The 288,358-nt window shown below is 45.3% G+C and overlaps 7 protein-coding genes and 1 long non-coding RNA gene across 10 annotated transcripts in view; 2 read left to right on the top strand and 6 right to left on the bottom strand.

Moving 5' to 3' along the window:
• The first annotated feature begins 1,443 nt into the window (after positions 1–1,443).
• Positions 1,444–22,098, top strand: TSTD2 (thiosulfate sulfurtransferase like domain containing 2). 3 transcript variants are annotated; one of them, XM_090274456.1, is made up of 9 exons: positions 1,444–1,646; positions 2,370–2,509; positions 4,165–4,285; positions 11,218–11,343; positions 12,172–12,277; positions 16,344–16,462; positions 16,941–17,099; positions 17,635–17,773; positions 19,691–22,098. In XM_090274456.1, exons 1-9 carry the CDS (start codon positions 1,482–1,484, stop codon positions 20,026–20,028), a joined length of 1,413 nt encoding a protein of 470 aa, XP_090130582.1. In that variant the 5' UTR covers positions 1,444–1,481; the 3' UTR covers positions 20,029–22,098. The 3 variants fall into 3 exon arrangements, with proteins under 3 accessions (XP_090130582.1, XP_090130581.1, XP_090130580.1); XM_090274455.1 differs by having other exon boundaries at positions 2,367–2,509; XM_090274454.1 differs by having other exon boundaries at positions 2,196–2,509.
• LOC150013423 (uncharacterized) lies at positions 13,931–16,914 on the bottom strand. Its single transcript, XR_016510563.1, has 3 exons — positions 16,526–16,914; positions 15,038–15,206; positions 13,931–14,511 (listed from the first exon to the last, which is right to left on the bottom strand). It is a non-coding gene; the product is annotated as an uncharacterized LOC150013423 (long non-coding RNA).
• TMOD1 (tropomodulin 1) lies at positions 20,959–98,500 on the bottom strand. Its single transcript, XM_090274457.1, has 10 exons — positions 98,462–98,500; positions 82,598–82,766; positions 64,243–64,399; positions 57,840–57,959; positions 49,564–49,653; positions 48,325–48,455; positions 46,450–46,557; positions 40,968–41,111; positions 28,563–28,707; positions 20,959–22,538 (listed from the first exon to the last, which is right to left on the bottom strand). The coding sequence occupies exons 2-10, from the start codon at positions 82,715–82,717 to the stop codon at positions 22,474–22,476; spliced, it is 1,080 nt and encodes a 359-aa protein (XP_090130583.1). The 5' UTR covers positions 82,718–82,766; positions 98,462–98,500; the 3' UTR covers positions 20,959–22,473.
• A 3,182-nt stretch (positions 98,501–101,682) lies between these two features.
• Positions 101,683–162,138, bottom strand: TDRD7 (tudor domain containing 7). The gene is made up of 17 exons (XM_090274453.1): positions 162,058–162,138; positions 148,327–148,539; positions 145,858–145,999; positions 144,696–144,909; positions 141,266–141,342; positions 137,903–138,120; positions 130,364–130,947; positions 126,809–126,995; positions 120,820–120,931; positions 118,949–119,151; positions 117,932–118,066; positions 115,549–115,635; positions 114,431–114,565; positions 112,038–112,148; positions 109,651–110,153; positions 106,016–106,176; positions 101,683–103,457 (listed from the first exon to the last, which is right to left on the bottom strand). The coding sequence occupies exons 2-17, from the start codon at positions 148,531–148,533 to the stop codon at positions 103,237–103,239; spliced, it is 3,297 nt and encodes a 1,098-aa protein (XP_090130579.1). The 5' UTR covers positions 148,534–148,539; positions 162,058–162,138; the 3' UTR covers positions 101,683–103,236.
• A 5,207-nt stretch (positions 162,139–167,345) lies between these two features.
• CCDC180 (coiled-coil domain containing 180) lies at positions 167,346–216,553 on the bottom strand. The gene is given in 37 exon segments (XM_090275927.1): positions 167,346–167,501; positions 168,363–168,498; positions 169,234–169,339; positions 170,888–170,999; positions 173,267–173,404; positions 173,969–174,129; positions 177,538–177,679; positions 178,407–178,473; positions 181,659–181,736; positions 183,439–183,569; positions 183,571–183,688; positions 183,985–184,157; positions 185,708–185,827; positions 187,336–187,434; positions 188,370–188,486; positions 188,662–188,806; positions 189,462–189,608; positions 190,425–190,605; positions 192,154–192,329; positions 196,023–196,252; positions 197,531–197,991; positions 198,121–198,160; positions 199,810–199,936; positions 200,969–201,084; positions 201,859–202,032; positions 203,205–203,327; positions 205,045–205,133; positions 205,502–205,581; positions 206,293–206,412; positions 207,734–207,897; positions 209,310–209,405; positions 209,530–209,640; positions 209,739–209,867; positions 210,954–211,057; positions 212,210–212,298; positions 215,009–215,199; positions 216,469–216,553. Coding segments are annotated over 37 exon segments (4,992 nt in total). The 5' UTR covers positions 216,538–216,553; the 3' UTR covers positions 167,346–167,369.
• A 4,768-nt stretch (positions 216,554–221,321) lies between these two features.
• Positions 221,322–255,206, bottom strand: LOC150013418 (stimulated by retinoic acid gene 6 protein-like). The gene is made up of 18 exons (XM_090274451.1): positions 255,138–255,206; positions 244,942–245,017; positions 243,107–243,207; positions 240,377–240,507; positions 239,507–239,627; positions 237,941–237,986; positions 236,969–237,097; positions 234,631–234,701; positions 233,130–233,241; positions 230,019–230,172; positions 229,564–229,639; positions 226,925–227,006; positions 226,560–226,608; positions 225,957–226,074; positions 224,778–224,897; positions 223,460–223,623; positions 222,597–222,743; positions 221,322–221,950 (listed from the first exon to the last, which is right to left on the bottom strand). Exons 1-18 carry the CDS (start codon positions 255,155–255,157, stop codon positions 221,802–221,804), a joined length of 1,866 nt encoding a protein of 621 aa, XP_090130577.1. The 5' UTR covers positions 255,158–255,206; the 3' UTR covers positions 221,322–221,801.
• Positions 255,207–265,432: 10,226 nt separating this feature from the next.
• On the top strand, positions 265,433–281,722 carry IGFBPL1 (insulin like growth factor binding protein like 1). Its single transcript, XM_090275926.1, has 5 exons — positions 265,433–265,897; positions 274,732–274,841; positions 275,497–275,613; positions 277,192–277,345; positions 279,597–281,722. Exons 1-4 carry the CDS (start codon positions 265,450–265,452, stop codon positions 277,339–277,341), a joined length of 825 nt encoding a protein of 274 aa, XP_090132052.1. The 5' UTR covers positions 265,433–265,449; the 3' UTR covers positions 277,342–277,345; positions 279,597–281,722.
• Positions 281,723–285,906: 4,184 nt separating this feature from the next.
• The window catches only part of ALDH1B1 (aldehyde dehydrogenase 1 family member B1), a 4,815-nt gene continuing 2,363 nt past the window's right edge, over positions 285,907–288,358 (bottom strand). The window contains exon 2 of the mRNA XM_090274450.1: positions 285,907–288,358. This exon is cut by the window's right edge and continues 168 nt beyond it. Coding sequence (XP_090130576.1) covers positions 286,963–288,358 — 1,396 coding nt within the window. The 3' untranslated portion in view covers positions 285,907–286,962.

Genomic DNA, 288,358 nt, shown 5'->3' with positions numbered 1-288,358 from the left:
GTCAAACTCGTTCCCACTTTAGGAATTGATGTTCACTATTTCCTTTGCCTTAGATCTCTGCTCCTAAATCTGCACGGATGGCTTCTTGTCATTTAGGCCTCAGATCAAACATCAGGTCCTTCGTGAAGCCTTCTCTGGCCACCCAGTCACTTTTATTTCACTCAGCAGATACTGTAGTAATAACAATTAGCACCTCCTTTGTGCCAGGCAGTGTTCTAGATGCGGAGGCTGCAGATGTGAACAAACTACTTATTTAGTGTCTCTCTTCTCTTACTAGAATGTAAGCTTAAAAAGAGCAAGGACCCTGCTTCATTAAGACCTGCACCCACAGCACTATGTATTTTATGTGCTGGGTTCATAGTGGTCTCCACATAGAATAGTTAATATCTAAATTAAAGTGAGAACTGAAAAGGATTTAGAGTGAGGGGAGGTCACATATTTGCACTCAGCTACACCACGATACAAAGTCAATGTCTCTCCTGGTATTTCACATTCTCCCATTGTGTTTCATGTTGCCTCTTTAACACCTGTAATATTTGCTTTGTAAAAGAAAGATCCTTGTAGTGTGTCCATTTTGACAAGTTTTGGCCACAGTAGCAATTTGTATATTTCTTCTGACTCATTAAACTGGACTCTCTTGGTAGTTCTTCTAAGAAAGGGAATTTGCACAGCTCAAGATTTTAGGGAACAAAAATTAACAAACTGTTTATAACCGAAGTTACTAGCACACAGCCTGGTTGTGCCCGGTGCTTTTTTGGTACTGCTTACCTTCAATGTTTGCATGGTTTGCCCCCTAATTCAGTTTTTTGCTCAAATGCTACTGCCACAGACTTTATCTATACTTTGTGTTTTAAAGATCCCTTCCATCACTCTGTTCCTTACCCTGCTTATTTGTCTTCCTAGCCTCTTTTACCACTGAACTTTTAAAAATTTCACCCAAAGATATGTTTTTATAGATTTTAAAGAGAGAGAGAGAGGGAGGGAGGCAGGGAAGGAGGGACAAAGAAGCTTCAATCAGTTGTCTCTCATACGCACCTCGACTGGGGATTGAACCCACAACCTAGGTATGTGTCCTGAGTGAGAATCGAACCTGCACCCTTTTGGTGTACAGGATGACACTCCAACCAACAAAGCAACATGGCCAGGGCCCATCTGACATTTTATAAAAAATCAAATTATTTGCTTATATGTTGTCTCTCCCCATGGGAATGTAAACTAAGGAAGCAGAGATTTTTTATTTTCTGTTTCATTCACTGCTATATCCCCAGTATTTAGAATAATGCCTGCTAAATAAATATTTATTGAATGAACGAGTGAATGAATGGATAGCTTGGGCCACTGGGCCCATGCTCATTTGCATGATTAATTAGCTTCAAGTTTACTTCAAGTAGTAAACAAAGACTTGGACATTATTGTTTCTCCCTTGCTCACTTCCTAGGAGATAATTAAAGGAATCCGCTCCACTGCTGCAGCCAAACCAGATGCCTTCTTCTGCTTCACCAGACCAAGGAGATGACCTGGAGACTTGTGTCTTAAGATTTTCAGACTTGGATTTGAAAGACACAAGTCTTAGCAATCCCAGTAGCAGTCTCAAAGCAGAGCTAGATGTTAATACAAAGAAGAAATACTCATTTGCAAAGAAAAAGGTAAAATTGCTGTTGATGTTTCAGGGTCACGTGTATATAGTTAATGCAGATAGATCTAGAAGTAGCTCATCCAGGTTGTCCTCCGGGGAGTGCTGGGATAGTGAGATAGTAGCCTGCTGCCATGCTCAAGGTAAGGTCTCATCAAGGTCAATACCAGTGATCTTAATTCAGTGCCAGGCAAAGGAGAATCACAGGCAAGCTGTGGCTCTGGAACACATGTGGTGGAATACTTGAGGACAGATCCTAGACAGATGGCTGGATTCCTTTTCCCACCTAGGCTTATGGGAGGAATCCCAGGAACCAAGGAGACCTAGTCATGAGGAGAATAGACAGGCAGTAGGGCAGCTGCTATCTAAGACTTCTGATCTGGTCTAGCTGGTATAAAGCTTACTAATAAAACTGTTCCTCTCCCAGGAAGTTCTTCTGTCAAATAGTAGGACATAAAACTGGAAACCCCTGTGGAAAGATAATAGAAGGAATTTCACTGAGAGTTCCATTAGCCTTATACCTAAGGTTATTTAACAGTGACAATTTGAAATGTAATTGCAGGCATTTGCCCTTTTTGTCAAAACTAAAGAAGTTGTAGCACCTTCTTATAAATGTAAAGAAAAGTTGTGGAAATGCTGTCAGCAACTGTTCACGGACCAGACCAGCATCCATAGACATGTGGCAGCACAACATGCTGATGAGATTTGCCACCAGACTGCTTCTCTTTTAAAGCAGCTGGCTGTGACATTGAGTGCCTCCAAGAGTCTTAAGTCTGCAGACAAAAGGAATCCTCCAAAAGAGTACCTCACTCGAAACCATGAAGTATCTGCTTGGCTTCCTGATATTAGTTGCTTTAACCCTGATGAGCTAATAAGGTAAGAATTTCAATGTGTAGTTTTGGTTTTATTTTTTAAATGTTTTTTTGAGCCACAGTGATTTATCACTACCCATCCACTAAATGGCAAGATCCTAAAGGCACAGAATTTCTCTAGGGTCTAAGCTAGGCCAATAAATGCGTACTATGTACAATGGAAGGTTATAGCCTATGCAGTAGCAGATACCCGCACAGCTGGTAGAGTTGCCAGGTTTCTTGAAAGCTAGCCTATATCTTCTCTTTAAGGAGAAGTAAAAAACAGAAAATTGTATTATTTTCAAAGAGAAATCAGAGGGCCCAGAAATGTTCATGATTCCTCTATCCTGAATAATGTCAGAACTTAAAAAATGTGGTTTTCTGAGCTGAATATGTTTTAGAAAGGTTGTTAACTTTTAGAATTGAGGCATAAGATTAGAGGTCTAGATTCTGCCTTTGAAAATTTTTTACCAAATCATACTACAGAGTTGTAGGGGGCAGGTTTCTGATATCAAGCAGTTCCTGAACTATTTGGTGAATAGAAAATGTCCAGATTTAATATACTTTAATCACTAGTATTTAGTGTTATAAAACAAATTTAACTTGTTTATCAGAAAGAAAAGAAAGAAAATTGAACTTGAGGTCCAACTTAAACTAGTCACTAAAATTTTTTATGCCTTCATTTCCTCACTTCTAAAATTGGAATTACAATGTCTGTCCTGCCTACCTCACAGTATTATATGAAATGATGGCAAGATAATTTGTGAACTATGAAGTGCTCTATAAATGTGGCCTTTTCACTTCTGTGTGGCCGTGCACGTCAAGGAATTTGCTTTCTGGTTAAAGAAACAAAGAAAGGGGCATAAAACAATTAGCAGATGATTTGAGACAGGTTATAGAATTATCAGTTAAATTGTATGGTTCAGATAATTTGTTACAGGAGTTTGGAGAAAGAAATAGATAGGCTCTAGAATAAAGAAGGCTTTGAAGGAAGCTAGGCCCTGAAGCGTTCCAGAGCTGGATGGGAACTTACTTATCATCTGTTGTAGCAGTCTCTAAAATACATCAGTGCAACATCATTGTGGAGGATGCTATCTGGTATTGAAAACAGTACTAAAGACAAATAAGTTTGGGACGCACTAGTTTAAAATGTTCTTTATTGCAGCACTTCTCAGAGCCTCCAACAAATAAGGGGCTTTTACTGTGACTCAAAGAGGGAAATACTGTCTGCAGGATTTCTCAAACCTGATTTCATAGAACAGCTTCAGAGCACACTTTTAGGAAATATCCCTTATTTCAGTTCACCAATTTTATAGTTGAGGAAGTCAGGGCTCAGAGATGATAAGAGACCTGTACAGATCCCATGACACAGTGCAACAGGAAGGGTGTGTGTCCTCGTGTTAAATCTGGTGGGAGTCCTAACTGTCACTTGTAGCTGTCTCCTCTGAAAGGAACTGGCCTCAGGTTACTCAGCTATCAAGTGCAGATCCGGCCTTCTTTAGAGCAAATGTGGACAGTAGTTGCTTCTCACTTCCCGAGGGCAATAGTGGGTGCAAAGGCAGGCATGAGTTGCTCCATCCAGCATCCTTCCCTGGGATGCTGCCTGGGTATACTTTATGAATTGTGGCTTCTGTATGCCATTGACTCAGATGCGCTTTCCCTGTGGTTCTCTTTTTACAGCGGCCAGGGCAGTGATGAAGGAGAGGTGCTGCTCTATTACTGCTACCGAGACCTGGAGGATCCCCACTGGATCTGTGCCTGGCAGGCAGCGCTGTGTCGGCACCTGCACCTCACAGGCAAGGTAACACCTTCTTCCACACCCGCCCTTCACTGGGCTCCGCTGGCCTTCAACTTGAATTGCAGAGGCTGCACTCTTTACAAAAGGATTCGCTGATGAGTTCTTAGAAATTAATGAACTCATGCTAGGCGTTGAAATAGAATACTAAAAAGCTATTAAGATGGTGTTTTATAAGAATACTTTATAGCATAGACCAGGGGTTAGTAAACTTTTTCTTAAAGAGCCAGTTAGTAAATATCTTAGGCTTTGCACACAAAAAAATTCAACCCTGATTCCTAGCACAATTCCTGGTGTACTGTATAGTAAAAAACTTAGTAAACATTTGTGGGATGAATACATTTATCACAATCTCTATTTAGAGATCATCATAAAAGTTGGATATTCTCACAGTCAACCTGAATATGAAATCAATTTCTTTCCTTGGTTTAGGGGCAGATGTGTTATTTTTGTCCTGGCCCAAGGTGAACTGGCAGTGAGGGCCTCTAACCATAAGGTGGCAGCACCTGCCTGGATCTTAGGTCTAAATTCTTAGGTTTCAATGATACATGTCCAGTTTACTGAGATAGCTTTCTGCTGGTACACTTGTCAGAATATTGGCATTTAGGTAAAGAAAAGGGAGAACTTTAAAGTTCTGGAATTATGAAAGGAAGCTTCTTGTCCCTATTGCTATACATTCCTTATTGCCTAATGATACTTAAGGGAATGCATTGAAGGTTTTGGAGAGGAAAAATTAGAAAATATAGAGCCAATAACATCTGGTTTGGAATCCCATATCTACACATACCAACCTGTGCCCTTGAGCAAGTTACCTGATTTCTCTGAGCTATTGTTTCCTTTTCTGTTGAATGAAGATTATTACATCTACCTTTCAGGAGTATAATATAAAGCTCCTGTCTCACAGTAGGGGCTCAGTAAATGCTGACTATTGCTCTTCATCTCTGAGGCTTGAGACCTTCCTCACCAAGGAGCTGCTTTGAAGGTTTCTGTTGAAGAATCCTAGAGATTGAAAGTCTAGCGTATGAGTTTAGAGATTTCTGTGCTCCAGCTATATAGGGAGTGGATGTGCTTGTTTTGGGTTCTGATATTAAAATAACCTAGGAAAGAATCTACTAACCTACCCAAAAGACAGTAGCATAGAACTATGTACCACTTCATATCTGTCACAGTCAGAAACACCGCTGGTGTAGATTTCCTGACCCTTCTACTGGTTCGCTCTGTTTTTCTACTTAATCCCATAAAAATATGTAAGATGAAACACTTAACCAAAAAAATTCTCTCTGAACATGGTTTAGAGGGAAGTTTCAGGTGTACTGGGAGAGTAGATAGTTATTATCATAGTAAAAATAAACTTTAAACATTGACCCATCAATATTGTTAGATATATACAGAAATGACCATTTTTTTAAAAAAAATCGTCACCAAGGACATGCTTATTGGCTTTAGAGAAAGGGGAAGGGAGAGACAGAGAGAAGGAGAGAAACATGGATGCAGGAGAGAAACATCAGTTGGCTGCCTCTCACACACACCCTGAAGGGGAACCAAACCCACAACCTAGGCTTGTGCCCTGACTGGGAATGGAATCCATGAACTTTCTGTTTACAGAACCACGCTCTAACCAACTGAGCCATACCGACCAGGGCAGAAATGGATGTTCATTATTTTTTTAGGGCAAAGTGTGGGAAACAGTTGAGTGAGTAGAGGTATAAATGATATCCCTAATACAACTGCTGGAGGGTAGTGTTCCGAGATCTTAAGATGCTTTTGACCAAGTGCTTCCAACTTCTAGAGGGAAAAGAAGCTATGCAAATACTTGTCTGATGAAATATTAGTCTGTTGTGTTGTTTATTATTATTTTGTGGCCTTCAACTTAGATAGAGGACAGTGAAGTCCTGAAGGAGCATGGTCACTCAGTGTTACTTCAATGCACTTAACAGCTGAACACAAAAAAATGTACCCCATTTAACACAATAAACATTGGGAACTCACTGCCTGGTGACTTTCTCTGGGGGAACCTGGTTTCCCTAGATAAGAAAAAATATATACATGAGACACCAATATTTTGCTAGATTGTACAATTCTGCCTTCTTGTGTCCATAATATAGACACTATAAGAAAGTTGGGAAAAGGTCAACAGACTTTACTGTGAAAAAGTAAGAGAAAGAATGATTACCCTTCTCTTGTTAGTGCAAAACCACAACAGCTCACTTCGATGTTTTTCGGAAAAAGGTCATGAGTTACCCATTTGCTGGCATATAAACTTAATTTCGGCCAAAGGAGAGTCCACACAGAAGCCATGATTTATTTTGGTAGATACAAATCAAAATATCTTTGATAAAGAGATGCTGGTATGTGATTCTCTCATGTGCAATATAATGAAGAGAAAATAGAGGTCATAGACCCTTTTCTCAGTGTCTAGCCCTCTGCCTCAGAAAGATCTGTTGAAGTGGCAGTCATCCAGATCCTTTGTTCAGGGACTCACTGGCTGTCTGAGCTGTCCCTGATCCTTGCCCTGCATTTTTTTATTTTTTATTTTTTTTATTTTTTAATGTTTGGTTTTTCAATTACAGTTGTCCCCTTTTCTCCCAATTTCTCTCCCCCACCCAACCCACCCCCTCTCCCGCAATCATATCCCTCCCCATTGTCCATGTCCATGAGTCATTTATATATGTTCTTTGACTAAACCCTTCCCTTACTTATCCCCCTTCTCTCCCTCCCCCCTCCCCCCTATTGACTGCTATTCTGCTCTTTGTTCTATTTAGTTCCTTTGTTTGTGTTGTTCTTTAGTTTCCTGTATTAGGTGATATCATATGGTATTTTTCTTTCTTTGCCTGGCTTATTTCACTAAGCAAAATTCTTTCTAGTTCCATCCATGTTGTTGCAAATGGCAGGGGTTCCTTCTTTCTTTCTGCTGCATAGTATTCCATTGTGTAAATGTACCACAGTTTTTTGATCCACTCATCTGCAGATGGGCACTTAGGCTGTTTCCAGCACTTAGCTATTGTAAACAGGGCTGCTATGAACATAGGGGTGCATAAGTTCTTTTGAATTGGTGTTTCAAGATTCTTCGGGTATAATCCTAGTAGTGGAATTGCTGATTCAAAAGGCAGTTCCATTTTTAATCTTTTGAGGTAATTCCATACTGTTCTCCATAGTGGCTGCACCAGTCTGCATTCCCACCAACAGTGCAGTAGGGTTCCCGTTTCTCCACATCCTCGCCAGCACTTGTTGCTTGTTGATTTGTTGATGATGGCCATTCTGACTGGTGTAAAATGGTATCTCATTGTGGTTTTTATTTGCATCTCCCTAATGGCTAATGATGTTGAGCATTTTTTCATGTGTCTATGGACCTTCTCTATGTCCTCTTCGGAGAAGTGTTTGTTCAGGTCCTTTGCCCATTTTTTAATTGGGTTGTTTTCTTGATGTTGAGTCATATCAGCTCTTTATATATTTTGGAAATCAGTCCCCTGTCTGTGATGTCATTGGCAAATATGTTTTCCCATATGGTTGGTTTCCTTTTCATCTTGCTGATGTTTTCTTTTGCTGAGCAGAAACTCTTTAGTTTGATGTAATCCCATTTATTTTTTTTTTCCTTTATTTCTCTTGCTTTAGGAGATGTATCCGTGAAGAGATTGTTACGTGAGATATCTGATATTTTCTTGCCTATGTTTTCCTCTAGGACTTTTATGGTGTCACAGCTTACATTTAAGTCTTTGATCCATCTTGAGTTTATTCTCATATGTGGTGTAAGTTGGTGGTCTAGTTTCATTTTTTTGCAGGTCCCTATCCAGTTCTCCCAGCACCATTTGTTAAAGAGGCTCTTCTCACTCCATTTTATGTTCCTACCTCCTTTATCAAATATTAGTTGACCATAGAGGCCTGGGTTTATTTCTGGACTCTCTATTCTGTTCCACTGATCTATATGTCTGTTCTTATGCCAGTACCAGACTGTTTTGATTACAGTGGCTTTGTAGTATTGTTTGATATCTGGTGTTGTGATTCCTCCTGCTGTGTTCTTCCGTCTCAAGATTGCTTTTGCTATTCGGGGTCTTTTTTGGTTCCATATGAATTTATGGAGTATTTGTTCTAGGTCTGTGAAATATGTCATTGGTATTTTAATAGGGATTGCATTGAATCTGTAAATTGCTTTGGGTAGTATGGCCATTTTGATGATGTTGATTCTTCCCATCCAAGAACATGGTATTTGCTTCCATTTATTTATGTCTTCCTTTATTTCTTTCTTCAATGTTATGTAATTTTCAGAGTACAGGTCTTTTATCTCTTTGGTTAAGTTTACTCCTAGGTACTTTATTTTTCTTGTTGCTATAGTAAATGGTATTTTCTTTTTTGTTTCTGTCTCTGATATTTTATTGTTGGTGTATAGAAATGCCTTAGATTTCTGTATATTTATTTTGTACCCTGCTATTTTGCCAAATTCACTTATTATATCAAGTAGTCTTTTAGTGGAGTTTATAGGATTTTCTAGGTATACTATCATGTCATCTGCATATAATGAAAGTTTTACTTCCTCTTTCCCAATTTGGATGCCTTTTATTTCTTTTTCTTGTCTGATTGCTGTGGCTAGGACTTCCAACACTATGTTGAATAGGAGTGGAGAGAGTGGACAACCTTGTCTAGTTCCTGAATTCAGGGGGAATGCTTTTAGTTTTTGTCCATTGAGTGTGATGTTGGCCTCAGGCTTCTCATATATAGCCTTAATTATGTTAAGGTATGCTCCCTCTATTCCCATTTTGCTGAGTGTTTTCATCATAAATGGGTGTTGTACTTTATCAAATGCTTTTTCAGCATCTATTGATATGATCATGTGATTTTTGTCTTTCATTTTGTTTAGGTGATGTATTATATTTATTGATTTGTGAATATTAAACCATCCTTGCATCCCTGGAATGAAGCCCACTTGATCATGATGTATGATCTTCTTGATATATTGCTGGATCCTGTTTGCCAATATTTTATTGAGGATTTTAGCATCTATGTTCATCAGTGATATTGGCCTGTAGTTTTCTCTCTTTGTTGTGTCTTGACCTGGTTTGGGGATTAGAATAATACTGGCTTCATAGAAAGAGTTTGGGATTTTCCCCTCTTCTTGGATTTTTCGGAACAGTTTGAGGAGGATAGGAGTTAGTTCTTCCCTGAATGTTTTGTAGAATTTGCCTGTGAAGCCATCCAGTCCAGGGCTTTTGTGTGCAGGGAGATTTTTGATTACTGTTTCAATTTCCTTCTTTGTTATTGGTCTGTTGAGACTTTCCACTTCTTCTTGATTCAGTTTTGGAAGGTTGTATGTTTCTAGAAATTTGTCCATTTGTTCTAGATTGTCAAATTTCTTGCCATACAGTTGTCTGTAGTAATTTCTAACTATCATTTGTATTTCTGTGGTATCGGTCGTGATTTCTCCTCTTTCATTTCTGATTTTGTTTATTTGGGTCTTCTCTCTTTTTTTCTTGATTAGACTGGCTAGAGGCTTGTTGATTTTGTTTATTTTTTTGAAGAACCAGCTCCTAGTTTTGTTGATATTTTGGATTGTTTGATGTTCATTTGTAATGATCCCTATCCTTTGCGTAAGTTTATTAAAATAACAAATAGCAAAAAAATGTATATTTATATTACTATTATAATACCTATAGCCCTCTTAATTTTAAAATAAAGCCTAATTAATAAAGAACTTTGTAAAATTGGAACATTTTATATACACATATATGTAACAAGTATAGTAGTTTGCACAGCAGAGCTGACATATACTTCCGACTTTCTTCCCCCACACCGAGAACAAGCTGCACTAGACTTCAATACTTTTTCTCAAGGAGCCTGGATGTGCCCCACAGTGCCTGCCGTGGAGCTCTGGATAGCCACTACCAGTGAGCTGGCATTGGCTTGTGAAATGAATCCTATTTATACCCATGCCCTAAAAGAATTGAATCAAGTGTGGCAGCAAATGAAGTATCTTCTCTGGGCCCTGAAAAAGCAGAGCCTCTTAAATTTTTCAAATTCTAATGCATTGGGAGGTATGGTTTTATAGATAATAGTAACAATATAGGACCTTAAATTACCTCTCTTTCCAGAGAATACCGTGATGCAGTGTGGCACTTTCTAGCACTTTTCTCTAGAAAGCTTAGCTCTCTCTAAAGATGATCCATCATTAAACTCATCCAAGGAGTTGGTAGTACCAAAGCAACTAATTTTGCAGGGTTCTAGAGCATTGCCTCTTAAAGCAGGGGCCTTAATCCAGGCTCAGATGTTCCCTAACCAGGGAAGCATTTCAAAGAGAGTAGGGGTTTGAGAAGCCAGGATGCACATTCATTTGTTCAACAGATACATACTGACTGGCTACTATGAGGCAGGCACTGTTCTAGGCACTGGTTATGCAACAGTGAACAGAATAGACACACACTCCTGCTGCAACTTTGTACCCAGGTGGGCGGGTTTTCACTGGTGGGCTCTTCCCTCCCATGTGCTCTGTGCTTCAGGACTTGGGGCATGAACGAGCAGTGTTTTTCATTGCTGGTTCTCTTTAATCCCTGTTTCATCCAGATGAAGAATTTGAGGTTCAGAGAATTAATTTGCTCAGGGCAATTGGCAGAGCTAATCTTGATTCTAGATCTGCTGGCCTGCATTAAACTCAAAATTCGGTTCTTTGGCCATTGGACAGCTGGAGCTCTGTAGCAAATGGGACTTTCCCGTAGTTTCATTCCTTTCATGCTCTTACTCAGCACACATTAACGGAGCGCCTCATCTGAACCCTGGGGTGCCATGTTAGAAAACTACAGATATCTTTGTGTGGTAACACTTTGGTATGCACAGCAGTGTCTCTGCATTTCCTATTCAACTCATTGGCACCCCTGAGCCTGTTCTGCTCTGGGAAGATTTAAACTAAGCTAAGAACAGACTGCGTTCCCTTTCTCGCACTGTCTCATGTCCAGGTGCGAATTGCTACAGAAGGAATCAACGGGACAGTTGGTGGAAGCAAACTGGCCACCAGACTCTATGTGGAAGCCATGCTTTCCTGCCCATTGTTTAAGGATTATTTGTGTAAGGACGATTTTAAGGTAAGAGAAATTGAAAAGAAGATGGCTCTAGAGCCATTTGCTTTTGCCTCGGTGCCTCTTCCTGTTGTAGGTTATGAAGACAAGGTCAGTGTAGAGAAAGAAGCAGTACCACGTAAATACCCTTCCCCTTTACAAGGTTACAAGGCAGTGCATGGGGAGCACGTGCTTGTTCCAGTTCTTCCAGTAAGTCGCCATGTGATCCTGGTCAAGTTAGTGCCCTCTCTGGACCTCAGTCTCCCTTCTTAAAGAGTAAGGATGATGCAGTTCACACAGTCTAAACTCTGAAACTTAGATGCATTTGCTCGCTTGGGAGACTGCCTGGCTATTTCTATAAACCTGGAATAATCAGATCAGCACCTCACACCACAGGGACACAAGATTCTCTTACAGATGAGCTGCTGTTTGTGAGTAGCATTCTGTTTTATCATAATAGGTGATAAAGGTGGTGGGAACTAACCTTGCTGGTGTTAGTACTGGTGGTGATGAAGAGAGCTCATGGCTTCAGAGCAAAAGCTGGGATGGAATCTTCCATGTTGAAATTGCTCAGTGGTGTTTCAATTTTAAATGCTTATTGCTATAGAAACACCTTTCAATGTCACATTTCTGCACGTGGTAGATACGCAATAAATAAGTACCAAATATAAGAATTAAGTCTGTTTTATAGTAATACGATAGCTGAAGTATTAAGAGGTCTCAAATTAGGAAACTTGATTTAATGGGAAGAGGGAATTATAGTCTAGAATGTTCCAGATAATTGAACTTTATTAAATGTCTTACACCTGGAGATGCAGAGAAAGATTGTATTCTGCTTCGTTTCTCATTGGCTAGACCAGCAAAGGAGGAGCTTGCTGTTTTCCAGAATTGCGTGTTGGTGTATTTGAAGAAATTGTGCCTATGGGGATCAGTCCCAGTAAGATCTCCTACAAGAAGCCTGGTATGCTTGCTTTTAGAAGAAAAATGTTGCTTTTCTTCAAAGGATAAAACAGTATAGAGACAAATGTGAAAGCTAGATACAGACCAACAACTAGAGTTGTGATGAATCCTCATTAAAATAGCTGTGGGTGGCCAAACACTTGGATTATTCATGCTTAAATTGGTCCTTTGTTTGGTGCTATGGTAACTGAGACTCGCCCCTCAGAATGACCTTAGTTTTTGTGTGTTTTTTTTTAGATATTATTAGTATTTTTAATCTTCACCTGAGGATATGCTTATTGATTTTAGAGACATGGGGAGGGAGGGAGAGAGAGAGGAAGAGAAACATCATTGTGAGAAAGAAACATCAGTTGCACCTCATGTGCGCTCAGACCGCGGACAGAACCCACAGCCCAGGCGTGTGCCCTGACCTGGAAGCAAACCCATGACCTTTCAGTTTAGTAGACAACACTCCAACCAACTGAGCCACAATGGCTTGGGCTTAGTTATTCTCCTTGATGACTGGCAAGAAGTAATTTTCTCTTTGCAAAGATAGCAATTTGGGAGGAGTATAATTATTGGAAATAGTTCATCAGCTGAATAAAACACACAGGCTTATTGCTACAGGAAGCAAGTCTCTTTCATCACCAAAGCAGTTTGTTTGCAAGTGCTCTAGAATGTTCTTTCCCCTCTTTTTCATGGTCACCTTAGATGGTTGAAAGAACTTTGGTTGGTTTTGTTTTTGTTTTACCTTTTACTATGAAACTTTGCAAGCATTTAAAGAAGAAAATAGTACAGTGAACTCTCATGTACCTGTCACTCACCTTCAGCAATTACAAGTTCATGGCCACTTTCATCTATAGATACACCTTTCTGCCATTTGGGATTATTTTGAAGGGAATCCCCATGACTTGTCACTTCATTCATAAATATATTAGTAGATATCTCTAAAGATAAAGAATTTGAAAAAAAAACTATAAAACCATTATCACGTCGAAAACATTTTTAATAGTTTTTCTTTACTATTATCAAATATTTAGTCAGTACTTAAAATTCCCACTTATCTCATAATTTTAAGTTTTTGTTTCTATTAGGATTCAGGTAAGGTCCACTCATTGCTATTGATCACTACCTCTCTAAGTCTCTCCTAACCTATAGATTTGCCTACATCTCTTTTCCCCCTTGTAGTTTATTTTTTGAAGGAACTAGATCATTTTACCTGTAGTTTCCTATAATCAGGATAATGCTGATTGCATCACTATGGGATATTCTCCTGTCCTCTGTATTTCCTGTAAATTGGTAGCAGTGCCTAATAGAAATATAATGTGAGCCACGTATGGAATTTTACATTTTCTAGTAGCCACATTTTAAAAAGTAAAAAGAAATAAGTGAAATTGATTTCAATAATATGTTTTACTTAATGCATTATAACCAAAATACTATTTCAACATCTTATCTAATGTAAAAAAATCATTGGGATATTTTACCTTCTGTGTGCATGCTGAGTCCTTGCAGTCCTGGACTCTGGCCGCATTTCAGGGGCCGTTAGCCACATGTGGCTACTGGCTACCATATCAGACAGCTGCAGTCTAGAGACCAGATCAGATTCGGGTTTGATTTGCTTTTTTATTTCCTTTTCTTGACAGACTACTTAATAGATAGTATTGTCTCCTTTTTTAACGTGTAAATATTTAAAAGAAAGCTAAGAGTTAAGCCAGAGGGAAATGGAAGTAAGATACAAGCATCTGGGAAAAGAGACTCATGTATGAGGAGAGAAGGGCCAAAAGGGGTCATGTCTGCATAGTGTTCCTACCTCAGCAGGGGCAGAGGACTGCAAACAGCCTTCCATGGTTCCCTACGACAGTGCTCAGGAAGTTAGGGGAGGGTGGGCTCCAGGCAGTGCTGTGCTGCTTTTATTTGAGCCAGGTTTGCAGGCATCTCTTAAATGTCAGACCTTCCCAGGGCCAGGAGAGCAGCCGTGGCAATGAATTTGGTGCCCTGTGGCTCCTTGTATGAGGGGGGACCCAAAAAAACCCGGAACTTATTTCTAAAAAATTGTGTTTTTTCTTACATGTTTAAACTTCAGTCACCTTCAAAGTACTCTCCATTTGATGCAATACACCTATCGAGATGTTTTTTCCACTGCTCACAACAGTTTTTGAACTTGTTCATATTAATGCCTTTTAGTGCTTCTGCAGTTTTTTGTTTTACTTCTTCCACATTGGCAAAACGTTTCCCTTTGAGGCCTTTTTTCATCTGGGGAGACAAAAAAAAGTCACTTGGGTCGAGGTTGGGTGAATAGGGAGGGTGAGGCACGGGGTTTATGCTGTTTTTGGTTAAAAACTGCTGAACACTCAGCGCTGTTTGGGCAGGTGTGCTCTTAAATCACCCATCATGAAATGGGCAAAGGCGTTGAAAGAGTCCCCAAAAATAATTCACTGAAGCCAAACACAGCCTCTCTCAACAATGCCAGCTGGCACACTGAAACAGATGGGTTCCTAGAACATTCCCCTAGCGAGGGAAGCCTGTACTACAAGGGGCCCACCCTCCAGAAGATAATTCCGGGTTTTGGGGGGACCTCACCTCATAAGTAGAATTCTTAGCAGATGTCCATCCTTCTCATCACAATTTTGGTCTTCCCCTTTCACCCCACTGTTTTGGTGACCATGTAATTACATGACAGTAACATAAAATGTGGCCTTATTACATTCGCCCCACAATCTTAGGTTGGGCGGGTTGGAATCCAGGTTCCTTGGCCATGCTCTGGGGCCTCTTGCCCTACCTGAGAACCCAGCAGTTCCAGGTGGTTGTTGGAATTCATTCCTGAGCGGAATGAGGATCCTGTGGTGCTGTCAAGTCTTTTCACAAGTCACCAGAGCCTGTGAGGTGTGGTTTCTCCGCACTGCCAAGTTCACCAGAAGTTCCTTACAATCCACTGAGATGTCTGAATCCTGAAAGATACAGGAATGTTTCTATCCTGGACAGTCGAGAAGCCAAAGCCTCCTCCCCTCCCAACCCCTGCCCAGACAGGTTCTCTCTTTTTCTTTCGTGTCCTTGTATTTTATTTCGTTACCTCCTTTCTCCATCTTCTAGCCTTTTCATCCTTTCCTCCCTCTCACCTTTTGTCTCATATATCATCTCCCACCCTTTTCTCTTTTACTTGTACACAGGTGTGAGTATAAAGTCATGTGAAAAAGTTAGAATGTTTTTTAAAAAATACAAAAGTGTAGGAAGACCTGGCTGCTGTGGTCCAGTGGATTGAGCATTGGCCTGCAAGCCAAGTGTTACTGGTTCGATTCCCAGTCAGGGCACATGCCTAGGTTGCATGTCAGGTCCCCAGTTGGGGGTGTGAGTGAGAGGCAACCACACAGTGATGTTTCTCTCCCTCTCTTTCTCCTGTCCCCTCTCTCTAAAAATAAATAAATAAATAAATAAATAATTTTTTTAAAAAAAAGTGTAGGAAGAATGTGTCACTACATATAAATGTCCAGCCTCCTCCATGTGTAGTGACAATAGAAGACTGGCCATAAAATGAACCAGCAAACCATATGGCAATTTAGATCCCAGCTGTCTGGCTTTTATTACTGGGTTAGGCCAAGTATGAGGATGTAAACTTCTTTGGTTAATTATTACTCATTAGTGTGCCTGAGTGGATTGAGCGCTAGCCTGCAAAAAAAGTCATCAGTTCAATTCCCGCTTCAATTCCCAGGGCACATGCCTGGGTACGGGGAGGTCCCCAGTTGGGGGCATATGAGAGCCAACCAATCGATATATTTCTTGCACATCGGTGTTGCTTTTCCTCTCTTCACCTCTTTCTAAAAATAAATAAAATATTTTAAAAATAAATAAACAGCCAGGTCTCCGTAGTGCTTATCTTAGGAGGAAGGACAGTGAGGATACCTGGAATTACTAAATTATTTCATCACGATCATCAGATAGTGCTATTTTGAGACATAACTGTTAATTGTGAAGAAAAAAGGTTTAGGTGGAAAGAAGCACAGTGATATGTAAGTCATTGGCCTGGGAAAATTGTGATTGGGTTTTGTTTCCTTATTCTCGTTTTAACTAATTTTTTGGTTTGGTTTTAGGAATCCATTTATCTCCAAGAGAATTTCATACAGAAGTAGAAAAGTTTTTGTCTCAGGCAAATCAAGAACAAAGTGATACTATCCTACTGGACTGCAGAAACTTCTATGAAAGCAAAATAGTAAGAACCTAAATTGAGTCCCCACAAAATGGCACGTTCCTGAAGGGGACAGTGTGTGCCCACCTGTGGTCAAGTCACATGGAGCTCTTCCCACTGCTAGCAGCTTCAGAGGAAACCCAAGCCTTTGAACTCAGGATCTGGTGAGAAAGTCCAAGAAAATAGGAATTAAAGCTATCTTGGCAAATAATGGACATTCTGGCTCTCATGTGCCTACCCTTGACGTGTGTCAAGGATTTTGTAAAGTCTGCTTTGGGCAGCCTCTCCAGTTCCCTGGAAGACTCTGGTAAGGTGACCCACAGCTCACCAGCCTTGTTTCTAAGTTCCAGATCTTGAAGTTGAAAGGTCAGAGTGGGGATGAGAATAGTAACTAGCAGGTGTTTCCTTGCCAAGGTGGCGGGTGGTGAAGGGGGTGTTTGACCCAGAAAAGACATGCCAAGTATGCTTTTCTGACCGTTTTCCTTCTGCTCTCACATTGTAGGGGCGCTTCCAGGGCTGCTTAGCCCCAGACATAAGGAAATTCAGTTACTTCCCTAGCTACGTTGACAAAAATCTGGAACTTTTCAGAGAGAAGAGGGTGCTGATGTATTGCACTGGGGGCATCCGTTGTGAGCGGGGTTCAGCCTACCTCAAAGCCACGGTGAGTCCCCCCTGCAGTGCTCTGGGGCACTACAGGCCTGGCGGTGAAGAAGGTTCCCCCCACAGCATGTGCAGCACCCCCTCCTTCATTTACTCTCCCACTTCCAGCCAGCCAGGGGTTTATCGTCCCCTTGTATGGTGTCAGCTTAGAGTTTATGTCTTAAAGTGTGAGAAACACTTAACCATCTTAGAGACTCATCAGGTACGAACGGGAAAAATTTGTTAACGTCTCCCTTTGCCTAATACTTCTGCTTGATCCTGAGAAGAGCAAATTCAGTAACATCACAAGTTCCAACAGGTGTCTTCCTATATTTAGGGGGCAGCAAAAATAGTTGAGCTTCCCAGGATCTAGGGAGTGAAGGCCCTGACTGCTGTCATCACCCATCCCCCCGGAGGCAGGATCTGGCCAGCTGGTCCCTTGACCCCTTGGTCAGCAGTTTCTCGGTCCTGCCGCGGGAGCCGTGTGCCACTCCCGTGGAGCTTCTTACTGCTCTCCGCTTGTCCCCTCAAATCTCCTGTTGTTTTCCCATACATAGGGAGTGTGCAAGGAAGTGTTCCAGCTCAAGGGTGGCATCCACAAGTACCTGGAAGAGTTTCCAGATGGTTTTTACAAAGGGAAGTTGTTTGTTTTCGATGAGCGTTATGCCTTGTCCTACAACGGTGACATAGTGTCAGGTAGGTCAACATGGGTCTGGAGCCTAAGCTCGTGATCAGGCACTCTCCATATTAGCCATTCTGGAAGGCAGGCCAGTCCTGATTACTGGAAAATAAAACAGGACCAGGGAGTGCATGGCACCACCACTGCCCAGCAGGGTTGTAGATGAACCTGCGTCGAGACCCTGGCTTCACCATTTACTAGTTAAGCAAGTCCTCAGATGGGGGTGATGCCCCTTGCTCTGCATTGCTGCTGAGTGTTGAACTGAAAGGCTAAATCAGGGGTCTTCACCTGGGGCCAATAGATAGAATTCAAGGATTCTGTGAATTTAGATAGGAAACTAGTTAAAATAGTTTTATCTTTATTTTCATAAAACCTCACTAAATGTAACATTTCCATCAATTATGAATGTAATCAACAAATCAGTAGTATTAGATGTACCTGTGACTTTATCAATAGAAATCACAATAGTTTCATAGATTACAGTTGCAACTGATATCTCAAAATAGCATTTATGTTCATCATTGCTTCAAAATGGAAATAGCTATTAGGCCCACCACTAAGTCTTATTATTTAATGTGCTCATATCTTACTACATCCCAGATTTGGAAAAATGTTTTAATATTTTATATTTCTATAATTGGTTTTCTTTGTAATCCCATGTAGTAGACTTTATGCATTTAAAAACCATTTTTCTAAGAGTTCATAATCTTCACTAGACTGCTAAGTACACCCATGGCACAAAATAAAAGAACCTCTAGTTCAGATGGTCTGTGGACACGTGTGCACTTTCCAGTGGCAGGTGGAGCATTCCAAAGGGAGCGCAGGGCCTAGGGCCAAGGTCAGAGGCAGGGGTGGCTGCAGAAAGTGTGTAGTTTGACTAGTTTTGAGTCCATACTAACGTGGTACCAAATGAGAGCACTCAGTGAAGAAGGATGAAAATAATTCTTTAGAAAAATGGCTCTTACCCCTGGATGCCACAGTCTTGAGTAGGAAAGGTCACAGGCAAACAAAAGCTATTGCATTTTCTAGAATGAGGATCAGAGATTGAGATTACGTTCCACTAAGATAGTAAATAAGATCTGAGTTTGCTTGTCCTCTCCTTTCTTGATCTTTTAATTAAGTTGGATTGTCTTGTGTTTGTGTCTCTTACTGAAAGCTACTTTACCTCTGTTTTGGAGCTGGATGTAGTATAAAGGAGAGAGGAAGGCCCAAAGGTAGCTCAGATCAACTAGGTAAAGAGACTTGAAGAAGAATGATGTTGTCAGTGGGAACAGAAGTCAGCAGGGAAAAACCCGCCAAGAACGTCAATAATTCAAGTTTTAGGAATCCCAGTGAAAAGTGCCTGCTAGTAACAGCAGGAGAATCAGGCCTCGGGAAGTGGGGTGTGGACTGCAGAAGGTGAATGCGGATGTGGGATCATCTGCATTCAGGAATGTTGTCTCCCAGTGAAAAAGGGAAAAATGATCTGAAGGGAAAAGACCATTGGCCAAGGGGGTGGTTGGCTAGCTTTGGAATAGTTAATGAAAGAGAGAAGAGTTACTGTTTTCTAAATGGGAAAAAATGGGTTAGTGAATGCTGGAATCAGGAAGACCATTCTCAGAAGCAACCTCCCCCCCAAAAAAGGAGGAATGGGGAGAATTTTTTATTAGAAGACAGGAGACTTACTGTTTAGAAGACTAGTCCCCAACCTTTTTGGCACCAGGGACCTGTTTCATGGAAGACCGTGGAGGGGGGTGGGTAGCACAGGGTGGCTTGCAGCCCCAGGGGTTGGGGACCCGGTTTAGAAACATTCCCCAGGTGCAACAGGATATATTTGATTCTTATGAGATAAGAGTTACATTTAGGAACTGGAGAAGTGTCCTCTGCATGTGTGCGCAGGTGTGTTTGTATGTGTGTGTGTGTGTTTATAACAAAGATTGTTCTTCCTTCCCCAGAATGTTCATACTGTGGAGCCCCCTGGGACCAGTATAAGCTTTGCTCCACTCCCCAGTGCCGCCAGCTTGTCTTGACCTGCCCCACCTGCCAAGGACAAGGACTCACAGCCTGTTGTGTCACCTGTCAAGACAAAGGGAGGAGGCCTCCTTCGAGCCCTGCCCAGAGCAGCTTTAAAGAGGAGTGTGCATGCACAGCCCGACGGCCACGCATACCCAGCGACCTTCCACAGCAGGCACAACGCCCTGTGAGCCCAGAGCCAAGACCTTACACCGGGGAGGATGGGCCATGCTTGCGTGAACCGTGCCGTCGGCGTTTTCCTGAGCCTTCGCAAAACTAAGTTTGAAGGGGCCCTGTGTTGGAAAATAGCAAGGTTGCAGCAACAGAAATGGAGAACTTTGGTGCTGGCCACTGCCACCATGGGAAACTGGTCACCGTATTGGCTGCCTATGCTTCACAAGAGGAGGGAGGAGGGAATTGGTACTGAACACTTACCTGACATATCTGACTCAGAAAATTCGACAGCATAGAAAAAGGTGCACTGTGTGGGATCCCAGAGCTGCTGAGGGATAGAGCTGTGAGCCTGGTGACCAGGTCATGCCCTTTTTGGGCCATGCAGTGCAGGGCTGGTAGTAGTCATTTTTCTTGCCACCACATGTCTGTCCTGATGGCAAAGGTACGAAAGCTGTGGCCCTGGGAGCGGACTCCTGGGAGCCAGTCCCCTTAGGTCATCTGCCACTGACTACTACCTTCCCCTCGTCTCTCTTAGCCTAAGAGCACTGGGCCAGGATCTGCAAACTAAACTATGGCATTTGGCCCATCTCCTGCTTTTGTAAATGAAGTTTTATTGGCATAGCCACACCCATTTATTTACCTGATTTATGGTGAAATTAAGTATTTACAAAAGATTACGGCCTGCAAAACCTATAATTACTATCTGGTTCTTTATAGAAAAAATTGTCATTTCCTGGTCCAGACCAATAGCTCATCTGATGGTCTTAAAGATGTGGCCCACCTCCATTTTTTATTGATTTGGTTTTGAAGAGAGGTCTTCCCCCTTATAGTCTGCTTCCCACCACACTTAGCTTTTATTTATTTTCTTTGAGAGATTCCGTTAGCTCAATGACACTGCCATTTGGCCAGTTTTCACCTGAGTGCCTTGGGATACAAGTAACATTCTGAGTGAGGTCCCTCATCAGTGCTGTGGTTTTCCAGCCTTGTCAAATGCATGTCCCTGTCATGCATGTCCCAAGAGACACATACACAGCCATTCACAGACCAACAGATTTAATGTTACATTGCAGTTTCCAGTGATGCAGAATACAGCTGCAATTGTGTTTCAAGGAGAAGCCGGTGGGGATGGCTGTCCCTGCAGCCTGGTGCCACTCCTGGGCCCATCTGCAGCCCCAGTAACACTCTTCTACGGTGGTGCAGCCCTGGCTCCACCTCTGCTTACCCTGCACTGTCCACGTCGTTTCAGTTCCGTGTGCAAGACTTTCCCTTTTTCATCAAAAGCCTCTCTGCTCAGTGCTCTACAGCTTAGTCTGTGCTTGTCAGCTCTTTGGCCTCTCCGTCTTAAGATATGTCTAATCTAACTCCCCAAGCAACAGAAATGCTAGCTTAACTGGCACTGTGGTATGGTAAAAGGCACAAGGGCATTGTGGCTTCACATTTTTGCTGGATCCCAAGAAGTGCACATGATGTTAAAAAGGGATGTGGCAGAAATACCAAAATTACATTTTGAAAATAATCTTGGGATGGCTTGGCCAGGGTTCCTAATTCTTTAATATCTGGGTCTTCACCGTTGGTCTTCAGAGGCTTGATTTTTACAGGCATGACATTAGCGGTGACTTGTCTAATAAGTGCTGCCACATGTGGTTGAAGTGTATCAGCATAGCCACGGTGGCCTAGGAATGTATCCCTCTGATGCCTGACCTCACGTAAGCCATTAGCCCACGTGCGATAGTATAGAAAGGTGTTTTCAAATATTTGGCCATTGGTTTTTCCCATCTGTCATAAGGTTGGCATTTGATAAGGAAAAAACTCTGACTTGGGTATTAAATTGTAAATAAATCCTAGATATCACAGAGAACACTCAAGGAGCTTTTTGTTGCTTGGGATTGGAAAAGAAAGGATGGTTTTTGAAACTTGGAATTTCACCATTGGCTTTTCTGTCATTGCGTTGTATCCAGCAAAAGGAATATCATGCTCTCTGATTCCTGGCAGAGCTCTGTGGCTTTTGTCTTTCTGTCTTTCTTGAGGGGGAAATTTGTGTTCTTGATCCCAGAATCAATATGGCAACTTTAATCTTGAGGTTCTTAAATTTTAAGAGGGTTAATAAAGAACTTGTTCTCTTTGCTATATAACTAAGCTCAAATTTGTAATAAAGTATTTTATAATGCTTCTAAAACACGCAGAAGAGTGTGCTGTTTGTGTGTTATACATTTTAAATACACCTGAAACACCACATAGTAAGGCCCCCAAAATTGGGCTCTTGGGGTTAAGTCATCGCTGCTATAACATCTTCAGTAAGATCTGCTGGGTCAGGGGCTTCTTAGTTTTTAAATAATAACCAGACTGAACTGTGACTAAAGAAAAACTTCACATTAACCATAGTTTATAAAATTTTCAACTATAACCACTAGTTAACCTAAAACCTTAGTGCATAAAGAACTGAACCACAAAAGGGCTTTGTGCCGGCGTTTTGCCTTCTGGTTTCCACTGCAGAGCACAGGTTATCAGTAGGACATGTCCAGTTCAAAGGCATGGTTGTCGCCGCCACGCATTAGACTCCACTCCGGCACTTGGGAATGATGGGCCCAGTCAAGTCTGCAAGCCTCCTCTTCCTCACTGGAAAGAAATGGAGATGAGATATAAGCCCGTTGCCCTGTGCACCAGGAACCATCTGGCTCGGAGAAAGCAATGTGACGCTTCCCACTGCCTTCTCGGTTAGCAAAGTCTGCAGTCAGTTGTTTCTAAAGGACAGTTAAGTGTGGGTTGTTTGTGTAAGGGCCCTCCGGTTTGTCAACATTCACTGAGGAGGGTCAGTGGTAGTGTAAATTCATTCATAAATTCTAAATCACAGGCATTAAGCCCCGTTATCCAGCTCCACTGTTTTTCCTTTTGTGTACAAAGACCCTGCATTGAAGATCCTTATTCCAGCTCAGATACAAGTTCAGTTGATCTTCTTAATGAGACTAGGGTCTTAACCTGCTGCAAACTTTTCCCTCAGCCCTTTCTCAGCACTCCTGGCCTGCCTCCTGCCTACATAAACAACCTTTCTCTACCCTAAGATTTCCCTGCATTATCTGCCCCCTTATGGTTAACCCTGACATTTTCCCAGGGGCAAGACGTGATGGCTCAAACAATGATCACCTAACAAAGTAGTTAAATGGCATAAAGAAGAAGACACTAGCCAGGAGGTTGCAGGTAGGAGGCATTAGTTTGTAGAATGACTGGGGGCCGGGAAGAGGGGGGTTCCCTTTATTGTAACAAGGGAGAGTGTTTTGAAATGAATTAAGTGTCTGCAGATGAAGACCAAGCAGCAAGCTAGATCAGCCACAGAGGATGAAGTCTGTAGAGCCGGAAGGGGGCAGTCAAGGGGCTGCTGGTATGGCAGAGAGAGGAAGCAGAGGGAAAAACTCTGTCTTATACTTAGATGTCTTCCAGTTCCCGAGCTGAGCTGGTAGACCTGCGGCCACCAGAGCGATGCATATGAGCTGGAACAAGAACCGAATCAACTTGTGCAAACACAGCATATAAAGCAGAACCACCCAGGAAGGTGTGACTCTCAGGTTGTGGCTGGGAGCTGGGGGGGGAGGGGCGTGGGGACACCAGGTTACCCGTATGGGGCCTGAGCTCCTACATACCGCTTTACCCCCATCAGAAGAACAATAAATGCAAATCACTGGGCAATCTCCAGGGGAGAAAACAGTGGCCATATCCCTGGCACTAACAGGATGTCCAGCAGCTTGGGGGTGGATATGGAGAAACAAAAACCCAGAGCAGAAGAGGTTCTGCCAAGGTGACCAGAGGGTTCACATGAACCTGACTTTCAGGTGTGCCTGCGTTAGCTGTGCATGAGCACCCCGCAGGGCAGTCCTCCTTACATCTTTACACGCAACACCTCATTGCAGCCCCTCCTGCAATTCTGGAATGTCCAGGTTGTTACCATTACTGTGTCATGGATGAGGAAAGACGGGCAGGGAGAGAGAGTGCACTTCTTGCTCAAAGCCATACCGCGGGTACCAGAGAGAGCCAAGGCGCGTGCCTCAGTCCAGCGGCTCCCTCAGTACAGTGCGGGCCGCTCTCTGTAGGTTTTACATAACTGCATCCAGTTCTCACAAGGAGAATCAGGTCCTTTCCCCAGAGAAGAGAAGGGCCAGGGTCCTGAGAGCCGGTGGCAGGCAGGACTGGAACCTGGGTCCCCAGCCCGAGGCCCAGGGTACAGACAGGCATGTTTCTTTCCCAGCTCCATGCCCTCCCTGCATACAAGGGCTGGATCTGTGCCAAGTCCCTGCACTGATGTCACAGGGACTGGATGAGGGGAGGGGAAAGGCACCACTTTCTCAAGTATTATTCCCATTTTAATGATGAAGTAAGTTGAGGCCAAGAGAGGGAAATAACTTACGCAAATCACAGGGAGTAAGTGACAGAACTGGGAATAGAAGCCAGGTCTCCCAATATCCCCCTCCAATTCAATCTGCTTTTTACTTCCATTAAAGCAAACTCCTCCATGTTGCTTATTGTGGCGACAGGAGAGACCCGTTCATTGTCAGAGCCCAAAGGAATCCTGAGTCGTCTGGACCAACCTCCACGGTGGCTTGAACCCCTCCACCAGGTCTTGGGGAAGCATTTTACATCCCTTTATATGTGCAACAGCATTTACTGAGTGTTGTTATGCACCAAGCACAAGAATCAGAAATAAAGATACTGCTTAACAGGAGACCAAGATATGCCAACAGTAAGTCTGATGAAATATTACGGGTACCCGGGCAGAGCCCTATTAAGTATGAGGCATAATGAACGAAGTGGTCAGATCTTCTGAGGATGGGCAGGTACCACTCTGCTGAATCTCACACGATGAAGGGGTAGGTGGTGGGAAGGGCGCGGGAGCATTAGGAGTAATGGCCCTCTACAGGGATGCTTTTGCCTGGGTCACTCGGAGGCCCTCTAGCTACCTGGACTGGTTGGTATGAAGATGGCAAGAGGATGGCTCCTCAGACGTGTCAAGACATGAGCCTGGCAGGCCCTCACACAGAGAGGAGGTGGCGAGCGCAGGCTCCGGGGCTGGACTGCCCGTTCAAAGCCCACTTCTGCCCAGTGACTACGAGCAACCTTACCTACATCTCTAGGCGTTGTTTCCTTAGCGTAGAATGGGGACAATAATAACACCCACCTCAGCCAGTTGCTGGCCACGCTACAGGCATTAGTAAGATAGGAAGTGATCACAGCAGTGCCTGGCACACAGTGAGCCCCACGTAAGTCTCAGCTACGACGGTTAAGGGACTTGTGAGCCATGGTGAGGAGTTCAGGCTGACAGCAGTGGGAGCCCAGAGTGGGAGCCCAGCAGCGTGACCAGACAAGCTCTGGATGAGCGCTGAGTCTGGCTGGTTGGGGTGGGGACGTTGCAGAGACAGGCCCAGATTTCTGGTCTGAATGGCTGTGAGGAGAATGCCTTTTCCTGAGGTGGTTCTGAGAGTTGATGGTGAAATTGATTTGGGGTACGCTGTGCCTGCGGTGCTTGTTAGAAAGGTCTTCCTTGGGAATATAGTAAAAAAGCGACGTTCCCAGGAAGGGATATCTTCTGCTTTTAAACATGTTATTGCCCACCCCCGCCCCCTGCCACACACAACTGTTAACTTGGAGGCGGCAATTCAGATTTCATTAAGTGGAGAGAACTTCAGTGGCAGATTTACAGGACCTGAGAGCCAGGCTTAGCCTAGGTCTGAGTTATTAACAGTGTGCAGATAGGAGTCATCTGAGATCACCGTGGGAAAACGTAGATGGGGATCTACAGCTCCCCCCAGATATCACCATGCCCGGATGCTCTGCCCTCTCCCAGGGTGGGAAGGATCAAAGACACACCAGTCAGGATGGGTCCCAGGCAGGCTGCCTGTCTGCAGAGGCACTGGGTGACCCATGGCCTTGGGAACTGAATATCCCCCAAGGATGAGCACACCTGCCTCACAAGGAGGGCACAGCCCAAGCCCCACAGAGGCCCGGCCACGGGCCAGGAGTTGCACAGAGGCAGGGCAGAGTGGGAAGGAAACCAGAGAGGCTCAGACACTGCTAACAACCTTCCCACATCTACCAAGTCCCATTCCTTGTGAATACACGTAAACCTGTCAATCATCCTGCCTTTGCCCATGCTGTTCCCTCTGCTTAAAATGCTGTTCCCTCTGCTTGAAAGGCCCTTGGTCCCTTCTCTATGAGTTCCTATTTTTCATTCTAGGTCTGACTGCCCACAATAGTTCCTCAGTCTTTTAGATCTTTCTATCTCTCCTGTCCGGCACACTGGACCCTAGCACTCTGCCTTTGCCTGGGCTGGTCCCCCAACAGGAATGCCTTGGGACAACCCCATAACTTATTCCTTCAAAACTACCTGAAGGCCCACACCAACCAGAATGCTTTGTTTAACTGGCCTTTGTCCTTATAAATCATTTCCTCACTTTATTTGGATACAGTTTCCAGGCATTCTAAAAATTTTAGGCACATTTTTGCACCTTTTCTCCCCTAAAAGGTATTAAGGTTCTTGAGTCAGGGAACTAGCCTTTCTGTTACCCCTTATGTCACCAAGCACATTCCTGGGCACACGAAAGATGTTTCAAAGGCTTTGCTGTAACTAGCCATTGGTGTGACTCCACTGAGCCACTGCCCAGAAGGGCAGTCCCTCCCAGGCTTTGCGTTCTCCTTGAGGGACCTGTAGGGAGGGGCCTGAGGTCATGTTCAGCTCTGTTCCTGCCATAACCTCAGGACATCCCTGGGGATAGGAGTTGGGCCTGGATTTTGGAACCACAGACTCTCAGGACAGGGAGAGTCCTCCAGGGCCGTCTCATTAAACCTCCAGCTGATTTTGGTGTTTCCTCCCTCCCTCTCTCTCAGCACCCCTGATCTCTAGTCATCTGGAACCTTCTGTCCCCAGAAAAAAGAAGACCTCCACACCATCTTGTTACTAGAGGACCAAAGCTGAATTAGCCCTGAGACAGGCACCTAGGGACACACAGGAAGCTTAATCTAAGTTAGGGAAGGGGGAACATGAAGCTATTGTATAGCATAATAGAACTGAAGGCTTTTAAGTACTCATTCTGAAGCCAGATCAGAGCTGGGCCAATGGAGTTGGAATTGATGGCCAACATCACCAATTCAGGGTAGCCATCACCTCTGCTGCGGCATCCTACTCACAATTCTTAGCTATTAGTGTTCTTTCTTATTTTATTTCAAATTAGGGCACACTAGATAAACCAGGACACTGGGTGCATTTGTTTGTTTGTTTGTTTGTTTTATAGACTTTCCTAGACCCGCAGCTCTAGAAAAAGTGGCAGCTAGAGTGAGTAATGACTGAATAGCCTTGGGCTGTGATATCTTTAAGAGCAAGAACCTGCACCTTCAACACCCAGTGCCCTACAAGACTGTGACAAACATTCGCTGAACTGACTCAACCTGAAGCGTGAGGGGCTCCGCGGTTACTGGGTTACCGAGGCAGAGGTCCTGCGAGGACGCGCCTTGCGCATCCACACCCCCCCACCCCCACCCCCGCGCTCTGGCCTCCACTCTCCCAGGCCTGCCCTCCGGGCACCAACCCTGACTCAGACTCCTCACCATGAGCTTTAGGCTCTTTGTATTTTACTGAGCGTTAGAAACGGAACAAACAACGACAAACGCCATTGTAAAGCAGGTTTGAATTTGATGAAAAACTTACTAACGACTTTACCCTTTAGAAAACAAAGTTATTTCATAATTCAATCCCAGAAAGTAGCCTCCCTCCCTCCCTCCTCGCCTCCTTCTCTCCTTCCTTCCTCATTATGCTTCCTTCTCATCTGTAATAAGAATAATGTAACTTGGTTTGTCTTCTTTCTCCCTTGACTCTAGCAGACTCACAGATAAATATCGTAATCAATTTTATTCCTTTTTGGACACTGTCAAGTTCTTTCAGCAGCCAGCAGGAACACACATAACTAACCACACCCAGCGCAGGAGAACAATGGCATCTGGAAAAGTCGATGGCTGGTCTCGCTTTTCACTGCACTGACTTAGACACCGATGGGGCGCATGCTCACAAGAAAAACTGCGGCCTTTTCTTTCATTTCCTTTCTTAGAAAAGCCAAACTATGCCTTTAACTAAGATTCAGTTAATGTAACCTGTTTACTGTGGAGTCACCATTTTCAACTTTTACCTTAAGAGCAAAGGGAAGCCTCCTAGGCCTGGGCTTTGGGTCGTAGTGCTGGTTGGGGGCTTTGGGGCCTGGAGCTAGAGCCAGACTGCGGCCTGGGCAGAATTCTTGAGTGCAGGGTGTTTGGAAGAGGGGACTCCGGGTGAGCCTCATGCTCTGCCTGGGTTCCTTTCACTCCGCTGATGTGCTGAGGGTGCCCCTGGGCCCACCCCTGGGTTGGGCTGGGCTTTGCTGCGGAAATAAGAGGGCCCAGCCTTGGATCCCAAGATGGGGTACTCACAGTTGAGGGAGGAGCCAAGGTCCAAACACAGAAAACATAGGTAACCCACGTGAAGGCAGGGGGTCAGACACACCAAGAGGAGTCACTGGAGAGGGTATCAGTGGACATTTTCCTGCCACACCCCCAACCCCCACCCCAACCCCTGTCCAGGACAGGTGGAAAGATGACAGGCAGCGGGGTAGAGAGCATATTTCCACTCACCAAGGTCATTGTTGTTCATCATGGCGTTGGACGCCCGCAGCCGGGGCCCCTGCTGGGTAAAGTGGTAGCCGAATTTCAGAAGCGTTGTGTTTTTTTCCAACATGCTCACGATCTCCATTTCCACTTTGTTGCCCAGGGGCTGGCTCTTTGGTCAAGAAAGAACAATAGTCACCACTCATTCCACTGGCGCAGGACCTAAACCTTTTCTACCCAGCAGAAACCCTGGGAAGTGGGTGAGGATTTTAACCCCTCCCCCTGCAAGAGCAGGAAATGACAGTCTGGAGAAGGTGAAAGGTCACACAGCCAGGAGGCAATAAGCCCGGGTTCAAGCCCAGCACCGCTGGGCACCGAGGACAGATCTTTGCACTGGCCACCACAGCCGTATGAGAAGGTCTGAGCAGGGAAGACCTTTAAATGATCTAGTCCCGAGGAAAATTAAAAGTCCTGCTCCCCAGGCTATTCTTATACTAATTAAATCAGAATTGCTGGGAGTGAGGCTCAGGCGCCTGTGGTTTTTAAAACTCCCCAGGTGATTTCACTGTACAGCCAGGTCTGATAATCAGTCACTCTGACTCAGCTTCAATTTACCAATGAAGAAACTGAGGCCTAGAGAGGGAAAAGGATTTGCCCAAGGTCACACGGGGCGTTGGGAAGGCCAGGGTTAGTTCCCTACCGTGTGTTATGTCCCTACCCTAAAACCTGTAGTGATCATCTGACAAAGGTTAAACGAAAAGAAAGGGAAAACCTGGCCATCCACAGGGTGGGGAAGTACGTGAGGGTGTTCACCAGTCTTGTTTATAAGAGTGGGGAAAAAAGGGAGGGAATCGCTCAGATAAACAACAGTTCAGCTTTGCAACAGAACACAGATCACTGGCCTGGAAAGGTAACTGAATCAACACTAAGTAGAGAAAAAATACATATTTAGGTAGAAGTACCTTTATTTTTCATGCATGTATTTATGCATCAAAAAGGCCTGGATGTTTATTAGCGGTGGCGGGATTTGGGGAGTCTTGTTTTCTTCTAGATACCTTATTGTCTTGTTTCAGTTTTCTGTTACCACACACTGAGGAGGGCAAAAGTAGGCTGAGAGTTGTAATACAAATAAATAATATAATAATTAATATATAATAATACAAGAATAAACTGTTTCACGTACTCACAACTGTAAACCTACTTTTGCCCACCCCTGTATAATAAGATAAAAATAAATATAACCTTAAAGAGGTTTGAAAAGACAGAGAAAGCAACGTCAGACTTAATCGTTAAAGACTCCCCCACTCAGAACAGGAATAAGACAAGAATGTTCACTTTCACTAACATGGCTTGGGAGGCCCTAACCAGGGCAACTAAGCAAGGAAAAGAAATAAAAGGCATCCATATTAGGAAGGAGGAAGAAAAATGACTTGCATTTGCAGATGACACAATATTGTAAACAGAAACACCTAAGGAATCAACAAAAAAATACTAGAGCAAATAAACAAGTTCAGTATAAGATTACAGGGTATGAAGGGTCAATATCCAAAAATCAGCCATATTTTGTGTACACTAATAATAAACACTCCAAAAATGAAATGATGAAAATAATTCCATTTACAATAATATAAAAAATACTTAGGAATAGATTTAATTAAAAGAAGGAAAGGCTTGTATACTGAAAATTGCAAATAGCATCGAACATTAAACAAGACCTAAGTAAACATAAAACATTTCATACTCATGGATCAGAAGATTTAAAATTGCTAAGATGGCAGTATTCCCAAATTGATCTAAAGAAGAAGCAAAGAGACACACATAATCCCCCTCCAGTGCCTCCCTTCGGCCGGTCACTGCTGCTGTTCACTGAGAGCTTACTATGTTCCCAATGCCTTGTGCCCAGCGTGGAGGATCTCGGTTCATTCCCTTTAATAACCCAACAGGATGAGCCTCACCTCCTCCTCAGCCGGGCACCCAAGGCCCTGCACAGTTTAGTCCTTGTCTTCCTTCCCTCCTCAGTCCTCACTCAGCCTGTTTACCCTGAGGGCCTGTTACATGGTACCTGGTGCAGGCAGAGGTCTGCTTCTAAACACGTGCATACTTCCTCCACATGGAATGCCCTTGCCCGCTTATGCCCACCTGCCGATGTATCCCTAGTGCTTTAACACCCATCGCAAATGCCCCTTTCCAAGGAGGTCTTTCCTGATCTCTATCCCTGAAACAGATCTTTTCCCACTCCTCACTCAAGTGGCGTATTGTATGTCTCTCTCCTCCCGGCCGCTCCATCTGTCTTATTTGGGTCACCTGCCTCCATATCTGTCTCTCCTTTGAGCCCGGGTTGTTCAGTACAGTAGCCATTAACCACACGTGGCTCTTTAAGTTGAGATATAACTGACATAAAACATGATATCAGTTTTAAATGTACAACATGATGATTTGATATTTGTATACATTGTGAAACGATTACCACAATAAGTCTAGTTAACATCTATAATCATACACAGTCACAAAATTTTTTTTCTGTGATAAGGATTTTCAAGATTTACTCTTAGCAACTTTTGAATATGCAATATAGTATTTTTCACTATGCTATACATTACATCCCCATGGCTTATTTATTTTATAGCTAGACATTTTTACTTTCTGATCCCCTTCAACCATTTCACCCACCATGACCCCCCCACCCCTGGCAACTACCAATCTGTTCTCTGTATCTATGAGCTTGGGTTTTTTTTGTTTTGTTTTCAGATTCCACCTGTGAGTGAGATTATATGGTATTTGTCTTTGTTTGACTTATTTTGCTTAGCATAAAGCCCTCAAGGTCTATCTGTGTTGTTGCAAATGGCAAGATTTCATTCTTTTTTATGGTTGAATAAATTCCATTGTGTATACATATCCAAATGTACACCACACCTTTTCTATCCATTAGTCCATTGATAGATTCTTACCTAGGTTGCTTCCATTTGTTGGCTATTGTAAGTAAGGCTGCAGGGAACATGAGGGTGCACACTGTATCTTTTCAAGTTAGTGTTTTTGTTTTCTTTAGATAAATACTCAGAAGGGGTCATATGGTAGTTTTATATATATATAAAACTATAAAAAATATATATATGCATATATATATTTTTAGGAAACTCCATACTGTTTTCCATAGTGGCTGCATCAATTTACATTCCTACCAACAGTGCACAGGGTTCCCCTTTCTCTACATCCTCACCAGCACTTGTTGTTTGTTGATTTATTGAGGATGGCCATTCTGACCAATGTGAGGTGGTATCTCGCTGTGGTTTTGATTTGTATTTCTCTGATGATTAGTGATGTTGAGCAAGTTTTCGTGTACCTGTTAGCCACTTGTATGGCTTATTTAGAAAAATATCTCTTCAGATAATCTGCCCATTATTTAATTGGACTGTTTTTTAAACTTTAAGTGTAAGTAATTAAAATTAAATAAAGTTTAAAATTCAGTTCCTCGGTTGCACCAGCCACATATCAAGTGTGCAATAGCTACTGGCTACCATGATGGTCAGTGCAGATATAGAACATTTCCATCATTGCAGAAAGTTCTTTTAGAGGTGCTACCCTAGCCTGTGAGTGCTTGGATAGCACATAGTGACCAGTCCCTCTAGGTCAAGGTAAAGGAATGGAAATGAATAAAGGAAATAGGGACAGGCTGAGTGCACAGGAAGGCTGAGCAGATACATCAGCCCAGCATCCAGAGCGAAAGCAGGGGACCACAGTTGAGATCTTAACAGAGAACTCCTACCAGGTTATTCTGAGTTCACCTGAGCTTGTCTGGGTTCAGATGGAGCTGGGGACACTGACTAGAGAAGGCAGAAGGGCATGGGAGAAATCCCACTGCCCAGCTGGCAAGACCCTGAAAGTGCTAGGAAGATCACCGGCCTGTCCTCGGAGGACTCAGACCAGCCCTAAACCCTGGCTGGCCTCGCCTGGCAGCTGGCACAGAGGCTATGTGAGGCCCCAAGAAGGAAGTGGCAGGTCCCTTGCCCATCCTACTTAGCAGGAAGCCTGGCCTCTCCGTGAGCTCACTCGCTCTGCTAGAACTCAGGATGAGCCAGTCTCAGAGAGTGGAGGTCTTCCCAGAAGGGCTGCCAGGGCTGCTTCTGCAAAGCAGATACTTTACGTTGCTCATTCCAGAGTACAAAGCACCCCAATGCAAACTGCCCCCATTCAACCTCCCTACATCCACGGGAGGTGGGCCGGGCAGGCAGGAACTAGCACCTCTGTCTCAGAGATGATAAACTGAGCCCGCGTACAGACGGAAGCTGGACTGTGCTCTTTTTTCTTAACAACAGAGCCAAGGCTTGACCTTGGCCTGGGGCTGGAAAGACTTCAGAGGATCTTACAGGGCCACGTTCTCAAACTACCACCCACTATCCCTGAGACACACGCAGGTATGTCTGGGTGTGTGTGAGAGGCTACAGGACTCTTTTAGATAAACGTGGCTAGTTTTCTTGGCATATTAGCCCTGGACCAAACCACTATCTTTACATGAAGGAGTAAAACAGAAAATGTGCATACTTCTTAACAAGCTTTGTACTTGCTTCATTCTTAGGCCCTCCCTTCCTCCAGGGACTCTGAGACCAGAGGCCTCACTCATCACACAGGTGAGAGAAGAGGCCCTGGGACGAGAAGGACTAAAACGCTGGTCTCTTACTTCTCAAATACTAATTATTTAGTGATTATGGTGTGCCAGGCAATGTCACAAGCACCTTACATACACTAACTCGCCTTCCCCTTACTATGAACCTATGGAACGTGTACTATTGTTGCACCTTTCATTGTACAGGCGAGGAGCATGAAGAACAGAGGTATTAAGAAGTCTCCCCTGAATCAGAGCTGGTCAGGTGCAGACCAGGATTTGAACATGGGCAGTTTGCTTCAGAGTCTGGGCTAGTTCCCACCTCACTCGGGGCCTGTAAGGGAGCCCAGAAGGCGGCTGATAAGAGGAGGCAAATGGGGTTTGGCTACATGCGCAGGATTGCGACCTGACCATCAGCAGTGCCTGCGCATGGGAGGAACCGCCTGGTAAAGTAGTAGACTGCCCGTCGCTGGAGGTGTGCGGATAAAGAGCAGAGTGTGTGCTGTAAGAGGGTCCTGGATGGCATCACATGTGAGGAAAGTTTAGGCTCTGTGTCCTTATGGCTTCTGGGGCCTGCATTCTGAGTCTATGAATAACTTGCTTGGATGGCATGAAGAAGTCAGGAGACGACCTCAACAGTGGGTGAAAGGCAATTGGAAGTCCCTTGGGAAGAGCCCAAGGGGCCGGTCATGCCAGGCCTGGTGACACCAGTCTCCAGCAGCAGAGCCAGGGCGTTGGGGTTGGGGAAGAACTCTTGTCTCCTTTCAGATTTGCTTGAGATTGAAAAAAATCACTTATGAATGAATATAACCCCCTTATTAAAAAGTCAAATGATACCAAAGCAGGTCAAGCAAAATGGAAGAGTGTCCCTTCACCATTCATCCCCAATCCCCTCCCCCACCTTCCACAGACGAACCGCCATGGCTAATGGGCTGTGTGCCTACGAATTTTCCTTCTATGCATGAACTACATAACAGAATTATATAGCTTTTTATTTTTTAAAAAATGGATTCATAATATACTTATTGTTCTGCAATTTGTCTTTCCCATTTAATATTTTCTGGAGCTCTTTCCAAGTCAGTACAAAGGAAACTCACTCATTCCTTTGAACTGCTTCATGGGATGCCCTGGAGTAGACAGAATTTTACTTTGCTTCCATACCTCCTTGTTACAAACAGTGCTGCAGTGAGCTTTGCAGGGGGGCGGCATTCTTTAGGCTGGGTGTGGAGATATGGAATTGCTCAGTTAAAAGGTGGGTGCCTTCCAAAAGGATACAGATGCTGACCTGCCCTTCAGGGCTGCGTGACTGCTCTCGTGTTCTCACACCTTGACAGTGAGAAGATGACTCCCTTTCTGGCCAGAGGCCCCCTGGCCGTAAGAAGCTCACTTTTTACATCTGATGGGGGCCAGTCATGGCCTTGGTGATCCAGAAGACATGGACAACTGGAAATACTTGATGATACTACATCAGGTGCCCTGGGAATTATCTAGGCCAATTCCAGAGTCCCAAGCCCTGGCTGATGTTAAAATTCCCTCCACATCACAGCTGCCAAATTGTTTTGTTCTGCTCACAAGCCCCCGGTGATGGCGCATCACCCTGGGAGGCACCCTGTTCCACCCTTGGGTAGCTCTGCTGCTTGGGAAGGTCTTTCTGGCCACACTATAGCAACAGAAAATAATAGAGACCATTCTCACTCCAGTGGTTTAAAAATACGTCTGAAAATGCTTTGCTATTTCTCCTTCCAAAGGCAGATCCTGATTTTGCTCCCTTTGAGTTTCACACTGTGACTCACTTCTAACACAGACAATGGCAGGAGTCATTGATGGTCTAACTTCCAAGGTTCACTCATAAAAGGTATGTGCCTTTTTCCTCTGGCTCTGGCCACGCGCTCTGGGGGAAGTTGGCCTCCACAGAGTGAGGACACCGAACGGCCCCATGGCAAGGCGCACCTGGCCAGGAGCGGACACTCTTGTTCACAGCCATGCAGGGAGCCGCCTTGGAAGGCGGTCCCTGCAGCACTGCTCAGGCCTTCAGGCTGTGCCTTGATTGCAATCTCATCAGAGATCCTGGGCCAGAAAAACCCTGCCCAACAGCTCCTGGATTTCTGACCCTCAGAAACTATGAGCTGAAGCATGTTGACTGTTGTTTTAAGCTGCTAAATTTTGGGGATCATTTGTTACACAGCTGTAGATAATGGATACGCTCAGATGGAATGTTGGGGGGGGCAGACATGAAAGTGCACATGCATGTGATTGCATTTATCTGAAGTTTGAGAATAGGCAAAACTCATTTGTGGGGATAGGGAGCAGGATATGATTACATGTAGAGGCATTGACTGGGAGGGGGTCTGAGGGAGCCTGTGAGGTGCTGGAAACATTCTATATCTTGATCTTGGTGGGGATCACACAGGTGTATATATATAGAAGTCCACTGAGCTGTCCTCTTCAAACATACTTGCTTTACCACATGTAAGTTACACTTCACTAAAACAAGTAAACATAAGAAAGAAAAGGAGGGCATAAGGGAGGAAAGAAAGGAGATAAAAAGTTGCTCCTCGCACGAGCTACAATCTCTCAGAGGTCAGTCCTCCCCACTCCACCTGTCCACCACCAACTGGGTCTAACAAATAATAGAACTATCACCTCCCTTTTACTGAGAGAATACCACATGCCAGATATTGATTAAGGGATGAACATATTAAGTCCTGTCACTATCCTATTAGGTTGAGTGGCAGTGTTATTCCCGTTTGATAGATGAGGAAACAGAGGCATGGATATATTAAGTGACTTTCCCCAGTTACACAGCAGGAAACAGAACTGGGGCTTAGCTGGGACTCGATCCCTTGTTTGACTTCCAGTGTCAGAGATCTGAAGACAGGTCGTCCTTGGGTCAGTCTGTCTCCTGTCTGGAAAGCTCCCGCTTTTTCAGAAGAGAGTGCAGTGGGAACCTGACATGGTGCGAGATGGTTGTTCTCACAAATCTTTATTCTGATTTGTTCTGATCTGTGTAGGAAACAGATTTTCTCTACCTCATATTTTTTTCCTTCTCATTTCCACTGAGTTTATCTCATTTTTCCCTGAGAAGTGACATCAGTCAAAGAACACAAGTGGCCTGTAGTGGAAGGAACAGTGACACATGCCTGTCCTCTCTCACTGAGGTCAATAGTCCCAGATTGAATTACTTCGATTGACAATGAAAATACAGATGCAAAAACGATGCCCAGACCAAGAGCTGCTGCTTGGGAGGTAAATGCACAGGGAACAAAACAGAGAACACAATGGGTCAGGAAGTCTTGCTCTTTTGGCTTGTAAGAGTGCTTTTCTCATGTCCTGAAAACCAAAAGCACATTCAGCCTCCTTTAAAACAGAGTTAGCCAGTTGACATAAGTGTGCGATCTAAGATTAAGGGGGTGTCACCCTGTGTGAAAGCCTTCAGGATCCTCTTCCAGCATAGCTTTTGTTTTCTTTCTAAACTTATTTTAATTAGGAAAATAATGCCATCTGGAAAAAAACAAGAAAAAAAAATCCACTTCCTTTAGATTTTTAAACAAATATTAATCACATCTTCACTGTCAAACACTGGAATGAAACATCCAGACACTACCCCCAGACCTTGCCCATATCTTCACTTGCAGAGGGGTCAGGTTTTCAGGCGTTGCCTGTCCAGCGGGGCAGGGGGAGTGCCCTGTGCCCCGAGGGTCCCAGGGAAGGGCCTGCTGGAGGCAGCTCTGCAGGGAGTGAGGAGGGTGAATTGAGAGGCCCAGAGAGCCACCGTTTGGATATGACCTGCTTGGGAGGGACAGGACCTGCAGAATCCCCATCTGCAGTCTGTGCCCTGGGGGCTGAATGGTCTCTCCAGTCCACCCACACATACTGCCTGTCTGAAAGGCAGGACACCTCAGCTCCAACCCAGCTCTCACACTTACTTGGTCTATGACTTCAGGCAAGTCTCACCCCTTCTCTGATCCTCAGTTTCCCTACTTGTAAAAGGGGGGCTGGACTAGCTCTAGGTCAGGGCCCTTCTGCCCTCTCCCACCCTCACTGCCATCTCTGGACAACTTCAGGCAGCAAGAGAGCAGTGGTCGGAGATAAAGAAAGACTAGCTGAGTAAACAAAGAGCCTCAGAGTCCTGGTTCCCGAATGTGTGTCCGGAGCCAGCCTGGGAGGCTCTGTGTCACCGGGTAGAATGCCCCAAGTCCCTTTCTTTGGCCATATAAGGAAAAAGGAGAACAGAGGCTCACTGACACAGGTTACAGGCACAAGGGCTGAGCAGAAACTGCAGCCTCTGAAGACCTGGGTGACTAACCAAGAATGTAGAATAAATCAAATGTCACTCACCACCTCCTTCTGGTCAAACTCCTCAAAAGCCTAGGGGCTGGGGCACCCGATGGGAGGCAGTCACCATGCCCAGGTTCCTAGGACACCCTGTGAGAGGCACGGGTGGCCTTCCCCAGAGCCTGGGTGGCAGAGCGCCCTCCCCAATACTGGCTTCCTCCCCAACCTCCTCCTCCCCTGGCAGACCCCATTCAGTCTGCAGACTCCAGGCATATGGGACCACTTCCCCACAGGTCCTTCATCTAGGAGGTCATCGTACCCCCTCTGGTCGCCCAGGCCCTGATGCCCTCTCCCTGCTCCCAATCCTCTGCCATCCAGCAGGGAGGCCATGTTCCCAGAGCACAACTCTCATTGGTACACAGGACAGTCCACAATCTATCTTCCCTCAGCCTACATATTCAGAGCCCCTTGGACTCCCAACTCCCTTTCTGGCCTTCCTCTGAGGGGACCATTAATCATGTTTGAATGGGCTCCTCCCCTTCTCTTTGTTCATGTGGTTCCCTGTACCTGAAATGTCATAGCCTCTACTTCACCATCGGAGATACTATCCCCTCCACAGGTTTATCTCAAACTCCACCTCCTCCAAGAAGCCTTCCCTGATGCCTGCTCCTGATTGAGACTGCTCATGCCAGTGGACCTTAGGGCCCACTGTCTGTGTCTTGCTGGAGCACCTCATTTGATGGTCATTTCTGTATTTGTGTGTCTTCCTTTGCAGCGTAGAATCCCTGAAAGGCAGAGCCAGAACCCAGCACAGCTTTGGGATGCAGCTGGCACTCACTAAATGCTGAGCTGAACAAAAAAAGAGGCTCCCAGGATGTGAAAGTAGGTGGTGAGAATGCTCTCGCCTCGCACCAAAGGAAAGGGACAGCTGAGAAAAGTCAAGTGAGGTCCATGTGAAACTACAGTAGTGTTCAATACTCAGACAGGCACAGCTCACAGACTTGGGAGTCACACAGACCTGGGTTCAAATCTTGCTCCTGTCACTTACTTACTGTATGACCACAAGCAGGTCACATAGCCTGCATGGGCCTCAGTTTCCTTATCTGCAATACCAGGATGGGTTGTAATACCCAATTACACTCTGTGTGAGCAGTAAATGATATAATGGATTCATGGAACCTGCTTAGGAAATTAACTCAGAATGATGTGTGAACTCCCTAGATGGTTTTTGGGGTAATTACAGAGGTTAACGACTGCATAGTTTATATCTGTCATGTCCTCAGAAGCGGAGATTCTGACTAGCCCCCTTATAAGTGAGGTGCTGCAGCTCAGGGAAGTGATCATTCTTGCACCAGGGTGTTCAGGCAGGGCAAGGGTGATGGTCAGCGTTGGCTCCATCTCTGGGCCACATAGTAGTGAAAAGGAAGGTAGGTAGCTCTTTTTCTAAAAGCTGCCACCACAGTGACCTGAGGCCAGCGCTCTGGGCCATTGCTGGCCAACATTCTGCCCCAGGGAGTCAGCTGACACTGGGTAGACCCTGACTCCCTGTGTGTTCAGACTTGAAGTCACATGACCAGCCTATCCCAGGGCCTGGCCCAGGGCTGCTGCCAAGCCTGCTGCAGGCCTTTGTTCCTGGCTGTGCCCTTCCTGCCTTCAGTAAAGCAGGGTCAGCAATGGCCAAAGGAGGGACATAAAAGGCGGGGGTGGGGAGGGGCTGGGGATGGGCCATGCCGCAGCAGCAAGGCCACTGGCATTTGAGAGATGCAAGGAGTTTAATGCGGCAAATTCACAGGGCAGGGCTGCTGCAGGCTCATGTGGCCTTTTTAGATGAATTAGAAAAAAAGTACCCTCTCTGGGTGAACAAAGCTCCCTCCCAAGTCTTAAAGAGTGGAATGTGGGTAGGGCTTCGACCCCTGCCACCTCACTGTGCAGTAAACAGCACGCAGAGCCATCCAGGGTGGCCCTGCGGGGCCAAGCCCTGAGCTCAGCACTGAGACGCAGACACGACTCACACCCAGCACCAGCCTCTGAGAACCTCCCAGGCAAGCCAAGGTCCCAGGGGAACACAGGGAGGGATCACTTAGCTTGCTCTGGGGGGCAAATTTCCATAGTGTAAATATTCCCACTGGGGTGATTTCAAGGTACCAATGTGCCATCGATGAAGGGGAGCTGGGAAGAGATGTGCACAGTCGGCTCTTGGCGAGCTGGTTCAAGCTGGTTCTACACCACCACTGGGGCAAGGGGAGGCTTCCCCTGAATCCAGAGGAAGAGGAGGAGTTCTCCAAGCGGTGAAGTGGTAGGGGCAGCGGGAGAGAAAAGCAAGAGCAAAGACACGGAGGTCTGCAAGTACGTAGGGGCCAAACTGGGAAGAGTGAAGGGGTTAGGATTGACATGGGCCACAGAAGTCTTCTGGAAACTGGTAACATTTTAGTTCTTGACCTGGACCAGGGTTACAAGTCCGGTATGATTCATTAAACTGTACATTTAAGTCTTATGCACTTTTCTATATGTTTGTAATATTTTACAATGAAGATAACTATCTCATTCAGGGATAACTGCTATTTACAATTATTATATTTCCTTCCAATCTTTTTCCTATGGACATATTTATATGGCCATTCAGCAAAAAATTTCATGTAGGAAAGAAGTTCCCTATCCACACACCATAAAGAAGAAAGCATTTTAACATTGAAACAACGTGGTGTAATGAAAGGAGTATAGGCTTTGGAGTCAGAGAGATCTGGATTCACGTCCTGCCTCCTAAAGTACAAAGATGGTGGCCCTGAGAAAGCTTGTCTTAGCCTCTCTGATCTGTTTTCTCCTCTGCGAACTGGGAGAGATAATCCCCACATCCAGCAGGGTAGTTGGGAAAATCGAAGATGTGTGTGTCAGGTACATGGCACAGAGCCTTGCCCACTACAGACCCTCAACACATGAAACACACAAGATATCTTACATGCAAGACATTGCCTTTGGCATTGTCTTCAAAAGTCAGAACTAAAAGAATTGCCCTGAAAATAAATGACTGAATCACAGAAGTTACAGAGAAATGAAAACTCCATAAGGATAAAGACAAACTAGAATTTGCCCAGAGAATAACCTCCATGATAATGACACTCAAAAACCCATTGAGTGTGTGTGCATGTGTGTGTGTGTGTGTAGGGGGTGACAATTGAAGAAAACAGGGTATTTAGCCTGGAGAGAAAGATTCCAATAGTTTGTAAGATCTGTGCAACAGATGTATCCTGTGTACAGAACAGAATTAAACCCAGCAGGATTTATAGGGAGCTAATTTCTCCTGGGTATAAGAAAGAATAGTCTCACTAATAATAGAAGGGTAAGGAATGAACCCCCCATCACCAGGGGCACACAAGCAAAAGCTGTAAGAGCACTTGGTGGGAATGAAGAAGGAAGGTGAGCATTGTGGAGCTCCCTTGAAGCTGGACTCCGGAGCTTTCAGCAGCAGCAGCAGCCACTCCATTCAGCAGCATGCAGGCAAGTACAGAACGGCTGGTGTCATGTAGTGTAGGGCACAAGGAGGCCCTTGCTCATCTTACCTGGTTATCGATTTTCAGTTCCACCAGAGAAGTGTTGTGTGGAAGGGCTTCCACCAGGCGCAGGATCCCAGCTCCGGAAATGAAGTTGGATTCCACGTTCAGTGTCTTTAACACCTTGTTCTCCTTGAGCATCTCAGCAAGGGCCTTGAGCCACAGGAGAAAAGTGAGGGTACCTGTGAGTCACCCTGAGCAAGGCTGGAGCCCGTAAAAGCTAAAATACTGAAGGCGCCTTGCTGGGGGAGCGAGGGTCTTTTGTACACATATGCTGTTCGAGCTAGGGACCTGGCAGGGTGATCTCCACAACTTCCTTCCCCAAGCGTAGCTCTGTGTCTTTCCTCCCCTCCAACCTGCCATGGCTCCTGCACCCCTACCAGATTATTCCATGCTCCTTGGCCTGCAGCCAAAGCCTCTACTGGGTGCAGGTTCTACTCTCCTGTTCAGCCCCAACTCTTGCTGCTCCCTTATGGTGGGGCTACTCCCAGTTCCCTGTGCTTGCCCAGTGCCTCCGGCTGCTCAGCCTTTGCTAATCCTTTCCCTGCCACCTGGAATGCCCTTTCCTGTCTGCTTCACTCACCCAAGTCCTGCCTGTCCTCAAGGCCCCTTCCTCCAAGAGCCTTTGCTGACACTCCTAGCTAGCTGTGGCCTGTCTTCTTGAACCTCATAGAATTTATCCATAACCTTCCACATGGAACTCGTATTCCCTGGTTTAGATTGTTTTTATACTGATGTCTCTGCCATTAGACTGTCTACCCTTGGTGGGTTGAAAAGACACCTTACTCATCCCGTGGTGTGCTCAGTGTTCAGCACATAGTAGGTCCTCAGTCACTGTTCACTAAGTGACTAGTAGAATCCTAACCTCTCTAAATATTCTCACTTGTCTCTTCTATTTCCCTGTTGGAATTCCATGGAGTCGTGCTCTTCGTTTGAGCATCAGGGAGCAGAGTAGGAAGGAAGCCTGGGAACCCACCCCACTGGGCAGGTGACCAGGGCAAATAGGAGGAGAGGAACTCAGGTAGTCCTCAGCACGTTTGGGAGGAATTCAGCCAGGGGGTGTAGATGACAATCAGAGCCTCTGAAGGAAATGAAGTAATTAGCAGTTGGTGGAAACAGTGTGTCATGGAGGAAAGGAGACACCGGCAGCTGATAGACCAGGATGTACAATCTGTGGGTCCTGTTGTCTGAAATGATTATCTGAGCCAGGAATACCCTTCGCACTGTCCCTGCTTGCTGAAACCCAAAGGAAGGCTCAACTAGCAGGAAGCCTTCCTCTTTGAAATCGTCACTCCGTCCTCAGCTTGTCTTGCTGTGTACCCCCCGGATGGCAGGTCAGCTTTCTTTGTAACCCTGAGAAGGTTGTACCCTCCTGAGGGGAGGGACCCAGTCTGTGTTCTCTCCACAGCATCCCTCTTGCTCCCCAGGAAAGGCCTGCCTGCACCAAATAATCAAAATATTTCACAATCAGTAGGCAAGTCCACCAGGCTGATCTAAGCAGACATGCTGGTGGCTGAACAGGTCCCGGGGGCACTGTTGTATCAGTTGTCAACTCTGTTTGCTGGAGCAGAGTGGAGGAACTGGGGGTGGGGTGGGCAGGAGAAGAGCTGGGGCAGGCAGTGGGGGCACATACAGAGCTCTGGCAGCCTTATTTACCTACTGGCCCAGAGCATTTCAATATTGGACAATGGGTCTACTGGTGTGAATGGGCTGACATCAGCTGTTGGCCTAGCACAGGGTCGATGTGCCATAAACATTTGTGGAGCTGAGCAGAGTGCCAGAACGGACATGCTTAGTTTCTGATCCATGACACAGCTGTGTACTGGGCATGTGACTTGGTCAGCCACATCTCCACAGGTAAACTCAGAATCCACTGGCGATCTCCTGAGGTCAGAGGCCATCTATTGAGGAGCAAAGAGAAACTCTAAGCTATTTCTATCATTTCAAATATATCAGAGGAAATTTTCCTACCTATTTTCAAAACTCAAGCAGAATTGATAGTTACTACATAGACTTCAAACAAGGAAAGTTATCAGGGATAAAGAAAGGTGTTACATGATGATAAAGGGATCAATTCTCCAAGAAGACATAACAAGACTTTGTATGTGTGCCTAACAACAGAGCATCAAACTACATGAGGAAAACTAATAGAACTGTGATGAGAAATAGATGAATTTACTACTAGAGTTTGAGATTTCAATATCCCTCTATCTGAAATGGACAGGTCCAGCAAGTTGGAAATAAGTAAGGACATAACTGAATTAAACAGCATCATCAATCAACTAGATATGTGACATCCGCAGACTACTTCACCCAACAACAGCAGAATACACATTCTTATCAAGATCACATGGAATAGTCATCAAGATCAACCAAATTCTGGGCCATGAAACACACCTTAATAAATTTACAAAAGTAGAAATCATACAATGCCTACTCTCAGACTCCAGTAGAATTAAACTAGAAATCAGTAGCAGAAAGACAACTGGAAAATCTCAAGATATGTAGTAATTAAACAACATATTTTTAAATAACATGTGGGTCAAAGAAGAGATCACAAGAGAAACAGAAAAGTATTTTGAACTATATGAAAATGAAAACATAATTTATGAAAATTTGTGGGTACAGCAAAAGTAGTGCTTAGAGAGAAATTTATAACAGTGAATGCATATATTAGAAAATAAGAAAGATATAAAGACAATAATCTAAGTTTCCATCTTAAAGAACTAGAAAAAGAAAAGCAAATTAAATTCAAAGCAAGCAGAAGAAAATAATAAAAATTAGAGAAGAAATCAATAAAATTGAAAATAGGAACTCAGTAGAGAAAAATCAATGAAGCCAAAAGCTGCTTTTTGGAAAAATCAATAAAATCTACACACCTCTAACCAGGCTAAGAAAAAGAAGCGAGGACACAAATTACTAATCTCAAAAATGAAAAAACAATATCTCTAAAGATCCCACGGAAATTAAAAAGATAATAAAGGAATACTATAAACAACTCATATCTTCATGAAATGAACCAACTGCTTGAAAGGCAATTTTCCAAATTTTATGTAAGAAGAAATAGACTATTTGAATAGGTCTTTCTCTCCTAAAGAAATTGAATCAAGCCCTGGCTGCTGTGGCTCAGTGGATTGAGCGTCGGCCTGCGAGCCAAGTGTCACTGGTTCGATTCACAGTCAGGGCACATGACTAGGTTGCACGTCAGGTCCGCAGTTGGGGGCACAAGTGTGAGGCAACCACACAATGATGTTTCTCTCCCTCTCTTTCTCCTTTCCCCTCTCTCTAAATAAAAATAAATAAATAAATAAACAAAACAAACAAATAAATAAATAATTAAATAAAAAAAAAAAGAAATTGAGTCAAGCCCTGGCTGCTGTGGCTCAGTGGATTGAGCGTCGGCCTGCAAGCCAAGTGTTGCTGGTTTGATTCCCAGTCATGGCACATTACTAGGTTGTACATCAGGTCCCCAGTTGGGGGCGCAAGTGAGAGGCAACCACACAGTGATGTTTTTCTCTCCCTCTAGTTCTCCTTTCCCCTCTCTCTAAAAATAAAATAAATAAACAAATAAGTTATTTAAAAAAAAAAAGAAATTGAATCAATTGTTAATAGCCTTCCAAACAAAAAGTGCTAGGCCCAGATGAATTCTACCAAATATTTAAGGAAGAAATAATACCAATTCTCTTTCAAAAGATAGAAGTGGAGGGAATACTTCCTCACTCCTTGAGGTCAGCACTATTTTACTCAAAACCAGACAAAAACATTACAAGAAAATGATAGATCAATCTCTCTCATCAGCACAGATGCAAAAATCCTCAAAAAAAAAAAAAAAAAAAAGGTACAAAAAGAAATTATATGCCATGTCCAAGTGGGATTTATCCCATGCAGGAAGTCTGGTTCAACATTACTAAATCAATTAATATAATCTATCACATCAACAGGAAAACAAAGAAAAAGCCCATGATTGTATCAATAGATATAGAAAAAGCATTTAATGAAATCCAACACACGTTCATGATTAAAAACTCTCAGTAAACTAGGCATAGAGGAAAATGTCATCAACTTGGTAAACAATATCTACAAAAAACCTACAGTTAATATCATACTTAATGGTGAGAAACTTGAAACTTTACTACTAATATCAGGTCAAATTCTAAGATGTCCCTTTTCACCATTCCCTTTAATATATAGCTGATGTAATAAGACAAGAAAAGGAAATAACAGGTATGCAGAATGGGAAGGAAAATGACATAATTATTTACAGAGAAAACCTGAGAGAACTGACAAAAAAAAATAAAATAAAATAAACCCTTGAACTAATAAGTGATTATAACAAGATTGCAAAATACAAGGTTAATATACAAAAGCCATTCACTTTCTTTTATACCAGCAATGAACAACTGTAATTTGAAATAAAAAAAAAAAACAACAACACAATGCTATTTACATCATCATCCCCCCAAAATGAAATACTTAGGTATAAAACTAACAAAATATATGTAAGATCTATATGAGAAACACTATACAACTCTGATAAACAGAATCAAAGAACTAAATAAATGGAAAAACAGTACATGATCATGGATAAAAAGACTCAATATTGTCAAGATGTCAGTCCTTCCCAGCTTGATCTATAGGTTCAATGCAAATCCCAATCAAAATCCCAGCAAGTTATTTTGTGCATACTGACAAACTGACTGCCACTAAATGGTCAGTTGCCATCCCTGATAAGCTAGTCCCACACTTTCTACTTGTTATTAGTGTGTAGCAATCACACGATACTGTTTTTCTTTAGTTGTCTGCATGTCCAAATGGACCATAAATTTGTGGAAGTGAGAGCTATGACTGTCTTGGGTACAATTGTATTCCCAGAGCCTAATTCAATGCTGGACACAGAGACTCTTAATAAATTTGTGCTAAATGTTTAAAAAGAAAAAAAGAATTGATGACTACTTTATATTAAGTACAATTTAATTTGAACAGCCATATTTTAAAGACATGAACAAAAAACAAGTAAAATTGGTCATTAGGACCTGCTGATGATGACAATGACTTTAGATATGGAGAAACTGAGGCCCAGTGTGGGACAAGCCCTTGTCCAAACATGACATGCTGACTGCAGAGATCTGGCTGTAGGGCCCACATGACTTGCATTTAAACCTCAGCTCCACCTCCCACTTGCTCTGCAACTTCAGACAAAGAAAGTTCCCTGAGCTCCCTGCACCCCAGGTTCTTCATCTGAAAAGTGGGGAGACCTGTACTTCTGGGGACAGGGGTGGCTGTGGAGATTAAGTAGGATGACAGACAGGTGGTGCGTGGGTAACATCATTCTGTCTTTACCCTCTCCTGGGTCGAGCCCAGTGCCCTTCACCACACTGTGCAAGGTTCTCCATCAGTGGGCTATGGCCAGTCCTGAGGCCACAGCATCAACCCTTCTGTTTATATGCCACCCCTCTGCCCGCCTAATATAGCAGAACAGAAAGGTACATACATATGCCACAGGGTCATTGCTCCGTGTCCCCACGATGCTGAACTTCTTTACATACGAGTTGTCTTTTAGGGCTTCTGCATATGCCTTGAGGGTGGCTATGGGGATATTCTGCAGAGAGAAAGGCAGCCAGTGACCAGCAGCCCCTCTCAGGGGCAGGGTGGGGAGACAGATGGGGGCTAACTCTCTCACACAGGCAGTCTGACTTGTCACAACTCCCTGACCAAAAAGCTAATGGGCAAAGGGTTCCAGCTGGGCTCCAAATGGCTGGGATTTGGGGAGAACTTTCTGGGAGACAGATTGAGTAAATCCTCCCTGGAAATTTCAGATAGGACTCACATCTCCCTCCTCGTGCACACAGGGACCAGGGGAGGAGGCAGAATCGAGGCGGCAGAAGCAGAGGGGGATTGTGCCATGATCTCAGGCCTGGGGCTGTGGGGGTGGCAGGAGCATGACCTCTATCCTAGCAACTGGCAATGTTTCTGATTTGCTCTGTGACTCTGGGGAGGTCTCTTCCCTGCTCTGAAAACAGAGGTGTGTGTGTGTGTTTGTGTGTGGCGGGGAAGAGGGGTGGAGGGGGCGGGGCAGGGGGTTGCACTACTTGAACTTCAAGAGACATCTGTCCCAGAGGGTCTCAGCCCTATCGCACATAAGCAGTTCCTGGGTAACTTTTACAAAATGCGGTTGCCTGGATCTGCTCCAAGCTGATAAAATCAGAATCTCAGGAGGGGGAGGGAGTTCTGGGCACTGGTGTATATTCTTTAATTTCTTCAGGTGAAAAACACTGAACTAGTCCAACTGCCTAATGCGCAGAGGGGAAACTGAGGCCTGGAGAGGGCGAGTGCTTGCTGAGGCCCCACGGTGAAGGCGCAGAGCCAGGCTCACAGTCCCATGCCTTCCACCCCCACATCCACCACCTGGGGTGCACAGTTCTGAATGGTGCCGGTGTCTCTTTCTGCACGTGACAGACAATGGAGGCACCCAAGAGAGACCCTGGCTGTATTTTAACGGGTCTCTTATTTCACAGCGTCACTTCAGCTCCCCATGGGAACCGAGCACGGGAGGCCAGGTGGAGGAGAACACTTCAGATGCAGGTTTCCAATCTGATTGTGCCGTGAGGCTGGCAGTCACTTAAGAGAAAGTGGAGAAGTGGAGAAGTGGAGAAGAAAGGAAAGAGGAGCCAGGGAGTGAGGGGCCGGCTTCTTGTCTTACTGCCACCCCTTCCCGGAACTAATCCCACTGGCCTCCGGGCTGAGCAGGTGGGCAGGCAGCTGGGCTGCTTCTGAATTCCTCCTGCCACCTGTCCAGCATGGGACTGCGTGTCCATCTGTCCCTCCTCTGCCCTTGGTGGTCATACAGGAAGTGTCGGGAGAGAGATGGCTGATAGCTTGGAATATGTCTTCAGATATTTGGGCCCACAGCTCCCTCCCAGGGCTGCAGAATGAGGCTGAGTACATGCATCACTCAGCTGCAGTTGTGTCTCGGGGTGGCCCCTGCCAGGGCTTGGGCTACCCATGAGCGTGGTGGGCTTTTCTAGCCTTGGGATCCTGAGCCGCCATGTGCATGTGACTCATGATTTTATCTCTAGGAGCTCTGTGTTTTGAATAACATGGCGGGTTTCCCGAGTTGAAGCTGGGTTGGCCCCGGGGTGAGCATCGGGGCCTGATGTCAGACCTCTGAAACAAACCAGGACCACGGGATGTGCTTGTTTATGCTGCCATCCCCTCTGAAAGATGTGGCCCCTATTCCTGATCCAGAAGCACCCAGAGCCCAGACAGGCCCCTGCCATCGCTGGACTGCTGAGCCTGGGCTTGTCTGCATCGGGAGATACGGCTCACAGATTTCCCCCTCCAGTGAAGTGAGGTGACAGGGACTTACCCGGATGTTGTTGAGGTTAACCTCTTCAAGTTCTGGGTCGTTCCTCTTTACCCGCTCGAGCGTTTCCTCCACGTCTGTTGAATTGGGTTCTTCGTCGGGCACAGGCTTGTATTGTGTTGGTTTAATCACACCTAGAGTGACCCACGAAAAGGAGGTGGCTCACAGAATCCCGGGACCACGTTCCCTCAACACAAGCACACTCTGGAAGGAAGTGGTGGCAGAGTTCAGGGACATGGGGAGAGGGTGTGGCCCTGCCGGGACCCTGTCTTTGATGTCCTGCAAGAACTACATGACTTCCTTAAACTCTCTGAACTTCGGTATCATCTCATAGCCTGTGAACAGGGGCTCTTTTGAGGACGAAAGGGAGCATGGGTGGGGAAGAAACATGTAAGTCTTCCAGAGTGGGGCTAATGATTCTTTCAGCACCCTGTCTCTGGGGCCAAAACGCCAGCTTGGAACAACGTGCCTGAGCAAGTAAGACAATGCAATATCGGCGCCGGAAAAGACGAGGAGACTCATGCAGCAGGAGAGGCCCCCAGAGGTGGACCTGTGTGGATGCCTGGGAGTTTATGGTCAAAGTGGAGCCCCAAACTGGGGCTGAAAAGACACACTTTGCAAAGAACAGAGTTAGGACAATGAGATATCCATTTAAAAATGAAAACTGGATCTCATCTCACACTACACACAAACATGAACTCCAGGTGAATTAAGAAGTTGCATATAAGAGCCCTGGCTGGTGTGGCTCAGTGGATTGAGCGCCGGCCTGCAAACCAGAAGTTCGCCAGTTCAATTCCCAGTCAGGGTACATGCCTGCGTTGCAGGCCAGGTCCCCAGTTGGAGGCATGCTAGAGTAACTGATCAATGTGTCTCTTGTACATTGAGATATTTCTCTCCCTCACTTCCTCCCTCCCTTCCCCTTGCTCTAAAAATAAATAAAAGTATTTTTTTAAAAAGAAGTTGCATATAAGAAATAAACCTCTACAACTTTTAGAAGAAAATACAGGAAGCTATTTTAATAATACAGGAAAGAAGAAGGCCTTGGTAAACAAGACACAAAACCCAGGAAAATAAAAGGAAAAGGTGGATAGCTTTGGCCACATAAAAAATGTGCAAACTCTGCCATGAGCCAGAGAGCAGGAGTGGGAGGCAGCAAGAAGTGTGAGGATGACGTCACCTCTGAGGTGTCCTCGCTGGGGGTGGGGGAGGGGTGCCGAGGGGCAGTCAGGGCTGTGTACTCACTGTTGAGTCCCTCCTTGTTCACGATGGAGCTGCTGCCCAAGGCCTGGTAGTACTGCTGGTTGCTCATGAGCGTGTGCATGCCCAGGATAGCTGCAGGGACATGGGAAGCGCTCATGACTCGCCCCTCTCAGATAGAAGGGCCTCCCAGGCATGGACCTTCCATGCCCTCAACATTTTTGCTCCCAGAAATGGCAAGAAACACTTGCATGAAAACTTTTCAGCTTTCTTTGCCTCTGTTTACACGAATGTCAACTTTCTGTCATCAGCCTAGACTTCTCTAGTCCCGGCCTCAGATTCCCAGATGTCCCCTGACGTCCCACAGGCACAGCTAGCCCAGCTTGGCCCAAACAGAACTCGTCTTCCCCAGCAACTGCCTCTCCCTTTGGATCACCTTCCCTCTTGTCCTCCTGCCTGTCCCTCAGGGTAGAACCTCACTCACACGGCACCTTCACCAAGTCCCCACCCTTCTAAACAGTGTCTCTTGTCTGTCCCCCCCTCCCACTCCATCGTCTCTGTCTTGGCTGAGTCCCTATCATTTCTTGGTGGTACTGTCACAGCTGCTCAGTCGCTGGTGTCCTGGTCCCACCCCCAGCATTCAGTACAGAGCAGCCTGAAAGACCTTTCTGGAAATGTCAGTCTGACCACATCACACGTGTGCTCAGTCATTCTTCCATCCATTCATTTACTCCACATTTACTGAATGCTGACATCACGTGTCCAGCTCCAGGGGCGAGGGGGACAGTGGGGAACACCAAAGACAGGATCCTTGGCTGTGTGGCTTACAGTCTGCTGGGGGACAGAGCTGTGAAGCAGGTGCCCACACAAGAAAAAGCTGAGGCACCGAGTATAGTAGGTGCCGTGAAGGAGAAGCTCAGCATGTCCTGAGAGAATGGGACCAAAGGGCTTGGATGGGAGTGATGAATAAGGACTGGCCAAGCTAAGGCAAGGGCAGCAGAACATTCTGGGCAGAGGGAATGGCAGTGGGAAAGCCTTAGGCTTGGTGAGACGAAGGCTGGGAGGGGGAAATGGGAGATGGGCAGAGATGAAGTCAAACACGTGGTGGGTGCCAACACCCTGCTCAGCAAGCCACTCGCTCTGGATCAAAGAAGCGTGGTTCATCCATGATTCTCAGTTGGTTGTGCACTGGGATCACTGGGGAATCTTTAGAAACTCCTGCCACCCAGGCCTTCCCCAGACCAATTAAGCCACAACCTCTGGGGCTGGGACCGAATAGCTGCCTATTTTAAAGCTCCTTGGGTGGTGTCAAGGGGCAGTCAAGGTGGGGAGCACCGCCTGGCACTATGCCCCTAGTCCTCACAACAACCCTTAGGAGTAGATTTTATTCAAATAGTCAGCGTTGGATCCTGCAGGGTCTTCTAGGTTTAGGTAAGGAGCTTGGATGTTTTTTCCTAGGTGCAGCCTGGGGAGCCACTGAAGGCCTGAGCAGGACATGAGCTGGTGTGATTGAGTTCTGTGAGGGTTACTCTGGCTGCCTGGAGGGCTACAGAGGGGAGAAAAGAACAAGGGGGGGCGGGGGGACTGTGAGGCTGCTGCAGCCATCAGGGTGGGCGGGCAGTGGCTTGTGACCCCCAGAGCTTCACTGGCCCTCCTGGGCTGGCCCTGCTTCAACAGCCCTGTGTTCCCCTAGACCCTTCCCACCCAGGGGCACAAACAGTCACCGCTCAGTAGATCCTGCTTCTGCCAACACCATCCCCTCTGCTGGCGATTCTTTCTTCCTTTGCAGTCCCCACTGTCGAAACGCCCCCAGTAGAGTTGCTATCTTTGGCACATAAAATTAAAGACACCCAGTTAAATTGGAACTTCAGATAAACAATGAGAAATATTTTAGTATAAGGAGGTCTCACTCAGTATTTGTGATCTGTTTATATTAAAAACTTAACTATTGTTTATCTGAAATTCAAATCCAACTGAGCATCCTGTATTCAACCTAACAACTCTACCTCCCCATCCCTCAAAACTTAGAATAACACTTCCTCCCCCAGGGAGTCTTCCTGGATTCCTCCCTCTCCTCTGCTAGTTCCCCCACAGCAGCAGATGTCCCTGTCCCAGGATGTAGTCTACATGGTGTTAGAGATGTCTGGGTACATGTGTGCTTCCTCTACTGGACTATGAACTTCCAGGGCCAGGAAAGAGTATCATCTCTCTCTTTCTTCTACCTCTTCCAGACTTCCAGAACACAGTAAGCTTTTGGTAAATACATACTAATTGCTGATGATTTTTTAATTCCCCTAGCCATTAGACATGGTTTCTTGTTAGAAAACACCAGATCCCTTAGGGAAGAGTCAGGAGACTGGTCCTGACTATGACCAAAATGCTGTGGGACCTTGGGCAGGTCCCAGCCCTCTCCAGACTTCAGCTTCCTCTGTCCAATGAAGGGGTGAGACAAGATCAGGGCTGGACATATGATTCACCCAGGAAATTTGAGACAATATCAATGCTCTTACCCTGGAACAATGAATCTGAATCTCCGGAGGTATATTTTTTAATCTCCTTCAGTGATTTTGATGCTCAGTCGGAGCTGAGAACCACAAGATGAGATGATCTCAAAGTCCCTTCTGTTTCTCACATTCTCTGCTAAAATTAGACCTGCCTGCTCATCACTAAGGAGAACTGGTAAGGAGAGAAGCAGTGCATTTTTACACGCTCTCTCATTTAATTTAGGCCGTGGCTACGTGGGCAGTGGGAGCTGAGGCCTGAGTCAGCGGCAGGTGAATCGGATCACCATGCATCACCTTCTGGGACTGCCTCTTCCAGCTCCCACACATGGAGCGTCTCGCAGTGCTTCTGGGCCGCTGCTGGGATACCAGGTTTGGAAGAACAGTTTGAAAAGGTTGCTGGGAAACCCAGGAAAGATGTGACCTCGTGTGACTGGCTGGTCTTGCTTAGAGTGTATAGAGAGGTGAAAAATGCAAAATGCATTCTAGGCTCAGATGATACCTTCCTGTAACAATTCAGAAAGGGGGCAGAGGCAGGACAGTCCTAGAAAGTGCCAGGGACAGAGGAAGGAGACCTGGGCTCCGGTCTGGCCTTGGTACTAATTTGCTGGGTAACCCTGTCCAGGTCACTTTTGCTTTTTGGGCCTCAGTTTTCTTGCCTGTAAAACGGGATGTATAGTATTTGAAAGCTGATCTCTTACCCTCACATAGGACATAACAGCCACGGCACATCTCATCTTTCTATCCTGTTTGACTTCTTACAACCAGCCTCCAGGGCAGGTGCTGTCGGACCCTCCAACTTTTCCAGCAGGTTCCAGGGGGAAATTGTTTGTCCAAGGCCATTTAGTGAGGACTCTAGCTTCTAAGTGAGAGCCCCAAACACTCCTCCACACACTAGGCCACCAGTGGCTCTCAAGGTCTAAAACTTCCCCTCTACTTCAGAATATTAAGAACAGATAACATGCTTTCTAGGAGGGAATAGCAATTGCAGGCTTAAGAAGAAGAAAACCATTCTGCAGCTCTGAGGAAATTAGGAAGGAAATTAAAAGGAAGGAAGGACGGACGGACGGAAGGACAAACAGAAGGACAGATGGGAGGAGAAAGGGAGGGAGGCACAAGTGATGGAGGAAAACAGCACATCAACATCGCCTGTTGCTTCATTCCTGGTAGATATTTAGCACTGGGGAATGTAATTTAAAAAAAAATAAAAGAAGTGTAGATCTTCCTCAAAACTCAGAAAGGACTATTTTTGCACTCTGAAAAAGAACATCAAGTTCTCTTTCCTCTCTCTGCCTTGGCAGAGTCCACCCAGTTCTTAATTCCACTAAGGAAGCGGAGAGATACCGGTGCTCACCGGGGCTCACCTTGGGCCTCTCCAGCTGCTGGCCATGCACACTGGCTTGGGGCAGACAGCAGGCATCCTGGGAACAGCTGGGAGGAGCTGGCTCTGGCCCAGGACCTGGGTGCAGCTGAATGACTCCTGGATAAGCCACACCCTGACTCCCTAACTATCATGGAACAGGAGCCTAAGGGCATGAGCAGGACCCTAGAAGCTGGGGTAGGCCACCTAAGATTGCCTCTGCAAGTCACACGAGCCAGGAGTGGCCACCTGCCTTTGGGGGTTGCCTGGGGGTTGGCCCTTTTGAAAGGTGAGTCTCCTGACCCCCAATTCCTCCTTGGGTCCTGTTCCATCTGAAGAGGCCCTAAAGGCAAGCCAGGATCACATCCCTAACTGGAGAGGGGAGGCGTTGATAAAGGCAAATGCTTGCAGGTGACTCTGGGTGAGTTCCAAGCTACAACCCAAGGCCACATGCCAAGAATTTAGTACCGTTGGAGGTCTGTCTGTTCATAACCCTACAGTGACACTTTTCATGTTAAAATTTACATGCTTCTGTTCTGTCCCCTTCATCACATCCTGGACTCACCAAGGATAGGCACTGGATCTGATTCATTCAAATGGCGGGAATCCAATAATGTACTCCGACTCCACAAGTGAATGAATGCATGTATGGGACAAGTGAACGAATGACAGTTCTCAGGCCTGGCCTTGCCCGTGTCACACCTGAGTCAGTGTGACACACCTGCTGGGTGTCCTCCTCCCTGTTCTATCACCACCGATATCAAGCCTGCTGCCTGTGCATCTGCAAAGCAAGCAGCTCAGAGGGGCCTGCCTCCTGCCCCGTGCTCCCCCACTGCACTCCACCCTTGCTCCTTTCGGATCAGCTTCATCTCTGGCCTCACCACCCAGCCAGGCCCCCACCCCGTCCTTGTGCCTTTACAACACTCCTCTCATGTGTCATTTCACATGGGCCTCAGTGTTGGTTTACCTGGCTCTGCGAGGGCAGGAACAAGGCTGCTTTCTTAGGATTCTTTCGCCAGGGCTCGTCCAGAGCCTGGCCACAGAAGGGAGGCCAGGATGATGGCTGCTGAGGGACAGGCGGACCAGCGCAGGGGAACTTCCTGGAAGTGCTCTGCCTGGGAACTGAGTCATGACAGCTCGAGATGAGGCCCTCCTCTCCCTACCTTTCTATCTCTAGTGACTTGTCCACTCTGGGCTCCATCCACGCCCTTGGTGAGAAAGGCCAAATCGCCCCGCCTTCTACCCCAGCCTCCGGTGGGCTTGCCATGCCCAGCACTCTGACAAGATGTCCTGCCCCCACTGCCTCCATCTCTCACAGCACCTTTGACATTCTGGCCTCTGATCCAGCGCTAGGAACAGCTGGTCTCTTGGTGGATCCACATCTCACATGAAGCCCCATAGTTCCACCTGGCCGCTGGCCTTACCTGGGGCCTGCCTCCTGTGCCCCCCATCCTCTGAGTATCACCGCCTCTCTGCCCACACCCCTGCTTTCATTCACCTCTCTCGCCACTCCCCGAGTCCCAGGTGTCAGTGCCCTAGTGCGTCATCCAGAGCCTTTCCTACCGTGGCCCCATCCTGCCCCAGCTGACTCTGTGGGACTGAGCACCCCCTCACCCACCACCTGTGTCCACCTGAAGGGCTTTATTCAGGTTGCACTGGATAGTGATGCTGTGAGTGGGCCATGGAATGAAGCTGCCTGGGTCCAAACTCCATGGGCAAGGCATGTAACCTCATTGTGCCTACTTCCTCCATCCGTAAAATGGGGACAATAAAACTTACTTCATAGGATTGCTAGAGTCAATAAATAAAAAGCAAGGTATTAGAAGCAACTACCTGGGACATAGTAGACGGTCAACAAATGTTCGGATGTTCGGTCCCTCCTTCCCCAGAGACACTGCCACCATTCAAATGGCTGATGCATGATGACAGGTGCTCAAGGTGAGCCAGTGAACACTGGGGTTGCCTTACAGCTCCCCCCTCCTTTCCTGACATCAGAAGGGTATGGTATCGTGAAAAGATAATAATAAGTAGCCACATCAACAAAAATAAAGAGAAATAGTTTCAAGAAATCGACACAGAAACTTAGCCCAATATTGCAATTCTGCTTTGGCTCAGGAACTGGCGGTTCTGACAGTGGAGTCATCTGATAATTCTTCCGAGCTGACTAATGAGGGGAGTGATGTCACTGAGGGCGGTGGGAGGAGAAGGACGAGGATAAAAACAGCTCCAGGGTGAGTCAGTGTGGAGGTGCTGCCCTGCAGTGTCCCACATCCACCTCCTTGCTGCTCAGATTCGCCAGAAGTCAAGGGGACCCCTCCCACCAATCAGGAAAATGGTTTGGTCAAAATAGATGAGCATGATGTGGGATCTAATATGATTTGTGTGGTTCCGACAAAACAAAACTTGAACTTCAAAGCAAACCAGCCATGTTTTCTGAGTGAATGTACCATTTCCATCGGGGTGAGATGCTTGCTGTTTCTGTACTTCACAGGGAAAATGAAGATCTTCCGTTCTCAGCCCTGACATCCTTCAAGCCACTGCCTTGGGCCTTTGCCAAATTTTCTGCCTCCTGGGGAAAGTCTACACACTGGCTCTCCACATTCACTCCTCAGGTCCCTGCAACCTGGCTTTGGCCACCAGCACCTAGGGTCACCCCTCCTGCATATTTGTCTTCTCACTGCCCCTCCCCAACATGGTCCCACTACAGGTGACAGCCATCCCCTTTACTGCTCCCCATGCCCTGTAACAAATGTCATCTAGACTTATGCACAGCATTGGTGGCCTCGCCTGGCCTGTGCCTCGGAGTTTCAGGCCAACCCTGATCCCTCCTTCTGTCTCCTGAGCTCTTGATTACATTCTGCCCATTTTGATTTGTGTGGCTTACGGGTTCCCACTGTGGCTGGCATTGCCCCATTTTGACTCCTCACCTCTCTCAAAGGCTTCTGCCCCAGCCAGGACACTTGCCTGCAGAGCCCCAGGCCCCCATGCCTGTCATGCCTTCTGCTGAAGCTTGACAATGCTAATGACACCCACATCTCTATGCTAATGATGTCACAAGGGCTCCAGCGTGGATCCCTTGCAGAACTCAAGACTTTCATGGATAACTGTTCCCACCTGGGTGGCCCACAGACACTTCACACCGAACTCAGCATTTCCCCTGAGCCTGCTCCTCTCTCCCACAGTTATGGGCTGAATTGTGTCCCTCCAAAATCCATGCATTAAAGTCCCAATTCCCCCCACCTTAGAATTTATTACTGTATTTGGAGAGAAGGTTTTCAAAGAGGTGATTAAGTTACAATGAGGTTTTCAGGGTGGGTCCTAATCTAATATGACTGGTGTCTTCACTTAGAAGAGATAAGGACACACAAAGGGACACCAGAGGACACATGCACAGATGGACACAGATGTGGCCATCTGCAAGCCAATGAGAAGAAACCAAACCTGCTGATACCTTGATCTTGGGCTTTTAACTTCCAGAACTAGGAGAAAGTAAATGTCTGTTTTTTAAGCCACCAGCCTGTGGTATTTTGTTACAGCAGCTCCAGCAGATGAATACACCCCCTTCATTAATGGCACCAACATCCACTTCGTTTCTGGAGCTGGCAATTGGGAAGTTGACTTGACTCCTCGCCAACCTCACTGTCACAGCTAGACAGAGTCAATACCATCTTTCCTCTCCCCTTCCCACTTCCTTGAGTCTCTCTGCACCCTATCTACCCTCCTGTCATCATTGGGGTGACGGCTAATAGTCCCCAAGTCTGTGGAATAAAAAGACCACCCAGCCCCCTGGCCAGGGAGCACAGCATGATGCGGGGCATGCAAAGCACAGGCCTTGGCCAGGCCTGACTCTTGGAGGGCAGGGAACGCAGGCGTGTGGGGCAGGGACTGGACCATGTTAAGGAGAGAGAACGGAGTGGTGAAGGCCTCTGAAGATCAGGCCACCTCCTGCAGTTGTAGGAGCTGTTGGTGAAGATCGTGTGGAGATACACAAGAAGATAGAAGTGTTGTGCAAATATGAGATGGGGCGGGGGGAGGGATCCTGAGCTCTGAAAAGTGGTAAAATCAGATGCCTTTGCTCCAGCCCTTGTGAACCTCCCAAACTTGAGACGCCCACAGCCCTCTGTCTGTCCCCCATTCTCTCTGCCCAGGTGGTGTGGGCAGGATTTGGTGCAGGGTGGGTACAGGGCCCATGAAGCTCCGACTCCCACCCCCAGGATGTTTCCACATTCCTCTGGGATGGGGTCTCATGGCAACAACAGACAGCTCCATGGTGTAATGGGTTTGGGTAGTTGTATCTCTACTTCCCTTGTTTTGGTTTTTGGTAACGGGCTTCTGTTTTGATATTTTTGTCCTTGCTAGACAGAGAGACGGTGTTTGTGTTGAAATAAACCATCCAAGGCTCCCTGCATGTGGGCCAGCCCCTTCTGGAGGACACAGGGAGCTTCTGAAATGCCTCTTACCTGCAATGTCACAGAGTTCAGCATCTGAGGCATTCGCTAAGGCCTCCTCCAGCTCTGGCTCCAACGTCACGCTTTCCAGCACGGGATCCATTGGCTTCTGCTTGGGGACCCAGACTTTGCCTGCAAACACATGAGTGCTCATTCCAGGGAGTGCGGCAGCATGAGGGGGGCGGGGCTGTCCCAAAGCCCTGTGATCCCCCGATGCTGAGAGTCCCTCTGGGAACCCAGGGCCAAATGTTCCCAAGAACAGGAATCAAAGAGCTCCAACAAAGCACCTTTCTCATTTGAAAAGAATACCCTTACAGCTTGGTCAAACTAGACTGCTTGCTACTGAAAACATTGATCATTAATTGAAATGACCTGTAAGTAGAAAAAAATACAAAAGAAAAATATATTATCATGCCAGGGTCTGGGATAGCCTAACCAAGGATTCTTATAGGAGAGAAAAATTTAGAAACATCTCTAAACAAAATAAATAAAATATACTCAGATTATTCAAAGTGGAATGGGGAGCAGGAAATGTCTCTTTGCCTCATGGGACATGATATTTTTAAAGTGTCAGATTCATAACTAAGTGAGGGAGCAGAGTAACACACATGAGTACAGTCACTGCAGTGTCTCCCCGTGGGAACCGCTGAAGAAATTCCGGGGCATCCACACAATGGAGGTCCGGCAGTTCTCATAAAGGATAATGGAGATCTCCACTCACTGAGAAGGAAAATGCCAAGACAAAATGTGACCAAAGCAAGTTTACAAAATAGCATGAATCATTTAATCCCGTACTTGAAGATGACATCTGTATTTTCATGCAATAGATACTTATTGTTTCCTGTGTTGCCAGGCACCTTTCTCAGGGCTGGGGAAAGAGCAACGAACAATGTACAAGTTAGTGAAAGGAGACAGATGATAAGCAAGTATGGAAAGCGATTAGATGGTACTGTGGAGAAAGTAAAGCAGAGCACATGACTAGGAAGCTCCAGGCTGGGGGCTGAGCCAGGTGGGCATGCTCTTTCGGGTTCGGTGGTCAGGGAAGGCCTCACTGCCATGATGGCCTCTGAGCTGGGAAGGAGTGAGGAGGAAATGAGCCCCTAATCTGCAACAAGACAAGGGTGCCTGTTTTCATGCCGCCATCCGACACTGTACTGGAAGTTCTTGTCAGAGTCAAGGAACAAGAAGAAGAAATACATGGCATCCAGCCTGGAAAGGAAGAATAATCTGTTTGCAGGTGACATCTTGTATGTAGAAAACCCAAAATATTCCAGAAAAATAAACCAATAAGCAAATTCAGCAATTTTACATGGTACAAGATTGACATACAAAAATATGCTGTATTTCCGTGCACCAGTAATGAACAACTCTGAAAGGGAAACTAGGAAAATAATTTCATCTATAATAACACCCAAAAGAATACTTAGAAATCAATTTAACCACGGAGGGGAAAGGCATGTGCCTGGAACACTATAAAACATTGTTGAAAGAAATTAAAGAAGACCTAAATTAATAAAAAATATTGCAGATTCATGGATTGGAAGACCATATTAAAATGGCAATAATGTTCAAAGTAATCTATAGATATAATGCAATCCTTATCAAAATTCCAGTGACTTTTTTATTTTTTTTCAAAAATGGAAAAGCCAATCCTCAGATTCTTACAAAATTGCAAGGGGTCCCAAATAGCCAAAACAATCTTGATAAAGAACTAAGTTGGAGGACTTACTACATAGTAGAGTGATTTGGCAGTGATATAAATATAATTATATAAACAATGAGATAGAATTAAGAGTCCAGAAATAAACCCATACATACATCTATGGCAAATTTATTTTAGGGTGTCAAGTCCATTCAATGAAAAAAAGAAGTTTCTTCAAGAAGTCGTGCTGGGACAAGTGTATATCCACATGCCAAAGGGTGAAGGTGGACCCCTATCTCACAGCATATACAAAAATGAACTGGAAGTAAATCAATGACCTACACAAAATAACTAAAACTATAAAACTCTTAGAAGAAAACATAGGCGCAAGTCTTCATGACCTTAGATTTGGCAACGTATTCTTAGATATGACAACAAAGGAAAAAACAGATCAATTGGACTTCATCAAAATTTAAAATTTTTGTGCACTAAAGGAATATTATCAATAAAGTGAAAAGACAACATAGGGAATAGGAGAAAATATTCACAAATTATATATTTGATATGGTCTAGTAGGCAGAATAGATAAAGAACTTTTATAACTCAACAACAACAAAACTCAATTTGAAAACAGGCAAAGGATTTATAGACATTTCTCCAGACAGTATACAGACAGTATATACATATGGCCACCAACACATGAAAAGATGTTTAACATCATTGGTCATTAGGGAAATGCAAATTAAAACCACAATGATAGCACTTCAAATCCATGAGGGTGGCTATAATCAAAACCAAAAACCAAAACAGCAAATGTTGGCAAGGATGTGGAGAAAGTGGAACCCTTGTATAATGCTGGTGGGAAAGTAAAGTGATGAAGCTGCTTTGGAAAAGTTCTTTAGTTTTTCAAAAAAAATCAAACATAGTATTGCCATATGATCCAGCAAAAAACCAAAAACAGATATTCAGACAAACAGTTGTACGTAAATGCCCATAACAGCATTAACCACAATAGCCAAAAAAGTGGAAACAACCAAAAAGTTCACCAGTGGGTGGAGGGATAAACAAACTGTAGGATGGTATTTAGTCATGAAAAGGAATGATCAAGTCTTGAAAACCATACGCTAAGTGAAAGAAGCCAGACACACAGTCACACATCATATGATTTAATTTATAGGAACTATCCAGACATCATATGATCTAATTTACAGAAAATATCAAGGATAGGTAAAGCTATAGAAGCAGATTGGTGGTTGGCAGGGGAGAATGGGAGTAACTACTTATTGGGTACAGGGTTTTACTTGGAGCAATGAAAATGTTTTGGATCTAGATAGAGATAGTGGTTTCACAACATTGTGGGTGCTCTAGATGCCACTGAATTGTTCACTTTAAACTAGTTAATTTTAGGTTACATGAATTTTACCTCAATTAAAAAAAAAAAAAAAAAAAAAAAAAACCTGCTTACTTTCACTACTGATTGAGAATAGCCCAAACAGGGGCAAGGATGGAAGCTGGGAGATGGTCAGGAGGCTCCTGAATGGTCCAGGTTAGAGAGGACAGTGACCTGGACCAGAGTGGTAATGAAGAGGTGGGAAGGGGTAGGAAGTGCAGAGAGAAATGTCTGGAAGGATATTCACTAAAATGGGATCAGTATACAACTGTCAGTGGAGGAAATTACTTCGAATTACTTTGTTTTATTGTTTTAAAATTGTTTACAGCAAAGGTCAATACCTATGTAAGCAGAAAACACAACAAAATCATCTAGGAGAAAATGTATCACAACCTCCAACCAGAGGTGGATCTGGAAAAGGACAAAACACACAAAGAAAATGAAGTGGCTAAAATGAAAACCAACTGTGAAAATGATACAATGACTAGGGTGAACATTCAATAAATACTTAAGAGCTATGATTTATTACATCCCTATGGCCGGTGCCTCCATTGATGGTGGTCACTCTAAGACACCACAAGAAGGACTTGGACTTTTCCCTTCCTTCATCTTACTAATTGGGATGTGGATGTGATTACTGGAGCTTCAACAACTAGAAGGATCACGAGGACCAGAATATATTATAGGAATGACAGATTAAAAAACTGGAAAGGATCTTGATTCCTAATACCAGGCAAGATGTGCCTTATTGGCTCTGGATTGCCTAATCTGGCAACTCTTCTAAGTGAAAGAAAATTAAATTCCCACCTTTATTGTCTCTCCTATTTTACTCCCCACCCCCACCCCCAGCACATGCAGTTGAATTTAATTCTAATAAAAACATCCTGCATAGGTATTTTATTCTGATCCCCTGCTTGAATGAGAATGAATAAAGTTCCAAGTCCTCAGGATTTTGCGCCTGTGTGTGGCTCCTACCACATCCTGTGGGGCCTTTGCATGCTAGAGTGCTGTTTCCCACCAGCCCAGGCAGCTCTAGGCCCAGCGTGGCGTGAATGCTCAGCACAGGCTGGACTAAGCAGCTCTGAGTCTGGCTGTTAGAGCTAGAAGGTCTTCCCCACACTTTCTGTTGAGACCCCCACTTATTCAACCTTCAAGGACTCCAGCAATCATCAGGAAATACTTTATGGTGATGGCCCCGGTGGTGGTGATGACCACAACAATGATGAAGCCTGTAGCTTGTCATTACGTGGCAATAGAATAAATTCTAGCTACCCTCCTTGGGTTCGCCTGGTTTATTTTTCCATGCAGGCTGTCAGGCTCTGGGAGCCCCGAGGGCCACTGCAGGGGCAGGATTGGGTGTGTCCCAACCAGATTCCCTTCCCTACCCCCGCCCCACCTCCAGTGCCTCCCCTGGGAGAGGGGTGGGTGCCTGAGGAAGTGGACACCTAGGTCTGTGGCTGAGCCTCTCACAGCCTCAGCCTCCCCACCTTTCAAACGTGCAGCGGGGACGGTGGATGTTTTAAAGCCTCATGAAACCCAGAGATTCTACTCCCTTTATCTGCTGTACAGAAACCACTTCTCCTGGCACAAGAGCCTTGCTTAAAAACATCACATGCCCACATTCCCAGTGAGGCACCCCTGGCCCTTACGGTCAAGGCTCCAGTCATTCCCAGCCCATCTGCCACCGCTGTCAGGGCGCCTCAGGTCACACAATCCTCCCACAGTTCTGCATCCAGATGGCCCTGGGCTTCTCTGACCCTCCAGGTTTTCAGTAAAATCTGGTCTGAGCTCCAACACCAGGGTTTGAGATGGCTCCATGTTCTCCCCACCATGTCTACTCCTGCTGGCGTTTACATTTTGTGCTAATTCCACAGGGATACAGAGATAAAATCCACAGACCCAGACCCTTGGCTCATCACATTTACATTCTCGGGGGTAGGAAGAATAAAAGAGACTGAAAATAAACACTTAATTACACAATTAACTAACTAATTCAACAACTAAATACTGGGTGTCTCCTATGTGCTAGGGTTTATTAGGGGCGGTGTCATGAACAAGACAGATGTGGTCCTTGTCCTCACGGGGCTTCTATTCTAAGGAAGTAGCCCAAGATTCATTCTACATTTATTTAATATGAACCCATTCATTCATTCACCAGTTCTCCTCTGGGCCCTACTGTACACCAGGCGCTGCGCCAGGTGCTGAAGGCACCATGGGAGCAAAAACAGCCTGAGTCCGTGCCCTCATGGGGCTTACAGGCCAGTGAGAGAGGCCAGTGATAACTAAAGAGCTAATGACAGAATGGGAATTGCTATGAAGGAAGCCCACGGGCCCCTGAGATGGAGAATTGCCAAGGGCGAGCTGAAGGGACTACATGTCCTAAACCAAGGAGACACGAAAGGCTTCTCTGAGAGAGGAGACAGGACAGTTGAGACCAAAAGGATCCCAATAGCTAACACTTGCATAGCATTCCCTACGGGCCAGATGCTGCTCTAAGCGCCTTACATACATCTTAACTCAGTTCTTGCACCTGGTAGCGTTATTTTCATCACCCCCATTATGCAGACAAGGAAACGGAGGTACAGCGGGTTTAACAGGTTACTCAAGCTCACACAACTAGTAAGTGATGTGCTGGAAACACAACCAAAGGACGCCCTGCTCCAGGCTGTGGTCCAACCATTGCGCCCCTTGCAGGGGAGGAAGACGGCCCAGGTGCAGACAGCAGGACCAGCATTCCAGGCAGAGGGGAGCCGCCAGTGCTGAGGTGGGAAAGCGCTAAGGAGGCCTGTGGGGAAGCAGGGCATCGGGCCAGGGCAAGCGTGACAGCAGGGGGTGACAGAATGGTTTGGAGTGCAACGGAAGTCCTAGAAGGGCTGGGGAGTCGGGGACGGCCTCTCTGCTCCCCAGACACTTCTAGAAGGCTTGCCTTGGGCTGCGGCAGAGACGTGGAGGAACAGACGAAGGAAGGAATAACGCAACTGCCAGAGAGTGGAACTTCTGGGGAAAAGCGGGGATGCTGAGGGTAGAGATGGGGTATCTCTTGTTCTTGGTTTGCACAGGATGGGCCTTATTTAGGCCTTCTGTCCTGACATCATGATTAATAGTTACTTCTCTCACTTTCAAGTGTCTAGGTTTGTATGAAAAATAAGCAAGACATCCTAGTGAAAGGGGATCAAGGGGGGAGTTTTGCTGGCCTGGTTTACCCCAAAACTTCCCTAATCTACATCTTTGATGCCTTTGGAGTTGGGTTTCTGTTTTGGGGTCAGGCAGGGATGCGAGCGAGGAGGCCCAGTGCGTCGGGCCCAACACAGAGCCTGGCACACAGCTGGCACTCAGCGATGCATGGGGAGTGACATATTCATAAGAGCAACATTATTCAGTACCTCGCTTTTCCCCTGTGTAGGGGACCAGATCTTCTCGGTCTTTAAACTCCTTTGCTTGCTTTTCCAAGTGATCCAAGAGCTCCTCCCTTTTAAAGGGGCCTGTGGGCGCCTTGGTGGTCTGATCCTTCTGCCTCAGGCCTGCAGGCAGCAGTGCATTCTACAGTGGAGGTGGTGACCCAGGTGACAGAGAAAGAGAGAGAGAATGAGAGAGAGAGAAAGAGAGAGAGAGAGAGCGGTCAGCTGCTGAGAACATGCATTTCTCCAGAAACTCATCATTGAACAACTGGGCTCAAGTCACTCATTTACATGTAAGGAATCTGACACCTGGTAGGGGTAGGGACTTGTCTATGGTCACACAGCACAGCAGACAAGGGGCAGAGCTAGGCTAGGCCTCTTGATTGTTTTGTGTTTCTCAGCCTCTAATGTTTTTTGAAGATGAGGGGGTGAGGGGCCCGCCGACACGGGGCTGAGCACAGAGGGACACTCCAAGAGCATCTGCTGAGTGACAAAAAAGATTAAGTTGGTGTTTTGATGCAGGAGGATATTTATAGCTGTTGTGTATAAAGTGATCAGGGAGAGAAGAAGGCCAAGGGGTTTGAGTTAGAGCCCTGCCTGGATGCAGAGTCAGGCAGGAAGAGGCAGACCTAAGAAAACAAGTGGGTAAAGGTTCAGCAGAACGGTGAGGTGGGCGAGGTGGGCGAGCTAAACAAGGTGGGTGAGGTGGGCGAGGTGGGCAAGCTAAACAAGGTGGGCGAGGCGAGGTTCCAGGCTACAGCCCAGGAAGGCCTGACCAGCTGCCTTCCTTCCTCCCCCCTGACAGTCCGAGCTCACGCCATACTGGCTGTTAAATATTTTGAACGTCGCCCCTGGAGATGGGTCTCTGAAGAAAGATAGCATCAACCAATCATCGTGGTGTCTCCTTCAAACATGGGCAGGCTTCTAGGTGTGGGCTTCCTACTAAAGCCGATTCCTAATTAGGGTGGATTTGAATCCCATGGGCTTTCCTTAACTCAGCCCCCAGGACCTTAGTGATTCCAAGTTTATACTTGCAAAGATGCTCAGAGATCGTCTAGTGTGTGCACCCTTCCTGCAAGGGGAAACCGAGGTGCAGAATGAGGACAAATTTGCCCAGGGAGTTTCAGGGACAGGTCTAGAACAAATGCTAGGGTTCTTCTTTAGATTTGGGGGAGGAAAGAACTCTTCAGTTATGGTCATTGTTCTCTCTCCCTTTCATTACCCCCGCCTTTCGCCTTTCGTTCGAAGGGATGGAGGAGGATGCCTGGAAAGCCGATGGGAGCAGAATCTCACCCCACTTCCTGCCACGCCCCCCCACGCCCCCACTGGCGGAAGTGGACTGCCCTTCCATCTCCTCGTATGTCCAGTCACTCACCCACACCTCAGCTCCTTTCCAGAAAGCCCTCTGAGAGGGAAATGGTATCAGGCACCTGGAGATAGCAGTGCGCACAACGAGGGATAAAGCCTGGGAGGAAAATTCTACTGTTTAACTGCAGTATAATTCTTTTTTTTTAATGAGATGTTTCACACTATTTAGCACCCCAGTGCTGTTCCAGTAAGAGCAGTGGCTGTGCGATCAGGGGACCGGCGTGTGACCGCGGCTCTGGGAGAGCTGAAGGGGATCAGGCCTGGCTCAGTGCATGGCGTGTGTCTGGTGTTATAAGAAGATGGCCAGTAGGGAGAAAATCGGCCTTGACTGACTTGCGGGTGAATGTCAGGAACGTAAGTGATGTCCCGGACACCCCAGTTTTCCTCTAGCAGCGGTCCTCAGACACTGCGCACTGTGATGCGCGGGACGGGTGATGGGCGCAGGTGAACCACGTGTCTGTGGGCACGTCCAAGGGGAGATGGGCTGTCCTTCTCTCCCAGGGTGAGGCACTAACTATCTCTCTGGGATTAATTACCCGTAATGAGTAACCAAATGCTCTGTGACGCGCCTGCTCCTCACCAGGCTTGTGCCCTGACTTGGAGTAGTGATGCCTCCTTTAACCCTAGGAAGTTGCCTCATCTCATTGTGCCTCAGCTTCTACGGCTGTAAAAGGTGAGTATTCATCATTCTCTGAGTTGTTGAGAAAATTAAATGAGTGCCAAGCACTCACAACTTCTTATTATAACTATTGTTCTAGAATCAGATGGAATACATTTTAACAGGGGACTGGTTATCCAAATATGCATGTTGAACAGGGGATGAATTATTCAAAAATGTCTCAATAGTCAAAAAATGAAAGCATACAAGTAAAAAATAAATTAAGCAACAAACACAGTGTTTTCCCAATGACCCTCGCACGGAAAACCCTGATAGATTTTTGTCTGGAAGGGGCTGTGATGGACATAAAGGCTGCAGGGCAGGGCACGTTCTGGCCTCTGAAAGGCTCCGCATTGTGATGGGAGAAAGCCAGGAAGCTGTCAATGAGAGGCAAAGGATTTGCACACTCACACCTCTTCTCAGATGTATCTGATAGAGGCCACTGATTTAGTTAAAGGAAGGTTTTCAGCCTTGGCACAACTGATATTTAGGGCTGGATGATTCCTTGTGTTGGTGGCTGCTCTATGCATTCTAGACTATTTATCAGCACCTCTGTCCAGCGGAGGCCACCCCCACCCACGATGTAACAAACAAAAATGTCTCCAAATATTGCCAGATGTCCCCTGGGGAGCAGAATCATCCCTGGTTGAGAACGACTGTGTTTAACTGGAGCCCATATCATTATAAGAGGGGAATAAAGATGTTTTTAATATTTTAAAAAATATTACTTATACAGCATGTTAAAATATGGTTTATTTAAACCTTTAATGAAAGAAGTTTATTTTTTAAAAAAACAAAAATGTCAAAGGCCTTTTCTAACAATTCTTAGCTTATAGAATTCTTAAAATAAATATTGAGAAAATCAGCCTCATAAGAAGTTAATTTTTTTCATTAAATATGTTTAATGAAACATCACATGATTTTCAATGAAAATCAAAGATAGTTGCATATTTTTTAAACTCCTGATTATTTCTCATTTTATTTTAAAAAATGGCATGTGATCTTACATGGTATAACAAAAATTAATTCAAAAGGAACCAAAGACCTAAATATAAGATCTAAGACTATAAAAACTTTTAGAAGAAAACACAAGCATAAATCTCTGTGACCCTGGATTAAGCAATGGTTTCTTAGATATGCTGCTAAAACAATAAGCAACAGAAGAAAAATAGATAAATTAGACATAATCAAAATTAAAAGCACTGTGCTCTAAAAAACTATCAAGAAAGTGACAAGACAACACACAGACTGGGAGAAAATTTTTGCAAATCATATGGCTGAGAAAGGTCTGGTATCCAGAATATATAAAGATCTCTTACAATTCACAATATAAGGCATATAACCCAATTTAAAAATGGCAAAGAATCTGAATAGACATTCTTCCAAAGGAGACATAAAATGGCCAAGACACAAATGAAAAGATGTTCCACATCACTAGCTGTCAGGGAGATGAACATCAAACACAAAAGGAGATACTACTTCATACCCACTAGGGTAGACAACAAATGTTGGCAAGAATGTAGGGGAACTGGAACCTTTATTCACTGCTAATGGGAATGTAAATGGTGCAACCCCTTTGGAAAGCAGCCTGGCAGTTTCTCAAAAGCTTAAATATGCATTTATCATCTGATGCAGCAATTCCACTTTTAGGTACCTACCCAAGAGAAATGGGAGCATGTGTCCACACAAAAACTTCTCCAATTCACAGTAGCATTATTCATAATAGCCAAAAAGTGGAAACAACTCAAATGTCCATCAAATGATGAATGGATAAGTAAATTGTGGAATCCATACAACAGAATACTGTTTGGCAATGAAAAGGAAGAAAAGGTTCTGATACGTGTTACAACATACATGAAACCTTGAACACTTCGTGCTAAGTGAAAGAAGCCAGACACAAAGGACTGTAGTGTCTGATTACATTTATATGAAATGTCCAGAATAGTCAAATCTACAGAGACCAGAAGTAGGTTAGTGGCTGCCTAGAGAGGCGGAGGTAGAAGGGAAAGGGGGAGTCACAGCTAATGGGCGTGGAGTTATTTTTTTGAGGTGATGAAAATGTTCTAAAATTCATTGTGGTGATGATTGTATATCTCTGTGAATATACTAAAAAAAATGAGTTGTACACTTTAAACTGGTGAATTTTATGATATATGAATTATAGCTCAAAAATGTTAGTAAAAATGGCATATGTTATCTAGAAAATGGCTAGTGTGATAAAAAGCTAAATGATTATGGACTGCTGAGGACGGAAGTCTCCCTGTGTGCCAGTGGCCAACAGTGACGCTGAGTGTGGCCTGGCAGGAGCTGGTCAAGGGTACGATGGTGTCCTGTTCTATGACACGATGTGCCTCATTATGTGACTTCGTTATTGAGGAGTGAAATGGGTGAGAAAATACTGCCTTGGATCTCTCACGACTATTGCAACCTAAAACAGACTCTCAGACCCAGGTACCCAACAGGTGAGGAGAGAGTTCGCACAACTATGGGCATGCTGACCACAAGAGTATTTGGTGATCATGCATGCATAGAAATGTATTTTATTCCTTCTCATTCAATAAGCATCTATGGAGCAAGGGCTATGTGTCCAGGTAGTGCGCTAACAGGTAGGGCCAGGACCCCAGTTAACCAGGGAAATGGGACGTAAGTGGGGAAAGTAGAATAAAATGAGAGAAAAGTCCCAATGACAGCATGTGTGGAAAAATAACGTATTGTTTTAGACTTTATGGTCAATAAAGATCCTAAAGGGGGGGGGTGGTCTACTTCACTGAAGAGCAAAGAACAGTCTATAACTAGCCTCTACATTGCCTGCAAAGGTGGCACACTTCTATGGTGCCAGCAGGTAATTGGAACCATCTAATCTTTGAGGAATTTAAGTCTTAGTCTCCTAATCTTAAAATGTGCACAGAGTAAATGTACTGGGCATGTGCTTTCTTCATAGGTAGCTCAAAGGGAAGTATCAGTCTGGCTCCTTCAGGACAGTCATCAGGTAGACATCAGGGGAATCTGTCTTCACACGCACACCTCACATGTACACCTTTAGTCCAAGGTGGTTTAGTTTTGGGTCAGATTTGCTTTGGGAGAAAGCTCTGCTAAATAGGACTCGGCACATGCCTTCATGTCCTTACTTACCACTGGAAATTATCTCGTGAGGAAGGAAGTGACTAATGTCTGGATGATCTTATCATCTCCCCGGAGGAAAGTTAGCATTGGTTTTCAGGAGGAGGAATTTCTGGATGCTTTCTGCTTATAGCCTAAAATTATAGCTGTTAACTGTTAGCTACTGGGGAGTGGTGGGGACTGTGGAACACTGGAGCTTTCAATGCTCTGGCAAATTACTGCCATGTGAGAACATGGGTGATGTCATTAGATCTACTCATCTTTATGCAAAATCTCTTAATTTTTAAATATTGATACATGAGCCAGATATAATTTTTTAATATTCAGGCCAAATAAAATGCATCCATAGGCCAGACTCAGTCCATTTTCCCACATCTGATCTAAGGTTCCCATCAGACTACAATTCTATGGAGAGAAAGTAAAAATATTCATCATCTATTCCACAAACATTTAGTGGGTGCCTTGCCCATATCAGGCTTTGCACTACAGGAAGAAAAGGATATATATACATGGGTATTTAATTTAGAAGAGTTTTAAATGTTAAAAACATTTACTATTAAAAGTTTACTATGTTCTTGGAAATAGTCATAAGGGGGAAATTTCCTATAGAGCCCTACTCATGTTTTATTAAGAGGTGACTTCCTTTTAAATGGTGTAAAATTAAAACTGGGATGTGCAGCTTGACAGGTTAACATCTTAGCCTAATTTTCCCACCCACATTCTGGAGTCCAGTTGTCCAAAGGACAACGGAAACTTTGACAAATCCTCAACTGTGCTGCTAGGAGCTCTAATGCCCTGCAGACAGGTGCCAGTGAGGCCAAATATCAAGTATCTGCACAGATATCATTGCTATAGATAGCCAGGGCTACATGAGAAGCCATTCCAGCTAGAACCATTGCAGGCTCATTCAGATGTGCACATGTGCATAATACATGCACACACAGGCAACACATGCACACACGTGCACATGTGTGTGCATGCACAATTTATTAAAAGAACCATAGAACGCTGGCAGTTCAGAGCTGCAAAGCCCTTTGAGAGCCTCTGGGCCAATTCTTTTATTTTCACTTGGGGAAACTGAGGCATAGAAAACTAAAGCCACTTGCCCAAAGTCACACAGCTCATTAGTCACACAGCCAGGAAGCCTGAGCCTCTATAGAGATGTCACTGTAGATAAATAGCCTGCCCCAGGATCAGTATGCATGTTTCGGGCTGGTGGCTAATCATATATAAAATGTCCCCTAACCTGATTCTTCACAGTGACAAAATACAATCCATTTATCACTTTTCCCAAATAAATTAGTGATGTCTAAGAACAAGGGAATGTGAAATGTGCCCTCTGGGCTGCTGGAGTTCTGGGTTTCTGTCTTGTGACGCAACCAGACCACAGCTCCTTGGAAGAGGATGGACCATGTGCTGCAACCTCGCCGGTGACAGGGAGCGGCCGAGAGCCAGGGACGGGAAGGACCTGGCCTGAGCTCACACACTGGACTGAGCGCCCAGGGCTCTTGACTTCCAAGCCACAGGACTTTCCACCCCACCTGACTGCCTTGCTCTAGGAACAGATCCTGGAAGCCAGCTGTGGCACTGCAGGGGAACCAGTTTCCTCTCTGAGTGTGAGAAAGCCAGGGCTGCCCTCCTTATCGGACTAGTTTCATTTTACAGGTAAAGAAACTGAGGCCCAGAGGCGTGGACTTACTGTTAGGGTAAGAGGAACCCAGGAAGCTTAACTTCTCAGAGTTCCCATGGTCTTCTTCACCCCTCCCCCTCCAAACAAGCTCAGCATGTCTCCGCCCCTCCACCACTTCAGCCAGGCCACACATTTTACAGAATAGTCAGTCATCCAATTACCTTGTACAAGGTACTTGACGAAAAAATGTTTTCCAGTTATCTGCCAGGTCTGTTTCCCCTTGTGTGAAATGTGGCCCTTGAGTTCCTCACGGACCCATTCAGGTAAAGAGAGTTCAGTCTCCGCATTGCTGACCAGCAGCTCCCAGATCCCACTAGAAATCATTCAATGGGGCTTCAACAGAGTTTCCTTGTCACATATTGGGGGACTGAACCTGACAGTGTGGAGGGGCCACACCACTCATGCCCCAGTCACAGAGGGGACAAGCAAGGTACAAACCTCTAAGACCACTGACCAACAGGATCATGACCAAGTTTATCATCCAGGCACAGAGAGCCCTTTATGATTTGACCCCAACCTACTTCAGCCTCCTGATTTGTTCCTGGCTTCAAGTGTGCCATGTTCCAGACACTGAAGGCTACTCCACATTCCACAGCCACGCCTGGCACTCTCACACTGCCATGCCTTGGCTCAGGCTGTGCCCTCTGCTGGAATTCCATCCCTTCTCCTCCCCTGCATTCAACTTTCAAAGCCCTCCCCTTGGGCACCCTGTTCAGCCTTTGCAGTGCTCCCCACATTGATCTGGCAATTCTTCCCAAAGTCCCCCAGGCATTTTGCCAGGTCTTATATAACACTCATCCTAATTTGTCTCAGAGAACATTTATACCATCTCTCTCTCCATGAGGAGACTGGGTGCCCCTCAAAGGCCAGCTGGGATGCATCTTGGCCTTCTCTGAATTCCCAGCTTGGTGCTAGGAAAATGTGACCTGAATCCAGAATCACATAACACTGATGCTCCAGCTACAGAAAGGATGGTATTACTTGGACACCCTTCAGGTTAACATCACACCTGCTGTCTCAAGCTCGTTGGGCCACCCAACTGCTGCCCCAAGCAGGTTTGGAAGAGGGGACACATTATGAAAAGTACCAGGGTGGGGGTGTCCAGAATGGGAGACCAGAGTTTACAGATGGGGATTTTGGGAAATGCCAAGTTAGAAAGTAAGATGTTTGTGATGTTTTCTTTGGGGGCCTAGATTTGATTAACCCCCTACCAACTCCTCTCACTCCTCCTCAGAGTTTTTGGCAGAGCAGAGCATCATGCCATGGAACTGGCAAACCCAAATTGTCCCTGATAGCATGTTTCCCCTACTTCGGTAATAAAAGCACTCCATTCTTTTAGCTGAGCACATGGCCACTTAGATTAAAGACTACATTTCCCAGGCTCCCTTGCAGCTAGGTTGAACCATGGAAAAAACTAAGTTCTGCTCAATGCTATGAGAAGTGGCCAGTGGCAATGTCAGGTAACCTTCCTTAAAACAGACACTTGAATAATGGCTTTCCTCTTTTCCTTTCTTTTTGCCCTGTTCCTCTATTGGGATGCCTGGAATGCAGCAGTCATGGACATCATGTTGGATCACAGATGAGGGCAATATCATAGGGATGAGAAGAAAGTGAACTCGATGGAATCTGAGACTCTGGGAAGTTTGGGGAGCTGAACTGCATGCCAGACTACCCACATCTGGACTTTTACATGAAAGGTAAATAAACCACTGCTTAAGTCATGCTATTTTGAGTCTCTATTACTTGCAGTCAAACTGCATCCTAGCTGACAACCTGGGTCCTCATCCCAGGGCTGTGAGACCAAAAACAGGGCACTGGTGCTCTCTGACTTTGGATTCCCCTTCTGTACAATGAAGGCCAAAAGCCTTTTAGCCTGAAACCTCAGAATAAAGATTTGAGTTGCATATAGAAGCAATTTACTGCCTATCAGTTTTATCATAGGGCATAACTGTTCATTTTCATTCAACTGAACAGATACTGCATTACTAAGACACTTGGTCAGGGCGGCTGCAGCTGGCTATGCAAGTTGTGCATGACACAACTCCAAGGGCATTATTTGCTCTCTGGTTCATGTGAACAGTGTCCCCTGGAGATATCAGTGCACAATTCACACCACTGTACCTATATTCATGGTAGTGCAACATGGCTCCAAATCTCAAGGAGCCTAGACTCTAGTGAGCAAATCATATATGCAGGTTCAACAAACATTTATTAAGCACCTACCATGTGCCAGGTACTGGGCTAAGTGCTTTTAATATATTTACATATATACGTATATTTACATGTATACACATACACACACATATATATAAACAAAAATAAAAACCTGTCATATGGAACAGATTCAGAGTTGCAAACTGAGAGGCCTACAATCTAATCAAATGCCAAAACATGGTTTGTTTTGTTTATATGTTTGAACGAACTGTCACGATTTTGAAATAGGTAATTTACACATAAAAATTCAGATTTCCAGTATCTCTTGAAAATTAGATGTGGCAATATTGGGCCTGCACTTTCCCATTATCAACAATTGCTGGAACTGAGTAGCAAGTGCCCTTTAGTCAAACACAAACTCTCCCATTTGCCTCACGTCCCACTACTCCCTACTGTCTCTGGCCTAGAGCCTAAAAAACAATTATCATTTATCACTGGCTTTGTAGCTGTATTTCTTCCTGAAAGGTTGAGTGAAAACTTTCTTGTGTCCATATCTCTGTTAAGAGTGGAAAAGTAAAAGATGACCCAACATGACCACATATTGCAAGAAAACTGGTCCATCTTCCTTTCTTCATGTATATTACTTACCTGAAATTGTGGGGGCTCGAGTTCACTAGAGTGGAAGAGATGGGGAAGAAATGGTGGGGGGCAAGGGAAGCCTGGGGTCAAACTTTATAGTGATTATTTTTCTTTTTAAGGGTGATTTGAATCAAATAAGGTAACATTTTTATATTTCTTAAATTTGGATGATAGAAATATAGGTATATTTTGTACCTATCTGTTTAGAATGTTTCTTATTAAAAATGTCAAAATCAACCACAGTTCAGTTGGTTGGGTGTCATCCCGCAAAGTGAAAGGTTGCTGGTTCATTTCCTGTGTTGTGGGTTGGGTCCCAGGTCGGAGTGCATAGAGAGGCAACTGATAGATGTATTTCTCACACACTGATGTTTCTCTCCCTCTCTCTTTCCCTCCCTTCCCCTCTCTCTAAAAATAAATAAATAAAACCTTTTTAAAAAATGTCAAAATCAAAAAGGAAACATCCCGGCATCCTCCGTGGCAGGTGCTGTGCTGGGGACTTGGCGGAGGGTATCAGGAAGACTTTGCAAGGGAGGGGTGGGAAGTTAAGCCTTGTTTCAACTTGAATGCAGGGCTCCAGGTCTAAGAGGCCCCTCAGCAAGCAGCATCAGAGAGGAGGGGGATGGAGGGGGACGGAGGTCATTCTGGGTAGCCTGGGGGGAGAGGGGGTAGAGGAAATGGTCATGGGGCCAGAAGATAGAGGTGGGGTGGGGACACACTGACACCTGGCTTCACTCACCCTCACTGTGCCCCTCCCAGGTCCATCCTTGGCTCTGTGAACAGCCCACAGTGTTTCTAAGGATATGTGCCTATTTTTAGAGCAGAGATTTATTTCTTTCCATTTCAACTGTTTACTTCTGTCCCAGGCTTGTGAATCTGCCGGTTTGTGTTACAAGGGAGAACCATGGCCCAGTGGACCAAACTTAGCTGCTTCCTTCATGGCCAAGAGCGTCCTGTGGCTTACAGGTTATGATTCAGGGCACAAGTAGGCAGGATTTCACTATTTTGCTGAGTCTGGTGGGAAAGCATGTGGTGGGACAGAAATTCTCAAGTTCTCATCTTGGCTCTGTGCCAACTCACTGTTTGACCTTGAACAAGTCCTTTCCCATCTCTGGGCTTCGGGGTTTTTGTTGTTGTTTTGAGTTTTTGTAGCTAAAATGGTAAGTGATCCCTCACTTATTGCAGGTACTATGTTCTAGACCTCCTCACGATAGGTGAAAATCTGCGAAGTAGGAACCTCACATTTTAGTATTTACTGTAGAGTACCGCAAAATCCCGTGATATAGCGAAAAATCCACAATAAATAATTAAATATAATATTTTTTAAAATCCCGCAATATAGTTAGGCCACGATAAGTGAACTTCAGTATAAAGAGGGACTACTGTACTTACCTTATAGGACTGGTATGAGCATTTGATGGGATACTTGAAGCACTGAGTAAATGACCCATGTCTGAGAGGAGGCCCCTAAAATCAGGGTTTCTTTACTTGCTCTGTGTATGCACATGCAGGAGCGAGGAGTAGGGGGTTAGATGGTGCCTAAGAGTCCTTCTAGCTCTGAGATTCTACAGTACTAGGTTTTCTCGTCCATCATCTCTTCCTTTATGGCCCATGTTCTCAGGACTCTGGACACATTATGGGCTAAGGAACGCAGGTCTGCCAGAACTTGGTCTATCACTTACTAGCAGTGTAATTCTGTGCATCCATTTCCTTATCTTAGAGCTGTATTAACGCCAACCTGTCAGGATCCATCTCATAGGATCTTTGTGGAAATTTTATGAGATGGTCCCCATAAAACACTTAGCACAGCACCTAGCATGGAAGAAGACCTCAAGAGAGAATATCAATCATTACTACTACTACTATTATTAATAATAATAATTATTATTAATTTTAGGCTTTGCAGGGGACCTGTTTTCCATCACTGTTTCTGTGGTTATAAGGTGTCACAGATCTCTAATGGCTGACTTCAAAGTCAATACCTAGGACCCAATTTCTTTACAAGGTTGTGATGATCTTTACCATCTTCTCTCTTGCAAATAGTTTTATCTTTTTCCTGAAATACCTTAAATCATATTCATCTTTTTCCCCAAAGCCTCATTAACAAGCAATATTTATAGTTAAAATCTTTTTTTTTTTTAAGATTTCATTTATTTATTTTTAGAGAGGGGAAGGCAGGGAGGAGAAAGAGGGCGAGAGAAACATCAATGTGTGGTTGCCTCTTGCACACCCTCAGCTGGAGACCTGGCCCGCCACCCAGGCATGCACCCTGACTGGGAATTGAACCCATGACCTTTTGGTTCATAGGCCGACACTCAGTCCACTGAGCCACACCAGCGAGGGCTATAGTTAAATGTTTTGTGTAGTGGTTTTTTTCTTTTAAATTTATTAATTTGTGTCTTTTATTTTTAGAGAGAGGGGAAAGGAGAAATAGAAGAAGAGAAACATCACTGTGTGGTTGCCTCTCACTTGTGCCCCCAACTGGGGACCTGACGTGCAACCTAGTCATGTGCCCTGACTGCAAATCGAACCAGCGACACTTGACTCACAGGCTGACGCTCAATCCACTGAGCCACAGCAGCCAGGGCTTGTTTTGTTTTCTTTTTTAAAGATGAATATTTATAGTAAAAATGATATAACTTCAAAGGAAATCAAATGGAATAAAACAAGTTGCTGATAATCCCTCATCCTGTTCCCTTCCAGGCCCACCTCACATGCACACACAGGAGGCCGTGGTTAGCAGCACAGGCTACTGAGTCATGACTATCAAGTCTGGAATCCCAGCACCACCGTGTTGCATTCTGGGCAGGTTACCTCATCTCCCTAAGCCTCAGTTTCCCCATATTTAGAATGGGGCTGATAACCAAACCTCTCAGAGGATTAAAGGAGATAATCCCTGCAGGGTTTTGCCCATGACACACCCAGGAAATATTAGCTACCCGTTGATCCTATCAGAACATGTACACTGCTCCCTGTGCGAATCAGTGTGACCTGCCACTCTCAGCACCCCCTGCCCACTGCCCCTTCTCCCCACTGCCTGGTACAAAGGCAATCTGAACCCAGGGGCTGGCTCAGCTTCAGAGCAGCATCCACTTAGCTCCAGAGAGATGAGAAAGGGCAGATCCTCTTGGGGAATCAGTCAGCAGTGGATACTTTTAGCACATGGAGCATTCCTCTCCCGCGGGAGTCCAAGTGCAACAATCTCATGATAAGCTCGAGTTTTTCCAGGCCACAGAGAGAGAGAAAGTTTGGGGACTTTTTTTTAAGTCTGGAGTCCTCAGCTGCAAACATCACTGCTTTCCAACTCAGAGTACTCTACTCTGTCACATGATGCTGGGGCTTAACAATTGCATCACTGAAAACCTAACCCCCTGCAGTGTGAGCTGAATTCAAGTAACAGGACTGCCGCGGCTTACCGGAATGATCACCTTGTAAATTACATGTATGTCTAATCACTGTGTTGTACACCTAAAACTAATATAATATAGTATGGCAATATGAAAAATTAAAAAAAAAAAACATTTTAAAGACTGCCAGGAATAGCTAATCAGTCTTCTTCTAATCATGGATGATTAGAAAAAAAATTGTAACTGTGTGTGGTGACAAATATTAATTAGACTTGTTGTGGTGATTATTTTGTAATGTATACCAATATCAAATCATTTATGTCGTATGCCTGAAATTAACATAACATTATATGTCAATTATACCTAAATTTTTAAAAGGAAAAAAGCACAATGGTGAGAGCTGGAGGGGGTGTCTGAGGACATCTCAGCTGACCATATCCACTTTACAGACAGGAAAATAAATCTGGAGAGGTAATAACACATGCTCATGTTGGAAGCAAAGCCAGGACTGAACATGAACACCTGCATCTCAGGTCGTTTCCAAGAAGAAAGGAAGATGATTTTACACACAGCGCCCTCCCCGACTACAAAACCAGAGCACATCTGTGGCTCACACTGTGTTCCTGGAGACTCCCATGCTTTCTAGTGGTGTGGCTAAGATGTGAACTCTTCAAAAGTGCTACAGAAGCACTGGAGCATATAGAGTATAACAGAGAGGACAGTGGATGTGGGTTCTGGTCTGGCTCTGTTTGGCACGTGACCTAGAGCTAGTTCCTTCCCCTCCCTGGGCTCAGTTCCTGCTCTGCCAGTTGGAGGGTTGGACACCTGCCGGTCCCCATGCCCTGTCCAGGTCGGCTGGCTCCGAAGCCTCTCACGGTCTGCATACCTTTGGCCTCACCCTGTGCTGTGACTTCGGAACACAGGCCAAGGGTGGGTGAAAAGTGAGCTGGAATGTTTGAGCTCTCAGAAAGAAGGGAGGCCCCTAGATCTTCTCAAACTTACATACTGACTTGCAAATCAGGTAACAGAGACATCTCAGTGAAGGACCAATTGTGTGGCTGAGACAAAAAACAAACACACAAAAAAACCCAACCCACTTGGTCTCTGTTATCTCCTATCCTCTCTCTGATTTCTCTTTTTTATTTTCCCTGAACTTAGAGAGAAAGGGGTCTTTGAAAATGTTCCTTTCAAAACCACAGGGGTGTGAGAGGCACGGGTCTCAGATTGCCCAACCCTGCTCCCAAATCAAAGTGCACAGTTACCTTCCTTCCTCCAGAGTGGGAGGGACAGGCACTCGGGAGCCCATTAGACCAGCCTCCATGCCTGGTCCTGTGACACTGGGTGTGTTGTCAGCTCGTGCAGCCCCAGGTTCTCCATCCGTCCAGTGGACACATGCATCCCTTCCTGTTACGCACCCGGGGAAGGGCTCAGGGGAGCTGGCTGTGTGAGAGGTGCAGAGGCCCCGGGAATTTGCTGCTGGGGCCGGATGCCAGATATTTGGGATGGGGGCACTGTGGGAGCTCTTTGCCGGTTTAGAAGTGAAACAGAACTCCCAGCTAGAAATGAAGCAGTCCCTGGGGGCTTGACGCCTGGTTCTGAGAGGCCCCCTCCCACTGCCCCTGCCCACTCCCAGGTCTGGTGCTTTCCTCTCACCCTTGTCACCATCTGCCCGATTCCCAGTCACAGCCTATTCTAACCTCATTCTCACCCAGTGGCTCAGGACAACTCCAACAGCCCCGAAGGCCAGAGGCAGCAGGCTTGGAGGGCCCCTGGGGTCTGCCCTTCGCCCTGGGAACAGCAAAGATTCTGCACTATGTTGGGAGGTCTGTGGAGAGGGGCAGGAAGGAGCCCTTTCTTATCATCAGAAAAGAACTCTCCCACCACAGGCTGGGCAGGGCAACAGGCGCTCCCGTGTGAGCCCCTTTGAGCTGTCACCCCCCTCCCTGGCCCCTCCACTGCCCCCTAGGTCCTAAGACACAAGCCCACCAAATCATTGCCTCTCAAAGGTTCCCGGGGCTCCTGAGAAAACCTGAACTCTTCAGTAACCCCCTCCTCACTTTATCTAGCCCACACCCCGTTGCAGGCTCATCGAACCATCCACAGAAATCATATTGAGACTCCCTCCCTGTCCCCCATTACCTTCTGTACAAGACCCTTTGCCTGTGGCCTTCACTTGGCCTAGAAGTCTTTGCTCTTATTCTTGATTTAGAAAAGTCCAGGGCCCAGTTCCAACGTTACCTGTTCTGTGAAGCCTCCCACCCATAAGAATTAACATCCTCCCTGAGCTCCCACGTGCTCCCATTTAGAACAGAGTTTATATTATGCCTGCTGCCCCGCGGGGCTGAGCACCTGCAGGACAGAATCCCAGCCCCCCCCCCGCCCCCCCCCCGCCCCAGGCTCCCTGTCGAGTGGCCAGCGCAGGGCTTGGCACCTGGCAGGTAACTGAGCCATGTTTACTGAGTCGACTACAAGTAGCACATCCCCCTTTTGTTCTCACTTTTTAAAGCTGTTTGTTCTTGTGGCAGTGATGTAAGATAGAATTAGAAGAGAATAATTTTATAGCCATAAAGCTGGAAGCTTGATTGTTTCTTGCCCACATTGCTAGTTTTTGATGCAACCCAGGCTAACAGGGAGCTCTGGTGCAGAGGAAGGGAAGGAGCCCCAGGCTCTCCCACCAACCCTGCCTTCTCATCAGCCTGAGCAGCAAGATGACAGTGTGCTGCTGAAGGAACTTGTCACTCTATGAGACCTAGGATCAAGGGGCCCTAGACGAGGATTCTGGCTTATCTGGAAAGAAGCCACTTAACCAAATCTGGAGATAAGACTAGGTTATAAACTCATGGAAGCTTGGCCCTGGGAACACTAAGGCCTAGGCAAGGACAGAAACTGGTTCAAGGCCAGAAGGAGTGTAAGAGACAGGGCCAAGGTTGGCGCTGGGACATCTAACCTCTGGTTCTGCATTTTTCCTGCTAACCGACGCTGCCTTGACACCAGCTGTGATTACTTGAGGGTTAGTGAAATAATATATTGGGTTGGCCAGAACGTTTGTTAGTTTTTTTTCCGTAAGATGGCTCTAGTAGTGGTGAGTTGTCTTTAACTTCATTCAAAACAATTTTGTTAGATTGTATTACAACAGCTATCATATCAGCATGCATTAAAAAAAAACAAAACCAAAATTGGTGCATTTTTGTGCAGCCATTTTAATTTGAAGATAGAAAAAGATATGCAACATTTTTGGCATATTATGCTTTATCATTTTCAGAAAGGTAAAAACACAACTGAAGTGCAAAAAAAGATTTGTGCAGTGTATGGAGAAGGTGACTGATTGAACATGTCAAAAGTGGTTTCCAAAATTTCTTGGTACTATTGCCATTCTAGCCAAACAATTCTTTGCTGTAGGGCTCTCTCATGCACTGGTAGATGGTTAACAGCACCCCTGACCTCTACCCACTAGAAGCCAGTAGCAGGAGGTAACCAACATACTCAAAATATCCAAATCAATCAAGTTATTGGTGAAAATGAAAAATTTTCATTTTACAGAAAGAAAGAAAAACGTAATGGATTTTTTTGGCCAACCCAATAGAAGTATTGTATTTTTATAGATCATTGTTAAACTAAAGTTGATCAATGACAAGTTTTTTATTAAAAGGCATGAAATGTTGCATTTTTAATTTAAAAATATATCAAAAGGAAAATTCACTAAACTCAGTGACATTTTTTACTTTCTCCTTTCCGGGCGTCGACCCACATACCTGAGACAGAGATGTGGGATGAAGGCCCCTACTTGTCTAGCAGGCCACCTGGGAACCCCTCCCTAACCCTGTTCCAGGTTCCATGGCGCCTGAGCAAACCACAGACTTGGCCAGGGAGGCTCTCGCCTTCTGATGCTGTGATCCTAACAGCAGAGGCGAATTCTGAGCATGAAACACACATCTTAAGTGCGCCAACTATGAAATGCAATGATAAAGACATGAAACAAGTGAAAGAGACTCTTCTAGTCCTCTATTTCTCACTTAATTCATTCCATCACCCATATTCCCCCACCATCCTGAAGCAGCTGCCTGGACAGAATGGTGGACTGGGCTTTTGCAGACTCAGTGACAGAACTAGCTAGCTGGCGACACCTTGCAGGGTTCCTAGGAGTCTGCACATGTTCTGAATCAGTGTCCACATATGGTGTGCTTCTCCCACAGCCGGGATTCACGGGTCCAGGCATCAAGGGTAGAAATGGGAGTGGTGCCACTCATTATTACCCCTAGTGATTCACTGGCAAAGGTTTTGCTTCTTGTTCCTGTGACCTTAGGCTCTGCTGGCCTAGGGGTCTTAGTTCCAAAGGGAGAAATGCTTCCTCCAAGAGACTCAACAATGATTACATGGGACTGGAAGTTAAGACTCACCCCCAGCCACTTTGGGTTCCTCATGCCTCTGAACAACAGGTGGAGAAGGAGTTTCTTTGTTAGTTGGGGTGATTGATCCTGAGTTCCAAGGTGAAACTGGAGGTAAGGAAGCATATGTCTGCAATAGGAGAGCGCTTGGGGCTTTCTTAGTATTTCCAGGACCTGAGATTAAAGTCAATGAAAGCCTACAACAACCCAATCCAGGCAGGACCAATAATGACCCAGATGCTTCAGGAATAAAGGTTTGGGTCATCCAAGCAAGCAAGGAACCATGACCAGGTAGGTGCTTGCCAAAGGCAGAGGGAATACAGAATAGGTAGTGAAAGAAAGTAAATATAAATACCAGTTATAGCCACGTGGCCCATCAGGAAAACAAGAACTATAATTATCATGAGCCTTTCCTTCTTATTTTGTTATGAATATGTTTTCAGGTGTGTGTGTGTTAAGCAAATATCTTTGTTTTCTTTCCTCTTATTCTCCTATCATGCAACATAAGATGTACTGATTTTAAATTGTAGCATTTAAGTGATGTTAATTTTACATCATAGTACTTAAGACACAGGATATCAAGGAGAAGAGCAGAACTGAAACATCCGCTCTTTCTCCCTGGGCCTCAAGCCCATCAACCTTTGGACTAAAACTACACTATCCACTCTGTCAGGTGCAGATCTTGGGACTTGTCAGCCTCCATAATTGTGTGAGCCAATTTCTTATAATAAATCCCTTTATGTATGTATATATATCTCATTGGTTCTGTTAGTGAACCTTAGCAAATACAACTTACACACACACACTCACACACATACACACGCACCCTGAAAAGGCAATGCTATTCCAATGTGAAGGCCATAGAAGACAAGTGGAAGTGGTAGCTTCAGGAAGTCTGCACCTGTCCCTTCCTCAGGCAGAAATGATTGATGTCCCTGTCCCTGTCCCTGTGGCAACATGGTCCCCTTTAGAGCCTACTCACATCAGGGTCCAGCTCATCCAGCTCATTTTCCAGAGTCCTGAGCTCTTCCTCTGTCAGGGCCCCGAGGATTTCATCTTCGTCCAGGTCGCGGTACTTCTCAAGTTCTCGTCTGTACGACATTGTAGACGGGCTTGTCTTTGTCGTCTGGGCTTCTGCGCTGACCGAGGACCTAGCAGAGAAAGAAAGGTCTTAGGAAGACCCTTTTTGGACTTGCTCTCAGAGGAAATAGATGCTTGTCATTCACAGGGTGGCCTGAGCATGTGTTATGAATCATCAGAATGGTTGCTACATTGGAATACTGCCCAAACTGGGCTAATTCCATAATAAAACTGAGGGGGTGTGACTTAATGAATCGTAATCGATTGTATTGGCATGACCATTAAATATGAGTAACAGGTGATTACAAATGGCTTATGAGTGCCTGAAAACTATTTTATTCTTCAAGTAGTCTAAATGCTTTTCTGTATAGTTCTCCACCCTGCATCCCCTCCCCCCATGGAAAACATGAATGCTAGAAATTCTGCCAACGTTGTTCTTAAAAATGGGGGAAGTATCAATGGTTAACTGAGCCCCTGCTTCCTGCAAGCCCTTCACCTACAACATCTCATTCAGTCCCCACAAAAAGCAGCCAACGGTAATGTCAGCTCTTACTGCCACATGTCAAGCCATGTGTTAAGCAATGCATAAGGACTTTCTAATTGAATCTCTGAGGTGGGTATTAGCTGTTATCTCCATTTTGCAGGTGAGGATACTGAGCTTAGAGAGGTTGAGAGAGTCGCAGAAATCATAACACCAGGAAGAGGCAGAACCAGCATTTGGACCCAGGCCAGCCCGCTTTCCGAGCCCGCATTGCTCAGGCCATTGTATTCCTCCACCTGTTCCAAAGAATCCCCTAAATCCTGGTCAGAAGGAGATCACCTCATCCAGACCCTCATTTTATTCCTGAGAAAGCTGGCTCAGAGGAAGATAGTGATTGCCTGGGGAGGAGAGAGGGAGGGCAGGGAACGGTGTCCAATGAGACCTATGTCTAGACCTACCATGTCCCAGCTGCCTTCCTTCACAAGAGAAGCTACTGCTCACTCCCCATGGCATAGATGGGGCATAACACCTATGTTTGGGTCCTAGTTCTGCTACTTCCCATAACCATGATATTTTTACCCCTGTGAACTCATTTGATGCTGACATTACACTCTATAAGTCAAGTCTTTTTGAAAAAGATTTTATTTATTGATTTTTAGAGAGGAGAGGAGAAGGAAAGAAACATCAATGCAAGAGAGGTATCAATCGGTTGCCTCTCCCACACCCCCAGCTGGGGACCTGGCCCACAACCCAGAGAACTGAACTGGTGACCTTTGGGTTTGCAAGCCGGCACTCAATCCACTGAGCCATACCAGTCAGGGCAAGTCAAGTCTTTTAACTCAAACCATTTTACCAGTGAAGAGACTGAGGGATGGCCTAGCGCCTGACTCAGGACCCCTGTCACTGGACCTCAGGTGCTCCCCCTACACCACACTGTCTCTGGTCTAACCCAGGACACACACAAGGCCTTAAAGCCCTTCTGTCCTACAGCTTGGCTGGAGATGTCTGATAAAACAACAGGTCCAGCTCACACGTCACCTCCTCTATGAAGCCTTAGTGTGGCATCACTAAGCAAGCTGATCATGGCCACGGTGCTGGGTCCACACCTGTCCACATGGCTTGCACATCTGTCTCCCTGGGCTCCTGTGCGGCAGGGTCCGGGTTGCTTCACCCCACTCTCCCCCAGGCCTAACCCAGAGCTGCGCACACAGCAGAGAGTTTTTTGCTGAAATGAACCCAATTCTAATTCTCTACCTGCCACACTTGGTCCAGTCAGACAACCTTAAGGATATTCTGGGCTCTTCTCCACTCTACTTGGAAAGCAACATCAGCTTGCTGCAGAAGCTGCTAGCACCCCTGGGTGCGAGTCTGTTCTCACCTGGCCTCCCCCTTACAGTGCTCTGAGCCATCCACCTTCCTTCCTGAAGCTGATGGCTGAGAGGTGAGGCAGCCCCCGCCACCCTCCTCGAATGCCGTGGGTTCTGTATGGAATTGGGTCCCCTCCAAATTCACATTTAAAGTTACAACCCCGGTACTTCAGTAACCCAGTACCGCACTGCAAGTAAGAATGTGACTTTACTTGGAAATAGGGTCCTTGCAGATATAACTAGTTAAGTTTAGGTGAGGTCATGGTGGAGAAGGATGGGCCCCTGATCCGATATAACTAGTGTCCCTATGAAAAGAGGAAATTTGGACAGATGAGCATGCAGGAAGAATACTATGTGAAGACGACAAAGCCAGAGATCAGGGTGACGCTTCCACAAGCCAAGGAACACCAAAGATTACCTGCAAACCATGGGAAGCTGAGGGAGAGGCTGGGGCAGATCCTTATTGCCCTGGGAAGGAACCAACCTTGCTGATACCTTGATCTTGAACTTTCAGCCTTTACAACTTTGAGACAATAGATTTCTGTTGTTTAAGCTGCCCAGTTTGTGGTACTTAGTTATGATGGCCCTGGCAAACTTATACAATCAGTATCACCTTCTTCATGGCAGTTCATGTTTTTAGGTACCTCCCCCTTCCCCATGCAAACAAACAAACAAAACCCATGGCTTGCCTGTGAAATGACTGATGAAATTTTCCAGGGTAGAGAGAAACAAAAACTAGAAAAAGACAACCAACCAATTAATCAAAAAGGTGGGATTAGTTGTTAATTTAAAAACAATTGAAGTAATTAAAAATAAACTAAAGCTGAAGTCCACTAAGCTACCAGAAAAAGGCTCATTTCAGAAAGCAGAGATATGTGTTATTAATGTAAGTTTGTGTATGTGTGGGCATATCTGTAGAAGTCCAAGTGTGTGACAGCTGGCTTGATAACAGAGAGCTTGCTTCCTGAATACAGAAAGCCCCAGTGCCATCTTTTTCTCTAAGAATGGCTCATCTTGGCCTGACATTGTCCTCTGACCAGACCCCAAGAATACAATGTTCAGACCATAAGTGCCCTCCCCGACCCCTGATTCATTTCTATTTACTTCCAAAGAAAGCACAAGTGGCTGACAATGTTCTGGTATAGATGGAAAAAACCCTCCTGAAGGCTCTCAGAGAATAACCTAATTTGGCTTTTCCCAAAGGGAGCCAGGAGAGGTCTCCATTCCAGGGCCAAGAAGAACCCTAATCAAGGGCTGAGAATCTTCCAGAACCTCCCAACTACTGCCTCTGAGATGGGCTGCAAAACCCAGTTTTGGTGCTTTGGCAGGTTCCGGGTCTCATGGAGCTGCACAGGTCTCTGGGCTGCAGGACCTCTCAGAACTGCCGGTGTGCTTCCACGCACTGATGCCTCCGAGAAGGACAGGCTACAAGCAGAATTTCCCTGTCCTTTTGACCATGAAACCATGTCCCTGAGAAACTGCACCTGGAAATGGAATCTCATGAAACAAAGTTGGGAAAACAGACTTACACTCACCTCTGGTTTCCAAGAGGGGGCCACTCAGACTCACCCAAGAAGGGACATAGGGACAGGACCTGCGAGAACAGGTTTGGGACCCTTGGAGCTTCCCCTGCTTATTATCTTTGCCAGTTGACTCTTTTCCTAGATGATTTGCACTGAAGTCCTTAGAAGAAGTCATGGACAGACACTGGGAGAGGGATGAACCAGGAAGAGGGGATAGGGGAGAAAGTAATCCGTATCCAAGCCAGCTTGGAGAAGAGGAGCTGGGAGGGAGCAGGAAGGGAGAAGCAGGTGGGTCTGCTGAAGGAGGGACAGGGCTGGGGTGGCAGGCCACCTCCAGAGAGGCCACCCTGTGGGGTGCAATGATTAAATTTCCTGAGGATGAATCTCTGTCTTAGCACACACAAAAGGAAGTTCATGATCCACTTACACACTCAAAATTAAAATCCTATTTCAGAGGATTTAATTTTTTTCTTTTATTGATTCTAGAGAAAGGGAAAGGGATGGAGAAAGCGAGGGAGAGAAACATGGATCAGTTGCCTTTCGTATGGCCCCTGACCTGGGACCAAACCCACAACCCAGGCACATGCCCTGACTAGGAATCAAACCTGTGACCTTTCAGTTTGCAGGATGATGCCCAACCAACTGAGCCATACCAGCCAGAGCCTAGGCCAGAGGATTTAAAAAGGCCCTGTCTAATGTCAAGTGCCCTGTGAACAGTACAGAGTGATGAGGCATTGTATTAAATAAGCTGAGAGAGATGGAGAACTCCTAAGGTAAACTTTGAGGCTGTCAGCTTCAAGCCACACTTATCCACTTGGCTACCAGGGATGGTTTCTCTAAAGCAAGACTCTCCTCCTGAGGTTGGTGACGTGGGGGAACTGGAGGTGGGGAAGAGACAGGGTGGGAGGGAGGTGAAATCCGCGTGTTACCAGCACCCACTGCATGCTCGGCCTTCAAATATGGCTTGGAAGAGATGGTATGTTACAGGTGTTAAGAAAAGGCTCTGTGCCCTAATAAAAGAGCTGTCATGGATAGACACAGGCCTGAGATCCCTATGACTTCAATGGAGTGAGAATTGTGGTGGTAACTCTCCAGGGTACACTCACAGGGTTTCCTCCTCTGGGCCTCCGTCTGCTCACCTGTAAAATGAGCAGTAACGGACTGGGGAATTCTGCCTGTAAGCTATGCCTCTCGCAAGCATCCAAGAGCTGGATCAACTGTGTGGTCTTTTAAACTGTGCCCGGAGAGATCCCAGGCTCTGAGAAAGCCCCTCTAGGGCCCTCGTGGGGGAAAGGGTAAGAGGAAGAGGCTAACCGAGGGGGTTCGCCCTTCATTTTATCTCATTTGTTTATTTGGGGTTTCATGTAAGAGTTTCCTGAAGAAAGATTTCGGCTGCTAAAACAAAAAGCTGGAAATCACTGGACTGGGTTTTGTCATTGACAGAGTGGATCTGCCCTCTAGGGCATTGTGAGGATTAACTGGCTACAAGCAAATAAGGTATAAAGCCTGGGGCTCTTGCACGGTCATGGCAGGCGCAACAAATGGGAGCCCTTCTTATGAGGTTGCTGCTGGAGTTGCCACATGTCCCCAGTCCCGCTCCCCCATACACATCATCAGACTGTCATCCCTCAGATAGCCCCGTGTCTTACTTGTCTTCATGTCCTGGGGTCCGCCCGGTGCCCGGCGAACATGCCAGCAGGGAATGAGAACACTGGGGTTTTGGTCTAGTGTCTCTGGAACTTTGGGCAAGTCCCTTCTCTTCTTGGATCCTTTCTTTTCCCAACTTTAAAGTGGAAAGATGTGACCAGGTCTGGGAGGGCTGGGAGCCCGAGATGGGGGAGGGGCGGGGAGGAAGGGGGTGAGGAAGCTGCCGGGGCTCCTAGCATGGCCTGAGGCAGAACAGCGCCTCTGTTGCCTGCTTTCTAAGCTGGGTCCCAAGTAAGAGTTGGTGAGAAAAAATAAAGGGCAGCTCAATAAATTTAAAACACATTTAAAACCGTAAATCTTTCAAAGCTGCTGTGTATATTACACTAAGCACATCTGGCTACCCTGCTTCTCAGCAGCCTTAAGCGGCTGCTGCTAAATATGAAAAAGATAGAATTTACAAGCTGTGCCAGGACATAAAACTAGGCAGGTTGGGCAGTAAAAATTAATAGGTCAAGGGCTGAGGTCATCCATCAGGAAGCTTCACAGATGAGAACTCCAAGACAGGGATGCTCTTGGAGCACCAAATATGCCTTTAAATCTCTCACCGAGTGGTGCCTGTCACTTCTGCTAATGGCATCTCCACGACCCGCCCCTGTGGGAACACTAGGGGAGGAGGTGCTGGAGCAACTTCGTGATTTATGGAGCACACTTCCCCGAGGTCAGGAGGAGCTGAGTCACAAGTTCAAATGAATATTTTCCAGTTATACCATCTTCTTATTTCAGCCACAGTGAACGTCTTAATGATGGGCAAAGAAAGGCTGATTTACAAAGCTGGGTCTTCATAGCCCAGCTCCTCCTGTCTTTGTCCCTTCTCTTCTGGAAGACACTTTGGCTAAAGGGTTATGGCACAATCCCTCATTACTGAAGTCTGCGCCACTCTCTTCCTCACTGGGTCCCTGTTCCTTCTGGAGGAGCTGTCTCCCCCCTGCCCTCTGTCAAGGGGACCTCTGAGTGGCAGCCATACTTTATCTCCTCCCTGCTCCCTCCCACCAGCAGACTGGACAGAATGGGCACCTGATTCCAGGCAATGACCTATGAGGTGGCCTGCGACAAGAGAAAAAAAAAAAAAGGATGAGTTGGATGAATATGAGCTCCTTTATTTTTTTGGCATTCGAATTAGTTTCATGCGGCTGCCCTAACAAAGTACCACAGCTAGGTGACTTCAACAATAGAAATTTATGACTCTTAGGTCTAGAGGCTGGAAGTTCAAAATCTAAAATGTTGGCAGGCTTGGTTCCTTTGGAGAGCTCAAAGGCGAGTCCGCCCGACACCTGTCTCGTCGCGCTGGCGCTCCTAGGCTTGAGCTGGCCGTCTCCCGGGTCTGTACGTGTCTGTACGTGTCTGTGTTCAAATGTCCCCTTTATATAAAGACACCAGTCATATTGGAGTAAGGCCTGCCCTCATGACCTCATCTGAACTTGGTCATTTGCAAAGACCCTATTCCCAAATAAAGTCACGTTTATAGGTTCCTCTTTCGGGGGGTACAGCATTGAATTGGGCCACAGGGAGCGAATGCGGCAGGTGGCAGGGGAAACGGGGGGGAGGGGTGAAGCGAGGTGAACAGGTGGAAGCTGAGACTATGAGGTAGTTGTGCCTCCAGAAGTACCCGGTCCCTGCTCCCTCCGGCCGGGGTTGTTATGGCTCCTGTTGGACACCTGTGAGGCCCTGTGCTCCCACAACCCTTAGGAGGTGCCCCCCTCACTGCATGCAGGTACCTTGAAGGAGTCCCTGCTCCTATAGCCAAACAAGAGAGAGAGCTCAGAATCCCAGTTTCCCTCCTTTTCTGCCCTCCTCCTCAGTCTCCTGGGTGATGAATTCTTCTTGGCCCGCCTGTTCCCCTGGGTTCTGCCCTCCTCTCACTTCTCACACTCCCCTGGGGGGTTATTATCTCCCCTGAGAGGTCTGTTGCCAGCGATAAGCTGGAGACTTTCAGATGGTCAGGATTGCTGCTGGGCACGTCCCCTGGAGTCCCTCGGGTTCACCATGCTCAACCTGGAACGCGGCCCACCTTGCGGCCGCCGCCACCAACTCCTCACCTGGGTGGGTGATGCCACCCCCTGCCACCTGACGGCCACCCAGGCCAGACACGTGGGGTCAGCCTGAGCTCTTCCCTCCACTCCCCCCAGCTCTAGTAGGTCCCCACACCCATCAATCCTCTCTCTCCCTCTTTCTCCATCTCTATCTTTATCTCTTTGGAATGTTCTAGTTTTTAAAACTTGTGGTTAAATATGCATAACATTTATCATTTTAGTCATTTTCAGTGTAAATTTCTGTAGCATTAGGTGCATTCCTACTGTTGTGCAGCCACGGCACCGACTGAAACTCTGTCCCCAGGATGCACTGCCTCCCCACCCACCTGCCCCCAGTCCCTGGCAACCCCCCTACCTTCTGACCACTCTCCGTACCTTATCTAAGTGGAACCAATCCCGCATTGCTTGCCATCTGGTGACCAGAATCTTACCTCTTTCACACCCTTCATATCTGCCCTTCCTCCCACTCCATGATGCTTGCCTTTTTGAATCTCTGTTATCCCAACAGCTTCCCAGCCTCTCTGCCTCCGCTCGCCTACATTTCTGTCCTCACTCAGGTCAGCCTCCAGATGATCGCCGTGGAAATCAGCTCTGAAGTTGCTCTCGAGCTGAAAGCTCCCTTCAATAGCCCCCATTAAGACAGACAGAGAATAAACTGCCCAGCCTGGGGTTTTAAGCCACTCCGGACCACTCCTCCCTGAGCACCCCTGAAACTTCAGTCCTCTGGGCTGGGCTCCTGCGGTCCCTTCAGCCTGGGACTCCCTGCTTCCATGCAGCCTGAAGTCACATTAAGCCCTCAGAGCGTGGCTTGTCCACTCGGCACCACCGACCTCCTCGCTGGTAAACGTGGCCTCTCTCCACAGTCTCCTCTGCAGCAACCCCATCTGACCAGTTCCCCGTCCCAGTGCGCAGCCCCGGCCTGGCTGTAAATCCAGGGGCTCTGACTGCAGATCAGCCGGGAATGCGGTCCTGGGCACGGTCCCCCAGGAGCAGGGTGGACGACCATATTCCATCTCAGGCCAGTGACCCACAAGTGAAGACAGTGAACTTGTCCTTGATGTGGACAGTGGGCGGGTGCTTGGGGTAGGGTGTGACAGGGGTAGACAGTAGTTAATGAAAGCTTTTGGGTGACTTCCTTAATGTTTACATTTTAGGACAGAGTTAGAAAGTATGACACAATAATTATACCAATAACCACCCCAATATGCAGACACCTTTGCAGCTTATAAAATAAGCACCACTTTCAGGTCTGCAGTCATGTCCCCTGTAGCCAGGGTGAGTTGTCACACATGATGTCCTTGAGACAGACAGGGAGAGGCAGACAGCCAGATGGAGAGGGCCACCCAGGTCCCAATTGCTGGCCCTCTCGCTTCCCCAGGGACCCTGCACGAGGCCTGAGCCACTCCCCAGCCCTGCTGAGTCTCCCAGGTGTGGTCAGCTATGGAATTTTCCAGGTCCAGTGCAAAATAAGACCATGGGGTCCTTTGTTCAAAAATGGAAAAAAGTGCCAAAGTACTGAGACATGAAGTTTTTCCTTTCTCTCATGGACTTTCTCTTGATCTGTCTTGGTGTTTTAAAAATTTATTACTGAATGTCACCATCTACACAGGGGCCCACATAGCAAGTCCACTGGCTGCCAGTTTTCCTCCCCTTCCAGGATGCAGGACAGACACACACAGCCCTGGTTGGAGGGCATCTCCCCTTCCCATAGACCACTGCCCAGCACATGGAGACAGGTGACCTTAGGGTTTGTAATCTCTGCACCAGGACACCAGGCGTCTGGATCAGGGGTGAACGAGAGGCTTGCCTTGCAGAGTTGGCAACCGAATGCACTGGGGGCAGAGAGCCCCAGTATTAGCTGGGCAAGGATGGGGAGCCTCCCTTGTCAGACCTGGGGTGTCACAAGGTGAGGCAGTTGAAGTCTAAGAACCATCCCCAGGAGGCAAAGAGGCAGCAGGAGTTGGGACCTCCTGTGAACCAAGCCTGCAAGCCCTGGCGCATACTCCATTGTCAATGATGCTTCATTTAAAAATATAAGCCCAGAGATAACATTAAGAATTGCAACAAAGCATCTGCAGAGAGCATTTAACCAATCACAGGGCCTTCTGAGAAAAGGCCCCTGGGCAACTACACAGCTTACAACCCCTTGGCAGCCCTCTTCCCAGGACACACATGCTGATGGCCACAGGGCCAGGCTCAGCCCTGTCTCACCTGAGATGTTTCTTTTCCTCCCTAGTGTTTTCCAAAGCATTGGAATCTCTGGTCCCTGGGATCTATAGGAAGCTGGGGCTATTGCTGATACAATAGCAGAAGGAGCACCAGGATGGGAGCCAGGGGACCTGGTTACAAGTCCTGACTTTGGTTGAGGTCTTGCTGTGTAACCTTGAGCAAGTTACTGTACCTCTCTGGATCTCAGTTTCCACGACCATATTCATTAAGTGAGTATTTATTGAGGACCCACTGTGTGCAATATGGGCTTTTGTGGAAGAAACGGGTGTTAATGAAAGAGTCCCCAGGAAGCTTACAGTTAAATTGGAGGATAAGACTCACAGAGAAATCCGTGGCGTGATGCCACACACATCATCTCTTCCTCTACTCCCCTGCGAGCAGGGACAACTGGGTCATTAGCTCCACTTTACAGATGAGCCTCCTGTTGGGTCAGCCCGGTAACAGGTGAAAGCTTGGACCAAGGTCATGCCGACCTGGGCTAAAACCCCTGCCCCAGCTCCTACTGGCTTGGCAGCCTCAGGCACGTCACTAAGGGTCTCATGGATTCGTTTGTAAAGTGAGGGCACAACAGGTACCTCTGAAGGGGTGCTGTGAAGAAGAAATGAGATAAAGGATGATGTGGTTCAGATGGCTGGTTTTTATGCCCCCTGCCTCAGTCCCACAAGGCACCAGCCTAACAAGTCAACCCCACAAAGCACAGGACGGGCTGAGCAGCCATGAGAAAGATCTGGGGGTTCTCAGTTGACTGTCTCCCCAGTGTAAGTCAAGAGTGTGAGGTGCTGGTCCCGAAAGTCATGGTGTGACCTCTGCTGCGTTCACGCAAGTCCATGGCCACAGCAAGGGCGATGGCGGTCTTGCTCGGCTTCACGCTGCCTTCCGCCTTGTCTCATCATGATGATATACTCTGAGAAGTAGGGGCTGAGGAAACATTGTTCTTTTCTGAAAAACTGGTGTTCATTTTTCTCAGACATGAAGTGTCCTCCAATTCACCTTGTCTCCCTTTGCCCCTGGCTGTCATGATTCATCTCAGCTGATTTGAGTGTCCAGACACAGCTGCCATCTTCGGCCAAGCTGATGGCACAATCCTCTGTCCTTATTCTGCGCTGGGCAATCATAACCTGGGCGTCTGAACAGCCTTCAGGGCAGCCACACATCCTCTGAGATGATGTGCAAACCAGAGGGTACACGGGGATATTCACTTTTCTGGGGCAAGCGACCTTACTTCCCATCAGATCCTCAGAGTCTCATGACCCTAATTTTCAAATGTTCAGCCCGATCTTCTTAAAATTTCTCGTTTTACCAGTTATATTGCCTGTGCAGGTTTATTTTAAGCCATCTCACACCCTTTTAATGGTGTAAGTGGAGTGCAGCATGAAACCAATAAAGAAATGCATGCAATGGTGCCAGCCAGTCTGACTTTCTCAGTCTTCCTGGGTTTGCATGGAGGAAGTCTGCCTTCATGACGCCCCTCTCACTTGTCTTCTGAGTGGTTTTGTGGTGAGCATCTGGGTTCCCAGCACGGGCCAGGCACTCATCCTGTGCCCCCTGTGCCCACAGAGTTGTGGGCAGTGTGCATTGAGAAAAACAATTAGACTCAGGTGCCTGGAGTTCTGGTGCTCAGGGGAGGTTCTATGCTGAACAGGAACCGGGCATTTGACTTTAAAGCCCTGTCTAGGCCTAAACTCTTTCAGAATTCAAAGAAGGAAGGAAGGTAGAAGAAGGTGGAAATAACCCACTGCTGTAAGGCCTGACCCTTCCAGAGGTAGGCCCAAGCCGTTTCTTGCACCAAGTCCATTCAGGGGGGTTGGGAGCACAGGTGAGGCAATGGGAGCTTTGCTTTAAAGGGTAATTACACGATCGCCATGTGCAGAAGGGAGAGAACAGCATCCCAGGCAGAAGGAACAGCAGGGGCAAAGGCAGAGGGACATGAAGGCATGTATGCTTGCACCATGACAAGAATTTATGGGCATGACAAGACATGGTTTTGGAAAGGTGGCTTGGGGCCAGATCTTAGATGGTCCCGGTGTTCAATGCTAAGGAATCTGACAGGAAACAGGGAGTCCCTCAAGGAGAGGAATACCACAGTCCTAGCTATGTCTCACAAAGATCGTTTAACAGCAGCATAGAAGAAAAGACTCGAGGCAGAAAGACTTCAAAGAGGCTCTGACAGAAGCTCAGGGGAGAGATAGCAAAGTAATGGACTGGGGTAGTGATTGCGGGGATAGGAACGAATAGAAGAGATATGAAGGATGGTAGATGGGCAAGGCTCTTGACCAAGTGAATGGGGTGGCAAAGGGAAGGAAGTTTTCTGACCCGGTGCCTGGGTAAATGGTGTTCTTGTTGACCAAAGTGGGGGACACCAGAGGAGGACTGGGTGACAATGAACCTGAGTCTGGGCCCGTTGGCTGTGAAGTGCCCTTGGGATGCCCTGTTGGCTTTGTCCAACCGGCAGGAGTCACAGGAGAGTAGTCCTGCCTGGACACATGAGCGCGGGAGCTGTTAGTTTATAGGGGTGCTTGAAGCCATAGGAGTGACTGGGGTAGTAGGAGGTGTGGGGTGAAAAGAGAATAGGGTTGCGAGTGGCACCAACATGGAAGGGCAGGCAGGAGAGATAAGCCCATGAGGGAGGCTGAGGAAGGCCAAGAGGCATTTCTGCTTCCCCTGCTCCCTTGGGCAGAACTCATCATCCATCAGAATGATCTCCAGGAATGGCCCTGGGGTCACTGCCCTAGGAGTCCCAGAGTGACAAGTGGCTCAGGCTTGAGAAGAAGAGCTGAGACAGGGACACATGGGCTGAGCTTGCCTCTCTCTCCTTCCCACTTTTCTCCTCACGTACAGTAATGTTCAGCCCTTTCACAAATCTGTTTTTCTCTGAGAAAAAAGAGGATATATTAAAAAATGAGAAACAAAAGAAATGCTTGTGTTAGTTTAGTTTTTTAGATCACACAAGAACCCAGCACCTCCTAACATCGAAGAAAACTTTCCAGACACATCCTAAGTTGATTCTGATTTGCTCATTCTTTCATTATCATTAAGAGCAAAGACAGTCAGGTCCTATCATGATTAACAAAGGAGGATTTTACAAAGCAAAACAAGAGAGAAAATGACACCAGAATTATGCTATCTGATTCATGTTTTTCTGTAGAAACGGGTTTGTGGCTTTAAACTGATAATGGCTCCAAGCAGCCAAATAATTGATCTTTTTGGTGTTCTGGCTTTAAGCAAAAAGTGAGCTGGCCTCTTAAGAAATGTTGGCAGCCTGGCTGGTCCATTAGTAAGACCGAAAAATCAAAACATTGACTGGAAAGGGCCATTATGGCTAGGCTCAGCTGGAGTCATCGATAGATGATGTCATTTCAGAAATAAGCAAGCCCAAGTCACAAGGCCCCTGGGCAGAGCCAAACTACCCTTCATGGCCCGTCACCAGCCTCCTTTGCAGATACTGAAGTCTGCCAAGGAGACACAGAAATCTGAGCCAGAGCCGGCCTCATTTTACCCTTTCTTTGCTCAGCCTGATTCTAGAGGAATGTAGTTCTAGAGCAGTGGTTCTCAACCTTCCTAATGCCGCGACCCTTTAATAGAGTTCCTCATGTTGTGGTGACCCCCATCAACCCCCAACCCTAACTAAAGCACAGTGATTAATCACAAAAACAATATGTAATTATATATGTTTCCCGATGGTCTTAGGCGACCCCTGTGAAAGGGTCGTTTGACCCCCCAAAGGGTCACGACCCACAGGTTGAGAACCGCTGTTCTAGAGCCTGTGACGTTCAGTGGGATATTAAGGAAGGTCCTCAGTCCTCCCACGTGCATACCCTTTAGATTCTCTTTTCACCCTCTTACCCTTCCCAGTCCTTCTCTGCCTCTTCTCACGCATCTCATCCCAGAAACACCTGCTTCACCTCTTGCCCCATCTCCATCTGCTAATATCTTCTCCCTTCCTTTCTCATGCAAGCTTTTAGAAAGAGTCCTAGGCTGTCCCCACTTCTTCAGCTCCTATTAGCTTCTGTCTCTTCCCCTCCCTGACACTAATCATAAGGGCTTTCCCTTCATCATCGCCCTTAATCCCCAAGGCAATCCCTGGGAAATTGGGGCTACTATTATCCCAATGTGCAGAGGAAAAAACTGAGGCTCAGATGGACACCTGGGCTCACTAGCCCCAGTAAGGCAATAGGAGATCCCATCTTCGAACCCTGTGCTATGCCCTGGCCAATGTCACCCATGATTCCCTGCCAGTCCTGGTGGCCCCTACATAGTCCTCACCCCCTCTGTCTTTGTGCAGCAACTGGCACTGCCAGCCTGTCTCCTACCCTGGCTCTTGGGAAGCCCCTTCTTCTCACCCTTTCCCTCTTCTTCACAGCATGGGTCCCCCCAGGTTTCATTCCTGGCCCTTCACTTTCCTCGTGCTAGAAAGTCTTCCAGGAAATTCCAAGCCCTTTTGATTCCAGGTCCTCTGGAGACCATCTCGCCCACCCCCTCATTGCTCATGGTCACTCTAAGTGGGTAGCAGAGCTGAGGCTGGAGCCAGGTGTCCTACCCTCCCTGCAAGTACACCTTTCTTACTCAGAGTTGCCACTGCCTACTTACTCCCTGTTTTTGTGTTTTTGTTGAGCAGTAGGAAGCAGCCCTACCCTGGAGGAGGGAGAAGGTGTGAGGCCCTGATAAGGTGGGCGGAGGCTATTTTCAGGGGGCACTGGCTTTCCACTTAGGCTGGGGGGAACTGAAATATGGGATTGAAAGACGGGCTCATGAAAGAGAATTCACCGAAGTCACAGCGTTCCTTGCTTACACTCTCTGCCTGTTTGTTGTGTGGCTGGAGTTGACGAGAACCTTACTATTCGGCTCCATTTCCCCTTAATTCCCACTGTGAGTCTTTGAGATGACATTAGAGAAAATATATAACAGAAAATGAAGTAAAAACAAAAATGAAACTTCAGGATGAGGGTGCTATTGTCTGAGCAAGGGAAAGTTTTGGACAGCAGCAGATCAAAGAGGAGGGGGCATTGGTGGGGTCCTCACTGACCCCTAACACCTGCCTCAGCGTCAGGCCAGATCAGGACCAAAAACAGAAAGGCAGACCTCCTGGGCTTCCAGCAGTCTGTGACCTTGAGCAGGGGGCTCTGCGGCCCTTCTGGAGAACAAAATGGCTGTCACCACTGGGAGAATTCTAGATGGGGATTTGGGGGGTGTTCCCACTGAGGGCCCAGAACTTGGGCTAGGATCTGACTCTGTGACTCGGGTGCAGAAAAGCTTGGGCCGGGTCATCTCCAGAGTCTGAGAGGGCAATGGTGGAGGCCAAGTGCAGGGTAGGTGATAGAAGAAGGGGAGGGAGTTAGGGGATGTGCCTGTACTGCTTGGAGGCTGCCTCGTAATCGCCGTATAGACAGGGAAACAGAGGCCAGGGAGCAGCTAGCCTGGAGCCTCTGGCCGTGCCCAGTTCTTTGGGTCTAAAGCTGTTTGAGTCACAGGCTGCTTTGCGAAAGTTATGCTGCTAAAGGGCATGATACCTGTAATTACTGCGGGGCGCGCTTCCCCGTGGCTGCACGGCCCAAGCTATTCCAAGGGTCCCAGTAGGTCCCAGAATTCCCACGGGAGTCAGAGGGACCGCCAAAGTCTCCGGTTTCTGCAGCCCCTCCGGATGTGCACGGTTGTGCCACCGGTCTACCAGGCCTGGAGCAGGTGAGCAGGTTGAGGGAGAGCCGGTTGTCAAGGCCCTGGCTCCTAGCTTCATCCCAGGAACCAAACCCCGCCCGTACAAATGGGGAAACGGAGTCTCAGAGAACCGAGAGGGCTTGCCGAGTTTGTCCTGTGAGTTGGCAACAACCAGGGGCTTTCTACCTCCAGGGACCTTCCCGGTCCACCTCGGCGCAGAAAGCACGTTCCTGCAGTTTGGGAAACTTTTCCTGCCACAAACAGGCGCAGTCCGAGCCCCGGTTCCACGCCTACCCGAGCACGTACGCCCCCACTCCCATCGCCGACCTCTCGGAAGCGGGAGGGGCGGCAGCGTACCGGTGCCGGCTCGGGCGGGCGCCTGAACCCAGCGGAGCACCCGGGGCGCGGAGCCCCGCCGCGCCGGAGCCCAGCAGGGAGGCCCCCGGCCCCCCGGCCCCCGGCGTGGCTTTCCTATCCCATTTACAGATGCGGCTGGCGCTGAGGTCCAGAGAGGAGAGCGCCCTGGCCAGAGTCACACGCGCCGAGCGAAGCCGAGCGATGCGGACCGGAGCGTCGGACTCCAGACCCCGACACCCGGGCTCCTCAGCCCCGGAGGCAACCCGGGGCGGCAGCTATTTATAGAGGGAGCCACGCTCAGTCCCTCTCGGCGGCGGCGGCGACAGCTGAATATTTTGCCCAGATATGGCTGGCGCCCCGGCGCGGGGGCAGGGAGCCCCGCGAGCGCGAGGGGTACCCCTGGCCGGGTCGGGGGCTTACCGGGCCGTAGAACCGCGGGGGCAGTCGCTGGCGCGGGCGCGGGCGGGCGAACGAGCGGAGCGTGGGGCTGGACAGGCTCCGGTGCGGCCGCGGGCAGGCGAGCGCTGTGGGCTCCGGGGGTGGAAGCCAGGGGCGGGCCCGGCTCCGCGCTGTCACCGCGCCCCGCCCCGCCCACCGCCCTCTCCCTCCACTCGGGGGCGCCGGGGCTCAGCGCATAGTCCCCGACCCGGGAGCGACACCCGTGGTGGCCGGGCCGCCCCGAAGTTTGGCTCTACAGACAAGTGGGTGCAGGTCGCTCCTGAGTCTCGGGTTCCCCACTTGCACCGGGAGGGGTTAAAGAGGTGGGAGAGTTACCTGGAAAAAGGTGGGCGGATTCTCATCCCTGAGGGGTCTCGTAAGGTTCTTGCATGGTGCAAAGCCAGCCAGCCAAGCAGCTTGCTGCACCTTTACCTCCTTTGATTGAAGCAAGGACCCCTCGCTCTAACCAGCAGCCCAGCGAGGTCTGGTATAAGCCGAAGATTTAATAACGATGAGGGCACTGTCTCTACACGGAGAGAACGGAGTGTCCAAAATAACGACGTAAAAGAACAACAAAAGAAGTCCCACTTTCTTAAAAGGCTAATGTTTTCCAGAACAAATCACTTAAACCCAAACAAACTTTAAGTGTTTTAAGTTTTAAAATGGCTCATAAAAAATAAGTATGGACAGAAGATAAGGTCTCTGGATTATTATAGGAAAGTTTCTGGTAGGATTAAACAATAACAGCCCTTTTAAATCCTGGGTATAATTACTAATTAGAAACATTCGTTTTTTTAAAAATCTCGTTTTTCACTAAAATATATTTCTACATTACAAAACCCTTAAAGTTGTAAAATAATACTATTTTTAAGGGGAAGGTACCATATATTTTAAAATAAATGATTTAACAGTTCAGATTTTTAAATTTTAAACCCTTTTATTGTGGAATCTAACATTTAAGAAAAGTGCATACAACACAGGTGTGCAAGTTCAAGAATTATCTGAGAACACCTGTTGCAACCACGGCTCGGTCAAGAAAAAACATTGCTAGCAAACCCAAAGCCAACTTGTGTTCTCCTAAAGATGATGATTTTCTTGACTCTTCCTTGCTTGCTTCTTCTCTCCATGTTTGTCTTCATTTGCTCAACTCTATGTTGTGAAATTAATCTGTGTTGGTTCATGTGGCTGTAGTTTCCTCTCTTTGCTGTAGAGGTTTCCATTGTATGCCACAGGTTTTAAGTATCCATCTCACTAATGGGCATTTAGGCAGTTTGCAGGTTTATCTATTACAAATAGTGTTGCTGTGAACATTCTTTACCAGGATCCTCGTGTACAAGTACACACATCAACACGTGAAATTAACAAAAAATTGGACACACTTTCTCCATTTCTGGTACATGAGTTATGTATGATATCTTACTGAGGTTAGAATTTACATTTCCCTGTGTTCTACTGGGTTGAGCACCTTTTGTATTAACTGGCCAGTTGGATTTTGTCTTTTGTAAAATGTTTGTTCAAATGTATTGCCCATTTTGCTTCTGGATAGTTTTTTGTTTATTGAAAATATTCAATATATTTTCCCACTACATATATCCAGGGTGGGGAAAAAGTAGGTTTACAAGTTATTTATATGGCAAATAATGCAATAGTTAATATGTAATACAAGAATAAAATCTGCTTCACATACTCATAACTGTAAACCTACTTTGGCTCCACCCTGTCGTCGTCGGCAGCCGTCCATCTCGAGAGACGATGGTGTAGCTTCTTAAGAGTCTATCTGCACCGCCGAGAATGGCTGTGCAGTCCAACTCGGGAGTGACACAGTATCTGTCTCCTCCCGTGTTGAATCGACATCTTGCGATGACGCTGGAGTGTCCTCTCCAGTGAAGCTGAAGCTACAGAGACAGGGCAGGGTGATATGGAGGGTCTGCTGTTGCCCATGCAGCAGACCCCCCCTCTCTTCGCAGCTGAAGGGTCCAAGGGAAAGACGGAGTCAATACAGCTTGGCTTCAGGTGCGTCGCAGGAGTTGCCGGTGTTGACTACAACGTCAAACCGCCTTAGGGACTCCGGCTCCGGATTTTCTGTCGGGGTTTACTCCCTTAGCCTTTCCCCTGAAGAGGTATGCCGCAAGGCAGCGGAGGTTTTTTGGAGTCAGAGTTTTCCTTCTCTGATGTGCCCTGACTGGAAGATCGAACCAGCGACACTTAGCTCGCAGGCCGACGCTCAATCCACTGAGCCAAACCAGCCAGGGTCGGCTTCACCCTGTACAGTATATATATTGGGTTGACCAAGAAGTTTTTTTTCTGTATGATTGTCCTAGAAGCACTTAGTTGTCTTCAATGTCATTTGAAACAGTTTTGTAGATTGTATGTGGCAGCTGTCATTATCAGTGTGCATTAAAAAAAAAAAAAATCAAAATTGGTGAATTTTTGTGTAGCAATTTTGATATTGAAGATGGAAGACCATAAGCAACATTTTGGCATACGCTTTGTTATTTCAAGAAAGGTAAAAACACAATTGAAATGCAAAAAAGATTTGTGCAGTGTATGGAGAAGGTGCTGTGGCTGATCAAATGTGTCAAAAGTGGTTTGTGAAGATTTATGCTGGAGATTTCTCGCTGGACCAGTTGAAGTTGATAGTGATCAAACCGAGACATTAATTGAGAACAATCAACATTATACCACATGAGAGATAGCCAACATCCTCAAATATCTAAATCAATAAAGTTATTGGTGAAAATAAAAAATGTGTCTTTTATTTTACAGAAAAAACCATACAGATTTTTTGGCCAACCCAATATATTCCTCCACTCTGCTTTGCCTTTTACCTTCATAATAATGTCTTTGAACAAGTGTTCTGCATTTTGATATAGTCTAGTCTATCAACTTTTCCTTTATTAGCACTTTGTGTGTCCTGTTTAAGATTTCCTTCCTCCTCCTGGATGATAAAGGTGTTTTTGTAGGTTAACTTCCTATACTACATTAGTCTTTCATGCTTAGGATTCAATCCACCTGGAACTGACTCTTGAATATGGTGTGAGGTGGAGGTCAGGTTTCATTTGTTTGTCTGTTAAATTGTCCGAACACTAGATTAAGTTTTTCAGTTACATCAGTTACATCAACAACACAATTAATTTATTTTTAAAAGTCATGGAAATACTTCTCAAGTCAGTAAAATAAAAATCATCTTTTCCTTATCTGTAAGACAGTGTGAAAATTTTTGTTTATTTTTTTAGAAAAAGAAGCCATTATAAAAAAAACATTTATGCTACTTTATTTCACCTAAACATTTATGTCAGACATTCTTTACTTTATCATAAGTAATTATTTAAATCACTGGCATAAGCATTCCTGAATTTTGGATCACTTTAATGATATTAACTAAATTTTTAAAAAGTGAAAAAGATAACATTTTCATGTAACATTTTTACATGAAAAACTTAAAGCATCTGGTCTTTAACTTCTTTCTAGTCTCACTACCCCTAAATTTTCTCACATAAAAATAAGCAAATGACTTCAAGTGTTTTATCTTCAGCTTAGCCTTCTCCTTGAAAGCCACTCCCTACTTCTAATAGCTGATGCATATCTTCACACAGAGGTCTGTCTGTTAGCTTACACTCAGCATGTTGAAAATCAAAACTTTAAGCTTCCCAACCTGAGTAGAGGTCATCATCCTAGTCTCTCTGACCTTCAGATTTGGCATCACTCTGGCACCTCCTTTTTCTTATCTTTTGTATCGAAGATGTCAATTCTAATAATTCTAACCCAAAACTTCAAAAAGCCTGTAATGTTTTTCCTTTAGACCCTTTGCTCCACTCTTTGCCCAGGGCCTCTCCTCCTCATCTACGCTGCTATCCCTCTGTCAATTCATCCTGCCCATTCATTAGCAAGCACGTATCATGTGCCTGATATGTGCAAGACATCATTCTGTCTGTTGTGGAGGATAAAGACAGCAGTGTGCCAGGGGCCACAGTCTAGGCTTGCCAAGAGCCGCCTGGGTGCATCTCCTTCCAACTTTACATTGTTAGCTGGGACTCAACAATGGAGGGAGTATTGACAACCCAGGAATTATCAGGCTCTACAACTCAAGGCCTGCCTTGAGCATACCAGCAATCCTGGATGAACATGCACAGCGTTCAGGGACCAGATAAAGGTCCAGTGTGACTGGCAGAGGGGAGGGTGGACAATGAAGTTAAGTAGGGAGGGTGTAGAAGGCCTAGGTCTTCAGTCTTATCTCCGTGGGCAATGAGAAGCCACTCAGGATTTGGGGGGAGGGGCACGCTGGCTTGCCTGGATGTTCCTCCCACAGCACCACTAGCTATGCTGACATGCTGAAGTCTTGGGATAGTCTTTCCATGGCATGGTGACTTTGGGACACGGCACTACACACCAGGGTAGAGTTAAGTCATGAAATTCTCAGTCTAACTGGAAAAGAACCCAACACTGCACAGAAAACAACATCAACAGAAAGGGATACGCTTCATCTTACAATCATAAAACCTAGAAATTATGTGGTAGCCAGTTTTTACATCGATAAACATTTTTATTCTAATGTTACAGTAATAAATGCAATCTCCTGGAAAAGTCAACTCTGCTAAACACAACTTATTAAATATTTTTCATCAAACATAACATATTCTTTTTAGTCCCCACAGCAGCCAGAGCCATGTAGCAGAGATTAAGATTTTTTTTAAGCCTACTACATTTTGTTATTGCTAGAAGATCTGAATTAGCTGTCAAGGTCTCAGAAGCAGTGATTATTTTACTTTTGAAAGCTCTATCAGATATTCTGACATAAAATTATGAAGCCAGGTATCCGTGTCTGGCAACGATGTGTCCACTAAATAGACCACTACTTTCTGGTCCCAAGGGTTAGCATTCTCTATAACCGTCTGCACCAATGCCACCAGGGGTTTCTTCTCCACATGATTTCGAAACACCATCGAAGCCTCCTCGGACCACTGGTTGGACTCTACTCCTAGGAGAAAGAGCATAACAGTGAGGTGTCAATGAGGCTTTCTTTGACCCATTATGATGGAAAACTATTTAGTCAATTCCAAAGCAGCTTAAACATACCAGATTAGACTTGCCTAACTCAAAACCAGTTGCTGAACATCGTGAAGCAGTCCAGCTTATAGTTTTTCTATTCTAAATGGCGTTACTTCTGTACACCTTTACCTACAGAAATAGACAGTTTTGAAATTTAATGCTATATAAAATGAAGTTATTATAACTATTGCCCATTTCCCTACATAAAGTATATGTAGATTTAAACTGATAATGGAAATGAGTAGGGGGAATAAAATATCAATGACATTTCTCTTATTTATAGATTTTTCCCCTGATGAACCACATATAGTAAAAAAAAAGAATATACTAATTTTTCAAAATTACTATATATAACATCATGGCAAGAGCACTGGATTGAAAGTCTGGAGACTCAGTTACTATTTCCAGCTCTTTCTCTACCAGGTGGTCTGATCTTGGGTACACCAGTTTGTTTCTCAGGCCTTGGTTTACGTACTTATAAACTAGCTGGACCAGATGGATTTTAAGTCCCATGCATTTCTGAATCCCCATAACTTTTAAACCTGAGAGCTCAATTTAGAGAATTCTAAATCAGGTTTTAAAACAAAATTGAGAAAAATATGTATTTTTCAAGAAATACTATTAAACTAACAAATTAAGTGCACATATACTAGCATAAATAAACTATAAATTATGCCTGGGAGTTTCACATATAATTTTTAAAAGATCTGCTGTCTATACAGTGAGTAGGCTGAATTCTTTGATTATTAAGCATTTTCCACAAGAGTCTAGAATAGTTCCTAAGCTGCTGTTCCCTGATCTGTATGATAGTGGTTCTAACAGAATCTGAACCTCCTGCCGTGGGGGAGAATTTAACATGTTAAGCGCCAAGCCTGTTTCGTCGTCCTTTCCGTTTAGCCTGTGATATCCGATTTCTCCGATATGCTGGTGTATATCGTCAGTCACCAGTGACTGACGCGGTCGGAACGGAAAGTATAGTGTCAGTCACTGGTGAAGGAAGACAAAAGAGGGTGGGAGCTTAATGTGTTAAATAAATGAAGTGGCTGGGAGAGTCCCTTGCACACAGTAAGCACCAGTGACTGCAGCCACAGCGCCTCATGCTTCACACAGACTCCTTTTCTGGGCAGTTTAATGATCATGTTCAGCAAAATGTGTTAATAAAATCTGAACATTAAAAAGTAAAAATGAAAAAAAAAGTAACTATAAAATCAAAAGAGACCATTTAGAGGTTTGAGTTCAAAGCAGATCAATGGTAGCCATGCCACGTGTAATTTCCATTTTTGGTTTATATCCAACTACCATGGGAGTTTCCTTTGAGTTCTAGTAGAAGACACAAAGAAACCAGCAAATACTTCAGAAATAAGGCAAAATACCTCTAATAAAAGCTGGTCAATAATTACAAGAATAATCTATATACAGAATTGCTTCCATTTCTGAGATCAAATAACTTCCTCCACTGTGCTAAGTGTATGGGGTGAGTGGGGGCGAGGAATCAGGCTGGCACTGTGGGATCAGAGCTCCCCATATCCCAGCACAGTGAGACAAAGAGAGCCCCCGATGACTAGAGGATCTATCCCCTCAGCGCTTTTGGCCTCCACACCCTGTGCTAATGCCGATAGGCCTCTGGATGGAGCTGCATCTACCTCCTGGTAGAGCACACAGAGAGAAGCCACCAACATTTGGACTGCTTTTACAAAAGAGAAAACAAAAATCTCATTGCACAATATTACAAATCAGTACCACTGTACACCTCTTAAGTGAGCTCCTTCAAGTTTAATAGTAGTCAATAGGCTAGTGTGAAGGTGGTAAAACCATACACTTGTATGCTGTTAGCTGCAATGCAACTGGAAACTCAATTGGCCATGACAATGGTCATGTTTTATGACCCAGAAATGTTTTATAATTGTGGAAATCCATTATGTAGATGTATTATAATTTATGTAATAAATTACTAAATATCTAATTGTGCAATGCTCTCCTCCTGTCGGTTATTTAGGTTGTTCACTGTTTTGGTTAGTTTTGGCTAGTATACACAGTGACAGGGTTTTTTCTTAATACTACAATAAAAGTATAGAGGACCTAAACAGTCAACCATAGGGAATTGTTAATTAAACAGAATATTTTGCAGCTATTAAAAATCATTATCAAGACCATCAAACAATACCCCCAAAATCAGGGGAAAATGCTAAATGAAAAAAGCAATCTACACTATTGTACCTAAGTACCTATACTAAGATTACGGCTTTAGAATTAACTGCATGCATGAAACCAGAGATGGAAGGGAATGTAGAAAAGCAGAAACAACAGATACAACTGGAGGGCATGACTGTGAGAGATCATTAAAAATTATTTCCATCATGGTCGGGAAGTTGTGAAAAAAAAATCCTGTTATCTCAATAGGCCAATGATTCTGTACTCCCTCAGTACCCAGGATAAAATGATAATATAAACAATGTTGGAAATGAGTTCAAATTACACAGAAATTACCTGCCAGCTGAGCCGTGACTGCTTGGAACGGCAGCTTTCGGAACATGTCCACTAGGGGCTGCACTTTTCTTATGCTGACTAATTCGTGCTTGCCATAGTCCAGCTCATACACGGATGCCAGTCCATTGGTCAGGATTCCCTTTAAAAGCACCCGGTGCCACCTCAATGTACGAAGGATTGAAAAGGAAGAAGAAACACAAAGTCAACACCTGCTTTATGGATAACATTTTATGATAAAAGAAAAATTAGTGAGAATATTGTTTATCAAAGTACACAACTGTACTATCAGAAGTTTTTAAAGACTGCTTCTTCTTTTTCTAAAGGTTACTATTGGTTTTATCACAGTTCCCATCAGACTATCAGCTGATTTCTCAAAAGAAACTTTGCAGGCAAGAAGAGGCTGGCAAGAAGTACTCAAGGTGATGAAAAGTAAGGACCTACAACCAAGATTACTCTATCCAGAAAAGCTATCATTTAGAATGGAAGGGCAGATAAAATGCTTTCCAGACCAGGTAAAGCTAAAGGAGTTCATCACCACCAAGCCATTATTACATTAAATGTTAAAGGGACTTACTTAAGAAAAAGGAGATCAAAACCATGAACATTAGAGACAACAAATTCACAACTATCAACAACTGAATCTAGAAAAAAACAGACCAAGCAAACAACCAGAACAGGAACAGAATCATAGGTATAGAGATCATAAGGAGAGTTATCAGCTGGAAGGGGCAGGGGAGAATGGGGGAAATGGTGCAGGGATTAAGAAGCATAATTGGTAGGAACAAAATAGACAGGGGGATGTTAAGAAGAGTATAGGAAATGGAGAAGCCAAAGAACTTAAACACACAACCCATGGACATGAACTAAGTATGTGTGTGTGGAGGGGGATTGCTGGAGGGAAGGGCGGTACTGGGTGGAGGGCGGCAAAGGGTAAAAGTTGGGACAACTGTAATAGCATAATCAATAAAATATAATTTAAAAAATAAAGAAAAGTGTCCACAGAGGTGGTCTCTGCTCCTGAATGGTATGAGTCGGGCTCTGCCTCAGGTACAGACCTGGACACTCTCTGAACAGGTTTTATCAGGTACAGGCCTTCCACTGCACACACTGCTGGGCTGGGGCTGGCCAGACTAGACCGATGCCCCAGCCACTGTACACCTCGTGGACAGCAGGTACGGGAAACGTACACAGCTGCTAGAGGGTGAACTACAGTAAGAACGCTACATAGAGGCCAGCTTTAACACTGTACGTGATTGAGGACTTCGGGGGTAAACTCCAGAAACCTTCAGATAAGGCCAAAGTGCAGCAAGCAAAGGTCCATGAGTTGCACAGACAACAGGGACACAAGAAGGTATCATAGTAAGTAGGTAAGGGCTCTAGGGGCCAAACTCCTGCACTGGGGTCCCACCTGAGCTGGGCCATTTTCCAGTTGTGTTACCCTGCACTCTTTATTTCTTCTCTGAGCCTGTTATCTCATGGGTAAAATTTAATTTTAATTCATTTGCAGAAATGATATAACACAAAGTGCTTAGCCTTTATTTACTTGGCATATTAGGTACTTGGCAAATGCTAGCCATCATTATTATAATCATTATTAAAAAGAAGGTAAACTGTGTAAATATCAGAATTTCAGACCAAATTAAAGATAATTTTTCATATGTGGAAATGCCAGTTTGGTGCATGTTGCTAATTTATTTAACTGCAAAAAGAGATGAAAACATTTGTTCTCCACCAATAGCAATGTCTTAATATTGCACAGGGCAAATTGTGGTGGTCTGTGCTTTTAGTCTATAAATAAGAGGTACAGAGCAGTGAGCAGAGAGCCATCAGAGAACTTAAGTGTTGTACTTCTACTTAGTTTTCACTTTTCAAAACTAATGGCTAGTTTTCCCATTTCAGTGCAAGGTTGCTTGTGAATCACCTGGAAAATCTGTTAAAAACACAGATTCTTCTGGAGTTTCACCCCCCAGAGACTTTGATTCAGGATGTCTGGGGTGAGGAAGAAGAATCTCCATTTTTAAAAGGTTTTCCAGGTTATTCTTAGTTACTGAGATAGATCTGGAAACCACTGTAATAAAAAATGTATTCAAAGTTCCTACATCTTAACTTGCCATAGTTAGGAACAACATTCAGTTAATAGTCCCGGGCTATAAGCAAGATAGAAACTCTAAGCCTTTTACATTGCTTCAGTTCATAAAGTTTAAATTTTTTTTTCAGGTAATCTGTTCTTATCTATAAGACATCCCTTGCTTATCTGGGGACAAATTAATTGGATAAAGCCCAAGCAAGAGACCTGGGGCAGAGCTGTTGGACACATGGCAGGGGAGTAGGGGGTGTGCGGAGTATGAAGTCCCACTCTATAGGCCTCCAGTTTATGGGTTCTCCTCCCCCACACAACCCTTGCGTCCGAGGACCCACCTCCACCCCCCCCCCCAACTAATTATCCTTAATCTTCTCCTCAGATACAGGTAACATTAGTTTAACTGTGATTAAAAGCCTACAAAGAACTGTGATTGAGGCAAATTCACACCAGTAATGTTGTGTACTGAATTAAACCCATTTATGCTTATGATTATAACTAACTTGACACAGTAAAAATGCTTTTTTGAAGATGAAAAGTTTGCAACATATAAGTTGAATGCATTTCAGAATGAGAGCTACTATATATTTTTACTTTTTAGAGTTAAAAATTGGATATTTTTCCTCTTATAAAATAATAAAATTTTGTAAATGCCTATACTTGCTATTTTAAAGATCAAAAGCATTTTATAGAAAAAAATAAGCAATTTGACCTTTAAAACTGTTTTGGGTATGTGTATATGAGTGTTCGTGTGTGTTCTTGGGTCATTTCCCCTAAGAAAGCCGTCCAAGGGGACAGGACAAGGGACAGCTGTGCCATTTTCCAGGGCTTCTGTGGCCAGAGAGGAGAGTGCAGAAGGTAGTGCTTGGGCTTCACTGGGTTGAAACCAGCAAGTACCTCAGCAAGAGGCTTCAGGAAAAGAGGAGGTAGATCCAAATGTGAAAATATGAGAAAACAGATGGAAGCACTAAACAAATGTAAGAAATTATAGTTCTCACTGTCCAAGGGCCAAAGAGTAGTGAAACAGGCATTGTTGTACCTTATAAAGGTGGCACAGACTCCCTAGGAAGCAACTGACAACATAGATCTAAGAATCTTTAATCAAACAGGTATTTTCTCTTCTAGGAAGCTATCCCATAAATAATCAGAGATATGAACAAGGGTAATGTCTGGTTCGTTGATTTTAACTTTGTCTACATTTTTGCATTTTTAAAATTTTCTATAATCAAAATCTTATTTTTAAAATTAAAAGGTTATTAAATTTAAAACATTATTTTCTGAATAAACAAATATATTTTTTCTAATAGAAAAGTAGAAAAAACATTTAAGCCTCCACTTCAGGTATGATTAGGTTTTAACAGGAATATGGTCACTAGATTTTTAAGTAAATGACATCATTTTAAATATTAGGACACTGTGTATTCATTAGTCTCATTTCACATTCAAAATTCCTATTTGTGCAGTTCCAAGTCCCCCTGCAGGGATTAAGGACTCTTGGTATCTCTCTACACATTTTTCTTAGAGGTAGAATAAGATGCTTTGCCCAAGGACCTACTTATTTTCCACTTTTGCAGCGTACACCTGGTCTTTTTCCACTGCTACATGGCACTCCTTAGACACACTGTAATACAGAATCATTTCTTCCATCAGGACTTCCAACTTATGTAGCTCTTGCCGTGGCTGGATGACAAAGTAGCCTGGGTGACAGGCCACAGGCACATACACATCCATGTAACCCCCTGGCTCTGGCAAGTGGACAGGAGGCGGCAGCTCCTCCATGGAGACAGAGCAGGTGGGGTCTACCATGGTCTTTTTGATGCCGTCCATGAGGCCCTTTCCGACATTCTTTTCAGTGTTGCTCACTATGGGGGTGTTACCACTTCTGCTGTTGGGAGAGCTATCTCCGCCAGGTATGGTGCTCAAAAACACATCCTTCTGACGCTTCCACACGTCTGCATTTGTAATTTGACGATTAATGCTGCGTTGAGGATCAGGGAAGTTCTTAGGCGTAAATAAATAAACATCTGCTATCCCTCTGGTTTCATCCACTTTCATAACCTTTGGAAAACATGAAAAACCAATTCAAGAAACCCAAGTTTACATTGAATTCTGAGAGGTGGTTATAATATTAATGTTAAATATTAAAACACAGTATTTTGCAAAAAAGAAAACCCAACTTGCTCATTTAAGATCAGATGAATTATCTATCACAGTAGCAATGAATAAGCTCTTAAGTAGTCTAGAAACTGGCAGCAAGCTTATAGAAGTGAAAAATGTACTAATTTCTAAAATCCCTGAGAACACCTTACAACTTGCTAGGGGTCATTATCACTGAGAGGAAGTGATTCTATATATCATGATTTAAAAAATGTTTATTAATGATATTTTAAAACACTCAAAATAGAAAGAATAGTATGATAAATCCCCATGTGCTCAGCACCCAACTTCAACAATACCAAATAATCATGACAATGGCAAAGTGTCCTATAAGCATTTCGCTTAAGGGTGGTGTACTCTCAGATGGGGAGGGAGGAAAAAGCTTTGACATGAGCGGTACCCTTTGGGACCTCTGGTCTACATTCCTTATTTGGTCCTAATATCTGCCCTCCCCACCCCTTCTCCATTTACATGAGAGAAGAGGGACCTCAGCTTGGGAGGAAGAGGAAGAGAGCCCCAGGCCAAAACCGCAGTTGTGCACCTGTTGCCCTGGAGACCTTTGACCACCTCGCTACCTCCTTCTGTCAGAGCGATGAGTGTTTGTGTGAGAATACCACACGCTAGAAACTGGGACGGTACTGCTGTGTGTCCCAACAGGCTGGCTGACTGTTAATTCTTATCAGCTCTTCTGGTTTATCTTAAAAATGACAAAAATGAGATACTTCTATCCATATCTAAGTTTTATCACATTAGGCAAGAAATGAAAGTCAGAAACAAAGGCATGAAGACAGGGAGACATCTGCAAGGCAATCCTTCCACAGTAATTTACTTAAAAAAATTTTCTTTCCTAGCAAGATGAATCTATTTAAATTCATCATTTGGGGTGCTAATCACATACTGACTGCTAATTCATCTTGATATTTATGATACCGAAACACCACTTCAAAAATCAACCTTTAAAAATACCTTTATTGAGTACTCAACACCTGGTTTTAGGGGCTGAAAAAGCAGCTGAGAAAACAATCTTCATCATCATGCATCAATTAAGGAATATACAATGGTATGTAATTAAGTGTGTAACTGTACATTATATGTAAATCCAAGAGGTGTACAAACATGGGAAAATCAATGTGAGCTAGAATAATTTAGAGATCTTCATGAAGATATTTCTCAAAGACAGTTCACTGTTAAATTTTCATATAAAATGACAACACAGTGTGCATCTGTTAAAACAGAAATATCATTTTAATTTCTATTCTTGGAAATATGAGCAATGTTTTTTATATGAAGATGCAAAAGTACAGGAAAATACCAGCTAGTGAAATAAATAGAGCAATTTAAGTAAGTTTTAGGAAAAGAGGCAAAAACCAAGATTATAAGCAAATAATTTGTATAATCTTTATATTTTAGAAAAAAGAAATAGAGGACTTAAATGATTTTTAGAAACACATATCAAGAAATACATGGTGATTCCTTTGTTGGGGACCTAATTCCTTATTGTGGTACAAAATAGGAACAGAGAACCATGTCTAATACGTTTAAAATAATTGAAAAGTTATATAAAGGATTTAAAATAGTACTGGAGATGCAGAATAAATTCTTAAATAAAATTAAACAATGAACTATCTTCTCACTACATATGTAACCAATCTCTGGACTATAAAAATGTGTCAGATGTGAAAGGATCAGTTTACAGTAAGATGAAATTCTTCCACAAACACCAAAGGAGCCCTTCTGGCTAACAGCCCCCTTTCTAAATGTATCAAGACCAATAAGATAACTAACCTTAATGCTACAGTCTGGGTAATTCAAAACAGATTTTTTTAACCAAAACCTCGCCTCTGTTGTCCATGTACCAACAGATTGTGGAATATCTGTTAAACAGCACTTGGTGGCCTGAAAAGAAAACATGATGGAAAAGTGAACACACTACCTTAAAATTGGCACTTACGAGTAATGTCAATATTGTTTTCCTACAAGTCAGATGTTGCCGAAACAGAAAGCAAGCAACAGCAATAGCTAACAATGACAATCACAGCACTCAGGTGGAAGCTTCTGCTTTTTTCCTGGCTCTATTTATATTACTACTATTCTCTTCACTCCTGTTAGGGCCAGGGCTCATGCCAGGCTCTCCATGTGCTTCTCACCCTACAGTACTTGTGCTTGACAGGCCAGCGTGGCAACACCATTTTACAGATGGTGAAATGGACTCAGAGAGGCTACCTGATCACAAAACTGAGAAGACAGGATTGGGACTTATATCTAGGTCTTCCCTCTAAAACTAACTGAAAAGAAAAAAGAAAAAACAGTGTCATTTGTATAAAAACTGACTCCTGTTGCAAAAAGTTTTTTGGAGACTTCTGTGCTTCATTCAGCATTTCCTGAGTACCTGTGGGTGCCAGGCATTTGTGCTCAGCTTTGGAGGGAGGTCGTAATGAGAATTAAGAAACAAATGAAATCTGTAGATGGTGAAAAGCCTCGTTTTCCCCAGTGCTTTTTGCCTTCCACCATCACTGCACAAGTGTTTGCAGAACGGCTACAGCAGGGAGTAAAAGGTGGCCTCAGGGAGCCCCTTCAGTCTCATGGAAGCCTTTGAAGTGATGGAGGCAATTCTGTGAAGGGAAGGAAAACTACTTCCAGGATTCCTGGATTCCTTCTTTCCTCTCTAGGCCCCACCCTCTCTGTCACACGCTCTTCCTTGGGGAGCTCCAAGTCTCTCACTGTGCCCCCTGGATGAGGTCACTCACTCTAATAGCCAGGCAGGTAATGAGGGAAGGAGGCAGCTAGATGGGGCCAGCACACTGGACAGTGCAGCCCTGCAGGGGAGAAGGCCACTTCCCGCGCTCCCACAAAGTACTGTCCCATAAAGGAGAATGCCCAATACTGTCAGGTTATCTAGTTTATCAGGAGAAGGTAGAAGTAGGGATCTTTGTGTGAAATTACCTGATTTTTAAATCCTGGCAACTGATCCACATTTTAAAACACTGTAAGAGCCAAGAGCCTAAACTCAATATTCATGGCTCAGCTTTGGTCAACAGGCCATCAGTTTGCTGCTTGGACTTAGACCTCTTGGGGAGATGCTGTTAGACAGAGGCCTGGCCTTGCTGGCTTTTAACATTTCCCCAACTTCATAACTATTAAACAATGAATCTAGATAAGATTAATACAAAAAAAATGTGTCATGCTCTTAATGCTGTAGCTCAAAGAAGGTATATGGTGTGACTTTCAAACAGTCAGAAGCAGTGGGCTGGGGTCCCTCACGCCCACCCCTCTAGCCAGGGGGCTTTTATAGGTAAGGCTGGCCCTGGTGGATGTTCTAATAAGGGATACAGAGGCCAGAGGTGCTATCAAGTGAAAGGAGCACTTAAAAGTCTAACAATTTTCAATATATGGGTGAGCAACAATAAAAGTGATTTTAAAACTGGCTTGATGACAAGTGAAACAGCTTTTCTGTAATCAATATTTTAGAAAAGGCAGTGGTGACTGGAGTGAGAGAAATTAGAAACGCCGTGCTAATTACGGTCAAGTACTTTTTATTCACTGAGGTCTGATGCCACAAGATATCTTCTGGCACGTATAAGAAGCCATTTACAATCGCAGAATGCCAAACAATTTTGCTTTCAAAAAATGATTAATTTCTGTACAAAATCCTCCATTTCTCCTAAAGGTAGGAAGGAGTTCTTAACAATTTTAATTAACTCAAAATAATTCAAAATTCTTATCATAAATTTTTACCAACAGAGGAGGGATGGGCTAAAGTTAATCTTTTTACTAAAATATGAGGATAACATCATATAAGAAAATGATTAAATATAAACAGATTTCCAAAGAAAATGGTTACCTAATTAAACTAAGAACTCTGGAGGTAAATACTTATATACAATACCCTGAAGCTGCATAGAAGTCAGCATTGGCTTGATTATATTAAAATATTAATAGAACTTCTAACTGGACAACATAACCTAACGACTCGACATACTTAAACATTTATCAGAAAATGTTCTATAAGTTTGAGTGGTCTTGTCTAAGCTGAACTGTACCTCTGAAAACCAGTGAACAATCACATTTGGATCATTTCCAATTTAGCAAGATCAAAACTGAGTGGGCACCTCAGAACACGATTACAAATACATTCAAGTCTCTTCCAGCAAACCTCCCAGGCTTATAACACACAGTACCTGAGGTGGTATTGCAATCATTTCTTGTAGAAACCAAGAGGGAATTTCCCGGAGCTCAGATACTTTTACAGATGTTATATTGCCAGTGTCCAGGAATTTAATATCGAGAGCCCGGCTGCTGTGAATGTTCATGATCTGCAATGACACAGGTGTTGGCTAATTTATTAGCACATCCAAAAGACCAGAATGAGCCTGTGTCATTACATTTTGTTCAACTCTAAATTGCATATAAAAACAATAAAGGCTTCTGTTATTAAATTTTCTCTTATTTTAAAATGTACTTCTAGGTATTCTTTTAGAGTAGAATTGATTTCAACAGCTGGTTGTTAATTTATTTAATTAGCAATAATCACTATACTAGTAATAATCAATAGAATTAATAAACATAGTAATATTCACTGTTTTCAATTCTAAGACACTATTGCTTTTATGAAACAATTTGATACATTATTATATATTGCTGATTAGAAGGGACAGTCTGTTCTCCAAAATATTAAGATGAGAAATAAAAAAGATTGTGTCTTAGCAATGAGGAAATAAATAATAGAATAAATTCAGAGAATGAACTTTTACTTGTAGCAGATAAATACTACATATGTTTAAATCATAACATATTTTTGTATTTTATAGCTTTGTCAGAAAACCCAATAATGATTATTATTATTTGTTCTAACTAAAAATTTGAAACTCAGAAAATCAGAGAGGTAAATAAGTCTAAATTAATAATTCAAAAATGGGAAAATTACACATTAAGTCAAGGCAATAATTAACTATTTGTGATCAAATGGTAACATCACAATGTAAGATGCTGGGTGCACCTTTAAATGCCCATACTTTCCTTCAGTAAGCCATTGTGATATTTGCTGTCATTGCATATGACTATATTGGCCAAATACAACCCCATGGGGATGGTTGTCTGGGCAGGAACTTCAAGTCTACAACTCGATGGTTGTGGGTTTAGTTCCTGGTCAGGGAGTGTGTATGAAAGACAACCAATCAATGTTTCTCTGTCACATTGATGTTTCTCTCCCTCTCCTTCTCCCTCTCTTCCCCTCTCTCTAAAACATGAATAAATAAAATCTTAGGAAAAAAAGAAAAAGTCAAATGACTGATTTTACCTCTACTCGTAACCATTTTCCTTCGGAATGGATGAGGCAGATTTTCCCAGAGAAGGGTAAGGAAACAAAGTACTCTGAGGTCATGTGCTGCAAAACAGAATTGCATGACACTTCTATTACTCTTAGCAAAGCCCATATTGCTACACCATTAGAAAAACATCTGTGTAGCTCAGGCTGGCTGTTTCACCCACATGTAACCAGAGGATGCAGAGCATGTCCCAGAGCTTAGAGAACTTCTGCACTGTTTCTCTACATTTGCTGATGGCAGTGATCTGTGCTCCTTCCTTGCACATGGCTCATAAATCATCCCTGTTAAAATGTCTAAAAATGTTAGCATGGACGTCAGAATGATTCACCCAGGCTCTGGCGCCATCAGTTAAACATGAAGAGGGAGGTTGAGTCTGACAAAGAGGAGAACAGCTTAGATGAAAAGTGAGGTGGTGGGGCTAGCTGTCAATAAGGTCTCTTTTAATTTTTTAACATTTAGATCCAAAGATAGGATTTTAATCCCAAAAGAAATGTTATCAACACAAATGTGGATGTCAGCTCCAGTGAAATGGCAACACATCATGGCTGTAGGTCTCTTCATCCTCTTCTGCTGCTGTAACTTGAAGCTGGGGACCTGCCATGGTCTCTTTCCTTCAGGGTCAATGTATTCTTCCCCACAGGTAACGTCTCCACTTGGGTTACAAGAGCACTAGGGACTATCACCACCACAGGTCATAAGCACATGCATGCAAATGAGTCACTGGAGTCAGCCTCTCTGCATGTCTCAATTTCCCCACCATATAGACTAGCAAATCCAACCTCAGTAATGACCTGGAGATACATTTAAAACATCTGTAACAAGCTACAGATCTAATGTCTAAATTCTAAGCTGTAGTCTGAACACACGCTTAACCCAGGTCAGCAAAAAGTTTGAAATACCTATTCTATGTAAGACACTTGATTAGGGACTATGGTACCTAAATCAATTAGGTGTTTACCAGGAAAGTTCAGTCTCTGCCCTCAAGAAGCATATACTCTAGTAAGACACACAAACACCCAAATAGCTAAAATATATTACTGCATAAGTGCCATGAGGCCCTCACTGTGCTTTGTAGGTTAGAGGCAAGGGGTCACTTCCAGGGCGAGGGGGTCAGGGCTGAAGTGGCACTGGGGTTTCGTCGTCGTCGGCAGCCGTCTGTCTCGAGAGACGATGGTGTAGCTTCTTAAGAGTCTATCTGCACCGCCGAGAATGGCTGTGCAGTCCGACTCGGGAGTGACACGGTATCTTATCTGTCTCCTCCCGTGTTGAATCGACATCTTGCGATGACGCTGGAGTGTCCTCTCCAGTGAAGCTGAAGCTGCAGAGACAGGGCAGGGTGATATGGAGGGTCTGCTGTTGCCCATGCAGCAGACCCCCCCTCTCTTCGCAGCTGAAGGGTCCAAGGGAAAGACGGAGTCAATACAGCTTGGCTTCAGGTGTGCCGCAGGAGTTGCCGGTGTTGACTACAACGTCAAACCGCCTTAGGGACTCCGGCTCCGGATTTTCTGTCAGGGTTTACTCCCTTAGCCTTTCCCCTGAAGAGGTATGCCGCAAGGCAGCAGAGGTTTTTTGGAGTCAGAGTTTTCCTTCTCTGATGTGCCCTGACTGGAAGATCGAACCAGCGACACTTAGCTCGCAGGCCGACGCTCAATCCAGTGAGCCAAACCAGCCAGGACGGCACTGGGGTTTAGTCCCTTGGAAACTACAGCACATTCTGGATCATGACTATAATGTCCTAATGGAGGTAAGGAAATCACCTTAGAACCTTACAACAAAACCTCTCCATATCCTGATTCAGAAAAGAATACTAGATTTAAAGAGTAAGGAGCTTCCTAATAAATTTAAACTACAGAACCACATTTACTGAGGTGGCAGGTTCTCAGAAACCATAAAGAACTTGGCGAGTGATGCCTTGGAGGTTTTATTCTCCTAAATCCCGTGGTTTCGTTGTTGTCCAAGGCAGAGGAGCTATAGTGGCTCTGGCGGACAGAGACGCAGGCAGCTGCACTGTTGGATCATCACCTGCACCTTGTAAGTAACAAGCCCACCAGCTGTTGAGCACTTACTATCCACCAGGCACTGTGCTAATTAAGCAGGCGCAATTGCAACTTGTTCTCGTGACACTGCTATGGGTGCACATTATTGCTGCCTTCATTTTACAGTGCAGAAACCAACGAGGGGAGGGTTTTGTTTGTTTTGTTTCATTTTGAAGTATGCAGTTTGTGGCTCTCACCCACTATTCTAGAAATTCAACCTCTAACTATTCAAAAGCTATTTATACTTAGACAAATTTAGTGACCACTCTTATTTGCAATTTTAGGACTAATTTTAGGGGTAGATGATGCATTGCCATACCTTGCAATAGAAGTAGTCCTCTATCTTTTGCAGGAGGTTGTTGAGCTTGTTCAGACCCTTACAAGGCACCTGGCAGTAGAATGCGCCATCAGAGCAAATATTAGTCACCTTGACATTTGTGTACATAGCATCCATCTGGAACAAACAAGGGACATGCCAAGAGGCTTGAGAATAGAAGATAGGGGTACCTCTCTTTCCAAAAGGAATTATCTGATATCATTTGTGTCAGGCACAAAGTAGTCTTTTCGCATACATTAACTTATTAACACTTTCCATTGTCTGAAAAGCTGATAATATCCTTAACTTTATTTTTCCCCATTAATTTAGAAAAAGAACTATTACATAAAAGATATTTTTGCAACATTAACAGAAATTAAAATAAAAAACTCTCACCAAATCAATCCTATTATCAGCCTATTTTCCAACCTGTATTCACAGTCCACATGAATTATAGTAATTTTAAAAGTTTTAATTATAATAAAGGTTTAATTTTAGCTATCTTTAGTCAAATTATAATATAAAAATAACTTATTGTTGTTCTACTTATTAGAACAAATATTTTCCTAATCTTGCTATGAAGCCTTTAAAAGGATAATTTTTAACATCTCATCCTATTCTTCAGAGTGGTTATTATATAATTTATTTAAAGGTTTTTTTTCTTTGTGGACATCTATGTTCTTCACATTTAAAAACTGTTAAAGCTAATAATTTAATAAACATCTAATTCATTAATCTAATTTTCCCTCTTTTGTAATATCCTCCTCTATTATCTTTGCAAAATAATTTCATATGAAATTAATACATGCTTATTGTAGAAACTGGAAAATAAAACAAAAATCCAATTCCTAATAATTACTATTTAGGTTTTGGCATTTTCCCCACTTCCAGTCCCCCTTCCCCTTTTTTATATATAATCTGTCTCTATCTAGTGTTAGCCTAAAACTTATAACATTCCTTTCTGACAACCTTCTTTCCTTTGATATGTTTAACAGTTGGCGATAGTGGTCACAGTGGTACCTGAAGGTGAACCTCTAGTGACTTGTCACATATGGCCTTTAAGCAGGTGGCATTGATATTGATACCATCTTCTCCTGAGGCATCATACAGAACAACAAGTGGAATATCAGCTTTTTCAAGAATTTCCACTGCAAAGATCTTTCCACAAGTTAAAGATTCAACCACCTTCACTAAACCAGGATCATCACTTAGAACTTCCAACCCTGAAAAATATTGAATATTTTAATTTCTACTTAATTAGCAGAATCATTTTAAGATGGATAGATTGATTGTGCTTGTTACACTTATTACAATTATGAGTCTATTACAAAGGAAGCTTTGTTTTACAATCTCCTTTTCATAACCCACCCTTAGGTTTTAAGATATATGATGTGTTTGCCTTTTTGAATATATCACACTAAGGCAGGTAATTTAAAACAAGAAAACTTGATGACCAATCAAAATTTCTAATTTAGTAGAAATAGCCTTCACTTTCTATCCAAATACATAGTTAAAAAGTCTAATACATGAAAGAAGCTATCAATCAGTTATGTCTGCCAGTCATGTATTTGTAATGTTCTTCCTAAAAATATACCCTTGACTTTTTTCACTTTCTAATTAAATATACGCAATTATTATTTCTTTCTTATAAAATGAACATGAATTTACTGGAAATTTAGACAACCACCCTTCCTTCGTTCCTTTTTTCCTTTCTTCTTTCTTTTTTAGAGTACATCACAATGAGCCTAAATATACCAAAATTCTTTCTGGTTTATCACAGAAAGATTAAGTAGTATTTAACATAATATGGACATAGGTGAATTTTATTTTAGTCTAATTACTCTTCCAATTCTTTGAAAATTGTAATTTTATGTATCATATAACTGACAACTTTATATTACTCTATTAAACTAATTAAAACCAGCTCATGTCTATTTTTATATTTACCCCCTTTAAGTCCATCAGCAGAAGTGCACAGGCTCCCTCTGAGCTGCCTTTCTCTTGTTCTAGTTTTGTTCTCTAGACATGTAACTTTATCGCTGTTACCAAACCTTTCCTTTCAGCATCCTAAATCTTGTCCTGTGCTCTTGATATGTTCTTTTCAAATCTAACTCCCGCAAGTTTATAACAGGCTTTTAAAATAACTTGAGATTTATCTCGCAGATAGAACCAAACCCAGCTCCTCTGACATAAAGATTTATCCTTGTTGGGAAGGAGGGATCTCTTCCCGGGGTTAATTTTTATGGAAAAATTTTGATCCTTTTCTGAATTTAGCTCAGGCTCCCTTGGCATGATGCGTACATATTTCAATGTCTTTTTTCCTCATTAGCATGGCCACTGTAGCCTCCGTCCTTTCAGGTTATCCCTACAATGTCACTCTCACCTATGTGAATTCCTCTGTGCTTTCTTGAGGAGGAAGGAAAGAACAGTGATACACTGACTATGCCAGAGACTGCACATGATCTACAGTCAAACTCGTGCTTGGGCGCACGAGGGTCTGTTACTTGGTAATAAGCAGCACCCACAGAGTTCATCTCACTGGGAATAAAGCTGGGAGTCATTTCAAAACAGACTGAACAACATGATTTAAATAGATCAAATTCCATGCCACACAGCCTCTAGCAGTTGTTACCAGGGCAGTTAGAACAATGAAAAGACCCCTTAAGATGGTCAATAGACTTTTTATAATAAAATAAAATATATATGTTATATGTAACAAAAATATAATAAACATTATAAAATTTTTATAATAACATCTTATAAAGATGATATTAGACATGAATTTATTTATAACTCTCAAGAGATACTTAGTACATTATAGGATTTAACCACAAAGTACAATGGTAATAACGCATTAAAATGGAAAGAGCTTTCAAAAAAGTTTCTCTTACCTGCCAGCTTACACTTTGTAGCTTGGAATGAGAGTGAACAGAACTTTGGGTTCAATCTGTATGCTTTGCTCTTTTCAACATTTTCACTAAATCCATAGTCAACATAGCATACCTAATGATAACCAAAACAACGTTTAGGTTCAAATAAAATTCTTTATCCTCACTTCTTAAAGAATCACTTGAGAAATTGGGGGAAAAGGGGACAACTGTAATTGAAAAACCAAAAATAAAAAATAAAAAATAAATAAAAAAAGAATCACTTGATACACACAACTGGTTCCATTTTATTACACAGTCACCATTTAAGTGGTGTCGCACTGCCTGGGAAATGCCAGGAGAGGGGCCCTGCCTCAGCCGGAAGAGCAAGGCTGGGCTGCGACCAGGGCCGAGGCTCCTGACTCCCAAGCCGCACTCCTCCACTGCGCCTTCCCAGCGGGGAGGAAGGGGCGACTGTGAGCTCTGACGCCCTGCCGCTGCCAGCGTCTCAGCAACAGACCCACCTGGCTCTGCAGCCGTGCCTGTCCACCCTTTCATTCATTTCTTAATGCTTGCTTCACCTTATTCCTCCGTGATTTGTACACTTCCACTAAGGATTTGTATCCTTAGGCAGCAGTATTTGTTTCTAAAGAGGGAGTCAGTCTGGTGGTATTTACCAGACTCTAACTTCCCAAAGCAGCATTCATGGTGGCTGCTCTCAGCTACAACGCTTCCAGGGTCCCAGATGCTTTCTGTCAGTGACAACATTGATGTCATGGCTGGATGACACTGAATTCTACACGGGAAGAACAGGTACTTGTTTGTTTCAGGGTGTGAGGCTGGATTAGGCCTTTATCCAGCTCAGCAAAAGGCCCCAAATCTGCTGGACAGAGTTCTGTGTTTGCAGAAACCTGGACAAAACTTCCTCACAATCAGCACAGATCATTAAGAGTCTGAATATTATTTTTACAGTATTAGTAAAAACTTCTGTTGAAAAGGAGTCGACAAACAAATATTTTGGGGGGTTAAAAAAATCTAGAAATATTAAGCTGTGGTTTAAAATGATAACTAACAATCTGAGGGAAAGTGTTAAAAACCTTTTATGGTTCTCTAGTTAAAGCAGAGGATTGTTATTATAAAAACAAAATAAAACAAATCAAGGGCAAAGAAAGAATAAGTAATAGAGTGTTTTACTTTCTGCAGCAAACTAAAGTTCACAGCTTCTTAGTACCTAGAGTATGGTAAACACACAAAACAAAAATTCTTCTCAGCAGAGAATCTGAGGAAAGTAAGAACGGAGAGGCCACTAAGGCTTCCCCTGACTGCCTGATAACTGGATCTGTGGAGCCTGCATATCGCCCATTGGAAAGGATCCTCTCTCAAGAGTCCACATCTTGACTCAACACTCCCTTAGGCCCAGATCTGGGCAGGGTGCCCACTTCAGGCAGCCGGCCACTTAGACAAACAGGCCCATCTGTCCAATCTCAGATTAGTACCTGGTCTTCCTTCGCACAGGCCCCAGGATTCAGGCTGCTTTTGTTTCTCTTCATGACTACCACCACCTACAACTTGGATTCTGCTCTTCCCAGACCTAAAGTGGGGATACCAGGACCTGACAATAGGATAGAGTATGTGAAATCATGACTCCTGGGAAATTTAGAATCTAGTCCTGGCACCAACAGACTAAAGGATAACTGCTCTAAAATCTTCAAAGAGTTTCTGTAATGTTTAGAGCTTGTTTTCTTCTTTTCGTTTTGAATCATAATACCATGTATTTATATGGCAGATGAAGTTTATAAAGCATCTGCCCATGGATTGGCCAGTCTGACTCTCCACACTCTGGCCTGTGTCCTCTGCTCTGTAGTTTCTCTAATGCTCTGGGATCCACACAAGCAGGCTCATTCATAGTCCCTCCATCAGGATCCTGTCCATTCCTGGTTCTCTGGCACCATCAAGTGGCCAAAGATCTCATAGCGCCACCTGAGTAACGACCAGTGGACATCCCCACGATGTCAGACCAAACTGGCACCAAGCTCAAGGGGTCAGTGCCCGTTCCTGTTTCTCATACCAAGGACTGCAACAAGCAAGGAGGTAATTAGTACTTGCTCTCAGGCATAGTATCGTTCAAGAGAAACAAGACTTGCAAAGTAGTTAGGGTGTCTCCAGGTAAAGGGAAAGATTCATCTCTGTCAGGCTCAAGGTGATGTGGGGAACAACATCAGGCCAGAATTGCTATAACTACTGCCGCATTAAGACATTAACACTACAATACACCAAGCTGCCCCTTTTATTCCTAATCCCAGCTCACAGCTCTCAGCAGAATGAAACAGCTGGTCGCTCCCTTCTTTGGAAGATACCCGACACTGGCCCTCTTGGTTTTCCTTCTTCTTTGCCATTCTTAAGAGTCTCCTTTCCTCCTCTTATGCGCATCATCTAAACGCTGACGTGTTTCAGAGCCTGGTACTGGGTCCCCTTCTCTTCTCCATGGGTGTTCTTCCTCTAGATGACCTTACCCAGTTCCATGACTTCCAGTAGCTCCTATATGCTGGTGCCTCCCAACTGAATATATCTCCATCCTGACTTCTCTCTGAGCTCCAAATTGATCCATTGATAGTTATTCTCAGGCCTAACAGGTCCTACACAACTCTTGATTGTCCTAGACACTGATTCTTATCCCTGACTTCACAGTCAATAAATGGCACCACTGTCCACCTAATTACTCAAGTCCCAACCCCAGAAGTCATCCCTGAATCTTCTCTTCTCTTATCTTCTAAATCCAATGAGTTAGTGTCTTATCAGTTTTACCTCCAAATATATCCTGTTACTTCCTTCTCCACTAATGCCAGCCTAATTCAAGTTACACTTTGCTGGCTGCTGCAATAGCCAACTGGTCTTGCTTCCCTTCTTTGCACTACAATCCACCCCCACACAGGTACGGGTACAGGTACTGGAACAATGTTTGAAGCAAATGAACCAGATCACATCTCCCTGCTTATCCCTTCCTTTGGGGCTATTTTCTGTCACAGCATCCTGGTTATTTCCTTCACTGTACTCCAATGGTCCTGTTTGTTTATTGTATATGTCCTCATTATCTTCTTTTTTTCACAAGAATATAAGCTTCTTGAGAACAAGGACTTGTCTGTCTTTTCCCCTGGCCCAGAACAGTGAGAAAAAAAAAAAAAGAATTTAAAAGTATATCAGGCAAGGGGAAGGGGGGCAAAAGGGGGTTAAATGGTAATGGGAAAAAATACAATAAATTTTTTTTTTTTTGTAAAAAGTCTACCAGCATGATGATAGTAACTGACTATAGGAGGAAAGAGATCAGACTTTTAATATCTTTCCCAAGGCGACACAGCTAGAAATGGCAGAACTGAGACTCAAACTCAGGTGTGACTGCCTCCAGGGCTTAAACTCCCATAGGAGAGGGAAGGAAGGAAGGGAGGCCCAAGTGATTTTTGCCATTTAGATTTCAGACTGGGAGAGATCCTTGTGGAGAGTGTGATTACTGAAACACTGCTGCACTGTTAATGTGTCACTAGGGTTGTGTAGGTTTCATCTCTTCGCAAGCAATCTCTATGCCTTCAAATAGTTTGTTTTGTTGAACTTGCTAAGGGCAGGAAAATGGTCAGGAAGAGAAAGTTCCCCTAGGAATGTGGGGGGTACTTATCCCCTATCACCTAGAGCCCACTCAGGTTTCTCAGTAAGCCAAAAGCAGTGACGGGTCACATTGACTTGAGTCTGATCACCTGGGTGGGCATCCATTCCTTGCTGCACTAAGGTCTCCGAGATATGCCAGCCTTGCCCTCTGCTCCAGCTCTCCTCCTGGGGTCCTGACCTTGCACTGAGGGGCACTCTGGCTTTGGTTCTGGGACCCTCTCCCAAGCATTTCCCACCCCACTCTTCTACACACACTTGTGTTAAAGGTTGACCCCTCTGTGCTTTTCTTTCCCAGAGGAGATGCCAGCAAACACAGGGCTACTACTGCAGCGTTTTCACGCTTGTGATGTCCCCATGGAAGAATATTCCACATACAACCCTGGCCAGGTGGCTCAGTTGGTTGGATTGCCATCCTGTATACCAGATGGTGCAGGTCTGATCCCCAGTTGGGGCACCTATGAGAAGCAACTGATTGATGTTTCTCTCTCTTTCTCTCTCAGATCAATAAATATGTCTTCAAGTGAGGATTAAAAAAAATTATTCCAGATACATGTAAGGGACAGCTAAGAAGAGTCCTTAGGGACCAAGAGCTCAGACTCCAAGTCATTCAGTCTAATGCCTTGGCTTTGTGGACCCAGGGGAATGGGGGAACCTGGCCAGGGGTACCATTACCAGGCAGTCAGGACTAGAGCCCAAGCTGCTAATCACACTGTGTTCTCTGCTGGTCATTGTCAACTTGGTCCTTAGGTTTTTCCAGATTTAAAAAAAAATTCATCCAACTATAATTTATGCTGAATAAAAAATGCCCATTTAAAGTATAGTTGGATGGGTTTTGACTAATGTAGATAGCCATATAATTACCATCTACTAATGTAGATAGCCATATAATTACCATTATAAAATAACAGACCATGTCTGCAGTTAACCCACCTCCACCTCCTGCCCCAGGCAACCACTGATCTGATTTCCATCACTACAGATCGATTTTACCCGTTCTCAGACTTTATGGACATGGAATCATTCAGCACAACTCTTTCACCTGATAGCCTGTGAGTTTTTATTCACGTGACTGTTTTCAGCAGTTCATTCCTTTTCATTGTTGAATAGTATCCCGTTATATGGATAAACTACAATTTATTTATATATTCACCTGTTGGTAAACATTTGGGTAGTTTCCAGTTTAAAACTATTAATAATAAAGCTACCACAAATGTGTATACAAGGCTTTTTGCAGACCTATGTTTCCTCTTGTGTTAATATTTAAGGGTCACAAAAGTTAAGTACTTTAAACAAACTGCCCAACTGTTAGTCAATTTTCAGATTTTAAAAGTCTGGTCAAATGGCTTAAAAATTTAATCTCAGTAGATTTGGTTAAGGAGTAATTTCTCTGAGTGGCAGAAAGTGGCCGGGTGGTCAGGGCCTCTCCTATCAGACAAACTGGGTAAGAAACCACAAGCATCCCTTTCTGACCCCTTGACATTGTGTTTGAAGGCGGGGATTTCAGGGCAGAGTATCTGATGGATGGAAGCCTGGCTTCAGGGAGTGGCTATTTGTACTTGGCGACACAAAAGGGATTATTTGCCAGGGGCTGACACTGGCACAAGGAACAGTTTTTATTTATTTATATGTTTTTTAACTTGTTTTTCAGTTATAGTTGACATACAATTTTATATTAGTTTTAGGAACAGGTTTTATACTATGGAACAGAGGCCACAGAAATAGCAACATCTTGATAAAACTGTGCTGAATTCAGGGCGAGAGAGCTCTGGTTCTCAGCTCTGCACTAAGGGGAAGAAGAGGCAATGGGGCCAAGGCCAACCACCAGAAACATGGCCAAGTCTCGAAGCCTCGGAGCCTGCTGAAGGAGGAGACTGGTGAAAGAGCCCTCTGACCTTTCCAAGGCGACCGAGAGGGCAAGAGTTGGAGCAGGTCCCAAGTCTTCAGCTGACTGCAGAAGAGGGCAGAAGAAGAATGTCATCTTCTCTGATCTGTATGGTCTCCCTTGCTCCAAAGTAATGACCTTGACCAGAAGCCCAAAGAGCTCTGATCAGTAGTTACTATTTTTTCTGGGAATGGGAATAAAGGGTCTTCCTGATTACATTATGGGGTATGGACACTTTCGTGAAGGAAATTTTTCCCTTGTTTTTTGTTTTTCACTAAGACTTTGAGATAATATAACCACCACTGACTTAAAAGCTGACAGTGACAACCTTTTGTAAATGATCTCTTCAACTTCTGGAGAAAAATAAATAGTTTATTTATTGTGTCCTTAGGATATACTATTAGAAGCAGCATTTTCATTTGAAAACATATGTGCTTGTTGTCATAACACTATGACAAAGTAAAGAGTGCTTGCCTTTATTTTGTCCCCTTCTGTGGAGGTGATCTGTGCCCGTAACCAAGCGTCCTCCTCAGCATTTACAGCCAGCAACTGCCCGATATGCACAGTCTGGACTGGTGTGATCATAGGGTTCTTACTGTAATACTCCTTCATTTCATCTTCCATTAATTCCTGAGCACCAGAATAGTCTTCCCCCACATACCTGAATTAGTTAAAGGAAGAGAACACCAATGAAGCAACACAGGAGGAGGCAATCCATAAGAATTCATTAACATCACTGTTTCTCTACTGCCATCTTTGGTTCCGGCCTCAGACTTGCTTATATCAACAGGGAGGAGAACATGTATTTAGCAAACATGTATATCAATAAAAGAAAATATAAAATTGTGGCACTCATGCAAAAAAGAACAAGATCCAGTATGCTACATAACAGAGCACAAACGCTCGACAACAGTCCATTAGTCGGGGAGTCTTCAGGAGGCTGAGGCTGAGAAAAGGCTCCAGGGAAGGGAAGAGAGGAAGACGTGGAAAATGGAGATTCCAATGGAGGCCAGATAGCAAGAGTGGACATAAGATTTTGACTAAGGCTGCTGGGGATATTTGCAGATTACTGGAAGAAAATCTAGCTCATAGTTTTGCCTTAACTAAGGCTAGGTCTAAACAAGGCTCAAACTCTGACAACCAGTGAAATTTTACTAGAGAAAAAGCCTTAAATACACTAAACACAACCATGTGGCAACCCCTCCCCACCTTACTGAACAAATTTGAACACATTACAACAAAATGCTGAGTTCTGAAACCCTTAGAAGAAATAACTTATAACAAAATGCTTCTTAAATTGTATGTGTCCTGAGAAGTAATTTTTCAGGATATGTTCCTATCTCCTACAATTTTCTGTTGTCGACAAACTGTAGTCACCTTTTCCCAGTTCATGTTAACAAAACATACTATTTCCTTTCAGCCACAAACAGGCTGTTGTATTTTTGCCCTTCCGCCCTCAGAGAGAGCTCCGCCAAAGGCCTTCTAGGATGTAAAACCTGATTAAGCAAGTTTGGCTCCTGTAACAGGAGCTGTGTCAGCCATAGGATGAAGACTTTTTAGCTAAAAGGCTATGCTATCTGGCCAGGGAGATGGGGGATATGCCAAAAGCACATTGTTCTTTGTATTCTTGTTCTAGCTTTTACTGAGGGCCCGTGTGGTCCTATTGAGCATTAAGATACTACTCCTTTAGTAGTGGTTGTTTTTTTTTAAGGAGTGTTTTTATGTATTCTTGGTAATTATTAGCAGAGCAGAAGATACCATAGTCAACCTTTCATTACTATACATATATTTTTTAAGGCTTTAAAAAGTCCTACACAAAATGGAAAGAATGTGTCTGTTGACGTAATGGCCATTTTTAAAATCAATTATTGCATACACGTTATCCACTCCAGAAACAGCTAGAGAAACTTTGCTGCGCTCCATCATTTAGGTTAATTGAGCTTTACAAATGCTCAGGTAATGCCTGGAGTGCAGCTGCACTCTTGGCTTTAAAGTCTCCTAGAAGATCTGTAATGCTACCCAAGTGCCCACTTCCTGGGACTTGGATTCTTGAGACCAGAGACAAAAGATTCCCATGCTTGATCAGAGGGTTCTGCTGCAGCACCTCTCTGAACCTTTATGAGTTACAGGCCTAGTTTCCAGAGCTTACTGACTTCTCCTGAGTAAAGATGTGGGTATACAACAGGTCTCGGCCCAGCTGGGATCTGCTAAGTCTCCAGGGTAGTGGGGGATGCCAATGATTTAGGGTCAACCTAATGGCAGACATTACCCATCTGCTGAAATGTGCTATGCTAACTCCAGGATTCAGCTTTACACTGGAAAAGAAGATCTAAATAATCTGGAGATGTTGGGCCTAGTAATCCTGGGATAGACTGGAAGTCCTAGAACTGATCCAGATTCCTACCAACCCTTTGGAAGGAACATCAGAAATCACATGATTGATCTAGTCCAATGCTGGGTGCTTGGCCTCTGACAGGGGCACCAATGGCTATCAGTAACAGCAACCAAAGGATCCCAGCAAACAAGCACATTTAGATTTTTAAAAACAATGTTAAGTGGTAAAAGTTAGTAATATGTTCCTCAAAATCCTTCCTTTACCTCAATTTATTACTGAACCATACATAGTGGGACTCCTAACCCTTAGCTATCTATTTATATCTTTAGGCCATACCACATCTTAGAATAAAAGCTTTATAGATTTACTACTTCTGTATAAAATAAGACCTCTCTAAAGTTTTTATACATTCTTCTACAGTGAGCATCCCAAGACACTGGATTCTCATTTCATTATCCAGTCAGACTTAGTTTATTCAAACAAAAGAGCTTTAATATTTTTGATCCATTCTTTCATTGAAGGACTTTATCTTTTGTGGCCTTTCTTTGGGCCTTCCCAGCTCAGCTATGATTCTCTGGGGAAGTAACAGCCCAAGCCACACAGATCTGCTCTGCTTCAGCCTCCGCCTCTTTTGTCCAGCCACAGCCACAGCCACAGACACAGCCGCAGCCGCAGCCGCAGCCACAGCCTAACACTGACACCTTCAGAGATCCAGCGACACGAGTTCCCATTCTTTATCCTGAGTCAGAAACTGCAAATTATAGTCTTTCAATATTTTCTATGTATTCTACATTTTCTCCAAAACTCCATGTAAAGTGCCTGGAGCTGGACTGCTTTTTGTAATTCGTGTTATCATTAGCTACTCAGGTAATGACTCCTCCTCCCAAGCAATGATATCTAAAGTCTCAAGAACCAGAGCACCTTTGGGTCCAAGGTCTAATCTGATGTACTATACTAGGAAAGTGGTGCTTAGCTATTTTGACTTATAGTAAATGCCACAGAGTGCCACATTAAATAGTATTAACTATGTAGTGGGTGACTTGCTTTCAGACCATATTACCACTCCAATTTTAAAAACTTGGTAATCTCACAGGAATAGTTGTATATTTTGAGCATTTAACAAATATTAAGAATATATGTAGAGATTAATTTTAAGTAATTTGATTTTAAGATGTTCACCATCTACTGGGTGAGACAATTGTACTTATATAACCATAATGTAAAAGAAATAAAAATTAAGTCTCCTGCCCTGACTGGTGTGGCTCAGTGGATTGAATACCAGCCTGTGAACCAAGGGGTCACCAGTTTGATTCTCAGTCAGAGCACATGCCTGAGTTGCAGGCCAGGTCCCCAGTTGGGGGTGTGCGAGAGGCAACCACACACTGATGTTTTTCTCCCTCTCTTTCTCCTTCCCTTCCCCTCTATTAAAAAAAATATAAATAAATAAAATCTTAAAAACAAACAAACACAGGCTTTTTAAAAATATTAAGTCTCCTAAGAGATGAAAAAAAAAGAAGTTCTGGAAGTTGAGAGAAAGATGCAAAATATGAAAAAAAATATATTATTATACTTTATTATAACTCTATATAGAACTTAGAATATATTATTCTTCCTCAACCCCCAGCACCCATGTGAAGAATAAGCAAGTAACAACAGCACACCAGGATCCTAAAAAATGAGAGAATAAAACTTGCCTGATAACCACTTCATTTGTGTTGCTCAGTTCAACCACCAGCACAGACAGGGATGCCTCAGTTGGAATGGTTAATGGAGGAACTATTATATTCTCCATAATGGGATTAGCACTTTCAACATTCTTTTCTACCTGCAAATACTTTTGTTCAACCATAGACTTGATAGCATGATCGCCATGTGCTTGCTCTGCATCCTTCAGGATTTTGTCAGTGGGCAATGGAAGTTTAGCATAGAGAATGGCCTTCTGGGGATTTCCGGAAATGTAGTCTATGGTGCATACATCAGAAAGCAAGGCAAGGTTTTTTGAGGCATCCTCAGGGAATTTTACTTTGTACATGTCCTCAAATGCTTTGGGAAGTGCACTGGCCCAAAGACCACTTGAATATTTCATCAGCAGTTCTGCAACTTTCTCTTTAAAGTCTCCTGGCATAATTGTGGGACACCCTTTAAATGGTGGCACCTGTTTGGGAGCAGGTAGTGGAGATGGAGGCAGTTTTCCACTGTCAAGTTCACTTCGCAAAAGCTGCTTTCTCTTAGCTGGGTAAAGAAGCAAATCTTGACCACCACTGTAAGGTTTTTCCACCTGAAATTTTTAAATAAAGCAAATGACAGATAATTCAATGACTATAAACAGTCTGAAAACACTTCAATCCATTTTGAATTTGAAAGCAACACGACTTTAAAATTAATCAAGAGAACACAAAAGTGTACATTTTACTCAATTACTTAGTCTTCATTGCATTGTCTTTACCTGCAAATGACACCCTAAGCCACATTTCCAAAATAAACAGAAATAAAATAGCATTAATTTTCCTTACAAGGCATCTGGCCTCCCACGACCCTAGGATATCATGAGTGGGTCTACTCTGTATACCACATATCTTGTTCAGTTCTCCCTGCCAAATCCAAAGCAACAGCCTACAAAATTGACTAAACACAAGATGGAATGAGCCGGTGGAAAGGTCCATCAGGAATAAGCCATGGGAAAGAAAGTTAGGAAATATCTAAATGAAACTGAAGTGCTGTCTCTCCCTGCAATAGCCTGAGAAAACCCTCACCTTTCCATTATTTAGAAAAAGGCACTCCGGAGGTAAAGTATGGTTTTTACAACTACCACAGCTGAAAGTTAGCTTAAAGTGTTGCCCCTCTAATAAACAAGAGTTAAAAATGCCTGGCATTTGCATGTCATCCAATCTCTAATTTTATCTGGGTAACAATCCCGAGGGGTATGGCATGATGGCATCTCTACACGAGAGAAGAAAGAGAAGAGAAACTGATGTACGGCACCATTTTTCCAAGTTCTAAGCCTTTCTGCTACTAGGCCAGGAGTCCAAAACTGTAGGCGCCAGCCCAGCACAGCTCATCACTTGTTTTTGCAAAACCTGTGAGCTAAGAGTTTTAAATGGTTGAAAAAAAAATTTAAAGAATTATTTTGTGATGTGAAAATTATATGAAATTCAGTGTAAGTAAAGTTTTCTGGTGACACAGCCATGCTCGGTTATTGTTTGCTTTTGCACTGCAATAGCAGAGTCCTGCAGCCGGGCCAGACTGTGGGTGACAGTCACATAGCTCTTGGCCTGTGAAGCCGTAAAATTTTACTCTCTGGCCCTTTACAAAAATGCTCCTTGACCTCCAATTAGACTGAAGTTAGTATTTACAGCCTTCTGAAATGTTCCTGTCTTGTCAGATCCTGCTCAGCTATTCCTTAGCTGCAATTTAAGCCCTAAGGGGAGTATTCCAGACCACAAAGGCAATAACCAAAGTTTGCAAGAAGTCTTCTCTTCCCTAAGAAGAGTAGAATATTAAATTATGTTGAGTGGGTAGCTTGACAGTAAAGCACATTTACTTCCTTTTTAAAAAAAAATGCTGAGGAAGAGAGAACATAAATATGTATATGTAAAGAAGGTATTGTTACCAGATAAGAGATTTAATAAGTCAAAAAACATAGTTAATTTAATATTAAGATAGATTCCTTTTAGTCTAAATATATATTCTAGATAATATATGAGGAGGATATTAATATAAGAATAAAACATTAGGTTTTCCTCCTTATATTCTTCTGCTGATATGTGCTGCTTAAATTTTGAGGACTGAAGAAAAATTCCTTGTCTGAAAAACCTAAAGTAGCAATGAAAGCAGAGGTAGTTACCGAATGCACAGGAATCTGCTCCGTGTTTAGCATCTGCAGGCATTCCCCATCATCACTGGCGGACTCCTGCCAACACCTTGTGACACTTTGGATGCTGCGTTAAACAACAGTCACAACTTATGTCCCTAATTTTCAGCCTTAGAGACACAAATATTCAAAACTCCTTATTTTGCTCTCAGTGGTGAGTCCACCTCTCTACAGACTCATATTTTAAAATCTGAAATCTTAAAATGCTAATCTTCGCTGGGCTTTAAGATACTTAATAAGATACAAGAATGCAGGTTAGGCATCCAGAGAAGGTTTGAGAGAACAAATGAAAAAAATAAAATGATTCTATGTGAGCCATTCACTTGCTATATAAAATCCCAATTAATGTAAGCTTAGATTTAGACATGGCAGTCCTCCATACCCAAAGCCAGCTGAGCCTTCCGGGCCCATTTTGAAACCTTTCTTCTTCTTCACCTACCAACCTCCTCTCCATTTCAGTGGGTCCATTTATTTGCCTGTAGAACTTCACCTCCACCTCCCAACAGGAGAGACACGTAGGTCACATAAAAGATGAGCTCCCTACACCATGGAATTCAAGCCATTTCCCTTGGTGATCATCAGAAGATTCTGGTATCTAATACGCTTTACACTTTCTATTCTCACAAGTTCATTATCTTTAGCTTGATTTCTGCCTCATTTGGAATCACAACTCCAATGAAATACTTCTCACACCTCTCTGGGCTTCTGTAAGTTTGGAGTAGACAGATTAGATTTGATAGATATGAGACTTAAGGACTTAGAAAAAACGACTTCTTCAGGAACCCTGTATGTTCACACAAATAAAAGTCTTCATCCTATATACCTAGAAACTTTCTTCTCCTTAATTCTAAAAGGTCCTAACTTCTTCCTTGTATCATTTACCTGTGCTATTAACTTCGAGTTCTTGAAGTCAAACTCCTCTGAGTCCATGAAGGCTCACCTGCTAACTCTGCAGCCTGGCAGAGCTAAACTTACTGTTATGGAATTAGAATTTTCTTTGGGACTCTAAAACAGAATTGGTATGGTCCAATTAAATCAGAAAGTTTACCAAAACAGTTGTATGGGTCTGTCAAGTCACAGTTTCATTTACATTGGGCTGGCAGCCTTTGTGTTTAAACTAAGTTAAGTTCTAAATTTCAGTTTACATGGTCACCACCCAGTACATACCTGAGACAGTGCAGTCTCTGCAGCAGCTTACTGAGGCTAGTGATACTTAGCCGGAGATCCTCAAAAAGGGTTATAAGTTTTTAGCTGTTTCTGTTTAAGAAATTATAACTGTTCATAGCATATTCCAAAGAGATTTAATCAAAGGCAACGGTTCCTTGTAGAGAGTAACTTCTGTTTACAAACCATCTACCCAGAGAAACTCTTTCTCTACCATCTTAGATGAGTAGTTTTATATACTCTGTGTGTTTCTATATATACTCATACTTTTCCCTTCCCAACCCTTTGCCTAGTAAGGACTTTTCATTGATGCTGAATGCAACTATTCATATTAAGATGAACTTCAAGTCATTTTCTATCAGCATGGCTCCTTAGGTTCTGGCTCACAGGCTCCTTCAGGAAAACCATGGAGCCCTCCTGCTTAAGTGGGCGCAGAGCTTTTGGGGCTGATCTTGGCTTTCACTGTGCATCTTTAGCTGAGAAGGGACTTGAGGTATCACGCTCTCATTACCTTTGGTGGGCAGTGGGCAGGGATGGTCTCTTCCTCTGAGATGGCAAGAAACTCACCTCATCTTGGAGTTTCAATTCCTTTGACTTCAGTCATTCACTGCTCTTTTTTTTTTTTTTCAATATAAACTTCTGTTTTTTCCCACTTTAGCTTTTCCTATTTTCTCTGTAGAGCTTGCTGGGCATGTCTCTGGTTTATCAGTGGGTTTTAACCTGCTTTCATTCAAGCTGGGCTGCCCCTCATAAAATAACAGCTGCCTTTTCCTAAATAACTGTTATGTTTCTGATACTGTACTGGAAGCTGCTTTTTATAGCTGGTCTAATTTCATTCTAACAAGCCTATGAGAAGGGTAGAAATAGACACATTTTAGAGCACAGTGAGGCCCTGGGAGGATGATCTGTATGCTGAAAGTAATGCAGCTAAGAGATGGAGAGGCAAAAATCTAACTCCCAAACGCAAACTCTCTCATTGCACTAGAGGGCACTCTGGGTATTTGCTGTTTCAAGTTCCAGAACAGCAACAGCATATTACTCCTCAACTCCTCTATTCTGATTTGGCCACCGAGACCTTCTTTCTCCTACTCACATGGTCACTGAAATTAAATTTAAAGACTGTTGCAGTGTGTTTACCGCATATTTCTTTTCATTGGTGAAAAACACAGAAAACAAACGACTCCACTTAGATATTGTGGCTGTACATTCAAACCCTCAGCTTCCTTTTCACTGTTGTTTCTGCCTGCGTGGCTCCACAGACTGTTTGCACTCTATAAAGACTGAGGGAACCTCACTGCTGTTTGTTTTCACTTCCTTAGAAATCCAGCCCCAAGAGTTGTTGCTGTCCTTCTCCTAGAACCCAATGGGACGAGATTCCAGGATCCATGGGCTACAGGCTTACCATCTTGGGCTCTTGGCCTTTCCGAGACAGATTCTGCATAATTCTTGCTTCTCTCACAAGCTGCCTAGGAACACTATGAAACTGGTGCATCACTGCTAATAAGACTTTCTGTTCTCTTTAGCTTTCACAGCTCTCAGTCCACATTTTGTTGTCAGAGAGCTCCAAAAGGTTAAGAACAACAGATTCAAAGCATCCTTCTGCTTGGCATCCAAATGGCATCTGGCATCCTTGTGAAGTGTCCTACAGCATATAGCTGATTAGAACTTCCATGAAGGTAACATTTCAGAGCTGCTATTTGGTCCCTGAAGCTAATGCTGCCCATTCAGTTATTCAAATGGAGTCCCTGCAAGTGGTTATCTCTGGGTGGTAGGACAACGGATAATTCTCTTTTTAAACAACTTTGTTTTTCAGTCTCTTTAAAATAGGATGTTTTATGTGACTGGGTGCGGAGAGCAGTTTATTTCTTTTTTTAAAGAAAGAAATACACTGCATGCACTTGGACTTCTTCTTCAATTATACAAGCTATTTAGAGAGGGAGACATTACCAAGCCTTTGTTTTCGTATCCTAAGTGTTCTGTGCGGTGTTTGAGGCTGTCTGACCTTGGTTATAGTAGCACCAGTTGGGCCATGCTATCACTGTTTCTGCTTTCCAGCAAGGTGAAAAAGCAAGAAGTCAGAACAAAGGCAATGTAACCATGATGTAACTGTGTAAAACTATGTAAAAATAATCAAGGTGCAACTGTTTAAAAGTGTTTACCAGTAGGCTGTTAAGAAAATATTCAAAGGTTTAAAATAAGTTTTGAAAAATATCAATAGATGTCAGTAAGACTGGCAGTTTTCAGCATCCTAGACTTGCTCATGCCTAATGACTGACAGTGACTGCATCTAAACAGTCATACTCAAAGTTGAGATATACAGAATATAAAAGGTGTATTATATTTCTGCTTTATGTTCCACCTTCACTGCAGCACAGAAAATTATCATGCAACAGAGATGAATTTGAGTGCTGAAAAAAGCAACCAAAAAAGAGTCGGTTGTTTCAGTGCCGAATATTTAGTAGAAACCACTCATTTTGGGTAAAGTTTTAACATCAAAGAGATATTCTCTCTCCTACAATCCTAGCAAGAAAAATACTGGGGCTTTGCAAACATGTAGACTAGCAAGAATGAAAAATTTCCCTCAAAAGCCATAAATTAAGTCACAACAACAGTAATTATCATGGAATATAAAATAAAATAACCAGAAATATAATACATTAAGAACCTTGGTAAAATCTTACAAGTCCTCCTCAAGATTAGGGAAGTCTAAGGGGGGTAGGTACATCAATGCTGCTAAACCTTCATCCAGGGAGAAAGTCCTTCCCAGAAAGGAGTAAAAATGAAACGAAATGAATAGCAATGTTGGGGATTCCCATCATAAGAATAAACTCCACATTCCACATAAATCAGGGGTAATGTTCTCATGATCATTAAGCACTCATGACTTTATAAGTAGGGAGACAGCCATATTTCCAGAGTTTGATATTTCTTCCTGTTTTCCCACCTCACACTATATAGTCTTGTTAGACTGTCATACTGTCCCCAAGGCAGTGGCTGGCACCTGCAGGTGCACAGCAAATGGTGTATGAATAAACAGGATGGATGGATGAGGCAGGTGCATAGTAAATGAACAAACAGGATGGACGGATCAGTGAAGGAATCTTGCCTGCAAAGCACTCAGACTCAAATGGGTGTTGGTGGCCTGAAGGAAAGAGTGTTTACAAAAATATATGCTGTCTGTAGGCCAGGAACTTATAGAGGGAGTGGCCTACACTTTGCCCAACAGGGTTTGGGGCCAAAATATATATGAAATTAAAGAAATGAAAGCTCTCTATCAAATACTAATCATCACGCATATTTAATTGTACAAGCTTAGAAGCAACAATAGCAATGTTATTGCTACCAGTTAAAATAGTTACGTTGTGAAACTTATTCTGGTAAATAAAACATTTAAGAAACTTCTAAAAATTCCTTTGGTTTAAGAATCTAGTCTCTGGGGGAGAGGGCAGGGGAGAGCAATGGAGGGAAAATGGGACAACTGTAATAGAACAACAATAAAATAAAATAAAAGAATCTCTAACTCTGGCTGAATTAAGATTTCTAATAGACTATTCTCATCCATCATTTTATAATAATAGGCTCTCAGTAGGAATGTGTATGGAAATTGATGTCAACTCACTTCTCAATTTTTTCTTCCAAAGAAGTTTGTAAAAATTTTAAATCTGAACCCTATATTAATTTTAAAAACTATAAGGTATTTTATAAATAGCTAATGTAAATATGTAATATATTTAGTTATATATTATATTAGTACAGTTATATAATATATATTAGTATCATTATATATACTAATATGTAGTTACACTGAAATATGTTCAGCTGAATGTCTTTAAAAATGCTCAGAAACAAGCACATAAAATTTGAGGATAATAAAAAACAAGTTTTATTACAAGTAAGTTCATTATTAAAATAGCAAAGCAATCAGTATCTACTGGTAGCAGCTCAATGCAAAAAGCTATATCTGTTATCACATATTATATGGACAAAAAATAAGTTAAAACGAAATGTATAAAGACAGCAATTATAACACACACAGTCCTTAACCCTTGACATACTTCTCCTATATATAAGAACAAATACATATTAATCTTAGAGATAAAGATAAATGAAGCAATATATGCAAAAGGTGTCATGACTAGTAATCCAAATCTGAAAGTGGAGGAGGGACAACAAGAGGGAGGAATAAGAAGAAACGTACCGTGCAAATATGAGGCCAGTGCTCACACTGTTGTAAAATTCCTTGATTAAGTTCTTCTTTATATAACTCTTTGTAAAAATGTGGAAGCTTAGACATCCAAATGCCATTATTATGCTTGTTTAGCATTTCCTTTATGCGGTTTTGAACCTCATCCATTTTATAAGTGTAAGAGGCAGGAGGCATGACATTTGGTTTTTCAACAGCCTGATTTAAATGATCTTTAAATTAAAAAAATGATAGAATTAACCAAAATGCTTAATTTAGATGATCCTCATTACTTAAAAACTGTATCTTTAGGCTTTGTTATAGTTTAGGCTTGTGGGGGGGGGCAAGGGATTTAAAGGTAGAAATTTTAGGCAAAGCAGGACCATGACAACTTCACTCCAAGTTCTGACCATGAAATCTTCAGCAGGGTCAATGGCCACCCACAGAGGGAACCCAGCCCCTTAACTTTGCAAGGGTACTTCATTTAATTTAAACATGAGAAGAATCTTGCTTCATAAAGAATAATGGAACTTATTAACAAATCATTTTCTAACTGCAACTAAGAAAGGTCAAATTTTAGACAATAATGGTTAATATGCAATGATGAATTTAAAGCTATATTTCACAAGGCATGAGGATAATGTCTTACTAATAAGATCAAAGAAGATTTTATTAAAAAATATTAAATTGATCAATTTTCTCCTTTATTAATGAGAAAAATAATTTAGCAAGACAGTTCAAAAGTGATCGACTTACAATAATCATCCTAGCTTCAGGTTATAAATATATTAATAAGAGGTTTGAAGCCCGCTGATAACTATTAACGATTTGTTTTTATTTTCCCAATTCATATTATCTATCTTTCATTAGTGAATACTTGTAGTGTTGATTAGCTCTCTTACTCATTTATTTTATTTAAAATTTACAGTGCCTGAGTTAACATCCTAGGACAAAGAAATTTGAGTGTTCACAATAGTTGACAGTTCTGGTATTTTAAGAACTATGAAATTCATTCCAAATCTCTTTTAAATTTCACTGGAATACAGATCAGAATATTTAAAAAATTACCAACTACAAGAAAAATATGTTCATATCTTAATCACAAAGAATTTCTGCTGGGATTCAACAATTTAAATTTAATTTAATTTAATTGTAAGCTGCCTGGTACAGACCCACAGGCTGGTTTAAGGCCCCTGGCCTCTGAGGAGGCCAGAAAGCCAAAGGGCAAGCTGCTCCTTCAGATTGGCTGGATGCTGACTGCTCTACCCACTTCAGGGCGAGACCTACCCTTGCTGAGACTTAGTTTAGCTTAGTGCACAAAAGGACCCAGGATGCCTGTCTAGATTTCCTATTAAAGGCAGAACTAATTTTTTTAATAAGTTCTTCCCAAATAACGATATAAAAATGCCAGAAAAAATAGGAGTTTCTCAGAACTGGCCAGACCCCATTTAAAGAGTGTGTCAGCAGCTGATGCACAATTCAAGTCTTTGCAAATGCACCTGCTCTCTGGAGCCTATGGAGTCACTTAAGCTCCTGTACCTTCTGTTAAACAAATCAAGGGAGCAATCTAGGCTGTCAGCAGGCAGGAGAGGTTGTGTGTAAGTGTGCACACAGGATACTCGTGTCTCTTATCACCCTCTCACTCATTAGAAGGTAAGACTGAAAATACATAAATATGAAATTTAAACTCATAAAATAGTTTCAGATACTCCACCACTTAAAAGCTGGGAACCTAAACTGTGTGCAATGACCACTAACATGTAAATACAAATATAAATGATTTTTCAGGTTAAGGAAACAAGAGATGCATATCAGCTGCCAGGTAAACTGAGATCCTCCTGAATAGGTAGGTCCCTTTGGTTCTGCAGGAAAAGTTTATTGTAATTTAAAAGGATTTACAACTAATTTAAAAGGTATACAATTGTAATGAGTAGTCATGTTTCAGAAAATGCATATGTTAAAGTAATTGACAAACAAAATTACATTGTTCGATTAATTTATGTAAGAAATATTGCAGATGTATTCTTATGGAAAAAATGATTTCAACTCAATAAGAATCACACTTAAAGCAGCAAAGCCTTTACAATCACATTTAAATTACATGCAATATAGGTACTGATTCTAGAAACACTGTGTCCCTCAGGTGGGACTGTAAGAAGGGAATTTATACCTTGGTTGGAGGAGACAAGATGAAGAGTGGGTACACTTCTAATCTTCAGATTCTTTGACTTTATATTTTGTCTCCAATTGTTTTCTTAACAGCCCCTTTTAGATTTTTAACCCAAGGAATCATTTATATTCACACTTAAATGCTCAGAGTATCTGAAATGATTTTATGAGTTTAGGTCCCATATTTATGTACTTTAAATCTTACCCTTAATAAGTGGAGACAGTGACAAGAGACACAAGTATCTCTGCAGGGGACACGTGGGATAGAAACAGAATAAGTCTGGTGTGAGGAACGTCTCAAGTCAGAATAATAATGATATCCTTGAAGGTACAGGTAACCCCTGTACAACACGGTTGTTAGGTTCCTAGCCAACGCCATGTTATGCGAATCTGTGCTATACGGAAAAAAAGAACTAGTACAAAAAGGGGGTGGGGGCCAGGTTCCAAAAATTAAAAAACGTACTATTATATTTTTTATTAAGAGAAATAGCTTTATTAAAGCAATTTTCATCAAAAGTATTACATATTAATATGAATTAAGTAATGTTTTCTTTGTCATCACTACTAAGCTCCATTAACCTAATGAGTTTTCTTTTTTGACAAGGTATCCTCATCCACTGAACTTTCTTCAGTATTATCCTAATCTCTATGCTCTACTTTTTGCAAAAAATCTATTATTTTAAATTGCTTGCTTTTAGCTGAGAGATCTTTATAAATTCCGTTACATGATGCTAAGTACTCTTGAAGTTCTCTCTTAAACTTTGTGCTCCTTTCAGCACAAGGACCTTCATTTAAGAAATATGACTAACTGTTTGGCTAAGTCTAGGCCTTTCTTTATGTTTTTTAGAGTAAACTGCTACATTGTACACGCTTGAATGAAAAATCTTAAATGAGTTATCTTTTGCTCTTAAAAGCTTTTATCATGGTCAGTTTTGTATGGGGATTTCCCTAATTTCGTGTTATACAGGAGTTTTCCCCAATTCTCTAACTGTGTTAGAGCGAACCTGTGTTATAGAAGTACTGTGTAATGCGGGATTACCTGTATTATTTTCTCCTTAGATCACGTCAATTACTAACTTAAAGAAATTAGGAAAGAGGCAGGAGAGCTATATTCCAAAAAGAAGAAGGTAAGAGTAAATGTCAAAAGCCACCACCAGAGTTTTTGGCGGGGGCTCTGAGGCTCTAGAAGCTAATGTTCCGAAAACATACCACTCATCTCCTTAGTGCAGGTTCTTGAGAGATGCATCTGAAGAGGAGGTGGTGGAAAGGATGCTTTTGGGCTAAACCTAAGGTATAATAAAAAAAAATAAATTAAAATTCAAATAATGAAATTAACACCAAGTTTTAAATACTCTACTTTTCATTAAAGTCGCTGTGGCACTGAACAGTAAAACAAACCATTAATATATTTCAAAATGAGTTGAAATAAAAATATACCTAATTCAGCTTTCATGTTTCATATTTACCCAAAGAAAATGTATAAAGAGCTGAATTTAAACTAGGACTATAAAAGATCTTGGAAGTCAGAGTTCCAATTAATCACCTTTAAGGAACAAGCAGTACAAAATGAAAAAAAAAAAAAAAAACATGCAAAGAATAAACAGTTGAACATAAGACTATTTTGAAATATAACTAAAAAATGAAGGACTTGGATCACCAGATACTGAAATGTATTACAAAGTTACAAAAATAAACTAGTTGGACAGGTCAAATTTTAGAGAGCTTAATAACATTCAATTTACATTATATATTAGCACGTGATGGAAGTGGCATTTCAAACCAGAGAGGGGATTGCTCAAATAAGTACTTAGAAAAAAATAAACACAGATTTCCCACCTTATTCACTCACCAAAATAATTTTATATGAATTATATTGGATATATACAGCAAGACTGTTCGAAATATAAGGACAAAGAAATCTGCCACACACGCACACACAGAAATAATTTGTGTTCATGTCTGTCTCCCTCACTAGACTTCAGGTATCTTAATTACCTGTGTTCCCAGTGCCCAGTGCTTGGTACATACAAGGAAGAGTGATGTTGTAAGAATAAATGGAATAATATCCAATTTGTGATTGACAGGTTTTTACTTTCCTTTCAGCACCAGAAAAATATGCCATGTTTTACTCCATGGTTGAGGATGAGAAATCCACTGTCATTAACTGGAAGTCCCCTAAAGATGATCAGTCATTTCTCTGGTTGTTTTCAAGATTTTTTTTTTTTTTTTGGCTTTAGTTTTCAGAAATTTAATTATGAGGTGTTTTGATGTGATTTTCTTTAGATTCAACCTATGTGTAATTCTCTAAGTGTCTTTAATCTGTAGGTTTATGTCCTTATACAAATTTGAGACGTTTTCAGACATTATGCCTTCAAATACTCATTTAAGCTCCACTGTTTCTTCTCCTTCTGAAATTCTGATAACGTAAATGTAACATCTTCTTTACTTTTCCTATAGGTCCCCAAGGCTCTGCTAGTTTTTCCCCATAGGCCCCTCAGGCTTTGCTAGCTGTTATTTTGTTTTGTTTTGGTTTGACTTTTTGACATCTGTTTACTCTGCTGTTAGATTTCATAATTTCTATTGTTCTGTTTTCAAGTTTACTGATCCTTTCCTCTGTCCTGTTCATTCTGCTACTCAGTTCATCCTATGCATTTTTTATTTTGGTATTGCATTTTTCAGTACTATAGTTTCCATTGGGTTCTTTTTCTATATTCTATTTCTCTGGTGAATTTTCTATTTTTTCGTTTTTTCAAAAATATTTGCAATTGCTCATGAGAGCATTTTTATGACAGCTGCCTTAAAATCCTTGTCTGATCATTCTAACATCAGATGCATCTTGGTGTTGGTGCCTGTTGATTATTTATTCCCATTCAAGTAGTCATTTTCCTGGCTCTTAGTATAACAAAAATTTGTTTTTTCTATACTAGGTATTAGGAAATAGGTTAGGAGAACATGGACCCTATTTAAATGTCCTGTTTTAGGAGGCATTTACCTTGTTTAGGTTTAGCGCATAGTTCCCGGCCTACTTTTGCAGGTTATTGCTCCATTGATAATTTAGTTTTCAGGGCCTTTATGGTACTATTCTGGTGTGGTACATTCACCTGTTGCTGCTGGGGCTTCTGCCTGATCTCTGCAAGTGCTACCCATGGGAGCAGAGTGCACTTCCCTGGGCCTGGGGCTACTAGGTGGAAGGGGTAGAAGCACACTAGGCTGCAGGTCAGAAAGCACCAACTTGGGTTCACTGTTTAGACTGCTGTCAGGGCCCCTACTCGATCACTGCTGGTGCTACCTGCAGGGATGGAAGGCACTTACCTAGTACCACTAAGTAAGGGGTAGGAGACACCAGATTGTGGGGTGGAGAATGCTCCCCAGACCCCACAATCCAACACGCCTGATTTGGCTATCACTTTATAGATTTAATTCAAAAACAGGACTTATTAGGCTTGCAATCAGAGGAGACAATCATACCTCAGTCACATACTGAACCCGCCTAATGCTTTCAGTCAATCTCCACGTATTTTCTAGACCTTATCAAAATTATAATAAGCATAAATAACATTAAATATTTACCATTATGGCAAATATTTAAGGGTTACTTTATGAAGAACACCAAAATTTTAAAATTAATACCCTTTATGTAATTAAAAAAAAATTCTTTCTAAATATTCTTGTATTGGGGTGGGAGTGTCCATGTGGGGGAAACTATCTTTTGCATAAAATGGAATTTTTGAACACTAAATTAAAGGAATTTGATACAACAAGATTTGTTTTAAAGGCACAAATAGATGGAAGACTGTAATACTGATTCATATATATCAGGAGTTGGCAAACTTTTTCTGAAAAAGGTCCTACGGTAAATACTTTTAGGCTTCCCAGGCCACGCTGCCTCTGCAGGACTACTCAGCTCTGCAGCTGTGCAAAAGCAGCCCCAGGCAGCACATAAACAATGGGATGTGGCTGTGTCTCTATAAAACTTTACAGAAAATAGGCAATGGGCTGGACTCAACCTATAGGTTGTAGTTTGCTGACCTGAATGACCTTATAAAACCATAAAATTTAGAGTCAGAAATAAAATTTGAGATCACCTAGTTAAAATTTTCATTGGACAAATGAGGACACCACAGTCCCAAAAGATAAAGTAATTTCACTTATTTCCCATGGTTTGTGAATGGCAGCATCCAAGCTAAGACTTTAAGGTTGTGCCACTATTGCCAGTCCGTGGCATGCATGGATGCATTATGCTACTGTATAATTATGGATCAATTACTGGAGCATAGTGGAGTATGCAGATAAATCAGATTTTATTTAAAACTTCCAAAACTAATTACAAGAAAGGTTTTCAGAAAAAGTTGTAAGTTATGCTTAAATAGCATCTTACAACAATTTGTGAGAGCTTTTAAAATGAATTTCACAAGGAGAGAATATCAAAAATACAGAGAAAATATAAAATGGAGATATTCAGAGAATGACATTCATGCAGCTAAGAAAAGTGCACTTACTAGTAATGATGCATTTTTCTACTATATATGAACTTACATTAGACAAAACAAGGTATTTCCTTCTTACCCTGAACATACATTTTTTAACATCAATTACCCTAGGTTTGCTAAACTCCTCCTTTTAGCCAAAGTGCAAATACCTATTGTTGGTAGGCATCGTCACATGCCTCTGCACTGGAACATCTTTGAATACTTCACTTCCAACATTTGTATGCAATGTGTAAGGCCGTATTTCAGCATCAGACTTAATTGCAAAAGAGTTTCCTTTGTCTCCTGACAGCGTTGGATTAGGCTTTTTGCTGATATAAAAATCTGAAGAAAATCCTGGTTGTCTGAGAGTTGCTTTCGGTTTTCCTATGAAGTTAGACATACAGAATGGAATCAATTAGCTTCCCAAAACTCTAGTTTCATTATGTCACTCCTCTGCCCAGATGTTTTCTGTGGGTCTCTATTTTTCAAGCAGTATGTAAGAATGTGAGGAAAGTAACCACTTGAAGGCTGGTCAGTGGGGGAAGAGTAGATTGGTGAGTATTTAGCAGATGAGGTTCTTCAAATGTGGTTTGATCTACTAAACCACAGTTGCTTTCCATCTACTTACCAACTAACACTTCAGGGGCAGTCTCCGCATGTTCTTACAAATGCGGCACACTCCACCATATCTCGGTCCTCCCATCTCTCCTCCTTCAGTTTAAACTTCCTACCACTTGAAGTCTGGGTTCGAGTCTCCTCTTCACTATAAAGCCCTCCATTGCCATTCTCACTGAAAATGCTCACTGTGGCACTTAGGAATCTATTCTTTTCCATTACCACTGAGCTATTTCTTGTGAATTTAGTTTTAGGACTGATTGTAAATTCTTTGAGATGAGTATTCAGTAAACACAGGCTAAGTTGCCTATTTAGCATCTTTGTGGACTACATAATTCACATTTTTGTGAAAATAGATTTATACTAAAAGACATGACTTGCTAAATAAGACATTAAATCACAGTCTTGGTTCATCCAACACTCTGGGTGGGGCTTTCCCTCAAATAACCTGAAGGAATAAAACCACATTTTGTCATAAGCTTAATTAAAATGTACTCTGAGTTATTTCACACTGAGTAATTACCTCATTTAGTAAGTCATGTTCATCATGTTCACTTAATTTCAAATGGAAATATGAGCTTCAGGATTTAACCCTTGACATACGAATGTTAACAACTATTAAGTGCTTATTATGAATACAAGCAATATTTCCATAATTCCACATGTCAGTGTGTGCATAAATAGGCTTACATTTTTCAGCATGTGAAAAGACCTTACCTTCTAGAAAAAATGGCATGGTTTTCTTTACTCTCATCTGACAAGTAACTTGCCACCCAGTTTTCCTTTTAGAACTCCTCTGACGAGCCACAAGCTGAGCAATCCTTGCAGTTTCTGTGCAGGCCACAGCATAACAGGTAATCTATTCATGAGGGGCAAAGTGAGAGGAGAAACATGTCTCAGACACATTAGTGCCTAGAGGCCAATTTTTAAAAGTGGATCTTAGTGAGTTTACATGTCCCAAATCAAGCTGTATGCAGATATTCATGTCTCTCTCCTTGATAATGTTAAAGCAAAATTGTATTCTCTACAGAGAAATCAAGCACACTGAATAATCTTTGCTTAAATTGAAACTTTATTCCTTAAACTGGTATTTATTAAGCATCTACAATGTGCTAGGTACTATGGGATTAACAAATGAACCAAAAGAAACTTGAGATCTACACATATTACCTCATATAATCTGCGAGGGATATTATTCCATTTTAAATAATGGGAAAACAGAGGCTCAGGAAAGTTAGCAACTCTCCTAAGTCACACAGCTAGGCTACCTCTCTGAACCCATAGTAGGTACTCGTCACTGCTATGCTGTGTTACCTTTCAAAGGTCACTAAATCCTAGTCTTGCCATTGCACTGATGAGCTGGGTGATTTAGGGCAGATCAGTTTACCTCCCTAATCTCAGTATTTTTGCAGCTGTAAAACAGGGTTTTACAGGGCTTAGATCTGGGGTTTTCAAACTGTTCAGTGGAGCCATAGGATTCCATGGAGGTGCCTCAGGGGCCTCACAGTGGTGTGAAGGTTAGGCTGGGCAAGGAGAGGACCAGGACCCTCTGCTCCTGCTTAATACACAGCAACTCAGGTTTTTACCTTAAAAAAAAAAAAAATGGTGTGACATACAGGATATTTGAAAAAATAATTTTAAAAAGTACATAGACTATTAGGACTAGACATTCTCTAAAGCCCCATCTGCTATATAAGTCTTTGATTATAAGTTGAAATCAAAAACAGGAAAACAAAAATAAGCCAAAACATGTTCCTACTCTTTGGGCAACTATCTCTGTTTCTAAAAATATGTTATACGAATATAATTCAAAAGGAGAAAAGTTACACACCCAAATATGTGCACTAGGGGCTATTCTAACAGTTAAAACCTGGAAATATTAAAAATGTCCAAAGTAGGGAAATACAGTAAATTATAGCTCAGTAACTATATCCAGCATTATTCATTTATTAATTCATTCAGTTTTATCATTCATACATTCAACACATTTATTAAGTACCAGCCATTAGGGATGAAAAACAATCTCTCATCCTCAAGAAATTTATGAAGGAAAAAAAGACAAAGAGACTAAATAGAAAATGTTGTGTCAAGTAGCATGCTGGATATTATTACCAGATGCCAAGTAAAAAGTATGGCTTATATGGTTTAAATCTCTCTGGAAGAATCGGGGATGCTGAAGAAAGTTTTGTTATTAATATAACATTTAATTAATTTACACCTACTCCTTACAAAAATTATTACAGATTAGGTGAGCCTCCCCTTTGATCCTAGGCCCCCTTTTCCTTCTCCACTCAGTGCCTCCCTCACCTGCCACAAACAGAGGAGTAACTATTATAAATTTTGGTGAGAAATACTTCATACCTGTTCTATGCATTTACATATGGAGTAATGTACTAAGAAAAAGTATTGTTTTGGGGGGATGTTTCTGCTCGTCTTTGGTGTGATGGTTTGTGCACATCTTTCATACTGTATGTTGGGCAGATACCAGAAGTGAAGCTGCTGGGTCACAGAGTATGTACAACAAAAAATTTACTTCTACCAACAAATTGCCCATGTTATACATAAAATAGTCTTCCAGAGAATATAAGTATCAAATATAATTTTATTCTAGAGAAACGAAAGGATTTGAACTTTCAGAAGAATATGATCATACTGGTGTGAAGACAAGACCAGGCTAGAGGAGAAGGGACTAAAGACAGAAAATGGAAGGAAGGGCTGTAATAATCAGGTGCTAAATGATCAGTTAGGGATTGAACTGGGTTCCAGATAACAGGACAGATAGAAGTGACATCAAAAGAAGAGAATTAAGAAGTGTCTGTTAGTTTGGTAACCAGGAGCTCATTAGCGACCTGGGCAAATCAGTTGTAGCAGGTTTATAATGGATGGGTGTGATGTTTAGGCAGTTAAGGTCTCCAGTACACTTATTTCATTTGGACATTGAGACTATGGAAACCTCAATTTTAAAATTTCTTAATATGGTTAAAATCTTATTTTTACAACAGAAAGAATTTGAGGGGTTAACCAAAGTAATGAGAATCTAGGCTGCACTTGGATGCTGTTCTCTCTGTCATTACCAATCCCAAACCACTTTTCACTTTGACCTCTATCACAATTATGAGACTGACAGTGCCAGACATGCAATTAGAACTGGTCTGACTTTTCTGACATGCACAATTACCTCCTTACCTCACCGGATCTACTGGTCTCTATCCTGACAACTGCTGGCACACTTCTCAAATAGGCTTCTAGTGTAGGGTAACCTAAATGCTTGAAGGGGATCCAGTCTCCAGTCAAGGATTTGAACTCTCCTTGGAGCCGATGCAATACTATTCCGTCCTTATGAGACTGTAGAACAGCTCGTAGCATTTTTGAAACCAGATCAGCTTCTAGCATCTTCACCTACAAGAGCACAGGAGAAGATAACTCTAAGATGATTCATTAGCTTGTGAATTCAAGTTGATTTTCAGAGTTTACATTTGTTAGATTATTCCATAAATTGTTACTGGATACTTTCTGTGCTGTGACAATACATGGCAGTTAACTGCCATGGCAGAGACAAGCACAGAATATTATGAGAACATGGGGGTAGTAAGAAAGGCACAAAGATGAGCCTGTGGGAAGAAGACACCAGGGAATGTTTCCCAGATGAGTGGAGGCCCAAAGGACAAGATAGAATCATCCAGGCAAAGAGGAAAAGGGTGTGTGTGTGTGGAGGCGGGGAGCAGGGTGGCGGCAGAGATGGGGAGAGGTATCAGCCCCAAGTACAGGGAACAGAAAATGCAAAAAGCACAGTGGTGAGACAGAAGTACATGGCTGGATCTGAGAATTCCAGGTAATTAAATGGCTAGACATGATTGAACAAAGACTCCAAGCTAAGGGCTGAAAGATAGGGATCGGAGACGTGGGAAGAGGCAGATCCAGAAGAGACAATCATATTACACTACTATGTTTGCATTTTTGCCAAATGTAATGTGGGGCCTTGGAGGGGTTTTAAATATGGGGATAAAATGATTAGCTCTGCATTTTAGGATCATCACTATTCAGTAGTGGGGAAGATCAATTAGAGAAAGATTAATGACTTGTAAGAATACTTAGAAATGTGGAGGACCTGAAAACAGGGCCTTGGGAATAAACAAACAAACAAACAAAAATCAATTTGAAAAGTAATCAAAAGGTGAAATCAATAGGAATTGATTAACTGGCTTGGATGATGAGGGAGGCTCCAAGTTCCTATCTTAGAAGTATGGTGGATAGTAATGACCCACACTGAGGTGAGGTAGAGGCAGGTTTGCAATAAAGGAAGAGAGTGAATTACTTTTGGACATAGGAGTTTGGGATGCTCAATAAAGGAAGAGAGTGAATTACTTTTGGACATAGGAGTTTGGGATGCTCAATAAAGGAAGAGAGTGAATTACTTTTGGACATAGGAGTTTGGGATGCTCACGGGGCAGTCACATAGATATACTTATTGGAACTTAAAAGTCAGAGGTCTGAGCTGGTTATAGATTGCTGGCCTTCAGTATATATGTGGTATTTGGTGACAAGGTAGTCAAAAACAAAGTTAAGGATGGACCTTTAGGGAAGGTTGTCATTTAAGGAATGGGCAAAGAAAGAAGAATCTATAAAAGGCTGAGAAAAAGGGAGCAGAGAAACAGAAGTAGAAAAGGCAGAGTCACATAACCAAAAAGAGGACAGTATCAAGAAGAATGGCATGTTCAAAAGTGTGATACAGAACAGACAAGTAAGAGAAAAAAAGAAAAGTGACAACTGAATTTTGGTACCTAGGAAATCCATGAGGACCTTGGCTAAGAATTTTCATTGATCAGTACAGTCATATTTCAAAATTAACCACTCAAATTTTCTTTAGACTAATGGTAAATAAAATGAAGATGGATTTGGAGAATGACATTCAAGCAGCCAGGGAAAAGTGAACTCAGCCTTTCATTAAATGAAGGAGAAAGAATAAGCCATGGACAACTTGTTAATATTTTCCTTCAACAGTGCTATCCAACAGAAGTTTCTATGATGATGAAAATGGTTTGTATCTGTTGTTGCGCAACATGGTAGCCAATAGCTACATGAACTACTAAGCACTTGAAATGTGGCCAACATGACTGAGGAAGTGGATTTTAACTCAAATTAAATATAGCTATTAGATGCCATATTGGACAGCAGAGAATTCTATCAATTTCCTCATCTGTCCTTTTGAAAAAGAAGACAAAATATCAGCTCAAGTGTCAACCATTTTAATTATAAATATAATACTCAAATGATAGCAAAGTTTAAATAGCAAATAACCTAAATATTTATCATTCACTTTTTTTCATTAAATATTAACATTTTTTCAAATTGTCACCACCAGCACCAACAACATTTAATACTATAGTCTAGGAAAGACCTCTACTAGGTCGATATTCTTATTCTTATTCTCTCTAGATAAACAGACACATATACATACATACATACATATTTATATATTAAAAAATCTTCATTTAGGTATAATTTATATACAATAAAATTTACTCATCTTATGCATAACATGTATTGAACTTTGAAAAATATACACACTCATGCAATCATCACCACAATCAAGATATAGACATTTCCATCACAAAAAAACAATTCACTCATGTGGGGTACATAATTATGTAAAAGTGAAATGTACAAGAACAATAGCACAAAGAATGAGGGAGAGGAACTGGAAGTATACTATTGGAAGGTTCTTATACTATATATAAAGTAGTATAATATTATTTGAAAGTGGAATGTGATAAAGACATAAATTGTAAATGCTATGGCAACCACGAAAATTTTCAAAGAGGTATAATTAATAAGTCAGTAGTAAAAATTCAATCAAAAAGCAGGCAAAAGTAAAAAAAATCAGAAGGAAATAATCAAGATGAGAGCAAAAGGAAAACAGCAGTAACAACAAAGAAGAGGTAGGGCAATTAGAAAGCAGCTAGCAAAATGCTAAGATTTAAAATTAACCATACCAATAATTATATCAAATGTAAATGACCAACATTCTCATAAAAAGTTACAGATTGGCAAAGTGGACATAAAGGCAAGACTTACCAAATAATATCTAAAAGAAGCCTATTTTAAATATAATTAGGTTAAAGTAAAAAGATATGATATGCTAATACATGGCTATATTCATATCAGAACAAGGAATACTGCCAGGAATAGGGACATTACATGACAATTAAGGAGTTAATTAATCAGGAAGACATGAAAATCCTAAGCGAGACTGCACCTAATGTCAGAACTTCAAAACACATGAAGCAAAACCAATAGAGCTGAAAGAATAAACAGATTCATAGTTATGGTTGCAGATTTCAAAACTCCTTTCTCAGTTAGATCCAGTAAACAAAAAAATCAGTAAGAATATAGAAGAGCTGAACAACACTATCAACTAAATTAATCTAACTGATATTTATAGAACACTCCAAGAGCACTTAGTACATTCACCAAGATGGAATTATATTCTGAAACTTAAACCAATCCTTGACCAATTTAGAATAACTGAAATTACACAAAGAAAATACTATGACCAGAACAAAATTAAATTAGGTATCAATAACATTAATATATGTATTGGTAAATTTAATGAATGACATACTTCTAAATAACCACAGATCGAAGAGAAAGGCTCCCCCCAAATCAGAAAATATGTTTAAATAAATTAAAACACAATATATAAAAATGTACTGGTTGCAGTTAAAGCAGTATTTAGAGGGAAATTTACAACACAATATGGTTATGTTAGAAAAGAAGAAAGGTCTCAAATCAGTGATCTAATCTACAACCTTGAGAAAAGACAGCAAATGATAACAGTAAGTAGAAGGAAGGAAATAATAAAGATGAGAGCAAAATAAATATTAAAATGATTAAACAAATCTGTAATGAAATAGTAAAAAAAGTAGAGAAAAAAATGAAAACAAAACTAGTTTTCTGAAAACATCAATAAAAGCGATAAGCCGCCACACAGATTAATCAAGAAAAAAATAGAAAACACAAATTACCAATAATGGGATTGAAAAGGGAGTCACCAGTTCATCAGGAAGGCATAATTCTACAGACATTTAAAAGAGAACATTATGAAGAACTTATGCCAATAAATTGGTAATTTAGATAAAACAGACACACTAATTGAAAGACACAAATTCCAAAGCTTACCCAAGAAGAAATAGATAAACTTAATATCCCTATGTCTATTAGGAAAACTGAATTTGTAGTTACAAACCTTCATACAAGGAAAACTCAAAGCCAAAATAGCTTTATTGGCAAATTACACCTAAGACTTAAGGAAGAATTTATACCACTTCTATACAAATTCTTCCAGGAAATAAGAGGGGAAGAGAATACTCTAGAACTCATTTTATGAGGCCAGCATTATGCTGATACCAAAACCAGACAAAAACAATATAAGACCAGCACCGACCAATATCCCTCATGAACATAAATGTAAAAATTCTTAACAAAATGATGCTGGTTTGAAACGACAGGTCTAAACCCATCTTAGAAGGTCATCAGAGGCTTGTCCTACAAGCTCCCCTATATAAAAGCCTTCTACTTCCACCCTTGGGAGAACAAGTGTAGGTCACTTTCCCTGAAATGCCCACCCCCCATCTTCCTTATTTCTGCTCTGAAACACCTGACAGCAGGGATCGCCCAAATAGGGCACTAACAAGTTTGGGGATGCAAGGGGGAGGCCCTAACACCCCCACCACCACCACAGCCTGTCTAACTGCCACATCGTGTAATAGAAGTTGGAAAGCTTTGCCCAGTGCTTGCCTCCTTAATCCTACCCTCTTTAAATGTGACTTCTTCTTCTGGGACCTAGACTCACCAAAATACAGTAGAAGTCTTTTAGGCCATATCCCAATTATCCTCTCCTTCTGCCCCAACACTCAGATATGTTTCATGTAGATACAACATCTGTATTTACAGTGAGCAACTGATAATAAGATTAAGTAACTTGTGTGGCACAGAAGTGCTCATCCTTACTTGTCACTTGCCCCATTCCTTCTAACCATGTGTTTAACTATCTTCTTTCATTGGCAACTAGTGGATTTTTTCCCCCTGAATTACACTTCCCAGCCTGACCCGAGACAGGCTCATGTCGCACACATACATCCTAGTTTCACTCTCTCTTTAATGTACATGTTATCGTTGTTAAAATTCATAATTAAAACCCAAAGAAGTTTAATATTTCTTTGAGTTTGACTTCATTTGGGGGAGAGATAGAGGACTGCAGAAGGTTGTGCCTGTGCTTCCTCTTGCTTGTGTCCCCAAGTTAATACCACAATGTAAAGTGCACTTAGTTTCCTGGGACACCTGAGCCTTGGTCTCCTTATCTGTAAGATGAGGGGGTTGGTATTAGTGGTTCTCATCTCCTTATCACTGTCATCACCACCACCACCACCAAGTGATACAAGAAGATGGACAGACTCACCGACGCCCCCAATTCCCCAATTGCTCAGCACCTCTTTGGCGATCACCCACGCCAACACTTCTTGCCTGGATCGGGGCAACTGCCTCCTGGCCAGTCTTTCCTTCCACTTCACCTCCGAGAATCTATTTCTATATTACAGCTAAGGTGATCCTTTTATAACATAAATTGTACCACATCATTCTTCTGCTCAAAACTCTCTGAGGACTTCCTGACTTACTCAGACAAAAGGCTCAAGTTTTCACAGGGGCCAAAAGGGCCCTACACAATCTTTGCCCACCCCACTTCTCTGACCTCAATTCCTCCTCCCATTTTTCTCACTTCATCCACCCCACCCAGGCCAGCCTCCTTGCTTTTTTTCCTCAAGGGTGCCCTGCATAGCTTCACATTAGAGCTTCTGTACTTGCCATTCCCTTTGCGTGGCAAGTCCTTGCTCCATGGTTCCGCGCAGTTCAAGGCCTTACCTTCCGGTATTTGCTTACACGTCACCTTCTCCTTCAGGCCTTCCCTGAACACCCTACTCAAAATCATACCTGTTATGCCCGCTGCTCAGTACTCCCTACTCCCCTTCCTTGCCTCAGTTTACTTCTCAGCACTTACCACCACCACAAAATACTCGTCTTTATTTAACGTTACCATCTCACTCAACTTGAACGTAAGCTCTGTGAAAGCAGGGTTTTGTAGTCTTGGTTACTGCTAAATCCCTAGTGCCCAGCCCACAAGAAGAGCTCAATGACCATTGAATGAATGAATGAGAAATTCTCCATCTACCTAACACCACTGCTTTTGTCTCCTGCTCACTAAAATGTGAACTATTAAAGGAATACTCTTCGCTTTTAAAATTATTTCCAAGTTTAATGACAGTTATAAACCAAGTAAAACAGCCAACTGTGTCCCCGAGGCACGGTTGAGAAGCACCAGGGAGATTACTTCTGGGCCTTTGTTCTCTGAGCCAGTGTTCTCCTAAGCCGGCCGGCTCAGGGCCACAGCTTGAATGCTGTTGTCGCACACATATTCCTGTTTTTCAAACAGTGTGAGGATACCATTGGGATTCACAAACTCAAATTGATAATTGAATTCACAACAACTTTGAATAGTGATGTATTTTATCAACCAATAGACACTGGAAATACAACCACTAGTGTGTGAGGTGTCACAAATTGTTACAAAGCTAACAACAAAAAGTACCTCATACTTGAGAAGACTGGGAAGTGATGCTTAAATACATTAATTAAGTACCCCTCCACTTCCCCCTCCATCCCCTGCCTTTCAAAATATATGCTGTTTCCATGGAATACTATAATTCTCTACTTGCAAACAACTTTTGGGGGGGAAGGGTGGTCCTTAGACTGTAAGACTGAGGATCTCAAAGCTGGTGAGAAGCAGTGGAGCACAGTGAAACCTGGAATGGTAAGTGGGACTGTATACTTTGTTCAGATTTATGTCTTGCTCTTATGCTTGTCAATTTCTTCCAGTCTGGTCTGCAATTCCTACTCAGCGATATCACTTTGGACATTGGACAAAAAGAAAGGTACAACTAAAGCTTTAAAAAATTATCATTTTCCAACCTACTATATTGCTTCAAAAGGCTCTAAATTTTGTTACTTCCTTGGTTATTGTGGCATATTTTGAGACTTCTTGAAGATAGCAGTTACACCAGAGAACTTTTATAAAAGGTACAATATATAAGAATACATCCCTCTAACTATAAAAATCAAGTTTACCATCTGCAATGTCATCTGTTAGAAACAAAGGAAGCTTCTCATGGGAATTTCAACCCTTAATGTCTCAATGGCAAACCTTTAGGCATCCCTCCAAATAACTGTTTGAAGTTTTTCTCAAGTGGCTTCCCAAATTTTTTAAAGTATATTTTATTCATTATATTGTTACAATTGTCCCAATTTTTTCCCACTTTGCTCCCCTCTGCCCAGTACCCTCCTTCCCTCCAGCAATCCTCCTCCTCTTAGTTCATGTCCATGGGTCGTGCATATAAGTTCTTTGGCTTCACCCTTTCCTATATTATTCATAACTTCCCCGTCTATTTTGCACCAACCGATTATGCTTCGTAATCCCTGCACCATTTCCCATTTTTCCCTCTTCCCCTCCCAGCTGATAACCCTCCAAAGGATCCCCATACCTATGATTCTGTTCCTATTCTGGTTTGCTTAGTTGGATTTTGTTTTTATTTTTTAGATTCAGTTGTTGATAGTTGTGAGTTTGTTGTCATTTTAATGTTCATAGTTTTGATCTTCTTTTTCTTAAATAACTCCCTTTAACATTTCATATAATAATGGCTTGGTGATGATGAACCCCTTTAGCTTCACCTTGTCTGGGAAGCACTTTATCTGCCCTTCCATTCTAAATAATAGCTTTGCTGGATAGAGTAATCTTGGTGGTAGGCCCTGGCTTTTCATCACATTGAATACTGCTTGCCAGTCCCTTCTTGCCTGCAAAGTTTCTTTTGAGAAATCAGCTGATAGAGCTTCCCAAATTTTTAAAGTTGCCAATTTGATCTTTCAAATCCCTTCTCCTTTATTTCTATTCTCTAAAAGTATTGTAATAAATACATGTAAAGTTTAAGAGTATTCAAATTATTTTTATTTTGAGAATATTATGTAATCCCTCGTGGACCATAGGTTAGGCTAGGTTGGGAGAAGTAAGGTTGACTATCTTTGTTTTAGACCACAGGTTCTCAGGTTAAAATTCTTAAGGGCTTCCTTAGACAACAAAGGGGCATAAGGGAGCTGTTTCAGCTGAATAAAAATCCTAAACAACAGAGTAAAGTGGAAGTGGGTCTGGAGAAGTATTTAACCAGAGTATTTTTGATTTCAAAAACTGACCAAGGTCAGTTAGCAAAGTCAAGGAGGAAGAAACTGGCCACAACAGATCACAACATATTGCACTTGACTTTCACTTCCTTTCTCTTTTCCTCCTCTTTTCCTTGCCTCTCTTTTTGAATGACAAGTGTCAAAAGTAGTTATATGTGCTTACCACAATACTTAGCATTCTGTAGTTACTTAATTAAAAACATTTCTCTAGAAGCATGGTGTGGGTGGGAAACTACCTAAGAATACATGAATTAAATGGCTAAGAGTGCAATGATATAAATGTCAGGGCAGCCTTGCTCTGAGAAATCACCCGGAGACCACTGTGGGATCAGGCAATGGAGTCATTGAGGGGAAAAAGTGGGAATGGGGGTGGAGGGGAGAGGCAACTCCCAGACCAACTCAAGGGCCGGTAGAAGGAAGTGGAATGGGGAGCAAGGGAACAGGGAATGGGGACTCCTGGTCCTCCTCGTGGGCCCATAGGAGTCCCACCCGCACTTCTGCAGGCACCGTTTTTTATACTTGTCAACCACACATTTTGGTGAGGGTGAGTTTCCTTATCAACATATTCAGTAGGTCATTTACATTTCATTGCTTCCCTCCCCACACCAGGTTAGTTAACAAATTGGGCTAGGACCATTACCATTTCCCCTGGGAAAGGGTTTCAGTCCATCATTATATCCTTTGGGACCTGCTAAGTCCATCAGCATATCCTTTGGGAACTGCTAAGTCCAAGGCCAGGTTGAATAGCATATACCAAAAGTCCAGGTGTGCATTCTAGCTGCCTCCATGTCTGACAATAAGCACTGGTGTACTGGACAAATTTTTAGTATATCATTAAATTTGAAATACCAGAATTTTCCCAGATTTTCTTACTCCCCTCATTAGCATACTTATGAACTGGCAAGCTTGGTAAGAGAGCCACTGGATCTCCTCCAAGATCTCTCACCTAAATAGTAGACAAAAAGTCACTTACTGCTTTGGCAAGTGGTCTCTCAGCCGAGAGGCCCTGCCAGACTCCCACTCCACAATGTCCCAGACCTTGCCTGGCTGAGGAAAGCAGCACAGAATGGTGGGCCCAACCTTAGCAAGGGGAGCTGAGAGACGCACGAATTCTAGGAGGCGCCTTCACACCGTCTCCTCTAACCTCTTCAGTTTACAACAGAGAAAAGTGAGGCCCAGGGTAAATACTCCAGGTCTTGTATATTTTTATGGCCAGAACCACAAGAACTCAGGTCTTATGGCTCCAAACCTCAGGCTTCTTTTCGGACAGCCACTCCAAAAGTAGAGTAGGCTTCTGAAGTAAATTGGGCACTTAGGGTACACAGATAGCAACCCTGGGGTATGCTGAGCAACTAGCCCTGAAAGTGACATGAAACAGGGATCTGCCACATTCTGAGGGAAGGGTGGGGCACCCAAATTCAAAAGAATTGCCAACTGTTGCAAAATTTCAGTGGTGACCATTGACACCATTTACCCTTTCATTCTGTCCCTTTTCTCTTTGCTATACAATTAACCATGAGTACCCCAAAATGCTACTATGTACAAGAAGTGGGGCAAGAAGTTGGGGGAAGTAATGACAATCTTGAGAAAAGCAAGATTTAAGCAATTTCGATAGCTTAAAATAATTCTCACATTCAAAACTGGATTTTGGAAATTCACAGCTTTTTTATTTACTACGCCTAAAAACGGTCCTGAGAAAAAGTCTTGCGCCTAAGAACCTGGTTTTGGGGTCCTCTAGATACGTGCCTTTACCGCTGACCCACCCTCCCTGGCTCAGTCATTTGCATTTTATCTGCTTCCTGGAGTTGCCTCACTATTGGCGCCCAAAGACCTTTGGCCAAGCTGGTCTGGCTCTCCCCTGTGCTTTCTCTTCTCCAAGGTTCTCTTCTCTCAACTATTTCCAATTGTACTACTTGGCTCATCTTCCTCACTGCATTTTTCATGTCATGCATTTGACTTGTAGACCAGCACTAAACCACCAAAATAAATCTGAAGAATTATTAGGGTCAATTGAAATCACCAAGTAATCTCTCTTTAGTCAGCTACTCCATTTTTAGTATCTCCTCAGGACATACACTTCTGGCAACTGGATGCCCTTATCCTTGAAGACACCATTTTTAGCAACAAGCCTGGCCTCTAAAGTCCAGAATGTCTATGCTGAAAAGATTTTAGACATCATCCCAAACCCCTCATCTTATGAACAATACACTGAGCCTAAGATAGGGAAGGTTTTTGCCTAAGACCTCTCCACATGAATCCTCATCTTGCAATAGTTTAACATGTTATCTTTTCTTTCCAAATACAGTCTAGTTACCACCTGAATTACTTATTTACTGACTCTTTATAAAAGGAAAGATAGTAAATAATGGCTCAGATGGTGATATACAATACTTCCATAGAATATCTTTAGGAAGCAGTTTTCTTTTTTATTATTGTAATTTCAAACTCCAAATTATGCATGAATTACTAAGTTCATACTATGAATATATAAGCAAGGTCTTTCTATAACTCTGTATTCTAGAGATGATAAACTAGTTTATTTAGGAGTATGGGTCTTAATCTTATTTATGCTACTAAGTAGCTATGACCCTGTAAACAGGTCACTTCAGGTCTCTTTTTCATATGGAAGGTAAGGAAGGTGGACAAGATCTATGACTCTCAACCTTCCTTGGAGTCCTTCTGTTACAGAGCAGGTCCCCCCCAAAATCCCCAGAGCCTGTAGTTGGGAGATGGAGGAAGGGGACAGCTTTCAAGAAGCCTTTGCATATCTATGACTGGTAGCCAGTGCCTTAGTTATGCAATGGCTTTGGTTCTTCCAAGGCCCCAAGGAGATGGGAGGGATTCTGACCATAGAATGGTGAGGAAAGACCATATGGGGCCTACACAAGGCTGTGAATGGTCAGAACTGGTTACCCTGCCCACTGCCCCACAGGCTCAGGTCAGGGATTTAAAAATAAGGCAGTAGCCACTTTTTTGTAGAGAGGGGAAAGAAAGAGTAGAAGAGAACCACATGGTTTGCAGAGAGGGAAGAGAGAGGATCCACACGGATTGCAAGGAGGTAGAAGGAGAGATCCATGAGGCTTTGAAAGGGCAGAGAGAGAACCATGCGTGATCCAGTGCAACACGGCACACGTTTTCCTGGACTGTTACACGGAGGATGATGACATCGTACCCCAGATCCTGAAGTCTGAGAGACAGGACAGATAAGGGATGGGGAACTTTTGGGCATGTTTTTGGCTCATAGCCTTTTGGGGAGCAAGGGAAGTGCTGGGTCCCATGGGAGAACAGGGCTCTCAGCTAAAGTGCTCACTGCCCTGTCCACGCTGGAATATTGTAAATAAAGACCTGTTTTCCTCAACACTAGTTGTTGGGTTTTACACCAAGGCTCCACCTGAAAGAACCCCCTTTTGCTCTGTAACACTTCAAGTTCTGACGTGGGGTCCAAAGGTCTAATGAGAACCATGGGTTTGTTTCCTCCTAACAAAGCTGCACAGCTAAAATACTGAATTCTCTTTGGGGTCATACTGGGTAACCTGTGCTGATCAGAAGCTCTAATTGCCATATATACACATTTTCAGCTAAAATGACAAAGTTAATTACTTTTAAATAGCATGGTTGAAAGACAACTTTTTAAAAAATTGTCCCACTGAGGAAATTTTTAAAAAAGAAGCTTTTAAAAGCACAAAGTGGAGTAGAGGGTGAAGAAAGTAGATTTTACATAAAGAAACAGCAATTAGATTTCGCTCCACACACCAAGGCATTTCTGCCATTCCCGCATTTATCTGCTGATCCTAAAAGCGCTCAGAAGCAAAGTACTCTATGTCAAATCTCAGTTCTTCAAATTAGCACTTGATCCAACACAGAGAATGCACTTAGTGTTGGATTATAAAGTCTTTTCCCTTTACATTCAAATTAATTCTCCAACTAGATTATGTTGCACAGAAAACTTAAAGAGAGGTCCTTCAAGAAGTTTAAATCTCTTGGTACAAAATACAATAGTTCATTCAACCAGTACACTTAAAAAGGGCATTAGCAAGGATTACATTTCATTTCCAATCTACAGGGACTGAAATCTGAAAGCACCACCAACCGATGCCTCACAGTCTCGCTGTGTTCAGCAAAGAGGGAGGCTGTGCGCCCCCAAAGGGCCCTGCCCTGGGCCCAGGAGAGGTGTGCTCTAATCCACCTGGTCTCAGGAGAAATTCCCTGGACCCAGCACAGTACTCTGCATGTAACTGATGCTCAAGGAATGTCAGTTGAGAGGAACTGCAAAAATCTCTTCCATGTGCCAATTTATATTACATAGAGAATTTAAAGCTGTGTCACTGCTTCCAAAAAATTGAAATCTAATTATGTAAATTATGGGACATTTGCTGGGAGGGCGTTAACATGTCCTAATACTATAAGGCCAAGGATTTACAGTAGTTATCTCACAAAAGCCATGCAGACTAAGCTAAATATTCCCATTTGATATCTGGAAAACCAGGTTCAAAGACCGTCTACAATCTGTTCAAGATCACAGTTAGTAAGAGTTGGAGAAGCCCAGATTCCAATCCAGGTCTGCAAAGCCCACACTATTTGCAGTATGCAACACCTACACATCAAGGCAGCTGGGGATCAGTTAGGGACTTGGGTCTCAGTTTCACTTTCTGTCATTAAGTCATTGCTTATCACTAGGTGGAACACTCTTCTGCAATTTTTCGATGTGTCAGATTGGAAGACCTAGATCAGTGATTTGTTTTGTTTTGCTTAGTTTTGTTTTGTTTTGTAGGGTACTTAGCAGAATCCTTTTGGGCCACGACTTTTTTTTTTGTCTAATATAGGTATTTCCCATTCTTGCTCAAATAACTGAAATTATTTGGGAGTGACACCCTGGGTCATTAACGGAAATGTATTACTATACCTCCCAAGAGGATGAGAGCATAAGAGTCGTGTGGGCTTCAAGCCTCCTCCCATGAAGTTGAGGCTGAGACCCTGACCTTGCTGGGTCTTGGTGAAGGTGAAGACACAACTCATTCATGGATTCATGTTTCCTCCGGAGCTTCGAGCTCTGTACCCACGCCGTGCTCACGGTTTGATCAAATGGATGATGTTTGTGTCCTGCGTTACCCTGAGCAGCCTGCATGGGCTAGTCCATAAAGAAAAGCCCGTGCCTTTATGGAAGTTAAAGCTCCGGGTGTAAAATACGAGAGTTCACACAGCCTGAGGCTCCGACAGCCCTGGTTCCGGGCTGACGGCTGGGGCCGGTCCCGCCGGTGCCGGGAACCACTTCCTGGTCAGCACCTCCCGGCCCCGTCCACACCCCCAGCTGCGGCATTTCCCCCACTGCTTTGAGTTTCGCAGGAGGGTCTGTCCGACTCCCGGGTGAGCGTACAGCCCGGCCCCGAGACGCCATGGGAGGAGTCCGACCAGAGATTTAAAACACACCGCTCTGGAACTCCAACTCCCCCGGCGCCCAGCCCGGTTTCCGGGGGTCGGAACCGCGGCATCCCCTGCGGCTACCGGGAAGAGGCCCGTTCGAGAGTCTCCCGGGCCACTGTCCCGCTGCAGACACAGGTGCACCGGGCCGTCCCCAAACCTTGCCCGACGTCGCCCGGCACCTGTCCCTCTCTCAGCGGCAGGACCAGCGCTCACCTCGTTCCGGGGGCCCACGGCTGGTCCCCACGCCTGTGGACCCAGCTCCCGCCGCCGTCTCCGCCCGGGCCACAGCCGCAGCCACCGCCCACTTTCGGTTTCCTCTCACTGCCCCAGCTGCTGCTGAAGCTCCGGAATTATCTCGAGTCCCCGCCCCGCCCAGCTCGGCCCCGCCCCGAGATCGCCCAGCCTCAGCTTTGCGCACGCGCGGGCACCGTGGCCTCGTCCGCACGCGCCGGCGTCCGCGCGTGGGCAGGAAAACCGACGCCGCCTAGCGGTTTTTGCGCGTGCCCACGCACGGGCTGACGGCGCCGACGATTGCGGGGGTGAGCTCTGGAGCGCCTCCTCATGGGCAAAGCAAGTACAGGCGGGCCGGGAGGGGCAGGGACCCTGCTGATCGCGCCGCACTGACGCGCTCCTACTGTTGTGTTTGTCCTCCCATCAGAAGTTTCATTCAACTGTTGCTCATTTCATTTTTGTTCTGCTAGATAGCCACCCGGTCCGCTCATTTCCTTTAGGTGTTTTCAAGCATCACCCTTTCAAGGAGGCTGACTACATTCTCAAAAATGTCAATCTCCTTCTCTCATATTCCCTGTCTCCTTTCTCTGCTTTCTCTCTCCTTTCACCATAAATGTGTTCTAAATCTTTTCATGCCTACTATCCTCCTCAAGTAAAGATCTATAAGCACAAGGATCTTGTCTTGGTCCCTAGTCCTGGCACATGATAAGGGTGATATATTTGTCAAATTCATTCATTCATTCTAAAATAATTGAACACATAATATTTACCCACTTAATTCTTCTGCATGTATTATACATTCTACCAACATTTACTGGGCATATTGGCTTATATTCCTTAAACCAATATATAACCCAACAATTCTATTCCCAGAGCTTACCCAAGAAAAAATGAAAGTGTATGTCCACCTGAAGACTTGGACGAGAATATTCATAGCAGCATTGTTCCTAACAGCCAAAAATGGAAACACGCAAATGTCCATCAGAAGGTGAAAGGACAAACAGTATATATTGAACACCTGCTGTTAAATAACAAACATTCATGGAGTGCCTGCCACATTAAGGCACAAACCTGTGCTTGCGGAGCTTCTGATTCAGTGAAAAGATCTAGTCGGCAATGAGAGGGTAGATTGGAAGTAAATCATGAAAGGCCTGATAGCCCATGCTCAAGAGTTTGGGCCTTTTCCCAAAGGCAGTTGGGGGCGGGGGCGGGGGGGGGACTCTCCAAAGTCTTCTTTGAACACTGTTCTCTTTTATACTCCCACATCTAGTTCCCCAGTTTGCACAGTGTCTCTCCCCAACACTTCACTCTGTCTGTTGCTGTATTTCAGTCTGTTTCAGAGCTCTCTCTACCTTTTCTCCCCTTCAATTGGCTCCAAACACTGCAGTGAATTTAATACAACCGGACCCAATTTGGAGTCTGCAGTGCTCACAGCATCCTCTGGCCCCATATTTAAGGTGGAAAAGATGTAAGAAGCTACACCCAGTTGAAAGAATGTCAGTTGGAGTAGGAAATTGGGAAAAACTCCAGAGTTCAGTATGTAAAATACTGTAAATAATACAACCAAGTGAGTTGACCCCAAGTCTGAGATCCTTTATTCTTGCAAAGGGGTTTCATGTTTGGGCTGAACTATAGATTAAGAAAAAAGATGTTCTGCAGCTAGTTTTCTTTTTTTTAATCAGCCTTCTAATAAATACTTATAATAAAAATTTAAATGTACAGTTTGATGAATTTTGACAAATGTATTCAATCATGTGTTCCACCGCCACAATCAAGATAGAGAACTAGTTGATCATTCCAAAAAGTTGTGACCCTTTACACTTCATTTTCTCCCCTTCGCCCAGCCCCTTGCAGCCACTGATCTGATTTCTGTCACTATAGCTTTGCCTTTTGTAGAATGTCATATAAGCAGAATAATACATTATATAATCTTTGGTGTCTGGATTCTTTTACACAATGCTTTTGGGAGTCACGAATGTTGTCACATATATCAGAGGCCTCTTCCTTTTTATTGCTGAATAGTATGCCGTTGTATGCATGGCATACTTATACGTTCACATTTGATACACACTTGTGCTGTTTCCAGGTCGGGACTACTATGAATAAAGCATCTATAAACAATAACATCCAGATTTTGTGTGGTCCTATGTTTTTCTTGCAAAAAGACTTGGGAGTAGAATTGGTGGCTGTCGGGTAAGTGCATGCCTAACTTTGTAAGAACTGTCAAACTGTTTTCTAAAGTGGCTGCTCCATTTTGGACTCCCCTCCCACTTACCCCCCAGCAATGTATGAGAGTTCCTGTTGCTCCAGATCCTCTCTAGTACTTAGTATTCTCAGTCTTTTTAATTTTAGCCATTCCAGTAGATATATAGAAATATCATATTGAAGTTTGAATCTGCATTTTCCCTTGACTAATGATATTGAGCACTTTTCATCTTCTTGGGTAAAATGTCCATTCTAGATAGATTTTTGACTAAGACTTATCAGATGAACCATCAGAAGTCCCTGGGTAGCTGGCATAGCAAGGACAGATTAGGAAGTGGTGTTTATTTTCTTTGGAAATGGTCCAAGGCCCAGGGCGTTCAAGAATTAACCCCTCCATGTCCTGATATAATTGTATTTCAGAGGAGTTAAGGGACATTGGGGATTACACAAATTGGTAACTCTGTAAACTCAATGGTTCTTACCTTTTGATGGGGCAGGAGGTCAGAATATGTGAAGTAACACATAGATACAAAAGTGGGCATATGATTTCAGAGAAGGTCTTGCATTTCCCTTTCCATGATAACCTCTCTTGAAGTGAAAATTAAGACCCAGGTGCGAGGAAGGAAGATGAATTTGTAGCCAGCGTATCCTGGGCTGAGAAAGGTGGGAATATTAAAAGTGTGAAACCTTCATCGAAAGTTCTTCATGCATTTTTGTTCATAACTGGGGAGTCTGTCCATGATGGACGCAAAACACCAAAGCACCTCTACAGGGCGGACAGGACCAAAGCTATTGGTTGAGTTGAATTTCTGACCCTTCCTCCCTTGTCCCAGTTCAGCACCATTTGCAGTGAAAGGGAGACAACAACCATGTTCAAGAACCTGTCTGTCTCTCACTGTGTTTTTATCTCACCTGATGGATTTTTTTAGATGTTTGCAATACAGACCAAGAAAGAGACACTCATCCTCCCTCTCAGTGCCTCTTGGACTTTACAATTGCCACAGGCAGCTTTACCAACATCTCTTCCACTCTCCAAAATTTAGAGGCAACTTTAGAGACCTCTGGTTGCCCGCAGCTCACTTCCCATCTGAACTCATCTGTTTCTTCTATATAATGTCTTCAAAAAGAAAGCCCAAACTCTCATTTCTAGCACCATAAGTACCATCAGATGAGCCGTGGGCACTTGGTTATAGCATTATTCAGTGTCTTGAGTAATTCCTCTCCTGGGTAATCTTCCCTGAAGCCCCCACCTGAAAGTGATTCCTGCTTTAGCTGAGCTCCTGGAGCACCTGATTTGTTCCTCAAACACATTTACAGTGCAGGAGAATGTAGGAGGTGAGTCCATGTCTTATGTCCCTTGTGAACAACTTGAAAAGAGTTTAGATTTTATTCATCTTTTTTTTCTCTGAGTTATTTAATCACAACTAATTTTAGCAATAACAATTTTAATTCCTTTTTGAAGCTAAATAACAACATGTTCAAAGTTGTGTATGTAGAGAAACCCAGCCTCACTGGAACTTGTTTCTTACATAAGGTCAGGAAAAACAGATCTATGACCAAAGGGATCTTTGGACAGATCTATTTTTGGTTAATTATTAGCATCACAATCACTTACTCTCCCATCAGCTATTGTCTCACAAACAAATGCGGAGAAATTTCTAGACAATTGCATTTGTTTTAACTGAGTAAGGAGAAAAACAAAACAAAACAAAACAAAAAACAAAAGGGAGAGATTGCCAGAGGCCTGCTAAAAGCCAGACTGTGGTACAGCTAAGGCTGTGCTGATCAAGCAAAACTCCCTAATCTGCCCACAAAGGCTCCCAAGGTGAGTCAGCTGAAAGGGGACTAATCCCCAGGAGGGGCTGATCCCTAAAGCTGTAGAGGCCACACAGCCAAAGAACACTGGACAACAGGGCACAATGAAAGCTTCTGGCGATATTGTATAGAAAGAGGTCATAAAAGCGACAGGGGAGGGTCTTGGCTGTCTAAGAAATCCCTCTGTCCCTCTCGAGAAGTGGGTCATTTACATAGCTCAGCCTTGGACAAGGCCCAGATACTTTGATGATTCCAGGGATGCATATATTGAGTTGTCAGCTGGTTAAGGATCCAGTTATGGGGTAGGGTACGGAGGTGGGGTAACTAATACTTTACGCAAAGTAACCAACTACAGTATTACTGATTCCGTAATGGTTATCAACCAGCTGGTACAAAATTTATACTGCGGTGAGGAAAGGAAAAGGCAGTGGAAAGAAACCACATTAGGTATTGAGATATATAGCAGCCTACCTCACGAGTCATTAAAAGCACGTGAAAATGTAAACAGATACAGTCAAAATGGCAGCCATGTAAAAGAAGCAAGAGTGCGTGACATGTGTGACGTCAAGGAGGGAATGTGAGCAGTCTGTCCAAGTGACATAGAAAGCTATTGACAAATGAGAACTGACGTGCCTGGGCCACTTAGCAATGGAAGAGAAGAATGTTGACAAGGAAGAAAGCAGGATGGAGGTTTCCAGAGAGAGTGTGATCTGAGTCTCATGGGATTAAAGAGGCCCTTGGGAAAATTAAGGCAGCCTAGAAGATTTTTCCCAAAATGCTGTCATTTGGTCAGGCAAGTTGCCAGGCACATACCCAATTAGCACTGGATTAATTCTTCGTTGGTTCTAGGAATCAGTACATGGTTGCAATTATAAACCACATATTTTTAAATGTAAAATATACCCTTTTCCAGAAGATTTAGTTATTTCATTTTCCAAAAGGAAGCACCAAGCCTGACTTTTGGAAGTTATTTCCTTTGAAGTACTGGTCTCTGTTTTAACTGACCTATTCCTGTTACCCACCATCCGTGCTAACCACACGGAACTCCTCCTTTCTCCTCAGTTTTCCTCACTGGGACTGATATCCATGTGGGCAGGGACCACACTGTGCCCTGGTCGTGAAGCTACAGTGCTGGGCACAGAGCAGAGATGGATGGATGGATGGATGGATGGATAAATGAGTGGGCAGACAGATGAATGTATGGATGGATAGACAGACAGAGAGATCGAGGAGTCCATACAAAAGGAGCCTTTATTTGGGGGGAGTTGAGGGTGTCACAAGTACAGGCCCCGGATAGTATGCACGGAGCTCTTCCAGCTGTCCTTCCAGCGCTGAGCCTCCTTCACCTGCACTGTGTTGTCATCCTGGATCTTCTTCAACTCCTCTTCAAACAATGCTAAGTATTTCTAGGAGCAAGGCAGCAAGAGGAGGCCACATGAAGAAGGACTTCTGGACTCTGTGTACTAGAGGAACACTGTAAACTGCTGGCAGGTAGCTTCTAACCCACCCCAGGCACTGGTGTGGTTTCGCAGGTCATTTCTCATGTATTTGCTCAACAATCCATTAGGCAGGTCTGATTGTTTTCCTTGTTTTATAGATAGGGAAACTGAGGCTCAGACTGAGCCTTACCAATATCAGGGTCAGCTGACCTCCGGGCAGGAAAAGGTTTCTCTCTGGGCACTGGGACCAAAGGTCCACACGTCTTTGAAGTTGACAGGTCCCCCAGGTGGCAGCTGGGTATCGCCTCTTCTTCAGGCAGGTCCCATGGGTGTCTAACAGGCACTTGGGTTCTACCCCTACTTCTGCCAGTCTGCAGAGGCATATGGGAGGCACCTTCTCTAAGTCTCAGTGTCTTCATCAGTAACATAGGGACAATTCTACCTTCCTCATGGGATTGTTACAAGGATTCAATGAGATGCCTCATGTTGAGAACAGAAGACTGTTCCACCCACCGCTCCCAGGGCCTCCATGCCTCTGATTCTGTCCCCTTGCTCTGACTCAACTGTTCCTCTGGAAAGCCTTCATTTCCCCCAACCCCCAGTCTGCCTGGGGTGTCCCTCTGCTGGGCTCCTGCAGCAGCACTGGGGCTCATGTCCTTGTGTATGAGTGTTGAGACTGTGCTCTGGGGCACCCTGACATGTGTCATCTGCTCCATGGCCAGATGTCAGGCGCCTGTGGATGGGACGCTTTCTCCTTCCCCAGCCAGCCAAACTGAGCTGCCCTGCGCTCCCTCGGATGCACCCATCCCAACCCATCTCTCCACTCACCAGGTAGACAGCATTTCGGGCTTCCACGGCTGCCAGGTGGCCCAGGGTTGTCTTGGTGGTGGTGATCGATGGTGTTTTCCGGAGCAAAATCTTGTTTTGGATGGTGACTTCAGTGGGTTTGATTCCAGGCCACTTCCTACAAACAAACATGCATGTCAAAGCCCCACAGGCTTGGCTTCCCCATTCACGGTGCACCCACTCACCCTGGTGGAAAAGGTTAGCATTTCTTCAAATGTCTTAATTAAAAGAAAAACCCGTCTGAGCATTGAATGCTAAGCTTCTTCAAGTTCTTTTTTGTATTTTCCTACTGTTTAAATCCACGTGAGGAAATGGTCTTGGGGTCTGAGTGGAGAAGGGGAAAGCTACGCCTCTCATTGTTTCCTATTTCTGGGCCTTAGTTTCCTCACTAGTCAGCCAACCAGGTGGCAGTCACTGGTTCCCGGTCCCTTGTCTCTACTGTGCTGTAAGAGCCACTGCTAAGAACTTGGCTGGGCAAATCGCTGCCTTACTTCTTCCAGAGTCACATTCTTGGGACACAGGGACAAGCACTTTCATAGCTCTCATCACACATTCACAGTGTCACCAACAGCCCAAGAATGTGCCTCACACTAGGACAGTCCTCCTTTTCTTTGCCAACCCCTTTGAGGGTCCTAACAGCCACTGAGTTCTCAGTATGTGCCAGGGGCATTCCCATCTCATTTAACTTTCTCTTCATAGTACCCGTAAGGTAGGCTGCCACGCCCATTTCACAGATGAGGAAACTGAGGCATAGAATAGAATGCCTTTCCCAGGGTACCCGGTCTGTTTTCCCACTGCACTGCCCCCAGCAAATACAGCCATTTGTGGTGTTCCTCCTGTTCTTGGGTCTCACCTGCTCCCCCGTTCAATCAGGGGCTTCTCACTCTCTTCCTCCAGAGAAAGCCCGGCGAGTTTCCTCCGTATGAGGATTGATGTTTTCTGTTTGGGGGGTTCCATCCCTGGCAGGCAAGAAACATGTTACTGACTTCACCTACAGCCTAAGATCAAGGTCCCACCCCCCCAACCTTACATTTACAGACTCCCTACTTGGAGTCTCCCATGGGCAGAAAAGGTTGACTGAATGCACCAGATATGTAAGCTGTATTATTAATTTTCTTTGTAATTCATATAGTTCCCTATTTTACTGTAATAAATACTTAGTCTTTATAATTAAAAATTTAGTAAAAATAATATATTTTAATTACTTAATAGGTTAGTGATAAATGGATAACATTTAAGATATAATTTTAGTCTTTCTATAGCTATAAAAGTAATATGCATATTACAGAAACTTTAAATATCACCTCACCTGGAAAGAGAAAAGATTTTATAAGTCTCTCATGATCCCACCTACCAGAGGTAATCCTTGTCAACTGTCTGGTACCTGCCTCTCAGGCTTTGCCTTTCATTCTCTCCATCTCTCTCCGTCTCTCTCACACAGATTCATTTACATATATGTGAGTATGCATGTTTATATTATGTGTGTGGTTTTTTATGGTATCACAGATAAGTACTGACTGTCAAGTTGTGTTTTCACATAACAATATTCCTTCCTGTCTTTCCACATTAGCACATATGGGCCTACTAAACCCACTTTAATAACTGAACAGCATTCACTGTACATTTTGGCCATAATTTAGCCATCCATTCCCCTATACCTTAACAGTAGTATTGTTTCCAATTCTTTGCGATTTTAATGCTGTGATAAATATGCTTTAAAATTTATCTTTGTAAAGTTGTGCAACTGTTTCTGTTGGATAAATTCCTAAGGTAAAAACTGCAAGATCAAAGGTGTGCACATTAAGAATTCCGGCAGGTACCGATGAGGGCTCCGAGAGTGGTATCCGTGTTACACTTTGCCAAGGGTCCCTGTGGCGTCTGGACTTCCTCACATTCCCACCAGGGCTGGTTGCCACTACACTTAGAAGCCTTGCAAGGCTGTTGGGGAAAACCAATATCTTGCTAATGTTCATATTTGCATTTTTCACCATCTGTCAAGCCAAGCATCTTTTACGTTGACTGGCCATATGAATTACTTCTCTTTTGAACCACAAGTGTTTGTCCTTTGTCTCTTTTTACAAATTTGCCCTAGTACCACAGGGATATTGGGCCTTTCTCTGACCTTTAAGGTATTAGGAATATTTTTCCAGTTTGTGGTTTGTCTTTCCATCTTTTGACATTTTTCCTTGTTTTTGTTTTGGCCACAAAGACATGCCAGCCATTTCCTTTATGGTTTCTGGCTGTCATCTCATACTTAGGAAAACTGTCCCTGCCCCAAAATTATAAAAATGTTTGTTTTTAACATGTAATCTTTCTCCCATTTGGGATTTGCTTTTTTAATTTTAAAAAAGTTACTTTTAATGAAAACAAAAATTTATCAGTCCCTTCAGTGGAGAATCTGTTTTTATTCTGGTGTAATTGGGGGGAAGCATACCCCACCCCAGGCCCATCAGCCTCTGCCTCACCAACCCCTTGGGGCCAGGACACAAGGCGGTGGTGCCCCTTACTTGCAACCTGGACATCATCGATGGTGACCACTTCATCCAACTGAAGCAGGAACTTCTCTGTGAAGGTAGCCAAGCTGGCTATGAATAACCGGCCGCACTTCCTGGCACATTCCTGGAGGAAACACGGGGAGCACAGTGCTGGCAGCAAAGGCACTTGCCTCTGAAAGCAGGCTGAGAGGGGGTTTGGGGAGCCAGCACATAACACAAGGCCAAAACCATATCCCAACTGTATCCAAGTTCTCAGACAGGCGGCCTCTCCCAATAGGTGACTTGGCCTGCAGATAGCAAATGATTCCAAAATGGCCAAGAGACAACTCACAAAAGAAGAAATACAGCTAGGACTTCCGGCCAAGATGGAGGCTTAGACGGACGCGCTAGGTCTCCCTCTACAACTAGAGAGGAATACAACTACTTCAAAACAAAGGATAACTAGAAATTCCAGAAAATAAAACTACACGGAAGCCCAACATATGAAGTTATAAACCAGCGGCGCCCTTTGGGCAGGTAAGAGCAAAAGAGGGCGGCGCTGTTTGCGGTCGCACCTGGGACAGCGGCGGGGAGAACAATCCCGGCTGCAGTCGAACCCCCGGCAGCTCGCGACCCCAACGCTGGGGAAAGCAGCCACCACATCGCCTTGAACAGTGAGGCCCAGGGGGGCGGGAGGACGGATCCCGGTCTCCTAGCGGAATAACTGTGTGAATCCATCTTGGACCCCCGCCCCCAAAGAAAGCGCCACAGGGCTGCGAAATAGGTCGCGGACAGGCACCGGTCGCTGGATTGTGACGACAAAGCACCACGGCACAGCAAGAAAGGCTGCCGAACGGCGCCGGTCGCTGGGTCATTACGAGTACACAGGCACTGCCCCCTACAGCCGGCCCAAGAAAACAAAATGCATCTGTCAAAATGAGGCAGACAACTATAGAAATCCCAGTGGCACAGCTCACCAGGCAACAGATGGAGAACCTGACAGATGAACAGGTAAGAAACCTGTCAGATGCTCAGTTCTGGGCCATTGTTATCAGGTGGCTTACAGAATTCACAAAAGATCTGGAAAAAGATGAGAAAGAAGCGAAAAACACTCATAACGAAAGGAACAAAACCACATACGAGACAGATGGTGAGGAAAAAAAATCCAGAGTTCATTTCAACAAACTGGAATATGGAGAAGGAACAAGAAGTCAACCAATGCAGAGAGAGGAAATGGGAAGCAACGATGAGAGGATCAGAAACCTCTGGGACAGCTATAAAAGGCCCAACATAAGAATCATTGGTTTGCCAGAGAGCAAGGAAGATGAACTAGAACTTGAAAAATTGAGTGAAAATATAATAAAGGAGAACTTCCCAGACTTGGGGAAGGAAATAGACTTACAGGTCCAGGAAGCACAGAGAGTTCCAAAAAAACTGGACCCAGGGAGAACCACTCCAAGACACATTATAATCAAAATGTCAAAAATTAAAGATAAAGAGAGAATCTTAAAAGCAGCAAGAGAGAAGAAAAGAATTATGTACAAATGGGTCCCAATTAGACTATCAGCTGACTTCTCAAGGGAGACCCTGCAGGCAAGAAGGGACTGGCAAGAAATATTCAAAGTAATGAAAATCCAAAACCTACAACCACGAATACTCTATCCAGCGAAATTGTCATTCAGAATAGAAGGACAGAGAAAGTGTTTCCAGGACAAAATAAAACTGAAAGAGTTCATTAGATCCAAACCACTGTTGTATGAGATGTTAAAGGGACTGGTTTAGAAAAAGGAGGATCAAGACAATGAAATCTAAAATGAAAACTGCATCACAAGAAACAACAGAAGCTAGGGAATTGAAACAAAGGCAAACTAAACAGGCAACGAGAGTGGAAAAAGAACTATAGGTACGGGGAACATATTGGGGGGAGGTCAACAGGGAGGGGGAATGGGGAGAGGGAGGGAGATGATATAGGAATTAAGGATCATGGTAGGAGGGAATGGAATAGACAGAGAGAGGTTGAGAAGAACTGTATGCACAACTAATGGACATGATCTAAAAGGGGGGGACAACTGGAGGGAGGGGGGCCACCGGGTGGAGGGGAGCAGAGGGAAGGGAAATTGGCACAAATGTAATATAATCAATAAAACACATTAAAAAAAAAAGAAAAAAGAAGAAATACAGCTAGACATGGATCTTGAAAAAATGTTCTCATTTGTCATTTTGTAATTAATTTAGAAATCAAAAAATGCAAGTTAAAACAGCCAATAGTGATCATCTCCACCTATAAAACCTGCCCACTTTCATCCCCCGATTTGGTGCTCAGCGCTGCTGGTGGGTTGTCAGTTGGGGGACTCTCTCTGGAGGGCACTGTAGACCTCAGCCCTGGACTTGGGAGTCGATGGCACCACTGACCTCCAGCTTCTCCCTGGTTGTCGTAATCATGGCATCGAAATCTTCCTGCCTTTTCTCTTCCACTAGGCATAGAGACTCCATTTCTTGGTAATATGCGGGGTGTCCAAGATTTGGATGGAGACTCTGGGCATTTTCATCCTTCAATCAAAAAATCCAGAAATCAGCAGGAATTTCAACCACATTGTCTTAAGGTCAAGATGAAAAAGTCACTGGCCTATGTCCTCTGCAAATGATGGCAATGGCCAGACTGAAGTGTGCTCTGACCAGGGTGTGTGAAAGGCCATGGACAGGCAGAAAAGGCAAGATAGGGGCGTGGCTGGAGCCGACTCTGAGGGCAGGGAGAGGATGAGCAAGCGGAGCATGTGTCCTGCACAATCAGGGCTTTGATCCAAGGAAATGAACAGCATCCACATCCAGTGGCTGCAAGGACCAGGTAGGCAGTCATTGATCTCAATGACAATGGCCACACAGAACCCAGCTGACCCACCCATTAAACCCAAAAAGGATTTTACTGAAAGCCTCCTATGAAGAAGCTATTGGCTCCGCTCCCATTTCCCCACTGCCTTGTGTCCCTTAGCTCCCATCCAACAATCCCAAGTCTAGCCCATTGCCATCCCTGGGACTCAGTTCTTTCTATGTATCCATTCTGAACCCTCAGGGCCCCTGGTGCTGGAGAGGAAGGGCTGGTCCTAAGGCCCCCACCTTCTTTTTCTCCAGTTGCTTCTGATAATCCCAGAACTGTTCCCGGATCTCTTTGGTGGAGGCACGAAACCTTTTGCAGTTGTTCTCCTTAAAATTTTCCATCAACAACCAACACACCTGAGGCAGCAGCTCCTCAAATCTCCGCATCTGGGCTCGTAATTCTGTAGACATTGGGGTTAGGGAGAGGATTGAGAAGAGCCAGATGGCTGGGGCGATCTCTCCAACAAAGGCCCAAAGCAGTTTCCCAAAGACAAAACCTTGGTCTTCAATGTGGTATTAGCTATTTCATCAAAAGAGGTCCTGTGGTCAAACTAGTATAGAAAATACGGAGTTAAACAAGTTCAAAGGACTTCTCTTCTATACTCTGCAGGACTTTTCAGCTCATATAATCCTCACCCAAGGATATTTTTATTGATTTCAGAGATAGAGGAAGGGAGAGAAAAAGAGAGGGAAACATCAATGTGAGAGAACCATCGATGGGTGCCCCTCATAGGCGCCCCAACAGGGGGTGGAACTTGCAACCTAGGTGTGTGCCCTGACCAAGAATCAAACCTGCAACTTTTATTTTGGTGTACGGGACCATGCTCCCGCCAGCTGAGCCACCTGGCCAGGACTCTGCTCATTTAAAATACATTGTGCCTTTAAGCAGCTGTCTCATCCATTGTCCCTTCAAATATTGCCTTGACTCATCTCCTTCCTCTCCCTTTGGACCTCTAAATAGCTCTATGTTAGACCTGCTCTTTCCTTCAGATCTCGTCACCTTTCCTCCCAATCTTCATCTGGTTTTCTGTGTTGCATTTTGGATATTTTCTTGCAGTTCACTGATTTCACCTCCACCAGTGAATAATCTAGTTGTAAAGCCATTTACAATTTTTAAAAATCCTCATCCAAGGATATATTTATTGACTCTAGAGAGAGTAAGGGAGAGAGAGAGAGACAGAAAAAGAAACATTGATGTGAGAGAACCATCGACCGGTTGCCTCCCATATGTGCCCAACCGGGGACCAAACTCACAACCTAGGTATGTGCCCTGACCTAGAATTGAACCCAAAACCTCTTGGTGTACAGGATGACACTCCAACCAATTGAGCCACACCAGCCAGGGCAAGCAATTTGTAATTTTTAAATTTCAACTATTTGGTATTCTTTCATATCTACTTGGTCATTTTAATAGTCTCTTGCTCCTTACTCATGTTTCCAATGTCCTCTTTTAACTCTTAATACATTCTTTTATATTCTGTGTCTGATACATTCAATATATAAAGTTCTTACTGGCCTCATCCTGCCGACTACCTTATGCTCAAGGTACCTTGTCCCTTATATTTGTGTGTGTGTTTTGTTTGTTTATTTTTACTATGAGCTCTTATTCTGGGTATTTTATTTTGGGGAATCTTTGGAGGACTGAATTGAAGGTGGATTTTACTATGGAAGATTTGTAGTGTCTCTACTTAACAAGCATCTCGGAACAAAACTCGAGATCATTTTAAGCTAAAGTATCAGGGAGAGGTCTTTAGAATTATCCACAGAAACAAAGTTGAAGTCAGGTTTAGCTCAGTGTGACTTCAGGTTTAAAAAGCACATAAGGGCTGGCTTACAGTTATGGATTCTCATTTGAGTTTTTTTTTTTTTTTCTTCTTCTTCTTCTTCTTATTTACCCAGCACCAGGGTTTTTAATAGGACTGTTACCTCTAGTTGTGGGAGTGGGAGGGGTGGGTTTTATCTCCTTCACCTTACTCTACAGGTACAGTCCCAGTTTTCTGTGGCTTGAGTCCTTTCAGAGTTTTCACTTCGGGAGGTCTGGGGCTTTGTCTCCTGTTCCCAATGCTCGGAAGGCCACGAAAATAGTCATTAAAGCCCTTAGAGCAAATTAGTGTTCAATATACCTCTGCGAGTTCCTATTTTATTTAATTTGGGGGCCTTGTGTGTTTCTTACTTTATAGTTAGCTCAATGCATTTAAAAGATTTCATCACAAAAATGTTATATCCAGCATTTGTACGTATTTTCCCTGGGGTCGTCAGTCAGATTACTGGACTCCCTCCCAAACTGCAAGAAATGGAAGTGTCTATTTGATGTGAAATGTGATTCTCCCAGAGAGGCATGTAATCTGCAGCATTTCCCAAACCCATCTGACCACGGAACCTTTCTTTTGAGGAAGATCATATAGGATGGGATCCCACAGAGTTCACCTGGAGAAACACTGAGCTAGAGAAAGAAGATGCTGTCTGTAGTTTCAAATCCATTGCACAACCACAATAACAAGAGCCACGGCAGATTGTTTATCCTGTAGAAGGCCAGTCTGTAGGAGGGGTTTAATCCTCAAAAAAAGCTTGGCAGAATGGGTTTTATCTTTATCTCCAGTTTACGGAAAAGGAAACTGAGGCTCACAGATGTGAGGTGGCTTGGTCAAGGTCATACAGCTGGGAGATGACCATGCTGGGTCTTGACCCGAGGTCTGACTGTCCCCTCACTCTCTACCTCTGCTATCCATGATGTCTCTCCACCAACACAGCAGGCCTATGATGGGCCCTCAGGTTCCCTAACTTACAAGAGGAATAATTAGGAGTTATCATGGCATGAAACACACATGGCTGTAGACAAAGTTGAAGAGGAACATGGAGAAGTAGACAAAGGTGGGGGGGGCAATGGTCATGTTTTCACAACTCCTTTAATGTCATAATAATAAATGTAAATGTCAAGATGTATTCTACCTGCCTGTTCATGTCCCTATTCTCATGGAGGTTGTGTCTATCAAGTTCATCATCCCAGCACAAGCCAGGCATATAGTAGGTGCTGTGGAAGGATTCTTAAAATGATTAAAAACAGAGTTACCATATGACACAGCAATTCCATTCCTAGTTATACTCCCTAGTTATTAGCAGCATTATTCACAACATTTGAAATAATCAAATGTTCATCAGTGAATGAACAGATAAATAAAATGTGGTACATGCAGACAATGGGATATGATTCAGCCATTAAAAGGAATGAAGTGCTGATATATGCTACAACATAGATGAACCATTAAAACATTATGCAAAATGAAAGAAAACAGTCACAAAACACCACATTCTAAATGATTCCATTCATATGAAAGTCCAGAACAGGCAACTCTATAGAGACAGAAAGTAGATTCGTGGCTGTGTAGGGCTGGGGAAATGATGGAGGGACAGGGCCGTTTGAACCTGACCATGTGATGGCTGCACAGCTCTGTGAATATAGTAAATCCACTGAATTATACACTTTCCATGAGTGAATTGTACGCATGTGACTATCTTAATAAAGCGTCAAAAAATCTCTGCAATGAACAAAACATTTGTAGTTATACCAATCACCACATTTCTCAAGAAAAGGAGACCTTTGAGGGGGAGCATTGTTATTTCCCCCAGTTATATCTGATCAAGGCTCTCACCCAATTCTAAGATGTCAACTTTTCATTAAGAGGCTCCTCTGCCTCACCTGGTAACCTTCAGTTCAGAAGGGTAACATCCAGACTGTAAGGCTCTGGTCCAGCTCAATCAGTGGCTCTATGCCACACCTGGGACCTGCCCACCAAGCTGCCAGCACCCACCTATGAGGCAAGAGTTATGGTATTCATCCATCTGTGTCTGGTACTCCAGCATCTTCTTGCTGATGTTCTCTGCACACTGTTCGAAGGTATCATACATGCAGTCAGGTCTGGTGACAGAGCGCTTCTCTTTGCGGTAAAACTCCTGCAAGAGAGGGTTGACAGTGTATGGGCAAGGACCCTCACCATGGCACTCTGGCCCAGGCTCCTGACATCCTCCACCCTGCAGTCAGCACCTCCTAGCCTTCTCTCCTGCTGTTCCCTATGCCGGTGACTCTCTTACTGCTTGTCTGTCTTTTTCACCAGTGTCACAAGGCTATGTAAGCCACAAGTGAATGAATGGCAAAATTCTATTTCTCCTTTAATGCCAAAATGGAATCTCCTTTCAACGTCCAGGTTGAGACCTTACCATGAAGTGCCAAGCTGGTTACTAGGCTGAAGCCACTAATATGAATGATCTGAAGCTCCTATTCTAAAGGATTTATAGCTCAGTAGGAGGCAGGCAGAAAAATACACAGACACCCCTGTGGGGAGTGTACTGGAACAGGGTGCTGAGTAGCTCCTATTGGAGCGCTCCCCAGGTGCCTGCTCACATTGTCCCCCACCTGTCTCCCCATGGTGCTGCCATGTATGTCACCGTCCTGCTGGGCACTGGCCTCAGGGACAGATGGGCTTATTCCTCTGGGCACATGCAGTATCTGTCATACAGTTAGTGTCCAAGAAATGTTTGGTTGGCTGAATAAATGGATAAATAAATGAATGAGGTTTAGCTGGGTACCCATGGTCATGGGGGCTGGAATCCCTTTTCCTCAGTTTCACCCACAAGGCCATTCTCAGCAGAAGGCAGGAGGTCTGTAGGTTGCAGCTCTCACCTCCAGGATGTTCATCAGATTATCGTTGTTCTCCCAGAGGAGGGTCAGGATGATCCCTTTAAAATCCCTGCAACACACCAGACGGAGCCCTCAGAGGCCTGGTCTAATCACACCAAACAACGTGGACAAAACCAATGGACAGAACATTCCGAGGACTCAGCAGCCCAGCCAGGATGGGAGTTGGACAGTTCATGTTATGCCTAAGCAGGTGCCCTTCTAATATTTCTGTCTGTCAAGTTCAATGCCTTTTGTGTGTGACAAGCTGGGTTTGGCCCCTTCCAAGTGTCACTATTTTCTTTTGGCCTCATCACTCCTTGTAATTGCTCATTCCTGCCCCAGGACCTTTGTATACAGACTGCTTCTTCTCCTGAGAGCACTGCTAATTTCCTCTTGGTCAGATTTGTTCCTGCTCTTGCTCAGATCCTGGTTCAGAGGCAATTCCTAGGTGCCTTGTTCCAATGCTTCCTGGGTGGCCCTCAACCCTACAGCACTCCCCATAGAGGGATTTGGGGTTGATTTATGCCACTAGCTGATTAACCCTCATCTCTTGCAGCAGATGGAGGTTTCGGATTATGTGGCTATTTTTCTTCACCATGGAATCCCCAGCCCCAGAGCAGTGCCTGCCTCAGTATTGGTTGAAGGAAGAAATAATGATTTCTTATAAATATTAATCAAATGAGCAAGACTTCTTCTAATACCTCTGGTCTTTAGGTGACTGTGAACACACCAGGGCTTTATTAGACAAATTCATACAGATTCAGTGGATATTCCTATCCAGTTACATCAACCATCTTAATAGAGTGGAGTAAGGAACAGTATTTTAGAATGACATATAGCTGCAGGACACTTAATTTTTTACAATTTCTATAAAATGTCACAGTGACTATTGTTGGCCAATTCCTAAAATACATGTAAATAGCCCATTTAATCTTTCATTTTATAATTATCTCATCATAATTATATTAAATTGAAAATATACTGAAAAACAAGAAGGAAAAATGAGTGCCAGCATGTTATTGTATTTCCTTTTGCTGGTTTTAAAATAGGTTTGGAATTAGGTTCATGTATATTTTACATTCTGCTTTTCTTCCGTTGAACCAGGAAAGGGACTGACAGAGACTCTCTTCTTGACCAAACTTGAGGGGCTTGGCTCTTCTGAGCCCTCTCTTCAACTAGGCCCCATCCTTGGGCACTGTCGTTGGCCTGATGGGTTCTGTTTCATCAAGAATCCTATTAAGTCAGTTTAGAGACAAGCCTTGATAGCTGATCACCCTGGCCTGCCATCAGCAAGAATCCTGTTCAGTAGGTTTAGCAAGAATCCCAATACTCTTGAATTTTCTATCCACTGACCCCCTCACTCTGTACATTGACTGTACATCTCCATGGTCCTTGCCGTGTTCTGAATTGAGCCCCCTCTCTCCCCTACTGTGGCAATCTTGACGCGTAGAGCAATAGTCTAGGATAAAAGTCCTCCTTACTGTTAACTAGTGTCAGGATCATTTTTTTTTTAACACCTCCTACCTGCAGTGCCCAGGAGGGACCATCTCCATTCTCCCTAGAGAAACTGGGAACTTCCACTAAAATCTATTTCTATATTGGTTAATCTCATGCACTTCTTTGCATTCTAGGGAGAGTGTTTTCTACATGTTTGTTCCTAATTTTATTTCCTCCTTTCGGAGTGGTCTCTTCAAATTATCTTACCCTACTCAGTTCTCAAAGTTTCCCTAGTAATTTGCTGGGGGGTGGGGTGGTGAGGGGGCAGAGGTACCTCATTGTTAAACGTTTTTTTCTTTGTTGTCCTTGTTTATCATCATTGTTTCTTGGACGGTGGTTATCTATGGATAACTTTTAATTGCATTTTAACCCACAGGAATTTAAAATTTGTTTGCCAGAATTTTCCATCTTTTTCATTATGATATCCTCTAGTGCTTCTTAGTGTGACAATCCTGTATTACTAAAGGGAGGCCTGTGGGTGACACTTGGGAGCTCTCTGGCTCTTCACCACAGCTCTAAGAGGAGGGTTCTCCTCTCCCAGCTGTGCAGAGGGGAGACTGGGGTTGGGGAGAAGTCACTTAGCCAGAGTCCCAATGTGGAGGTAAAAACATGACCAGTCTGATTCTATTTTCTGAGCAATTAACCATTATGCTATGTCAGGAAAGTCTTCCCCTTTCAGAGATTTAATAAATTCTCAACTTATTTTTTTTCTGTGTAGCCTATGATTTTTTTTTTAATCACTAAAGAGCCGTGGTGCCTCCATACTGTGGATATCATCCATACCATCAGTCATACAAAAGAATGAACAATTGATACACATGACAACTTGAATGGTCTCAAGAGCATTATGGTGGGTGCATAAAGCCACTCGGGAAAGGTCATATACTGTATGAGAGCATTTATATGACATTCCCAAAATGACAAAATTATAGGGATGGAAAACAGATGAGTTGTTGCTCAGGGTTAGGGATAGCAAGGGAGGGGGTGGATGTGGCTATAAGGAGCAGCAGGAGGGAGATCTTGGGGGTGATGGAACAATTCTGTTTTGGCATCGTGGTGATAGTAACGAACATCTACATATGTGATAAAATGACAGAACTGTATGAAACTGAGAGGGAGTCATGATTTTAACAATGTGGAATGTCTTTGGGTGCATGGGGCAAGGGAACGTCTAGCTGCTGATTTGGACACAACTTCCGGGCCACCTGATGTAAAAGCTGCCCTTCTCTGCAGGTTCACAAAGCCAAGAGACGGGGCTAGTGGGGCTAAAAGATTAATGCAGAGGCACTGTGGTGATGGGGCCTCTGATCGAGGGGAGGGAGGAGCACTTGTAGACCTGAACTTACTCTGAGTGCTTCCAATTTTCTGAAGTGGAAATTTTGCTAGTTTGCTTGAAATGTAGCTCTGTTAAGTGGAACATATTTTGTTTTAATCATCATAATTAAAATAAAGCAAAAGGGCAATGCGGGAAGGAGAAGCATTTAAAAATAAAATGAAAGCCAAACCTCAAAGGGGTATGCAGCCCTGCTACCACAAAATGCTTAGTCTGAAAAATGTGAAATTTGGGTGGGAAAAAAAAAAAAAAACCTCTCAACAAATCCAGGTGAAATGAGTGGAGACAAACTGACCTTGACCCTTATCTGTCCCTTTACCAAGCCCTCTGGCTCTGCCCTCTACTTAGTTTCCCCTCAACTGAAGCAGGCTCGGCTGCCCCAGCGGGAGACAACAGGTTTTAACAGAAAGGGCGTCGTCACTTACTCGGCCTGAGGAGGTGGCTTGTCCCAGAGCACCTGGTACTTTTTGTCCATTTTGTTGGGTTTGGTGAACCGTGTGTTGCTGTGGAACAAAGGTGGGTCAGTGCTCTGGAGGCTGGGGACAGACACAGGCATAGCTGAGCCTGCGGGAGCCCCACCTGCGTTGTTGGAAGCACTAGACCTGCCTGTGGGCAACTTGACCCCTGTTTGGGGCTGACTTCTCCAGGATTCCTCCCTGCTCCTCAACAGTTCTGGAGACAACCTTAAGGGGAGGGGGTGAACCTCTATGGCTAAAACCCACCCAAGGCCACTGAGAAGGGGGAAGGGGAAAAGGTGCTTGGGCCTAAAAATTTGTATCCTTGCTACCCTGTGGTTAGCCCCCAAAGAAAACAAGGCTGAGCCACATGTAGAGTTGCCAGATTTTCAAGTAAAAATACAATGTGCCCAGCTGAACTTGAATTTCATATAAGCAACAAGTAATTTTTTAGTGTAAGTATGTCTCAGGTAATATTTGGGACATACTTACACTAAAAATATTATGTATTGTTTACCTAAAACTAAAATTTAACTGGGCATCCTGAATTTTGATCTGGCATCCCGAGCAACATGGATTTCATTTTGCAGCCTCTGAGAGACTGAATACTGCACACAAATGGACAATGGCTGGACCACATATAAATACAAAAGTCAGACCCACAACCGGCAGCAACCTGTCAGAGAAAACAACTCCATATTACAATAAACAGCTTGGGAAGCCAGCCTGTTGTCAGACTTGCAGGAAGCCAGAGGTTACCCTAGGGACAATTCAGAAAGCTAAACAATAATGTGTGTAATAATCAGCCCCCAAAGACTAGGAATTGATTAATAAGTGACATCTTTCCCAAATTTTGTCCCTGCTTCCAACTTAGGACCAACCAGAGAAAACCAGATATGCTCCCCTAACCAATCACATAGGACGCCCGCTGCCGGCCGCCGCGCCCCTCACCTCCCACTTCCTGCACCCATAGCCTCTAACCAGACATGCCCAGACCCTCCCTCTTCTCCACTATGAAGCTTTCCTACTCCTCTGCCTGCCTTTGAGCCTCCGCTAAAATGCAAGTGATGTGGCTGACTCCCATGCTGTCGTGAGCTCTGAATAAATAGGTTTTGCTTTTCTCATTTGGTCGGCCTGTGCTTATTTCCACATTGCAGATGGCATGGGTGTCTTAAAAAGCCCTTAAGAGGGATGCCAACGCACTGCCACTTCCTCAAACCTGGGAATTAAATCACATCAAGGAAGTCTCACAGAAGACCAAGAAAGTTGGCTCAGCCATGTGGCTTCTGTTATCCACCTTCCGTAAAATCCACATGAGTCTAATCACCCCAGTGGGGCACAGTGGGCAGAGCACATGGCTGGAATGCAGAGACCCAGGATTCCTTCTACGGCTCGGTGATGTCACCCAAGGAAAGCCATCTCCAGGGTCCCCCTTTCTGATCATGAGGATGCATGTAGAAGGGTAGCAGAGCTTGGATCCACCAGCCACCACCGTGGGAAACCACAGAGCTCTCAGATTGTTCTCTAAGTGGGAGGCCTGTGTGAGCCAAGTCCCTCTGTAGGAATGCGTGCAGATGTGACCAAAGCCAGCTTCAGAGCTGGGCCCTCCCTCAGCCCCTTGGAGTCTCAGAGCTGTGAGCACAGGCAGCACATTCTGAGGACAGATTCTGATAAAGTAACGGGGGGATCTCTGGCCTCTGTTTAGGGAGACAGGGTAGGGGTCGGGGAAGGGGAGGTCCCGCATCCCTACCTCCCTGATGAGGTGGCATTGCCACTGGACAAGGCCTTCACAGAGTGTTCTCCCTGATTCCGGTGTCGCTTCAAGCCTTTGGGTGACGATCGCCCAGAACAAGAGCAGAAGACCCAAGGTGAGGATGGGCTGGGTCGCACCATTGGCTTCCCCACTGCCAGAGCCCTGACACCCACAAGCCTGTGTGCCTTTACCTGCCTGTGATCGAATTTTGTCACATGAGGGAACTGAGTGTTTTGAGTCCTGAAGTCTGAAACCAAAGGAAAGGATGTGAGGTTTACCCAGTGACCATGAGGACAGCTCAAGCCAGGCGCTGGGCACCAGCCCCATTAGCACACAACACCACGTGACTCCATCCTGTCATGAGCCCCATTTTGGAGGAAGAAACTGAGATTCTGAGAGGAGAGGTCCCTTGCTCAAGGTTACAGGCTTTCAGGAGTGGGATCACATGGGAACCCAGTGTGGGAGACCCCAAAGCCAGTTCCCAAAGGCTCAGCGCATGGGCCATGGTGGCAAGGCTCCATAATGCACCCCAGGGCCACTCACTGCAGGATCTTCTTGACCACCTCTATAGCAGGATCTTCAATCATGGGCTTCCCCACGCGGCTGGGATGGGCAAAGGACTCGGGGGTGACCCCATGCATCTTGGCTTCCTCTTCAAGGGCTTCTGAAGACACCAGGATGTCACTCTCCATGTCCGTGTCAGTCAACACATTGTCCTGCAGGCCAGAGAGAAGGGCCCAAGTGTGTGGGCCCAGCCTAGGTGTCAGGTATTCAGACGGGCTGGGTCCACATTCCAGCACCACTTTGCTCAGGTGCTGTGGCTGGAGGCCAACTGCCTGACCTCTCTGAGCCTCTGTTTTCCCTTCTATAAAGCAATGATGCTGGTGTCTCTTTTAAAGGGCCACTCATTCATGCATGCACGCATGCCCCCGGGACATGGGGTGAAGAGGCCACGTGTGACCCTTGTCCTCATGGACCTTAAAGTCTAGTCAGAGAGACAGACATTTAATATGCATACCTACAAATAAATGTTTGGTCACAATGGGGACCAGTATTGTAAAGGAAAAGTTCCAGTGTCCTCTATGAGACTGAGGGTCTTGGACCTGTAAGACTGGCCTGCAGATGTACCCAGGCAATGTTTTGACCAATGGACAAATGAATGAATGAATGTATGAATGAATGAGTGGCCACCTCCCCCTCAGGTTGGACCTCAGAGAAGGGGTCACAGTGGTGGCCCACAATGAGCGCATGGTCAAGCTGCTCCCTATTTTATTCTGTATCATGACTCAGCGGTGGACTGTAAGAGAGAAGGACTTAGCTGGACACCTGAGTACCGTCTTGCAGGTGCAGCAGTGGTGCTGCAGTGGAGGCTTAGTGCTGGTGGCATGGAGGGAAGGGCTGCTTCAAAATGTGGCTGTGGGAGGCAGGGCCTGAGAGTAACCAGGGCAGCCCTCAAGGGGTGCCCATTTATGTTGCCATTGGTTCTATGACCCCCTCAGCACCACCTGAAGGTGGCTGAGAGCCTCTGGTCTTCAAACCCTGGTGTGAAGGGCTGAGCGTGGGGTGAGGGGGAACACAGTTGAGGGGAGCTGGCCCCTAACATGGAGAACTCACTGCATGGTCGGTGGGCTCACGGGGAAAACTGAGGTGCCTCTGGGGCCAGGACACCCCGATGTCCCGGGGTGGGAGAAGGTTCAGGGCAAAGTGACATCTTAGGGGAACCAGAGAAGTGAAGAGGCCACAGAGGGTGGACCACAGAGGCTGCTGCGTAGGTCTGATGAAAGGGTCTGGATTTTACTCAGAGGGCAGGAGAGTGACACAGTCAGGCTGGCCTTTTCCAGAGTTTGGTGGCTGCAGCTCCGGGAGTGGATCGTGGGGACCAGGGGGCTTGGATGAGGTGGTTGGGGTGGGTGAGGAGAAGCTGGTGGCTGCTCGTGGGTGTGAGTGGGAAGGGAGAGGCTGAGAGGTGAGACTGCCCTGAGAGCCGGAGGGTGGGGTGAGCCGAGGGCCCTGACAGGGGGGAGGAGGCAGAGCCAGCAGGTGAGGGGTTTCCTGAGAGACCAAAGTAGGGAAGTGGCCCATTCTGGATTTAAACCCAGATCTGACCCACAGCCTGTGGTCTTTCCAAGGTACCCCAGTAGGCCTTATGTCCAGCAGGGACCTGGGAGCCCCCTCTTCCCTTGGGCTCTGCTAGGCCCTGCAGGTCCTAGGAGCCCAGACCCAACAGCTCACCCACCCATCACCGCCACCCCATTCTGTCCCTTACAGGAAAATCCACTTGAGTCATGGAAGCTCTCTTCAGCCCACAGTTGAGGTACTGAATCCTGTGGTTCAGTTTTTCTTTCCAAGTTTGAACAGAGCCACAGACATCTTCCGTGGTCACTACCTAGTGAGAACATGGAAGAAGAAAGCCACAGGAAGCAGGCTGCAGGAGAGCGAGGTAATTCCGTCTGAATCTCAGGAATAGGGGCTGGCTGGTGAGGGCTGACTCTTGGGCCGCTGCCCTGGGACAGCAGATCCTTCAGTTGATGGGGCATTGGGAGTTCTGTTCCTGGTTCTACAGGTTTGTTCTAGGCAAATGATTTAAACACACTTGACTCAGTCTCCCCATCTGTGTGAAGGGGACAAAGAATGCTCCATAGGATTTCTTCTAGCTCTAATACTCTACATTCAGGAGGAAATGTTTGGCCCAAAGTGGCAAGGGTATGCAGGAGTGAAATGACCACAGCCTTTCCGGAGGGGTTCTCATGACAACATCAAGTGCACACACCCCTGGAGCAGCAGTCCCACTGAGCAAGCCCTGCAGGTGTGCAGAAGGCACTGTGAGGATGTTCACCTTTACCACACATCCCGTGCGTCACTCAGCAGTGCTCACACACTGTTCCCTGAACGCTTCACTGACCTATTAGATGACCCAGGGCAGGAGGTGCCTGGGCCTCTTCTACTTCCTTCATTTCCAATGCACTCTGAGTCCTGCCCTTTCTCCCCTCCACTCAGCTCTGGAATTGGAACATGTCTCTGCTGGCATCTTGTCCAGGCCGCCGTTCTCTCTGCCTCAGTCCCAGCACCCTGCTGCTCTCTGACCAACCCTTCTGCCTCTCTGCACCCAGCAGCCAGAAAGCTCTCCTCAACGTGGCCCTGGTCCTCACAGCCTTCACCATGCGTCTGATGCATCTCTCCCGTCTCTTGATCACTGCTCTGCATCAGAGTCCAACCGGGGTCTTCCGTCAGCACAGGATTGCCTGCCCACCCAAGCTCATGCTTCCCCATCCTGGCCAGGGGGCTGTGCAAAGGCCTGGCAACCTGCCCAACACCCTGACACCCTGAATGGGGGGAGGCTGGGAGGTGAGAAAATGTGGAAGAGCAAATGTTTCTGCCCTGGAGAGGCAGACCTGTCCCTGAAGGGCCCACTGAAGGGGACACAGTAGATTGACCAGTTTTCCCTGCTCTGCAGGGGATGTGGAGGAACACCTGCACCGAAGTACAGGGTTCGCGAGGGCTCTGCAGGAGACAAGAACACGAGTGATGCGTGTTCTCCACTCTGCTTTGTGGATGTTGGAACTTTTTCCAAGAAGCATGTGTTACTATGCAGGAAAAAACAATAAAGATAGAAAAATAAACATCCTCTACTGCTAATATCGATGAAACCTTAGCTCAAAAGACTCTCTCACTGGACTCCAGCAGCCTGCCTGGGAGGCACTGAGGGCTGGGGGAAGTGGCTGGTTTCTCTTCTCTTCCTTAATCCACTGAATAAAACAGGGGTTAAGTAGGAAGGCTCAGAGGCCTCGCCAGTACCAGTGAAATCCTGACCGCAGATCTAAGTTTATTTCTAGTTCGTGATTCTAGCATGATGCATCTTTACCATTCATGGCTTAGCAGCTACTGAGCACATACCTTTTTATCTCCCTTTGAGTTTCGATACATTTCTACTTTGCTTTGAAGTTGTTCCAGAGAAGAATTTAATCCATCTGCTTGAGAATTGGATTTTGCCACCTAGAAAAATCAGAGGTTCCAAGATTTGTTCCTAGAATAGCTATTTTGATCAGGAAAATGTTAGCAAAATATTACTATCTGAGAGATAAATTAAGTACTGGAAAAATTGAATCAGGAGGGGAAAATGCACCATCTTATCAGAAACCGGATCAATGTAAATTTAACAGATTTTTTTTTAACTGTCAAATAGATAAGGTTTAAAAATAAATTGGTGACTCTCAGAATTGGTTGAGGGTGTAGGTGTGTTTTTACGACTGTATCCATTTCCTATAGGTTATCCAGTTTGTTGGCATATAATTGATCATAGTGGTCTCCTAGGATCCTTTGTCTTTCTGTGGTATCAGCTGCAATGTCTTCTCTTTAAGTTTTGTCTCTTTTCTCTTAGCCTAGCTAAAGGTTTGTCACTTTTATTCACCTTCAGAAAATCAGCTCTTAGCCTCACTGATCTTTTCTATTACTTTTCTAGTCTGTATTTCATTTATTTGTGATCGAGCCTTTATTTCCTTCATTCTGCTAACTTTGGGTATCATTTGTTCTTCTTTTTCTAGTTCCTTGAGGTGTACAGCTAGGTTGTGTATTTGAGATCTTTGACTTGGATCCACATTTCAGCTACACCACTAAGAGCTCTGTGTTCTTTACTAAGTCACTTACTCTCTGCATGTGTCTTTGTCTCTAAAATGGGGATTAAAAACCATACTTGCTTTACACAATCCCTGTGAGGATTAACATAGCTGATCAAAATGAGTCAGTTAGCAGGATTCATGGTGCATAAAAATTCACTGTGTTAGAGGCCATGACAATTTAATCTGTCTTCCTGGCTGGAGTACAAGTCCCACAGGACAGAGGTCACACTGATATCCCCAGCCTCTAGGAAAGTGCTGGAGTGCAGCCGTGTGTGATAAATTCCCACCCGATGAAGAATTTATCTGTCCTACCTCACACCTGATGTTCACTTGTAGATTTGTCAGCAACCGCTGGATTTTCTCTATGAAAATAAGGTCCACAGACAGGTTATGGAATTTACTTTCAAACTTGTTGATGAAATCATTGGCCTATGAAGAAATACAAAAAGTTGAGGAGGGGGACTTAACTGAGAGCTTTTGAGCTTCAGAAACAGAGGGGGACAGGCTCAACTAATGGTTGGAAAGGGGGCTAAACTGGTCCTGTTGATCTGGTAACCAGGTGTCATGGGAGCCTGACTAAAGGTCAAGGGTGGGGCTCACCCACCTGGTCCAGGTACTCGCTTTCCATCTTCTCCATGTTGATCATGATTGAGCTTTCAACAAACTCTATCCGGGCAGCTTCCTTCTCTAGTCGATTACATAGTGACTCAATTTCTTCAGAAGAAAAGTTACCTCCCTCTGAAAACAATCTGAAAATAATTTGGGAGAAATGGAAGCCACTGATCAGACCCAAAACTTTCCAGTCATCCTAAATACTGTGGTTTATAAGGCTTTAGACTAAAACTGCAAGATCGTGGGAAAATGAATGCAGGTAGGCCAGAGAGAAGCAGAAAAACAACCCAAATGTCTGTCAATGCATAAATAAAATGTAGTATATATGCACAACGGAGTCATATTCAGCCTTAGGAAGGAATGAACTCTGACACATGCTACAGCGTGGATGAATGTTGAAGACATTATGCTAAGTGAAATAAACCAGGCACACAGAAGGACAAACGTTGTGTGATTCCACTTATAACGAGGTACCTAGAGTAGTCAAATTCATAGAGGCAGAAAATAGAGTGGTGGTCGCCAGGGGCTAGAGAAGAGGAGAATGGGAGTTAGTGTTGAATGGGTTCCGAGTTTCAGTTTGCGAAGATGAAAAAGGTTCTGGAGATGGGTGGTGGTGAGGACGGGACAACACTGTGAATAACTTACTGCCCCTGAACTGTATAGCTAAAAATGGTTAAAATGGATACTTTTATGTTATGTACATTTGTCACAATAAAAAATCAGGCAGGACTTGACCAGCTCTCAATGGAGAACGCCTGGTGGCCCGCAGAAGCCCCAGATGCCGGCTCGTACCTGCAGTGCTTGATGAACTCAATGTTGGTGTAGCGAAGCTTGCCCAGGCTCTCCTCCAGGTACTGGCGGAAGCTGCGCAGGGACACCTGGATGACATCGACGTAGCTGAGCAGCTCCTGATGCAGAGTGCTGCTGAGACCGACCAGCCTGGGGAACACGGGAGGGGCACGGTGATGGCTTGGGCATGGGAGGGCAATCTGGAAGGCTGCTTGAGCTCCACTGCTGTGCCCAGCTGTGGGGGTACCAGAACCACTGCCCATCTTCTCTGGTAGAAGGAAGTTCAAAATGCCAGCATGTGCAGGATAGTGTGGAGGTCTCAGTGTGCTGGGTCAGAGGGCACTACTCCCCTCACTCTGGCCCCTGACACCAAACTGAAAGAATCCCCAGGTCCTAGTGGACCTCATCCTCACCCCCAGCACACTTGCTCTAACTCCCTCCTCCCTGGTGCTCTCCCAAAAGGGCTCCTCCCGTTACTGACGGAACCTTCCTTGAGCAAGAGCCTCCATGCAAATCTCTGAATGACATTCCTGGAACCCCTGACTCTGCCCTGAGTGCATCCCCACCTTAGTGGCCCTTCCTGATGGGAGAATTCTGCCCCTTCTCCACCTTCTCCCATCCCAGGCCCAGGGGTCCTACAGGAAAACTCTTCCCAACTCCCGGGGATGGAAGTGGTCTTTCCTGCCACGGACATTCCGGGGCACGTCGTTTGCATCCCTGCACTGACCATGAGCATCCTTTTTGCTCTCCGGCTGCTCATCCACCCCCAGCCCCCAGGCTCCAGGGAGATGTTTCACACAGTTGGACCCTGACTCTCATGAAGAGGTGAACTGAAAAGGGAAGGTCGCTCCAGGGCCTGGAAAACCTCATTCCTTTATCCACCAGGGAGGGACCACTTCTTTGAGAGCAGCCACCAGACTGGGTTCTAGGCCCACAAGGCCAAGGTGGGGACTCCAGGGCCCTTACTTCTGGCTCTTGGTGGCATTCAGGAAGACATGTTCCATGTCGTAAATCTTGCGACGGAAGTTTTCACTCTTCGTGTTTTGCTCCTCTTGGAACTGGGAGAACATCAGCTTCTCCTTCCGCAGTGCCTCCATCACCCCAGCACAGTGGCTGTCCAAACGCTCTTGATGAAGCAAGAGCTCAACTGAAAAGGATGAGGGGCACTGAGGTCCTCTGGATCCAGAGTCACCTCAGGACTTTCCTTTCCTGGGCCAGCTGCAGAGCAGGGACCATTCTGGCCAAAGTTCCTTATTCTGTTCTGCTGCCCTCTCAAGTGCTTGGCCTAGACATGGGCACAGATCTCAGGGAGGCCAACCTGAAATGGTCACAGGGTCTCTAACTGGAGAGGAAGCTCTGCCCAGCTGATGGTGGGGAGGTCTCTGCTGATGGAGACACCCTGTCTGCAGCTGAAGGGAACAAAGTCTGAGAGAGGGAGAGTCCCAGGAGAGCAACGTGGGAGCAGGTGGGATAGGGGCAAGGTGTCGGGGAGGGGAGGGATCTCCGGAGAGGGTCTGGGAGAAAACACCCAGCTGGGCAGTTGAGAGTTGTTCCTTTAGATCAGTGGCTACTCATTTCTAATGAGCCGGAATTCCAATGGGCTTCTACGGTATAGTAAAAATAACCAGGATTTGGCTTCCAAGGCTCCATCATGGGCCTTTAGAGTTAGCAGACAGCCCAGATCATCCTATCTAACCTCCCTCCTCCTGGGCATGCTGAAAGTGCTGTGTGGTCTCAGCTCTATCAGAAAGGAGTGGTATGACTCTTGGACATTGCTGCTCTACCCTTGACCTCCACATTGTGTACTGGGCCATGGCGCCAGGGAAGGGAAAGGAAACGAGCCTGCAGAAAGCCTCCTTATTTATATTTATAGTAAACGCACATTTTTCAGATGAAGACAATGAGGTTCCAAAAGTCAAGCAGGTCTCCAAAGGCCACAGACACTGACGCTCCGGGCCAGGATGCCTGGTTTCATAACCACTTCACAGCCCCAGGTAATAGGAGGTTGGATAGGATCATGTGGGAACTGTCTCCGAGCTCTAAAGGTCTGTGATGGAGCTTGAAGTGTGATACAAGGGTCATTGAAGGCTCCAACTAAAAGTGTGCCCCCACCCATTAATGGGTCCCTCTGCCTAAGAAAGAAAAGGCATCTCTTTTTACGTGTTATAAATTGTATGCTGAAATTAATAACTACCACTTTTGGAGGACGTGGCTTGTATGAGTTGCTCATGATTCCTGACTGTACCACTACCTCCGCCAACATCCCCTTCTGCAGGTGAGAGGCAGATCAGAGAAGTCAGGTAACCTGCCCAAAGTCACACAGCTGCAGAGGTTGAGCCTGATAGCTCTGATTCCTGAGTTACAGGTTTGCTCCTGAAGCATCTGCCATGCAGGTGTATATCTGACAGGTATGTGAACAGAGCTGGGATGCACACAGCTAAAAAAAAAGACAATACTTGTCATTTCAATATCTAATGTCCTTTAAAAAAAAAAGCAATTTAAAAAATCTTGAATGAGTATTCTGAGTACTACTTTCTCTGCCAGCCTGGGAGATGCAAACCCTCACACACACCTTCCATGGTGTGATAAGATAAATGTTGTGTCATGCAAACTGGGGCAGCTAATGAATGCGAGCTGTGGTGGCACAGACACCAGGGGTCTGGGGCAGGGCAGCGTTCCCAGGCAGGGTCTGTACCTGCCCTGACATTGTGGATGTCCTTTTCTATGCGCTGGGCTCTGGGCTCGTGCAGGTGCAGACGCAGCTCCAGTTCTGAATCCAGCTCATCAATCTTGGTGGCCACGATGACACGGGCAGTGAGAGCACTTTGGTCAAACCACCTCTCTAAGTGCTCAAAAAAGCCAGCACGAAGTCTGAGGGGGAGGAGAGCAGAGAGGGTCATCCTGCCAGCAATCGTGCGGGGGAGAGCGCTTTCCATATTGACAAACTGCTTCACCCTTTCACTCCTTCCTTATTTTACTTCCCAACTGCACTGTGTTTTTTGGTCTGAGTGGACCACCATTCTTTAATCGTATCCCTGCTGGGAGACACTGGGATTTGTTTTTACAAAGGAGGCTACAATGAACGACCCTGTACATATGTCAAGTGTAGAAGCGTTTCTATAGGATAAATTCCTTAAACTGGAAGTATCAAATCAAAGCCTAAAACACAGGTATGATTCTGGAAGATACAACCAAAGTGCTTCCATTGCAAGGCAGCTTTGACTCCTGTCAGCAGTGGGAAATAGTTCCTACCTCTCCATAGCTTCAGAGGGTATTGTCAACCTTTTAAATTTGACAATTTTGTCATGTTATAACCGAGATTGAGTGCATTTTCATTTGTTTAAGACTATTTCATTTCTTTTTCTTCATACTATCCATTAACATCTTTTGCCCATTTCTCTATTGTGTAGCTGTTTTTTTCTTAGCAATCTCTTTATACAGGAGCTCTCTATATATTGGGAACATGAGGTCCTTTGACTGTGTTGTGAGTTGTAAATATTTTTCTCGGCTTATCATTTCTTCCTTTTTAAAATGAATATATTGTTAAGATAGTTATATATTGTTAAGATGTCAGTTCTCCCCAAATTTATCTCTAGATTCAATGAGATAACAAAATTTTTTTTAGCAAATATCTTCTTATAGAAACTGATGAGCTGATTTCAAATTTATACAGAAATACCAATGATCAAGCATAGTCAAGAGAGTCTTGGAGAAGACCAGAATTGAGAGACTTATACTTTGAGACATTAAAGCTTAGCATAAAGATACAGTCATCAAACATGATGAGGTGGTGACAAGAGGACAGATACACAGAGTGACAGGCAGAGGCACAGCAGAGCAGTGGGGAGAGGAGGGTTTTCTCAAATAGCTTGGGGTAAACTGGTCATCCATATGGGGAAGAAACTCATGGTGACTCCTACCTCACACCATAAACAAAAATCAATTCCACGTAGAGTTGACATTTAAATGTGGAAGTATAAAACAATAGCATCTGTAGCAGATTATGCAGGACAATATTTTCATGACTTTGGGACCAGCAAAGATTTCTTAGATAGAACACAAATTACACTAACCCTTATGAAAAAATTGAGGATTAGAACCTTATTACAAATTAGAATTTATGTCCATTAATAGAAACCTTTAAGAAAGTTAAAAAGGTAAGCACAGAGAAGGGATGGATATTTGCCATGTATTTACCTGAAAAAAACCTGCATATCTAGAGGAGGTAACTAACTTGTATGAATCAATGAGAAAAAAGATAGACAATCCACCAGAAAAAAATAGGCAAAAGATTTGAAGATAAAATAACCAAATGGCCAATAAGTATATGAAAAGGTTCACAACATCATTAGTCATCAGAAAAACTCAAAATAAAATCACAACAAAGTGCCACTACACAGATACAGAATGGCTGAAATAAAAACTGCTGATACCGAACCAAGTGTCACTGGTTCGATTCCCAGTCAGGGCACATGACTAGGTTGCACACCAGGTCCCCAGTTGGGGGTGCGTGAGAGGCAACCACACATTGATGTTTCTCTCCCTCTCTTTCTCTTTTCCCCTCTCTCTAAAAACAGATAAATAAAATAAATAAATAAAAGACAATAAAAAAAGAAACTTAAACAAAAAAAAAACCTGCTGATACCGGTGAGGATATGGAGCAAGTGGAACTCTCTCACGCACTGTTGTAAACTGCTAAACCACTCTTGAAAACTCTTGGTAGTATCTTTTGGTTGTATCCTCTCAAGGTGGACACACATATAACTCTATGTCCCAACAATTCCACTCTTACTTATATATCTAACAGAAATGTATAGATATATTCACCAAAAGGCTTATACATATAAGAATGTTCAGAGTGGCATTGTTGGTTTATCTCCAAATGGGAAACAGCCCACATGTGTATCAGTAGTAGAATGGATAGATAAATAAATAAATAAATAGTGAGCTGCAGCCACATTAAAAAATATATATGAACCTTACAAACATAATGAAAAAAAGCCTGACATAAAACAGTACATTCTGTATTATTCTATTTCAATAATGTTAAAAAACAAGCAACCTCATTCAGAAGTTAGAATATTTGTTATCCTTGGGGAATAGAGGGCAGTGACTTGGGACAGGCACATGGGGGGGACTCCTGGAAAGCTGGTACTGTTCCACTTCTTGTGGGTACTGGTTACCAGGTGGACAATTTATTGAGCTATATATACTCATGATTTCCATTCTTTTCGGTATGTATGCTATCCTGCAGCATGAAAATTCAATCATTAAACACAGAACTATTTTTATGGTTAGTCTCAAGGTCAAATGGCGTGGTGTTTGGTTCTACACTCTGGAATTAACTGGGTCTAAATTTATAACGTGGATCTAACCACTTCCTATAAAAGATCTTATTCAAGTTACTAACTCTCTGAGGTTCAGTTTCTTCCTCTGTAAAATGGGCTAATTATTATACACTCTTCCAGGTATTGAAAGTATTAAATCCTCTCAATAAATATTAGCTCTTGCAGTGGTTGTTGCTTTACTTTGATCTATGGGCTAGGGAGAGAACAGACAAAGGCTTGTGATAGAGGAAGGAGAGGATGAGGTTCAAATCAAGAGACATTTCCAAGGTAAGAAGATGTTGAAGTAAAGGAGAAAAGAGTACAAAGTCCTGACTTTACTCCTATTCACTGCACATGTGTAAACATGGGAGGTAGACTAACCAGGTGATCTCTAGCTGGCTAATCTTAGCTAAGACATTGTAGAGTCAGGAAGGCAATGGAAATGCTGTCCTGAAGCCAAATGCAAATTTCCACATTTGATCCAAATTCAAACATGAAGGCCCAGAAACTTGGGAGTTAGGGGAGGTAAATTCTCAGTGGTAGAATTATGGGTCGTTTCTATATTATTCATTGTACTTTTTTCGATTTTCTAATTTTCTGCAATAGATGTGTCACATAATCAGAGCCAAATATCATACTGATATACTCACACCTATAGTCTATATCCATAAATTTTTTAAAAGTTAGAAACCCTAAGATTACCAATGGGGCATGATCTAGAACCAATAAACTCCTAGCAGAGAAAACACTGTCTTAGGTACAAGACCAAGAAAGGAAGGCATCCAGGGACAGGAAGAAGGGGCATTTCTCATAGAAAATATCTGTGACTGCAAATAATTTCTAGACATGTGCTCTTTTTTATTGTGTTTATAGTGTTTCTCATCTCTGTCCTCAGTTATACATTTCCTTTAAAAAAAATTTATCCTCATCAAAGACTTTTTTTTTTTTTTGAGAGGAAGAGAAACATTGATGTGAGAGATAAGCATCAATTGATTGCCTCCCTTACACACCCAGACAGAGGATCATATAGGCCCGGACGGGGGATCATTCCTGCCTGGACCAGGGATTGAACCCACAACCCCTCAGTTATGGGCAATGCTCTAACCAACTGAGCCATACTGGCCGGAGCTACACATTTCCTTTTATCAGCTGAAATTAGTCCATTTTTGTTAAAATATTTCACCTTGTTGCTAAAACTCAGGACAAGAGAATGCAAATAAAAGGATTTCCTACTCACTGTTTCTTAATTTCTGAAACTAGTGTGGATGGAATTATTACTTGTTCTAGGAACTTGGCATTGGAAGTGTCGTCGATGAGAGTGGCAGAAAGGCTGGAATGGGGCTTCTCGCAATTCTCTTCTTCTTGTTCCAGGGGTAGGAAGACAAAATAAGTATTCCCACTGGAGACTGTGAAGGACTCCATGTCCTCATGGAATGCAGCACCCAGACTCTCTTCCTGGGCTTCAGACTAAGCAGAAAACAAGACTTTAGACTTGATATCATCAAAAAGACTTGGGGATCCCAACCACAGGTTCCTTGACATCTGAGGTTGTAAAGCTGTGAGCCGAATCTTGCCTGTAGTTGTTTTTTTTTTTGTTTTTGTTTTCCCACATAATGCTTTTAAAATTGGGTAATTCCACAAATAGTCTGGATTTTGGATTTCTCATAAAAATCAGAAAATCTGGCAATTCTGAGCCTACGTTCCCTTATGGCATTGTTGGCCGGAGCTTAAGTAATGACTGCAGAGTTGCCATAGACTGAATGTTGGATGTCCTTCCAAAATTCATATCCCCAATGTATTAGTATTTGGAGGTGGGCCTTTAGAAGGTGATTAGGTCATGAAGGCAGAGTCCTTATGAATGAGACTAGTGTCCTTATAAAATAGACCCCAGAGAGCTCCCCTGCCCCTTCTACGATGTGAGGACACAGTGAGGAGGTGGATGTCTATAAACCAGGAAGTGGGCCTTTACCAGACATCAAATCTGCTGGTGCTTTGATCTTGGATTTACTAGTCTCCAGAACTGTGGAGAAAAAATTTCCATTGTTTATGAGCTGCCCAGTCTCTGCCATTCTGTTACCGCAGCCCAAATGGACTAAGACAATACTTATTACCCCTTGTCACCATCTTACACTTGGTCTCCAGCTCTCTTTTCTATTACATGCCTGTGGACATTTGAGCACGAGATCCCTGCTCCAAAAGAAGTTTCACGTGACAATTCTTTCACAGCAATACAAGAAAAGTTTTTTTGCAATTTCATTATTATAAAACTCAAGTTACTGTCCTGTGAGTCTGAACGTGTTGGACAAGATTTAATAACTTGAGAGTTACTTCCCTGCACTCTAAGGAGAGCTCTGTTTGCCACCTAGGAGATAGACCGTTTGTTTTACACAGCCAGAGAATGGGAAGAGAGAAAGGACAGAGAGGCTAAGTTGATCTTATAAAAAAGAGGAGCTGTGAAAGAAAGAAGACGAGGAAAGAATGAGGAAAGCCATACGACTTCAGAGTAGGTTGTAGGACGGGATGTGAGGACAGCAAGGTGAACTTTGAAAAGCCTTGTGGTGAGATAAGAACTGGATCCCTGTTGACACAAATAAAAGGTGTGCATACCATTGTAATTCTTCCTATGCACATACATCAAGGGAGACTGTGCCATTGGGGACTCAAGCTTGTATTATAATTACTGATACAGAGAGTAAAAACAACACACTTTCTCCTTGCCAAAGGATAAATCCATTGCTGACCTACCTCAGCCATAGATAAATTCTCATGTTCTTCCCTTTCCTTTTCCCCCTTGTCTTCTTCCTCCTCCTTCTCTTCCTCTTTCTCCTCTGCCTCTTTCTTCTCCTTCTTCTTGTCCTCCTCTTCCTCCTCTTCCTTCTCCTTTTCTTGAACCATCACACTTTCCTGGTTCAGGGATGGTTTTAAGGAGCTGTTTCTTTCAACCTGCAATTCTTCTAATTCCTGCACAGAGTGCTCTCTCGACTCATCCATCTCTTCACTCAGTACGGATTTCTCCTGCTGGCTCACGCCCACCTCTTCAGTTACAACGGACTCAATGTCTCCATATTTTTCTTCTTCCATCTCTTCTGCTGGCCAGGAGGAACTGGTGCTTCCACTTACACTTTCCTCACTTTTGCTTGTTTCCACAGGAGCCCTTTGCTCCCTCAGTTTTCTCATTCTCTCCTGGAAATCCTTTTCACGTGCTTCTGTTGAGGAGCAACCCCAAAGCACGAGGAAAGGCAGGTTACCAATGTAGCCTGAATTGGGTGTCCCCAGCCCAAAAGTACACAAGAGTGGAGTCAGGGAGGATCAGACTTGATGTGTGAAAGGTTTACCTGGTTCTCTGAGTTTGAGAATGACTTCCCCATCCAAGTTCTGCAAGGAAAAAACACGGGACATTGACTGAATGAGCAGGGCTGCCTTCCTTCAGGGTGGCCCTTCTAAGGGCACCTCTTTGCTCTCTGCCTCCCCTCCCCTCGAACATCAAATGCAGGCATTTCACTAGGGTCATCAGGGTGTTCCCAACCCAGGGAATCCATTTTCCATAATCCCAGGCAGACTAGCAAACTCTTTCCTCACACAGTGGGCATTAGAAGAATCAAATCCCATTCTGACACATTTTTGGTAGTGATCTGGGGCCAAGAGGTAGAACGTATAAATTGAAGGATTCAAACAAAGGAGCAGGAATCTGCTGCCCACAGTTCATTCTGAGTTCACAAACATACAGAATGAACATGACTTATGAGACCTGGGAGGCCTCTAGTTAATGCTCCCAATTCCCTGGATGAAGGTACAGATACGTGTGCCACAGATAACAGTGTGGACTGTGCAGTCTGCAGGTCTGGGTTCGAATCTCAGCTCCTTAGAAGTTGGGTCACCTTGGGCAATTCCCTTAAGCCCTGGGGGGCTCAGTGTCCTCCCTGTGACATGGAGACCATGACAGTGCATATCCTTTAAGCAAGACAACCAGACCAATCTCACAGGACAGATGATGAGCTTCACCTCACTCCAGGTGCCCCAGGGAGCATTTATGAGGAATTGGAATAGTGATCCCTGCCTAGAGGACAGATTCTCTGAGGAGCCAGGGACACCATATATACAGGAAAGCCTTGGCCAGGTTCAGTGTCAACCACAAATATTTTCAGCTCTGGCCATGCAGGACTCTGGCTGGGTATGCGGGAAAGAGCCAACTCTGTGAGAGTCAGGCCAGGACATAACAAGTATTTGTGCATTTACCCAGGGGCATTCATTGTGTTTGAATTATGTGCAAGACACCGTGCTAAGGCTAATCCAAGTTGAATTAAAGTTGGTAAGGCACACCTGCCCTTCAGGAAACACCTTCAACAGGTGCTCTAAACTCCTGTATCTGACAGTAGCCAATGTACAAGCACACTCAGGGAGAAGAGCTGTGATGCGGTGAGGAAGGTGTTATGGGGGGTCAGGCTGAGTGGATGGGGTACTAGTCACTGGTAGTGGACTGGAGGTGCGGGCAGCTTTGGGATGTGCAGACACACAGAAGCCAGCAGAGGAGCAGAAGGAGGAAGGGCAGGGGCAGGGGCAGGGCACAGAGGAAAGAGTGAGGAGTGAGCTGAAGCAGGGACAGTCAGGTGGGAACCAGACGTGGGGCCTCTACGGTCAGCTGGGGGCTGGATTCCACAGGGGCTGCAGGGTTGATGAGGGCCTTGTGAGCAGGACAGTGAGTAGGTCAGAGCTGTATTTTAGGGGGTTCTGTGGCAGTAGTGGGTTGGGTGAATGGAATTCAGGAAATCATCCAAATTAGTCTTTTTATTAGAACTCCATTCAAAACTAGAGGCCTGAGTTCTGAGCCCTTCAACCTCTTTTAATCTGAGAAAGAGGTGGTCTCTCAGAAAGGGTTTCAGCTTTTTATTCCTTGATGTCCTGACATAGATTCTAACTCCACACAGGTTAGGGGGGATGTTCAAAGTTGAAGCAAATCAGAACTAGAAATCATCCTTTGCTTCCTGGTGAGTGGCTGGGCTTTTTGTACCCTTCCCTCTCCATACCTGTTCAAAGATTTCACGAACGAAGAAGTGTCGGCTGAGGTTGGAGCTGTAGGAGTTGAGTTCTTTCAGTATGATCGCTGAGTACTCCGTCACTTCTTGTGTCAAGAGAGCATGAAAATATTCATACCTGGGAGGTAGGTAGGTGAGACTGTCAACTAAGAAGGGCTCAGCTGAGTGTGGGAGACCCCAGCCGAAAGTCAGGCCCCTGACCCCAGAGAGGTGGGCTGGAACTGGGCATTTAGCTCCGCACAGAGCTGCTGTGTAGGGTCTTTGTATCATAATAGTCCTTGGTTTGTTTTTCTAATCATACAAGGAATATATGCTTTGTAGAACATTTAGAAAACACACACGAGTGTTCTCTGCTTGTTGTAACGCGGGCTCTCACTTCCTGTCCACTGTCCTAATCCTGTCCTTGAACTTCACCTACCTTATCCTATCAAACCTTCTAATGCCTCAAGGCCTAGACTTTTATCTGTTTCCCCAGGTAAGGAAACCAAGGCTCAGAGGGTTACTTATCTGCCTCAAGATGTAATTCTGAATCTAAGTACTGCAAACAATCGTCAGTACAATTTCTTTTCCGTGAGTGGTCCTCACAGAATTGGTTGTACAGAGGCAGCAAGATACAAGATGGTTCAAAGAGAACTGTCCGTACTGAAAAAACTAGAACCAGTCTTAAAAAGCTAATCAATTAGGGGATGGTTAAGTCATTATGAAGCAACCAAATTAATAAACTCTAGATGGTAATTTAAAATGGAAATATATCTATAGTTATAAAACAATTTGAATAGTATGATCCAACTTTTGTTTAAAAAACACTATATATGTGTATATATCCACATATATACTGAGGGGAAATTTTGTACATGTTTGTATTGGTTAACATTTCTTTATTTAACAAGGAGCATATGTGTTTTAAATGTTTAAAGGTAGGGGAGAGCCCATGCTCTGGACTTTTAAACCCCAGGGCCTTAAAACCTCCCTCCCTAAACTTTCTGGATGAAAGTTCTCCCTGGAAGCTTCTGCATGGTCTCAAGCTGGAGGCAACATTTTAATCTTGAGTCTGTTGGGTACACCCTTAGGCTCCAAAACAGGAAGCCTCTGACCTCGAATATGAGTTCCAGGTCATCCCCTTCTGTCTTCTGTGGTCTTGTCCACCTACCTGCATTTTATATTCTTCAGAAAATCTTTGGCCTTTTCCAGATGAGACTTCAGTGTTTCCTCACTGCTTTGCTGCCTCAGTTGGTCCAACAGCTCATCAAGGTGGGCCTCCTGGGCCTGGCAGCCAACCCCAAAACAGGAGAAAGTGGATGGGAGCTACCTGAGCTCACAGAGTATAAGTGACATGCAAGGACTCTGCAACTGGAACTGGGGTCCAGGTGCCCAGGGCAGGCCCAGGACTCTTTTTTTCATACAAAAAGGGCACTGCTCCAGGACTCTGTGCTCTTATCTCTACCCAAAATGTTCTTCTCTGTCTTGTTTACATCCCTGGAGACCGAGTTCAGAGGGGACTCCTCAGGGACAGATCCCTCACACCCACCTAGCCTGGCCCGCCACACCTTCCCAGGCCACCTGCTCCTCGCTCTCACCAGTCGTATTGACCTCAGGTGCTGAGGAGGCCCCCTCCACTTCTTAGACTGTGTGAAGGTAGGTGGGGCGGCAGCCAACTCACTTCCCAAGGTAGGTGCTCTCTGCCCTCAGTCTGTCTGTCTCTCATGAGCACTCCCTTACAGACATGTTTGGGTCCAGGGACCCACTGCACAGCCCAGACCTGACTCAGGTGAATTTCTTCTACTCCCATCCGGTCCCATGACCAATGTAAGCCTCAATTTCCCCATTGGCTCAAGTGTTATAGCTAGCTTGAGGTTTTACATTGGAGATTAATTTTTGTTGATGGTGTGAAGCATGGGTTAAGTTGGCTTTTTTCCTCTCTTGCACCTGAATGCTAGCTGAGTTCTCAGGCCACCAAGCAGAGCCATTGGAGAGCTGACAACTAGGGCATGGCCTTTCCCTCATCTGCTGTGGGGCGGCCCTGGGGGCTGGGAGCCACACCTGGTTCTCCACACTGTGCTTCTGGCGCTGCTGCTCCATCCGCTTCTCAAGCTCCAGCTCCTGCAGAGACAGCGCGCCCTGATGCGCCTCCCACAGCTGCACGGCCTCCTGGAAGTAGCTGAAGAGGTCCAAGCTCTGCCACTCTGCCCGCTTCGCTAGGGCCTCAAAGGATTTCTGCAGTGGCAGAACCCAGAAAAAGGGCCCTGAGTGCCAAGTGCTCCAGGGCAAGGGGGAGGGTTCCCCTTACTGGACTCCCTCACTCAACAGTGGAGGACTCATGTCCACAAGGCCTGGCAGTTACTCCCTGGGCACCGTCCCTCCAGGTCATCTTCTGGGCCTCCCCTTGGCTCATGACCCTTCGTCCTCTGGGACAGCATTTCTAGTCAACCCAAGGTCATACCCTGGGTCTGGCTTTCCCTGAAGTCTCATGTCTAGAACTGTCCCAGGTCCACTGAAGTCACTGACAGGAAGAAGATGGAGCTTGGGTTTGGAAGAAAGCGGAACAACCCTAGAAACCAGCCTGGGCATTCAGACGGTTACACCAATCTTGGCCTGGGACATCTTCCTCCCTGGAAGTTCCCTGACTCTCAGCATCTGAGCCAGACCCACACACTGCTCAATCCTCACCTTTCCCCCACCTTAAAGCACATGTGTCTTATGCTCTTATCAGTGTGTGTGCATGGGGGGGAGGGGGGGGTCAGCAACCTTGGCCTGCAGACTCAATGTGGCCCTCCATCCCTTTCTGTTTGGCCCTGCGAGCTAAGCACAGAATTTGTATGGTTAAATGGCTGGGGGGGGGGGGGTGGATAAAAAGAAGGTATTTCATGATGTGAAAGTTATCTAAAATTCAAATTTCAGTGCTTACAAAGACAATTTTATTGAAACACAGCCGCAGGCATTTGTTTCTGCATCGCCTTGGGCTGCCTTTGTGTGCTGATAGCAGAGTGAGAATTTGTTACAGAGCCTGAAATATTCACTGTGTGGTCCCTTGCAGAAAAAGTAGTTAACCCCACTCCAGAGTCTAAGCATCTTGGGGCAGGGGCTTCCTGCTCCCGTGGTCCTTCAGCACCCAGACTGGGCAAGGGCTCGGGGCCCACTCACGGCAGGAGACAGTTTCTGTGGAGCAGGTGTCAGTGCTGAGGTGGGGGGTGGGGCGGCTGGGAGCTGTGAGTGGGGGCTGGTGTGCCTGGCACACGGGGACTACTCTGAGGGGTTGGCCGTGATGCGGGAAAAGGACTTTCTTGTGACGGGAAAGCTGGAGGCCCCAGAATCCCGTTCTTCTCCCGGCCCAGCACCCCAGGTGACCCCACCCGGCTCCCCAGTTGCACGGGTCCCCAGACACGCACGTCCAAGGACTCCAGCTCCTCCTCCACCTTGCTCTGGAGTGCTCCCACCATATGGAAGAAGGTCGGGCTCACCACGCTCTCTGCCTCCTCCTCAGTGAAGGCTTTCCAGTCCAGCAGCTGCTCCTGGAGGGGGACAAGGCAGAGCCTGGCTTAGGGCTGCTGGGGGCTTCACCTGCCTGGCCCTCCCCCATGAGATCTGCCTCCATCCATCCCTGAGACCTTCAGGGGAAGCCCTCACAGCTGTGGAGATGGTCATCTTTGTGGTCTACCCACTGTGTCCAGGTGCTGTGTGCTGCCCCTCCTTGTCTCAGTGAAGCCCCTGGAGGTGTTCTCATTAGTCCCATTTTGACAGATGAGGAAACCGAGGCTCAGAGAAGTGAAGGAACTTGCTGGAGGCATACATCTGGCCCAGGATGGGGCCAGAATCTGAACTCAGAAGTGTTCTTCTGCAGACCCTACAGGCACAACCCGCCATCTTACATGGTCTCAGTGTTGCTGCAAGTCAGACAGGGCTTGCATTTCCTGTAACTGAACTATGCCGACTGGAAAGTGGGCTCTCTATATTAATAAAGCCTCGGTTGATGTATAAAATCTAAAATAACAGATCTCCCCCAAATTTAAAATCTGTTTGTGGTTGAATATTCCCAATGTTGGTGAATAGAAATGCCAAGTATCCTCTGTTGGGCTTCATGTGTACTTGGGGTACATAGCAACCTCAACAATTACGTGTCCCCTGCGTGTGCCAGACAAAGGGCAGTGAGGATGGGCATGAGGCATCAGCTCTCAGGGCCAAAGGGCCACGGGGCACTAGGGGGAGTCCTGGAAGCAGCGGGAAGGGAGGAGGGGGCTCTCAGAGGACACAGGTTTATCTCCCTTCTCTCCCTCCAGGCTTTACTTCTGAGGTCTGCTGCCCCTGCGGAGCTGGCTGAGAGGGACGTGGCTGTCCCTATGGCCACAGAGCCGATGGGCAGAGCCCTGTGGGCTTGGGCAGCCCCTGGGCCTTTTGCAAACCTGGTCTTCCCATCTCCAGCTGGGGCTGGTGACACCCCCTCTACACAACCTTGTAGGATTCAGTGACGTGTGCAGGGGGTGGCCCAGGTGCAGAAACGACAGCACCTGGACTGTGTGTCACACCATAAAGCACTCTGCTCACTTCGGTCTTGGTGGCCAAGCAAAAGCTGGACAGACATGTGAGAGGTGGAGTAGCAGGAGCTTCTGGGGGGTGGGAAGTGGGGTGCTCAGAGCTCGGGGACTCCTACTGCCACAGCTGGTAGATTAGACTATCTTCAGAATGACTGGGCTTGTTTGGGTTTTTTTTTTCCATCTAAATAGTTTTACTGAGACAGAGAGGAGAGGACATTTTGACAAAATATCTCCTGTACCCCAAAAAGCCAGGCGTTGTCATTGAGTGGCTCTGTGGGCGACGCCATGGGCTCACCCTCTAACAGAGGTGGGCAGGGTAGAGAGAAAAGTTGGGTGTGATGGCAGCGACAGCACTATCCATAAAAGTGAAACACTGGCAATTACCCCAGGATACAGCCAACCCCACGGAATAAATCACGTGATACAGAGCGTCAAGGGTGAAGTCTGAGGCAATCAGCGAGTGTATGACTTTGTGAGATCAGGAAGGCTCCCTGGAGGTGGGAGTAACTAGAGAGGGCCAGGGTCCAGGCAGAGGAAAGAGCTTCAGAATACCCATAGCCAGCGTAGGCCTGGGGCACGTGAGAAAGGAAAGCAGGGGATCCAGGCTAGAGAGAGGCAGGGGCGGGCCAGGGAGGGGACATCAGGCCGAGCCCCATGTTCCTCTCCTCAGGCCTGCCAGGAGGGGTGGGACACCCACCTTGCACTTCTGCATGTGGGCCAGGCATTCCTGCCAGGTCTTCTCATACTGTAAGCGGAGCCGCATCATGCAGTCTATGTGGTAGGTATCTCCATGGGTGGAAACAAAACATGTCAGCTGCTCTTCCAGAAGGAAGAGGGAAGATCAAAAAGAGGAATTTCCTCTTCAGAAAGGGAGGTGTCTTCTGCCCAGTAAAGTGGCTGAATTGGGACCACTGATCTCACCAAAATTACCCTCGCTCTCCTGGAGAGGTCTTAGTGGTCCAGTCTGATGTGAGCCCTCAGAACCTATGCTTCCCTCACCCCATCCCTCATCCTGTTTCCCCTAGGAAGGACTTACCACCCCCTCTGAGTTCCTAACTCTCAGATAAATGATTGACAGACTGAAGATACTACAAAGCTGCTACTTGAACAGAGTTCTGGTGAAACCCAAGTGAAATCCCGCAAACTTCACTCACCAAGATGGTTATTCAGGGAGTTGAAAGAAGAATACCATTCAGCCAGCTGATCTTTGCTGTAATTGGGGGGTAGAAGGTCACTGGGGAAGGAAAATATGAAAAGTAAGCCACACTTGAATAAAACGTTCACTTATCAAAATTGGTAGCATCTTCAAGGAACGTGCTCCAGAGCACTATTTATATAAGTACTGAAAAAAACAAGTGACTGGTTGGGGACTTCCTGGTGCCAGGTACACGCCTCATGAAAATGCCTATTCATATTAATGAGTCTGTTACTTAGACAATAAACCCAAATTTTCCTAATAGGGAAAAACAAACAGCTTACATCGCTTGACCAAGGAAGCCACTTCTAGGAACCTAATCCGAGATAACACTATAAAATGCATACAAAGTTATGCATTAAGTCAGTTGCTTAACAGGACCATTTAGAAAAAACACAAACAGCCTTCATATCCAACAACAGAGAATTGTCTAAATAAAGGACAGTGAATCCTTTTGTGAAGTCATTAAAAATGTGTGGCAGATTGAAAAATGGCCAAATATCATTAGCTCCTCCCAGGAGAAGGTAGGGTCTAGTCCTCTTTCTGCAGCAAGCATATCATGTTCCTTGTTTCCACTCGGGCTGGAGCTCCCCATTGAGTGGGCCCAGGCAGCCAGCCCAGGGCCAGAGAGCCCAGAGATGATGGCCAAGTCGGGAGGATGTCTCAGGAGAAACACCAGTGCTGGGGACGGTGCCTGTCCCTGCTGTGGACCCCAGAGGCGCCCCTCCAAAGGGACCCATCCCCCTGTACCAGATGGTGCAGAGATGCTTCAGCCGCTTTCCCTGCAGGGTTTTCTGGTTCTTCAGCAGGCTCTCCAGCTCCTTCTTCACGGATGGCGGAGTCTGGATCCTCTCACTGGCCATGAACTCGCTGGTTGTCCAGATGTGTTGGCACCATGGAGAAAAGAAGAGGGCCAAGGTGGGCGGAAGAGAGGAGATGGAGCCCATGATAAGAATGTTCAGAACCCCAGCACGCTTACCCCATTCCCAGCCCCTTCCTCCCACCTTGGGCCTCCGGGACACTGAGAAAAGAAGGAAGGGTGTAGGGGAGAACCACCGAGGGACTGATAGTGAGGCCGTGGGGACCAGCAGATGCAGGTCCAGGTGAGGGTCCTGACTGCTGCCTGCCAGCTCTGTGACCTTGGGCAAGTCACCCCCTCCCCACTCTGAATCTCATTTCCTCTTCTGTACTGGGGCAAATCATGATAAAGACCCAGCAAGACATTGCAAGCAAAGCGCCCCTAGCACTATGCCAGAGTCATGGGACATGCCCAGCTCCTGCCATCGCTGCTGATGATTACTGGCATTTGTAACAGCCTCCCAGGCCCAAACCAGATGCTTTTCATGCAGCATCTCATTGACCATCCCTGAAACCCTGTCACGGGTACACCGTGGTGCCTGCTTTGCACAATGAGAGAAAGGCTCTAAATGTTCAAGTATTAGATCACGGTCACAAGGCACATACAGGAGGAGCCAGGTCTCAGCACACTTTCCTTCATCCTCACTGTCAGACCCTGATGCTCTCCATCTGGAAATACAGATGTGCACATGGGCCTCCCACCCCCAGGCCCACAGCACAGATGGACAGACACTCTTTGGTGTCCTCAGACAACTTGGCCCATGGTGTCCCTTTCTTTGCAAAAGAAAGCCTTGTTTGTTGGCCAAAAGGTCCAGGACCCTTGCATCAATATTAACAAAAGTGCCACATGGCAGAGGAAGCGTGGAGATGGGCCCTTTCTTCACCTTCCCTGCCATGGGTGAAATTTCCCATCAGAGGGTGGGAAGTGTCAAAGCTGAGGAAAGCCTTTGTTTTCGGCCCAGGGACTCAGGGCTACATGTAATAGTAAAGAGAGGTAAGTGGACAGATAACCAGACTAACATTTCCGAACAGTTAGTACTGCTCTCAGAAATCTACATCTGCAGTGTGGGTCTAAAAAAGCCTGGGAGAAAATATACCAAAATATCAGCTGTGCCTCTCACTGTGGTGAGAGATTAGCGGTGCTTTTAAGTTTCCTCTATATTCTTTTCTCTATTTCCACTTTTTAAGAAAACGAGCACATATTACTTTTACCACCAGAAAAACAACAGCATTGTAAAGTGACCACAGGAGGGAGGAAGAATGCCACCCTGCTGCCCACCAGCCGGCCAGGGGAGCCAGGGAAGAGCTGCGGGCAGTGTGGGCAGCCACAGACCTGAAGCTCTGCACCAGGGCCTCCTTCTTAAGAGCCTTCCAGGCATCGATCAGGCCCTGCCAGCGGCGGCGGTTCTCAAGCTCCTGCTTCAGCGTGGCCTCCATCAGGTTGACAGACAGCTGCGCAATGGCCCTCCGGTTGCCCAGCAGGGCGTGGTTTATGACCTGTGGTCACAGGCAGGCAGGCTCTAGATGGGTAGGTGGGCTCTCAAAGGTCAGAACAAGGCCCAGTTGGATAGGGGTGGTGGGAGGCTGGAGAGGAAACAGGGGGGGTCCAGGCGGGGGCCCAGTGCCGCCGTGGCTGAGCAGGGTGGTGGCGGTGTCTGAGGTGTACTGAGGGGGTCACTGGGCACTCAAAGAGGCTGCCTGGGACTCACTGGCCATGGACAGTGACCAGGGTCTTTCCCAAAGGCTTAACCATGAGCCATGACCATGTGAGCTTCAACCCAGCTCTGAAGCCACCTCAGACTGTCTGTTAAAGACACCGGTTTTGGTTCACTGGAGACTCCAGTGGGCTCTTGGTGCTGTTTCTTTTGTTTGTTTGTTTGTTTGTTTGTTTTGTTTTAAATAAATTTTCTCAAAAGCAGAATGCTCAGGTCATCAGTGACCAGTCACGTAGGGTGGCAATGAGAACCAAAGGCCAGAGCTGGGACATTCTTTGACCATCCTCCCAGTGGTTCTGTCCTGGCACCCTTAACATGGGAGTGGGAGGATTCCCCATTGTGTCACTGTTGTGCCATTTAGCATCCCAGCCCCCTTCAGTAAGAGCAGCCTCTCCCATTCCCCCAGTGCCTACAGCATCCAAAAATGCCCCTCTACATTTCCTAAATCCTCGAGGCACTTCCGGGGGGCAGGGGTGAGAACCTGCCAAGCACAATGGGAAGAGCTTCCTGCAACACTTGTCATTGGAGCCTGAGGTTTGCTGCCAACTCTACCTCCTAGCATAGCTAAGGACCTCCTGAATCTCCAATTCTGTAGCCATCGTATGAAGATTTTTACAGAATTGGGAACTTGTGAAATTAAATGAGATAAATGTACACAGAGCCATTAGAATTTGCTAGTTGTTCTAATGAGTGAAATAAACAAAGGCCACTCAGAGAGAAGAACGAAACCGGGACACTGCAAACTTGGACTCCCTGAATGGATCAGCAGGAGGACAGACAAGAACCAGCAGAAAGACTAGACAGAGCAGGCTGGAGTCATTCACGAGGGCACAAGCCACCCTGAGACAGTGACAGCTTCCAGATGATGCCTCCAGGTACAGCACCTGTTGTACTGCACGTGGTAGCTGAGATATGGCCCAGTAGGCTCTTGTAAAATCATCATAGCTCAAAATGAGGACTCCGAGCTAGGTACACTGGGATTAAGAAGGCAGGGAAGTATGAAATGTACTTCAGACAGATTTCTATTGGAAATACTTAACTAGGACTCTGGTTCTGAACCTAACTGGCCAACCTAAGTTACTTGGAAATTCGACCGATGAGAAGCCTATCATTCCTGAGACACCAGGCTCTGGGGCACCCTGGGGCCCTACCTCCTTCTTCGTGGGCTGATCCCTGCACATGAAAATCTCTCACCATGGCTTCTTTATTTATCAGCCTGTACACATCAGGCTGCATGAGGTAGGACGTTTTCTCTATGATTTCCACATATTTCTTCAATACGCTTTTCAGCTAGAAAGACAAGGTGCCATATTCAGTGACTCTCCTTTTTTCTGGAGAACTAAAAGGAAACAGATGGCACCTCATAAATCACATAAATGGAAATCACCAAGAGCCCCTCAGGAGGCCGACTCACTTTATCTGCCCGGGAGTACTCGAGTGAGTAGAGCGTCTCGTCCAGCACCTTAATCCCCTGCTTCTGGAGCCGGAACTTTTCGGCCACCTGGTCCCACAGCTCCAACAAGGTCTGTGCCGATAAGTTTGGGTCAGGCTGGGAGGACAGAGGGCAGGGAGGGAAGAAGAAGGACCAGGGTGGGGCAGGCCAGCCCACGAGGGGACCCCTACTTGGATACTGTAGTCTTCGAAGTTGTTGTCATTTTCCACCTCTTTGAAGAGACAGTTGATGTCTTCCTCAAACTCAGACAGCTGTTTTAAAAGACGTGCTCCTGGCTCCAAGATGAGCGGTTCCATTTCCTAGAAGAGGCCAGGAGGGCTATGGCAATAGTACGCACAGCCTCCTGGCAGCAGGAAGCTCCCCCACCCCTACCTCGCCCCGTACGGAGAAAGTGTCAGCCATGGTCCTTTCTCAAAAATCATAACCATTACCCAGACCTCAGAAGTTAAGGTTTACTAATTAGTTCACAGCTGGAGCTCAGGGACAGCCACGACTTAGGGCACATGCTGGTGCTGAGCTGAGACCTTGTCCTCAGATGCACTTGGTCCTCATCCCAGCCTGGGAAGTAGGCGCTGACATTTGGCGAGGCCCACAGTTGGGGCTCAACACACATTTATTAAAGAAGTGGTCAACCAAGAATTCCATGTTTCCTTCAGACAAGGAGACTAAGGCTCAGTTATGTTGTGTGAAACATAACACAAAGCCACAGAGCTCATGTGTGCCACAGAGCTCGTGTTCAGTTGGGACATATTAGGAGGGTGATGAGCTGGCTGGGGGAGCACCTTATCGATACTGTGGGTACAGGGCCAGCTCCAATAATCTAGGGGAACGGCATGACCCAGAGAAGACTCAGAGAGAAAGCAGTGACTGCGCTCTGTGGCTCAGACAGGACCCGGAAGAGCCAAGAAGAGTGTTGTTTGGGGAACATTCTGGAACCCGTGTGGCTAGGAATAAGGCCTCTGGAGAGGACCAGGGAGCCAAGCGAGGGCAGTGTCCAAGGCCCAGGCAGCATCAGGACATCAATAGAGGGTCAGACCGTTTGGCCCCTCATGCGTGAGACTGAGCAGAGAAATCAAAAGCTGGGCTTTGACATCAGACCCAGAGTCCAGTTCCCACTTGGCCCCTTACGTGCCAAGTCAGATAAGACTTTTCCGGCTCACCTATAAAATGGAAGGAATAACAGAACCTGACTTATAGCTCTATGATATAGTAAGCACTTGTAATGAGCTATGTATGCATACATGACTACTACGGTTCTGTCAACAGCATGGTGAGCCACTGGGAACCTCTGAGCTGGGGGGAAAGGGTGGGCGGGACCAATGAGTGACACACCTGCCTTGGGAATGGCCCGGGGACAGATGGGGAGGGAAAGCAAGGATTCTCACCATCCCAATCTGAGCAACCTCCTCCTTAAAACTGCCCAGAGTGCTCTCGTAGCCCCTCCTCTTGTAGTCTCCTTGAAGGGTGACAGTGCTGACCCTCTCCGGAACTGGGGGAGAGCAACAGCGGTGATGAGGCTGCGCTCAGAGCCCCAAGGCAAGTGGGCAGCACCCAAGAAAAGGCTGCAAGGCAGAAAGTGCTCTGGTTCAGGGGATGGATCCCCAAGCCAGGCCAGCAATGTCAGAGTCTTAAGGAAAAAGAAAAGAAGAAGGTGACCTCTGAGTGCTATAGGAAATGAAGTCTGGCCTATGCAGTTAAATGCTGGCAAAAAGTTTCAAAATGGGCCCTGACTGGTGTGGCTCAGTGGGTTGGATGTCATCCGCAAACCGAAAGGTCACCAGTTCCATTCCCGGAGTCAGGGCACCTGCCTGGGTTGAGGGCCAGGTCCCGGGATGGGGGTGTGCAAGAGGCAACTGATCGATGTTTCTCTTGCACACATTGATGTTTCCCTCCCTCTCTTTGAACCTCCCTTGCCCTCTGTCTAAAAGGAAATAAACCTTTAAAAAATAAAAAACTTCCAAAATGCTGTGTACTTAATGGGACCATTTATGTTTTAAAAGAAGTTTTATAGAAGGAAATACATACACAAATAAGAAAACCAATATTTGTATAGCACTTAATGGGTGCCACGTATTGTTCTAACCAGTTACTCACAGGCCTTATTTTACAAGTGAGAACTGTCAGACGTGGAGGTTAAAGAGCAAAGGCAGTCAGTGGCTGAGCAAGGATGTGGATGTGGGTCCTCTGCTCTGGCTCCTGACACCTCACTCTGCTCCGCTGTCCCCTGAACCTTTGCGGGAAGCTGGCCACCACGTGCATGATTTTGTGGCGGGTGGGCTCTCCTGGGAGGATAAGGGGCAGTACTGTAGAGGGGGGGCTTTTGCTTTATGCTTACCTCTTTCCTTTGTTTTTCTACAGTGATCATGTATTCGTTGTTTAATCATAGAGAAAAGAAGCCTCCATATTGGGATAAAGTCAACTAAGACAATGTAGTGAGCAATGTACTTTACAAACTGGTTTTCATCAGAAAATACTGGCAGTGCAGGCAGTCCCTCCCTCCTCCACCAGCTCCTTGCACTGGGATAAGAACCAGGACAGAGAGAGAAGGGATAAGAACCAGGACAGAGAGAGGAAGGGAGAAGGCCCAGGGGAGAGGGCCCAAGGGAGAAGGCTCATGGGAGAGGGCCCAGGGGAGCCTCACTGATGGTGTCCATGAGGCCCCGAACTTCACGGGCAGCGATGGTGCTCTCACTCTCTTGAGCTTTCTTCTTCTGGGTTGTTTTCTTTTCCCTGAGGAAGGAGTAGAAAAGAACAATAAAACCCCAACCCCCTCCCCCTTAGGGCAGCTCTGGCACGAGTGGGCATCTCTAGATGGTTTCCTGGACATTGCCAGTCACCCGGGCCACTGATTTCAGAGTGCCCTGAGGCTGTGCCAGCCTCCCTACACACTGCCTGGGCATCTGCTCCCAGCAGGCATCAGGGATCCTAGGATGAGTTTGGGGCCTGCCCTCCGGAGCTTACTTTTGATCTGCCTGCCAACCAATGTGGGTGGTGGGCAGGAACCATTTCCACATGTGGAAATTGAAGACCAGAGAGGAACAACCCACCCAGGAAAGCCAGATCGGTGCTAAGCATTCAGCATGCTCCGCAATGGCTCCTTTAGCAGTCCATCCATGAGGCAGTGGGGGTACTCCAGTGTCTGAGATGGGGAAAGGGCTTAGAGAAGCCCCTGTACGAAGCAGAACTGAGACTCTCAGATTCACGCATGTGACACCTAAGTCCATGGTGCTTGGGGTTTGGGTATAGGAGGAGAGAGTTGGGATCCCAGGACAAACTATCTCAACAGGGAGGACCACAGTAGAACAGCGTGACCTTAGCTTTGGAATAAATATCCCTGAATGCACCGTCCACACGTATCACAGAAATGCATAGTTCTCGGGGAGGCCCACCATTCCTCAGGGTGCCCGTGTATGTAGCACTTACGGGGCATTTCTTATGCAGTCCTCACTACAGACCAACCAGGGAGGGAGACTACAGGACCTGGGCTGCAGCGGATGGGGCCCGGACTGACGCTCCAGAGGCGGGTCTTTCAGCCTTGTCAGCCAAAGGCCTCTGGACTAAGGTGGCCTCACAGGAGCCCGAGGGCCCTGAGTACGGTGGCTGCTGGCAGCTCTGGCTTCTCTGCCACTTGCTCAGGGTTTACAATGGTGGTGATTTCCTTTCCCTGAGCTCCTCTCCACCCACCCAGAGGCCCCACCCTGCATGAATGGACACACAAGTTGATTGGTTTTGACTGGCTAAATTTTCAAGGGGACAAGGCACCCCAGAGAGATGCCAATGCTGAGTTAGGGACCCCAGTCATTTTGCGGGTGGCAGGGTCTGACAGGTTACAACCACATCTCTGTTCCCACCATAGGACACAGGGATCTGCACTCTGGATCGGTCTAGAGCTGAGCTGGCTTTGTCTATCTGTCACAGAAAGCCAGCACAGCACAATGCCAGAGCCCTTCCAAAAATGCTGTCCTGTAGGTGCTAAAAGGTCCTGACTGACGTTATATCTGGTTATCAGGATGACGGATGGTCCTAGGCTAAACCCTGGGGGAAGGGAGATCCTCGGGAGGCACTGGTAGACCCTGGACCTGGATGAGAACAGGTCAGTTAAGACGGGGCTGGGATCCCTGTGGGAGCCAGAGTCACAGCCAGGCTGCGAGACTGACCTCCTGGGATGGGGGGATTGGGGGAGGGGGGGGCATGGACAGGCCCCAGCTGTCTGTGCCTCTGAATCCCTGCATCAAGCCTCAGGACATGGGCTAGAGAATGCTGCCCTCTTGTCTGGGTTTGGGTGTCCGGTGGGTTTGCCCACCTGTAGTAAGTTAGGGGTGCCAAGGGTCAGAAGTCTTGAGGGAGCTTTCCCTGGGAAAAGCTGGTAAGATCAGGGCAGAGACCTGTACCAGCACTGGGTCAACCCCTGCTCCAAAGGGGGTGAAGGGGAAAACAATGGCTGGTAGAGGACTCACTTCCTGCCCCAGAGTCCCAGACCCCAGGGGGTTTATGATCTGCACAGAGCTTGATGAGCTGAAGGGAGGCCCACCTTCTGCTACATTCTTCCAAGCGCCCTGTGAGGAAGATGAAACCCTGGCATTCTGTTCCTTTCCTTTTTTCCTACTTGAGAAGTCAGAGCTAGGGAGCTAAGATGGCATGCTCAGGAATCTCAGGTTCAGCTTCTGAACTTGGAAGTTCAGAAGGAACTCCTGACCTCCCCACTCCAACCCTGCTGTTCCCGTCCCAGGAAATGGCACAGAGACCTAGGACTCACATGGCCCCTCTCCTGTAATCCAATTCATCACCTCGCCCATGGGCTCTGCCTCCAAAGTATATCTGAAGTGCCCTATTCTCCCTCTCCCAGTCCCACCAAGCTAATAGACTGCTCTGGCCTCCTGCCTGCCTCTTCCTGCAGCTCCCCAGATTCTGCACACAGCGCCCTGAAAACCTTAAAAATGCAAATGAGCTGCTCACTTTAGTAATGTCCAAAATACTGACTGTGGCCTGAAAGCCTCACCTAGCCTTACCTCCCTCTCCCCAGGTGCATTGACTTCTTTAGCCTCTGAAGTGGACCCAGCCCAGCCTGCTGCAAGCCTTGCCCCGTGATTCCCTTCCCTTACCCTCGGATCTCAGCTGAGGCCCCTCCTCAGAGAGCTTTCCTGTCCTGCCACCTGTCCCACCACCCCACCCTCCATGGCAGAGCCTTCCCATCTTTGGGGAGACCAGCTTAGTTATTTACTATAGGGGCCTCAAATTCCAGGAGGATGGGATCCCAGTGCCCAGGGCGTGGCCCTTGGAGGAAGTGAAGGAGAAGCAAACAATCCTCCAAAGTAGGTGCTATTAACTCCCCGGAACTTGATTCCTGCCTAGCACTCATCTTGTGTGAGCGCACTCTGAGGTTTTGAATGCTCTGATACAGCCCCTTGTGTGGCTGTGTGGCCTGGACAGCAGGACCTACCTATAGAGAACAGGGTTTTCTGTGATCCAGTCATTGGGCAGGCTGCGCATCCACTTTCGCTGCCGAGGAGACATCATCTCCCCCTCAGGAATATCCATCTTCTTCATCAAGGGCCTGCTGCTATTCTTTGGGGCCACGGACTGCTCCGCATCCCGCTTCCTGGAGGCCACCAGGGAGCGGACTAGCTGCACCTGATCCAGTTGAGGGGAAGGGTCAGAGCACAGACTCCCCATAACCTTCAGGCTAACTGTGCAGTCTTAGAAGGTCCAGTGGAAACCTGCCACCAGGAAGGCGCTTTGCAGGGCACACCTCCTACAGGAGGGTTCTCCAATCCCTGTAATAGCCATTCAACCACTTCCAGGAAGACATCTTTTAAGACCAAGTTGTTCATCCCAGCATTTTTCATCATCACAAGGAATTGAAAAAAATGGAACTGTCCAATAATAGGGGATTGATTGAGGGGACATTGTAGGTCTCTTTAGTGGAATGTTAGACATTTATTAAAAATGAGACTTAGAATTTTTTGTGTGTCAGAAAATGCTTATTATATACCATAGAACATATCAATAAAAAGCATACATTAAAAATTATAAACAAAATTATTAGTGTGACCTCAAAAATTTTAAATACATAGAAAAATGCCCAAACATTCTGGTTGGACAGGAGTCAGGAAAGCTCTCTGAAATGCACAGGAAATATGCCAAACATTGAGAATGTGGTACTGCTTCCAGGGAACAGGATCATGTAAGTAATTTGCTTGTTCGGTCTTTGTACTTTTATCATTTCTAAGCCTTCTATAGGGAGCATTATTTAAGGTTCAAAGTAGGATGCAAATCCCTTTTAAATAAGCAATACAGAACTTCAAAGGACGTGTTCCAATCTGTGTATTTCTTTTAAGATACCATTTTGTCTGTGTAGTCTTTTATAGATGACATGACAATTCTGACACCTACATGGTTGTCAGAAGGGTGTTACTTTAATACATTACAGGAAATCCTAGATCAACGAGGCAGACGTTAAATGTCATGAAGTACATGAATGCCCACTGACAGGGGAAAGGTCTGTGAGGTACTGTTAATAGGGAAAAACAGGTTTCAAAACAGTAGTATAGAATCAAACCCAGGTTTTGAACAGGAAAATTAGGAATGCTTTTATGCATAAGAAAAAGACCCAGAGCATCCAATAGTTAATTCTGGCTATTTCTGAGTAATTTAGAACTTTTAATTTACATTTTCTAATTTTCAACAATAGACAATCTAATTTTATATTTCTACATTTTAAGAACTAATAAGAATTATTTTTAAAATGAAAGCAATGTTCCAAGTCCTTATTTCATTAGATTCCCAGGCAAGGAAGACTTCATTCAGATGGAGGGAAGTTTGGACGGGAGGAGAGGAAAGTTTAGTGAGCAGAAAGAAGTTTGGGGAGCAGCAAGAGGGGGCACAAAAGGACAGGCCTACCTCAGCCTCGAAGATCTGTTGGTAGACTTTCCCGCTGGGAACCTGGGTCACCTTCCCCACTGAGGACATCCTGGCTGCTGGCTGGACGTCCCTGCCAAAGAAACAGTTGTCAGAGAATCACCTCTGGGACTTGCTCTCATTAAGACCAGAGGTTGAGACACAGGGCAAGTTCTCTACAGGGGACCTGACCCCACACATGGGGCGCGGGACTGGGGCCTCCACCCCTCTGCTCTGGGAGAAAGCATGGGCCCTTCTCCATCTTCAGAGTTTTTAAAGAAACAGAAGGGGGTGAAGAAGCAAAAAGATAAGTCTCAGGCTAGAACTGAACTCGCAGAGAAAACTGGCTCTCCCTGTCGTGCAGGCCGAAAATCCCAGAGAGACTTTTGGGTGAAGAATAACAAATGATTATTGTTTTATTCTTCATTCTCCCAAGCTCTTTTGGGCAAAGTCGGCGCCCCCATCGTGCCAGCTGGGATTTCAACCCGACCTTGAACCCCCTCACTGGGCGCTGAACACGGTCCCTCCACCCCAGTGGACACAGGGAAGGGGTTAAGGAAGGGAACAGCCCGACTCTAGCCATGCTAATTAGGCGCCTGCTGCATGCTGAGAAGATCCAGCAGGCTCCTCTCCCGCCCCATCCCACCCACCGCTCCCCTAGCCCACAGAGGAGCAGGGGCAGGCATCCATCCCTTCTGAGCCCCGCCAAGTGAAGGGAGGCTCAGAGCCCAGGGGAACGGCCTCACCCCAACTTCAGAAAGCACCACTCAAGTCAGCCAGGGTCTGCCCAGCCTCTACAGCAACAGGACTCTCTTTGTCTCCAAGGCAACGCGGAGGGGCGGGAGTCCCACTGGCCCCGCCCTCACTTCCTTTCCTCCGCAGGAGGGGGCGCCCTTAGCAATGGGAGCGCCCCGGGTGGTGTAGTGAAATTTTAGTCAACCCCCTCCCTCCAGGCCCTTTTCTCTCTCAACGGTGAGGACCTCAGGGCTGTCTTAAGGGTCCAGAGCAGCACACCGAATGCTCTGAAAACTAATGGGAGACAGCAGATGGAGCTCTGAGCCCTTAATTATGGTCAAGAAAACCCGTCCTGTCTTCTTGACCTTGGTTAAAACCAACCTCTGCTGGGAAGGAGCACAGAGAAGTGCTTAGCTGTAAGTGAGAAGTGGAAAGCATCTCTACAGGAGATCACCTCCTTTCTCGGTTTAGAAGAGGATGAAGGGCTCACAATTTTGGCCTCAGGGCTTGAATGGATTTATAATAGGCTAATGTGGATGATTCTTTGAGTTCCATTCACCCAGCCTAACTACTGCCACATAACTCCCTAAAATCCTACTCACAAGGGCCCTCACCAACTCTGCAGCCCCTGTGGAATCCAGCCCCCGGCCCCACGTCTGGTTCCCACCTGACCGTCCCTGCTTCAGCTCACACCTCACTCTTTCCTCTGTGCCCTGCCCCTGCCCTTCCTCCTCCTGCTCCTCTGCTGGCCTCTGTGTGTCTGCACATCCCAAAGCTGCCCGTACCTCCAGTCCACTACCAGTGACAAGTACCCTATTCACTCAGCCTGACCCCCCCATATCACCTTCCTCATCGCATCACAGCTCCTCTCCCTGAGTGTGCTTGTACATTGGCCGCTGTCAGATACTGGAGTTCAGAGCACCTGTTGAAGGCGTTTCCTGAAGGGCAGGTGTGCCTTGCCAACTTGTATTCAACTTGGATTGCCCTAAGCAGGGGCCTGTCCTCAGGAAGCCAAGACTGCTACTCCTGTCTTCACTGCATCTCCATGGGGAGGGGCCCCTGCCTGCACTAGTGATGGGTGGGACATCCCACTGGCTAGGCAGACAAATGGGCTGCCTAGCATTGGGTCTCCATTGGCTGGACCAGGGGCAGAAAAGTGTGCATTCTTCGACTCCCCCCTCTGCCCCTATACAGGCACTGCTAATCAATCACAGGATTTTCACCTGGGTGTCGAGTTGGCAATGACATATGCTCTCAATGGCTTTCAAGAGTCTGGGGAACTGATGGGATTCTTTCTGAATGGAAGTCAGAAGCTATGTAAAAGAGGAAATAAAGTATTACCTACCATGCTGTGCCCTGGTCATCCCTGACCCTGTAAGTCAGAGATGGCATCTCTGGAGTCCTCTTCCCGAGTAAAGACAGACTGCTGTGCAGGTGGAACGTCCTGAGGAGATGAAGCCTATGGCATGGCCTTGGGCCCCGCTTGGGGGTCATAGACCCCAGTGGGGCTCAGCCAGGCTCCTGAGATACCCCATCCCTTTCCATTCATGGCTCGGCCAGTCTGGGGGCCTAGACATACACTGAGAGCCTGGAGGACAGGACCCTGGTCATTGGTGGGGCCGGGGTGGGGTGAAGACAGCTGGGACTGGGCCTCTGGCTGGAGGGGAGCAGCCTCTTCTCAGTGGGCCTCTGAGAAAGTCACCGCCCCTCTTTGGGCCTCTGACTCCTCATCTGAGAAATGGAGGGTGAGGAACCTCTGGTGCAGTTCTCACAGGGTGGGGATGAAGTTCAAGGAAGGGAAGGAATATGCTGGAGCTTTGTGCCCCACTCTGCCTGGAGGTGTGAGAGAACAATGACAACAATTATGTGACAATAAGCCCTCAGGAGACCCTGTGAGGTAGGTGGAATTCTCACACTTTCCAGATAGGAAAACAGGCTCAGGGAGGCCACCAGGCCATAGGCCCAACCAAGGCCACACACTAGGTGAGTGAGTGAGCTGGGCTTGTTCTAGAATCAGAGTACGCTGGAGGATAGAGTAGCAAATGACTTGGGTCAGATGTTCAAGATCCAAGATGCAGGATTCTGGGGGGACCTGGGGTGAAGCATGGCCTCAGTGACTGCCCCAAATCCTGGCAGGGGCAGCCTTCCAAGTTTGCTCTCCTGGAAATGATCCCCCAGAGAGCCCAGAAGAGGTAGTAGCCCCAAGTGAGTGTGCCTGTTGGGGAGGGGCTCCAGGGTCAGAGGAGTGGGGCTCCTTCCCAGTGGGAGGCCTCCAAACCAAGAGAGGGGGCCTTCTTCCTACAGCTCTGCCTCCTGTTGCCACAGTGCCTGAACCCTCCCTGAGAAGGGCCAGTAGGCCTGGAGAGCAGGCTACAGGTTCTGTTTTGGGGTAGGGAGGGACCTGGGACCACAAATCCTGTGCTTTGCCAAAAGCAGGCCCTGGGTGGTGACAGGAGCTGTCTGGTATTATTGGAGGGTGAGGGGGGGAAGAATTAAGGGGAGCCTGCTAAGGGTCCTTGGCTGCTCCACATGGGGATGCTGGTGTGGGCCGAGAGGCTGAGGGTGAGGAGTTTTCAGTGGAGGTTGGGGGTGGCGCCTGAGAGTTGGGGCTCATCACCATTCCCACCCCAGTGGCCATTCCCTTCCTTGGTACATTCCTCGCTGACCTGGTGATGCTGCACACTGTGATGGAGGATTCTCTGGAGGTGAGTCTGAGGGCAGGAGAGGGAACACCAGTATCCTAAGACTTGGTGGGAGAGAACCCCTCACCCACACCCCTCTCCCGTACTGAGTCCTGAGTTCTCAGGATTTGGTAAACCTCTCCGGAGAGCCTCTCAGCTGCCCCTGTGAGCTGGGACCAGTGAGTGGAGGCTCCCTATAAGATACCCATCCCAGTTCCCCAGGCTGGCGAAGCAGCAGAGCTGCCTGAATGCAAAGGTTCAGGAGGTTTTGTCGGTGACCATAGAAGGGAGAGACATCAGGTTCCTTCGAGTGAGGCAGCACATGGTGGCTGAGTAGTCCCTGCCTGTTTGAGGCCTCAGTCTCCCCACCTGTCATCAGAGAGGGTGGGCTAGAAGGTCCCTGAGCTTCTGCTCCCATGTCCCCCCAACTCTGGAACCCAGAGTCTGGCCCAGGTCCCAGACCTGTTTTCTGTGTGTTCCCTGCCCCCTCGAGGGCTCTGGTGGTAGTGCAACATGAAGAAGGGTGAAGATGGGGGACTAGTTATGGGCTAGCTAAGGGGCTCTTTCAGATGGACTTAGGTTGTCTGCCTCCCAGGGGAATCAGATCAACTACCAGAAAAGAGAGAAGGTGAACAGCTAGCCATCAATCAGATCACCACAAAGTGTAACATTATAAATAACAACAACTAACATTTATTGAGAGTCTAGGCCTATATTGGGCAGTGTTTGTATGTATTAACTCATTTGATCCTCAAAATAATTTTGGATATTGTAGGTATTACCTCTTTTCATATAAAAGGAAAAGGAAGCACAGAAAGGCAAAGTTATCTAGTCAATGTTACACAGTTAGGAAGAGGTGGTGTGGGGATCCCAACACTCTGAGTACCAGTGTTCTCAGTTTCTAAAAGCAGAATGACGAAGCTTAGTTGCAGAGACTGAGAGATAAGTCTGGCAAACACCTAGCAACAGGGCTGGGTTCGCCATAGGTGCTCCGTAATGGTTACCGAATTTACTGGCCCTGTGAGCTGGACAGGAACTTCCCTTACCCTGTTGCTGGATCCTCCTGGCACTTGCACAGGCTTCATGAGTGACTTTGAATGGTCAGACTTCATAAAGATCCCAGGCCTTCAGAGATTTTATGCCTGCATATGAGGAATCTAGGCACTTTGCACAAGAAGGAATGTCCAGGCTTCCCAGCTTTGGATATTCTAACCAGCCCCCCACACCTGTACTGCAGACACCAGAGGTATCCCCCTCCTCAAACATGCCTGGGCCTTTCTGCTTCCATGCCTTTGCAGCCCCGTCTCTGCCTCCGCACACAGGCAGCTTTCCCAGGGACCTCTCACTGCCACAGAGAATGTGTACACCTTCCTTTGTGACCAAGACCCAGGTCAGTCCTGGCCTGTTTCTGATCCCAGGGGCCAGGGCGGGGACCACTCCATGTACGCCTGCTTCCCCACCAGACCGGAGGATGGGTCACAGAGTTCCTTCTCTCCCACCACAATGCCTGGAAAGGAGCAAGCAATAAGGACCCTCTTGAAATAACGGCCTACTTCCTTCCAGAGAAAAAAAACAATGTCAGATGGTCCAATTCTCCTAATATAGAAGTTGTACCACCTTCTTCAGTGACAGAAAGATCTGCCCTGATGTCAAACTATGTGCTTCTCAACACGGCTGCCTCCTAACTATGGAGAGCAGAAATCATGATTGGGCAAAGTTTGTTCAACAGAAGTTCTCTTTAGTTCTTGGTATTTTTACCGGGGAAGTGACTTAGACCTGAGACTTCCTTGTGCAGCCCAGGTGCTGTCCCACAAGCAGCTGTGTATCCCACCACGTTCAAGGGCAGCTATGGCATAGCCTGGACCTTCTCTTGGGGGCAGTCGTCCTGGGATGACCTTGGGGCAGTGCTGGAGGTCAGTATCAGCTCTCTGAGCTTCTCAGCGGAATCTGGGTAAACTCCTGGGAGCCATGACCTGGTTTTGATTTTCTGAGCGTGACCAGTCTGGGGTTGTTGATCAGGGTCTGCAGCAGGAGCCACCTTGTTCTGGCCCTAGCTGAGATGCGGGGACCTAAGATAGAATCAGAGCAGGTAGAATGGGGAGGGGCCAGCTGTCTCTGTCCTTCTCAGAGGCTATAAGAAAACTGCCCGGGAGCTGTGAGGTGTGGGGTAAAAGTGGGGGAAGGAGCTGAACCAGGTCTCCTGGGGACATGAGGGTGGGTGGAGAGATGTTTGTCCCACAGAGCTGGGTATCTGCCGTGTTGGAAACAGTGATGAACACAGTCCAGATCGGTGCTAGCAAGACATGACTAACGGGTCCTTCCAGCAGAAGGCAGAGCTAAGGAGTAAGGGTTGGAGGGTTGGGAGGAGACAGTATAGAGCCTTGAGGGGACAGGAGTTGGTGGCTGGGTACATAGAGCTGAGAGCCTGCGTGGAGGGCATCTGGCTGAAGGCTGGGGTATGTGTGGGGTCTCAAACAATTGGGGAATGGAGGACTCAGACAGAAGAACGAGAGCTCATTTTAGGGAACAAGAGAGGAGCCAGGTAGAAGGACAAAGACACAGGCCTCAGGAGTCCCCTGGCCAGGCTGATCTCCTGGGTAGATTTCCCAGGGCATGGACTGTGGAGGAAGGGAAGCACAGAAGGGGGAACCGGGACATCTCGGGTACCCTGGCAAACTGGTCCCACTACAGGGAAGGTTCAAGCAGGAGACTCACCTGCTGACTGATTGAGGTACCCGTATCTGATGGCCTGCTGCAGCGTCCTCTCCCGGAGGCCTGTGATCAAGATGTGACAAAAACTGACGAGCACAGGGTTGGTGTGATAATGGTCCACATAGAGCATGCCGATCCAGGCACTGAACCCTGAAATCCAGGGGGCAGGTCAGGCCATATGGCATATCTTGGGGTGGCCCAGTGTGTGCCTTTTGTGACATGACTACAGCGTCACTTGGTTTCTGAATGGTGCCCATGTCTTTGCTGAGAATCTAGAAAGTTAGGTATGAAAAGCTGGAAAGGACGTTACAGATCACAATCTAATCCATCCATTTTATCTGGAACTTGAAGCTCAAAGGAGCTAGGAGCTCCTTTAATGAATGGATGAGTGAATGAATGGACACAGGTCAGAAATAGAAAATTGTTTTTGCTCCATACAAATAAATGGCTTTGATTTTGGAGTATTTCAACTGAACAGACCATTTTCTTATCTAAGGAAGTTTCCAACTAATAGCACCAGTAATTCTGAGATGCGTTCCTTCTCAAAATTTTCAGAGCCGTGCATTCATAAGTCACCTCCTAACCATTTAGATAGAAATGTGCCACCTCTTACTGCCGGCCATTATACCTCAAAGGTCTGGCAAATACGCAGGTATTTAATAGCCTGAGTTCCCTTCTGACCATTGGGCTGAATGTTGTTGTTTTTTTCCTACTCAGCTTTATAGTCTCCCTGGGAAGATAAGCTCTACACAGAAATGAAAAGTGAACTCTGTCTAGGCCTCTGGTACATGACTTCCAGGCAGCTTTGACAAAGGTGCAGGCCCAGCCCTCCCCAGATATGTGGCCGTCAGGGGCTAGCCACTCACCCATGTCCGCTCCCTCGTAGCCATTCTGCAGGATGGTCCTGTCAATGCGGGCAATCAGCCACGCACCCAGGAGGCAGCTGATGAGCAGCCTGGAAAGGCAGGCACCCAGGCCCAGCAGCACGTTGTAGAAGAACAGAAAGTAGTTGAAGTTGTGGAATGCCTTCCTGCAATGGAAGCAGGTGGGGGGTGGCACCCTTTCAGTATGAGAACATGGCCAGGCAGACGGACTCAGGGGTTCCCCAGAACACTGGTCACAGTGCAGGGTGAATGTTAGTAGTGCCTGTAGTGTTTGATGGGATCTGTGGATCTTGAGATTTCCTGAATGATGAGAAATCTCAGTGGCCACAGCTGGTTCTGTGGTTATAGCAGAGGTCATGGCTTTCCCACTATCTGTTGTAACAGTGACCTGTCCCCAGCTGGAACTGCTCCAAGTCCTCCAGACAAAATTTCCCAAGTCACCATGTGGTTTCCTGCTGCCTAAGGGGAAAAGCCCAAGCTTTGCATAGTGAATTTCTAGGCCCTCTTCGAAAGGGGCCTTTCTGGCATTGGCACTTTGCGGCCCCTCCCTGCCTTCACCATCTAAGGCCACTGCATGGCCACCATGTTTGATTCTTACTGTTTTCCTAACACGCCCTGCCCTTCCGTGCCTTTCTGCCTTCATCCGTGCAGTGGGGAATGCCAGCCACGCCCTCTTCTCAGCTCTACCTGTAGGAATCCCACAATCTTACGGACTTCAGCTCAAACATCCCACCCCCATGGAATTAACCACTCCTGCCTCTCCTCTGCTACCCTGCCCCTCCTCCATTACTCGGGTTTCTCTTGTGATCCTTTCACACCTTCTGGAGTCTACTGTCCCTATATGACTGTGTCTGTCAGCTGCAGTGGACCATGAGCTTCTCACAGGCAGGTCCTGCGGGGACATCTCTTTATCCTGAGTGTCCACGTTGTTGCCTCCATCACTGAATGGCTCTGAGTAAGTGAATTAGAAAGGATTACCACAGGCCAGGCACTACTATTCTAAGTTCATATGTGAACACATGCATCCTCAGAACACCTCTTTGAGGTATGCACATTATTTGTAAAGTGCTAAACTGACATTCATAGATGTTTATTAAAGTCACAAAAGATAAGAAAGCTCAGGAGGGGTAGAGCCAGGATTTGGACCGAGGGAGTCTGGCGCCAGAGCCCACTCCTCAACCACTGCCCCTCACCCTCTGAGTGCAGAGCCCGCCCAGGAAACTGCCAACAGTGAGGAGGAAAGAATGAGAGATTGCTGAGACCAAAGTCCTACTATTGCCATTTGCTCCTTTGTCCTCACCTGTTGTTGAGTGCCAAGGGCTTCTGCTCATCAGCTGTGCCCATCTTTGGTTGTAGGAAGAAGCTGGAGGCAATCCATACCTGCACGACCATGAGACCCAGGACGATGGATATGGTGAGGCTGAAACACAGGGCGAGACCCTCCTGAGGTGGCCTTGTCCAGTCTTCTCAAGCCCTTCTCAGATGCCCAGGGATAAAGAGGAGTGAGATGCTGACGGCCCACCGGACCAACAGCAGCAATGAGCTCGGTGCTACAAGCCTGCAGAGCATTCTCACGCCCCTTGTGCAGATGGGAAAACTGAGGCTCCCAGAGGGGAGGTAACTTTTTAAAGCTCTGAGATCAGATCTTCTAGCTCCAAGCCAGAACTCCAGGATACAGGGGCAGCAATTGGGATGAGTGGTCTAACAGCATGGGAGCCAAAGAAAGGAACGGGATTTTTAGAAGGGCACAGGAAGGCCATGCCAGAGTGGACCAGGCAGGCTCTGCACCGCTCATGGGTGTCTCTAGGTGAGAATGGAAGCGAGGAGCTCAGAGCACAGAGGTCTCCAGAGAGCCCCACAGCCTGTGTTTGCACCCTCTGGGTGGCAGTGTGGAGTAGTGATTAAATGAGGCTTTTGGTTTTAGATTGCCTGACTCCCAGTCCTGCCTCTTCCCCGTCCTTGGACAAGTTGCTTTGCGTCTCTGTGCCTCTGAAAAAGAGGGAGCTAATATAAGGCTCAACCTCAAAGGGTTCTTAAGAGAAAAGGCACACAGTGAATTCTCAATGTCAGCATTTGCTTTTATCTTCCATACGGGGAAACTGAGGCGCAGAGAAGCAACTTACCCACGTCCTACAGCTGACCTAAAACTTAAGCTCAGATCCCCTCTCTCCTTCCACTAGACTGTCCTCTCATTTCACCTCCCCAAACCTCAATCTTCCCAGCTATAAAATGGGCTTAATGTGCACCTGCCACAGACACAAATGTGAGGACCTCGTTGAACAATGAGAGTGGAAATATTTTGTGAATTGGAAGGTTCCTATTGCGATGAGTTGCTATTTTGGCCTGTGTTTAGACCAGAGCTAAGAGTATGGCCCAGAGGTTGGTGAGAGCCTAGCAGAGGGGCATTTTGAACAGCAGCTGCGAGGGCCCACCAGCTCCTAGGCCCTGGGCAATAACAAGAAGCCCACCGTGCACTTACATCCCGATGCCAAGTCTGTGGAGCATCTCCAGGCCCTGGTTGTGGATGACGGGCAACACCAGGCTGTACATGATCCCCATGCCGAATAGGCTCTGCACCACGTGGATAATGAGGTAGCCTGTGGGTCAGGGGAGCCGCTGGTCACTCAAGGCCCTCTGTGATCCAGTCACCCATGTCCCTGTCTGCATTCCCGAGCTATCCTCCTCCCACCAAAGGTGCTGGCACTGGAACTGGCACTTCTGTTTATGCTGTTTCTTCTGCCTGGTGTGCCCTCACTTTTCTTCCTGCTGACCTTCTGCTCACCCTGCCAGGTGCGGTTCAAATGTCAACTCCACCAGAATGTATTCAAGCCCTGCCCTGCATGTGGACAGTCACTTCCTCCTCTGAGTCGCCACCGCCCTTGGCCTATATATCCTGTGGGCTCAGGACAGGTGGCAATGATGAGCTATACGAGTATGTGATTCTCCCTTCTTCCTGAAGGTCACTCAGAGGCAGGCGCTGGGGCTGCTTCTGCCTCATGTCTCTCCTCCCCACCCACACCAGGACTCTGCAGGTGCCCAGGGAATGTGTGTGGAATTGAACGGGTCACATGATGGCACTTACCCCACAAAATGTAGGCAATTTGCCAGCCAGAGTACCTTGCAATGGCCACCTGGGATTTAAAAAGAAAAAGGAGCCCAGAGGGGAAAAAAACTTTGATTACCTCTGACCCACGTGCCCAGCAACTCTGTCTCATTAGTCACACACCAACCCACTGAGGCAGGTGACTGTCCTCATTTTACAGATGAGGAAACCAAGCGAGGGCCACATGAGGAGAGTGACTGTCCTGAGTCCCCCAGCAGCAGAACTAGGGCTCTGGACTGCCAGTTGGGGCTCTTCCCATCACACTGTCCCTGTCTGAGGTACAGGAGAGCAGGCTTTGGTAAACCACTGAGTCTCAGGGCAGAGAGAGGTCTCTGTAGACTTACCACACTCCCCGATGAGGAAGGGTTATGAAACTTCAGAGGGAGAAAGTGTTTATTTCCTGCCCACAACCTCTTCACGTGCTTTCTAGAGAAAAGGTGGGAAATAAGTGATGTTCACAACCCCAGCCCCTCGTGCACTTAGAGTTCAATAGCTAGAAACAGAGAGGCCTGTGGAGGGAGACAGCAGGCCGCTTAGCCCCTGGTATTGATCACAGCTCACGGGATGGTGCGGATGAGCCTTAAAAATCTTAAATTTAATATATTTTATAAAAACAATATATACTTACCTAGTCTTAATAGTGACTTTGATATTTGAGACTGTGTATGTGGCTTTTATTTTCTTCATTTTGCTCTGTTTTTTTTTCTACCATGAATATAAATTATTTATGTAATAATATTTTAAAACAGATAAAAACAGAAACCCATTTTTAATGATATCCCCCACCTTAGAACAACATAAAGGGGGCATGACCCCTCACAATTCCAGCACCCCAAGAAATCACTGTGTGTTTTCCCCATGTGCTAGTCTCGGCCTGGACCTTTGCATAAAGATTAGGTTGGCATGCTCAAGTTCACAGACCAAGTGCACATCTGGGCCCTGCTTTTTCCTTAACATTATATCTCCAGCATTTTCTAGGTTGTTTTGTAATTTCATGGCCACTAAATTAGGAAGACTTGGTATGTACATTTATTACATGTGGAAGTGGTGGTATTTGTGTTTTGTTAGGATAAATACATTATTAAATTATTTTCACCACCCCTTTTGCTTTTTTAATAGTGACTACTAGGAAATTTAAAATTGCACCTGTGGCTTTCACTGTGTTTTTATTTTACAGCCCTGGAGTAGAGTATGCAACTAGGAATACAAACACACACAGATATATTAGCATAGAACATTTCTGGAAGGATGCTCAGAAAATGAACAACAATGTTTAGCTCAGGAGCAAGAAATTGAGGTCTGAATGGAAGACTTGCTTTACACTAAATATTTTTTGTACAGTTTTTTAAAAAGAGCTTGTATGGAAATTGGAATAATTCTAAGAAAAATAAAAATACTGGGCCAGTCTCGTGCTTCCCAGTTTATAGGGTGCTTTCTCATCCATTAGTTCCTCTGCCCGGTTGTTCTGTAAAGGAGGCAGGGCAAGAATCATCACACCTGGGTGACAGGTGTGGGAGGGAGGAGCCAGCCTGGACAGGAACGAGGGGACTTCTCTTCCCTCAGTTGCCCCCATATCCATGCAGCCTGCTCTGCACAGCGATTGTGCCTAGTTGTGGTCAATTGCCTCAGTAAAAATCTCCCAGCCACTTGCAGACTAATCAAGAAAGGAACAGCCCTGGCTTGTGTTGCTCAGTGGATTGAGCACCAGCCTGCAAACCAAAGGATCGGTGGTTCGATTCCCAGTCAGGGCACATGGCTGGGTTGTGGGCCAGGTCCCCAGTTGCGGGCGAGCGAGAAGCAACCACATATTGATGTTTGCCTCCCTCTCTTCTCCCTCTCTAAAAATAAATAAATAAAATCTTTTTTAAAAAGAAAGAAAAAATAAAGGAACAGATATCTCCCTTCATCAGACAGGGGCGAGGGAAAACATCAGTGTCCAGCCCACCCACAGGGTCCAGGGAAAAGAATGTGAAGAGAGGGAGCAAGACAGGGCAAGAATGGAGAGTTGGGGCCCCTTTGTGCCAGGAGTCTTTCTCTTTGATGCCACTGGCAAGAGACTCACCCAGTGGGCCACCAGATGGTGAGGATACAAAAGCAGGACGTTTGGGGAGTGGCATGGGATTGGACCTGAGCTTCCTTTAAGTCAGTGAGTATAAGTTAGAGACTGAGACAGAGACCAAGAGAGGCAAAGGCAAAGGCAGAGAGACAGAGAGAGACAGGAGCGTGAGGTACCTAAAATTCAACTGCTATCTGCCTGCAAAAGCTCCCTATGGACTTGACTGGTGTGGCTCAGTTGGTTGGGTGTCATCCTGCAAAGCAAAGTGTTGCCAGTTCAATTCCTGGTCAGGCACATGCCTGGGCTGTGAGTTCAGTCCCTGGTCAGAACACATACGAGAAGCAACCGATAAATGTTTCTTTCTCACATCAATGTTTCTCTCCCTCTCTTTCTCCCTCTCTCCACAAATAAATAAATAAAATCTTTAAAAATATATATGCTCACTATGTATTGAAAAGCACTGACTACTGTTCTTGAGATTGAGGCACCTGGTCCCCTTGAGCCACATTCATCTGCTGATGGCCCAGTGTGATGAATGCTGGAGAGCAGGGCAGGTCTGACACCCAGTAGAGAGGCCGGAGTGTAGAAGAAATGTCAAGGTTTGGGCTCAGAAGACATGATCAGTAGCTAATTGCTTGGGCAAGATATTTTGCTGAGTCTTGGCTTCCTCAGCTATAAACGTGGAGATGAAAGTACCCCTCAGGATTCTGGTGAAAATCAAATTATTCAAGCACAACATCTAGATCATAGTAGAAGCTCAAGTCAATAGTTGTCAGTTTGTTTGTTTCCTGATAATAGATCTGGTTATCCCCGAACCTGGCATACACCCCTGGTTCCAGTTTGCTGGCACTGTTTGGGAATTCTTAGAAATGCTGTTAGATGCTTTCCTGGCTGAAGACACACAAATGACTCCCTGAGCTCTTTTACCTGTAACAAGCCAAAATGTGGAAGAGATAGCTCACACACGTGAGGGAGGCAGGCAAAATGGTGACCACCCAAACTCCTGAAACACAAAAGGTGATAGGAGAGGTCTCTGAAGATGAACCAGAAACAGTCTTTTCCAAATGCAGAAACTCAGATCAGAAAGATCTGGGCAAAATATATTATACCTCCTTTAACACATTTCTTGTGTAAATACAGTTTTGCTTATATATTTCTGTTTCATTTTAACCACACACAGCCTTGCAATACTTTATTTCCTATATTATCCCCTCCTTTGGTCATAATATTTCCAATCCCATGAGTAATGGGACGATAATGGTGTATATACATTTTAGGTAGCTTCCATCCTTGTAAAACTCCATTAAACTTCTAATTGCCACTTTTGGGGGGTGGTGACCCACCTCTGGTTAAACAGCAGCTATGTGCAAGGATGGTTTTACCTTTGGATACGTTCATCAGCTCTTTCACCTGCAGGACGAGTCGGGTCAGGGTCCCGGTCTGGTTCACGGAGGCAATGTAGCTCTCTAACTCGCCTTCAAACACATCCATCTTATCTCTCACATACATGAACACGCAGAACTCAATGACAATGAACTGGGGACACAGAACAAATGTTTCGAGGTCTCTCCTAAGTACAGCTTTGGCCGAGAATGTGAATCACATATGGGTCTCTCTTTGGTTTTGAGGTTAAACCTCTTTGAAGTTCAACACTCATCTGAACTAGACTCTGGACACTGGCTATACAGAGATGAATAGGGTTGTAGCTTCTTTGTAGATAGGAGACACCCTAAACGCTGTTCTTCACCCTATAGCATACAAGACGAGGCCCATAAGGGCTCAAGGAACTCTTCAAGTATTAATTACATCAGAGTGAGATGAATGCCTAATGTTGAATAAGGGGTGACCTTGGGGACAATGCCAGTCACATCTCTCATTGCTCCCCTTCTTGTATCTTAGTGATAACCCAAATGAAGAAGGTACCATTTCCTGTACACATGTCATGCTTGCTCATCCCCATTATCCTGTCCTCATATCGTCATGCTCCCCACTATCATGCCATTACTTCTGGAGTTCCTGCCATCATCTACTTCACCAACTGAATCTTGCTTATCTCTGAACACAGAGCTCAGATGTTATTATCTTCAGGCAGCTTCTGAATCTAGAATAATTCATTAAACTTCCAGAGCACATTCACCTTTCTTTTGTCTCACTTTAGATGGCAGGTACTTTATACCATATCTTATCTCCTTCTCTTAAACCATGGGCTTCTGCCAGGCCAAGACTCTGCTAAATCAGCTTCGTTCTCTTCCAGGTGTTAGTATAGTGCTTAGCATTGCAGATAACCAATAAAGACTTAAGAAACGTAACTCCAAGTGAATTATTCACTGTTGCAGAGAACTCTAGCAGGTCATTAAAATCTATTCTCCCCTTCTTTGGACAGAAAGCTGGACTACATTTCCCAGCCTCCCTTGAGTTAGATGTGGCCACATAACAACGTTTTTGCCGATGGAAAAGGGCCTTCAAGCACCTCCCACATGCATTTCTGCATGCACTTTCCCCTTCTGCTGACTGGAGGTAGATGGTGAGGGTTCTCAGGGATGATGAGGAACAGGATGGAAGAATCTGGGTTATGGAATAACACACGGATGACTGCTGCCTCCCAAATCTGAACACCCAGCCTTCAACATTGTTACGTAGGCAAAATTAAACATAGTATTAAGTTACTAACACTATGGTACTTCAGAATAGCCTGATACAGTTACTTAAAATGTAATCATAGGATTAATTTATATGGGTATCATCTTTGCACATTTAAAATGAGCAGAAGCCAATTTGGCCTTGCCATTTTTATCCCTCATTTCGACCCTGCTTTTAAGCTAGACAGTTTATATTGGATAAATTTGACAACATAAAATGTTTTGATTCTATGTTTAATAAAAAAATATATTGAATATTGAAGTCTAAGTTATGACAACATTTAAAATGTCTTGTTGAGAAAACAAACTTAAATAGGAGCAAAATGAAATAAGACATTTTAATTTTTGATCCTATTTTGAAATATAATACAGTAAGTCTATCCACTTTTATTTTTAATTCACTGAAATTATTTGTCAAGATCGATTATTCTATATTTAAATGACATGATTTTAGTTGGCTAAGTAAGAACTGTAACATAATATTTTCCTTAGCTCTGCTGAAATAAATGTTTTGTAGAGTTCACCAATGAACCTATCTGGGCCTGGTGCTTTCTATTATAAAAATCATTACTCGTTGATTTAACTTCTTTAATAGCTTTAAGCCTATTCAGACTGTCTATTTCTTCTTGGGTGAGTTGTGGTAGATTGTACCTTTCATCTAGGTTATCAAATTTGGGGCATAGAGTTGTTCATACTATTCCTTTATTATTCTTTTAATGCCCATGGAATCTGTAATGATCTTCCCTCTTTCATTCTGACATAAGTAATTTTTCTTAGTCTGGCTAGAGGCTTATTGATTTTATTATTTCAAAGACCAAGCTTTGGGTTTCATTGATTTTCTTTATTAATTTCCTGTTTTCAGTTTCATAGGTTTCTGCTCTAATTTTATTATATCTATTCTGCTGCTTACTTTGTATTTAATTCTTTTCTAAGTTTCTAAGGCAGGAGCTTAAAAACTGATGTGGATCTTTCTTCATTTCTAATTTATACACTCAACGCTACAAATTTCCCGCTAAGCTACAAATTTCCCGCTAAGCACTGCTTTTGCTGCCTCCCACAAATTTTGATGTGTTTTCGTTTTCATTTAGTTAATTTCATTTTTGTTTATTTTTAATTTCTCTTGAGATATTTTTCTATAACACACAATTACTTAGAAGTGTGTTGTTTAATTTCCACTATTTTGGAATTTTCCAGTTATCTTTTTGTTATTTATTTCTAGTTTAATTCTACTGTGGTCTGAAAGAGGCACTGCATAATTTCTATTCTTTTAAATTTTTCAAGGTGTGTTTTATGGCCCAGGATTTGGTCTATCTTGGTGAAATTTCCATGTCATCTTGAGAAAAATGTACATTCTACTCTTGTTAAGTAGTCTATGAATGTCCAAAATTCTAATTGATTGATGGTGTCAACTACAGTTCAAATTTTCCTAATTCAGTGCTGATTCCCATGGGGTTTCTGCTCCATTCTACTGTGATTCTCTATATCCACCTGTCTATCTCTTCAACTTAGGGGCAATGATCTGCCCTGCAACCTCACTTCTTTTAGGGATCTAAGAATTGTTGATTTCTTTCACTTTGTTTTGATTTTCATTTGTTGTTAGGATGGAATGGAATTTTTGCAAGCTCTTTACCTGTGGAATTGGCAACCAGAAGTCTCCATAAATAATCTGACTATATTTATTAGTAAATTTCACCATGTGGGTAAAAGTGTGCTTGGAGTCAAATTTGTTGGGTCAAAGAATTGTACTTCTTTGATCTACAGAGATTAAATTTTCTGCCAGCTTCTTAAGAACAACCCCTATCCTAGCCCCACCCACTTTATAAAATATAAAAGGATTTTCTCGGATCTACTTACAAGGTACAGGCAGATGAAAGCCAGCACCATGGTTCCAATCATTCTGCTTGGGAACTGAAAGCAGGGGTCCCACTCATATATCCTGGTTTGGAACCAAGACTTTTTCTTCTCTCTGTTAATGAGTAAACACCAAGAAAAGACAGGTTGCAGTTGGTAAACAAATGCCTAATTCTTCTGAAAATAACCTCATCTCTGCTTCTTCATCTTAGATTTTAGTGAAGAGAAAGAACACTGGTTGATTCCACAGTTTTCATTCTCCCCTTATTCTTAAGAACAGAGACTCGGTTTTATTTAGTGCAGCAATTCACCAGACTGAAAGGTTATAGTTTCAGATTTCTCTTACAGCTAACAGTGAGCAAGGCTAAGGCCAGGGCAATTAGATGTGACTAGAGGGATGGTGTGGGACTTAGGGAGGGCACTTAGATAGAAATGACACAACTGGAAGGGACCCCATTGCCCTTCCTTTTTTCCTCCTGCCTGCCATCTGAAATGCTGACATAGTGCCTGGTCCAGACTAGAGTCCCAGAATCTGTCTGGGGCCATGGGCAGCCTTCATGATGGAAACCATCGAAACACTGAAGCAGAAAGACAGATGACCAGTAGGTAAACTGCCATGGTGAGCAGTCAAGGGTCAGTATGAACTGCAGCCTCCAGAATTCTTTTACATGAGAAATGCATCTCTCTCATCTGTGCTGCTATTATTTTGTGGGGTTGTTTTGCTATATGTAGCCAGGTGTAGTTCTAATGGAAGTACTAGCTTTGCCATTGTGACTTTGAATTAGACATGTCCCTTCTCTGGGGTATATTCTCTTGTCAGTGTCAGGGGTAGGGTGACAACTGTGACCCCTGAAGATCATGTACTTTTGCCTAGCCAAGTGCTATGTCCTCTTTTATTAATAAGGACATATGACTTTTTCTCTGAGAATCTATTCCTTTCCCACCATCAGTCCTAGTGGTGAAGCGAGGCTGAACTGCTTCCTGGTTCCAGTGGTAAACATGGGACCCAGGCTTAACCATCACTTTACTCCAATCCCCTAGCCACAGTAACTGGTTCTGGAATGGCATTTGGCTCAATATGCTCCAACGGGACTTTGGTTTGAATCATTAGATAGGAAGACTTCTCTTTCCTGTGAGCTTAAACCAGGAGGGTATAAGCTTGGAGATTCTGGGCTCCACCATGGGGAGGAAACCCATCTAACCTGAAGGCTAATCCAGATAAAAGCAGAGCTAAGAGCGGACGAGAGGAAATAAACCTAGTTCTCATGACAGTAATAAAGCCCTGGATCCATCTATGTTTGAAACTGACGGCCACTAGACTTTTACATTACATAAGGCCATACATTTCCTTCTCTCTAATCCAGTTTAAACTGAGTTTCTGTTGTTAACAAACAAGAGTCCTGACTAATACAGAGCTCTTCTAGTAATCTCAGGGTCTCATGCTGCCAGGGCTCGTCAGTACTGGTGCAAACACCAAGGGCGAATGAGCCAAACTGCGGCTTACTGCAGACACGGCTTCCTCAGGAGCTGTTTGACACGCTCGGCCTGGTGAATCTCCAGGAAAGGCTTTTCTTCCTGTGAGGAAAGACAGAGGTATATGCTTTGACTCACAAGTTCTAGTTAGGGCACTGGTCTCTTTGAGGGGCTATTGCCACAGAGGGCAGGAATGTGGGCAACACTTGCTCTTTTGGAGTCGGCCATTCCCAGACACCTGTCATTTAATGAAGAGAAGGGCAGGATCCAGGCTCCTGTTGACCAAGCATTGCTCTCCCGAAATGCCAGAGCTCTCGCCTTCCTTGACTCTTTTGCTTACTGACTGCACCTGTCATTGCTCTGTGACGTCCTTTTTCTGTTTGAGAGTCAGTGATTTCCCATCATAGTTCAAAACATTGTTTCAGGAATGAAACATCCAAAACCCCAGTGTTTTTACTTCTTATGAATAGAAGTTTTTTTTGCTCAGTTTTTATTTTGCAGGATTTAATAAAACAAACTTTAATGGTATGTTTTACAATGTTTTCTCCAGCTTTCCATAATAGTTACTATTTTGCTACATATATTGAATATGGGAATTTTACACGCTATGAGATGAAATCTTATATACTGCAGATGTTGGGTAGAGTACAAAGGATCTGGTTAGAATCCTGACTGGTGAGTGATGTCAGCAGGATGGAGGAATAGGGGGTTCTGGCTCCCAGACCCACTCTGGTACCCCAGTTTTGACAACCACCCACAATGAGAGTACCTTTGTGGGCACCCAACAATGCATCTGGGAGGTTCCAGAATCCCAGTCAGGAAAAACTCTGGGAACAGATGCACTGAAGAGGGCAGGAAGAACAGTTTCACTTTACCCCCGTCACCCGTCCTCCAAGGTGGCACAGCTCAGTGCACAGAGACGCCCCTTGGCCTGCAGACTCTCCCATGAGGGAAAGTGAGAGTAAAGGTGTAGGTTTTTTCTATGCAATTAAAGTAAGTTGTTATCCACTTAAAGGAGACTGTTATAACTATGAAGTGTTTTATGTAAGCCACATAGTGATCACAAAGATTAGCCTACTTTATATTAAACAAAAGATAAAGAAAAAGGAATCAAAGCATACCACTACAAAAAAAAAACAAACAAAAAAATCATCACCTTACAAAGAAAGCAAGAAAGGAAGAATTATGAAACAGTCAGAAAATTAACAAAATGGCAATTTTAAGTCCTTACCTATTAATTTCTTTAAATGTAAGTGGATTAAATTCTCCAATAAAAAGACATTATTGGAGTCACTAAACAGATTTAGAAATAAAAAAACTATAAATATAGGCAACCAATAAGGGATTCACTTTAGCTTTAAGGACACACATAGGGAATAGATTGGAAAAAGATATTTCATACAAATGGTAACCAAAACAGAGCAAGGGAACTATATTTATATGAGACAAAATAGACTTTAAATCAAAAAGTGTCAGAGCCAATAAAAATCATTATGTAATGATAAAGGGTCAATTGCTCAAGAGAAAGTAGCAATTGTAAATATATATGCACTCAACATCAAAGCACCTAAATATATAAAGTAATTATTAATAAAAACTGAAGGGATAAATATGCAGCAACACAATAATAGCAGAACTTCAACACCACACTTTCAACAATGGATAGATAATCCAGTCGGAAAATCAATACAGAAACAGCAGACTTGAACAACACTATAGATCAAGTAGAACAAATAAACATATACAGAACATTCCACCCAACAGTAGCAGAATGTATATTCTTCTCAAGAGCACAGGGAACACTCTCTAGGATAGATCACATGTTAGGCCACAAAACAAGTCTTAACAAATTTAAATATCAATTATCTTTTCTGACCACAATGGCATAAAGCCGGAAATCAATACCAGGAAGAAAACTGGAAAATTCATAAATATGTGGAAGTTAAACAACACGCTCCTGAACAACCAACAAGTCAGAGGAAAACACCAAAAGGGCAATCAAAAAATATCTTAAATGAAAATAAAATGCAACATACTAAAACTTATGGAATGCAGCAGAAGCAGTTCTAAGGGGGAAGTTTATATAGTGGCAAACAACTACATTAACAAAAAGAAAGACCTCAAATAAACGACATAACTTTATACCTCAAGGAATTAGAAAAAGAACAGTGGTTAAGAAAGAGCCTCAACAAGCAAACTGTCTGGGCTCCTGTTCTGGCTCTGCTACAGACTAGGTACGTGACCTTGGGCAACACAGTTCACCTCTCTGGGTCCAAGTTTCCTACTACAGAATGAGAGGAGTAATCCCATCTCACAGGATTGTGCGAGGACCACACCTGTCAGGACAGGTGCTTATACTTAGTACTCACCATCTGGAGCTCCCAGCCCAGACGGACCCTCACAGACTTGACAAACATGTGGAAGAATCGGCCCAGCAAGAACGACAGGCACAGCAGTGAGGGCCAGTAGAACATGACGGTCTCGTACCTCCCCAAAAACTGCAACAGAAGCAGACCACTGGGCATTAGATCCAGATGGAGCGGGACCGGGCCCCTGGTGAAGCTGTGGACAGGAATCTGCCTGCCCCAGTCTGCTCCCACCAAGGCCCACTCTCTCCAAGCTTGGGTCCCTGCTCCCTCAGCCCACACTACAGGAAGAAGCAGTGGACTTGGAGTCTAACAGCCAGGGATCTGAGTCCTAGCACTCCCATTCAGTCTTATACAAAGGGCTTTCATGGCTCTTTTCTGATTTGGTATCAAATGCTCCTTTTGGAAACTACACAGAGAAAGAGAGAGGGAGAGAGAGGGGAGAGGCAAGAAGGGGGAGAGGGAAAGATCTTGCTTCCTTTCCTGGGGTATAGGGCTAAACAGATGACCCAGTTTGTATCAGTTCTGAGAATGACAGTGCATGGAAAACTGGAAGGGGCTCATCTAGTCCAAGTCTCCCATTAGAAGACAAAGAAACTGATGCTACAGGAAGGAGTAGAAAGAAATGAGCTCCGGAATCAGCCAGACCTGGTCTCAATGCTCAGATCTGCTTCTTCTTCAGTTGCTTCCTATCTTTGGCCTCAGTTTCATCACCTATAAAACAGGTTTTCTGAGAGCTTCCCCACCTTGAGGGGCTGCTGTGAATATTAACTGAGAGAGCATCTGTCTGTGAATCAATACCTTGATGAACGTAAGATATTATACAATTGCAGTATCATGAATGGCTCCAACTCCCTTTTGTACACAGAAGGAAGCTGAGGCCCATAGAGTGGCAGAGGCTTGTCCAAGGTCACAAAGCAAGTTGGCCATGGTGATTGAATGGGATACCCTAAACAGAGCACAGTGAGGACTCACCTGCCCATGGGGACACTGTGTGATGTGAAAGATGGTGACAGCAAACCTGCAGGAGAGAAGCAGGGCTTGAGGTGCTCCCAGCACAGTCCCTGTGACAGCAGCCCTGATCCCCCCCAGCCTGGAGTAACCTCCTTGACAGGGCTGGTCCCCAGGTCTCCGTGTATATGCCACATAGACCAGGCACCCCGCTTGTGCCTAAGTACATGAACGAAAATTCATTTAAGGCCCTCATTCAGACACAATCCCAGGAAGACCCTCAGAGATCTCATCCTCCCTCCCCCACCACTCAGGTGGGGAGACTGAAGCCCAGAGATGGGAAGGGATTTGTCCAGTGTGACATCCAGAGCCAGGACCAAGACCCAGGGCTCTGGGCACTGGGGTTGATGTTCCCTCTGCTTGGATGTGGCCTTGTCTGTGAACACTGCCCTGAGAAATGAGCCTGGAGGCTTCGCTCCTGCTGAACACATATCCCTGGTCATGTTCAAGCTTGGGTAATGCTCCCATGGTGCCCAAGCTGCTGTGTGATTCCTGTTACCCTGTCCTCTCCTGGTCCAAAAGTCTGTCACAGGCTAAGATACTACTCCACATCCAACACTGAGTACCCTCTCTTCTGATTTTTAAAAAGCAAGCCACTTACACACTTCGGGATTGCAGCCATTGGTGTGCCCGTTACCTGTCAGCCCCCTGCATGGCTCATGCCCTGGGCCTGGAACCCCTGCCCAGAAGGAGATGGGGGCAAGGAAGCGAGCCCATCAGGACAGAGAGTGGACCTGTCTGTGGGACCATGCAGTTAGCCGATATTCCCTGGGGCCAGGTCTGTGCTGGTCTGGTGCCAGTGTCGAGGGCACAGAGCTCAACCAAAGGGCCAGGGAGCTCCCACCTGTGGGGACGACGATCCACAAAGGATGAGCATGTATCCGTCACTGGGCCAGGTGGGGGAAGATAATCCCCCTGGGGAAGAGCAACATACAGACAAAGCAGCCAGAACACAGGATTCCGAGGGTTTGTCTTGTTTTCCAGTACATTCCCTGCTTGTGTGGTGATCTCATAGCACGTTTGCTGAATGAACGTGGGAGTTTTATATGACTTGTATGTGTGCCAGAGACAGGTCAAGGGGTGGGGAGGGACAGGAGAGAAACTAAGAGGGCCTTGAACGCCCAGCCGAGGCACATGCACTTTCTCCTGGGCCCCAGCGAAGCCACGACAGCACAGAGAAGCAGCAACAACATGGGACTCCTGCTTCCGCCATGGGCCTCTCTCGGCAGTTTACAGAAATGAATTTTTCTACATCTCTGACTACTGGGACTATTTAAATCATGAGTGGCCTCTTGTGAAGCAGACAGAATGCTGGCCTGACCCTCTGAATCCTCAAGTGCAGTCCCAAGGAGTGGCAGAGGACTGTGGTCACAGGGGACCGTGGACCAGTCGCTCCGCCTGCCCTGGGCCTAAGTTCTAAACAAAGGTGCCCTGCCAAGGAGAGCTCTCAGGTCACCTCCAGTCCTTTGTCCAGAGTTCAGCAATGGCCAAAAGAATGGCAGGGGGGCAGGTAGGCAGAGTTCATCTTACCAGATCAGAGAGTAGGTGAAACCCAGGATGGAGCTGACCAGCCGGAACTCCGACGAGAGGCAGGCAAAGAAGGGGAAGTGGGACAGGCCGACTTCGATGCCTCCAATGAGAAGCACGAAGGCTGGGAGAGACAGGGCCAGAGGTGCTGTGAGTGCCTCTTCTCAGAGGCTCAGGTGGGTCCGAGGGAAGCTATGGGCTCTGAGCTGACCTTTGGTCATGGACCTCAGGACCCAAGGACATGAGTGGACAAGCCCCAGCTTAGCACAAGGAGGTATGCAGGAATGTCTTTTTTTCATTCATGCAACAGGCCCTTCCTGGTACTTCTTCCATGCCAGGCACTGGGCTAACTATTGAAATGAAAAAAACTTGCTCCCTATCCTTGATTAGCTCACAGAATAATGGGTGGAAACAGACCATATAAAAAACACACAACAAGAATCACTGTGAGAAAACTGGCTAGACAGAGAGGTCTGGAAGTTGTCGTATTAGGGATGGTTGAACCTGTAGATTAAAGTAGCTACTTCAGGGAAAGCAGGAAACATGGAGAATAAAGAGGCCCCAGACCAATGGCCAAAGAAGGCCTGTTCTCTGAGGGAGTATCAGCCATGGCTATGACTCATGAGAGATTTTTAGAGTGGGTGACGGTGAAACTCCTTTCTGAGCCTTTGTCCTACTATGTCTAAAGGACCTCCAAATCTAACTGGGAGAAAACCCCCACAAACAAGCCTTGATGTTGGACAAGTAACAGATGGGGAAGAATGCTGAGTTCACAAAGCTTACCCCTGGCCCCAGAGAACCCCTGCCGCATTGCCTCTGAGAGCAAGAATTTCTGTGGTTGAATTCCCAGCAGTGATGAGTCAGCCCTAGTACCTTGTGCCCACTGAGGGACCTGCAGGGGCTGGTAGCCTTCTGAGAACAAGAACATGACCTTATTGGCTGTGGCCCCAAAGGCGATTCCATAGGACCATCGGTTACTAAAAGTGCCCACGAAGTCCAGAGGTCTGTGAAGAAGAGAAACAGCTCATGAGGCTAGAACGTGGCTCTGAGACACCCCTAGGGTACTAATCCCACCCTGAGGATAAATTATTGGGGAGTGAAACATTCATTTCGACTGACATTTTCTTAGGCCCTATGGGCCAATGCTGGGGCTAGCCATGGATTCAGGATACTGAAGTGAGGAAGACGGAATTCTTTCCATTGAGGTGCTCCAAGTCTAAGAGGACACAAACAAGGACACCAGTAGCCAGGCCAATAAGCAAAAGGGGATGAGTTTTCATCTAAGAGAGACACAGGTAGTATGACTCGAGAGACTAAAACAAAGAGTATGTCCCAGACAGGCATGGTCTATGGGAGTTCTTTCCAATACTCCTGGGAAGGTCTGGGTATCACTAGCTGTGCTAGTTCCATGCAATTCCCGGCCACAGCTGATTGGACTATGGGTGACCACCTGACTTTAGATAGGCCAATCAGATGTCTGTTTTGGACTTGTGGCTCTGAGGACATGAGCAATCAGCTGTTAATATTCTGTTCTAGAAAGTCATGCCAAGTTGCAATCAGATCAGTGCTAGAGGCAAGGTGAGGCTTTAGGGAAGTGGAGATCCTACATCAGGTGGCAGAGAGGAAATGGGAAAATGGTGCTGAGCGACACAGAGAGACAGAAAAAGAATCAGTATCCCAGAGATGCCCATCTCAAGAGCCCCAGTTCCCATGAGTCCAGCCTTGCAGTTGCTGTGAGATCTCTGTAACTTTATAAAAAATTATATCTTTTCTTTTTATGTAAACAAGCTTTACTGGATATCTGCTTCTTCTAATCAAAAGAGATTTGTCTACATTGGAGTAAGCAGCTGCACTTGGGAAAAAGAGAAAAGGCTTTCCCCGCAGAGTGCCATTTGAAGCAGACCTAAATGAAAACTCAGGGCAGTGTTAAGAGCAATCTCACTTTCCTGAGCCACTTGCTTCTCTCCTCTTCCCCTTCAAAGATCAGCTCAAGGAGCAACACTTCTTTGAAGGCTCCCTGACCACCCACTGCCAGCCAGGCACACCTAGCAGCTGCCTCGTCAGTGTCCCCTCAGTACTAGGTTCATGTCCGTGTTTCCCACACCTTCCTTCATGTTATCACTGGCTTCATAAACCATAAACTCCTCTGTGGTGAGGACCTAGCACAGGACCTTGAAAAGATTAGGTGCTCACTGCACATCCTAGACACGCACCTCGTTAAACTGAGTTGGATCCTAATCAGTCTCACCTGCAGTACTTAAGCGCCCTGTGAGACTCAGTTTCCCTATCTTTCAAGCAGAGGTGGAAATCCCTGCTCTGCCAAATCACAGAGCCATTCTGGACTGCAAATGAAGAACTGCTTTATAAACTGTGGAATGTCACACACATGTGAAGGCTGATTAATGGGTGAAGACAGTGAGTCAAAACTACTCAGAAAATCAGAGGTTTTGATTGTCACGGAGTAAGTGAATTCTACCACTGTCAATTTAATTCAAAACTGTTTAACATGACCCATATAGAGTTTCTACTTCTTAAAAAGTCAGGCACCAGGCCCTACATGCCAAATGTTTAAGGCAGATTCTGAAGATCTTTACCCACCAGCCTCAGTCTTTCTCTGTGCCCCAATCAATGTGGCTTAGACCTGGCATCCTGGGGGGAGCTGACTGCTCCAATAGGTGGTATCCAGAATGAGTCTGCTACTCTGTGCTGGCATCAGAGTCCTTGGACACTGCAGTTGGATTTCTCTCGCCCTGAAGCCCAGGTCACCTCTGGCCTTGGTCCTGACATCCTGTCCTTGTCTCCCTTCTCCAGAGGCCAAAGCTGAGACCTCAGCATGTCCACATGCTTGAGCCTGCTTAGGTTGACACTGGGGGAATCAGAGCAAGTATCAACCAAACCTGGGTTAAAGCTCCTGTCACTTATTGAGCTGTGTGGCCTTTGGCAAGTCACTTAACCTCTCCGAGCCTAAGTTTGCTCAGTCATTACATGAGGATAACAACCTCTAGCATGCTGGGCTGGCCAGAGTGTTCACTGAAGTAATGTAGGCAAAGAAAATGGTTCAGTGCTTGGGTCATAATCGCGGTGCAATAAATGTTAACTGCTTTAATTATTAGGCATATTAATATTAATAATAATGATGAAGAGATACAAACAATTAGATCTTAAGGGAAAATGTGGTAAGGGGTGCAGAGCCTCAGAATGGCAGGGCCAGAAAGGCCCCGAAGCCTCCCTGGTCCAGTACACTTTCCCAGCGCATGACTCACGGTCTCCGTCACAACAAGGCTTGCTGCTGTCAGGGACAGGGCACTCTCCCTCCTGCTTCCGGAGGGAGCCGTCACCGTGGCTGTGGGAAGGCCCTTCTCACAGTGAGCGGAGCCCCCTTGAGCTGTTTTAAGCACATGTGAGCAGCCTTGCGTGCCTAGGGTGCAGTGGTTTGGAAACCTTTCTGATTGGTTTGGGCTGGGGCAGGAGGGGCGGGGCTGTCCACAGTGAGGCAGGGGCGGGGCTGGGGTGGTAACTGAGAGTTATCCCTGCCTGGCAACTGGTGTTGGCCCCAATCACCAGGTACCGCAAGCTGTGGTGACCAGCCCTGGCTCAACTCACATGATGATTCCAAAGTGGTTCCCCAGGAGGTAAGAAGTGTCATCTCTCTGTCTGCAGTGCTCCCGTCTTTGGAGAAATGACAAGACCAAAATGATGCAAAGCTACAGAAAGAAGAGAGGAGAGGGTCAGTGGAATATTCGTCCCCGGTGCAGACTTGGTGCCTGCTCTGAAAGAGAACGTGTGGGTGAGCAAAGCACTAAGAATGTGCCTGCTCCTCAGATGCCAGAGGCATGGAGTGGCTGCACGCACCCTGGAGCTTCCAGAATGGTTTGTAATGAACTTTTCTTTGGGTTGCCCTGAACAGATGTGAGTCCAAATCTAGTCTCTCCCAAATATTGGCTAGGAGGGGACTTAACTTCTTTGACTCTCAGTTCCCTCATCTGTAAAAGGGGGTAATAACTGTCAGGTTGCAAATCTTTCTTTGCTTTTTTTCCTGTGGATTCAGTCATTTTTTCTCACATACTTGAGGTCCTTTTCTCTCCCCCTTTACTAGAGACTCCTTGAGACCTGTCTACACTAGCTGACTCCATTTCTTTACCTTGAACTTGCTCTTCAAGCCCCTAACCTGACTTCCACCCCGCCACTCCATGGATAGCCAAAGTCATTAATTATCATCTTGTTGCTCCATTCAATGTAAACGTGAAGTTCAAATCTGGCTTGACCTTTCAGCAGCATCTCTCAGTGTTGACCACCTCCTTCTCTTAGAAACACTCTTCCCTAGCCTTCCATGCTATTCTGGGTTTTCTCCATTGTTTCCCAGTAACCTTTGCTAGACCATTCTGTATCCAACTATGAGATCTGGAGTTCCTCCTAGTTCAGTCCAAGGATCATTCACCTCATTACCTGATCCTCTCCTCCTCAGCAATCTGACTCATGCCCATGCTTTCAATGGCCACCAATATGCAGAAAACTCCCCAACTTGATCTTGAACCCAGACCTTGTCCTTGCACTCCATAACTGTTCATCCAAATACATTGATATATTGAAAGCTTCTTGAACTTAGTATATCTTAAGTGAATCTCGTCGTTTTCCTCCCTGCCCTATTCCTTCATCCACCCCAAACCTGGATCTTTTCTAACTTTCCATAACTAGGGAATGGCAGATACCACCACCCTCCCTGCTGTGCAAGTTAGAAACCAGAGTCATCCTCAACAGCTCCCTCTCCTTAATCTCTCTATCCAACCTGTTATTAAGTCCTATTGTTTTTGCTCCCCAACGCAAAATGGTTGACCACCATCATCTAGGATAAGCTAAAGCTGCCTCTTACCTGGACCTCTACAACCATCTCTTAACTGGTGTTCCTGCCTCCTCTCTTGCCTGCCTCCAACCTGATCCCACATTTGCAACCAGAGTGATCACTTCAAAACATAAATCTGATCATGTCACCCTTATGCTAGAAACACTCCATTACTTTCATTATACTCAGAATAAAAATTCCTCTGCCCAGAGCCTCACAGGGCTCCTCCTGGCTTGGCCCTGCCCACCTCTCTGGATAGCTCCACCTCAATTCACTGTAGCCACATCGGCCCTCTCAGTTACTAACGTTCTCCAATGCCCCCCACCATACACACACCCTTTGCACCTGCTCTGCCCTCTGCCTGAAACACTCTTTATTGCATCTTCCAACAGAACTCAGCTTGTCACTGCATCCCCTAAAAGCCAGTGTCCCTGACTCTATGGCCCTTAAAAGACTTCTGCATATGTTTTTAGTGCATAATGTAGGAGAGCAAGTCAAGGAAATTTAGCTGACTTCTCTCTGCTGACCTATTCAGGCCCCTTTGGGAGCCTGTTTCTGGGAGCAGCCCAGTGCCCTTCTCTCCCCTGCCTTTACTTACTGATGGGATGAGGGAGTAATGGAGGAAGAGTTCCATGTCCACTGAGCCAGCACAGGTGCCATTTAGCTGCCTTGTCCTGGAAAACAGCCAAAAAAACACATTCACATGATCATCACTGCTGCCTTCATTGACCCTTCAGTCTTGATCATCACCATCAGAAGTCTGTCTTGTCGCCCACTACGATCATCTGTTCTTTTTAAATTTAAATTTAAAATTTAAATTTTGCTTTCTCAGAGCCAATATTGCTCATTTGTGATGTATCTTCCCTAAGTGGATTAATCTTTCTGATTTCTTTCCCCAGCCTGATTATATATCCAACTGCCCTGCTGACTGGGGTCTAACTCCTTCCTTTCTTGATGACACAGTTAGGGACAGATTCAGATTCAGATTCCATGGGGTCCACAGCTTAAATAATTTGGACATCCTTTTCAATGAAACCACAAATGTTTTTCATATTTTAAGGAAAATGTATCACCATGTAAACCCTTAACTAAGGTGCACCCCCCCCCCCAGAGCCTTGGATGAGTCCTGTGCAGCTGAGGAGCCCTGAGACTTAAACTTCAGTAACTAACTTCACAGGAAATCAGCCTTCAGACAGGGTTTTCTGTAACCAGAGGGCAAGAAGCATCAGCTCGCTGCTCTGATCCACTGCTGGCCCTTGGGGCCCGACAGTGGTCATCTGGACTTCAGAGTGTGGACTTCATCCTCTCCAGGCTCCATAGTCTGTAGGACTGGGCTGCTTGCGTCTCATGGCTGAAACACGTGACAGCAGCTTTGTGACTTCTCTTTAAGGGCCTCCGCCTCTCTGGGGCTCCTGCCGCACTTTGTTCCTGCTGCTCTGACTTCCAGTACACCGCCTCTGCTCACTCTCACACCTCCAGGTCTTTGCTTACTCAGTTCCCTGCCCCAGCAGCAGCCATGGAGCCATATCCTGTGCTTTCTTCCCTGGCCAGCTCCTGCTTTTCCCTGGAAGTCTGAGGGGAAACTACTCGGCTGGGGAGCCCATGAGCATGACACATTCCCCCACAATTCTCTAAAATTCCAGTGCTCCCCAGTTACGTCTAACTATGAGTCTGAAACATCCTAGAAGTGGATGGGGTAGGGGAGCTTAAGCTGTCAGAAATGTGAGGGAACTGTAAAACCCAGACTTTGGCTTTTAGGGAGTCAAGTGAGCACCTACATCAGTCCCCCCATCCCATACAAAATCATCAGATGTTATTCTTTAAAAAGAAAGAAAATATGGCCATATTTGAAAGTAAAATGGAAACTATCAGGGACACAGAAACTACTAGAAGACCCTTAACAATGGAGAGAGACTGGGACTGGATCAAGGAGAAAGAGCATCAGCCAACATGGCCACAGACTGTGGGACCACTCGCAAAGTGCTCTGCACCCACAGTGCAAGGGGCTGAAGCTGGATGGGATGGGCTGCCAACAGACCACAGAATGACAAACTGGGGTTTCTCGGGTACCCCAGTGTCCTCCCAGCCCTGCTGACCACCCAGGGCAGTGGTGTTGATATCTCCAGGAGTAGTATAGATGGGTCACTCAGAGAAAGGCAGTGCCCAGATCAAAGGTGGCACCTGGGAAGGACCAGGAGCTCCGGCTTCTAGGAGACCAGCTCCTGAGGTGCCCCATCCAGGGGTACATGCCACCCCGTTCCACTGCATGGAAAGAGGCCTTAGTAGTGGCAGCAGCTGCCACCCTTCCCCAAGCTAATGTTCCAGGGGAAAACCCTACCACAGAGAAGAGCACATAACCAGGAAGCATCAAGCAGTTGAGGAAAGATTACACCACAGAAGAGAGCCAGAAATTCAACAGCTAGAGGAACTAACTCCTGAGGAAATAAAGTTAATACAAAATAGAGAAATTCTCTATAAGATGGATAAATCTAGGAGGAAGTAGAGGGGTACAAAAAGCAACAGCAGGCAAAGAAATGAGCAAAACTTACTGTTAATACTGAGCACAAAGTTTTAAATATATATTTATTTGTAATAAATAAATTTATCATATAAACTTACATCTACATAAATTATATAATGTAAATATTTACATGTAAATATTTATAGAACATACTTACATTTAATCATATATACAAATGTAAATTTATTATATATATATATATATATATATATATATATATATATTTCCATTTTTAGAAACACATGTACTCCAAAGATCTCTGAAACAAATATTGGAGGAAATTTTCAAGTAATAAGAAAAATAAATCTAGACAGAGAAGAATTTAAAAGCAACAATGAACAGAGAAAATTAGTAAAATACATGGTTAAACATCTAGATAAGCAACAGGTGAGATAAGAAATTATGATGAAACGAAATGTTTGAACTGCCAAGTTAGAGGTAAAATACCAGATGGCATCCCACATGGGAGGAGGGTGAGGTGGGAAGAACAGGTGTGGATGCAGAGGGAAGTAAAACAAGGAAGGGCAAGTTCTCGTCATGTGTAGGAGAGGATGCAGAAACCTGTTTTCTTTCTGGACTTCATAAGAAAAATAGAATTATAAGTAAGTATATTAAAAATCCACAGTTAACTAATGTAAGAATATAAATAGAATGTAAACTAGTATATTTAAAACTGTAAAGTGTATATGAATGAAAATTCAATTGCCTCAACAAAGTACAGGAAGAAAAAAAGTGAAATAAAGATGGAAAGAGAAGCACAAGAACAAAATTGTCTGATGGATAAGCCATGAACAAACAAATATAAATATCCAATAAATTTTCAAATAGTAATAAAAGTAGAAATTAAGATGAAATGTTGCCTTATCTATTAAATTAGGAATTATTGAAAATACTACACAGCATTACTGAAGGTTAAGACAACTTGGTATTCATTTACTGATTGTCAGGGTGTAAACTGGTATAGTAATTCTGAGGATTAATTCTGTAGTATATATACCAAGAACTTTTAAAATACAGCAATTCCATTTCCAGGAATCCTACTTCTAAAAAATTTAAGTTAAGGAAATCAGAGAGGTGTCTGAAGATATCTTTTGATACTAGAATGCTAAGACTCTGTCTCTCAGTCTCTCTCCCTCATGTGTGTATAACATTTTAAATGTAATATATGCTCATTGTAAAACATTCAATGTATTTACAAATGTATAAAGCAGTAAATAAAAGCTCATTCTCTTCCCATAATTATAATCTATATAGTTTTAAGCAAGTGTGTTTATAACTTAAAGAGTTTTAAGCAAAAATGGAATCAGACTAAATTTATCTTCGTTTAATCAATAATGGAAAAGAAATTTGTTTAAAAAAGGAAATGCCTCATGTCAGTACATACTGACCCACTGGGCTTTTCGGATGGGTGAGGCTGCCTACAGAGATTCCCTGCTGAACCTGTCTCGGGCCTGGAGGAGCTAAGCCAGAGTTAGTCCTGTAGCAGCTGGAAACCACGGAGCTCAAGGAAGGTGGGCAGAGATGGGTGCCATCGGGCGGTGCTTCGGTTCCAGCAGCCACTGAGGGAACAGATGAAGCCCGCACTGGAGTCAACCTGTTAGAAAGCGGCCGAGACCACATTTGTGGTCTCTGAGACTCATACTGCTTCCCAATGGGGCAGGTCTGTAGAAGGGTGACAGCATCTGCAGAGCAGTAGCAAACCAGCACCCCCAAATGGGCAAGGTCCATTTTCCAGTGGTGATGCCTTGCACATGTGTTTTTGATATACTGTTAAGTGAAAAAAAATTACAAAACAATATGATCCCAGGTTGTATATAGTAGTAGAACTAGAGGTCATTTTAGTTTCTTTTTCCCTGAAAAACAGCCTCATTGATCAGTGAGTACTCATCTTCTTCCCTCTCCCCTACTTGCTTTTGAATAGTTCTGATCAAAAGAGGAATTCCTTTCTGTTGGATTGAAAGGGAACTCTAACTGACTGTGTTTCTACCTCCTCAGACCTCAGACCCTGTTTGCTCCACTGTCCCTGGAGTGTCCAGGGTCAGCCATTCTCCAGGCTGAGCACCACCCTTCCCCAGCTTCAATCAATCGCATACCATTGGCAGCCTCCTGCTAGATGTAGGGGTGTCGGGGCTCCCCTACCCTGGTATCTATGACCACACAGTGACTGAAGTCCTTCACCTGGTTAACCAGTAGCCAGAGCAGCTGCCCAAGCCTGGCCCCATAACCAGTCTCCCGCTGCCCTGCGGCTAGCAGGGTGGCCCAAAGCATGGCACCCTGGCCCAGAAGTGCCCTGCTGGCCTCCCACCGTTGGCCTCCTCTGAGGCCCTCATGAGAAGAGGCCTGGCCAGGAAAAACCGCTGAGCTCACCCCAGCTCTGCTGCTACGTGCTGTGGCTCCTTAGGCTCAGGGGATCCATGGGTCTCGGGTCAGTTGCTTGTGAATTAAGAAGGTTGGACTGCTTGGGACTTAGCCCACAGTCCGAGCAGCCAGCACACTGTTTAGAAATGTCTTTTTATGGGTCTATGTCCCCAGTGGATGGGAAGCTCCTTGGGGGCATTCATCTCCACACGCCCAGCTCCTGGCCCAACAGGTGGCAGTAGCAGGTGCTCACTCATATTCCGTAAATGGATGGACGGAAAACTAACATCTCTCAAGGGCCTACTGTGCACCAAGCTCTCCATTAAGGGTTATACTTGCATTAACTAAGTTCATCCTCACAGCAGCCTGTGAGAGAGGTACTATTACCAACCCATTTCACAAGCGAAGAAACTGAGGCATCGAAAGATCAGGAAACTTATTCAAGTTCATCCAGCTATGAGTGGGGGAGCCAAGACTCAGACTCAGGCAATGTGGAGGGTCATATAAGTAATTCCCAATTGCCACATTCTATGGCTCTTCAACATAATTTTCTGTTTCTGTGGCCAGAGTAGTCTGAGCTCTCTTGGAACAAAAGCATGAGAATTGCAGATTTAAGAGTAAATTACTGTGCCAGGTCATTTGTGCACAGCATAGGAATTCCACAGGGGAAGGGGAGCCAGTGGGTGTATCAACAAAACACGACTGCCATGTGTTGACAATTGTTGGAGCTGGGTGATGGGAATGTGCGTGTTCTTTACACCAGTCTCTCTTCTTTTGTATAAGCTTGCACGCTCTCGTTATAAAAAGTTAACACTTTATGGGCAACTGAGTAGGGACTGAATGTGGGGGAAGGGAGGGGCAGGGTACAGGGAAGCAAGAGGGGGAAAAAAGTGAGACAACTGTAATGGAAAAACAAACAAAATTTTTTTTTTAGTGGGGGAAAAATGAAAATATGAAGAATGGAAATGCCAGTTCAGTGAATATTAGGTCAAAGATTTTCCTTCACATTGTATATTTTTCTCCCTATTTGATCTCTCCAGAGTTTGGCATTCTAAACAAGTAAGTAATGACTTAAGTTTCTTTGCATAAAACTAATAAGACCAGTTGTTAATAGAGGTTCCTTCTTTTTCACCAAGTCTTTGACTGCAATGTCAAGCCTAAAGGAGACATACTTGGGCTCAAGTTGTTAGCAAAAAGCCCTGAGGAACTGGGAATGACTTTCAAAGGTAATAAAAGCCCACGAGATAAAAGGCCTGGTACCATGGTTGGTTGTGCGGTCCACAGCAATCTCTCTAGGGAAGGAACGAAGGTTGTTTTCCTGAAAGATGGCTAGAAGGGACCTTAAGGCACAATGGGAAACCAGAAAGACTTGGAAAGGACACCTGTGTACAGGCAAGGATGAATGCCAGGTATGTGGCCCAGCTTCTGTGCCCTGAAGAGCAGACTGAGGGTCACCCTAAATGTTCCTTGGGTAAGTTCCAGCAAAGCAGAACTAAAGTTCATAAGTGATCATTTGCTGCTCTTGTTATGTTTATGCAAATGAACAGGATAAATTAAAAATGGACTTAATGTAGTCCCTTTAAAGACAAGGAGGGTAATCTTAGGGAGAAAAATCATTATTCAAGGAAAATCACAATGATCAGTAGTAGACTGTAAAGTAGGTCAGCTAACTGTCTTAAAAGTTTTTTCTCATTTAAAATATGGTTTCACTTGAAAATTAAACCATGTCTGTGATATCACCAAAGAGATTCAAGTTGCAGACAAGGAGAATGTCAAGTGCCTTGCAACTGGATGTCTTCCCAATAAGACAGTCTTACAGATTTAGAGACTTGTTTGTTGGTTATGTTACATAAATTAACATGTGTTTTCTGTTTTCAAAGGGCATAAGCCTATGACTGCATTACCTGAGTGATTGTCTGTACGCATAAGCCTCACTTAATCCTCTCTGCAGCGCTGACTCCTGAGACTCAACGGTTTGGCTGAACTAAATGGCTGGGTTGGTGAAGAATGGGGTGGTCTGTGGGCTTCACTTTAAAACTGGTTTCTCTTTTCTATCCTAATGGCTTGGACAGAAAGGGCCCAGAGGTCTGAGAGGGGGGAAACATAAACTATTTCCCTCAGCCCAAACTAAATATAATGGGCAAAAGGGTTTTGGACAGGCGAGATGTGCCTAGCACACCTTCCTCCAAAGAAGCTCTTTTTTTTTTTTTTCCCTAATGTGGAACATTGAAAAATTAATCCCTGCCTTTTGTCATCTAGTAGTTATGGATTGAATGATGTCTTTTAACCCTTTTCGCCAAATCTGTTGCCCCCAGAACACAACAAGGATGCCAGCCTGTTAAACCAAGCACGCCGTTGTCCGGAGACAGCCAACTGACCTGGAGTCTGCACAATCCTTCCCCATGTGGGAAGGCCACCCTCCCCTCCACACCCCCACTATTATTAGGGATTTCTGGACCCAAGGGTAGGTAGGACGACGACCATGTCCAGCTTGAAGCAGCTAGAGGAGCTTGAGACCTTCGCCCATTGTACTTCACAAGATTACAAAGGGTCTTAATATCTGAGAGGGAGGGATAGTTATTTTTTATGAACCATGGGTATGGACTTGAGGGGGGATTGCTGGGGGAGGGAGATGCTGGGTGGAGGGGAGTAAAGGGGAGAAAATTGGAACTATTGTAATAATATAATCAATAAAGAAAAGCTGGGGGAAAAAAAGTTAACACTTTTAAAATAAAATAAAATAAAATAAAATAAAGTCTGCGATCAGTATAAAACCCACACAGGTGGCCTACCACCTTGCTGACAGTCTCTTCTGTTTTCTTCCCAGGTCCTCTGTCGCCCACAGGCCTGCCTCTGCAGCCCTCCCAGAAAGTCCTCTGTGCCTTCCTGCCTGCCTGCCTCTCTAAATCCTGTCACTTCCTGCAACTCTGAGAATCAGGGGAAAGTTCAACGGAAGACACATAGACACTCTGTTTTTATTCTATTTCCTTTCAGAGGCTCTCTTTTCTGTGTCCAAACCAATGTTTTCTTCTTTGGCTCAACCTCTCCTGTTCATTTTGACCTTGCTGTACAGCCAGGAGAGGTCAGCTCTGGGTCAGATCCTCCTTCAGGGTATTTTCATGCTTGTGTGGATCTGCCTGGAGGGAAGAGTCTGGCCTTTGGAGTCAGAGACCTTGAGACCTTGGGTGAATCGGTTCTCCTCCTGAAGCCTTGGTTGCTTTGTCTGTAGAATTGGCATGATGTCATCACTTCCCTAGATTGTTAGAGGGTGGATAGGAATGGGGCTTTGTTAACTGAACAGTACTGCACATGCTGGTTCTCGTCCAGCTTCCACCTTCCCTACACTGCCTCCCCTACATACTGCTTCACAAGGTGGGAGTGAGGACTCCAAGCCTGGTCCCCAGCAGACACTGAGGGGCAGGGGTGGAGGGTGTTCTCCTGGGGTGGCACCAACATTATCAAGAGACACAGGAGCTACTGTACCAAGGAACTGGACACCCTGGTTGGGTGCCTGGCTCTACCAGTGAACAGCTGGTTAACCATCTGAGAGAGAATCAGCCGGGCCAGGTCAGGAGCAGAGCTCCCCACTGGGGCCGAGTGGTGGGATCTTCCCCAGGCTACAGGCACTGTGGGAAAAGCGCGGTGCTTTACAGTTGGCACAGCATTCTCATCCCCAGGGCTCGCTGGATCCTCAGAGAGGGTTCAAAGAGAGGCCACCACGGGCCCACAGTAGGACTCAAACACAGGTACTAACGTAAGCTCTGAGGATCAGAGATGAGGTATTAATTGGCCTTTCATGTCTGGCCTGTCTTTATTCCGTTCTCTCCCACAGCCTCCTGTTTCCTCCTCTGTGTCCAGATCTGTTTATTCTCCTTTGCCTTGACCTCGCCCATTCATTCTGAGCTTACTGCACAGAGAGGCATGGTCGGTTCCAGGTGGGCACCCTCCTTTAGAGGGTGTGCATGGGGTGTTTTCACACACGTCTGAGAAGTTTGGAGAGAGCTAGGTGAAGATAAAATGGTAACTGAAGAAGGCAAAAGCCCACTTTTCTTTTCACTACCATGCTTAATTGTCCAATAAAGGAACATTTGTTCTCATTTCTTTTCACTTAATAAAATTACAATAATAATAACTATTATTTATTGAAGGTTTGCCCCATATTAGATATTAAACTAAAGTCTTTGAAGTTATTATCTCACTTAACCCTTCCACAGCTTAGGCAGCAGGGACTGTTATTCCCACATCATGGATGAGAAAACTGAGACTAAGAGAGGACAAGTAAAAACCCAAAGTCACTCAGCTAGAGAGCAGCAGAACTAGAATTTCAACTCTTTTTATAGTTTCTAAACGGGAAACATTCACACACAAAAATTACATTACGACATTGTGGTCCTTGGAGAAGACAATCACCCCCTGCGTACTGGTCAGACAAATCTGAACAAGATGCTCAGGCCGAAGCCCCGCCCTGTGAGAAGGACCCCTGACCAGTTGGCCCATGTCCAGGGAGATGACCGTGATGGGGAGGAAGTCCTGGGAGGGATGCATGGAAGCTGTAGCTGTGGGAGACAGTGGGGGGGATGCTGACTTCAAATAAATGTCAGGGGCCCGGAGGCCACAATGGGCATCACAGGTGGGCCAAGTTCTTGGGTCCAGCCCAGATTTTTCTTCTGAATCCAGACCATGAAGCCAATTGCTTCCCTCCTGGTCATCTCCTCTTGGGTATCCCTCGACCCTCCAGTCCAGCATGTCCCAACTGAACACCCCCTCCAACCTGCTTGCCCTCTGGGGGTCCTCCCCTCAGCAATGGCCCCACCATCCACCCTTTAGTCTAAGCCAGAGACTCAGAGTCATTGTCAACTCCCTCCTTTCCAAGTCACGCCCACATCAAGCCCAGTCAGCTCGACCTCTCCAATCACTACCAACTTCACACACATCTCGGTCCCCACAGCTACCACCTTAGTCCAGGCTTTGCAACAGCCTCCTGCCAGGTCTCCTACGTCCAGCATTGCCTGCTCCAATCCATTCTCCACGCTGTGACTGACCTTCCTAAAAGTCCACATCTCACGTCACCTTCCTGGTCCTCCGAGCCCAAGGAGCCCAGCTGGAAAGAGGGGAGGAAGAGACCAATTCCCTCAGGCTCCCTAGTTCATGCCCCCACCCACCCAGCGGACTGCCCACTCTCTGTCCACCTGTCCTTCAAGCTGACCTCTGGTCTGTTTGCTGTCACATGTCCTCCTACATGCGCAGCTCCCAGGCTTCCTCCTTCCTGCCCTGTGCCTGGGGCTCCAGAGATCCCCTTTCCAAGTGAGTCTCGTGATGCCTATCCAAGTTTTCATTACCCTTCCCTCCCTTTGTCTTCCTCTGTGTCCCCTGACAATCTAAACAGATCCACTGTAACCCCCAATAGTGAAGGTTCTGTTTTCTGTGTATCTGGAGTAGACTTTATGGTTCTTAGATCTTAGATATTTAAATGTTTGAGTGAGAATTTTTCATTCCTGACATCTAGGCAAGACTTTAGAGCTCTCAAAGTCCTTCCACATTCTCATTCTCATATGATCTCCACAAAGCTGTGGGCTAGGCGGGACAGGGGTTATTACTTCCAATTTACAGATGAGGAAACTGAGGCTTTGAGATTTGCCAGAAACTGCTGAGTCAGGATTCAAACCCAGGTCCTCTAATGCCACACCTGGGCTCTTCCCACTCCACTCTGTGGCTCCAAACTGAAGACAAACAGAAATCTGTTCACTCACCTAGGAACCCTATCCATGATTCCTTCCTCTGTGCCAGCCTGCCTACAAATCAGCTAAACCATGCTTGACTCCCAATTTCCATGAGTCACCAAGAGCAAAAGAGACCACTGCCGGAACATGTGGTTGGCCAGCGTGACCTATTTCAAGCCTTGTCTTATAACTCACCTCTCACTTGTGGAGGTCATCTCGGGGACGGGGTGAGGGCCCGGGGGGCGGGGGGCGAAGCACTGCCTGCAGCCCCGGGGAGCGATGTGGTTCTAGAGGTTGTTCTTTGAGCTTCTCCAGCCGCTTGGTTATGCCTGTTTCTGATAGTCTTGTGTTCTGCCCAGATCTCTTTATAGCACCCAAAACACTCACAGAAAAGGCAAACATCCAGTCAAACATTTACCAGAGGAATGCAAGCAAGCGGGTGCCCTTCTTCCTTGTTTCTGGGCACTGCTGGCCGTTCTTCCGCTCTTCCTCCCCACTCACACTGCGAGAGCAGGAACCTCCCTCCTATTTCCTCTCTCCTGGGCTCTTCCCACTGGTCCCCTGAGCTACCAGAGCTTTGGCCAGCAGCTGAGGCCTCTTTCACTAGCTGTAAAAATTATTACTGGCAATCAAGTAGGACTGTGGCTCCAGGCAATAAACTAGGAAACGGAAACCAATGGCTTCAAGATTCTCCTTGGAAACAAGGCTGCCCATTTGCTGGGAGAAGGTGCTGGAGACAAGTTCAAACCGGAACCCCACCAATGCAGAGGAGAATATGATCAGATCGCCCAATTATCAGAATTGCCCATGGATATTAAATGGCTACCCTGTTGTCAAATGATCTTCTGGGACCAAATGGGAACGAGACCCCAGGTGTCCTTCTCTGTTAATTCACTGCATCCATCAGCTCCTAGGCAGTTAATGGTCCCACCACACTTCATCTCCCACAGTTGTTGACAGCTCCTCCCCTTCTCTCACTCCATTCAGTATGCCTCCCAATGGTTCTTATCCATCCATTTGTGTCAGAGAGTTCGGGATATGGGTGTGTCTTGTTCACGTCCTCATTTCCTTTCTGCAGCATGGAGTAGGTGTTCAGACCGGTGGAGCCACAACCTGCAAGGAGCCTGGGTCCCTGAATCAACACCGCAGGAGACTAGGAATAGCTGTTTGAGATTTTACATGAATAAGCAGTAAACTTGTACTATGTTAGAGCCATTATACACTTTGGAGTTGGCTACAGCAGCTAGCCCTTATCCTCAGCAATACATTATTTTCCATTCACACTGTTTCTACCCCAGATCCAGCCCTCTTCACTTCCTGCCTAGACTATCATGAGAGCTCTCTCATGGCCCTGCAGCCTCCAGGCTCCAGTCCAGTCCATACACACCTCTCCCCACAGCACAGCTCAGACCTGTGAGGCCCTTGCCCAGCCCCCTCCCATATGCTGCACTCCCTCCCCTGGCACTCCAATCCATGCTTTCCAAGAAGTTACTGCAGCCCTCTTTTCCAGCCTAATCTCCACTGGTTTCCTGCACACATCAACAGGTATTTTAAAGTTGCTTATTTACCCCTAAACATAGCTTTCCATGCTATTTTGGATCTTCAGAGAACAAGGAACAGAGATCCACTCGATTTGTCTTGAGCTGAAGGGGCTCCCTATTACTACTCTCCAACAGGGGATGGGACTCATCCTGGGGAGGTGTTGGGAACTGGAACCCTCTTGGGAATGGTTCCTCCCCTCTCATGGCCGATGGGTCTCTCCCCTCCTCCTTTCTCTCTCGTATTTCCCCCTCTTGGCATTTTTGCTTCTCTCCATGGCTCAGTCCTTTGGTTTCCTACGATTTTCACTCTACCACAGCTTCAGCTCACCAGTCCTGACTCAGTTCATGGTGTCCTTTCCATGTCTACCCCCCAAATTCATTGGCTTCTTTCCAGTTTCCCCCAGTTCCAACTGCCAAGAGAAAAGATCTGCCCCAGTTTATCTCCTCCCCGCCCCTGCCCCAGGTAGGATGCAGGCCTTTCTGTCCAGCTCAGTCACATACCCTTTACATTAGTTTTCGTAGGGTTGCCATAACAAAGTGCCCCACACAGGGAGGCTTAAATAACAGACATTTGTTATTTCACAGTTCTGGAAGCTGGAAGTCCAAAATCAAGGTGTCAGCAGGTTTAGTTTCTACTAAGGCCTCTTTCCTTGTCTTGCAGAAGGCTGCTTTGTCACTGTGTCCTCACGTAGCCTTTCGTCTGTCACAAGCATCCCTGGTATCTCTCTCTGTCCTAATCTCTTTGTATAAGGCCACCCATTAGACTGGATTAGGGCTACCCTTACGACCTCACTTTCACTTGATTACTCTTTAAAGGCCCTATCTCCAAATACAGTCACATTCTAAGGTGTATGAATTTGGGAGGAAACCATTCAGTCCATAACACCTGTGGTCTAAACAGCTCTGGAGGAGCGGGAAAAGGTCATGGAGGCAGCAAGCAGGCACCATCACTGACAAACTCAGGCCACTGGTGTTTGCCCACCTTGATTCCTCTTCTCCCACCTAGAACACATTCTCCCACTTCTGCTTACCACCCTCGTTTTTGTTCATTAGTTCCTATCTCAAGCAAAATTTCTGAAGTAACGTATCTCCTAATCACCATGGTATAATCTTATTTCTCTTAACTTGGTCTGCATCTATTTTATGGCACATATTTAGGCCTTCTTTATTTTTTTATTTAACACATTATGGAGAAGTGGTCTGGTGCAGTGGTTCAGAGTGTAGGCCTTGGGGCCAACTCCGCAATTTATGAGCCGTGTAACTCTGGGCAAGGTACACAGTTAACCTCTCCGATCCTTGGTTTTATCTGAGATAAGTTACACCTACTTCATGGACATGTGAGTTTGAAGTGACCTAACCACATGAAATGCTCAGGAGGGTGTCTGACACTCAGTAAGCTATTCTGGGCTGCCTGTTCTCTGCCAGGCACTGACTGGCTTGCGACAACATAGGCACATCGTAGTTAATTGTGTCCAAGTCTTAGCTCCCCTGATAGATCACTGTGGCTTAGATTCAGCATGATGTCTGGGATACAGGGTAGGCCCCCTAAAGGCTTGCTCTCAAAATTGAAAATAATGAAAGAAAAATGAAAACGACAGGAATATAAAGCCTGGGTACAACCTAACTCTCTTCTTGGATGCCTGGAAACAAAGGAACACTGAAAGTGTGTTTTCTCTAGAACCAGCCTGGAAGAAGCAGTTCTTGGTGCATCCATGCCACAGCTTCCAGGGGAAAGACTTGCCAAGAGCTTCTTCTCCCAGGTGCATGAAAATGCTGTCTCTTCCTGGAGTGCCCGCCTGCCAGATGCTTCCTGGCTCCATTGTCCAGACTTCAAGTGGATATTACAAATTCTTGAATTATCATGGTGGCTTTCCTCACAATCCTAAAATTCTCTCTTCATACCATTAAAGAAGAGTCACTTAGAATTACCACTGAGCACCCTGGGGAGGTTGGGAAGGCAGTCACCTTAAAGTGGGATAAACACTACAGCACATGTTATAAAATGCTCAAGTTCAGCAAAATTTCATCCATAGTAATCAATACCCATTTCTAAGGGGCTACCGTGCTCCAGAATGACCCCTTTGGAACCTGAAGTCAAACCTGTGTGACAGATTTCATTTTCCCTCTCTCATAGTTTCTCAGTTTAGTATTGAACCCAATCGTAGAACTTAACATGGATCTGGAGAATATGTCAACATTTGATTTATCGCTACCACTCTAACCTATGCAAGCATTTTTGAATATTGCTTCTCCTATCCAATGTACATTCATTCCTTTTTGAAGCTTTGCGGCATTTGAACACTTTCCCTGGATTCGTCCAGGTTATTGAACAGAGCCCTATAGCACTCCACGGGAGACCTCTTTCCCGGAGCCATGTGATGCTGCCGCAGTCAGTCGGCAAAGAAAGAGTGAGGAAACAGATGACTAACCGCACCAGACCCCAGCTTAGAAAGGGTGAGTGGGTTTGAGCCCTGTGTTCAGCATGGTTCAGAGTTCTGGTGACAGGAGAGAAAGAAATTCAGCAGTTCATCACAAAGGCTGTGCTTGTCTCCCAAGTAGTTTATCACAGGACCGCCTCTATTTATTCTACAGACATATGGCTTAATTATTAAACTTAGAAACAGAAGAGCCCAGATATATGGAAGGCCTAATGCAGTTTCTCCATTAAGTAATATTGATGGCTTTCTGGGGTGGGTATGACTCTTGACTACGAACATTTTTTCTCTCTTTGGAAAAGAATGAAGCTAACCTATATTCCTAACCTGTCACAAACAGTGCTGGCTCCTCCTGCTAGCAGAATAAAGACAAATTCCTTAACTGGGCATTCCATGACCTTGGTGATGTGGCCCAATTTATCTTCCCAGACTAGATGCAACTCTGGATAAATCCACAGGAAAGCTGACTGATCCACCTCCCGTCCTTACGTGTTTATTTATGTCACAAATATTTACCAAGTACCCATGGGCTAGGAAGTATGCTAGTCCCCAAGGACAGACATTCTGGGGACACACCTTGAGCCCTCTTCCCAGGTTGGCCAAGATCCTGGCTAAAGCACAGTGTCCACCCTAGGGAGGGTTTTGGTGCTTTTCAATTTATCTCAGATGGAATACAGAGAATGAGGGAAGAGATTAGTGCACCAGAAGGCAGGCTGGAGAAATTGCTGAGATGGAGCTGCAGGGGACAGATAGGAGCAGCAGACCAGACCCTGCAGAGGCCATTTCTAGAGCACCATGAGGGGGACCCATTTAAACCGAAGGCCAACCACAATGAAGCCCAGGTCATACCTGGGCCAGGACACCCAGAAAACTACCCTAGCTCTGCCCTGAAAAGCTGCAGGACTTAAACCAAGTCTCATCCTATCCTCTGCTGAAGTCACCCTCTGTGTAAAGTGAGAATATCAGAGGTGATTTTTAAAGACCCCTCTTCCCTATCTGACTCAGCTCAGATGTCACCTCCATGAAGCCTTCCCTGACTTCCCCCCCTCACCCCATTACTTCAGGCAGACCCTCACCTCTAAGCATTCAGTGGTTATCTGTATGCATTTCTCCTCTCCTCCGGATCCAAATCACCTTATTCCAGCACCTTGGTTCATTAGACTTATTAGAAAATATTTATTGAACGAATGAATGAGGAACTTCTAGATCTGTAATCCCTGTGCTGTCCACACGGTGGCGATTTGCATGGGCAGCCACAACACAAACCTTGCATTTTGGTTGAAGCCCTGGGAAAAAATGCTGAAGGGAAGGATGGAGAACCAGGAAAGCCTTTCTGCAGACTCCCCCGTGGGAATATGCTCTCCCCTTCCCCTCCGCATTTAATGTATCTGCCTGTCAGATGGCAATGCAGGCCTGAGCTACCAATGCCAAGCCTAGATCCCACCATATCCAGCAGGCCAGGCAAGGCAGGTGATCTGGCCCTCCCTGAACTCTCCAGTCTCCCCTCCTGCCTCCCAAGCTTCCACACCTCCACATAGCTCTGCAGCTGGGCTGAGCTTTCTCTTTGCTCCTGACTGTACCGTATTCTCTCTGGTCCTCATGCCTTCAGGCACATTGTCCCCTCTCTCTGCCTACCTTCCAGCATCTTTTCCAGAAAGCCCCCTGAACCCTTGCCAGACAACAGATGGGCCTCAATTCTCTTCCCTGCTAAGAAAATTCACCCCCATTTTCCCCCAGAATTCTATGGGCCACAGTGTTAACTGGAGCTCTGGGAACCAGAGTTCACTGAGCTATGGGCTTTTGGGACAGTTTTTAAAAGGAAATAGATGGACTTCTGGCCAAGATGGAGGCCTAGACAGACACGCTGCATCTCCCTCCAAAACTAAGAAGGAATACAATTACCTCAAAACTAGAGACAACCAGCAGTTCCAGAAAACGGAGCTGCATGGTAGTTGAACAAACAAAGATATAAAAAAGAAATACTCATCCAGACAGGTAGCAGGGGCAGAGCCAGGGTGGAGAGGATGTGACATGGTGGTGGCAGCAGCGGTAGCAGCTGCAGGCCAGCAGAAAGTGCAGTCAAACATTTTAAAAAGTCAAGAGGGACACCTGGGGAGCGCTCCCAGCACCATCTCAGACTGCGCAGCTCATGGTCCCAGCGCTGGGGAAAATAAAACCTCATTGCTTCTGCCTGTGCAAACCAATGGGAGTTGAGACGGAGGAAGAAACTGGCAGTCTCTCAGCAGAGTCTGCTTGTAAAAGGGTGTCCACGGTCCTAGAACATCCGCAGACCCACCCACTCTGGGAATGACAGCCAGGACAACAGCTAGAGAGGCATCAGTCACATCTGTAAGTGGGAGAAGTGCCTGGAGAAGGAGCGAGTGGTGGGCAAGGGGCATTGTTCCCTCTCAAACCCCTCCCCCACATACAGCGCCATAATGTGGTGAAATGGGTCACCCTATGCTGATGAATACCTAAGGCTCCACCCAACATAACAGGTGCAACAGCTCTACCTAAGACACAGAGGCAAACAAATACAGAAGCCTGTCAAGATTAGGAAACAGAGAAGTATGGCCCAAAAAAGGGAACGGATCAAGGTTCCAGTGGGAGAACTAAGCGACGAGGAGATACCCAACCTAACAGACGCAGAGTTCAAACCACACGTGATAAAGATGCTCACAGGCTTGACAGATATGCTTAAGTACGGCAAATGCATAAGGGAAGAAGTGAAGACTATGTTAAATGAAATGGAGGAAAATCCACACAAAACCAATGGTGAAGGGAAGGAAACCAGGGTTCAAATCAATGATTTGGAACATAAGGAAGAAAAAAAACAGTCAACCAGTACAGAATGAGGAAACAAGAATTGATAAAAATGAGGAGAGGCTTAGAAACCTCTGGGACAACTTTAAACGTGCCAACATCCAAATCATAGGGGTGCCAGAAGGGGAAGAGGAAGAGCAAGAAATTGAAAGCTTATGTGAGAAAATGATGAAGGAAAACTCCCCAACTTTGGTGAAGGAAATAGACATACCAGTCCAGGAAGCACAAAGAGTTCCAAACAAGCTAGACCCAAAAAGGACCACACCAAGACACATCATAATTAAAATGCCAAAGGTTCAAGATAAAGAGAGAACCTTAAAAGTAGCAGGAGAAAAGCCGAGAGTTACCTACAAAGGGGTGCCTATAAGACTATCAGCTGAGCTGTGGCTCAGTGGATTGAACATAGGCCTGCGAGCCAAGTGTCGCTGGTTCGATTCCCAGTCAGGGCACATGACTAGGTTGCATGTCAGGTCCCCAGTTGGGGGCGCAAGTGAGAGGCAACCAACCACACAGTGATGTTTCTCTCCCTCTCTTTCTCCTTTTCCCTCTCTCTAAAAATGAATAAATGAATAAATAAATAAATAAATTACTTTAAAAAAAAAAGACTATCAGCTGACTTCTCAAAAGAAGTTTTGCAAGCAAGAAGGGGCTGGCAAGAAGTATTCAATGTGATGAAAAGCAAAGACCTACAACCAAGATTACTTTATCCAGCAAAGCTATCATTTAGAATGGAAGGGCAGATAAAGTGCTTCTCAGACAAAGTAAAGCTAAAGGAGTTCGTCATCACCAAGCCATTATTATATGAAATGTCAAAGAGACTTACTTAAGAAAAAGATCAAAATTATGAACATTAAAATGACAACAAACTCACAACTATGAACAACTGAATCTAAAATATTAAAATAAAATCCAACTAAGCAAACCAGAATAGGAATAGAATCATAGGAAAGGGGATCCTTTGCAGGATTATCAGCTGGGAGAGGAAAGGGGAGAAATGGGGAAATGGTGCAGGGACTAAGAAGCATAATTGGTTGGTACAAAATAAACAGGGGGAAGTTAAGAATAATACAGGAAAGGGTGAAGCCAAAGAACTTATATGGACGACCCATGGACATGAACTAAGGGGGGTGGGATTGCTGGAGGGAAGGGAGGTACTGGGAAGAGGGGAGAAAAGGGGAAAAAATTAGGACTACTGTAACAACATAATCAATAAAACATACTTCAAAAAAGAGGAAATGGATGCCAATCACCTTCAAAGCTTTGCAATGTTTTCTCCACTCAGATACCACAGGTTCAGGGTTAGAAAATGAGTCTTCTGCTCATTTTCTTAGGGTCATGCTTACACAATGCTCTCCCTACTACTTAAAAAGCATGTGGATCAGGTGTAAATGTGCCTCTTCGATTGTGCAGCCCAACCTGTGTGAAGCACTCATTACTTCCATAATAATGACAATCAAGTCATTCCTGTACACATTTATTTACTAATCATGACCATACTTTGCACAACCCAGGTCTCATGGTCAGACGCTGTGCCACTAGTGAGGACAGTGGCTCAGACTGCAGGATGTAAAGATCCTCTCTCCCAACCCCTCATTCTTTTACACACACACCCCTTGTCTGGACTCATCCCTGAACTCCCCCACCAACAGGGCGCTCACCACCTCTGGAGTAGTCCATTCTCTTTTTGGACAGCTAAGACCACTTGAGAGTTTGAACTTACTAGGAAGGATGTCCCTGAAAAGCAGCATGGAGTTTATCACTTGTTTTCCAGTCCTGTTTTATTCATTTAACATTATAAGTGTTTCCCTCATATCATTAAACAATCATGAATTTCTTCATATATATAACCACATATTTACAAACATGCCATCACATGGGACATGCAACTCATAATTGCTACTTCACTACACAATTATTACAAACACCTTATTTCAGTTAACCTACACCTTCTTCCCCCTTTTATTGCCCACCTAGTCCTCTACTGTTCAATGTGCCAGCACTTAATTAAGCATTTCCTAGCTGTGGGCATTTAGACTGTTTCCAGCTTTTTGCTGTAGTTGACCACCTCCAGAATGAAATCTTCACAGACAGTGTTATTTCCTCAGGAGAGATTCATAGAAGGGCACAGAGAGCCAAAGAGTGTAAGTACTTAAAAAAGCCTCTGGATGAAACCAAGCGCTAATAAGTACTGAGAGCCGTGGTGAGTGCTATACTGACATTATTAGTTAGTCCTCATCACCACCTACCTCCACTCCACGAAGCCTGACCATACCCGTCCTATATGTTTGCTTGTGAGGGAAGAGCTGGAGCAGGGCAGGCAGCTGGTCCTTCTCTGACCACCACATTAACTGGCCTCTGCTGAGGCTCCTTTTGGGGATAAGGGAAGCCCCTGAAAGACTGCAAACTGGGAAGGACCTGGGTTTGAAGAGACACATGGCCTCACCCAAGAGTGCTGTAGCTGGTCTTCCCAGCCCAGAGGTTTTCTTCAGCTCTAGGAGTTCAGAAAAAGAAAGAAAGCAACATGGGGCAATTGAGGGTTAGGGGGTGAAGGCAAGAAAAGCCATCCATGAAGCCTGGTCAGCATGTCCCCCCCCTGCTCCGTCTATTGTCTTCCTGTGGCCACACATCAAATTCCAGCAATCAAGACTGTTGTGCTTTTTGTCTGAGTCCTCTGCCAAGACTGGGCGCACAGAACCTGGCTCTGAGCAGGCATGGAGATCACATGGATAAATAAGTGACTGCAAGAACCTGTTCCACGGTGACTTTCCAACATGCGCTCCCCACTAAGTCACAGATATTTTGACACTTGTGTGCCACGACATCCAACACATTATTTGTAGTAACAAAAGGACCAAAAACAACTGGATGAATAAATGCAGTTTTTGTGCAGTTGAATGCCGTGCAGTTCTGAAGCCAATCCAAAAAATATCACCAAATCTCACCCAAGTCACTCCTAAGCATGAGATGCACCACGACTTGGTGTAGCATTAACGGGGGTGGGGGGGCGGGGGGCGGGGGGGGGGCTAATTAACGCTTCGCTGATTGTAAGAGGCCCTATTTCAGAGATAAGAGGTGTGGAAACTGATACCATAGGTGGGAAAACCAAGCACGGAATAATGTACAGGGTATGCTAGTGTGTGTGTGCGCGTGTGTGTGTAAAGAGGGGGGCTATATAGTCACATGCCCTTTTTAGGCATACAAAATTCCTGGAAAGATACATCAAGAACCCGATAACCAGTGCCCTCTTGAGACTGGGCTGGGGCATTGGAGCATAGTGGGTAAGGAAAATCCTCTTTATATCGTTAAACATTTGTAAACTTTTAAATTTTAAACCATATATTCCTTTTTTAAAATAAAACTTTGAAAACTACAAAATGCGAAATAAAAGGCGCATCCTTCTGAGAGGATTAAAGAGCATAGTATTTGGAGTTAACCTCGCATACAATATTGGCTCTACTACAGCGATTTAAAGCAAGTTCCCGGCCGTACTGCCCTTGGGTGTCAGCGGGTCTAGGGACATCCCTCCAGCTCAGAGCCAGGGCAGCTGGGAGCCCACCCCACCCTCTGGTCCCGGGCCCGGCAGCCGCCCGCGGGCGCCCCGCGGTGCAGGCCCGGCCAATCAGCGGCGGCGGGGCGGGTGGGGTGGCTGCGCCGCGCGCGCGGAACGGAGAGCGAAGCAGAGGCGCTACTGCCGTCCCGGAGTGGACCATGCCACGCTCACCCGTGCTCTTCCCGCTGCTGCTTCTGCTGCTGCCGCCGCTAGCTCCGGGCCTCGGGCTCCTCCGCGCGGGCAGCCGGCGCCCCGAGTGTGGTCCGTGCCGGCCGGAGCGCTGTCCAGCGCCCGAGCGCTGCCCCGCGCCCGGGATTCCGGCGCGCGACGAGTGCGGCTGCTGCGCGCGCTGCCTGGGCGCCGAGGGAGCGAGCTGCGGGGGACGGGCTGGCACGCGCTGCGGCCCAGAGCTGGTGTGCGCGAGCCGCACCGCAGGGGCGGCGCCCGAGGGCACCGGGCTCTGCGTGTGCGCGCAGCGCGGCGCCGTCTGCGGCTCCGACGGCCGCTCCTACCCCAGCGTCTGCGCGCTGCGCCTGCGCGCCCGCCACGCGCCCCGCGCGCACCCAGGCCACTTGCACAAGGCGCACGACGGCCCCTGTGAATTTGGTGAGTCTGGCATCCGCCTGGCAGTGCTGGTGTAGGAGAAAGAGGGACCCTAGCCCTCTGGGGTGCGAGGCAAATAATGTCTCTTCCCACCTCCCTGCACGAGCGTCGCCTAAGCAGTTTTTCTTATCTGGCAGGGTGCTCAAGGAGGCCGGGGCAGGGATTCACATCCTGCACCTTACCTTACAAAGCTCAGGGAGACACCAGCCAGTGAGCTGGTCGGAATTTGGGGAGCCTGCTGTCCCTGTTGGTACTTAAGTACTTGCTGATGCAGTTATTCGCAGGCCTGGTATGTTTGCCTCCAAAAGACAGGGAGTTTGGGAGTGGGAGGTCCTCAGTGGGTCCAAGTCCCTAGAGTGGGTTATTTGAATGAAGAGGGAGCCCACATGAAGATGCTGGAGGAGAAGGGGCTCCAGACCGGGACCTGGGATTAACCAGGGCTGAGTACCAGGGCTGGGACCCTGCTGGGGATTCCTGAGGGAGCTCCCACTTAGGACAGGTAAGTCCTTTGGAGACCTAGGCTCTGAAAAGATTATAGTGCCTTCAGGGACAGACCCAGCTTTTGTGGGGCTAAGGCTTATACAGGTTGGAGGGTCCCACTTTAAGTAAAGGAACCGAAAATTAATATTACTTGGGACCTAGAAACTTAAACTTCATTAACATCACACTAAAGTGTTATTGCTGTCCACCCTCTGTGTGTAATTTTTAAAAAATCAAACAAAAATAAACCGAAACATTAGTAAAGGGATGCCCCGGGAAGCACTGTGCCAGCCCATAGGGTTTGGGAAACTGCCCCTTTCTACACTGCCTGGAGGGGGCAGTGGAGAGAGTAAGCTGAGTCTCAAGGAGCCCAGTTTGAGGGTTCTGTCCAATGCCTGGAGACCAAGTCCGAGCTAAATGCCTAAGTCAGTGTAATGATTTCAGCTCCAACAAGAAAGACTTGGGGGAGAGGGAGGAAGGCCTTAACAGGCATTGGGAAGCTTCTGTTATTTTCCCCCAGGCATTCCGGATAGATGCATGTCCAAGAGACCTGTGTTGTTGGTGATGGGGCAGGAAGGCTCCTGATCCAGAAACATGAAAATAATGTGCAGCCCATTGGAGCTGAGGCCTCCCTGGAGCACAGGAAAGTCACCGCTGGCTATTCCTAGTTGGGGCTCCCATGGAGGCGAGAGCTGGCTGGCATGTGCTGTTGCGTTGGTTGTGATTTCGGACGCTGAAATAAATCCGGCAGGCAGGATGATTGGCCAGTAACGAACGGAGGGCTGTGGCTCGCTCAGACCATCAGCGGAGAGCGAGAAGCCTCATCCTCTTTTTATTAGGGAATAGAATAGGGTGTGACATTCCAGCCAACAACAGGAGAATTTTACAAGTGAAAGAATTCTTACAATAGCATTAATATGTAAAATACGGCCAGGGTAACTCCTGTTTTATCTAGCACCTGTCAAGGAAGTAAGGAAGATCCACTAATCCTCAAGGCCAGCTCCATATCAAGACTTCATTAACAAGGAAGCAGATGGAGTACACAACAGAACCTGTTTTACCCAGGATTCCATGACTCAGTGGCCTCGACAGCCTAAAGCCGAAGGCGGAGACGAGAGTTGCTCATCGTCTCCTGAGTCACGGGATGCCACCTGGGTGGTGGGGCATGAGAATGCCCCTACCCAGAGATCTGTCTTCCTGCAACATGTGCGATGCTGCTATTTCCCTGTGTGACCGTGGGCTGGTCCCACCCCCTCTCTGGGCTGTGTCAGCAGCCCCTGTGGAGCCACTGTTGCAGTCCCTTTGTTTCTGCCCTGTGGCACTTAAATAGTCCTCTCCCCTTCCTTTTTCTAGCTCCTGTCACTGGATTTTACAATCCGCTGTCCTCAGCAGTTAATTCACAGGCAGTTCTCTTTGTCTGCAGACAGCTGACACTTCCACTCCACTTGCAGGAGACATAAATGCTGACCAGGTCCGCAGAATCTACGGGTGTGGATGGTCTGAGATGATTTTTCCCTGGAGTGGTGTTCTGTTCCCAAGAGAGATGCCTTGAAGATATTTAAGATATTTAGACCAAATCTGCTATTATGGGGATGAGACTGAGACTCTAGTGGGTTGGGGGGACAGGGGACTGGCCAGGGTGACCAGTAAAGCCTGACCGGCTCCCAGGTCCCCTACACCCTGTTTTGTGCTCTTTTGGGGCAGGACTTGATAGTGTTAAGTTAGGCAGGTGGCGGTTGCCATAGTTACCAAAGTGAGGCCAGATGGCAGATGGAAACCCCATACCCCTAATTCATTGAAAATTACCAAATGACGAGTACATGTGACAGCCCCTCCACTCTGATCTATGGGCCCTGAGGCGCACCTCAGGCACAGGGCCTGGGCGTAAAGATGTTCATGGAGCCAAATGGAGGCCATACAGAAGCTGCTTTTAATGATCCCATTAGTGACAGGCATCAGGCCGCCCCAGAATCGACCAGCAATTGTCATCCACTACAGGCCGGGCACTGTTTTCCCGTTGCTTTTTGTCCTGAAATGTCTTTGTGGCCTTGGCCCCTGTGTCCCAGTGAAGCATGTAGGTGTGGACAGGGGGACCTTTCCCAGCTAGTGACTAAAGCAAAAGCGGCACCTCCCTCTGTGCTGCCCTAAAGCCATCCTCTATTCAGAAGGCACAGCAGAAGCACTTTTTAACAACGCCCCTGGGGACCCTGGTGGAAGGGAAGCAGACTGAGTCCCAGCAGCAGCTGTTCTGCTTCAAATGCTGGCAATAACACCACCCCTCCTCAGCTCCTCACCTACTCCTTCAGTACGACAGCTCCTGACTTTAACAGAACAAGGCATCTGTAAATATGTATGAAATTCCACACAGTGTGGGAGGTGTTCTTACACATGCCTCCCAGGAGCATTTGGAAACACTCTTCAGGCTTAACTGCTTCCATTTCCTCCTGTGCTCTGAAATGACCCAAAATTCCTAATGCAAGCAATCCTCTGATCAACACACATTTATTGGAGACCCACTATGTTCCCACATATGAATAATTCTTTAGTGCTGGGAATTGTGTTTGCATCCCATCTTCTTGATTTTTACAACTACCCTGGCCAGGTCTTGCTCCCCTTAAATAGAAGGGAAAACTGAGGCATGCAGGAGGGGATTCCCTGGAGCCACCTGGCTATCTCCCAGCTGAGGTGGGGCTCCAGCCTGGGTTTTGTTGGCTCTTTGCAAGTGGTGCCATGCATCTCTAGCCCTGGCAACCAGATTCGGAAGGTGCCGCAAATTGGCTACTCTTGAGTCTTGAGGGTTTCTTAGTCCGGATCTACCTTGTTGTTTTCCCCCCAAGGTTTGTTGCTGATGGTTCCTCTGTTTAGCACTGGGTGAGAAGCACTGAGAGGAACAGGGTAGCTTCACAGAGGAGTCTTGAAGGATGGGTAGAACATTCCTGGGCTGAGGGGCGGGGCAGGGCGGGTTGTGGGGGGGTGCTGAGGCACAGCATGGAGGTCCTGTGGTGAGTGTGAACAGTGGGCCTGCCGGATAGACCCCCAGAGCTGGGGCCCAGCGTAGTTTAATGAAGGGTCATTGCCAGCCTGAAGTGCCAGGCTAAGGGGTGAAGCTTCATTCTGTACTAAATTACTGGTTTTCTTTCTCAACTGTAAGGTTGCATGGCATTATGTTGTTATTGCTAGCATTACTTTCTAAGGCTGTGTTGTTCCATGTATGCACTGTGGCCATTTGCGAACGTTGGGAGGTGGGGGGTAGGATCCGGCAGACAGCAGGTTGATGTCCTGTTTTAAATGCTAAGTTAGAAACAGGGTCCCGTGTCAGTGCCCACCAGGACACTGAGGCCCCGAAGCTTCTGTGAGCACTTGAGATCCTGAATCTTAGAAAATTGACCTCGGTTGAAATTCCAGCTCCACTTAGAAATCTGTCTTTGTGAAGCATGTGTTACCAGGTAACCGGGAGAGGCAGTGAATGCTACTTTCTGAGAGGGACAAAGAAGGGGTGGGGGCTTATGCTCAAAAGCCTTTTGTGCCAAGGGAGGGGTTTGAGGCGCAGGCTGCAGGGAGCAGGATGAAGCTGTTTTTTGTTCTACATTATAACATGGCTATGAGCATAAATTATCAGGGCTGTTCAGTGCGTTGATCATTAAACTCTTTGGTGGTGCGCCTTTTTCTACAGGTAGATGGAGTCCTGGGGAATGGCTTTTGGCATTCTTTCTTTCCCTGACACATTAACTTTAAATAAATCTCAGAGGCACTTGGGAAGATCTTTCATTCCAGCCATCAAGGACATATAGTTGACGGGGTAGGGGAACAGAGTACCACACACTGTAACAATAATATCGATCCCTTTCATTTGTACAGATCCACACACTTAATGTAGTCACATCCATTCTCTCCCTTCACCCTGGAGTATGACGGCCGAAGTCATCATCTTCATTTGCAGATCAGGAAGAAACGGTTAGCAAGTCGCCCAAGCTCCTGTGATTGGTGACTGGGCATTTGAGAGTCCCTTGGTACCATTTTGCCCACCCACAGTGCTGCCTTTGTCGGGACACACCTGAGTGACTATTTCCTGTTACCTGGTGGGTAGATTTGGGCTGTCCCAGCATATCCAGGGCTGTTGCTGGCGTGAACGGAAGGAAACAAGTGTTGAGCAAGGAAGGGCTAGAAAGACAAAGCTGGCACAATCACAGACTGGGCCAACCAGGCACCACCCTCCCTCTTGAGAGCCACATGACTGTTGTCAAAGGCTGGCGGAAAGGAAAGCCCTGGCTCTTCCAGGAGCGCGGCTGCTTTGGCAACGGTGAGGTTTTGCTCCGGGCTCGCCCAAGGACGGGCTGTGAGCCATGGCCTCTGGAGCCTCCGCGTAGGGCCCACCATTAGGCCCGCTCACCGGGGGCCAGTAGAGGCGTCTTCGAGGAGACTAACCTCAGAGTAGCACAACCTGCCGAGTCCTCAGTCCATGGAAGCCTTTACAGTTTGCAAGGGGTCTTGTAACTTCCTCACAACAGCATGTAGGGAGGGAAGGGGAGGGAGGAAGGGCTCCCATTCTCATTGTAAAGAAGAAACCGAGGCCAAGTCATAGCACTGGGTGTGGCAGAGACAGGATTTGAACCTGGGTTCCTCCTGCCTGTGGTGGTCATGACGTGGAGCATCCCAGTGCCACACTTGAATGAGCCCTTGGGGACGGTAGGGCTGGGAATGCCCTGCTAGCATTGAGGACACGTCACCCACTTAATGGTATCTTCACTAGAGCTGTTCCCTTGGGGTGATGCCTGGAGGGTTTCATTCCTAGGCAGAAAAGGGTCAGCATTGCGGTGTATCCTCAGACAGGCCTGCTGGCAAGGGTGGCCCTTGGCTGGTGTCTGGGAACTTGGGTTTCAGGACTGATAATGGTGGCTCACTGCCTAAGCTGAACAAAGGATAGCTGTACACCAGCTTTCTTTCCTGGAGCCTGGGATTTCGGTATAGGCAGAGGGAGCCCAGGTGACCGGCCCACCACGAAGACCATCAGGCACTGAGTGAGCTTCCCTGGTAGATGGCATTTTGCACATGTCGTCACAGTTTGTTGCTAGGGAATTAAATGTGTCCAGTGTGACTCCACTGGGGGAGGCTCTTAGAAGCATGCACCTGGTTCCCCCAGTCTTTGCCCCACATGCCTTTTCCCTTTGTCTCCTTTCGCTGTGATAAGTCATAGCTATGAGTAAAACTATGCCGAGTCCTGTAGTCCCTGTAGCAAATCATTGAACCTAGGAGTTGTCTTGGGGGCCCCCAACACAATCCCCAAGGAATGGCATCCATACAGAACAACAAGCATTTCACTTTAGAAATCAGTGTGGCGTTAATGGGCTCAGGAGCCGGGATTTGAGTCTCTATTCCTCCAAGCACTTCACCTCTCTGAGCCTTGGTTTCCTTATTTGTGAAATGAGGGTCAATGCAGGGCCGGTGTGAGGATGAAGAGAGTAGTGTGCGCGGAAGCATCATGTAAGGAGAGGGCAGGAGGGTGTGGACAGAGCTTGGAGCCAGGGCCCTGGGCCCATAGCGTCACCCAACCATTTAAGGCTGCGTGACCCTGGCTCACTTCCCCGGCTGGTGACACTGCTGGGAAGATGACACAGGTTAGTAATGCCTGCGACGGAAGCGTGCCCAGCACACAGCAAGCTCTCAGTGTTAGCCGTGGCGTTATTACCATTGTTACGATGATGATGGTGACTGATTGTAAAAGAGCTATTACAGATAAAAATATTTTCAATTTAAAATCAGACATGTCAAAATTAAAGACAGATGACTGTGACGAAGAGACACGCGAGGACATTTTTCGAGATAACTGAGCTGTTGTATGTCTTGGTTATGGCAGTGTTTCCACGACTCTGTGCACCTGTCAAAACTCAGGACTGTATGCCAGGAAGAGTGAATGCACTGTATGTAAATTTAAACATAAAAATCTGAATGTCACTTTGTCATCAAAGGTAGGGGGCTCTTTTGTAAAACAAATGGTATTTTCTACCATGAAATCAATGGCAAAGACAGTATTTCTAAGACAGTAAAAGAGGGAAAAGGAAGTGCAAGGAAACATGAAATGTGATTTACTGGTTTATTCATTTAGGCCTGAAAGGGATTGATGAAATCTCATTTAAAATTTATGACATTACATGAACAAAAGTAAAACACACTGATTGAGTGTCCCTTTGGAATCCATTGAGGGCCCTGGAATAAGACATGGTTCTGATTGTTCCCACAGTGAGCCATTTGAGGATCGGTTTGGGCTCCTGGGGAGGCGACGCTGGCAGGAGGATGTGAATAAATCAGACTCTCTGTCGCCTGTGCAGATGGGGCTCCTTGGCGGCAGCCAGCCAGGGGGCTAGGGCGCATCGGGCAGTGTTAGAAGCCCAGGACCTTGGTTCATTGGGGGTACGTTGGCTCTGTTGAGGGCAGTGAGGGGGCACACCTGGAGGAGTGAGCTGACCAGGCTGAGGGGGAAGGATGCCTGTGGGGGAGAAGGGCAGTGTCTGTATTCACCTCACCAGAGGCACTTGGCACACCCAGGACTCAGAGGGCAGCACTGGGATACACAGAGGGGAGGTGCAGGGGGGCAGGTGTTAGCTCCGATGAGGGCAAGCTTTCCTACCAGCAAAGCCCTCCAAGGATAGAAGGCCCTGGCTCTGTAGGTAGTGAGCTCTCTGTCACTAGAGGCGTGCAAGTGGAGGCTCGATGAGCACATCACAGACGGCCAGGCACAGGATCTTGGGGAGTTAGGCCTCTCTTTTTGAGGCTCTGCAGCTCTAAAACAGTTTCCCAAAGGTGTTTTTTCATTTGTTTGTTTGTTTTGTTTTGCACCAGCTTGACAGAGTCTGCTTCCCAGTCTGTCTGAAGGAGCCATACCGGTCTCATTTCTGCGTCCTTTCACTCCTGTCCCTGCCTCCAGCCTCTGTCTCCTTTTCTTTCTTCCTCTCCAAGGCTGGCTTGCTGGGCTGCCCTTGAGTCACCAGGAAAGCCCAGGAGTCCATGCTCTCTGCAGTTGGATGGCGCAAGCATGAATGTGTTTGCTCTTTTATTTGTCATGTGTTTCTTCATCCAGTCATCTGTTGACCAGACCTGCTCCTGACCCCCACTTGCATATCGTGATAACTTAAACCATCACTTTCACACTCATCACATGGTATGATCAGCTCAACAGCCCTGTGAAGCAGAGGGTATTGTTCGTATCTTATAGACAAGCAAAACCAAATAAAGAGCATTTTCCTTTCCAAAGACCACATTTCATGTAGCCCAAGACACCATGGGGCCAGATGCAGGGGCAGGCCAAGCTGGCCTTCTTGTTCAGGTGAGACCAGGTGGAAGCACCTGGGTTGCAAGGCAGGCTATGATTCAGCAGTCCGAGGACACCCCGAGCCTGGACTGGAACACACCCTCGCAGCCCTGTGCACTGGGGAGCCACCCACCTGTGGAGCTAGGGGGTGCATTCCAAGCAGAGGCAGGTACATTGAGGGGCTGATGCAGGACCTGAAGGCCAAGGCCAATGGACTTGATTCTTATAGTCCCAGTGTGAGCAGAGCAGATGCCAGGCACAGAGAGGAGGGCAAAGTGAAGTATCAGCTAAGATTTCTAATTCGGGTGCCTGCATGCTCTCCGGAGCCATCCAGCGACCCCACACACTCTCTTCTCCTTTCTGTAATATTCTGGCTGGCAGCCTGGATCCAGATTGCCTGATTCCCAGATTCCCAGTCTCTACACAGCTCCCAGGCCAGCAGTTTTGCCATTGGGGATGGGAGGTGCGTGGGGTGGGGGAGGCCAAGTGTGGCATCTGTGAGTCTGTGATATGCAAATGAGCATCCTGAATGGACCACAGGGGGTCTCCACTCCAGGGTGGACGCAGCTGTCCTATGTGGCATTATTCTTTGAAACACCCTCCACGTCAAAGGAGAAAGGCCCATCTGTTAGGAGACTGCTGTTGGGAAAGCGACACCAGCCCCTCCCGGAACCCCCACCCTATCCTGTGGTTGAGCCAAAAGCAGATGGCAGCCAGGGGCCCCGGGAGGGAGTGTGACGAGCCCAGAACTCTGCCACAGCCACACTGCATGACTTCAGTAGTTGCCTTTTCTCTCTGGATCCCGTTTTCTTGTTGGTAGAACAAAGATGATGGGTGAGGAAGCACATAGGCAACCTTTCAGGTCTAAGGCAAACTCTTCCACAATCCCTTGCCTAAAAGTGTGTTCTCTGTGTGTGGAGTGCTTTTGTCAGCCACTGCTGTCCCCACGTTGGTCTGTCCCAGCAGGCTCTCTGCAGGCAGGGAATTCTAGAAGTGGGGCCCTTGGGACCTGGCAGGGTAAAGGATGTGTTCCCTTGACTTCTTCATCCAGCTCCTGTGGTCGTCACTCCACCCCGAAGTGTCCACAATGTCACTGGGGCACCGGTGTACCTGTCCTGTGCGGTGAGGGCAGTGCCTCCTGCGGTCATCACGTGGAGGAAGGTATTTATAGCCAAGAACTGGGCGGGGGGAGAAGGGTGTAAATGTTTTGTTTTTTTCCCTTCTAAGTGTGTTCGTGTGTGTATCTTTATATGTGGAGCAGAGGATTTTAAAAGGATATGTTACAGACCATTCCTCTGCCTCCATGTTTATGCCACAGAACTTTTACCCTAAACCTCTCATTTGCTCTCTTGGCCACTTAGCTGTCCAGAAAGTTCTGCTGTTTATCTAGCCTGGATCAGCTGGAATGAAGTTAGAGACTACTGCACTGGATTTGGGTTTTAGAAGGACTTGGCTGTGGCAGATTACCTAATCCTATTCCAAAACTAGATCTTCCTGCAGATCAATGTTTGAGAGACTAGCATGGATCAGAGCGGAAGCTGTCCCTTTGTCTCAACAGCCCTGAGAAGGGCCACGGAGTTCTGAACTGCTTTTGTGAGACAGTGGTGGTGTCCACATCTTTGCTATCCGTCAGAGTGTGCCGTCTGTACACACGTTTGGGGTTTCAAAGTGACTGACCTTTTACTAGGGATAAGAACTACTAGGGTTTTAGCTGTCGAGCCAGTGGGAAGATGAAGACAGCAAGGATGTCTGTGGCGTGGTTCATATCCAGAAATGTTTTTACTAAACCACTCCTGGTTTTTACTGTCCTCTTTAGGTCACACAGTCTCCTGAGGGCACCCAGGTGCTGGAGGACCTGCCTGGGGACCATGTCAATATGGCTGTCCAGGTGCGAGGGGGCCCTTCTGACCACGAGACCACAGCCTGGATTTTGGTGAGCGTCTCATTTCTGTAGGATTACCGGGGCTATTATTGACTGGCCCTTATGAGGCACCCTTTATATTTCTATAACATGTTACACATTTCAAAGCTGTTCTTACCCATTTCTCATCGGACCCTATGAGAACTGTGAGGAAGGCAGGACAGGTAGTATAACCCCTGGGAGCATAAGTGACCTTCAGTGGTAGGTAGAACTGTGGCCCCGGAAAGATGTCCATGTCCTCAGCCCTTGAACCTGTGAATGTTTTCTGTTATATGGCAGGAGGGGATTAGGATTGCATTTGGAATTAAGGTTGCTAATCAGCTGACTTTAATAAGGAAGTTACCCCAGATTATCTGGGTGGGCCCAAGGTTATCACAAGAGTTCTTAAACGTGGAAAAGGCAGGCAGGAGAGAGCCAGAGAGATGGCAGTGTGAGAAGGACATGACCCACCATCGCTGGCTCTGAAGGTGGAGGGAAGGGGCCGCAACCCAAGGAATGCAGACTGCCTCTAGACTAGACAAGACAAGAAACAGATATTCCCCTAGGGCCTCTAGAAAGAAGGCAGCCCTGCCGACATCTTGATTTTAGCCCACTGAGACCCACTTGGACTTCTGATCGTAGGAAGTGTAGATAATGTGTGTGTTGTTTTGAGCCATTGAGTGTGTGATAATTTGTTACAGCAGCCATAGGAAACTTGCCCAAGACCACGTGGCCGATGAGGAGGGAAGATGGCACTTCCGTGTCCTCTCATGGCTCCTCTGTGCCACTTGTAGCAGTTTTGCTAAGAAGAGGGAATGCCACGTGTTTGAAGGAGCAATGGAGTGAGGAGACGGGGGATCCATGTTGGCCGAGTCGCCACCTCTCTCAGCTTCAGTGTCCATAATTGTAAAAAGAGGGCTTTGAACTGGACAGCATCCAAGGGCCCTGTGGCCCTAACATTCCTGTGCTTTATTACGAAAAAGTGGGGAGAAAAGGGTTTTCTCTGGTGTTAATTTGTGAAGGCTGCCTCCATTGGGAGCCCTTGTGGGCCATTCCTTTGGCTATAGATTTTTATTCTTTTAATTTGCAATATTTTCCTTATAAGCTATACCTATCACCGTCAATAAGAGTACCAGCCCTGGCTGGTGTGGTTCAGTGGATTGAGCACCGACCTGTGAGCCAAGAGGTCGCTGGTTTGAATCCCAGTCAGGTTATGTGCCTGGGTTGCAGGCCAGGTCCCCAGTTGGGGGCGTGTGAGGGGCAACTGATTGATGTATGATATTTCTCCCACATTGCTGTTTCTCTCCCTCTCTTTCTCCCCCACTTCCTCCCTCTCTAAAAGTAAACAAATAAAATATTTTTTTTAAAAAAACGAGAGAGACCAGGTAGCTCCCAGTAAAAGGCAGGAATGCAGAGGAAACACTAAATGAGAGCCACAACAGAGGGTACTGAGAACTTTAATTCTTCATTGGCAGTCACGGCAAGGAGAGAAATAGAGTGAGCTCTAGCTTATTTTGAAAAGGCATAAGTACTCAGAGAAATCATGAAGACTAAATAAGTGATTTTGCTGTGCCATATAGAACTATATAAATGTGCTTGCTTTATTTATAGATCAACCCTCTGAGAAAGGAAGATGAGGGAGTGTACCAATGCCATTCGGCCAATGTGGTCGGGGAGACCCAGTCCCATGGCACGGTGACAGTTAGTGACCTGAGCATGTACAAAGCCCTTCACTTCCCAGTTCCAGGTGACCGCATGTGACAGAGTAAGTGCATGTTCTAAGTCACTTTGGGTATTTATACACCTGTGTTACAAGAAATTGAGATGGTTTATAAGATGTGTAATAAAAAAGAAAAACACAGCCCTGGCTGCTGTGGCTCAGTGGATTGAGTGTTGGCCTGCAAACCAAGTGTCGCTGGTTCGATTCCCAGTCAGGGCACATGACTAGGTTGCATGTCAGGTCCACAATTGGGGGCGTGTGAGAGGCAACTACACAGTGATGTTTCTCTCCCTCTCTTTCTCCTTCCCCTTCTCTCTAAAAATAAATAAATAAAATTGTTAAAAAAAAAAAAAGAAAGAAAAAGAAAAACACATAAATCAAGGAAGCCAGAAGGATACAAAACAGGAGCGGGAACATACTGCAATCAGCAGGTAGTATCTCTACTATGTCCTACATGCGATATCACACTGGGCTTCCCACCTAGCATGTAGGAGCTCTGAACGTGACCGGCATCCAGAAGGTGACAAGGACCAGCTATCTGTTTCTGAATCAAGTATCTCCTCCAGATTCTCCTAGAGAAGGCACTGAGGGAGCAGACATTGTCGTGGTGACAGCACCCACGTCTGTCTCTGTCTGCAGCTATGCCTCCTTGTCCCCGAGACTGTTCCTCTTGGCAGCACATCTGCAGAGAATCTGCATCTCCCTGGGCCAGGTGGGCCTGAGTCCTCAGAGTCACCTAGGTGAGAGTTGGGGTTGCAGCTGTCCCCTGCCAACAGGTAGACCATGAACTTAAGAAATGAACCCCTTATTGGACCGTGAACTTAGGAAATGAATCCCTTATTAGACAGCTTTTGCTGCTTAATAACCCCCAAACCTCACTAGTTCACGACCACCAACATTTATCTCTTGCTCACATCCCATGTCAAGGTGGCAGGTTGGCTGTGGCTCTGCTCTGTGTCCTCTTATACGATAAGGGACCCAGATGGAGGAGCAGCCACAGTGTGGAGTGTGTCCACTCTTGTGACAGAGAGGACAAGCAAGAGGACAAGCCAAGAATACAATCTCATTTAAGGTTTCTGCTCAGATACAGCGTTTATCACATCTGCTTAAGTCCATTAGCCAGAGCAACTCACATGGCCACAGCCAGCAGCGGAGAGGTGGGTGGAAGTTTGCTCCTCTCATAGGAGGCCAGGAGCAGAGAGATATGATCCTTACAGGACGGGAGGAACAGTCATGAGCAGGCACCATCACCAAGGCCTACTGACACGTATTTAATAGAGCAGGAAAAGTGGGAAGCAAGTTTGATAGTTGATGAGAAGCAGAAGGATTTTGCTGTGGTTGGAACGCATATTATTCCGTATGGAGCCACTGTTATGTGCTTTCTGTGTTGTGTGCAAGGCCTTACATCAGGTCTGTAGGGCATGCACAGAAAACCGAAAAGTGAACGTCATTAAACTACAAGGAATGCAATACTGAGGAAATATGGGGCATGTGTGAGTTTGAGGCAAGTGAAGCAGCTTAGAGCTGGGGAAATAAAGGAAGACTTCGCTGTGGTTTCCTGTGGAGTTGAAGGGTGGGCAGATGAGATTAGTTAGAGCTCCTCAAAACGAGGAGGAAAATATAAGGTAAAATCATCAAATAGAAATGCAGTTAGGAGATGGCTCTTACATTTGCCCTGATATTGACTTTTTGTTTTATTGTTATAAATACATAACAAAAAGTCAAGTGTTAGAGGACTTTTTGTCCTATGTACTTGTATATGTGTATAAATATGTACATACACATAGGTATGTGTGTATGTATATATGTTTTATGTTTTAAATATATATATAGTTTTTAACTATAAATATGTACATTTAAAAAAAAACACAGAAATTTATACCTGGCTATATAGTCTATTATAGATGAGTTTTCAAAAGGGAGCCATGGAATTTTAAGACCGTCGGCACCTCCCCGTTCTCGAGTTCCCTCTGCGACATGCACGGTCAGCCAGCTCTTGCCTGCTCACCTGCAGAGATACAGTGCTTGCTACCACAAGAGAACCATCTCCGGATTTTCCAGTGTTTGGAAGTTTTTCCTCATATTAAGTTGGAATCTGCCTGAAATACCCACCCATTGGGCGTGCACTTCTTGGGCCCCCACAGGGCCCCGCTGCTCCCTGCCCTCCCCACCCACCACACTCCTCACCTGGGAGAGACTGGAAGTTACGGGTCATTTCGCACACTGTCCACTTAACACAGAGTTGGCTGTGACAACAGGTTTCTTTCCTCTGATTCTTTTCCCTCTTTTCTCCTAGGGTCTTAGAAACATTGATCAGAGGATGACGGAAAAGTCAAGTCATGGATCGTTTTGCTTTGTGACAAGTTGGAAAACCTGTTTGTAGAAGACTCCTTTTGTATGTTTTTAAAAATTAGGCACAAACTAGATGTATATGCAGATGTAGTTTTTAGCAGGGCAAACCGTGGGGAAACACTGCACGTGGTTTTGAAATGAATTGTTCTGTGAGAGTTCTTTTTTTAACTGCTCCCTCCTGGGGAAGATCATGTCCTGATATATTTGTAACTAAAGGGCTTGGCGAGGTGGCAGTTGTGACTCTTTACCTCATTTGTCTGCGACTGATCAGTGGACCTCTGTGACTGAGTGTGTGTTGTAGGAGGAAGGAGAAGGTCCTGCTGTCCCCTGCCTGACCTCCAGCGTGCTGTGTGACCTGGACAGGTTCCTTCCCTCTCTGGGCCTTGGTCTCTTCACCTGTGAATGTGGCATCTGGACTGGATGTTACCTCTGGCCCTTTCAGCCCTACCATCCTAGCATAACATGGCCCTTTGTAAAGAATACAAGAAGTGTGGTTGTAGCATTCTCTTTAAAGTGGTATTTCCTCAAAAACAAATGCCATTGCTTCATTGCTGGCTGTAGCTCTCCTATTCCTGCTGGTTTCTTAGGGGCTCCGTGGCGGGGTGTTTGGGCACTGAGATGTCCACTTGTTAACAAGCCCAGCCTTCTCTAACAAGCCCAGCCAGTGGAGACCTGGCTCTGCTCTCTCTGGGCTGCGGAACAGAGTGTAATAGAACATGTTTTACTTAGAGATGTTTTGACCTCACCCAGGAATGAGGCTTCCTTTCTTTTTTTAATGAAGAACGAAAGAAGGCGAATATTTAATATCTGGGATTAAAAAAAATAGATATCCTAGGCAATTAAACTTTTTAAAATTGGGATCTCCCGTGTGGATGGTCTTGAAAGTTCAGGAAGCCATCTGTGGTCACTTCCCAATGCCAGGACAGCGGGGAGTGTGAGTATTAGTGTACCTGCCCCTTTACAGATGAAGAAACTAGGCTCCGAGAGTAAAAGCACTTGCCCAAGGTCTGAAGGCTTCTGAGCAGGACCGGACCTCAGGGGGCCTGGCCCTCCTTGGCACTCTCCCCACTCCGCGGGTCTGCTTCTCAGGATAATCTCGTAACTACGTAAAGGAAGAGGCAGCCAGTCCCACGGGTCTCAGGGATTCTTGTCCAGGCTCACCTCGACTTTAAAGCACAACCTCATGCTGCCCATGGTGGGCATGCCATTTTGGGATCCTTTTTGGAACTGCATTTTCTGCCTTTAAGGCTGGCTGTCCAACGTTGAACTTTTAATGCAGCATCACCCTAACATACTACACAGCAGGAGACTGGCCTGGGAATCTAGAAACACGAAGTCCATTTGGGACCTCATCCCTAGTGTGCTCTGTGACCCTGAGAAAGTTCCCTTCACTTTCTGCACCTCAGTTTCCTCATTTGAGTAAGAATGAAACTAGATGGGTGATTTTCAAACTTTAAAACATTGGAGCCCTTTCTTTGAATAAGATTTGAATTGGAACTGATCAAAATGGAAGCTCTTTTTTTTGTTGGAGGTTGGGGCTGCTGGGGGACCTGCCCACATCCTCTCTCTGCTCAGCACCCCCTTACCCCTCTAACAAGTGTTCAGACACTCAGGAGAAACGGGGGTGCTGAGGCCCTGGAGAAGGTAGTAGAACAGCATGCACCTGCTAATAAGCACACTTGACAAAATCAGTTGACTCCCCTCAAATTTGCCTATCTGAAGTAGGAAAACTGGATGCAGACCCAGAGAACAGGATGGACAGAGCTCCGTAATGACAGAGCTGAGCATGAAGACTGCATGAGACTGGGTTTAGCAGCATAATTTCATGAAAAAGTAATAATAAATGTTACCCTGTCTGAAATTTCCAGCAAAACCCAAAATTAGATGAACATGATTGTCCCATCCTAATGACTTCTCAGCAGTGAGCCCGAGGCCCCTGTAGCAGCTGAAAGAATGTGCGTGGTGGCTGTTACCGTGTGGAAACATGATTCCCCAGAACCTGTGTTTTCTACCCTACTTTCATAGACATGATGACATCACATGACCCCTGTACCCCAAAAATAAACGTTTTTAAGGACAGTCTTTGTGGTCTGTCATTGGAATGCTGCTGCAGGTGGTCCAGGTCCCATTGATACTTCATCATCCCCATGCATCTTGCCCCTTTTTTGCTTGCCCATATTCACCTGACCTCTCACCTGGGCTGTAGATACAGCCCCACCTGGGCACCTGGAATACAATTATTAACCAGTCCTAATGGCCTGCTGCTGGCCTGATTCTTCCAGCTCTCCCTGAACTTGAGTCTCCCACTGTATAAACATTCTAGGACTTAATTCACTCGCTAGACCTGCCCTCTGTCATCTTCCACATGCACGCAAGTAGCATTCTCCAGGGGGCAGAAGGGGGCTGAAGGGGGGAGATGCTGGCAATGTGAAAGTGGGTGGGACCTGGGACCTGGGCCCTGCACTCAGGTGAGACTCAAGTGGGAATGAGTGGGACGAAGTCACTGTCTTTCCAGGAAGCACAAAATATCTGCTTTGTGATCAGAGTAGGGGAAAATCAGGGAAGACTTCCTGGAAGAGAAGAGGCGGCACTTGAGCTGGGGATTGGAGAGCATTTGGGAATTCCTGGCTAGGGAAACAGCATGTGAAAGGAGCAGGGGTGGAGAAGCGCAACATAATTTGTCAGCAGGGCATAGTGACCAGTGTGGTTGCTGGAGGCTGTAGCGACAAGTTGGGGAAAAGGGGAGCTTAGGCCACACCCCCAAATGCCACGAGCAGAGGTTGGACCTGATGCTATAAGCAGTTGGCAGCCTGAATCTCATTCAGTCTTCTGTTGTCAGCTGAGTTACAACCAGGCTCAAGGAACTGAAAGCCATGTCCAATCCCAAAAGTACCCACTTCCCACCTTAAATAAAAAAGTCTGATTTTTACTCAAAATGGATTTTCTCATCAGGTTTTATGGTGAATTTAATTCTATGATTTTTAAAAAGAACATTGCCCTCCCATCCCCCCAGGGATGGATGACGCAGGAAAAATTAATAAGAATGAGCAAATCAGTCGACAGTGAACAAGCTCCTCTAATGAATTTCCTCACTCCCAGCCTTCGCCGGGGCCTCTTGAACATTAAATCAGAGAAAGATTATTATGTGATATTTTAATTAATTAAGGGAACCTAAAGTGCCCCAGCGTCTGAAGCTCAATAATGAATTCAGAACGTGGGAACCCATCACCCAGGGCAGAATAGGGTACCAGGACTCGCGCTCATGTCTCCTTCCTGGAGGGAGGATGCTCCTCGGTCAGGCCTGCCTCTGGGGTGGCTTCCACTGCATCCAGGAGCTGAGGAGTTACCTGTGTCTTCTTCCTCATGCCCAATTCTCCCCCGCTGGGAATTAGGGAGTGGTTGGTTGGACGAGTTAAAATCGTTATTACTAGGGAGTGGGGGTCAGGGGGACAGAAGCCTCTCTTATTTCCATTCATAAATCCACCCACCACACACATCTGCAGAGCACCTACTAGGCACCAGGATTCACTGGGTGCTGAGGGGTCCGCACTCAATAAAAAAGTGATGAATAAATAAATAAACTCAGCACCTTGTCCCCAAACCTGGTCCTCCCTCCCTCTAGGTTCCCTTCTGCAGTGCTGGCACCACCACCTACTGTGTTAGCCCAGCCAGCCACACAGGGTCCCACCTGTCCTCACACCTGGTTCAGGTTAGCACCATCGGCATGGGCAGCAGCGTCCTAGAGGCCTCCAGCTTCAAGTTGCCCCGTCAGTCTAGTCTCCCACTGAAACACAGCCAGCTTTAGAAACCAAAATAGGATCCTTTCCGCTTCCTTTCAAAACTCTCATGTTTTCCCACCACTGGACAATGCATGGGCTTCCTCGCAGGGCGTACAGCCCCTTCACGACCCCGTCCCTTCCTCCTCCCAGGCTTTTCCTCCCTGCCTCTCCCTTCCTCCACCATTTCTTTGTACCCCCGCAAGCTTTTTCACAAACTTCATGCCATTCCCTCTCCCAGAAACACCCTTCCTGCATCTCTCTGGCTGGTTAGCTCCTTCTCATCCAGTAGGATCCCGTGTTCCTCCTACCAGGCCTTTCTCTTGGGCTGAGCTGGGTGCAGCAGAGTCAGAAGACCTGAGTTTGCATCCTGGGTCCACTTACTGTCTGCACATCTCTGGGCCGCCATGATTATTTATCAAGTGTGTAATAATAAGAAGTGCCTGATGAGGATGTGGAGAAAAGGGGACCCTCGTGCACTCTTAGTGGGATTGTAAATTGGTGCGGCCACCATGGACAACAGTATGGAAGTTCCTCCAAAAATTAAAAATAGAATTACCATATGACGCAGCAATCTCACCTGTGGGTATTTATCTGAAGAAATCCAAAACACTAATTTGAAAAGACCTACGTGCCCCTATGTTCACTGCAGCATTATTTACAATAGCCGAGATATGGAACCAATCCAAGTGCCCACTGACAGACGAATGGTTAAGGAAGATATGGTGCATGTATACAATGTACTATTGGCCATAAAAAATAGAGAAATCTTTCCATTTGTGACAACACAGATGGACCTAGAGGGTATTATGCTCAATGAGATAAGTCGGAGAGCAGGGACTGCCTCATCCAATTCTGTCCCCGAAACCTGTTTAGAGCCAGAACCTTAAAAGGCCTTTAAAAAACAAAACAAACAAACAAAAAAAAAAACAACGAATGATCTGGGCAAATTAATTAACCAGGTGGCCACCAGAGGTCAGCCTCACACCCAGAATAGAGCCAAACCAAATGAAAGTTCTTAAAGGGCCTGGCATCTGGGGTTCCATCAGGATAAGCAGTGTCACTGTGACCCAGCAGCAGCCCCAATGGATACAGCAAAGCCCAGTCCTTGGGCTCTTCAGGACTTGGGGTTGGATTAGATGTGCTCTCAGTTTGACCCCTTTCTGGCCCATAGTATGTGTACGTGGGAAACTGAGTCCACATGACTTTCATGCTAAACCCTTCAGCTTCCATTTCCTCATCTAAAAAAAGGGGTAACCCTACTGACTATTTTATAGGATTGTGTGAGACTTCAAGTGGTGTGTAAAGGCATCCGGCACAGATAGAATCTGGCAGAGTAGAGCTTGGGGTAAGTTTGTTGGAATGGGTGAGTGCCCCAAAGTTATAATATCTATGAGCAAATGAAATCCTGCAGGCAGTGTCTGCCTGAAAGGATGCCCGTTCAACCTCCCTGCTCCTACAACCCTGTATCCAGAGCAATGAGTGCAGGAAGCCCCAGGGGGCTGAGCCAACCAAGAATCTGACCTGACTCTTCAGTCACAGAATTTCAGGGGTCAAAATAAGAAACCCAGAAGATTGTCCTTTCGCAGTCCCAACCCATAATGGTACACCCTATACCAAGTTTCTCTTGGTTTATAAGTATTGAGAAGCAAATGAGCAATGGATTTGTTAAAACACTGGGCTATTACTTGATGGTCATTAGACCCCCATTTGCCCACCTACTCCCTTTCCTGTGTTTCATGAGAAACCCTCACTACTATGCAAAGTGCCAACAGCCTCTAAGAGAAACAGACAAAAGGTACACTTTGGGGGACAGTCAGGATCACCCCAGCCTTAAACAAATGGCATAGAAAGGTCCTGGGAAGGAAAGATGAGGGGACCAAACAGACTCAGAATCCCCAAAAAGCAGTTTCGAGTCAACTCCAAGGTCAGATAGTGAACAAAATCATCTAGAAGCCTAGGGTAGACAACAGGGTGCCAAAGAGTGGCCAGGGGATGTGCATTTACTAGCCCAGTGGACCTAAAAGTAGAGTGATTCATTACTAACATGAGAGAAAGGTGAAAGACAGGGAGAAAGGGGCTCAGCATTGTTTAGGAGTCGTGGCCTGCTGGCTTGGAGTTACTCCCATCTATTGGGAAATTAAGACTAACAGTAAACATACTGAACTCTCAGGTTTGAACCTCTGGAGATCCCCAACACTGGGGGCAGTGTTTCAGTAAAGCTTGGGGGACAATGCCAGTGGAAATCTTGAAATGAAATCTGACATGGACTTGTTCCAGGCAGGACCCAGAGCTTTTCTCTGTGAGTTAAAGTTGCACCTTGTCACCCAGCCAGCCAGGAGAAAACAAAAACAAAACTAGAAATATTGTGCAGGGGACTTTTGCACCTAGCTGGAGGTTGACCAGATGACTACCTGGGTCCCTTCCATGCCCAAAACTCTGTAAAATATTCAGCAGCAAGAGAATACTGGTACAAAATGGATTTGCAAACAGAATGTAAGTTTATTTATTTTAATTTTTAATTGAAATCAATTCACAAATCATAAAATTCACCTTCTTAAAGTATACAATTCAGTGCTTTTCAGTATATTCACAAAGTTGTGCACCCATCACCACTATCATATTCCAGAGTACTTTAACCCCCCCCCCCCAAAAAAAATGCCATACCCATTAGCAGGTACTCCCCATTCCCTCCTCCCCTACACCCTGGCAACCACTAAACTACCTTCTGTCTCTATGGATTTGCCTGGTCTGGATATTTCATATGAATGGAATCATACAGCATGTGGTCTTGTGTGTCTGTCTTCTTTCACTCAGCATAATGTCTTCAAGGACCTCCATGTTGCAGCATGTGTCAGTACTTTATTCCTTTTTATGGCTGAAAAGTATATGGGATATTCTATGGAAACATTTTGTTTATTAACTCAGTAGTTGATGGACATTTGGATTGTTCGAGCTTATTTTAAAGGAATGAATGTAAATTCATTCTTTGCCCATTCCTTCCTTCCAGTGAAAGAAAATTAGTAGCAAAATGAAGAGCGAGCAAGCAAAATAGCCAATAGCTAGTTCTTAGAAAAGCAAAAGCACCCTTGATCTTTAGATTAAGGCAATGAAGAATGGAGATAAGATTTGGCACCCATCAAAACTCCTAATGCCTTCTAATCCCGTGTCTGAGGTGAGCCCATCCACTCAGCCAGCAGGCTAGTCCATTAGAAAGCCCTTGGATCAGCAGGAAGAACTAAAAGTCTGGATCAGTGGTTTCTAATCTATCTTCCAGGGATTCTTAAGGTTTCATGGAAGTAACTCAGGGCCTCCAAGGGGGCTGGGGTTGGAGCACAGAGGGACAGGACTCTGAGCCCAGCCCCCGTCCCTGCTGTAACTAGAGCAACTCTGATTTTGTTTCATTAATTGAGTTTCTAAGAGTTCATCTAGAACAAATAAAGGGGGTCCATGGCTACAAAAAAGTGTCTGGTGACCACCTGTAGGTGGTTGTGGAATCCTTGGACTAAAGTTGGGTCTCCCCAGTAGATGTTCTTACGAGTTCTTCTGTGGAACCTTGATAGTAACTGTCTTTACTTCCGTGTAGGCCTTAAGCCCATCCTCCCCCAGCTCCCTCCCAGAGCCAGATTCCTTAAAGCCTCCAAAGGGCGTGTGGCAGGTGACAATGTTATATGTGTTTACCCACACCGTCCCAGCTTGGAGTGCCTGTGTGAAGTACATGGCCTTGTCCAGGTCCCGGGTGAACACAGCAGCGGCCAAGCCATACCTGGTGTTGTTGGCCCTCTCAATTACCTCCTCAATTTTCTTGAACTTGAACAGGGGTTGCACAGGCCCAAAGATCTCCTCCTTGGCAATCCTCATGCCATCTTGCACATCACCAAAGACCGTGGGCTTGATGAAGAAACCACGCTCCCCAAAACGCTGCCCACCACAGAGAAGTTTTGCCCCCTCCTTCTGGCCAAGCTGGATATAGCCCAGGATTCGTTCAAACTGCTCCTTGTCCACCTGGGGCCCCTGCTGGGTGTCCAGCTCAAAGGGATTCCCAACTTTCCTCTGCTTAGCTTTCTCCACTGTTCTCTCAAGAAACTCATCATAGATAGATTCTTCAACGAAGGTCCGGGACCCCGCACAGCAGCACTGGCCCATGTTGAAGAAGAGGGCTTCGTGGCACTGCTCCACGGCGTGGTCCATATCAGCGTCAGCCAACACGATGCTGGGGCTCTTCCCACCCAGCTCTAAGGTGACTCTCTTAAGGTTGGAATCTCCAGCTGCCTTCTGGATCAGGTGGCCCACCTCAGTGGAGCCAGTGAAAGCAACTTTGTTAATATCCATGTGCTGGGCAATGGCTGCTCCTGCTGTGGGGCCATAGCCTGTGATGATGTTCACCACCCCAGGGGGAAAGCCTGCCTCCTTGATGAGGGAGGCCAAGTACAGGGCAGAAAGGGGCGTCTGCTCTGCAACCTTCATGACCACAGTGTTGCCAGTGGCAAGTGCTGGTGCGAGCTTCCAGCCCTGCATGACCAGGGGGAAGTTCCATGGGATGATCTGGCCACAGACACCAACGGGCTCATGCCGGGTGAAGCAGAAATGCTCACCATCCATGGGGATGGTCTTGCCGTGCCACTTGTCAGCCCAGCCAGCAAAGTACCGGTACACCTTGATGACTTCATCCAGGTCCAGGACATAAGACTCCTGGAAAGGCTTCCCATTGTCCAAGGTCTCCAGTGAGGCCAAGTAGACACGATCCCGTTCCACTAAGTCAGCCAGGCGGTTCAACAGGCGGCCCCGCTCGGAGGCATCCATCCGGCGCCATGGAGACCCCAGACGGAAGGCCTCGCGGGCTGCTTTCACAGCCCGATCCACGTCAGCCCGGTCCCCTTCAGCTACATGGCCAATGACCTCTCCCGTGGTGGGGTTGACTGTTGGAAAG

This window comes from Furipterus horrens, unplaced genomic scaffold (genome assembly GCF_987537825.1).
Source record: "Furipterus horrens unplaced genomic scaffold, mFurHor1.1.pri manual_scaffold_4, whole genome shotgun sequence".
Classification (NCBI taxonomy): domain Eukaryota; kingdom Metazoa; phylum Chordata; class Mammalia; order Chiroptera; family Furipteridae; genus Furipterus; species Furipterus horrens.
This window is presented reverse-complemented; position numbering and strand designations above follow the sequence as displayed.

Excerpts from the sequence above, each read along its gene's own strand:
- TSTD2 (XM_090274454.1), top strand. The coding sequence starts at position 1,482 with ATGCCTTCTTCTGCTTCACCAGACCAAGGAGATGACCTGGAGACTTGT. Across the intron at positions 4,286-11,217 it reads ACCTGCACCTCACAGGCAAG|GTGCGAATTGCTACAGAAGG; the intron begins GTAACACCTTCT and ends TCTCATGTCCAG. Across the intron at positions 17,774-19,690 it reads CAACGGTGACATAGTGTCAG|AATGTTCATACTGTGGAGCC; the intron begins GTAGGTCAACAT and ends TTCCTTCCCCAG.
- TMOD1 (XM_090274457.1), bottom strand. The coding sequence starts at position 82,717 with ATGTCGTACAGACGAGAACTTGAGAAGTACCGCGACCTGGACGAAGAT. Across the intron at positions 49,654-57,839 it reads TGAACTCTGTGACATTGCAG|CTATCCTGGGCATGCACACG; the intron begins GTAAGAGGCATT and ends ATGTCCCTGCAG. Across the intron at positions 46,558-48,324 it reads TTAACCTCAACAACATCCGG|AATATCCCCATAGCCACCCT; the intron begins GTAAGTCCCTGT and ends TTCTCTCTGCAG.
- TDRD7 (XM_090274453.1), bottom strand. The coding sequence starts at position 148,533 with ATGCTAGAAGCTGATCTGGTTTCAAAAATGCTACGAGCTGTTCTACAG. Across the intron at positions 144,910-145,857 it reads CATGCCATTTTTTCTAGAAG|GAAAACCGAAAGCAACTCTC; the intron begins GTAAGGTCTTTT and ends CTAACTTCATAG. Across the intron at positions 112,149-114,430 it reads TGATTGCAATACCACCTCAG|GCCACCAAGTGCTGTTTAAC; the intron begins GTACTGTGTGTT and ends TTTTCTTTTCAG.
- LOC150013418 (XM_090274451.1), bottom strand. The coding sequence starts at position 255,157 with ATGACCTCCACAAGTGAGAG. Across the intron at positions 233,242-234,630 it reads CTGAGGAAGCCGTGTCTGCA|AGAGAAGAAAAAGTCTTGGT; the intron begins GTAAGCCGCAGT and ends ACTCATTAACAG. Across the intron at positions 221,951-222,596 it reads GTACCTCAATCAGTCAGCAG|GTCCCCGCATCTCAGCTAGG; the intron begins GTGAGTCTCCTG and ends ATTCTATCTTAG.
- IGFBPL1 (XM_090275926.1), top strand. The coding sequence starts at position 265,450 with ATGCCACGCTCACCCGTGCTCTTCCCGCTGCTGCTTCTGCTGCTGCCG. Across the intron at positions 265,898-274,731 it reads CGACGGCCCCTGTGAATTTG|CTCCTGTGGTCGTCACTCCA; the intron begins GTGAGTCTGGCA and ends TTCTTCATCCAG. Across the intron at positions 274,842-275,496 it reads CGGTCATCACGTGGAGGAAG|GTCACACAGTCTCCTGAGGG; the intron begins GTATTTATAGCC and ends TGTCCTCTTTAG.